This window comes from Podarcis vaucheri (assembly GCF_965113315.1).
Source record: "Podarcis vaucheri genome assembly, chromosome: 8".
Taxonomy (NCBI): Eukaryota; Metazoa; Chordata; class Lepidosauria; order Squamata; family Lacertidae; genus Podarcis; species Podarcis vaucheri.
In genome coordinates, this window is record NC_138766.1 from 83565559 (window position 1) to 83809351 (window position 243793).

At 44.6% G+C, this 243793-nt stretch overlaps 2 protein-coding genes across 6 annotated transcripts; one reads left to right on the top strand and one right to left on the bottom strand.

The window, feature by feature from the left end:
* Positions 1 to 118659: 118659 nt before the first annotated feature.
* On the top strand, positions 118660 to 198397 carry EFR3A (EFR3 homolog A). Of its 3 annotated transcripts, none has more exons than XM_082235580.1 (25): positions 118660 to 118777; positions 136515 to 136604; positions 141395 to 141471; positions 144179 to 144306; positions 146340 to 146490; positions 151232 to 151353; positions 160261 to 160410; positions 163543 to 163680; positions 165322 to 165400; positions 168099 to 168234; positions 174939 to 175103; positions 176346 to 176460; positions 180728 to 180779; positions 181359 to 181531; positions 182916 to 182991; positions 185289 to 185450; positions 186222 to 186353; positions 186676 to 186743; positions 188462 to 188589; positions 191784 to 191872; positions 192183 to 192231; positions 192403 to 192506; positions 193867 to 193916; positions 195119 to 195213; positions 198381 to 198397. In XM_082235580.1, coding segments are annotated over exons 2-25 (2454 nt in total). In that variant the 5' UTR covers positions 118660 to 118777; positions 136515 to 136591; the 3' UTR covers positions 198383 to 198397. The 3 variants fall into 3 exon arrangements, with proteins under 3 accessions (XP_082091706.1, XP_082091705.1, XP_082091704.1); XM_082235579.1 differs by lacking the exon at positions 198381 to 198397 and adding an exon at positions 195354 to 196330 and having other exon boundaries at positions 195119 to 195252; XM_082235578.1 differs by lacking the exon at positions 198381 to 198397 and adding an exon at positions 195354 to 196330.
* A 5763-nt stretch (positions 198398 to 204160) lies between these two features.
* OC90 (otoconin 90) lies at positions 204161 to 240940 on the bottom strand. 3 transcript variants are annotated; one of them, XM_082235687.1, is made up of 19 exons: positions 240727 to 240940; positions 239286 to 239353; positions 237141 to 237206; positions 235172 to 235231; positions 230918 to 231092; positions 229103 to 229215; positions 226859 to 226987; positions 225689 to 225730; positions 224838 to 224894; positions 221934 to 221984; positions 221747 to 221797; positions 221231 to 221281; positions 219533 to 219583; positions 219267 to 219311; positions 218201 to 218320; positions 216572 to 216664; positions 214971 to 215145; positions 214075 to 214181; positions 204161 to 204593 (listed from the first exon to the last, which is right to left on the bottom strand). In XM_082235687.1, exons 2-19 carry the CDS (start codon positions 239332 to 239334, stop codon positions 204274 to 204276), a joined length of 1755 nt encoding a protein of 584 aa, XP_082091813.1. In that variant the 5' UTR covers positions 239335 to 239353; positions 240727 to 240940; the 3' UTR covers positions 204161 to 204273. The 3 variants fall into 3 exon arrangements, with proteins under 3 accessions (XP_082091813.1, XP_082091814.1, XP_082091815.1); XM_082235688.1 differs by lacking the exon at positions 240727 to 240940 and adding an exon at positions 240557 to 240707; XM_082235689.1 differs by lacking the exon at positions 235172 to 235231.
* Between the last annotated feature and the right edge of the window lie 2853 nt (positions 240941 to 243793).

The window sequence follows — 243793 nt, forward strand, 5'->3', positions numbered from 1 at the left end:
GAAAAGCTGGTGTCAGCTGCGTCCCATTGCTGATGGAGGGGGAGAGTGTGGAGAGACAGGTGGAGGTAATTCGGCAGGAATGTGGAAGGGAGGAGGAGGAGCCAATTTGCAGTAGAAGCCTGAGTGCCGAGAACAAGGAGAAGGAAGTGCGGAGTTCAAGGGAGAAGATGTAGACTGACAGCTGTAGCTCAGACTCAGAGGGAGGGCTGTCAGGAATTCCCCATCCCCAAGTGCATAGGCTTGCAAAGATTAATAAAAGGCACAAACAGGAAAGGAAGATTAAGAGGGGGGGCTTTAAAAGTGGGAGGAGGAAGGGGCGTACAGGTCAAATCTGTGTCCAGGGCAGCTGTTTACCAGCTCCATCTGGTACATAGGCTGAGACCCTATCTGCCTGCGGACTGTCTCACCAGAGTGGTGCATGCTCTGGTTATCTCCTGCTTGGACTACTGCAATGCACTCTACGTGGGGCTACCTTTGAAGGTGACTCAGAAACTACAACTAATCCAGAATGCGGCAGCTAGACTGGTGACTGGGGGTGGCCGCCGAGACCATATAACACCGGTCTTGAAAGACCTACATTGGCTCCCAGTACGTTTCCGAGCACAATTCAAAGTGTTGGGGCTGACCTTTAAAGCCCTAAACGGCCTCGGCCCAGTATACCTGAAGGAGCGTCTCCATCCCCATCGTTCAGCCCAGACACTGAGGTCCAGCGCTGAGGGCCTTCTGGCGGTTCCCTCATTGCGAGAAGCAAAGCTACAGGGAACCAGGCAGAGGGCCTTCTCGGTAGTGGCGCCCGCCCTGTGGAACGCCCTTCCAGCAGATGTCAAAGCGATAAACAACTACCTGACATTTAGAAGACATCTTAAGGCAGCCCTGTTCAGGGAAGTTTTTAACGTGTGATATTTTATTGAAGCTAAATCCGTGTGATATTTTATTGAAGCTAAATCCTTCGAAGACAGAGGTCCTGTGGCTGGGACGGGGCGATATGGGATTGGGGGGGCAACTCCCATCTCTTGCGGGGGCGCAATTAGTGCCAGCACCGTCCGTTAAGAGTTTGGGTGTAATCTTCGACACCTCCCTTTCCATGGAGGCGCAGATTGCAGCTATAACAAAGGCGGCATTTTTCCATCTCCGCCAAGCTAAGCAGTTGGCTCCTTACCTCTCTCGCCCTGACCTAGCCACTGTGATCCACGCGACGGTCACCTCCAGACTGGATTATTGTAACTCGCTCTACGTGGGGCTGCCCTTGAGACTGACCCAGAAACTCCAGCGGGTGCAGAATGCTGCAGCGAGACTCCTTACGAGGTCTTCGCTGCGAGATCACATTCACCCGGTGCTATACCAGCTGCACTGGCTCCCGGTGGAGTACAGGATCAGGTTTAAGGTGCTGGTTTTAACCTTTAAAGCCCTATATGGCCTAGGACCCGCGTACCTACGGGACCGCCTCTCCTGGTATGCCCCACAGAGGAACCTACGGTCTTCAAATAAAAACATCTTGAAGGTCCCAGGCCACAGAGAAGTTAGGCTGGCCTCAACTAGAGCCAGGGCTTTTTCGGCTGTGGCTCCGATCTGGTGGAACACTCTGTCACAAGAGACCAGGGCCCTGCGGGACTTGACATCCTTCCGCAGGGCCTGCAAGACAGAGCTGTTCCACCAGGCCTTTGGCCAGGGCACAGCCTGACTCCCTCCCTCGGCAATCTTCGCAGAGCTCTGGCCCAATTGTTGCTAGTGGCTTGAATTAATTAATTTTTATAATGAATGATTTTAGAATGTTGTTTATGTTGTACCTTTGTACTGTTTTATTGTTGTTAGCCGCCCTGAGCCCGGCTTCGGCTGGGGAGGGCGGGATATAAATAAAATTTATTATTATTATTATTATTATTATTATTATTATTATTATTATTATTATTAATTGTATTTTTGGTTTCTATGGAAGCCGCCCAGAGTGGCTGGGGAGGCCCAGCCAGATGGGTGGGGTATAAATAATAAATTATTATTATTATTATTATTATTATTATTATTATTATTATTATTATTACTTCATACTTGGCACCAGCAAACTTGGAAGCCGATGCTGAGTGACTGAGCTCCGGAGTGATTTGTGTGTTTTGAGCAATAAAACCTGAGTTAATTGCTGCCAGCGTTGTCTTGCTTCTGTGGGAGAGACCCAACCATAACAGCTGGTATCAGTGGGTGTAGTTCACCAGTCTCATTGACTTAATTAAACAAAATAGTTTTGATTGGATGTTAAATAAATGAATGTGGCATTAATTGTTACTGTTTTGTATTTAATTGTGCTGATATCCTCCTTCGTGCATCCTGCTGTTCTCCCCATATGAACAGACTCATACCTTACAATCTGGTCTGGAGGGCGGCAATAGGAGAGTGGGCCTTTTTTGTGGTTCCCCATTTGTGGAATGCTCTCCCCAGGGAGGGTCACCTGGTGCCTTCACTACATTTATTTAGGCACCAGGCAAGACCATCCCTCTTCTCCCAGGCCTTTGTCATATTAAACAATCTACGGCCTTTTAAACAGGAAGGGTATTGTTTTGTTTGTTACCAGTGCCATTCTTCTGGGGGGGGGAGTGTCAGTACTGGGTACCCTTGAGTACCCCAGAAAAACCACTGTTTGTTATTATGCTACTGTTTGTATGGTTGTGTTTTTATGCTGTAAGCCACCCTGTGATCAGCAGCAGCAGCAACAACAACAACAACAATATTCTGAACAATGTTTTAATAGAGTACAGTGGTACCTCTGGTTGCGAATGGGATCCATTCTGGAGGCCCATTCATAACATGAAAAGCCCGCAACCTAAAGCGCCGTATCTGCACAGGTGCGTGACGCGATTTGGTGCTTGTGCACATGCGCGAGTAGCAAAATCTGGAAGTAACCCTTTCTGGTACTTCCAGGTTGCCGTGGGACGCAACCTGAAAAAACACATCATAAAGCAAACGTAACATGAGGTATGACTGTAGGTAAAAAGAGCTAAAGGACTCCTGGACAGTTAAGTCCAGTCAAAGGCAACTATGCAGTTGTGGCACTCATCTCATTTTCAGGCTGAGGGAGTCAGCGTTTGTCCACAGAACGCTTTCCAGGTCATGTGGCCAGCATGACTAAACCACTTCTGGCTCAACGGGACACTGTGATGGAAACCAGAGTGCACAGAAACGTTGTTTACCTTCCCGCCACAGCGGTACCTATTTATCTACTTGCACTGATGTGCTTTCAAATTGCTAGGTTGGCAGGAGCTGGGACAGAGCAATGGGAGCTCATGCCGTCACGGGGATTTGAACTGCCGACCTTCTGATTGGCAAGCCCAAGAGGCTCAGTGGTTTAGACCACAGTGCCAGGGGGCACTGAAGATGAGGATATGGAACCAAGGGAGTGTTGGCCTGAAAATGCTTGAGGACCACTGATTGAGTGATTTAAATTTGTATACTGCCCTATACCTGCAGGTCTACACAGATTGGCAGTGGTTATCTGGAACTTCAGACAGGAGGCATTCCAAGCTCTATCTGGGAATGCTGGGAATTTAACCGGGAACCATCAGCATACAAAGGAGATGTTCTTCCACTGAACTATTTCCCTCCTCCCTTGCCCTTCCTCCAAGCTGTGCCTAGAAGCTCTGGGGAACGCTATTCCCATTATGCTCACCCTATGTAACACTTTCCCTGCCCCTCCCCGAGCTGAAATCTCTTTACTTTTTGCAAGAGTGACCAGGCCACTTTCCTCCCGGATAATGTCTCAACCTTCTCAATGGAACAATGGGTTTATGATTTCTTGCAGCACCAAACATCACAGGAGCCAATTCATCAAGGCTGCCTTCTCCAGCAAAAGCTCCATCACAAGCCAATAAATAACAGCAGGCTGAAAACAGGAAGCTACACTGGACAGGAATGCACAAGACACATGCGATTGTCGGTCTTGGAAGCTGTCGAAGTGGTTGACCAAGCAGAGGACAATCAGCTTTGCCAGTTTTTATGGGCATGCACCTCAAATCTTCAAGCTGTGTGTGCAGCTGCACACACAGCAGCTTTCATTTCCAGCATGGATGTAAATCATGAGCCCTCTTCATGCATATGGGGAGAACATTAGGAGAGACTGGATGGGAAGACCTAAGAGAGTTTGTTTACTGGTCCAGTAAACGCTTCCGCTGCGCCACCAGCAACAGCTCTCTTTGCAGAGCATTAATTAAGTCCAGTGCAGAGATTCTTGTTGCAGTACAAGCTTCAAAGTCTCAGCAGCAAAGAAATAATGACACAGGGAAGCCTGTCTTTCCAAAGACAGGTTTATTGCAGAAAGATAACAGAAACACCTCCGGAGCTTTCGGACATTTTTGCTTCACGCCCCACACCACGCAGAGAAAACAAACACTCTTTATATGCTGAGCAACTTAACAACTTAACGAGCTTGACTACTTAAAGTCACATGACATTGCTAACTTGCCAGCGTCTTAGGTTTCACACCCTAACAAGACCAGCACCACGGACCTGGGCTCCTGGCACAGCATTACTGTTGCATACTGAGATGGGCACTGGCAAAGTCAAGGTGGTCCAGGAACATCAGTAGAGTCACTGGTGCACCTAAACTGCTTTGATCTTCTCACCTCCCTTCCCCCTCATCATCCTGAGCGGCTTCAGCCCTGTATACTTCAAGGAGCATTTCCACCTGCCCTTCATCCAAGGATCACAGGGTGGCTTACAGTATAAAAACACAACCATAAAACAGTGGCATAATAGCTCCAAGGGCCTTCTGGAGGTGCCCGCATTGTGATAAGCAAAGTTACAGGGAACCAGGCAGAGGGCCTTCTTGGTAGTGGCACCGGCTCTGTGGAATGCCCTGCCGGCAGATAGCAAAGAGATAAATAACTATACCACCTTCCATAGACATCTGAAGGCAGCCCTGTAGGAAACCCTCAAAGCAAAAGGTAAAAAGGTAAAGGACTCCTGGACGGAGAGCCAGTGTGGTGTAGTGGTTAAGAGTGGTAAACTCATAATATGGGGAAGTGGGTTCATGTCTCCGCTCCTCCACATGCAGCTGCTGGGTGACCTTGGGCTAGTCACACTTCTCTGAAGTCTCTCAGCCCCATTCACCTCATAGAGTGTTTGTTGTGGGGGAGGAAGGGAAAGGAGAATGTTAGCCGCTTTGAGACTCCTTCGGGTAGTGATAAAGCGGAATATCAAATCCAAACTCTTCTTCTTCTTCTTAAGTCCAGTCAAAGGCAACTATGCGGTTGCAGTGCTCATCTCGCTTTCAGGCCAAGGGAGCTGGCAATTGTTCACAGAACGCTTTCCAGGTCATGTGGCCAGCATGACTAAACCACTTCTGGAGCAAGGGGACACTGTGGCGGAAACCAGAGTGCACAGAAACACTGTTTACCTTCCCGCCACAGTGGTACCTATTTATCTACTTCCACTGGTGTGCTTTCGAACTGCTTGTTGGCAGGAGCTGGGACAGAGCAACGAGAGCTCACACCGTCACGGGGATTCAAACTGCTGACCTTCTGATCGACGAGCCCAAGAGGCTCAGTGGTTTAGACCACAGCACCACCCACATCCCTAAACCCTCAAGCAAGACCCAAGCACTAGAGTCCTTCCTTGCTCCTGTGATTTCCAGCAACTGGTATTCAGAAGCATTGCTGCTTCTAACCACAGAGGCAGAGCATAGCCATTGCTCTCTCCTCCATTAATTCGACTGAGATACAAAACTTGTCCTATGTGACCTGATTGGGGCCTTTGTCTTCCAGTGCCAGGAATTGGCATCATACTGGCGCTGAAAACCACACCCCAGTAAGGGGTTCACTAGTTACCCGGGCCCTGCTGTTGCGGCTGCGTAACCATATCAAAACCAACTGCTCGGCAAGAATGTTAGTTGCCCAAAAATGGAAAGAAGAAGAAGTCCCAGCAAAAGAAGAATGGATACAAAAACTTATGGAATATGCAGAAATGCCAAAACTTACTGGGAAAATAAGAAATCAAGACAACAAACTTTTTTCTAAAAGAATGGAAATGGTTTATTGGATATTTACAAACAAACTGTAAACAGATAAGGACATTGGCAGGATTATCATAATCAACCTGCAGTTTTATAAGAGTATATATTTAAAGTGGATGAATAAATGAGCAAATTAAGTTAATTTGGAATATGCAGAAAATATTAAAAATAAATTTAAGGAACCTAAGAAAGATGGGGGAGGAAGTCAAGTTTTGAAATGTTAAAATGATTGTAAAATTATTGAAATATATAAAATTGAACATCATAAAATAAATTAATTAATAAATATATCAAAACCGACTGCTAAAATAAGTACAATATTTATCTCCTGGGTGTGCTACATTGGAGATACTGGAGCATTAGAATTAGTGTTCATCACTACTAGGATGTGCCAAGAACATTAGCTATTTGGCTTCAGGATTTAGAAAGCATAGCAGGCACAGTGGAATATCACAGCCATTGCAGAGCATTTGGTGAAGACCAGGCCGCATCATCAATCATCAAAAAGTTGACAGTAGAGCTGACCAATGAGACTATGGACTTCCAAAGCCAGGTCCACAGTGTAGACCACAGAGGTATTAGAATAGCCATGTGACAGTTACTAGCAGGGAAACATGAATAGAATGAATGCAGCAATTAACTTAATTAGGCAAACCAGAAAAATAGAATTGGCCTTTCTTGGGATAATTTCACTGGTAAGATAGCAGTCTTTATCTTTATGGCTCCAGGAATTTGTTGGCAGTTCAGGTAAGGAAAGCTATCCAAATGTTTGACATACAGTGTTTTCAGCTCCAAGATTTTGCTCAGAGATCTTAAAAGAGCTACAATGTTTCCTAGCTCTCTCATGTTTATTTATTTACTTATTGAGTTTGTGAGTCACTTTGTCTTTCCCCAAGGCAGCCCAAAGCAACTTACAACCATGCTTGCAGGTGGTCAATGTTGGTTTCTCTCCACTTCTCATCTTTGCAAGCTTCAGTTTGTTTCATTTCCAAATCCATTTGTGATGTTTTCTTAAAAAAATAACCCTGCATGAAATTTTGTATGCATTTTCCTGTGCACTTTCATGCACAATTCTTCCAATATGTGCCTTGAATTATGCGATTTCCCCCCTAACATAAACCTGTTTGAAAGAAATTATCCTTCTGTATATTTTTTCCAGTGATGTACGCATCTTCTTGATCACTTTTGGGTCGCAGAATTGCATTACAAAAGAAGTGCAAATTTAAAAAGATAGCTGGTTTTCTGTTCACCCATAAGAATGTAAGAGGTAGAGCTAAAATGCTATTTCCACATTTGTAAGAAATCAGTCTTTCGGGACTCAGCTACATTACTTTTAAAAAAAAGCAATTTATATGTGTTATAACACTGAGACACCAGATGGTGCTGTGGAGTCCCATATGTCACCAATGTGATTTTCCACTATGAGGTTTACAACATGTTTTCCTAAAATGCTTTTTTTGATGTTGTCTAGATCCAGCCTTGGGAGAAAAGCAATGACAAACCTAGACAGCATCTTAAAAAGTAGAGACATCATCTTGCCAACAAAGGTCCGTATAGTAAAAGCTATGGTTTTCCCAGTAGTGATGTATGGAAGTGAGAGCTAGACCATAAAGAAGGCTGATCGCCGAAGAACTAATGCTTTTGAATTGTGGTGCTGGAGGAGACTCTTGAGAGTCCCATGGACTGCAAGAAGATCAAACCTATCCATTCTGAAGGAAATCAGCCTGGAGTGCTCACTAGAAGGACAGATCCTGAAGCTGAGGCTCCAATACTTTGGCCACCTCATGAGAAGAGAAGACTCCCTGGAAAAGACCCTGATGTTGGGAAAGATGGAGGGGAGAAGGGGATGACAGAGGACGAGATGGTTGGACAGTGTTCTCAAAGCTACCAGCATGAGTTTGACCAAACTGCGGGAGGCAGTGGAAGACAGGAGTGCCTGGCGTGCTCTGGTCCATGGGGTCACGAAGAGTCATACACAACTAAACGTCTAAACAACAACAACAACAACAACAGATCCAGCCTTGGTGTGACAAAACCCACACTTTAGAATTCCCTGCCTATTGATATCAGGCAGGCGTCTTCACTGTACTAAAGCATATTTGTTTAGGAAAGCCTTTCCAGACATATAGAATGTCAACATGTCTTTTCATCTGGTTTTTTTAAAGCTTATCATTGATTTTAATTATGTTTTGAACGTTTTTAAAATGTTAATTATAATGTCATTGTTTTATTCTTCTGATAAAATGCTTTGAGGTTGTTGTTATTTTACAATCAAGTAGTATATACATGTTATGAAATGAAAAGATCACCAGCGTTGAAGCAATGATCCTTCAACATCAACTTCGTTGGACTGGTCATGTTGTGTGGATGCCTGATTGTCATCTTCCAAAGCAACTACTCTATTCTGAACTTAAAAATGGAAAGTGTAATGTTGGCGGTCAACAAAAAAGTTTCAAAGACACTCTCAAGGCAAATCTAAAAAAATGTGGTATAAACGACAACTGGGAAACACTGGCCTGTGAGTGCTCCAACTGCCTTTCTTTGGGATTGGGATGTAGACTGATCTTCTCCAATCCTCTGGCCACTGCTGAGTTTTCCAGACTTGCTGGCATAATGAGTGTAGCACCTTAACAACATCATCTTTTAAAATTTTAAATAGTTCAGCTGGAATATCACCACTTCCAACGTACTGTATATAAAAACATAACAAAACATTAAACATTAAAAAACTTCCCTATACAGGGCTGCCTTCAGATGTCTTCTAAAGGTTGTATAGTTACTCATCTCCTTGGTTAGAAGGTCACATAGCTCCATACCCTCCGACATTTCTCCAATGGATTAAGCCCATTTCCAATGGAAATGTCTTAAGGAAAGGTGGGACATTTCGGTATCAAATCAGAAACTGGGAAGCTTCTCTAAATCTGGGACTGTCCCTGGAAAATAGGGATACTGGGAGGGGTCTGCAACTACACTTTAGGGCTTCCTGTCTATTGAAGTCAAGAAGGCTCCTTCATTGTACTATTTTCCCTGGATGACCCTCGTGGTCTCTTCCAACTCTACATTTCTATGATTCTATTAATAATTTGTGTTTGGAGAGATAAATTTGCTTTGAGGCTAAATAATATTAGCAGCATCTGTTACAAATCCATTTAGCTGAGTGGCAGGGTCAAGTATTGTCACATTTAGGAATGGGTTCCTGCCACTGGATTCATGACAAGAAAGCCTACTGGCACGTCCCAAATGCTCCTTCAGAATTAAGCGTCTCTGAAGGTTGATAAGGCTGCGGTGGGGAATTTATCCTGAGCATCAAATGCCCAACATTTTACCCCCATAAAAATTCATGCAGACAGCTATAACTGTTATAGCGGATGCTCCTTGTCTCTTGAGAAAACCTCTGACATCAATGGCTCAGTGATAACAGTAATTGAATATGATCTGTGCCAGTGGATTCAGGTCCTAATTGGAGATGCTCCTAATTGGAGATCTCCTAACTGGAGATGCCTAATTGGAGATTTGAACTTCATGGGTTTTTGAAACAAACCGACTGGACCTGCAAATCCTAGACTCGTGTTCCTCAGAACTTAGTCGACCAACAACTTTTTTGCCTCCTGAATTTTCTGATACAGTTACTGACTTTAAAAAAAAAAAGACGTTTCAAAGGAAGTTCAAATTGTGTAGTTTTAGGGCCCTGCTGGATTAAGCCCAAGGCTAGCTGATGGTCAGAAGCAATATGGATTTCCTCCTATAATCAAGGGCAGAGGGCACAGTGTCTGTGAAGGAGACGTTCTTCTCCTTCTCTTATAATATTAGAAACTCAGGGATATCTAATAAAGATGAATGTTGAAAGATACAGGACAGACAGAAGAAAGTACATCTTCCCACTATGAAATTCACTCCTCCAATATTTAACAATGGCTACCAACTTGGAGTGCTTTAAAAGAGGATTATAGAAATTCATGGAAGATGAGTCTATCAATAGCTAATGGCCATGAAGAATGTTTTAGCTCCACTGCCAGAGGCTATGTGCCTCTGGGTACCTGTTGCTGGGAGCCATTTGTGGAGAGAGCCCTGTTTCACTCATGTCTTGCCTGACAGCTCTCACAGGCACCTGACTGGCCACTGTGAAAACAGGATGCTGGACCAGTCTTTAGCCTGATCCACCAGGGCTCCTCTTAAATTATTATGTGTGTGAAAAGAGCAAGAGAGTGAAACTGAGAACAACACAGAGGGCTCTCTAGGATCTTAGGGTGCTGACTGTCTCCCTAGAGCAGGGCTGGCTCAAGTCATTTTAGCACCAGAGGCGAATCACAAAATGGCACCCCTTTCCTCACCAGGGAAGCAGGAGCGAGTGAAGATCCACATCAGGAACAAGGAAGGGATAGTTACAGATAGGTAGCCGTGTTGGTCTGCCATAGTCAAAATAAAAAAAATTCCTTCCAGTAGCACCTTAAAGACCAACTAAGTTAGTTCTTGGTATGAGCTTTCGTGTGCATGCACACTTCTTCAAATACACTGAAACAGAAGTTGCCAGATCCTTCTATATAGTGAGAAGGTGGGGAGGGGTATTACTCAGAAGGGTGGTGGGAATGGGAGATTGGCAGATAGCTGAGATGAGCCTGTTGACGACTCTTAATGACTGTAATAGGTCTTACAGAAAAAGGCAAGGGGTGAGAAGGTGAGAAATGGCTTAGTCATGTATAATGGGATAAGAATCCAATGTCTTTGTTCAAACCAGGTCTCTCCATGGTTTTAAGTTTGGTAATGAGTTGCAATTCAGCAGCTTCTCTTTCCAGTCTATTTCTGAAATTCCTTTGTAGTAAAACAGCTACTTTGAGATCTTGTATAGAATGTCCTGGGAGATTGAAGTGTTCTCCTACTGGTTTCTCTGTTTTGTGATTCTTGATGTCAGATTTATGTCCATTTATTCTTTGGCGTAAGGTTTGGCCTGTTTGTCCAATATAGAGAGCTGAAGGACACTGTTGGCATTTGATGGCATACACAATGTTAGACGATGAGCAATTGAATAGTCCCGAGATGGTATGTGTGATGTTGTTGGGGCCAGTAATGGTGTTGTCCGGGTGTATGTGGCAAGGAAGGGATAAAGATCTACCTCAGGATCTGCTAACCATGTGGACCCTGATGCCTCACCTTGTGTATGGGCCAGCCCTGGACTAGAGATCTGAGGTGGGAGCAGTAAACTTTGGCTTTCTCTGGAGTCTTTAAACCATGCCTCTACCAGTGCTCAATCCAGTGAGTAAGTGTGTGTGTGTGTGTGTGTGTGTGAGAGAGAGAGAGAGAGAGAGTTCTCACCAGTACATACTATCATTTCTCTCTTTTTTGCAGCTACTGTATTTTTCACTCTATAAGACACACTTTTTCCCTCCTAAAAAGTAAGGGGAAATGTGTGTGCAACTTATGGAGCGAATGCAGGTCGCGCAGCTATTGCTGAAGCCAGAAGATCCAAACTTCAAGAAAGAAGATTCCACCTAAACATTAGGAAGAACTTCCTGACAGTGAGAGCTGTTCGACAGTGGAATTTGCTGCCAAGGAGTGTGGTGGAGTTTCCTCCTTTGGAGGTCTTTAAGCAGAGGCTTGACAATCATATGTCAGGAGTGCTCTGATGGTGTTTCCCGCTTGGCAGGGGGTTGGACTCGATGGCCCTTGTGGTCTCTTCCAACCCTATGATTCTATGATTCTATGATTCTAAGAGCAAGAGGGATTGCGGCGCACTGATCCCTCTTTCTCTTGTGGCTTCAGAGATAGCCACACAAAGCCTCTTGAGTGCAGCGGGAGTGCTCCTGCCTCTTTACTCAAGAGGCTTTGCATTGCTTTCTTGTTTCTTGTTTTCCTAAAAACTAGGTGTGTCTTATGGTTGGGTGTGTCTTATAGAGCGAAAAACACGGTATTTTATGCTGGCACCCACAGCGTTTTCATCAAGCTATGGGTACTGGCTCTCCACTTTGAGCCCCCACCCAGAAAAGCACTGGTTCAATCGATATCCTTCTAAATAAACAGATGTGCTACAAGATGCCAATTAGCTTTCAATGGACTTCTTCCAAAGGAAACGAAAGCTGGGTATACACTGCACTCCCAGAACTGCTCCCCGTGAGTGTAGCAAAAGGGAGAGTTTCTGCAAAGGCACGAAAGGGCAAGTTTGCCCATGGAAAGTTTTAGCACTCTCCACACTCCACAGCCTGAATTGGCACATTTCTTCACACATGAGAACTTAGGGCGGGGGGACGGGACCTGAAATCCAGGATGGGAAGCTGCTTGGCTCGTTTTTTTGTTTTTTTAAAAATTGCCACAGTTTTATTTGGGCAGCTGCTATAAATGCCTCACCCTTGTACAGAGAGCCTTGAAAATTGCCTTCCTTTGTGTGATTCATAGCTTGTTGATTCAAATAGCTTTTCGGATGGAACCATCCCCATAGTGCCACAGATCATTAGGTAGCCAGCCAGAGGAGCAGAACCTGCCAGCTCGGTTCATTAAAAAAGACTCATAATTCAGAGGACCAATAAAGGAGAAAGGCGAAATAAAACCCTGTCTAGCCATCAAATTAGCTGAAACTTAGTGAGGGGTGGGGGAGGGGAGCTTGGTTGGAGCAGGACTTGTGTTACCATCGTGCTTTGTGTTAAGAAATTCAAGGATTTAGTGTGAAATAAGTGGCTGGCTGGTTTCTCCAAATGCTGAAGGTCTCCTCTCTGCCAGACGATGTCTCAGGAGCAGAGCTGTCAGGGAACAGCACACGGGCTTATCCCTTGTTCAAACCAGAAGGGAACCCCGAAACAGAAACATCTGGACCTGATCAAAGGACATGTTTTGACTTATTACTGGTCAAAGCAAAACAGCAGCCACACATTTTTATTTGTTTGTTCCTTCCGCAAACCACCTTGGGAATACTTTTTGAAAGTGCCAATACATGCAGCAGCATGTGAATAAATAACATGAAAGGTTGCAGTCCTGACCCACAAACTTAACTGGGCAGCAAGCGTCATTTGAACTCCACGGGGCATACTTATGGGTAAATGGGCTCATTGGATCATTCCTCACACTTAATAGTAGGGCTTGAAGGCTCAAGAGGAGCGGTGATAAAAATTGGGTGTGTTGGTGTTTTTTTAAAAAAACTCTCCTTCCTATTTAAATGTGAACATGTGGTCTGCAGGGACTTCTTTAGAAAAAATATCAGTGTAGCACCCCAGAGAAATATATTTATATTCCACCCAACCTACATTTTCCCCCTAAGCTTATTTTGGTTGCTATCTGTTTTTTGTCTTATTACTGGCCAAGGCAGTGTAGGGATAATCATAGGTGCTAGGAGAGGATACATTTATTAGATATTACCATTCGTTCCTCATGTCTGTGAGTTCAGCAGAGCACATCCCTTTGCAACTTAAAAGGGAAAGAACATTCTCCCGACCCAGGATGGAATCTGGGACCTTTTGCATGCAAAATGGATACTCAGCTTTGCCGAGTATAAATACTCTTCTCTGCTGTAGAAATCAACCTTGCATTTTACAGCCAATCAACCTTGCTTTTAACAGCCCCCTTCCCACACCAGTTCAGGAATGCTTGGCTCTGCTTCCCACTTGCCAGGAACAGATGCCTTACCAGTTCACCTTGCCTGGCTGTGGACCTAGGTTCTCCAAATCCAAGATGCTGGCAGCAAGATGGAGACGATATAAAAGCTGGATAAGTGGGCGACCCAGAACCAATTTAGAGCAGCTCAGCCAGGGTGATCCCTGGAAGTGAAGCGACTGAGAGCATGAGATTGGTTTCTGCCTCGCTAATACCACTGTCATTGGAATCCAGGGGCAAACTATCCATTGACAGTGGAAGGTCACTCTTTTGTTTACAGCTGGGGTTAGAGCACAGCTGCATGATGTTCTGCTCACACAACTGCTGCATCCGCTCCTAATGTGACATTTTTACGGGTTTACTAGCTCAATCGACTCATGCAGGCTCTGGGCATTGCAAAAGGGGTGGCAGTTGCTGCTCTCTTTGGAAAGAAAGAAAAGAAGTTGCTTCCCAGTGTGTCAGAACCTCCAGGTGACTGTTCTATTGACACCATGGGTTGACCTCTCTCTTCCTGAAGGCATCACAAATGAGAGTGAGACATGGCAAGTTAGGGGTTATCCACAGTTCCTCTTGTCCCACTGCTTCCACTCGGGGGAAAACGAATCTTTAGTGCTCAATTGCAGCAAATGGTAACTGGGTTTTTTGCATATTGCTGTTTGATCCAGTTTAGAACTAAAGAGTGGGTTTTCCCTGGGCAAGGAGGAGACGAGCAGAAAACCACCCAGAAATGTGCTTTCTAGGCACAGGACGATATTTGTTCTAAAAGTGATTCCTCTCATTCCTTTTCTTCTTACTGTTGTTTTTGTGTTGTTTAGTCATCTATTTGTGTCCAACTCTTCATGACCCCATGGATCAGAGCACGCCAGGCACTCCTGTCTTCCACTGCCTCCCACAGTTTGGTCAAACTCATGCTTGTAGCTTCGAGAACACTGTCCAACCATCTCATCCTCTGTTGTCCCCTTCTCCTTGTGCCCTCCATCTTTCCCAACATCAGGGTCTTTTCCAGGGAGTCTTCTCTTCTCATGCAGTGGCCAAAGTATTGGAGCCTCAGCTTCAGGATCTGTCCTTCCAGCGAGCACTCAGGACTGATTTCCTTAAGAATGGATAGGTTTTCTTCTTCCTAGTTCACAATTAATCCTAAATATGGCTGCCGCTTCCCTCTTCTTTTACAGAAATGGATGAAATTTTCAGGCCCCTCAATAGTGGATTAAGGCTGCCAAATGGTGGACAGACACATCCAGGGGTTTTCATGCAGGGCAGCTTTGAAGTTTACTCATGTGTTCCTTGGTTTTTAAAAGAAAACATCTTGCTTATTTTCTGCTGGATTGGATCCAATCTGCAGGTACGGTCACACCTTCTGAGGAGGAGTAGCTTGCCAAGAGTAGACTATACTATTTTCAGGGTGGGTACAATCAAAATCATAATGGTGTAAGGACGCTGGCGGAGGAAAAAGCACCGTTCCCCAGGAAATATAGGGGTAGGATACATCTCACCCTCAGCAAGGACTCTGTTATCCTAAGAGTTATTGGTGAGAGGGTGGGCTTCTGCCGTCCACCAGGGAATTGAGAGAACGCCACCTTTTCTCTGTAGCAGAGCTGCCCCCACTGACTTGCATGCTGGTGGGGAAAGTATCAAGGTTCCACATGAAAAGCAAATATTTTATTATTATTATTATTCACTTCCCCATCCCTGTCCCCAAATCATTCAAACACCAAGGGACTCACTGTGGTTAAAACCTAGACCTGCTCATCAATATGAAAGATCTCTTCCACCTTCCTATCCTCTTCCCACTCAAGCTCAGAGTGTTTCCCTAGTCAGGTTTCACTTTTCAAAAATGCAGCGACAATCGCTGTAAATATGCATGAAAATGACTTTAAGGAGTCCCTGACTGAAGCTGAGAAGCCTTGTCAATGACACAATCTGACTAGGCCTAGGGCATGTGGAAATCTCATCCCACGTCACCCCTATTTGCCTCATAATTTGGGTACACACCTCTTACACATACTTTGCTTTGTTTGAACAGAAGACCTTGATGGCAACAATAAAAAATGGGGTTCCTTTGGCCATGAGAATAAACACATAACATTTGCCCTTCAACTATCCCTAATCTAAAACTATTCTATATAGAATGGAGACCACGTTGACATACAAATTGACTTGTATATGTATATGTGTTTGTGCGGGGGGCAGGTAAGGGTAGAAAATGGGGTGGTTTGTGCACGGTGGGTGAAGTCATTCCTGATCCCTCTCTGATCTGTACTTGGCTTGAAATTCATCTGGCAGGAATGACCTCTCTGCATTTTAAGTCGCTATTGTGTACTTGGACTATTGCAATGCGCTCTATATGGGGCTACCTTTGAAGGTGACCCAGAAACTACAACTAATCTAGAATGTGGCAGCTAGACTAGTGACTGGGCATAGCCACTGAGACCACATAACACCAGTACTGAAAGACCTACATTGGCTCCCAGAACGTTTCTGAGCACAATTCAAAGTGTTGGTGCTGACCTTTAAAGCCTCAAACGGCCTCAGCCAGTATACCTGAAGGCAGTGGCGTAGCGTGGGTTGTCAGCACCCGGGGCAAGGCAAGTAATTTGCGCCCCCTAACCCATGGATTTTAGCACTCGAGTGCGAGTGCGCCCCCCCAGATGTTGCGCCCGCCCCCCTGACCCCCCCACGCTACACCACTGGGGCTGGGGGCGAGCGAAGGAGCCAAGGACCCCCCCCCCAAGGCTCAGCAGGAATTTATTAAATTTATTATTTGCGGAGCCCCCGCGGGCTGAGGCAGCCGAAGCCCCCTCCCCTCGGGCACCTTCCCGCCCCCTCCTCTCCTTGGGCTGTAGGTGGAGCTCCAGATCCGGGCTTGGCGAGCGCCTCTCCTCCTCCCGGCCGGGTCCGGGGGCTTCCAGCTGTGCTCCGTCCTCACCCCCCCCCGCTGAGACTTGCGCTGAGAGCCTGAGCCAGCGGCGCCCCCTTCTGCCGGGAGACCCTCGCCCGCCCGCCGGCTTCCTCTCGGAGGGTTTAGGCGCGGCGAGGCCCCTCGGAGCTCCTCCCTCCCAGTCGGCAGAAGCAGCCGCCGCCTGTGGCTGGGCTGAGGGGATGACGTCGGCGTCGGGGTGCGGAGGCTGCCCGTGCCCGGCCAGGCGTCGGTGGCGGCGTTGGCGCTGCTGCAGCGGCTGCTCCTCCTGCGAGCAGTGAGTGGAGCGCAGCCACAGCGGCAGCGGAGGGCGCGCGCGCACTAGGGCGCAAGGCTGGCGGTGGTGGCGGGGAGCCCAGCGGAGGAAGGAACTTGTCCCTTCCCTCTGGACTCGCGCCCCCCCAGATGTTGCGCCCGGTGCGGCCGGCACCCCTGGCACCCCCCACGCTACGCCACTGCCTGAAGGAGCATCTCCACCCCCATCATTCTACCCGGACACTGAGGTCCAGCTCTGAGGGCCTTCTGGCGGTTCCCTCACTGTGAGATGTGAAGCTACAGGGAACCAGGAAGAGGGCCTTCTCGGTAGTGGCGCCCTCCGATCAGATGTCAAGGAAATAAACAGCTATCTGACTTTTAGAAGACACCTGAAGGCAGCCCTGTTTAGGGAAGCTTTTAATATTTGATGAATTATTGTATTTTAATATTTTGCTGGAAGCGACCCAGAGTGGCTGAGGAAACCCAGCCAGATGGGCGGGGTATGTATGTATGTATGAATGAATGAATGAATGAATGAATGAATAAATAAATAAATAAATGTAAAGGGACCCCTGACCTTTAGGTCCAGTCATTGGCCGAGGGAGCTAGCGTACAGCTTCCGGGTCATGTGGCCAGCATGACTAAGCAGCTTCTGGCAAACCAGAGCAGCGCACGGAAACGCCGTTTACCTTCCCGCCGGAGCGGTACCTATTTATCTACTTGCACTTTGACGTGCTTTCAACCTGCTTGGTTGGCAGGAGCAGGGACCGAGCAACGGGAGCTCACCCCATTGCAGGGATTCAAACGCCGACCTTCCGATTAACAAGCCCTAGGCTCTGTGGTTTAGACCACAGCGCCAAGTTGAAAAAAGGCTTTAGCGCAAGTCATGCCTGAATCTGATGCCACACCACTGGCATACAATATTGCATTTCCAAGATGCGGTTGGTCAGATGTGATCGATAACAATAAAGGAAATATCACACATCAATTCTTTCTTTTATATACAATTTTTGTCTTACATTTCTCACACAGCTGGGATTGACTTTGCACTTACCACATCGATGGAATCTCCAGCAGAGACCTACAAAATTCATGCACAAACCGAAAAGAACATAGCTCTGGGTTCCCAGTTGTTTTTGAAGGCAGAACTTTGTCCGGCAAAGGGTTGGTTGAAGCTGTTTTTCATTGGTAGCTTGGCGGCAAAGAACATCTTTTGCATGCAGAATGTCCTGGGTTAAATCACTGGCATCTTCAGGTAGGGCTAGGAGAGACCCCTGTCTGAGACCCTGGATAAGCCGTTCTAGTCAGTGTAGCCAATAATGAGCTAGACAGACCAAAGTTCTGACTCAGTAAATGCCAGCTCCCTGTATTCCTTAAGAACACAGGAAGAGCTTGATGGAGCAGGTCAATGGTCTGCCTATCTTGTCCTGCCAGGGACAGCCCTATCCACAATGAATTTGTCTCATAATCCTTAATCAAGACACCAGTCTTGAAAGACCTACATTTCAAGACACCAGTCTTGAAAGACCTACATTGGCTCCTAGTACGTTTCTGAGCACAATTCAAAGTGTTGGTGCTGACCTTTAAAGCCCTAAACGGCCTCGGCCCAGTATATCTGAAGGAGCGTCTCCACCCCCATCGTTCTACCCGGACACTGAGGTCCAGCACCGAGGGCCTTCTGGCAGTTCCCTCACTGCAAGAAGCTAAGTTACAGGGAACCAAGCAGAGGGCCTTCTCGGTAGTGGCATCCTCCCTGTGGAACGCCCTCCCACCAGGTGTCAAAGAGAACAACAATTACCAGATTTTTTAGAAGACATCTGAAGGCAGCCCTGTTTAGGGAAGCTTTTAATGTTTGATGTATTACAGTATTTTAATATTTTTTTGGAAGCCGCCCAGAGTGCCTTGATGGTGACATCCCTGACAGCTACTACACACCAGAGTTACCACAGAGCTCCAGGGCAGGGGCGGAGGAAGGGGTGGGTGGGGGCAGTCCACCCTGAGTGTCATCACTGGGGGGTGTCATTCGGTCTGCCACCCGCCCATGGCTCCCAAGCCTCCCCCAAGCTGTTGGGGGAAGGGGCGGAGCTGTGCTGTCTTGCTGGCGGACTTCCCCCCTTCCCCCTTCGTTTTGACAGCTCGTTTTGGCAGCGCGCCATTGCCCCCCACTCCCGGGCCTCTTTCTGGGGGGAGAGCCTCCCCCAAGGTGTCAAAAGGAAGAGGGAAGGGAGGAAGGCTGCTGGCAAAGCAGCAGGGCTCCCCCCGCCACCCAGGAAGCAGCCAGCCATGGGTGGCTCGGTCCACCCCCCCATGGGCGACTTGCTCTGCTCGCCCCCTGGAACGCTTGCCACAGCACCCCCCAGGAAGGCTTGCCGTGCCAGCGCAGCAAGTTCCACCTCTGCTAATCTGCTAATCCATACTTCTGTTTGCCCCTTGACTTTCACCTGTGAAAACCCAATCTTTAGTGCTGAATCAGAGCAAATGCCAATCAGGTTGACCTTTGCTCCGATTGGGCGCTAAAGAGCAGGTTTTCAAAGGGAGAGCAGTAGGGCAAGGCAGAACCGCTTGGACCCATGCCTAGAAATCATGGGACAAGCGGAAAACCTCTTGGACCTGCGCTGTCTAAGCATGGGGCATGCAGAAGTGTAGATGACCCCCAAATCTTGCACAGGTTCCCAGGCTGTCCAAGGCTCAGTTCCTGGTATCTCCAGGTAGGGCTTGGAATGTCCCCTGCCTGAAACCCTGTAGAGCCCCTGCCAGTCAGTGCAGACAACACTAAGCTGAATGGATAAAAGATCCATTCAGTCCCAGTGTAAGGCAGATTCCCACGTTCCTGTGTTCAGGACTTTCCTCAATAGCTGAAGTGATGGGGATGGCTCGGGTGTGCCTGAACCTGAATATTCAAGCATCCTTGGGTACTTTTCCTTGGTAGAGGGAATGCGTCTGTGTGTTGGGGGAGAAAGATCACAGAAGTCGACCTAACATGTAGGCTGGCCTTATGGCCATTGATTTCAGAGGGGCTCAGCTGTATCTAATTTAACACTTAGTAAAGGTAAAGGGACCCCTGACCATAAGGTCCAGTCGTGACCGACTCTGGGGTTGCGGCGCTCATCTCGCTTTATTGGCCGATGGAGCCGGCGTACAGCTTCCAGGTCATGTGGCCAGCATGACTAAGCCACTTCTGGCGAACCACAGCAGCACACGGAAACGCCGTTTAAGTTACCACCAGAGCGGTACCTATTTATCTACTTGCACTTTGAGGTGCTTTTGAACTGATAGGGTTGGCAGGAGCAGGGACCGAGCAATGGGAGCTCAACCCATCGCGGGGATTCGAACTGCCGACCTTCTGATCGGCAAGTTCTAGGCTCTGTGGTTTAACCCACAGCGCCACCCACGTCCCAATTTAACACTTACCTTAACTCTTAACTAACTTAACTTTTTGGAACCTGGTCATTTGGTGTAGTTATGCAACTTTTCACTCTGAGATAGTGCTTCGGGCTTTGCAGTAGGAAATCTTCTTGACAGGTCCGTACCCTGGGGACGAATTTTCCGATTTGAAAGCATATGTTCCTTGCACTCAGCTTCCAGGCAACTCAAGGTGTCGAGATGGTGTCGCACCATTTGCTGGACTGTGTGATGATGCACAACACAGGGGGTGTATGCACAGCTTGACTTTCACAATCCTGTTTGTGACAAGGTCACTTTCAGCTTACACCTGCTCCTTGCGCCAAAACTCCACAAGCCCCATAGAGGAACAGCCCCATCTTATTCCTGTAGAAGTGAAAATGTTAGCCACACATTTGCTTGGATGTGAACCAATGTCCGAGGCTGACCTTGGAAGTTCTGCATTTATGCTGTTGATGAATAATCTCTGAGTTGGTTATTGACTAAACCATCAGATTATCAGGGAATAATTGGATATACAGCAAATGCTCTGATTGATCAAGAGGGCTCACTCGCAGCATAAATTGATTACTGTCTCATTAGGTTCCTTTTAATTAAAACAAGGCTGCTAATTCCCCATCACAGTGAGCCAAATGTGCAGACAAATGTATAAATTGGTGACAAAAACCTTTGACTGAAAATAAAATTTATTAGCTGTTCATGCTGAAAGGCCAGTTATTATCGATCAGGGATCAAACATAAAGGTTATCTGACCATGCAGTAATAGAAAAAGCATAAGATCATAAGGGTTGCTTTAGAACAGCAATGTCCAACCAGCTGACCGTGATCTGCAGGTCGATTGCCGGTGTGTTCCAAGTTGATCGCAGGAGACTATAAAGAGATTGCAATGTTTCTCCTGAGTGATCACAACTCGCCCCACCCCCTGTGCTATGTCCCTCTTCTGCTTTTATTCCTGGTGTTGGCTGCTGAGTGGGGGAAGGAAGAAGTGTTCAGCAATTTCATACAAGCATTTCTGATAATAGATCAATCCTTCCCAAAAAGAGCTCAAAAACTCTGTTTTTTCCCCCTAGAAAAAGCTCAATAACTCAGGTAAAGGTAAAGGGACCCCTGACCATTAGGTCCAGTCGTGGCGGACTCTGGGGTTGCGGTGCTCATCTTGCTTTATTGGCTGAAGGAGCCAGCGTACAGCTTCTGGGTCACGCTGGAGCAGTACCTATTTATCTACTTGCACTTTGATGTGCTTTCAAACTGCTAGGTTAGCTGGAGCATGGACTGAACAACGGGAGCTCACCCCGTTGCGGGGATTCAAACTGCTGACCTTCTGATCGGCAAATCCTAGGCTCAAGTCCTTTTTCAGTGTCCCTCAGCAACATTTGATGCAGTGTTAGCCACCCTGAGCCCGGTCTTGGCTGGGGAGGGCAGGGTATAAATAAAATTTAATAATAATAATAATAATAATAATAATAATAATAATAATAATAATATGTGACCTGCTAATTTCGTGTCAAAGTACTCTTGCTGCCCATTTGGTAAGCAGAGTTGGACCACCCTGACTTAGAAGAAAATGGCAGTTTTGAAGAACAGGAGAGGTTTGAGGGGAATAAGAAGAGAGAGAGAAAAACTGAGCGAGTGGCCTAGAGCCCCTCCAACCTTGCAGTTGTCCCCTCCTCGCTCCATGTTTAGCTAATAAAAGCTCACTCTTTTTCTCTCATCACAGTTGCTTTTCTTAACACAGGGTCATGTCATGAGTACTGATCTCTGCACCCCTTTCCTGCAGATCAACTGGTCATTCGGGAAACATCTGCAGTCATTAAGAAACATTGACTTCCTTTTTTTGTCAAAGGCCCTGACCACTTTCTTGCCAGGATCAGGCCGGTCAAGGCCACAAGGAAAAAATATAGGCTCTTCTCTATGCCATGCAGCTGCTTGGGAGGTGTAATACATTAAGAAATGCTCAGGGCTATAAATACAGAGACCGTATCATCAGTCTTTCCTTCAAAGGCATCAGGATGGTGGCGGCGGTGATGATTTTGTTGGTCGTGGGTCCTGTGATTAGGACATGTCAAGTGAATGGCAATGTGGCGTGCTGTTTTTAGAATGAGTCACCGACACACTTTTGTTGATTGCAGACAAATGAACTCCGTTGACAGAGGCATGAGACAATCTCATTTTCCAATCGGAGATAAAAAAGAAATGCAAAATCTACTCTTTGAAAGTGGCGGCAGCAGCAGGGGGGGAGCAGATGTTTTGATGGCAAAAAATATGTGCAAGGGCGGTTATGGTATATTATTAGCTTTGCTTGGTAATCTATGGAATCTTTAAATAGAGATACAGAACAGCCAAAAGTTGAGCTCGAGTTGTTAGAAAACTTGTTCTCTCTGATTTGCTTTGGGTTTATGGTGGACCTGTGAACAAGATGGCCTCTGTGGGCTCTTCTTCTTAAGTGGGGCAGCCTTTTCATCACTCTCTGCCCTCCCTCTGGGACCAATCCACACAACGTCTCAGAAGCAGAGCAGAAGGACTGTAGCTCAATAGCAGAGTGTCTGCTTTGCATGCAATGATGCCTCCAGCCAGTAGAGGGCAGGTTTGAGACTAACAGGTGGAAATACCCTTTGTGGTTTCCTGCCAAACTCCCTAGCACAGAGAAATGCCCTTGGCAGAGAAAGAAAAAGTTATATATATATGGGGTTTTTTAACATATCATTTCCAACAATCATATAACATAACTTCTTATCTTATACAATGTTTTAGACTTCCGTCAACACCTCTGATGATTCTTCATTCTTTATCACTTATTCTGCATTTCTTAATTTCCCTATTACACTTAATTATCATTAACTAAAAAAATTCCTCATAGTCTTTCTTGCAATATTTCAAATAATCCTTCTTACAAAACTTCTTGCAGTCCTACTAAGCATAATCTGTTCATTACAATTACTTTTCAAATAGTTGGTATATTTACTCCATTCTTCTAAGAATCTCTGTTCCCACAGGTTTCAACCCTTCCTGTTAATTTGTCTAATTCTCCCATTTTTGTGCCAATAATATTCTTGCTGCCGTCATTGCATATAAAAACAATTTACAATCTGGTCTATTAATATCGTCTCCTAAAATGCCAAGTAAAAATGCTTCTGGTTTCTAAATAAATGTATATTTCAGCATCTTTTTCATCTCAATATATATCATTTCCCAGAAGTTTTTCACTTTTTTACATTCCCACCACATGTAATAGAAAGTTCCTTCCTTTTCTTTACATTTCCAGAAAGAAAAAGTTCTTTACTTTCATATTTAAAAGGATGACTTCAGTGTGGTGTAGTGGTTAAGAGCGGTAGTCACGTAATCTGGGAAACTGGGTTCGTGTCTCCACTCCTCCACATGCAGCTGCTGGGTGACCTTGGGCCAGTCACACTTCTGTGAAGTCTCTCAGCCCCACTCACCTCACAGAGTGTTTGTTGTGGGGGAGGAAGGGAAAGGAGAATGTTAGCCGCTTTGAGACTCCTGAAGGGGAGTGAAAGGCGGGATATCAAATCCAAACTCTTCTTCTAAGCCTGCATGGTCGAAGCTAGTTTATCATGGCTGCTTCATGCAAATGAGAGAGAGGAAGTGGTGGATATTGACGGGAAACCACAAAGTGTATTTGTTCCTTGACTATCTGTTAGTCTCAACCTTGCCCTCTGCTGGCTGGAGGTGTGCAAGGCTGATTAAATCCAACATGTTCAGTCTCTATAGAGAAGGCTGGAGAAAATGCCTGGAGAGCTGCTGCCAATCAGTGTAGACATTATTAAGCTGAATGGACTAAGTCTGACTCCATATAAGGCAGCTTCCTATGTTCCCTAAGATGTGGGCGATACCTCAGAGAGGCTGCAGGCTAAAGACAATGAAGGATGACAATTGCACCTGAACCTGCTAAATATTCACAGCATCCTAGGCATTATCCATCAATCAAGAGAAATACAATGGGCTATGTTCAACTCCTGTTTACACAAAGTAAACCTATTGAAACTAATGCACCTATGTTAGTCATGCTCATTCATTTCAATTGATCTACTCTGAGTAAAAGTTGTTGTTATGCGGCCCAATAAACCTTTTGTTGACTGCAGAAATTTTATGATTCTTCCTTCCATTTCTCAGTTCCATCAGCCATGTCTTCGCATTGACCCCAAACATGAAAGGGTGACAAAGTTTTCCACTTGGCACTGGATGGAGCAGTATTTATTTTCTTCATTTGAGGAGACTGTAGAGGCCTTTCCTGCTGCACAGAAGGGTCTTTAATCAAATCTTGACATCCACGGCTTTCATCTTTAATATTGCGGACAAAAGGTCTTGCCACTGGAAGAAACAAAAGCAAAAGAAGATCCCAGTGGAGTAGCAAACAATGATGGCTTCTTCTTTTTAACCACATATTTCTAGAAAGAAAGAAAAACAGTTGCCTTGAATGATGGTGGGCCCATTGCGAACTCTCCAGTACAGCTGAGGGGGCTCACTGTCAGCATCCATCAGCTGATTGGATCTGACAGCAAGCCCCTCTGGGACTGGCTGCCCCAGGGAGTTCCCCTCTGGGAAATCTCTATTGCTGCTGAGGGATTGAACCACTGTTCCATTCATCAGCTGATCGGCACTGACAGCCCCCTCAGCTCCACTAGTGAGTTCCCAATGGGGAACTCCCTTGAGCAGCCAATCCCATAACAAAATCTCTACTGCACCTGAGGAGGTGAAGGGCTTTGGAAGTGTCATCGATCCGCTGGTCCTCTGTGTTTCCAAAGCACTGTTCCTTTGCCTGCAGTGATGATGATGATGATGATGATATATTTTTATTTATACCCTGCCCTTTCCAGTTCAAAAACGGGGCTCAGGGTGGCTAACAACAAATTTAAAACACTTTAAAACACTTAATTACAAAAGCAGCATAAAATACAGTATAAAAACATGAATAACAATAAAATTCAAAAATCTATTAGATAATCCCCAGGGCTAGCTGGCTGAATTGGTGCTACTTGGGCCAGCGAGGAGGCCAGGGGAGAATTAGCTGTGGGGTCTCAGAGCAAGTGATCTTCATAAAAGGGGAGGGGGAAGGAAGAGAAGGGAAATAAAAGATCAGGCTGAATTCAAATTAAAGGCCAGGCAGAATTGCTCTGCCTTACACGCCCGGCAGAAGGAGGTTAAATCCTGAAGAGCCCTAGTCTCATGGGACAGAGCATTCCACCAGGTCGGAGCCATCACTGAGAAGGCCCTGGCTCTGGTGGAGGATAGTCTGACTTCCTTTGGGCCCGGGACCTCTAAACTATGGTTATTCATGGACCTTAAGGTCCTCTGCGGGGCATACCAGGAGAGGCGGTCCCATCGTGGTTCGGTTTCAAATCACAAGGGCACAGGAAAGCACGTCACCTGCCAATGATGGGCACCCGTCAATGATGTCAGAGTTGGCCCACGGGAGGTGGGAAAGATAAGGATCCAGATCTCCAGCCAGATCTACTTCCCTACTCCTGAGCTAGAGCTTCAATGCATTTCAGGAACCTCTCCATAATCCACTGCCAGCGGCGGAGGAAGCCGCTTGGGTGTCTGGGGCGGCGCGCCCAGGGGCATGGCGAGCTGCCCATAGGGGCGGGGTGAGGGCAGGGCACACCATAGGGCCTCCAGAATCTGCCTGCCTCCTCCCACTCAGTTGCCCTACAGCTGGGAGTGAGACAGTGGGTGGACCCTTTGGGCAGCACAGAGCTTGCGTGTGCCCAAGCCACCATGGCTCTTCCAGGAGAGATGTGTGGCTTGGGCGCGCTGTAGGCCCTGCAGTGAGTGCCGCCCGGCATTTTGTCACCCACCCCTTCAGTGGTGACACCCAGGGTGGCCCACACCTGCCACACACCCCTTCCTCTGTCCCTGTCCACTGCCCTTCATTATTATTTTGCTTCTCGGTTAGACTTCGGGAAATCACCCTGCTCTCCACATACTCGCCAGCAGCTAAATCTCTTGACTGCGGAGCAGGTATAGTTTGTTATGTACTGAAGTTCTTACCCTAAGCCAGCAGGGGGATACTGTAGATAGTTTTCACTCAGGTCCACATATGCAAATAAGGAACTGAAAGTGACATTCAGTGATTGGATAGTTACAGAAAGTTGTTACTGTTGCTTTGTAGTTGAGCTCTATATAAGCAGGTTGGCTGAACCCTTCAGTTCAGTTCTGTTCTGGCCTGTGAATAAACAAGAGCGGACTGAAGAATCGCTGTGCCGTCTGATATGTTCACCCACAACTTAACATAGTTTGTCTCTTGAGCGCATGCTTGCAAACGTTCCTGCATGAGCATGAAGACACCATGTAGAGCACAGCCTCTGACATTTCCCGTGTTGGGCAGCCCTTAGCACTGTGATAAGTGATCACATAAAACAATTACATTTTTCTAGCGCAGAGCCCTTTTGGCTTCTAAGTAGCTGGCCAAATCCAGGCTGCACCTGGTTTAATTCCTTCTTGCTTCTCTTCTGAACTCAAAATGCCAGCCAATTGCCTCTCTCCCAAGCCCTGTATAATTGCTTCTCAGAATGCTAAGCATTGCAGAATGCGTTCTGAGCTCTGACATCTCTGCGGTGTTTATGAGCTGATCCATCGTAAATCTGAACATCCTTATTTTAGGCCTTCTGTTTTGTTTGGCTTTGTTTTGTTCCTTTCAATACATAAATAAAGGAAACTGTTATTATCAGTTTACTAACACACCTGCTTCAGAATCTAGTGCAGGACAGGCTGTTGCAAAATAAAGGAATATAGCATATAGCAGCAGAAGAGCCGTGGGCATTGGGGGAGCAGATCAAGGAATGCTTCTTTGTGTAAGAATAGAGGTGCTTCCAGCAGAACTGAGCCAAAATGACTCCTTGAACCTTTTGCAAGGGGGTGGGTGGCAAGGGTGAGAGGATGTGAAGAGGGGTCAAATGTCTCTCTCCCTTACTAGTAGGGACGCAGGTAGTGCTGTGGGTTAAACCAGAGAGCCTAGGACTTGCCAATCAGAAGGTCGGCAGTTCGAATCCCCGCGACAGGGTGAGCTCCCGTTGTTCAGTCCCTGCTCCTGCCAACCTAGCAGTTCGAAAGCACGTCAAAGTGCAAGTATATAAATAGGTACCGCTCCGGTGGGAAGGTAAACGGCGTTTCCGTGCACTGCTCTGGTTCGCCAGAAGTGGCTTAGTCCTGCTGGCCACATGACCCGGAAGCTGTACGCCGCCTCCCTCGGCCAGTAAAGCGAGATGAGCACCGCAACCCCAGAGTCAGCCACGACTGGACCTAATGGTCAGGGGTCCCTTTACCTTACTAGTAGCAGTCTCCATCCTTCTTGTTGCTGTTGGGTGCCTCTCCAAAATTCCCTCCCTGCCAAGTCAATGTAAGGACAGGAGAGAATAGCTTTCTGCTTTCTGCTTTCATTCTGGATAAAAAGGAACATTTCTGGTAGCAGCAGACAGAAATGTCATGTGTGATACAGAGTTAACTGTTACACTATATCGGGAAGTTATAAATGTTTGACATTTTATTATGTTTTTATATGTGTTGGAAGTTGCCCAGAGTGGCTGGGGCAACCCAGCCAGATGGGAAGGGTATCAATAAGAAAATTATTACTAAATATTATTATTGTCATTTCAACTGTTGGTGGCTCTGTGTGCAACTGAGGCAGTGAGTCATGCTGTTGTTCTAGAGACTGTTATTTTACAATAAAATTGTTCCTCTACTAAATAGCCATTTTGGCCTGACCTCTTCTCTGAAATAGCCTGACATGGTTTGAGAAGTGGGATAAGAACTTACGTGCCATTAGATGCTACCAGGGTCACACAAACATGTGGCCACAGCAAAGGAAAAACAAAGAAGAGCAGGGCATCAAGGCTTCATGATAACTTTTCCCTGACTAGCCCCCAAAAGCCAAGCCAAATGAAAAACTCATCACAAGTCTCCATCTATGTCTTTAATCCCATTTGGGGGAAAGGATGTCGTAAAAAGAGCCTGGCTGCTAGATCAGACCAAAAGACCAAAACAACCTATTCTCAGAGTGGCCAACCATAGGTTTATGGAAAGTGTGTGTGTCTTTAGGTTTGAGAGAAGCATGAAGGTTTTGCATTCCTTTCCTCCAGCTACAAGTCCATCATCTGTAAATTATGCATTTGCTTTAACTGAGATTTTCAGTGTGGAATATTCTGGGGGAATAGCTGCAGTCAGACATTAGACCAAAACATGTTTTCAAACGGCAAATCATGATTTCAACCCCAGCTCCACATGAATGTTGTTCTACTTCCAAAATATCTTTTTGCCTGATTTTTGCAGCTTCCCACAGCACAACCCAGACCTTTCCTGAAGGCCCACTAATCTTCAGAAGAGGTTTTTTGGGGGGTGAGGATTCTCTAGTGAGGAGAGGGTGGGAAAGACCTGCTGTGATAACAGACTTGGGACTTAGCTATACAGCTGAAAATAAAACGTTTTAAGTGTGCTGTAAAGTGCATTTCCCAGTAGTGATGTATGGAAGTGAGAGCTGGACCATAAAGAAGGTTTTGAAGATAGAGGTTGTTAAGGGAGTTGTGGGAGTTGAGAGGGTTAGAATTGAGGTTGGAGAGGTTGGGAGACAGGATAGGAATCAGGATGAGGTATAAAGAGTGAATGGGAGAAAGAGTTGGTTCTGGAAAAAACTTCTGCTCTGAGCGTATTGTGAAGGACAGAGTATGGTGTCATGTAGGAGGAATAGACCAGAATTTTAATAGGAGGCAGAGGTTTAGCCAGTAGAAGGAGGAGCTGGAAAGGAACAGCCTACTTGGGACTCAAATCTAGTCTGGAGAGGAGAGATTCTTCTAAGGAAAAGAAGAAACATCCAGACCCAGTGAAAGGAGGGGGTGTGGAGAGCCCTTTGGTCTATTACTTAAAGTACCTCAGGAGCAGGATTGTTAAAGTGGATGGATAAATGAAAGTATCACCGTATAAAGGAACCAAACCTATAACACAAAAACAACAGAGGACGAATTAAAGTGAAATTGCACTGTATTCCTGAAGTAACCTAAGTTTAATCCATTTGTGTTATAAGCTATCTTGCCTCAAATAAATCTTCATTGTTTATTTAAAGAAAACCTGTCTGAGACTCCAACTTCCTAGTTATCCCCTCACAAAGGTTCCCTGCAGGATACTCTGGGCTAGAATTTTTAGAGGAAAGGAAAAGAAACCTTTGGGTAAAGGGTTGTTCAGTGAGGTAGGGGCAATTTTATCTACCGTAAGTGAGTGGGCCCAATGGTATGAGAGGGAAAAGTGCCCTTGTGCCTGTCACATTAAGTTCCCAGTGTCTACTCGGCCAAAGGTGTAACTTGCTCATTCCAGCTCACTCAGTTGTCTGGGCCAAACTTGGCTGAGCCTCTGCCAGGTTTAGACCCATAGTTCCATGCTGAGTGCAATTTGGATCTGATGTAAATTTATGTTAGCTTAATTTACATTGGCTTGCTTTATGCCAGCTTCCTGTGCATAGGATTGCTCCTTTGGGATGGGGTCCAGCTAAGTTTTAGTCACAGCAGACCCATTGAAATTAATGAACCTAACCTACCTTTCTGCATTAATTTTAAGGAATCAACTCTGAGTAACAATAAGTTGAACTGGCTGTCTCAGTGCACAGATTAATACAGGAAGGCCACTATTGTATGTATTGTATGTGTGCTTGCATGGGCGTAAGCCCCATCTAAAGCAGTGTTACTTACCTTAGAGTAACTATCCAGAGGATTATATTGCATGGTAGTTCTCTTGCTGTGCATAGTTGGTGGGGACATGTGAGAGGTTAGGATGAGAGACAGTGACTTGGTCAAGATTACAGAGTGAGCTTCATGGTTAGGCATCTGTAGGTTATGATTGTTTGCAGTCTTGGTTCTGCAGGGAAGATAAGCTGACTAAATTGGCATTTGTTTGGCGGTTCACCATGATAACCTCAATAGCAGCAAATTGCTCACTTTGCGATGTTTCCTTATTATATCACAGAATTGTTAGAGCAGCACTGCTGAATGGACGTCTTGCATCGCCTCCTATTACTTCTCAGCAGGGATGTGCTTGCCTTTATGAGAGCGACCACATTGTCTGCTGCCTTATGGGCTGCTTCCAACACACCGCAAGGGAGAAGGACGTGCAGAAAACTACAACCCTTTGGCCCTGCCTACTGTTGGGATACTGCCAGGGAGATAAAGTCCATCATGGCCCCAAGCCGTGTGCCGGACGTCCATTGATCTCCTGTAGTCACGCAGTTTCAGCAATTAGCGACACGAGTTCCCTGGAAATACCTTGCCACATTCCAGGGCTCGTGCACACTCTATCAGCAGATAATGCACAGCCCAAAGTTGCACGCAGGAGAGTATTATTTACAGGCTTCATTCAGCGTTGATCAGAACAAAGAAAGACATGACTGTTCTGCGTCAGTGTCTCCGACAGAGAGAGAAATCGAAAGCAATAGGAAACATAAACATCCTGTGAACAGGAAATACGCAGGCTGTGACACAAACATCCTGCTCCCTTTTAAGGTGGAATGGAAATATCCTAACACCTACATGACCTCTTTGGCCATGAAAGCAGAACCAGGGACCACCAGCCACCACTGGGAGGGCTACAGTTCCTCATCCTTAAGAACGTAAGATGATTCTGCTGGACCAAGTCAATGTTCCTTCTAGTCCAGCATCCCATTCTCAGTGGTGAACCAGATTCTTGTGGGAAGCCCAAAGAGGATCCAAAACAACAACAAACCTCTGGTTACGTGAAACATTCAATAAACACACAAGATGTAACCGGCTGTACGTTTGAAAAAATAATATACGCAATCCACACGAAAGGTTGTTGCAGTTCCATAGAATCCTTTCACAGAGTCTAAGACAAGGATTTCTGGAATATTAGCCTTGTTTCGCCGTCCTAGGCTTCATCAGTAGTACAAACTCTAGGTAATGCAAATAAATACAATATTGTAATCTCGCACATTTTTACAGCAAAAATAATACGGAAACCGTCAACAACCATACAGACCATATATGATATCACAGGACAGTGGATCTTATAGCATAGTAGTAGCTGCTGTAAGCAGTAATTTTTACAAATTGGAGTTATATGGGCAAGCACAATATTGATTCGAGTAACAGGGGTTGGCAATCAACAGATACAAAATTTCTTGCTTAAAGTGACCCATATGGCACAGCAGAAGTAAAACCAACTTAATCAATTCTCGTTATATATGATATTTATTAAGTTTTCAAAGGGGGAAAAATTACATGAGTAAAAAGAATAGAAAACAAGACAAAAATAAAAATAAAAAAGTTAAATTCAAAATACAGAAAAAAGATAAAAAATATTTAAAAAGAAAACACATCAATCTTTCCATGTCATATATTCATATCCTTGCTTCCCTGACCTCCTCACACCTCTCTTTTTTGTATTCCAATTTAATTAGTTGATTCAGCAGTTTCTTTCCCTCTATGTTTTTATCTTAATCCTTTAACTTAATACAATATAACTTTGAGTTCTCACCTGTTAATAATCCATTTTTCATACACCTTTAAAACATTGCTGCTTAAACCACTTAACTTCATTCTAACATCATTCTAACATTCATTAATTTTACAATATTTCTGTAAATAGTCTTTAAATTTCTTCCAATCTTCTTCCACCGACTCTTCTCCCTGGTCTCGGATTCTGCCAGTCATTTCCGCCAGTTCCATGTAGTCCATCACCTTCATCTGCCATTCTTCCAGGGTGGGTAGATCTTGCGTCTTCCAATACTTCGCGATGAGTATTCTTGCTGCTGTTGTGGCATACATAAAGAAAGTTCTGTCCTTCTTTAGCACCATTTGGCCGACCATGCCCAGGAGAAAGGCCTTTGGTTTCTTCAGAAAGGTATATTTAAATGCGCCGTTTGCCTTCCCGCCGCAGCAGTACCTATTTATCTGCTTGCACTGGTGTGCTTTCAAACTGCTAGGTTGGCAGGAGCTGGGACAGAGCAACGGGAGCTCACCCTGTCGTGGGGATTCATACCACCGACCTTCCGATTGGCAAGCCCAAGAGGCTCAGTGGTTTACACCGCAGCGCCACCTGTTTTTTATACCTTTACCTTCCTCCCTTGTCAGCCAATTGGAAAGAGAGGGAGAGAACAGATAAGAACTAGAGCTTGTAGGGACAAATGAGCGTGGAAAAAACCCAGGCTTTGGGTTTCATGAGAACATAGTAAGAGTCCGCTGGATCAGGCCAATGGCCCACTTGGTCAAGCATCCTGTTCTCACATTGGTCATCTAGTTGCCTGTAGGAAACCTGAAAGCGGGGCGTAAGTGCAAGGGCACCCTCCCCTCCTGTGACTCAGAGTGACTGGTTTTCTCCTCCCATGGGGCAGGGAACCTGAATCAAGTGGTATAGCGGCCATGGTGGCAGCTGGAACTGGTTGGATCACTAGCTAGACAGAGGCCTGGCAGGCAGCAACAGTGATGTACAGACTACTACCTCCCCGGAGCATTTGTGTGGGGGAAGTTTCTACCACATTGAAATTGCTAGTTTTGACCCAAAGGTCAAAACTTTGGGATTCATTTGGTGCTAACCTAGCATCAATATGGTAACCACACTTCTTCTGAACATCTGATGTATATACTGAAAATACACTGCCACCTAGAGGGGACATTGAAAACGAAACACCATAAAAGGGAAGAAATAAAGCAGGCACAGGCAAACTCCAGCCCTCCAGATGTTTGGGACTACAATTCCCATCATCCCTAACCACTGGTCCTGTTAGCTAGGGGAGATGGGAATTGTAGTCACAAACATCTGGAGGGCCGGAGTTTGCCTGTGCCTGAAATAAAGGGCTCAATCATGCAGTCAATTTCTGTGTACCTAGATGGGACATCTACTACTCCAAAGGCCAGTTGACAATCCATACCAGTTACCTTCTAAACGGTCAAACATAGATGTGTGCAGATCCCTAAAATTGCAGGATTTATGAAATTGCTGAAACTAACTTTCCTTCCTTCATTTTCATTACACTATCTCTTTAATTTGTCAGTTATTTATTTCACTATATTTGTGTTTCACTTCTCCAAGGTGTGTGAGGTGGCATAAATGGTTCTCCTCTCCCTCATTTAATCCTCACAGCAACCCTGTGAGGTAAGTTAGGCTTTGAGGCAGGGACTGACACAATAAGAGTTTGGATTTGGATCACTACTCAAAAGAGTATCAAAGTGGCTAACATTCTCCTTTCCCTTCCTCCCCCACAACAAACACTCTGTGAGGTGAGTGGGGCTGAGAGACTTCAGAGAAGTGTGACTAGCCCAAGGTCACCCAGCAGCTGCATGTGGAGGAGCGGAGACGCGAACCCGGTTTCCCAGATTACGAGTCTACCGCTCTTAACCACTACACCACACTGGCTCAAACAAACAAACAAACAAACAAATAGGGAGTAAAGGTAAGGTAAAGGTAAAGGATCCCTGGATGACTAAATCCTGTCAAAGGTGACTATGAGGTTGCGGTGCTCATCTCACTTTCAGGCCAAGGGAGCCGGTGTTTGTCCACAGACAGCTTTCCGGGTCATGTGGCCAGCAAGACTAAACCACTTCTGGCGCAATGAAACACCATGATGGAAACCAGAGCACACGGAAATGCCGTTTACCTTCCTGCCGCAGCTGTACCTATTTCTCTACTTGCGTGCTTTTGAACTGCTAGATTGCCAGTAGCTGGGACAGAGCTTACTCCATCATGGGGATTCGAACCGCCAACCTTCCAATTGGCAAGCCCAAGAGGCTCAGTGCTTTAGACCACAGGAGTATTGCCTGCCTGCGTAGGATTTCGCATCTCTCTGCTCCTTCCTCCCACAACATAATCCTATTTTGGACTCCTGGCCATCAGAGCAGCACCAACAGCGGTGAGGCAAAGCCATAGTGTGCCTACCAGCACATACCTAGTGTAATGCCAGCATCAGCCCCCTGACTGTGGGTGTATCTCGAGACTAATTCAAGGGCACTGCAGAGCCAGAAACTGTGAAGAGCAAAGCTTGTTAATTCTTTCATCCCCTGCTGTATACAAGAGCTCATCAATGCAATTTGTCAGCAGCTGAGTCACTTTCAACATATCTCTCTCTCTCTCTCTCTCTCTCTCTCTCTCTCTCTCTCTCTCTCCACCTCCAAGCCGTTTGGCTTCCTTTATGAAACTTTGTTCCTTCACCAAAGTGTTGCTAATGAGGAGCTCTCAGAGTTTGGTGGCTTTCCAAAGTTTTTGGCCTGGCCCCAGACTCTCTGCAACACATTTACAGCTCTGGCCTTTATAAACAAAACTAAGAAACCGTGAAAATAAGGTTTCAGAAGGAAACTATGCTTTTAGAAGATGTGTGCTCCCAAGCTTGGGTTTGCTGAAGTAATGAGAAGGTTGGTGGGTGATGGAAGAGGGAGAAGATGGGGAAATTTTGGTTTTCCTCATTTTTTAATTGTTCCATTCTCAAGTTCAGTTCTCCACTTTTCCGCATTGGTTTGTGACTTTAATTTTTAAAGTCATCATGAAAATTCATTTGAACTTCGAAGCGAATTTCTCCTATGCAATTTTGCCCTCATGCCCACATTTTTTCCAGAGCCATTTCTCTATATGTAGTGAATATTTACATGTCATTTTCATTAAAAGACCAATTTCAAGGATCACTTTACCCAGCTGTATTTATTATTGTACACGTTACCTGGTTGGAGAACCACATTTCAAAATTCTCAGCAGGGGAATTTCAAGCAACTGCTGCATGTCAGGCCAAGTATTCTTTCAGGAAGTACATATTTGGTAGGTTTGCCATTAAATGCAAACTTGATCAAGTTTCTCCCTGATCCCTGTGGGTGGGGACACGAAAAGAAGTGGCAAGTGGGAAGAAAGGGTGCTTAACCCTTCCTGTGCCTCTCTCAAAGATTCTCTGCTGCAAACACTGGCTTCTCTAGCCCTGCGATTTGCCTTCTTTTAGCCTGAGACCCCAATTTTGGGGGTGGGGTGGAGGATCAGTAAAAGAAAATGCCTGGCAGGGCAGTTTTCGGCTTTCATTCCATGTCAATTTTGCATGTGCTCAGTCTATGTCCATGCCAAGCCTACTGCCCAGGTGGTAACTTTTTTTAAAAAACTTTTTTTTCTTCTATCTATCTATCATCTATCTATCTATCTATCTATCTATCTATCTATCTATCTATCTATCATCTATCTATTTTGAATGTTGCAAGACATATATGAAATCTTTACATAATGATACATATACATTATATTCGTAAATTCACATTTTCACATTTCATTTTGTACCAACATTTATCCATTTCTTATTTCTCACCCTGTGTCTTCCCTCCACCTGCGCGTGACTTCCTTGTTATTATTTTGTAACTTTATCATTGAGATTGTAATTTTGTATCTTAATAATTAAACATTCAATCTTACATTTCTGCTTAGCTTAATTTAGCTTACCTTAACTTTGTGAAATCAGTCTATACATATCAATAAATTCTTGTTGGAGCATCTTTTGGCCATGTATTCTTCTACACATTTCCATTCCTGTTTGAGATTTTGATTAGATTGCATTCTAATTGTTGCCATCATTTTTGCTAATTCAATCATTTCAATGTTGGTACTTCTTCTGATTTCCATATTTTTTTTTTGCAACTTCAAAGGTGGCAACTTCAAAGCTCATGATCTTCCTTCTTAGGTTCTTTATTTATAAATCTATAAAGGAAAAGGGGCAGCCCTTCTCATAAATGGTCCCTTCAAATAGTTTGAAGTTGGAAATTTGTGCTAAGTTCCTTCCCTGTGGGGACGGTGGAAGGAAGTGTAGCAGGTGTGCTTGATAGGTGGGGAGGGCAGGAACTCACTCATTGCCCCCCACATGATGGGGGTACTTCTACTTCTGTTTCAGTGTATCTGAAGAAGTGTGCATGCACACGAAAGCTCATACCAAGAACTAACTTAGTTGGTCTTTAAGGTGCTACTGGAAGGAATTTCATATTTTTCTGTATATAGGAATGGATAAAATTAACATATTCCTATACGCAACAACAGCAGCGAGAACATTGGTAGCCAATTACTGGAAAGGAAATAACATCCCAACAAAAAGGGAATGGTTAAGTAAACTATGTGAGCATCTGGAGTTAGCAAAATTGACGGATATGATAAGGCATAATTCTAAAACTATGGTACAGAAACAATGGGAATGCTTAAATGAATATTTACACAAACAGGAATCAAACACAAAAGTTTGGTTGTGCGTAGACGTGTGGTGATTGCAGTGGAAGTCTTTTATAATATTTTAACTAGGATTTAAATATTGTAATGTTTGAAGTATGAATTTGGAATAATTGATTATGAAAAGTTTTTTTCCTCTCCATTCTTTTTATTGTTTCTTTCTTTTATCTTTTGTCTTTCTTCTTTTCTAGTCTGCATTCTGGAAAATTGTGTAGATAAAATGTTTTTCTGTATGGTTATGTACTGTTTCAATTTCTTTTTTTCTATTCATTTTTTGTAACATTTAATATAATAATAATAAAATATTTTTTTAAAAAAAGAAATGGAGAGAGTCATTCGCTGCACTGTCAGGCTTCGGGGAATCAGCTTCCTCCCCCTGTGGCCATAGATAAGAACAGGCATAGGCAAACTCGGCCCTCCAGATGTTTTGGGACTACAAATCCCATCACCCCATGACTGGCAGAATCCGAGACCAGGGAGAAGAGTTGGTGAAAGAAGACTGGAAGAAATTTAAAGACTATTTACAGAAATATTGTAAAATTAATGCATGTTAGAAGGATGTTGGAAAGAAACTAAGGGGTTTCCAGCTATAATGCTTTAGGAGATACGAAAAAAAAAAGGTTTACAAATGGGTAAAAGCTTAATGGTAAGGATTTGCTGAACTAACAAATTGAAGTGGAATACAAAGAAGGGAGGTATGAGGAGGTCTGGGGAAATAAGCGTAAGGAAGATATGTTATGGAAAACTATTTGTTTTTTTTTAATTGTCTTTATGTTGTATTTTGTATTTTGTATTTTTCATTTTCATTGTTATATTTTAAAAACTTTAATAAATATATTTTTTAAAAAATACAAATCCCATCACCCCTAGTAACCAGGACCAATGGTCAGGGATGATGGGAGTTGTAGTCCCAAAACATCTGGAGGGCCGAGTTTGCCTATGCCTCATTAAGAAGATCAAATGAAAGGAATGTCTTACCAGTTAGAATCTTTAATAATGACAGTGAGAGAACAAAGAACACATTTCCTAGAAATGGTGGTGCTCCCAATTAAGGCTTACACCCCCTCTGTCCCTATTAATCTACATCACTCCCATGTCTTGTAATCTAAGCTTGCACCCTCTGCACTTTCTGTTTTGAGGCTTTCTGAGCTCTTCTTGACTTTGGGGAGGGTGGTGGAGGAATGTTGCTCAATGACTGTGAATCAGTTAACACTCTTCCAGTGTTTCTTCTGCTAGCTGTTCCCCATCCAGTATTTCCCAGCTTCTGCCTTCTGAACTATGTCCCACTGCAAACCACTGCTCCAAATCTATACTGTCCTCCTGTTCCTGGGAAGATTCAGAATCAGAGGGAGGGGGCGGTTCCCACCATTCCTCCTCAGTGCAGCCCCTCTCACCACTTGGACATCCACCTTGCAAAGCAGACTGACCCGATTCAATGGTCCAGGAGTTGCTTGTGGATCAAGGTGCAGCACCTGTCCAGATGATGTACTTCTCCAGATTCTGCAGTGCAGTCTTGGTGTGGGAAAAGTGCATTCAAAAATGTGAATTCTACTATTTCTTTTTACAAATGCATGTTTTACAGAAAAGGACATTGAAAAACATTGATGTGTTTGGGAGGGTGTATGAATTGAAATATGCATATAACATTGCATACAATTTAACTGTGATTTGTTTTGTGCGTTTTTCTAAAAAAGCACACACAGAGAGACACAAAATGGAATGGATCTATGGTTGGGTGCCAAGAAAATGATAGGTCATGAGAACTTGTGCAGCCATTCTATAAAATCAATACATTATTTAAATGCACATTAACAAATCCATGGGGACTTTGTAACATCCCTAACTGAAATATACAATTAAACAAACAATTGAAAAGCATATCAATTAAAACAGTCTTTAAAAACAGTCAAAGCAATAAAACCACAAGTTCAGCTCAGGGGAATGGTTGCCTAAAGAGCTGCAACTTCAGGATGATAAAGTGTTAATAATATTGGCTGAAATTCATCCCTTGTGAAAAGACATAAATGTCGGTAAGGATTGTTTTGCCCTGTTATAAGTGGTGGCTTAACGGTCTTTTTGTCTCTCTTTCTTTTTTTAACTGGCATTGATTTCCTGTATGGCCATCATTTATAGCCGTATAAAACCAGGCAAGGTGATAGATGCTCATCAGGAGCCAATAAAAGATGAACTGAAATACATAGGCTTCCATTGAACATCTGTACTCTGCTGGCTACTGCTGCATTAGTCCTGAGGCACACTAGTCCTCCTTGCATCTCAAGAATGGCACAAGAACATCAGGTGCAAAAGCCAGGGCAAGTAAAACATCCTTCCTGGATTTGTTTCCTTGCTTCGGGCCATGAGATCTGGAAGGTGAACCTTCTAGTTTAGTTCAGGAACACCAAATCGGATGCCGCGGCTCATACGTAGAGGTAAAAAGGTAAAGGACCCCTGTTAAGTCCAGTCAAAGGCAATTCTGGGGTTGCAGCGCTCATCTAGCTTTCAGGCCAAGGGAGCCGGTGTTTGTCCACAGACAGCTTTCTGGGTCATATGGCCAGCATGACTAAACCGCTTCTGGTGCAAGAGAACACTGTGACAGAAACCAGAGCGCACGGAAACACTGTTTACCTTCCTGCCACAGCAGTACCTACTTATCTACTTGCATTGGTGTGCTTTTGAACTGTTAGGTTGGCAGGAGCTGGGACAGAGCAATGGGAGCTCACCCCATTGCAGGGATTCAAACAGCTGACCTTCCAATCGGCAAGCCCAAGACAATGTGAGATGGATCTAATGGAACCCAGGAGAGAAATGCAGCTCTCAGATAATTTTAGAAGAATGTCAAAAGGGAAGATAATGAGAAAGTGGCTTCTTTTAAGGAATGCACCCCTGACTTTCTTTTTTTGAGGCAGGGAAAGAGGGAAAGGTGACAGGCATTTGTTCTTCAATGATGAGGGAATTTGATCTTACAAAATGTTTCATAGCGTGAGAGCTTCCAGCCTCCCACTGTGGTCCCAAAGCTCTTCAGAGCCTATGGGGTTCTCCTGCCTTCAAAAAACACCTGGTGAGTTCAGATAAGTTTGAAACCCTTCTCATCCTCAAAGCTCCTCTGAGGTCTCTTTTTCAGTAACCCTGCTTCCCCTTTCGCACTTCTATGATCAGCTTTGTAAGTAGCCTCTGCCTTCCTTTCGTTAACCCTTTCCCACATGAGGAACTCTGTGCATTGGATTATCTGTGTGCCACCTTCCCACAACATTGCGCCCAAAGTGTCTCACAATGCATTTTAATAGTTTTAATAGTTCAAGTTCATAGCTTTATTGTTCTAGCTAGAGGGCATGACAAACTTGTATTAGGCAATAGTATTAATAAAATAATACAGGACATACTGTACATCCATAATATAAAAAAGACTAAAAAGGTAAAGGGACCCCTGACCATTAGGTCCAGTCATGGACGACTCTGGGGTTTGCGGTGCTCATCTCACTTTACTGGCCAAGGGAACCGGCGTACAGCTTCTGGGTCATGTGGTCAGCATGAGTAAGCCACTTCTGGTGAACCACGGCAGTGCATGGAAACGCCGTTTACCTTCCCGCTAGAGCGGTACCTATTTATCTACTTGCACTTTGACGTGCTTTTGAACTGCTAGGTTGGCAGGAGCAGGGGCCGAGCAACGGGAGCTCATCCCGTTGCAGGGATTTGAACCGCTGACCTTCTGATTGGCAAGTCCCAGGCTCTGCAGTTTAACCCACAGCGCCACCTGCACCCCTACTTATTCAAGGTCATAGCAAAATTCCTGAAAATAATAATAGTTTAAAACATCCTGACAAGCTGTTTTCTAGAACTGGTTATCACCCAATTCCATACAGCATAGCACTGCAAAATGCCCAATAGGCACAGAAACATTTTTAAATACACTCTAACTGAGCGCAGTTCTCTCTTGCCTTAATTGTTGTTCTGTACGAAGAAGAGCTGCTGATATTCCTGATTGCAGAGAGAATAGCTTTGGGGGTGGGTGGGGGATTATTCTGCAGTTTCTAAAACTTTAATGGAGTTCAAATCAGAGCCCCAGATTTCAACACCTGAAGTATTAAAGTACATGGGATTTACAAATTGAACACCAAATATGCTAGAGAAATATTCAGCCCAATCAGAATGCAAATGTGTCTTCTGCATTGGCTCCAGATGGAGGAGGGGAGCTGAACAGAGCCCTAATGCAGAGGACTGAATTTCACATATGGCCATATATCCTGTTCGACTGCTCTAGGCAACTGTAAAGATAAATGACCCCTGGACGGTTCAGTCCAGTCAAAGGTGACTATGGGGTTGTGGTGCTCATTTTGCTTTCAGGATGAGGGAGCCGGTGTTTGTCCACAGACAGCTTTCCAGGTCATGTGGCCAGCAGGACTAAACAGCTTCTGGCGCAACATAACACTGTGATGGAAACCAGAGCACACTGAAATGCTGTTTACCTTCCCACCACAGCAGTACCTATTTATCTGCTTGCACTGGTGTGCTTTCGAACTGCTAGGTTGGCAGAAGCTGGGACAAAGCAATGGGAGCTCACACCGTCACGGGAATTCAAACTGTCAACCTTCCAATCAGGAAGCCCAAGAGGCTCAGTGGTTTATGCAGCTGTAATGTTAGATTAAATGTGAGGTAAGTTCATCTTATGCAATAATATTCAGACACTTTCATTGAGAAAATCTGTGTTGCCAATGCAAACTCTTATTTAATTGCTCTGACTTTTTATGTACCCCAAAATAGATCAGATTGCATTTCTATTTTTCCTTTTTCCTTTTAAAAAAGGTTATCTCACTTCATTAAAAAAGTAGGATGATATTCCTCAGAGATGACATTTAAAGGTTAAAAGTGCATTTATATGACCTGCCCTAAACATCTCTGTAAGGTAGAGCATCCTTTTAATCCAAATGATCATTTGCTTGGCTGGCATTAATTAACCTAGATTAAGTTACTGCTATGCATGGAATTAAGTCAATTTGCATGTGGGAAGCTATGTGTTTGAGTGCTGGTTCCTTATTACTGAAACACAAAGTAGGAGGCTTCCTGGGGGCTGCTGCAAGCAATTTGGCTTGGTCCTCTGCCAAACATTTCCTCCATGTTCCTATGAAAATGATGTACAGGTGGTACATGACTCCAGTCAAGCTTGCAAAAATATATCATTTGCCCGATAATAAATGTTGGAAATGTAAGGAAACTGAAGGCACATTCTTTCACCTTTGGTGGACGTGCCCAAGAATTAAGGCTTTCTGGGAAATGATCTATAATGAAATGAAAAAGGTATTTAAATATACTTTCCTGAAGAAACCAGAGGCTTTTCTCCTGGACATAGTTGGCCAATCGGTGTTAAAGAAGGATAGAACTAAACATTAGGGTCCTAAACATCCACCTAAACATTAGGAAGAACTTCCTGACAGTAAGAGCTGTTCGACAGTGGAATTTGCTGCCAAGGAGTGTGGTGGAGTCTCCTACTTTGGAGGTCTTTAAGCAGAGGCTTGACAACCATATGTCAGGAGTGCTCTGATGGTGTTTCCTGCTTGGCAGGGGGTTGGACTCGATGGCCCTTGTGGTCTCTTCCAACTCTATGATTCTATGATTCTATGATTCTATGATTCTAACTTTCTTTATGTATGCTACAGCAGCAGCAAGAATTCTTATTGCAAAGCACTGGAAGACACAAGAGTTACCCACCCTGGAAGAATGGCAAATGCAACTAATAGACTACATGGAGATGGCGGAGATGACTGGCAGAATCCGAGACCAGGGAGAAGAGCTTGTGGAAGAAGATTGGAAGAAATTTAAAATTTATTTACAGAAACATTGTAAAATTTTTGAATGCTGATGATGTTGAAATGAACTGAAGGGGTTCTAGCAACAAGGTAAAATGTAAGATGGAATTGATAATAGATAAGCTAAATTGGATATGAATTTGCTGAACCAATTTTTAAAAGGGATACAAAAAAGGGAGGCGTGAGGAAGTCAGGAAAATAAGTTAACTAAAGATGAGAAATCAAAAAAGAAGAGAGGGAGTTTTGTCTTCTTTTATATGTGTTTTTTCTTTTTCTTTTTTGTGCTTAATGATTGTATTTTTGTATTTTGTAATTTTGTATTTTTCTGTTTTTGTATTTTTCTGAATCTTTCTATTGATAAAACTTAATAAAATATTATAAAAAATAAAATAAAAAGCAATATGCATAAAAAACCCCAAACATTTCCTCCATGTTCCCCGGCCACTCCACAACCTTCACTGACTTTCATTCCAAAGAAAGCCTGAAGAAACCTGCAAATGAGGCAGCAAAACAGAAATTCTTCCACCAGAGAAGAAAGCCTTCAAGAAATTGGAGGCAGTGGCGGAGGAACGGAGGTGCGGTCTCCCCTGGGTGTCATCACTGGGGAGGGGGGCTGACAAATTTTTTTTTTCAAAAAAATAAATGGGCTCACGGAACTTTTTAGGAGTGATATAGTGGCTTAAGCACCTGCAGGTTCCACGCTGCCTGGAACAGCAGTGTGGGACTTGGTCTGCCTACTGCCTCACCCTCAGCCACCCTACAGCTGAGGGGGAGGTGGCGGAGAGGCTCCAAGTGTCGGAGGGGCTTGCCCCGCCCCCATGGACAGATGACTCCGCCCCCAGCTGCAGGACACGCCTCCGCACCGGGCAGACAGAAGTACTGTTTTTGGGGGACAGGAGGCGGGCAGGTGTGGAGGATTCCCTGGTCCTGAATGGGGTAACTGTGCCCCTGAAGGACCAGGTGCGCAGCCTGGGAGTCATTTTGGACTCACAGCTGTCCATGGAGGCACAGGTCAAATCTGTGTCCAGGGCAGCTGTTTACCAGCTCCATCTGGTACGTAGGCTGAGACCCTATCTGCCTGCGGACTGTCTCGCCAGAGTGGTGCATGCTCTGGTTATCTCCCGCTTGGACTACTGCAATGCACTCTACGTGGGGCTACCTTTGAAGGTGACTCGGAAACTACAACTAATCCAGAATGCAGCAGCTAGACTGGTGACTGGGGGCGGCCGCCGAGACCACATAACACCGGTCTTGAAAGACCTGCATTGGCTCCCAGTACGTTTCCGAGCACAATTCAAAGTGTTGGTGCTGACCTTTAAAGCCCTAAACGGCTTTAGCCCAGTATACCTGAAGGAGCGTCTCCACCCCCATCATTCTGCCCGGACGCTGAGGTCCAGCGCCGAGGGCCTTCTGGCGGTTCCCTCATTACGAGAAGCAAAGCTACAGGGAACCAGGCAGAGGGCCTTCTCGGTAGTGGCGCCCGCCCTGTGGAACGCCCTTCCAGCAGATGTCAAAGCGATAAACAACTACCTGACATTCAGGAGACATCTTAAGGCAGCCCTGTTCAGGGAAGTTTTTAACGTTTGATATTTTATTGTATTTTTGGTTTCTGTGGAAGCCGCCCAGAGTGGCTGGGGAGACCCAGCCAGATGGGCGGGGTATAAATAATAAATTATTATTATTATTATTATTATTATTATTATTATTATTATTACCTGAGCAGCTAGCTACGCCACTGATTGGAGGACTGTTTTGAGGCAGCACTTGTCTGGCTCCTCTTCTTAGAGTCACAGGAAACTGCCTTATATAGAATCAGACTCTCAGTTCATCTAGTTCAGCGGTTCTCAACCTGTAGGTCCCTAGATGTTGTTGAACTACAACTCTCATCATCCCTGAGCTCTGGCCTTGCTAGCTAGGGGTGATGGGAGTTGTAGTTCAACAACAAAAGCTTCTCCTTTTTTATGTCCATGGAGTTTTCTTGGCAAAACTGGTTTGCCAGTTCCTTCTCCAGGTGGATCACATTTAGTCTAAACTCTCAGCTATGACCTGTCCATCTTGGGTGGCCCTGCACGGCATAGCTCATTGCTTTTTGGACTCCTAACCCACAATAATACTACAACCAGACTTAACACGGACACTGGCACCAGAGCCTGCAATAAACCCAGATGCCAACTTTGCTGCCACATACACCCGGACAACACCATTACTGGCCCCAACAACATCACACATACCATCTCAGGACTATTTAATTGCTCATCGTCTAACATTGTGTATGCCATCAAATGCCAACAGTGTCCTTCAGCTCTCTATATTGGACAAACAGGCCAAACCTTACGCCAAAGAATAAACGGACATAAATCTGACATCAAGAATCACAAAACAGAGAAACCAGTAGGAGAACACTTCAATCTCCCAGGACATTCTATACAAGATCTCAAAGTAGCTGTTTTACTACAAAGGAATTTCAGAAATAGACTGGAAAGAGAAGCTGCTGAATTGCAACTCATTACCAAACTTAAAACCATGGAGAGACCTGGTTTGAACAAAGACATTGGATTCTTATCCCATTATACATGACTAAGCCATTTCTCACCTTCTCACCCCTTGCCTTTTCCTGTAAGACCTATTAGAGTCGTTAAGAGTCGTCAACAGGCTCATCTCAGCTATCTGCCAATCTCCCATTCCCACCACCCTTCTGAGTAATACCCCTCCCCACCTTCTCACTATATAGAAGGATCTGGCAGCTTCTGTTTCAGTGTATCTGAAGAAGTGTGCATGCACACGAAAGCTCATACCAAGAACTAACTTAGTTGGTCTTTAAGGTGCTACTGGAAGGAATTTTTTTATTTTGACTATGGCAGACCAACACGGCTACCTATCTGTAACTGCTTTTTGGAGTTACTCAAACCCGTTTGCCATGACAAGGCAGTGATCCATGAAGGGGTTAGCTGGCAATAACCTCCTTTTAAAGACAGTTGTTTGCATGTTCACAGGCACTATCTTCCTTGACTTGGCAAAAGTGTCCTGGACCACGCAGAAGGCAGTGTTTTAATTTTAATAGAAGCTTCATTGCCTGCGGCTCCATAATGTTCCGAGGCCCCATTACAAGATGGAATAACTTTCTATTTTAAGCCTGAAAAGAACAGTTATCAAAACACTTCCTGATCTTAATTGGTGCTCTGCTTTTAACTTCTCCTGCAGCAGAAAAAGCTTCATTTCTCACCCTCTCCCAAATTGAAGCGTCTTCCCTTTTTTTTCGGAGGGAGAAAATATCTTTTTCATTCATTAAGGCTGGACGTTCACAATCAGGGAAGAGATGTTCTGCCATCATATGCTGACATCTCTTATCTGCACCATCCTAAATAGGGACATTTTAATGATGTGCCATTTTTCTTTGCAATTGGTCCTGGATTACAGCTTTGCCTGCAATGGGGATGGGGAATCTGCCACCCTCTGCCTGCTGCTGCACTCAGAGATTTTTATTTTATTTTCAGCCGGAGCTCAGCTCTGGCATCTCTTAAAGGTAAAGGTAAAGGTAAAGGTAAAGGTACCCCTGCCCGTACGGGCCAGTCGTGTCCGACTCTAGGGTTGTGCGCCCATCTCACTTAAGAGGCCGGGGGCCAGCGCTGTCCGGAGACATTTCCGGGTCACATGGCCAGCGTGACGAAGCTGATCTGGCGAGCCAGCACCAGCGCAGCACACGGAAACGCCGTTTACCTTCCCGCTAGAAAGCGGCACCTATTTATCTACTTGCACTTAGGAGTGCTTTTGAACTGCTAGGTGGGCAGGAGCTGGGACCGAACGGCGGGAGCTCACCCCGCCGCGGGGATTCGAACCGCCAACCATGTGATCGGCAAGCCCTAGGCACTGAGGTTTTACCCACAGCGCCACCCGCGTCCCTCTGGCATCTCTTAGGTGGGCCCCATTGCCACTCTAAGAGAACAAAGGAGAAGCTCATGGTGAGCTATGGAACCTCTTTTTCTAGAAAAAGAGCACTGGTTGCACTCAAACAGCACTCAGCATCAGCAAAGAATGCCTATTATTATTATTATTATTATTATTATTATTATTATTATTATTTTTAGAAGTTATTCGTGGAGACAAATAGACCAAGGACTTCAATATAAGGATAACCCTTTTATTGTTCGCGTTTGCAAAGGCGGACTCTCCGTACCCGTGGATACGAAGAGCCCCGATGAAGCATAGACACAGTGTTTTTATTATCCCTACAGCTGCCGCCCCTCTTTAGGAGGCTTGGCTTACATTCTACCTATCAGAGTTCAACACATCTCTAATACATTATTTCAATCTACACTAGCCGTTTAACTGTTACTAAATATAGGTATACGCATTCCACCCCTGCCGTTATCTTGCAGACATGGCGTTTAGACTCATAAAAGACAAAGACTCTTTCTCCTGAGTTTGAGGCACTCTCCGTACCAGTCTCTTCTTTGTTTCCTAATCTCTCACAATCCCCCCCTCTTTTCGATACTTTGCCTCAAACTCACGTAGGGCAGTTTAAACATGTATGCTCTTTCTCCGGCTTTGTTTGCTGTTTCTCCCTTATACCCATACACATATATACTGGACGTAATGGGCCCCACTGCCAGGGGCTCATAGCACTCAGTTTTGTTGTCTTTAATTCTGCATCTGAAATACTGGGTTTGGTTATGAACGCAAGGGTCTAATGTTTCTACGCACTCCGGAGCAACATTATAATACATTAAGGTTCGGGTAACCCTATTTCCAGTTTTGGTGATTTGAATGCACTGGCTACAATTTTGATCTTTCGCTACGCTTGTAATTATTCCTATGGCCAAAAAAACTAACTCTTACTATAGTCCCTCTCATTCTGATTTCCGTCTCAATTGTTCTAGGGCTTGTACTACCGTAGGGGTCCTATTCAGATTGCAAAGGACCTCTCCTTCTAAAGTAACTATACAATATTGGATAATTACATCCTCTATGAAGATTATATCACATAATTCTGTGCAATGTACACACAACACACAACACTCACAATGAGCACAGCAACAACACTCATAAAAGCACTTGCAAGTACAAAACAGGCACATTAAGGAAATTGTGTCAACATCCGAGCCTGTCTTGGTTCCTGGTTCCCTGATTTATAAGCGTCACCTTCAACGGGTTGACTGGATCAGCGGATATTGTCCAGTCCTGCGGAGCTTTCTTGACTCTGTGATAGTGAGTCCACCCGTGCTCTCTGGTCCTCACTGCCGATTCTGTAATGAGCAGCACCTGAAACGGACCTTCCCAAGCAGGGTGAAGCTTCTCCGCCTTCCACGCTTTTATCAGGACCCGGTCACCAGGCTGGAATGAGTGTTGATGCTCCAACAATGGAGGACGCTGAACTAGTACGCCGCGTCTATGAAGAGACAATAAGGACTGGGAAAGTGACTGCAAATATTTTCTTAGGAACAGATCCTTAAATTCCACCAAAGGTTGACCCAACTGGGCCAAATAAAGTCTCCCCATCATCAGTTCGAAGGGGGATACTCCTAGGTCTTTTCTAGGTGCTATTCGCATTCGTAGCAAAGCCAGGGGGAGATTCTTCGTCCAAGGTAGCCCATTCTCCAGATATAATTTAGTCAAATGCTTCTTAATTTCAGCATTCGCCCTTTCTACCTTTCCACTGCTCTCAGGGTGCCAAGGGGTGTGGAGGTCCCATTTAATTCCCAGGGTTGCCATTACTTCTTGCAACACCCTCTGGGTGAAGTGGGTACCCCTATCTGAATCTATTGCCTCAACTACACCGAATCGGGGGACTATGTGTTCTAGAATGGCCTTGGTGACTACCTGCGCAGTTGCTCTTCTACTTGGGAAGGCCTCCACCCACCCCGTGAGATGATCCTTAAATACCAATAGATATTTTTGCCCTCCCCTTTCAGGCAGTTCTGTGAAATCTACCTGTACCCTCTGAAAGGGCCATACTGCTAACGGTCTCCCTCCTTTCTCGGTCTTTTTGGCTCTAGTCTTGTTTACCTTTTGACATATTAAACACTTCCAAGCTATGGAATGTGCCATAGGCCACATGTCCTTACTCCAATATAAGGATTTTACCATATTGACCATAGCCTCGGTCCCAAAATGCCCGCTTTCATGTACCTTTTCTAAAACTCCCATCATTAGGGTTTTTGGTAATACTACTTGCCCTTCCGGGGTTTTCCATTCATTATCTATCTTCTCCCATCCCTCCTCAGTCACATACTCAGCCTCCTGGGGGGCAAAAACCAGACTTTCTGTATCAGCCCTTGTCAAAATGGGTACCTTCAGGGTGTATTGGTGAACTATCATGAGCTGACCAGGTCGCCGGCAAAGCCCCGCTTTCGAGAATCTCCCCGTCTTCTTTAACCACAGCATATCCTGACCTTCTTTTTCCTTCCTCAACATAACTCGAGCCATCCGTATACCATCTTTCCCCTGTTGCCAACGGCGTTTCCATCAAATCCTCCCTGACTTTTGACATTAGTTCTATAGTCTCTACACAGTCGTGTTCATCTGGCTCCCATTCTTTCCTTTCTCCAATTAGAAACTCAGCCGGGTTCAGATTGCGATCAGTCCCCAAAGTAATGTTGGGACTCGTTCTCAAAATAGTTTCATATTTTACCAGACGCCCATCGGTCATCCAGGTAGAGGCCGCCCCTGTCATTACTGTGGATATCTGATGGGGGCTATCTATGAACTATCAAGGCCCCACCGAACGTCAATTTTCTACTCTCAACCACTAGCATAGCCGCGGCAGCCACCGCCTGAATACACGTGGGCCATGCCTTTACTACAGGTTCCAAAGTCTTACTGAGATAGGCAACAGGCTGATACCGCCCCCCTCTTTTCTGGGCCAATACCCCCACAGCAGTCTGAGAACTGATCGTCACATACAGATGGAATGGTTGTTGTAGGTTAGGCAATGCCAGAACTGGAGCTCCGGCCAATACCTTTTTTATTATTATTATTCCCTCCCATCTTGCCTCATCCTCTTTGTCCCAGGCCACCTTTCCGTCTCCTACAAGTTTTTGATTCAAAAATTGGACCATCTTCGCATATTGGTCAATCCACAGCCTTACCATATCCCAATAATCCCAACATCCTCCTTACGTCTGTCTTATTTCTTGGGGGTTGTAATTCTAAAATCCCTTTCACTCTTTCAGGGTCTAATTTCCTTGTTCCCCCCCTCTAACAGGTGTCCCAGATACTTCACCCTTCTCTGAACGAATTGCAATTTTTCTTTAGACACTTTTACTCCCAGTTCTCCCAACCAGTTGACATGGTAGGTTCTAGCAACCCCTGCTCCAACAATCCATCCACTACTGGTTGCAATCCCACCCGCCCCTTATGTGTCATGGGGTATTGAGGGGTCCAGGACTGGGTGATCCCCGGTTTCACTGTGATTTTAATGGGGACTATATCTAATCTTCCTACCGTCTTGCCGTCTGCCCAAACTGTTGGGTCTATTTGTCCCTCGTCTTCCTCCTTTAAGAGGTACATGGGGATTCCCTGGTCTAAGTCTACTAACTGAAAACCCAGTCCTATCATCAAATCCCTTCCCAATAAATTTATTCCTGATTCTGGTATAAACAGCAGTGATCCCTCCACTACCCGGTCACCTCTCATTATTACAGTTTCTTCCAACTGTACAACTTCTTTTGCCGCACCGCTCACTCCCACCACTTTCAGATTTGAGGTTGTTTTTCCTACCCCGGGGATAGGCATACAAACCGATGATCGTGTAGCTCCAGGGTCTACCAAAAAGATCAGTGATTTTTTTAAGGGGCCCTACGCATAAATTCACCAGTGGCTCATTCCGGGCCCCTACGGTTGAGCCGGAGATTCCCTATTCATATAAACTAAACAATTCTTCAATCCCTGTCTCCTCATTTGTCCTGTTTTGTCCTTGGGGCTGACTTCCCCTCCTCTCTGCATTGGCCTGCTCCTGCACTTGAGCTCTTGGACTTCGACACTCCCGTGCGAAGTGACCCGGTTTGTTGCATCTATAGCAAATGATTCCGGGGGTCTGGGGGTAATTTCCTCGTCCCCTTCCGGGCTCATTTTCCCTCTTAGCTGCTCTGATAATTGAGCAAAATTATACAAGCGTGGTGGGATTTTACTTACCAGCACACAACACATAAAATCTTCTACAAAGATGAAGTATACTACTTCATAAAACTTCATTTTTGTTGTAATTAAACAAATTGTATTTAAGTTTGGCTTGTGCTGCCAAAGCAATCAATAGCATTCATTTTATTTATTTTGCAGCAGGCTGCACATTTATCTGCAGGTGTCAGACTCTGTGTTTACCTTTAGTCAAGACTACAATGTTCTTGACTTGTGTGCCTTTCTGAATAAAATTTAGGGCGGAAAATAACAGGCTTCTGTACAGTTGGAAGCATTTAACGCCTGACAAATATCACAAGGGAGGAAAAATAATAGCACATGCAAATTATATATTGCTTCTTTGACCCATAAAATGCTCTGTTTAAGATAATGAGCCACAACCTTGCCTGCACTATAATTCCAGAGTCTTCTACAGGGTATCGTCAACACACAAAACACACACCACCTCATGGAAGAAATCCCTCACACCTTGAGTCTAAGAGAAGGCGGCTTTTCAGGCTACCAGAACTGTATCCAAACACTTCTCCCACTTAAGATTCCCCCCCCCCAAGATGCTACAATAAATCACAACTTTAGCTTACACTTTTCAAAAGCATCTTCCAACACGCCACTTGTCCCCAGGTGGTCTTAAATACCTAACAAGTAGAAATGGAGCACAGGTTCTTCTTCTTCTTTTTTTTTTCTTTTCCCTCAAGAGCCACAACTGCAAAGGATTATAATTCATTACTATTTGCCAGTCTCGTGCAAGGTGTGTGTGTGTGTGGGGGGGCTAGTCAGGCTGCTCCTCCATCCTTGTGCTTTAGTGAAAATAATAGTGCAACAAGTCATTATTTACTTAAAGGGCTGCAACTTTTCATTTTCTCTAAGGCTAAAAAAAACTTTTAGCTAAGCATTTTCTATGTAACAAAGGTAGCTGAATTAAAACAATGCCTTTCGCTCTCAGGCCAACTGACCTTGGCAATAGCACATTTAGTTTGTTGCAAACTCTCTTCCGGGAACAGAGCCAGGGAACAAGAGAAACATTTCTATGTAAACCTATGAAGGGGGAGAGGGGAAAAGGGGGTTTTGAAACAGGATAAAAACCTGCTTGTAAAATGTTTTCAGCGGCCTGTTTTGTGAATCCATCACACAGGTGCCTCTGCCTCCCCCCCAATCTGCCCCCTTCCGGCTTCCAATTATACGTCCCGTCTGGCCCTATGGGGTACTTTGGCCAAACCACCCTGCAGAAATTAATCATAGTGACCTTTGACAGGCCGACAGTATATTGCCTTAAATACTTCTCATTCCACTGCACAATACCTGTCCCAATAGACTATTGGGATCTATGGGATTATTTCCATTGGATTCCTTCTGCCTCTTACTTTGATTTTTGCCCATTATTCACAATGTCTCCAAATTCACGTTCTCTCACAATTGCACGGAATCGCCTGGCCGCTTCCCTCGCGGGAGAGACGGAACCGCAAGCTAATCCTCCCGTCAGGGCCGAACCCTGATCCACACTCACACGTCCGTTTGGAGCCTCTCTTTCACTCAAGAGACGATTCTCTCGCCCCCTTTCCCTTTTAATACCTCTCCCTCGTCTACTCACCCAATACAGTCCAGCGCCGCTTCTCGCGACTAGTGAACAGGTCAGGAGACGAATCTCTCACCCCCTTCCCGTCCCTTTTTATTTCTCTTTCTCAACTACTCACCCAATGCAGTCCAGCGCCACTTCTCGTGACTAGTGAACAGGCGGGCGTCCCCGCTGGGTTCTCGCGGTCCCCGACCGCCAAAAAGAGCTCAATACTTTCCTCCCATATATTGAGTCCTGTCTCTAGCCCTTGTGCGCCGTCCCGGGCGGGACTCGGTCCGAGTCACTCCGCAATAACGGAGGGGCGCCTACCCGGGGTCCGAATTTCGCTCAGGCAGCGCGTCAAAGGCCCCACGTTGGGCGCCAAGAATTGTTAGAAGTTATTCGTGGAGACAAATAGACCAAGGACTTCAATATAAGGATAACCCTTTTATTGTTCGCGTTTGCAAAGGCGGACTCTCCGTACCCGTGGATACGAAGAGCCCCGATGAAGCATAGACACAGTGTTTTTATTATCCCTACAGCTGCCTCCCCTCTTTAGGAGGCTTGGCTTACATTCTACCTATCAGAGTTCAACACATCTCTAATACATTATTTCAATCTACACTAGCCGTTTAACTGTTACTAAATATAGGTATACGCATTCCACCCCTGCCGTTATCTTGCAGACATGGCGTTTAGACTCATAAAAGACAAAGACTCTTTCTCCTGAGTTTGAGGCACTCTCCGTACCAGTCTCTTCTTTGTTTCCTAATCTCTCACATTATTATTATTATTATTATTATTATTATTATTATTATTATTATTATGCCCCATGGAGGACCTTAAGGTCCATAAATAGCAACACCCTAGAGGTTCCGGGCCCTAAGGAAGTCAGATTAGCCTTAACCAGAGCCAGGGCCTTTTCAACACTGGCTCCGGCCTGGTGGAACGCTCTGTCTCATGAGACCAGGGCCCTGCAGGATCTGATTTCGTTCCGCAGGGCCTGTAAGACAGAGCTGTTCTGCCTGGCCTTTGGCTTGGAATTAACTTGACCCCCTCCCCCTCTTTCCTTTTTCCTTTCTCCTTCTGTGATTGAACCCCTATTTGGGGACTTCCCTGGGGTTTTTTCTGGCCCATGTAGGACCAGTCTGGATAGTTGGCCTTGGTGAAGATTTGACGTTTTCATCCCCAAAATGTTTTTGAGTTTCTACTGAAATGAGGCAGCATTGCAATGTTGTATTTTAATCTTAAGTGGAATTTTAATCAATTGTTTTTATACCTGGTGTTAGCTGCCCTGAGCCCAGTCTTGACTGGGGAGTGCGGGGTATAAATAAATTATTATTATTATTATTATTATTATTATTATTATTATTATTATTATTATTATTAATATACTGCCCTACACCTGGAGGTCTCAGGGCGGTACACAGAACAAAATCAAAATATAAAACCACAAAATAAATAATCAAAATAAAAACAACAACCCAATAACACCCCCTCCCCCCCAAAACCCCCCACATTTTAAAAGGGCATAGGTCATAGGATGTTAATCAAATCAACCAAAGGCCCAGTTAAAAAGGAACATTTTTTCCTGGAGTCTAAAAGTATATAATGAAGGCACCAGGCGAACTTCCCTGGGGGGAGCATTCCACAGACAGGGAGCCACTGCAGAGAAGGCCCTATTCTCGTGTTGCCACTCTCTGGATTTCTTGAGGAGGAGGCACACGAAGGAGGGCCTCAGAAGATGATCTCAGGGTCCGGGCAGGTTCATATGGAGAGAGGCCGTCCTTGAGGTATTGCAGCCCTGAGCCATTTAAGGCTTTGTAGGTCAAAACCAGCACTTTGAATTGGCCCCGGAAACTAACTGGTAGCCAGTGCAGTCTGACCAATGAGCAGGGGTGGTGGGAGTCCCCCCCCCCGCCAAATGGAATGAGAAGCCAGTTACCACATGAACATCTTCCTCCCAGCTTAACTAAATGTGGAAACCCAATTTTTCCTTTTGTAAAATAGCTCAGAGCTATTTGCAACTAGGGCCCCTGCTTAAAAATAAACTGCACTAAAACGCAGACTTCCTTTTTATTGTGCTCTCTGTCTCTCTTCTCACACACACACTGCTTGAAGAAAGGTAAAGGTAAAGGTACCTCTGACCGTTAGGTCCAGTCGTGGCCGACTCTGGGGTTGTGGGGCTCATCTCGCTCTATAGGCCAAGGGAGCTGGTGTTTGTCCGCAGACAGCTTCCGGGTCATGTGGCCAGCATGACTAAGCCACTTCTGGCGAACCAGAGCAGCGCATGGAAACGCCGTTTACCTTCCCGCCACAGTGGTACCTATTTATCTACTTGCACTTTGACGTGCTTTCGAACTGCTAGGTTGGCAGGAGCTGGGACCGAGTAATGGGAGCTCACCCTGTTGCAGGGATTCGAACCGCTGACCTTCTAATTGGCACGCCCTAGGCTCTGTGATTTAGACCACAGCACCACCTGCATCCTTGAAGAAAGGTAAAGCATGTTCCCCCCCAACCTAATTATGACCATGTGTGTGCATGCGTATCTGAGTGAATGTGTTGTTGTGATGAGTGCATGCATGTGTGCTTGCAGTGTGTGGTTGATTGTGGTTTGTTGTGTTTCCGTAGACTCCCAAACGATTGGCAACTTCTGGCCCAGCCCATAATCACTCAAGGCAATTGTACACTGCAAACTACAGTTGAGAATGTTTGCATTGGGGCTATTTCAGGTTTGTAGAGCTATCAAGCGCTTGTCAAGTGCTTTGAGAGGGTACTTGAGGAAGAAACAGCTAGCCATTTCTTTCTTCTCCTCTCCTCTGTGTTCTCCACAGAGAGAAAAAGGACCCTGAAGCTTAAATTCAAACACATTATGTGCAGTGCACAAGATATAATCACAATCAGGTTTAGCTGGTTACCATTATGCTTTAAGGTACCAATGAAATGCTCAAATTTAATTTTGAGGGAGAGCGTCAGCCACCCTCCAAAGAAAACTCCATACAACTTCTTCTTTTTAAAATGAATTCATTTTGTGATTAAGAAACAAAATTTCGCAGAACAACCTTGTGTGAAGAGGTTGGGCATGATGGTGACTGTGATCACGTTACTCATAATGAGGTCTGGGTGAATCAATCTCTTTCCAGTCTCTGTCAGTTTTGCTTGTGTTCACTCATGATGAATTTGTTTCACCCGGTTTCCACATTATTTTGCTTAAAAATAAACTGCACTAAAATTTACATTTAAATCCTTAAAAAAAACACCACACACCACACACGCATTTCCTTCCTTCTCAATACCATTAAACATGTTTTGACACATTTTTGTGTTAGGATATTTCCGTTCCACCTTAAAAGGGAGCAGGATGTTTGTGTCACAGCCTGCGTATTTCCTGTTTTCACAGGATGTTTATGTTTCCTATTGCTTTTGTTTTCTCTCTGTCGGAGACACTGACGCAGGCAGTCATGTCTTTCTTTGTTCTGATCAACGCTGAATAAAACTTGTAAATAATGCTCTCCTGAGTGCGACTTTTGCTGTGCATTATCTGCTGATAGAGTGTGCATGAGCTCTAGAATGTGGCAAGATATTTTCTAGAAACTCATCTCACTAATTGCTGATACTGCGTGCCTACCAGAGATCGATGGATCGTCCGGCAGACGGCTTGGGGCCATGATGGACTTTGTCTCCCTGGCAGTATCCCAACATTTTGTACCTCTTCATGAAGTGGGAAAATAAGCCTGGGAAGTTGCCACCCTGGGGTGTCCAGATCATGTCGGCTTTTGCCTGAATTCAGAAATGGGGTCCGGCCCTACTGTTAGGCAGGGTGAGACAGCTATCTTAGGTGGCACCTGCTGAGGAGCAGGTAGCAATGGGAAGGTGATGGAAGCTAGAGATGGGTGCCCTAAGCTAGCCTGCTACCCTGTTTACAGTACTGAAGGAACCTCCAGCTACCTGCCCAGTCAGATTTTGTACACAGGATGAGGATAGGCAGCAAAGGGCTCTGTTCACAAATAATGAGTTCATTAGCTTTCTCCCTCCCCTCGCTAGAAGTGGGGAACCTTAAGGCTGGGGGCAAAATGTGGCCCTCCAATACCTCCACCTGGCTCTCCAGACTCTCATCAGACCACACCCCCTCACCAGCCCTGCTCTGCATGTTCCTTGTATGATTTTGCCTGGCTAGAACATGACTTTGACCTGAGATAATGCCTCTTGCTTCTCTCTCTCTCTCTCTCTCTCTCTCTCTCTCTCTCTCTCTCTTTGTGTGTGTGTGTGTGTGTGTGTTGTGTGTATGGTGCTGGAGGAGACTCTTGAGAGTCCCATGGACTGCAAGAAGATCAAACCTATCCATTCTTAAGGAAATCAGCCCTGAGTGCTCACTGGAAGGACAGATCCTGAAGCTGAGGCTCCAATACTTTGGCCACCTCATGAGAAGAGAAGACTCGCTGGAAAAGACCCTGATGTTGGGAAAGATGGAGGGCACAAGGAGAAGGGGACGACAGAGGACGAGAGGGTTGTGTCTGTCTCCCATTCTCTGCAGAGACGTTGGCCATTGACTCTTCCTTTGGCACTGGGAATCGAACCGCATCTTCCACTGCACCTGAGGTCAGATGAGGGACACAGAGCAGGCCATGGAGCGCAGAAATGTTTGCTTTCTGCCCCAGCCACCCAGTTTTCTGCTGCCCATGGCAGCCATCTGATTCTGCCTAACGATAGAACAATACTAGATTCTGCCTAACGATAGAACAATACTTCAGAACAATACTAGAAGAGCACCATACGTGTCTAAGCTCATTTTGTTCCACCTTCCTCCCCTTTGCGGTGCTGCTTTGCTTTTTTTAACTGTGTTGCCCACATTGCCAGCCTCATTTATCTCTGGCATTTTCCACATCATTAGCTGTGTACATTTCCTGAGCTTGGAAGCTTTGCTAGCTCTTGTTAGCAACGAGCTTCCAATGCAGCTATGTTAAAATGGAGAATTTGCTAGGTACTCTGAATTCAGGGAGGAGTGAGGGAGCGGGTAGGAGAGACCAGATGGCATCCATGCTAGTTAATAATATACTCCCTGGTTTGCCCTCCAGCTCTTGCAGATATATATAGCTAGGATCCTGGTCAGGGTTTGCCCAATTGTATGTTCTAGATGTGCAGCTGTTGGTCAGAGGAGCTCAGGGGCTGCAAAGCTCCCTTGCTTGCAGAGTGCAAACTCAGCTGGGTTCTTTGGGCTAGCATTGAGTATCCCAGAGTCCTAAAAATCAACCTTTGGTTTGGGTTTGCTTTCGTGTATCTCTCTGAATTCTGATTACTGGACAGGAGCTGAATGGGAAAAACAAATAAAAATAATCTAAAAGCAGAGAGGGAGAGAGTCCTTAATCCAGTCCCTGTAAAATACTTCTGAAAGGAAGTAATTACCGGTGGCGATTTCCACTAAGATGACACAGTGCACCCCAAATGAAGCATGCAATTCAATGCCATCTGGTGGAAGAGGCTCTCCTGGAGGTATGACTAAATCATTTGTGGTGACCGCCCAGGGATTATTTTGGGGTGGGTGGGCCCCTGTTCCTTAGTCTCGTCTTCGTAATTATTGACATCTCTAGACATTGTATCCAATGGAGCGCTAGGATAAAGTCACTTAGTGGTATGCTTCTTCCACCATTGTTTTTGTGCAAGAGAATGAATAGGACCTGGTTGCTGGTAACTTTGCTGCACAGCAGATTTGTGGGAAATCGGGAAGTCCTGTGCAATAAATTCCCTGTTGCATTGGATTCCTCTGTTGCACAACATCAAGCACATCCATTTGGCAGCACAAATAGACAATGGACAGAGGGTGTTGGATACAACCCTATATAACCATAAGCATATTCCTATATACTATTATATTAGTTATTTGTGAAACACTCATACTTTGGCATACATTTTGTGGATATTGGTGCCATAATTCATGAGAGTGGTTCTGCAGGAAGATGGCCAGCGGCCCATTTGGCAAATGGCTTTTGCAGACTTATGCCCGCTTGCATGTGACACCTACCCAATTTTCCCCCATTCCAAACAATGTCTTCTATGTCACCCAAGAACCAATTGCCATCAGCTAGCAACTTTCTAATAGAAGTACACTGCAGAGACTGGACAGGACAAGTTACCATTTCTGCGCAATTTGCCATGCTTTCCAGTGAAAGGATCTCTACCAATGAGCAATGTAATCTGGGCTATAGCTTCTGAGAGACTGCAGATTCTTGGAACAGAAGAATGTGCCTTATACCAGGCCCGACCATTGACCCATCTCAGCTCAGTATGGTTTACACCAGTCAAAATGGTACCCTCCAGATGTTTTGTACTACAATTCTCATAATTCTTGAACATTGGCCATGCTCGCTGGGGCTGATATAAATTGTAATCTACAACATCTGGAAGACACCAAGTTGGGTGACTGGCAGTAGCTCTCTGGGGTTTCAGGCAGGGTTTTCCCCCAACCCTACCAAGAGGTGCCCAAAATTAAAGCTGGGATGCTCACACTCTTTCTGCTATGTTCCTTCTCCAGCGGCACTGAGGTCAAGGAAGCTCAAGTAGCCTCAGGTGAGTTTCCATTCCAGTGCAGAGCTGAGGAGCACTTCCAGGACAACTGGGATGGTCTCCAGTGCTAGTCCTGCTCAGAGCAAACTCATTGAAATTAATGACCATGTCTAATGTAGGCCCATTAATTCCAATGGATCTGCTCTGACTACAGTTTAGTGCTTATATCAGGAAGGATCATGCCATCCAGTTTGCAACTGAGAACCTGCCACCACCTGGAATAGAAAGGTGGGGATTTTGAGGAGCCATTCCGAGATTCCAACTGCTGAAGATGTTGGACTTTTTGGAGTTAGCTGACCTGACTGGAAGGATCCGCGACCAGAAAGAAGGGGAATATCAAGAAGATTGGAAGAAATTTAAGGATTACCTGAATAAATATTGTAATATAAATAATTAGAAATCACCTGAAAGTACCAAATAGGCCTAGAAATAAATTAGGAATTGATTGTAAGTAAATTAGATTGAGAATAGCAAGAAATGAGAATAAGATAGTTAATTGCTGGAATTGACTTTAGCTAAGAATGCTTTTGGAGAGCTGTCACATGCAGGTATAATGAAATTCAGAAGGGAGGGATCTGAGGAAGTCAATTAACAATGTAAAAGAAATTGGGTTTTTAAGATTACATCTTGTTTTTGTTTTTCTTGTTTAATACTGTATTGTGTGTTTTTGTGTGTTTTTCTCCCCCACCTTTTTCTTTTCTCTATGTTATATTTGTTATAATTGTGGAAAATTTAATATTTTGGGGGGGCCAGGGGGAAAGAGGTCCCAACTGCTGGAGTGAGATGGATAAGTGCCCAGAAAAGAGGTCCAGTTTCTGATGTCCTCGGATTGATCTGGCCTCCGGTGCTCTTCCCAGTGGAGAACTGTCATGTCCCATCCAAAGACACAGCTTGCTTCTTTTGAAAGAAAGAAAGAACACTGTACTTCAATTGGATGGTGAGAGCACAGCTCTGTCCCTCTGTGACGTCTGGGTTTTGCCTTCCTTGCCTTGTCATTTCCATCCCTCGTCCTTGCCACTCATGTCTCTTCAGCTTTGCAACATGTCCTATCCATCAGACTTCATTTGTTGTGCTAAATGTCAAATCCCCCTAAGACTCCCTCTCCCGACAGCGGAAACCCACTGGTAATTCCGCAGGCATGCTAACAAGTTGAGGAATGTCCCCTTTCATTTTACTGCAGCAGAATGAGTGACCTATTTTTTATGCCTGTAACTTATTTATTTCAAGGGGGTAGTCAGTGAGTATACAAGTGCTGTTGCCAACAACACAGTTGGTTCCTTGAGTCCAGACAGGAAGCCGGTGATTTCCAAAGGTGACACATTTGTTAAGATCCTGATTCAGATGGTCACTCTCAATTGTTGTCAATGAATGAGGCCATTAGTCATGCATTTGTTTGTGCCCAGAACTGACAAAGGCTCTTTGCGGACACTGAGCTAATTAGGATGGTTAGAGGCAAGTCAACCAGACAAGTTTGATATCAAATAATTAGAAGGTATTTGCCCCTTATGCAAATAATTCTCATAATAAAGAGCTTGAATACGGACTTAGATGGATGATCTGAGGGATTGCAATAATGGTGTCACTGAGCAGGATGAAGAGTGGAGCATGGCTCCAGGATGATTATTTTTCAGAGCAGGAGCATTGATGCCATCTGCCAGAGCACAGACTAATCAAGTCCTTGATCTGGCAAGTGAGTGAGGTGATAACAAGGCTTTCAAGATTTGCAATTGTTTGCGACAGATAATTATTATTATTGTCATTCATTAATTCCCCGCCCATCTGGGCAGCTCCCAACAGAATATTAAAAATGCGATAAAAACATCAAACATTAAAAACTTCCCTAAACAGGGATGCCTTCAGATGTCTTCTAAAAGTCAGATAGTTGTTTATTTCCTTGACATCTGATGGGAGGGCGTTCCACAGGGCGGGCACCACTACTGAGAAGGCCCTCTGCCTGGTTCCCTGTAACCTCACTTCTCACAGTGAGGGAACCACTAGAAGGCCATCGGAGCTGGACCTTAGTGTCCAGGCTGAAAGATGGGGGTAGAGAGGCTCCTTCAAGTATACAGGACTGAGGCCGTTTAGAGGTCAGCACCAACACTTTGAATTGTGCTCGGAAATGTACTGGGAGCCAATGTAGGTCTTTCAGGACCAGTGTTATATGTTCTCGGTGGCCACTCACAGTCACCAGTCTAGCTAGATTAGCAGAGAAAAAGTCAGAGAATGGTCAAACAGAGACCAGCTGCTACTTCTTTCCTTTGATAAGATTCTAATAGAATAAAAGAATTGTAAATTTAGACGGTACCCCTGAGGATCATCTAGTTTGGGCCCATTTCTCCAATCTGTTAAGGTAATCTTGAATCCTGGTTCTGTCTTTTGTAGCATTAGCTACCTTTCCCAGTTTGATGTCCTTTGCAAATTTGATGAGTATTCACTCAATTCCTTCATCCAGGTTGTTTATAAACAACATCAAGCCCAGGACAGAAGCCCGTGGCACCCCACTTGTCACTTTTTCCCAGGGTGATGAAGAACCATTTATGAGTACTCTTTGGGTTCAGCCAGTCAACCAGCTACTTACTTCACCCAGCCCACATTTTACGTGCTTCTCCACAAGAATATCATGGGGAACTTTGTCAACAGCCTTACTGAAATCAAGATACATTATGTCCTAAGCATTCCCCTGATTCACCAAGCTTGTAACTCTATCAAAGGAAGAAAGAAAAAGAAACGAGGTTTGTGTGGAATGACTTGTTTAAGAAACCCATGCTGCATCTTAGTAATCTAAGTGCTCACAGGCCGACCATTTAATTATCTGTTCTAGGACCTTTCCTGGTCCTGTCAGTATACGATATACAATATATATGATATCTTTATTGTCATTGTCCCATGCAGAACAATGAAATTGAAAAACTACATGAAACTACATAAAACTACATAAAAACTACATAAAACATTCAAAAACCCCTAAAAACTCTAAAACCCTATTTTAAAATACACTATTCTATAGAGACACCTTATGCTGCGTTTAGAACCAGAATTGCATTTGCGTAGAAACTGTTTCTCAGGCAGCTAGTCCTGGCCTTTATAACCCTGTACCTTCTTCCAGAAGGCAGAAGCTGAAAGATATCATTTCCGGGGTGCGTACTATCCTGCGCTATCTCTGCCACTTTCTTATGGCACCTGGAAGCATAGATTTGATCTAAGGTGGGAAGAGTGCACCCAATTATTCTCTCTGCAGTCTTCACAACCCTGAATAGCATTGTTTTTTCCCTGGCAGTGCAGCTCCCAAACCACACACACAGACCATAAGTTAATACACTCTCCACAGTGCAATGGTAAAATGCCATCAACAGGTCCTTTGAGAGATTGTTTTTCCGGAGGATTCTCAGAAAATATAACCTCTGCTGTGCTCTCTTCACCAGGTCTTTGCTGTTTTCTCCCCAGGTTAGGTCGTCTCTCAACTCCATTCCCAGAAATCGAAACACCGAGACCTGTAGTTACCCAAGTCTTCTTTTCCTCCCCCCCCTTTTTTTTTAAGATGGGGACAACATTTGCTCACCTCCATTCTGCAGGGACCTCACCTGCTCTCCAAGAATTCTCAAATATCATAAACAGAAGGTCTGAGATTACACCCACAAACTCCTCTAGTACTCATCATTAACTGTGTACATTTCCTGAGTTTTGCTAGCTCTTCTCAGCAACCAGCTTCCAATGCAGCTATGATAAGATGAAGAGTCTGCTTGGTACTCTGAATGTGTGAACCATTTTTCTGCATCCTCCATGTATGAGTATCTGTGCTGGTCCTTTGCACAGGTAGAAGCATGCAGTACCTTTGCTCCTGGTGGGATCTTGGAGGACTGCACTAACTCGAGGGGGAAGTGAGCCGATCAGTGAGTTTCAGAATACAGAGACCGAGCCAGCAATGATATTAAGGTATTTCTGAAAAGTGAGTCATGATGCAACTGAAGCTGGCAACAGCCAGCTTGTGTGTCTAAAATTAATAAGTATCGATGCTGTTTTTATAAGCAGGTGATAGAATTTTACAGCTGTAATTTCAGCCACAATAAATACACCCGCTTTCGTATTGACATTGTTACCCTTTGTAGAAGCCGAGTGAAATAAATCCATACGAATTAAAGCCAGAGCTACAACTCAAGCTGTTTTAGTTCAAGTAATTGAATCTGAGTGAATTGACCCTGGTGATATCAGTGGGGGGGGGGTCGGGGGAGGAACCAGCTTAAATACAAATTCTTTGCCTTGATGCACTTGTGGATCAAGATATAAAGAAAGTGAGAGTTTTAGATTCCCATGGTAAAATAAGCACACAGAAACCAGTTTTTCTCTTGCTCTTCCCTCGCCCACTTGTCCAGAGTCGAGCTTACTTGGAACGAAGCTCATCAGAGACTGTGGTATGTTTAGGGTACATGGTTTTATTTATACATATATGCAATCTGAGCAGGATATGGAAAATCTCGCAGCATTAGCACCTCGAAAGTTCTTGTTTCTCCATTAGTCACAGCTTTGGGTCCAGCACAGAGCAAAAGTGGTTTGCAAGGGTGCCAGCTTGCCTTCATGATTGAGGGGGCCGGTGCCAGGTGCTGTGCAAGTGCTTTGTGCGCATGCTACACAATGTGCTAACATCACTTGCACACTCTGTGCAGCATGCTAACATGTGTGTGAGTGACGTGAGCACATCACATGGCATACACACGGGGTGTGTATGGTCACCATGGAATTTTGAGGGGACCCGGCCCCTTCCTTGAATTTATTTGGGTTCTTGCCCCTGCCCCCCATGGCATACCTGATGGGTTTTGTCTGCAGCTTTCATCCTTCTGCCCTTTCTCACCCGCTTCCCTTGCGATTGTACTCCAACCTAGAAGGGAAAGGCCCACCAGTTTGTTCCATGGCACAGAGCAAATTCTTTGGTTATGCTAATGTTGGTGCTTAACTAGTCAGCCCAAGCCATTACCTGGTTTTCTTTCAGACATTCTACCTCCACAGACCCAGGATCCCAAGAATTGGAAGGGACTCAGGGTAACATACAGTCTGAGACTCCCCCCACCACAACAACTCACAACACTATATCTCAAGAAGTACAAATGATGATGATGATAATAATAATAATAATAATAATAATAATAATAATAATAATAATAATAATAATTTATTATTTATACACCACCCATCTGGCTGCGTTTCCCCAGCCACTCTGGGCGGCTCCCAACCAAGTGCTAAAAACAATACATCATTAAATATTGAAAACTTCTCTAAACAGGGCTGCCTTCAGATGTCTTTTAAAGATAGAATAGCTGCTTATTTCCTTCACATCTGAAGGGAGGGTGTTCCACAGGGCGGGTGCCACTACCGAGAAGGCCCTCTGTCTGGTTCCCTGTAACCTCACTTCTCGCAATGAGGGAACTGCCAGAAGGCCCTCAACGCTGGATCTCAGTGTCTGGGCTGAACAATGGGGGTGGAGACGCTCCTTCAGGTATACAGGACTAGAACTGGGAGCCAATGCAGATCTCTCAGGACCGGTGTTATGTGGTCCCGGCGGCCACTCCCAGTCACTAGTCTAGCTGCCGCATTCTGGATTAATTGCAGTTTCCGGGTCACCTTCAAAGGTAGCCCCACATAGAGCAGATTGCAGTAGCCCAAGCGGGAGATAACAAGAGCATGCACCACTCTGGCGAGACAGTCATGCGGAATATAATGCAAAAATGATGCTGAATATAATGCAAAATGACAGCACAATGCAATATGATACAATTAGATACCCCCAAAAGCAAAAACATAGCAACACATTTTGAGTCAGAGATCCTTTCCTCCTTCATCCTCCCTCTAGCCAAGGCACATTCTAACACAAAAAGCAACACTCCCTCCACTAACACATGCACATTGCACCCAGATTTCTTCTTCCAGCTCCACAAATCATGCCAAACCTTCTACTCATCCAGTATCACTCATCCCTCCCAGTACACACAAACACACTCATCCACCCTGTCACTCACAATCTACCTCTCAGTCACCAGTCTGCTGTCACCAATCACTCCTTCCACGTTACCAGAAATGTACCGCAACAGCACCAGGAGACAATGAAACTGTTCACCGACAGAACTATAGAAATGATCAAAACAAATTGCCACCTGTCATTCACACCAGCGTACTGTTCCTGATGGCAACTGGCTGTCGCTTAGGTTGCTATCTGCCACCCAATATTCTCAACCAAGAAGGAGAGGAACTGCAGACACCGCTCCTCTCAGCAAGGAGGCCCCTCAGACATTCAACCCATGGAAGATATACCACACATATGAAATTTGAAAGAGGACACCCTAATCACTGTGATGACCTGGGACTCGGGCTCGGACTCGGAGCCAGAGAAGTCTCAGTCTGCACCGAATCCTTTGCCTCAGGTGGCAGCTGAACCTAGTCTGGGGCCTGATCCTGAAGAGTCCCAGTCTGCACAGGTTCCCCTGCAACAAACACCAGCTGGGCCGAGTCAGGGGCCTGAGCCTGCCCTGGCTCCAGATGTGGGTATGACCTCGTTGCCTTCAGCTGGGCCATCTCTTACAGCTGCTCCACTACCAGTTGGGTCAGGGGAGGCTGAGGTGGCCTCTGGGTCTAGTAACCCACTGACGTCTCCCGAGCTGCAGAGACTAAGGTCTGAGAGAAGGAGAGACTTGAGTACTCGCAGGAGGAGTGCTCACCTTTGGGTGAGACAGGGAGGTGAGTCACCGGGGGATCAGGACCGGCCGTTACCCCGACAAAAATAAAAGGCTGCCGGACCCCGCCCCAGGTTGTGGGAGCAACATTGCTGTTTGCCAGAACCTGCCTGACCTCCTGTGCCTGACCTTTACCTGGTTTCCTGCCTCGTGTCCTGCCTTGGCCCTGTCGGAATGACTCCTCGCAGAACCCTTCGATTCGGGACTGGACCTGGACTGTGTGGCTTGGGTTACCTCCGGGCCCAGCCCAATCACAATCCCAAGCCCCCTTCAAGAGCTAGTTTTCTAGTTCTCTGGCTTGATGGCAATGGGCTTGTGATCGACGTGGGTGGTGCTGTGGTCTAAACCACTGAGCCTCATGGACTTGCCAATCAGACGGTCAGCAGTTCAAATCCCCACCAACCTAGCAGTTCGAAAGCACACCAGTGCAAGTAGATAATTGGGGACCGCTGTGGCAGGAAGGTAAACAGCATTTCCATGCACTTTGGCACTCATCACAGTGTGCCATTGTGCCAGAAGTGGTTTAATCATGCTGGCCACATGACCCGGAAAGTTGTCTGTGGACAAACGCCGGCTCCCTCAGCCTGAAAGCGAGATGAGTGCCGCAACCCCACAGTCGCCTTTGACTGGACTTAACCGTCCAGGGGTACTTTACCTTTTACCTTTTTGGGGATTGACAGCCTTCCAGCCACTAAGAAAAGCTGAACCAAATGGGGTCCATGAGATTTGAATTTCATTCGTTACAAAGAAAATTCCAAGATGCAATGTCTAGATATCCAGCAGGCACCAGATGGGGAAATCTGGGCAGGAAGAACAAATGGGCACCAGAATGGTTCATCTTGGCTATCCATATCATACCTACCCATCAATTATTTGGGGAATACTTTTGTCTTCATTAGGGGAAGCCCTCTTGGGGGATGTTTCATAGTGGATACAATTTTATTTTCAACAGCATGTCATTCAGGAGCAATGGGTGCTGGTGGAAAATGGTGGCTGCCACGGGGGGTGGGGGGTGGGGAATAGCTTCAAATGGGGACTGTCATATTGTTCCCAGAATGCCCTCTAAACTATGCAATGGCTGTGACATTCTGGGAAAACAAATTGCCCCCCCCATGAGTCGCTGAAAGGATGTCTGTTATATACTGAGTTGAATAGGATTCAGAATGCAGCAGTCTGATTGGTCCCAGAACAATAGGCTCCAGAATGCAGCAATCTGATTGATCCACAGGAGCCACCCAATCCAGCTCCAGGTGGAATTGAATCCGCAACCTGATTGGCCTACAGGAGAATCCCGGAATTAGCCAATCATGTGGGGCCCATTGTGTAAATAATGTATATAAAGCAGACATTCTGGGGGAACGTCCATTCCTCCTCACCACTATGAGCTGAATAAAGAGCATGAAATCCACTCTAAACTCCGAGTATATTTCAATGTCCACGGCCTGTGACTGTCACAAGCTCAGCAGACCACAGAGTATATTTGTTTGTTATTGGAATGTTGGAAATATTGTGTTAACAAGGAAATTAATAAAAATTATTGTCAGAGGCTTAGTGCTGTCCAGCTGGCCATAGATAAGACTCCGGGCTCCCAGCCAGTTCCAAACAATTGATTTATTTATTTGACAAAGTTCAAACGTACATCTCCCGTGTTTCCATTAGCCTCCTTCCCCTTGTGCGCAGTTGCTCCCTCTAATCTTACTTCCTCCTTTTCCGCACCCAGCATGCAAGTCTGTGAAAACTCCTCCCCTTACTTCCTCTGTGTACAGCATGACTTGTCCCAGGCTCATCCTCCTCCCCCTCTACGTCAGACTGACTGTCAGACGACAAGCTGCTGATAATCTCTTTAGGCTCTCTATAACTGCTGGTTTCTGTCCTTTCATCTTTTCCCGTTTGCCTCTCCCTGACAATTATATTGGAGAAAGGATGTCCACGGCCACTGCTGCAAACAGGCTAAGGCCATTGGCCAACGTCCTTTTCCAAATACCACTTTCTTCAGAGGTTAGGTTTGTTTCAACAAAAGAAAATGCCTTTTTTCAGCAATGATGCCCCAACTTGAGAATCATTTTTCCAGGGAATCATGTCTGGCATCAAATTTGCTGCTTTTCAAACACCAGGTTAAACCATTCTTTGTATTTGCTCAGATGTTTTAATACTTTAAATGCAGCTTGGATGTCATTTGAATACAATTTGGCTGGCTTCAAAAAGAGGATTAGGCAAATTCAGGGAGGATGAAGCTATCAAGTGCTGCTAACCAAGATGGCTCACTTCTACCTCCACTACTGGAAGCAGCAAAGCTCTCAATATCACTTGCTGGGAATCCCAAATGAGGAGAGGGATGTTGAACTCTGGGTCTGCTTGCAAGCTTCCCATGGGTATCTGACTGACCACGGTGAGAAGAGGATCCTGGAATCGATGGTCTGATCCAGCAAGGGTTTTTTGTTAATTCGGAACTCCTTGAAATCCCATGTCATCTTTTTTGGAAAACCAGTTCCATACTGTCCCATTTTGGCTGGTGTAAAATGCAACACTCCATGAAATAATGTGTGCCAAATAATTATCTGTTTTCTTAATCAGTGCATGTTTTGCCAGTCCCCCCTTTTTTTTGCTGAAGAAAGGCATATAAATAATAACCTTCTTCTTCTTCTTCTTCAAACAAAAGATAGACTTTATACGAGAAATGAAACAACATAATTAAAAAACGCCTGATTCTTGGGAGAAAAGCGATGACAAACCTAGACAGCATCTTAAAAAGCAGAGACATCACCTTGCCAACAAAGGTCCATATAGTTAAAGCCATGGTTTTCCCAGTAGTGATGTATGGAAGTGAGAGCTGGACCATAAAGAAGGCTGATCGCCAAAGAATTGATGCTTTTGAATTATGGTGCTGGAGGAGACTCATGAGAGTCCCATGGACTGCAAGAAGATCAAACCTAGCCATTCTAAAGGAAATCAGCCCTGAGTGCGCACTGGAAGGACAGATCCTGAAGCTGAGGCTCCAATACTTTGGCCACCTCATGAGAAGAGAAGACTCCCTGGAAAAGACCCTGATGTTGGGAAAGATGGAGGGCACAAGGAGAAGGGGACACAGAGGATGAGATGGTTGGACAGTGTTCTCGAAGCTACCAGCATGAGTTTGACCAAACTGTGGGAGGCAGTGGAAGACAGGAGTGCCTGGTGTGCTCTGGTCCATGGGGTCACGAAGAGTCGGACACGACTAAATGACTAAACAACAACAACAACTTCGTAATGCTACAATCCTCTTACACAGGGCTGGGGGACTTGTCCCCACTCCCAGATGTGGTTGGACTCCAGATCCCATCAGCCCCAGCCAGCATGGCCAGTGGTTAGGGATGATGGGAGTTGTAGTCCAACAGCATCTGCAGATCCACAAGTTCTCCGTTCCTGCTCTACGACATATTTAGCGATTCAGAAGTGAGATTCCTGTAAGCCTCCAACTTCTAACCAGAGTAGGAGGCAGAGAGAAATCAAAGCGCCTTCATTTGAGCCCAGCTATTTATATCCTACCGATCAGAGGCAAGGGGTGGGGGAATAATGCAGTGAAACTTGTAAATCTCATTCAAACATCATAAATTGAACGAGATGGGAGAAGACTGATAAATTGCTGGCAGAGGTAATTCAGTGCTGGGGGTATTAATGAGCTCATCAATCAATCAAGGTTTTGCTTCTTTGGTTTGTGATATCATCTCTATCCTTTCTATTAAATTATGGCTTTGTTAAAAATCTCCCCTTATAAATTACTTTTCTCCCAAATATACTTCCTTATTACAGCTGTACCAGAATTGAAGGACTGCCTGGCCTGCTTCCAATAGAAATCCTCTTTTTTTTAATAGGGTTACAGTTCTGTCCTTCTCAATGCAGGCCAGAATTCTTGCTTCCTGACCCTTGGACCCTTGGCTTCTTGACTCCCGGCTCTCTGACCCTCGGACTCTTGGCTTCCTGACTCCTGGCTTCTGGACTCCCATTCCTGCTCCCACCCTGCCATCTTGCCCCCGATCCCGACGTCCCCAGCAGGGGCTTCGACCACCCATGAACCAGACTGTGACGAGGAGCTTCAATAAGTTCATTTTTTTTAATACTTATTTTTCCCCAGTTTGTCACACACACCCCAGTGGTGACAGCCGGGGCGAACCACCCCACTGCACCCCCCCTTGCTACTCCCCTGGTCCTACCCCTCCCCTAACATCCTATAAACCTCAGCAATGCATTACTGAATAAAGTTTGACCAAGTGGGAACTTGGTGTGAGCCTCTGTACTTGAACCGCCAAGGGGACTTTCCCCCATGCATGCCCCAAGTCCCTTTCTGGAGATGAGAAAGACCATAATGCCATATGGAAAGCATGATTATTTTCTTCTAAAAACTGATGTAATTGACATGGGGGAGGCGGGGGACATGAGCAGGTCCTCTGTGCCCAGGAAATTGTATCTGGCTTGCTCTTCTGTTGCAAAGGAACAATACAATGAATTACTTTCTTTGTGGACGAGGGATGATTAATTAAACTTGTCTGAGAGAGTTTAATTCCTCTTGAGCCTTGCTTCTATTTTTAGCACATGTAATTTTGGAACTGCCACTTATTCGGATTCAGCAAACAGCTTCTGGTGAGGCTTCTTAGCTCCAGAACAAGAAGACGGGTTTGCAGCAGGCGACGTACACAAGAGTCGGCAACCAATTTATTTATTTTATTTCCGAGCAAACTAAATTAATGGGCGTGCATAACTCTCCCACAGGTGGAAAGGTGGACCGGTAGATTTGTACTTCCCAGGCTGCAATCCTAAAACCTCAAATCTCGATTATTGAAATGTGCTTTATGTGGCTCCAAGTGGTACAGAACACTGTGTTAGGCTATCGATGGGGATAGACTATCGCCAGCCCTTAACTCCTGTGCCCCAAAGTCTGCACTGGCTGACCATGTGCTATCGGACCACTGTGACCTTCAGAAACCAGCTAATGAAGCTTTCAATGGCATGCCAATAAGCCAACATATCCTGTCAATTTCTGCTGGCTAGATAAAAAAAAAGAAAGGTAAAGGACCCCTGGACGATGAAGTCCAGTCAAACGTGACTATGGGGTTACGGTGCTCATCTCGCTTCAGGCTGAGGGAGCCAGCGTTTCTCCACAGACAGCTTTCCAGGACATGTGGCCAGCAGGACTAAACCGCTTCTGGCACAATGGGACACTGTGATAGAAACCAGAGTGCATGGAAACACTGTTTATCTTCCCGCCGCAGCAGTACCTATTTATCTACTTGCTCTGGCATGCTTTCAAACTGCTAGGTTGGCAGGAGCTGGGACAGAGCAACAGGAGCTCACTCCGTCTCGGGGATTTGAACCGCCGACTTTTTGATCGACAAACCCAAGAGGCTCAGTGGTTTAGACCACAGCGCCACCTGCGTCCCTTTCTGCTGGCTATGTTTCTGGGAGCCCTGTGTGAAAAGTATAAACACTGATGTTTATGGATTTGACTTTGTAGCACACCTTTCTCCAGAATAAATTGTATACACACCACGTTCACACACACACACACATACACCCCAAAGCCCACTCCTTCTCATCCTCTCTTCACTTTAAATGGACCTGATCACTTTAAGAGATGAGTTATGATATTGTGTTCAGAGCAAAAAGCTAGCCTGTGGCGTCTGTGGTAAATTAAGTCAGTTTCATCCTCCTGATTTTCTAATTCACCCCTTAGGAAAAGCAACCAGGCATTTTAGTTACTGATTTCTAACAGCAGCTGCAGACTGAACCGAAACCTTCAGGGATTTGTCTGTAATGATCTGAAAACCTTTGTTCTGGCACATCTGCTCTATGGGAGGTTTCTCCACATTGGCAAATTTTCATCCCCTGCCCCCAATTTAATCCAGTGCTTCTGCAGTCCATTATTCTGTATTCATCTGCATTGAAGTCTTTCTGACATCTATTAGCACTATTCCACAGCAGAGGTTTAAATCCTGCTGGGAGAGATACCATTGGTCTTCATCATCATTTAGCACCTACTAAATCAGAAGTCCAGGAGCTGTTTGCAACATCTGAGCATTCAAGTCTGAGATCAACAGGAGCAGGGGATGTCTCAGATCCTCTTGTTGCCTTGGATGAAGAGTTATTTATTTTTGCCCACATTGTCACCTTCTTTTTTAACAAAGGTGGGAGGCACTGAAGTTTCCTCCAGGGTTTTCCTGATTGCACTTCCTGTTCCTCGGTCCCATAAGAAATGAATGGTATACAAAAGATGAACAGGTTAAATCTGCAATGATACACTGGGTGAGGGATTTAGGGCACAATATTCAACTTTTAGATTGGGAAAGGTTATAGAAAACTGATTTGAAATTCTCAGCATGTTGTGCACTGAAAGAAAACTATATGAAAATGATATGCAGGTGATTGTTTGACTCCTAGTAAGTCAGCAAAAATGTGTAAGACAAGTACAAATACCTACTGGAAATGTAAAGAAAAAGAAGGTACCTTTTATCATATGTGGTGGCTGTGTAAAGTAATAAAACTTTCTGGGAAATGATGTATAATGAATTGGAAAAAATGTTTAAAATAACACACACACACACACACACACACACACACAGAAGCCTTTTTATTAGAAATTGTAGGTACCAAAATCCCAAAGGAACAGAAAAGACTTTTTTATGCATTTGACAACAGCTGCATGGATGTTACTAGCCCAGAGATGGAAAGAAGACAAAGTCCCTATCGGAGAGGAATGACAAACCAAGTTGATGGACTACGCAGAAATGGCAAAACTGACTGGAAAGCTCAGGAACCAAGAAGACAAAAACTTTAAGAAAGAATGGGGAAAAATTATAATTTATCTAGGAGACCACTGTAAGCAGATGAAAACACTAGCAGGATTTTAATAACACTTGTAAAGTAACAATTACTATGGATAATATGGACAGATACAAAACATGGACTATGAAATAATATGCAGTTGAAAATGTTGACAATAAGAACCACGAAGGGAATGGGGGAAAGTCTCGAGATTCAGAGAAATCTCTAAATGTGGATATTTACTTGGATATTTACTTATAACTCTACGCTTGTAAAATCAAATAAAAATTATTTTCAAAAAAACAAACAAATGAATGAATGGACATTTGTGCTCCATTTCCAGCTATGGATCAACAGGTAGAAACATAGGAAGCTAGCTCAGAATTGTCTGTATTGCTGATGGTGGCTCTCCAAGGTTTCAGACAGGAGTCATTGTGGCGATCACACAGGGTCCCTGTATGTTTCACCGTCCATTGATCCCTGTGCCACCACTTGATTTCTCGCTGCCACCACCCAGGCCCTACCTGGTACAATACTGAGTCCAGTCAGGGTTAAATTGGAACATAAACCTCTGTTTATTTATTGCAGTTTAACAAGTGTGTGGTTTCATAAACAGTATTGGTCAATTACATTCATGGAGTGCCTATCCAGACCTATAACTTCCACTACGTGCTCTCACTCACTAAACCACCTCTCAGATATTTACTAGTCTTCCTAGCCCCTAACTGTTCCTGACTCAGCTTGGCCAGTGTAGTGTAGTGTAGTGGTTAAGAGCGGTGGACTCGTAATCTGGTGAACTGGGTTCGATTCCCCGCTCCTCCACATGCAGCTGCTGGGTGACCTTAGGCTAGTCACACTTCTCTGAAGTCTCTCAGCCCCACTCACCTCACAGAGTGTTTGTTGTGGGGGAGGAAGGGAAAGGAGATTGTGAGCCGCTTTGAGACTCCTTCAGGTAGTGATAAAGTGGGATATCATATCCAAACTCTTATTATTATTATTATTTCACTACACTAACTCAACCTACCCACAGACTCTATCCCAACTCACTCCCGCTCCAACCAACCACTCAACTCCCAACAAACTCCTCAATGAACTCCCCAACAAACTCCCCATTTGCCCCTCGCAGAGCTGGTTTTGTAGTCCCTCTGACTCCACCCCCTGGGTCCTGATTGGGTAACCTGTTTAACTATTTCACCTCCAGCACTCTCATATATGTTAACGTTACAGTCATTCTCAATCCTACCCAGAGATGCTGGGAATTGAACCTGAGATCTTCAGCACACAGAACACATGGTCCACTATGGGTCTTCCCTTAATGAGAACAAAGGAAACTGCATTATACTGGTCATACTGGTCAAATTTGCTCTGTATTGTCTACACTAACTGGCAGAAACACTCTATGATTTCACACAAGATTATCACTAAGCTATGGCTCTTCCCAATGGAAGAAATGTATGGCAGAGCTGGGTCAGGACATTTTGCTGCTTGTGGCATTGGACAAGATGGGGCTCACCCCACTGAATGTACAAAAGCCAACCAGCCTGTTGGTTTTATGCTGATATTATTCTCATACATTGTATTCCACCTTGAAACATTTTTATACAAGTGCATGTGTACGTAAGTAAAAAAATAAAATCTGAAAGACAACAGGTTGGGTAAGTTTGGGATACGGATCCAGTCTCTCCCTGTATATATTCCCTCATCTAAGGCCGTCTGACTCCCAGCCAAGTTGGAGTTATGTAAAGAATGAAGTTCTGACTCAGCAGCTCGTGGTATTTGCCCAAAAGGTATGAGTCAGCAAAATTTCCCTCCTCTTTGTATGTGAATGAGAAGTTCCAAAGTTCTTCCAAGTAGCTTCAGCCTGACATCCTTAATCATTTCTCTCTAAGCGATGAACCATGACTATTTCTCTGACCCAGAGGAAAACTGGGAAGATGATTGGCTTAAAATGCTTCTCAGTCTCCCTGCTGTGGTGTAATCGTTCGACAAATTTCGCTACAGCTCTAGCAACAGTGTAATAAGCTGAAGATAATTTTTTTTTCAAGGTTTGTTCATTCCAAACAAAAGATGAATTTGTGCTGAAATGAATGTTATGCAACTAGAATTGGGTGATGGGGTGAGAAGTCAATGCCCGGCAAGGTGGAAAATCCACAAGACCATTGCTCCTTGAAATAAACTAATGTTCAGCTGTGAAGTGCTGAACATTATTCCATATTATTAGAATTAAAAGTTGAAAGAAGACTCAAAACTTTGACCCCTCCATAGCCACAGTGGATCTACAGTTTCTCTCTTGGGATTATGGAATTCCCTGGGCCCAACATAATTTCTCTGGTCCTTCTCCTCTGTCTGTGCTTTCCCCATCCCTTTCACATCCTGCCCCATTCTGACTCTGCATCAGTTCCACTGAGCACCTGATGCTCCACAGAGTTTTGGGTGCTTCCATAAGCATTGCTAATGGGAAAACCCCGGCAAATTCCAGGAGCTTCTGCACTAAAGATTGGACTCGGGTAAGTGGCATAGTTTGGGACCTAGTGAATGTGATAAAGTTGTTTTTCTTTAAAATTCAAATGTAAAACGTTTAGGTAGAGTGTCAAATTTCGGATAACAGGCATCCCTCCTCTCATTATGAAGAACGCCTACTCAATTTTTCTTATATTATTTACTCTTTTCTTATTGATCTTGGAATTCCTGATTATCATGTGTCCCCGAAGCCAATTAATTGGGAACCAAACAGGTACATTCCGATTGGAGTTGAACAAGCAGTTCTTCTGTTAGGGTGATTGGGTAGTTCCTGACCAACCATATTCTACTCTCTGTCAACTCCCCACATACCTGCCTTCTGACTTACAACCAGTCCAAGGGGTGCCACAGCCTGCCAGCTTTCTCTTCCTTAGTCTCAGTGTTGCCCCTGTAGAACTCAGCAGGGAAGAGAATAAAGACAAAACTAGAATGAGCAAGCTGTTCCTGTTATTGGCTCTTGTTCCACCTACAGTTTGAGATCCTACTAGTCCCTGTGAGCACCAGCCACCTCTGGCACAAGTTCCCCAACCCTGTTCAACATCCATTCGAAGTTGCCTTGTACAGAGGCATGCTATTGGTCTGTCTAAACCAGTGATGTCTACTCTGGCTGGCAATAGGTCTCCATGGTTTTTAGTAGAGGCCACCTAGGTGTTCCAAAATACTAGAGATATCACGGTTTCAACTTGGGGGCTTCTAGATGCAACACATATGCCAGGGGTAGGAAGAAGAAGAAGAAGAAGAAGAAGAAGAAGAAGAAGAAGAAGAAGAAGAGGAGGAGGAGGAGGAGGAGGAGGAGGAGGAGGAGGAGGAGGAGTAGTAGTTTGGATTTGAGGAGTCTCAATGTGGCTAACAATCTCCTTTCCCTTCTTCTCCCACAATAAACACTCTGTGAGGCGAGTGAAGCTGAGAGACTTCAGAGAAGTGTGACTAGCCCAAGGTCACCCAGCAGCTGCATGTGGAGGAGCGGGGAAGCGAACCCGGTTCACCAGATTACGAGTTCACCGCTCTTAACCACCACACCACTCTGGTGCCCTCCCTCCATATGTTGTTGGATTACATCTCCCATCTTCCTTGGCTGGAGCTGATGGGAGTTGTAGACCGAACAAGCTCCCTGTCCCTAGTATGTGCAAAACACTGAGCTAAGATTCTGCCTTAAGGGAGTCCTTATCGGCATCATGCCTGAACATTGTTCATTCTGGCTGATGGGACCTGGAATCTGACAATATCTGGAGGCTGGGGAAAACTGCTTTATAACTTGAGTGAAAGGTTTGCAAGTGTCACATGCTCCTTTTTATATACTTCACAGATATCAGGAACACTAACTGCAAGAACCTCACAACAACCCAATTATCTCAGCCCCTGGAGATGGTTGCAACCTTTCTTCATAAGACAGGGTTCTTGAGAACTTTTCAACTCTGGCAGTCCCTCACATAAGGTTATAATGGCTACAAACCATGATGTGTTTTATGGCTGTGTAGCATTTTTAAAGTTTACAATACATCAGTTAGGTGTAATGAAATAACAGCAAGTCTTCTTGCCTCTTTTTGATGGGAACAAGAAGCGGAATGTGGAGCTATCCTGATGGATAATAATAATAATTAATAATTTATACCCTGTCCATCTGGCTGGGTTTCCCTAGCCATTCTTTGATTATTCTCTTTGCTTCCAAATGGGCCTTAAAAACCATGGTGAAATTCTTCATGATGTTCAGATTGTCCTTCTCTTCCTCATCTCACCTCCCTCCTTTACAGCAGCTTGCAGGGCAGCTAAATTTAGTTCTGAGGAATTATTCCACCATCAAGATGCTTAACAGCTGAGAAAGTCTATTTGTGCAAGAGAGAGAGAGAGATTTCTCTTTGATTAGGAGTGACGGGAAGGAAAAGGAAGAGATAAGTATAGAGGATGTCTCAGCTGAGCTTATTCAATCATTGTTAGTTAATGAATGAACATTGGTAGAAGAAAGGAGCAATCAGAAAGCCACAGGGAGAGGGTGCGGGGAGAGTAACTGGTGGTGTAGCTCAATGAAAGAGATAAACACAGAAGTTGTGAGTAGAAAAAAGGAGATAAAACTCTAGCAAATCAGTTTGATTTAAGCTGTAATCTGATACACCAGCGTTCCCCCCACCTGATGCCCTCCAGATGTTTTGGACTACAACTGTGGCTGATGGGAGTTGTAGGCACAAACCGCTTTATCACATACACAGCCCAACAAGACAACGACAAAAATCCACCAAAAGCATATGAATCAATATGGCTGTATTGTTGTTGTTTAGTCGTTTAGTCGTGTCCGACTCTTTGTGACCCCATGGACCAGAGCACGCCAGGCACTCCTGTCTTCCACTGCCTCCTGCAGTTTGGTCAAACTCATGCTGGTAGCTTTGAGAACACTGTCCAACCATCTCGTCTTCTGCCATCCCCTTCTCCTTATGCCCTCCATTTTTCCCAACATCAGGGTCTTTTCCAGGGAGTCTTCTCTTCTCATGAGGTGGCCAAAGTATTGGAGCCTCAGCTTCATGACCTGTCCTTCCAGTGAGCACTCAGGGCTGATTTCCTTAAGAATGGAGAGGTTTGATCTTCTTGCAGTCCATGGGACTCTCTAGAGTCTTCTCCAGCACCAACAACAGTTAATATATATATAAATTAAAACGTAGCCAGGGATTGAATCTGGGATCTTCTGTATGCAACACAGATGGGGAAAAAATGTCTTGGGTCAGATGCTCCATTTAAAAGTATGACTTCAACCAAGTGTAATATCCATAAACTGTGAAATAGGTTGCTTAGTTTTTATCAGATAATATAGATTAGTGGTTTTCAAACTTTGTTCCACGAAGTGCTGGGGTTTGTCAGGAGTTGATCGGAGGTGTCGGAGTATGACTTCAACCAAGTGTAATATCCATAAACTGGAGTCTTCTCCAGCACCAACAACAGTTAATATATATATAAATTAAAACGTGGACCAGAGCATGCCATAAATTCATAGAAAATCAACCATACATCGGATCTGCACTGTTTCACTTTCATTTTACTCCATGAAGGAAGGACTACAAAATGGGGAAGGTTTGATACAGGGCAGCCATAATCCCTTGAGCATACCATCATATACACAGGAGCCTGCCCAGTTGCTATGCCAACCCTGATGGTCCTAGACAGAAGACCATCAAGATCACAAAGAACTTGCATATGGGAGTGGATTCAGAACAGACTGGAACAAAGGACAATGATCAGCTCTTCCCTCTGGGGGCAGGAAACTGCAAACTCCCCTTTGTCACCTGGAAAGTACTCATGGGGAGGGGGGAAGGAGGAACCAGCCAGGTGACAGGACACTCAGGTTACCACCACAACTCCTCCCTCAACCCCTCCTTTTTGTGATGTAGTTATGATGTAGTCTTAGGGGTGTAGTTTGGGGGATTAGTAACTAATTAAAGTTGGGGGTCTTCTTTTGTTCTAGGCTTCCATTTTGCTTCATCTTGTTGCGGGTGGGAGTCCTGTCGCGACAGTATTCAATAAAGGCCAAGCCTATCGGCTGCTGTTTTGCTGCAAGTTATACTGGTTGGTGTCTTTGTTTTTGTCCAAGGGAGCCCTCGGATTTTTCCGTTAACAGTAGACCGACAGACAGATAGATAGGTGACAGATAGGTGATAGAGAGAGAGAGAGAGAGAGAGAGAGAGAGAGAGAGAGAGAGAGAGATATGATAGATAGATATAGATAGATAGATAGATAGATAGATGATAGATAGATAGATGATAGATAGATAGATAGATAGATAGATAGATAGATAGATAGATAGATGATAGATAGATAGATAGATATAGATATGTATGAAGGAATGTCAGGAAATGTGGACAAATATCACTGACATATAAATGGAGTGCCAAGCTACACTGGGAGGTGAGTCAGCTTCAGAAGACTATATAAACTAAGAGGAATGAGGAACCAAAAATAGCTCCTTGACAGACAAAACAGCTGAAAACCTGAAATGTAGTCACCTTCCAAATGAGAGGGGACCTGTCAAACCTGAGAGTGCTCCTGGAACAAATTATGTCAGCTCTTGAGGCATAGAAACACCAGGAATGAAAAGTTTGCGTATAAATATTATTTTCAGTTTTGACCATATTGCTTGTTTAATGTGTTCATCGAGCTGTACTCATGCTGTTAGAGGGATGTGACAAAGGTGTCTACAGGGCCCTAGTATCAGTCGAGTGCCCAGGAAATCACACAGTGCACGTTGGAGTTTACTCTTTGTTAGCCATAACACGATCGACACAGGAGTGTCAGGCCTAATGAGCATAGCAACCCATCTCCGGCAGGTCTTGCCCCCAATGAATCCGTTGCTGAGACTGAAGGTTCCCCACTTCCCCACAGCTGCCAAAGTTCCCCCCTCTCCAGCATTTTTTCCCAAGCAATCAGAAACTGCATCCCTGAGTCGCCAAATTCTCCTCCACTCTTTTCAAGCCTCTTCTGGTTCTGGGAGACAGGAGAAGAAGGAGAAGAGTTTGTATTTGATATCCCGCTTTATCACTACCCGAAGGAGTCTCAAAGTGGCTAACATTCTCCTTTCCCTTCCTCTTTCACAACAAACACTCTGTGAGGTGAGTGAGGCTGAGAGACTTGAGAGAAGTGTGACTAGCCCAAGGTCACCCAGCAGCTGCATGTGGAGGAGCGGAGACGCGAACCCGGTTCACCAGATTACGAGTCTACCGCTCTTAACCACTACACTACACTGGCTCTCCAGTGGGGAGAGGAGCATGTCACAGCAGGAGGGGGAGACACCTGTACCTCTTCACCAGCCTGACTCATCTCTGCCTCTTGGCCTCCCTCTTCCCACTGGCCTGCTTCGCCTTCTGATTCTGATTCTGGACTGCTCTCTGACACAGGCTCTCCCAGCTCACTAAGCCCTGTGGCCTCCTCAGCTTCTGCCACCTTCTTCCAGTCTTCTCCTTCTTTGTTGTCCTACCACCAGTCCCAGGCCTCTGAGCCTTCTTCCCTTAGGGCAGTGGTGGCCAAGCCCTCTAGATGTTTTGGGACTACAACTCCCATCATCCCTGGCCACTGGTTCTGTTAGCTAGGGATGATGGGAGTTGTAGTCCCAAAACATCTGGAGGGCCGAGTTTGAACACCACTGCTGGTTCTTCCCACCATTCCTTTGCATCCAAGCAGTTCATGATACTCAAGGGCTGCTGACACACAGGTCCATAGGGACGCAAGAAATTGCCTTATACTGTCTCAGAGTGTTGGTTCATCTAGTCCAGTATTGCGTACATGTATTGGCAGCAGCTCTTTGAGATTTCAAGCAAGGGACATTCTCAGTCTTACCTGGAGGTGCCAGGGATTGAATTTTATAATTTCGGTCACAGACCAGTTCCAGCCCACATACAATATCAAGGAAGTCATAAAACACAATAGGGATACATTTGAATTTGCGATTAGGTATAACAGGGACAATGCAGATATTGTTGTTGTTGTTTAGCCATTTAGTTGTGTCCGACTCTTTGTGACCCCCATGGACCAGAGCATGCCAGGCACTCCTGTCTTCCACTGCCTCCCGCAGTTTGGTCAAACTCATGCTGGTAGCTTCGAGAACACTGTCCAACCATCTCGTCCTCTGTTGTCCTCTTCTCCTTGTGCCCTCAATCTTTCCCAACACCAGGGTCTTTCCCAGGGAGTCTTCTCTTCTCATGAGGTGGCCAAAGTATTGGAGCCTCAGCTTCATGACCTGTCCTTCCAGTGAGCACTCAGGGCTGATTCCTTCAGAATAGCTCGGTTGGATCTTCTTGCAGTCCATGGGACTCTCTAGAGTCTTCTCCAGCACCAACAACAGTTAATATATATATAAATTAAAACGTAGCCAGGGATTGAATCTGGGATCTTCTGTATGCAACACAGATGGGGAAAAAATGTCTTGGGTCAGATGCTCCATTTAAAAGTATGACTTCAACCAAGTGTAATATCCATAAACTGTGAAATAGGTTGCTTAGTTTTTATCAGATAATATAGATTAGTGGTTTTCAAACTTTGTTCCACGAAGTGCTGGGGTTTGTCAGGAGTTGATCGGAGGTGTCTTGATGGAAATATGAACCATGTCAGGCAAGCTTCTCTCACATAGAGATTGCCCACCTGTACTGATCTTCCCTGCTTGAACAGATTTTGGGATTGGTCTGTGTGTTCTAGAGAGGGATGTTGGGGGATATTATCGTTGTAGACTTGGATAGGAACTGAATTCAAACAAGCAGCTACCAGACTAACGTGCAGCTCAGAAGACAGCTGTCCATCAAATCTCACTGCTCCAAATGTTGCTGGGCAGTTTTCAGCTAAAAATGGAAACAAGGGGGGGGGGAGAATCAAACTGTTTCTTAAAATGTGTATTTTGAGATAAAATATATTTTAAAATGTGTCTTTCAAGACAAAACAATGTTTAGAAATATGTATTTAAATGTGGAATTGAATACAAATTTTCCACATTTTTTTTTAAAAAGAAGGTTAATGATGGAGAAATGGAATGAAAGGAATGCAAAAAAGTGGTTCCTTTGGTACTCATTCCCTATGATTATCCGAGGACCACACGCCACAGATACATGAGGTGCACTGCCTTGCCAGTGGTACCTTCTCAACCATTTCCCTTAGTTCAGCCTGCTTGCTGTAGATTGAACTGTCTGCTATGCATCATAGACCAAAACACATCTATAAATAGGCATTGGGAGTATTTTGCTGGGGGAAATTGAGATGTGAGAATAACAACAAGGCAGGGCAGAACACAACAAGCCAGAGCCAATATCAAGCAATCCAGCTGAGTCTTTGACTCTGGAAAATATACATCTCACCTGAGAACACCTGCAGAGGAGTATTTTCACCAGTGCTTCCAAGATGGGCAGCGGATAGGGAGCAGAACATCACAGCAGGAACAGTAATACATGTGAGCAGTTATAGATTGGAGCAGTGCTGAGAAAAAACAGAAAAGAGGAAAGACCACTTCTTAGTTGCAGTTATTCGCCAGCTATCAGACACATATTGTCGTATCTCCTCATAGGGTTTTATTCTTAGTTTTCCTTGATCTTCCTCCAGTAGTTGTCTATATGATACCCATTTTTCCCTCATATTAAGTTTATTCACAGCATTTGCCTCCAGGGGTGAAAGCCACCAGGGGGTCCAGTTGTAATTTATATTTGTTCCAGACTTTATATAATGCGTTCCTGAGTAAATGATTTGTAAAATCTGTATGGACTTTTGCCTTCTCGTAAACGAGATAGGTATGCCATCCGCATCTGTTGTTAAAACTTTCAAGATCTAAGATGTTAGTTTTCTCCAGTATAATCCAATCTTTTACCCATAAGAAACTTTCTGCCTCATTGTATAATTTTAAATTTGGCAGTGTTAGCCCTCCCCTCACTATTTTATCTGTCAAAAGTTTATATTTTATCCGAGGTTTCTTGCCTTGCCAAATGAATCTTGTTATATCTTTTCTCCATTCTTCGAAGCACTCCCCTCGGACTCTGGCCAATTTGGTCCACAGATATGGGGGGGGCAGGGGGAGGGGAGGGCCACAAACCTCCAGATTATGGAGCTACAGGTGGATGAAAATGCGCCGAGTAAGAAGGAAGGTACCTTAACATTGCATCTTTTAAAAAACAAAACAAAACCCACCAACAAATTATCAATGTTATCAGTTATCTGTTGTTTTGGAACATCGTCAAATCCAACAGTGCCAGTGGATGTGCCAAGTTAGCATGTAATATTCATTGTATGCCCATCATAAATAGTGAATGATAGGACCCACTGATGAATGGGAACTATTTGTTCTTACAAAGCGACATTCCATCTGTTTGGTTTCTCTGCGGGTGGCATGCATAGGTTATCTTGAAGTCACCGAAAGGTTCAACCACCAGGATTTTCTCCAAATATATTTTGATAGAACCATAGTTGGATCTGTTCCACCAATGTTCTGTTGGAAGGTCCAGGTTAACCCAGAGATGGAAAGAAGAAAGAGTCCCTACCAGAGAGGAATGGCAAACCAAACCGTTAGACTACGCCGAAATGGCAAAACTGACCAGAAAGCTCAGGGACGAAGAAGACAAAAGCTTCAGGAAAGAATGGGGGGAAATTATAATTTATTTAAGAGACCACTGTAAACAGATGAAAACATTAGCAGGATTTTAATCTCACTTGTAATGTAACAAATACTATGGACAATAAGGATAGATACAAAATATAGTTTATGAAATAATATGCAGTTGAAAATGGACGCGGGTGGCGCTGTGGGTTAAACCACAGAGCCTAGGACTCGCCGATCAGAAGGTCGGTGGTTCAAATCCCCGTGACAGAGTGAGTTCCCGTTGCTCGGTCCCTGCTCCTGCCAACCTAGCAGTTCGAAAGCACGTCAAAGTGCAAGTAGATAAATAGGTACCGCTCCGGTGGGAAGGAAACGGCACTTCCGTGCGCTGCTCTGGTTCGCCAGAAGCGGCTTAGTCATGCTGGCCACATGACCCGGAAGCTGTATGCCGGCTCCCTCGTCCAATAAAGCGAGATGAGCGCCACAACCCCAGAGTCATCTGCGACTGGACCTAATGGTCCGGGATCCCTTTACCTTTATGCAGTTCAAGACGTTGACAATAGGACCCATGGAGGGGGTGGGAAGTCTTGAGATTCAGAGAAATCTCTTTACATGGATATGTATCTGGCATTGTAATAAATTTATATTTGTAAAATATAAAAAGGGAAGGTCCAGGTTAATTCTGAAGTCATGTGGATTCTGGAACAGCAACTCTGCACCCTAAAACAGAGTCCTGGATGATAACCAGTTCTTGTCACACATCCCCAGAAACCTCTGACACAATGAAAGATCAGCAGCATCACTGATGTGGTTGTTAGATGTGGTAACAAACCATATCCCCTTTTGTATACACAGAGACATAGTGTCAACATGCCAATGGACACACTGGGTGCCTGGAGGGCGCTGGTACAACAATGCCTAGCAGCAGTCCCAGGACTTGTGGATTCTAGTAAGCCCTCTTTGTCTTCTGTGGTCAGTCCAGCCCCAAAGAGTACCCACAGAGCTGGTGTAAGTTCTAACTGGAGCAGAATTGGATAAAACCAGCGGGCAGGGGCTGAGTCTGGTACTAGGTTTGAAAGAAAAGGTTAAGAGAAGGGGCCTAGAAAATGAGCATTTGCTGGCTGCTGGCTCCTGCATTGAATGGGCTGTGGCTCAGCTAATTTCAGTATCTTAATCACTCAGTGTGTAGAGCATCTGTTTTGCATGCAAACTGTCCCAGCCTCAATCCCCAACATCTCCAGGTGAGGATGGCTGTGTCCATGTCTGAAACCCAGTCACTGTGGACAACACAGAGATAGCCTAACTTTGTATATGGCAGCACCTTATGTTCTTACACTTGAAAATCAACTGATTTTTTACAAAGATATATTTATATCCAAATAGTCCCTGCTCCAAGGGAAAGGGCATCTTCAAAAGATGTCCTCCTGACCTGTCCATCACTCAGGCAATTGAGTAAAACAAACATGTTTTATTGTTGCTATGGCCATCTGCTAATGTGAATAAAGTTTCTATTTATCTATCTATCTACCATTTTCATCACAAAGAAATTAATCCAAGATAGATAGTGGCATTGTCTACTTTGGTGAAGACTGCCACAGAAGACTATCACTGCTTTGATGAAGACTGATAGTTAAATATGATGCACAGACCGGCAAAATTTATGTGTTGTCAAGCCTTTTTCTACTTTCCCTCAAAGTCCTACAGACGTTTACCTGAAGAAAGACCTCCAAATTTGCTTTGAGTGAAATCCAGTAACAACTTATTATTATCTTTCAGTGAAACATCTTATTTAAATGTCGGCCAATTGGTGCAAAAAAAGGATAGAACATTCTTTATGTACGCAACAACAGCAGCAAGAATATTGATCGCAAAGTATTGGAAGACACAAGATCTACCCACCGTGGAAGAATGGCAGATGAAAGTGATTGACTATATGACATTGGCGGAAATGACGAGCAGAATTCGAGACCAGGGAAAGGAGACTGCGGAAGAAGATTGGAAGAAATTCAAGATTTATCTTAAGGACTATTATAAACTTGATGAAGCTTAGAATGTCGAGATTCTATAGAGAGAAAGGGCTGCAGTAATATAAGATTAGAATAAGAAAGGACTATGATGAATTAGAGTTGGAAAAAACATTTATAAGTTGCTATAAAATTTGGACATGAGGATGCAGAAAGGGGAGGTATGGGGAAGTCCGAGGAAAGAAGTTTATGAAATGACATTATGAAATTATACTTGTTTGTTTGTTTGTTTTCTTTTTTGTGTTTGTCTGTTATAAAAACTTTTGTAAAACTAATAAATGTTCTGGGTTTGCCTTGAAGTTCCTTAGATATTTTGCCTGAGGTGGGCAATGTTTAGCTTCGGGCAATTTTTTTTAATGGCAACTCAGTAGACGGTGCTTCAAAACCAAGAGAGACAGATCCCTTTCTAAAGCCTTTACAGCCTTCTCAAAGAAATGCGTGCAGGTTAATGTGAAAGGGAGAAGCAAAAAGAAGCTGGGAAGAAAAGAGAAGAAAGAAACAAGTGAACGTAGAAAGAGATGTATCTGTCTCAAGTGTATCTGTTTGATTATATCCAGTGTGAGAGAAACTCAAACTTAGTTCCACCAAATCAAAGCAATGCAGGAGTGCAAATAACGAGAATGTGGGGATCAGATGGGATTACTATGAGGAATTATAAAATATGCATCAAGCCATTGTGTCCGCTGTGAAAGCATGGCGTTGACTGGGTTCGATTCATTGACAATAATTTCTGATCAAATCCCACAAGCCTTTGCATTTCTGGCCATTTTCTCTACTGCCTATTTCTCCCTGTCTGACAAGGATGTATAAGCATTCTAAATAAACAGGCCAGTTGCTTCATCAAGCAACCTCAGTACATAAAGATACAGTGGTACCTCGGGTTACATACGCTTCAGGTTACAGACTCCGCTAACCCAGAAATAGTACCTCGGGTTAAGAACTTTGCTTCAGGTATGAAGTTTACGGCATGTAATGCCTTGAAAGAAAACATTATGAAAATGGTATACAGGTGGTACATGACCCCAGTTAAGCTCGCTAAGATATACCATTTGTCTGATAATAAATGTTGGAAATGCAAGGAGGCTGAAGGGACATTCTTTCACCTCTGGTGGACTTGTCCAAGATTGAAGGCCTTTTGGGAAATGATCTATAACGAGTTAAAAAAGGTGTTTAAGTACACCTTTCCCAAGAAACCAGAGGCCTTCCTTCTGGGCATTGTCGGCCAGAAGGTGTTAAAAAAGGACAGAACTCTTTTTCTGTATGCTACAACTGCAGCAAGAATTCTTATCGCCAAGCATTGGAAGACCCAAGATTTGCCCACACTGGAGGAGTGGCAGACGCAATTGATGAACTACATGGAACTGGCCGAGATGACTGCAAGAATCCGAGACCTGGGAGAAGAGGCAATGGAGGAGGACTGGAAAAAATTTAAAGACTATTTGCAAAAGTATTATAAATTGTATGAAACATAAGACGTCGTATGATTTGGAACGTTAGCCCCAGCAATGAAATTTAATTATCTATGAAATTGCTAACATTTGTGAAAGAATCAAAGTTTAAATGGGTAAAAATGATATCATGTTATATTTTTAGAGTAAATGGAGAATAAGAGATTTAAACTTAAATTGCAACTGAAAATATAAAGAAACACACGAAATAAGGGTATAATTTGCTGATGACTTTATTATCAAGAATGCATTATGCGGGAGATGTGGGGAAGTCCAATGGAAATTTGAAATAAGCTGTTGAAATGGATGTGATTTTCTGCTCTTTTTTCTTTTTTTCTTCTATTCTGCTTTTTCTTCTGTTCTTTCTGTAATTTGGAAAAATGTAATAAAAATTATTATAAAAAAAAAAAGAACTTTGCTTCAGGGTGAGAACAGAAATTGTGCTCCAGCGGCAGGGTGGCAGCGCAAGGCCCCATTAGCTAAAGTGGTGCTTCAGGTTAAGAACCGTTTCAGGTTAAGAACGGACCTTCGGAATAAATTAAGTACTTAACCCGAGGTACTACTGTAGTAGATAGTTCCTTTGATGTATCCTTCCTTGGTTTTGTTAATCTTAGGACCTGGAAATAGAATCATAGAATCATAGAGTTGGAAGAGACCACAAGGGCCATCAAGTCCAACCCCCTGCCAAGCAGGAAACACCATCAGAGCACTCCTGACATATGGTTGTCAAGCCTCTGCTTAAAGACCTCCAAAGAAGGAGACCACCACACTCCTTGGCAGCAAATTCCACTGTCGAACAGCTCTTACTGTCAGAAAGTTCTTCCTAATGTTTAGGTGGAATCTTCTTTCTTGTAGTTTGGATCCATTGCTCCGTGTCCGCTTCTCTGGAGCAGCAGAAAACAACCTTTCTTTCTGGAATTTGCTGCCAAGGAGTGTGGTGGACTCTCCTTCTTTGGGGGTCTTTAGGCAGAGGCTTGACAACCATATGTCAGGAGTGATCTGATGGTGTTTCCTGCTTGGCAGGGGGTTGAACTCGATGGCCCTTGTGGTCTATTCCAACTCTATGATTCTATGATTCTATGATTGCAAGATTCAGCCACAGAGAAGAATTTTGCAAAGGTGGTGCCAGAAAGAAAGGAGGGCCAGATGACCTTTGAGTTCCCTTCCATCATCTATGATTCTGTGCTGCTATGGTCTTCTGCATCACACCAAATTTCCACAGCAGATGTCTGGGGCAGGAGTTGTTGTTTAGTCATGTCCGACTCTTCGTGACCCCTTGGACCAGAGCATGCCAGGCACTCCTGTCTTCCACTGCCTCCCGCAGTTTGGTCAAACTCATGCTGGTAGCTTCGATAACACTATCCAACCATCTTGTCCTCTGTCATCCCCTTCTCCTTGTGCCCTCTATCTTTCCCAACATCAGGGTCTTTTCCAGGGAGTCTTCTCTTCTCATGAGGTGGCCAAAGTATTGGAGCCTCAGCTTCACTATCTGTCCTTCCAGTGAGCACTCGGCTGATTTCCTTCAGAATGGAGAGGTTTGATCTTCTTGCACTCCATGGGACTCTCAAGAGTCTCCTCCAGCACCACAATTCAAAAGCATCAATTCTTTGGCCTTCTTTATGGTCCAGCTCTCACTTCCATACATCACTACTGGGAAAACCATAGCTTTAACTATACGGACCTTTGTTAGCAAGGCGATGTCTCTGCTTTTTAAGATGCTGCCTAGGTTTGTCATTGCTTGAGGACCACAGATCTGGATACCAAATATGGTCCTCTAAGCTTCTCTGTCAGGCTCTCAGAGACACCCCAAGCCACACCCCTCACCAGACCTGCTTCACTCTCCTTGAATGTCTTTGTCCTGGCTCAAATACATTCTTGAACTCTGATAATGCCTCTCGCTCACCTGGATGGAGGACTGAGAGGTATGTTTTTTGAGTATGTGTAGAAACATAAGAGCAAAATTGACAATAGTTGTTCTACCACTTTTGCTTGTGGCCCTCTCCACCACTGAAATGTGGCCATTCTCCAGAAGAGAATGCTTCTCTCAGGCTGAAAAACGGTTCTGCACTCCTGGTTTAGGGACTCTTTGGCAGACGAATCCGTATGGAGCATGTTCTCTTAAGATAGATTCTTCAAAGGAAGAAACAGCGGATTATGCAGTTTGTGCCCACAACAAGATTTGCATTCAGCAACAACAGGACAGAAGCAATTATGTAGTCTGGAAGGTTTCCTGGTCCTTTAAGAAACCGGGAATTTAAATCAGTCTCATTTGCTACTGATCCCGGAAAGTAGGTTAGAGTCCTCGTGGAAGTAAATTTCCTTGGTTTTGCTACTGAACAATGCGCAGCTGGGCTCTCTGACAAATATGGAAGATTGGGAAAGAGAAGAGCTTCTTTGTGTTGATGAGGAGAAGAGAGATTGTTTGTATCAGATTGGACCTAATATAAATGAGATTTCCTGGCAAAAGCAAGCTCACACATTGCGTTTGTATACATCCTTAAGGGACACATGTAAGAGGCTCATTTATAATTATATTTTGGGGATGGTTCCTGCTCCTATGTAGCTGCATTGTTTTATGTTTTCTGGATATCACGTGATCATATTATAAAGCAGTTGTGTCCCATGTTATAAACCAGGCAGTTCTAGGAGTTGTTTCTTTTTGTTTTCCAATGCATTGCTTATCAATACAAAATTCAGTGTGGCGCGAGCAAATTTTTATTCTGAAAGTGTGGCTCAGAGAAAAAAGTTTGAGAACCACTGCACTAGAGGCAAGCTGTTTAGGGCTGACCATACTGTTATGTAGGATGATATGGCTAGCCCTAGTTGGTTTTTATTTACAGGAGAGAGCTCCCCTCTGTCTTCCAAAATATCCAGTTCGACACACACCCCTTCCTTGGTTACTAACTTACAGTGTTAAACAAAATGCTAAGCAATGTGCACCATGTGTACAATTAGGGAAAGGGGAATAATATTTGCATGATTTTCTCTTAACTTGCATAATAGGCCTCATTAGCATCACATATGATTTGAAGTTCCTTGGCAGAGAATTAAGGCTTTCATTTTAACAAAGCTACCCAAAGCATCAGATGCAGCTTTTAAAAAACCAATGTGGTTGTTTTTACATATACTGGGCAGGAGGCCCAGACTTGTGTGCCATTTCCCATTGAAATTAGATAACCCCTTTTTAAAAAAATGAACAAGAACTTTTTTTTAATATATAAAAAATTGCTGGTCGCTTGACTTCAACAGGAGACAACAGGTAATAGGTTGCCAGAGCATTTTACAAAAGATGACTTCGGGGAACAATCAGGGTGGACAATTTTACTTGCCAAGGCATACAGAGAGTATGTTTAACAGGTAAAAAAAGATTAGGCACAAAATAACTCTCGTCAGTACAGTAATCTGAAGCTGGCATTGGCCACAGAGTTGTTCTGCCAGCACTCTTGTTCCATAAATGGAAGTTTCTGCCATAGCAACTCACACATCAATTGTGTTTGTTCACACCAGGCTTAGGCCCTGAGCTCTAAGTTTCTAGATTTGTGAAATCTCAGGCAACTTCCATCACACAAAGGCCATCTCTCTCTCTCTCTCTCTCTCTCTCTCTCTCTCTCTCTCTGGATGCAGTTCAGCTCCAGATTTGGGGTGATGCAGGCATTTCTCACACACAGGGCACCAAGTCGAGGGGGCACAACATTGAGAAGATCCATAACTAAGATGATCCCTTGGGGAATGCCAAATTTGGGGGTCGCACAGAGCTCCATATTATAAAAGGTTGCCCAAGTGAGGAGAGGAAAGGTTTTCATGCTGTATTTCTTCCTTCAGGGATTAATGTGCCAGGCACTGTGTGCTGGGTGTGGGCAACCCCCGAGACAGGGATTGGCAGGGTCAGCAGCAAATCATTCATTCATTCTGTGTGTGAGGGGGAGGAGGGAGACTGCCCTCCTCCCAATTCAGAAATTGTGTTGGACACTCCAGACTACTTTCCAAAGCAAACCAAGCATACATTTGCCATGTTGGCTGGGGCTGATGGTAGATGGAGTCCAACAACTTCTGGAGTGTACCAGGATGCGGAAGGTTGCTGTATAATTTCTGAATCTATTACAAAAAGAGACAAAACAGTGGCTTATTGCACAAGATGCTTTGCATCAGTTCTAACAGAATGGAATCCAATAGCTTGTTAATTTGAGCAATAATAGCCTAGCACCTTCGAATCCCCGCGGCGGGGTGCGCTCCCGCTGCTCGGTCCCAGCGCCTGCCAACCTAGCAGTTTGAAAGCACCCCCGGGTGCAAGTAGATAAATAGGTACCGCTTACCAGCGGGAAGGTAAACAGCGTTCCGTGTGCTGCGCTGGCTCGCCAGATGCAGCTTTGTCACGCTGGCCACGTGACCCGGAAGTGTCTCCGGACAGCGCTGGCCCCCGGCCTCTTGAGTGAGATGGGCGCACAAACCCCAGAGTCTGTCAAGACTGGCCCGTTTGGGCAGGGGTACCTTTACCTTTACCTTTAGCCTAGCACCTCAAAGTCTGGCAGACTTTTGATGAAGAAAAATGTAACTGACCATCAGTTGTGCAATTGCACATTGAAAGGGGAGAGGTGTGCATTCAGCTTAGGATGCTACTTGTATGTAAACCAATCATTTAGAAAACCTTTTCATGTAAAACAAAACATATCCATCCTGCAAATGAATCACCTGTGCATGAAGAATTGCTTTTCAGTGGAAGCAAACGTATCCACTGAAGTAATATGGAAGTAATATGGAAGGCTTCGCTCATCCAAGGCTAAGGGAGCTGCGCATGTTTAGCCTGGAGAAGAGGAGGTTAAGGGGTGATATGATAGCCATGTTCAAATATATAAAAGGATATGATAGCCATGTTCAAATATATAAAAGGATGTCACATAGAGGAGGGAGAAGCAGACACGGAGCAATGGATCCAAACTACAAGAAAGAAGATTCCACCTAAACATTAGGAAGAACTTCCTGATAGTACGAGCTGTTCGACAGTGGAATTTGCTGCCAAGGAGTGTGGTGGAGTCTCCTTCTTTGGAGGTCTTTAAGCAGAGGCTTGACAACCATATGTCAGGAGTGCTCTGATGGTGTTTCCTGCTTGGCAGGGGGTTGGAATCGATGGCCCTTGTGGTCTCTTCCAACTCTATGATTCCATGATCCCTAATGTCCTTTTTGTTCATAGAATCAAAGAAGTGTAGAGTTGGAAGGGATCCAAAGGTTACCCAACCTCTGGCCGTCCAACCTCTGCTTAAAAGCCTCCAAGGAAGAAGAGCCCACGGCATCTCATGAGAGTCTGTTCCACTGTTTGAACTGCTCTTACTGTCAGAAAGTTCTTCCTGGGACAACATTTGCCTGAATCCAGCCAGCAAGGAACTCACCTGTTCTCCAAGATTATAGACAGAGGCTTTGAGCTCCTTCAGTATCCTTGGGTGCAGCTCATCAGGGCCTGGAGATCTGAATTCATTTATAGTAGCTAGGTGTTCCCTTACTGCCTCTTTTCCTATATTGGGTTGCAGCTCCTTCCTTGCCTCAGTTATTGTCTAAGTCCCGGCTGAGGATTTAGGGACAGGGGGCAAGATGGCAGGGTGGGAGCAGGAACAAGAGTCCAGAAGCCAGGGGTCTGAGGGTCTGGAAGCAGGGAGTCATGAAGTCAGGAGTCCGAGGGTTGAGAAGCAAGGAGTCAAAAAACCAAGATCGGAGGATCAGGAAGCAAGAAGCCAAACACAACGAGGCAGGAAATGTGTTGCTGTGGCAAAGAGCCGAAGGGAAATGCTGACCTTATATCCCTTCCCGGCTCTAGCCACCAGGTGCAGTGAGTTACCAAGCGGCCTCACCCATGTGGCCGTGCCTTGCCTCTCCAGAACAAACTTAGGAAGGCCCCAGTCCTGCGAAGCCCTACTGGTCACAGGGCCCGGCTCCTGCATGCACTCCTGATAGTTATGCTGTTATCACCAGGTTGGGCACTGCTTTGTTTTGGGGTGAAAAAAGAGGCAAAGCAGGTGTTGAGCAGTTCTGCCTTCTGTCTGTCACCCAAAAGCATTTCTCCATCATCTCCACACAGAGGACTTACCATGTACTTGTTCCTCCTCTAGCTTTGAACATAGCCAAAGAAACCTTTCTTATTATTTTTAATGTTTCTTGGAACCTGGAGATCATCCTGAACTTTGGCCTGCCTGACCTTCTCCCTGCAACTGTTGGCTACTCAAATATACCCTTCCTTCATGATTTTTCCTTTCTTCCATTTCTTACGCACTCCCTTCCTACATCTCAGCTCATCTGTGAGCTCCCTGGAGACGGACTCCTGTTTTGCATCTCACATACATCTCAGAAGCAACATTTCCTTCCATTCACTTTGCTGAGGAATCAGAGCAAAGGAATAATGAATCATCCAATGCGTCCTGTTCTGGGTGGTGTGTCTGTGTGTGATAGCAACACTGTCACCATCATTCACATGTGTCAAGGCGCTAAGCAACATTTCTTGCACATCCCACTATTTATAGTCCTTCGTTCACACCCTCCAAGAGCCCAAGGTGGTGGCAGCTACATTTTTTTAAAGCTGCTAATAAATGAACTTCATCTTCTTGTAATTTTTATTTATTAAGGACATAGACAAATGCCTTTATTACCCTACAGAAGGGCTATTTGAAATGCCAGAGATGGTCACCATCCTGTATAAATATAATAGTTTGAGTTGGGCCAGCCTGATTATTGTGAGCGGTCCTAGACAAAAGAAGAATGTTTTTAATGAGGTAAAAGGTAGGGTAAAGGACCCCTGGATGGTTTGTTGTTGTTGTTTAGTTGTTTAGTCATGTCTGACTCTTTATGACCTCATGGACCAGAGCACGCCAGGCACTCCTGTCTTCCACTGCCTCCCGCAGTTTAGTCAGACTCATGTTTGTAGCTTCGAGAACACTGTCCAACCATCTCGTCCTCTGTCGTCCCCTTCTCCTTGTGCCCTCCATCTTTCCCAACATCAGGGTCTTTTCCAGGGAGTCTTCCCTTCTCATGAGGTGGCCAAAGTCTTGGAGCCTCAGCTTCAGGATCTGTCCTTCCAGTGAGCACTCAGGGCTGATTTCCTTAAGAATGGATAGGTTTGATCTTCTTGCAGTCCATGGGACTCTAAAGAGTCTCCTCCAGAACCATAGTTCAAAAGCATCCATTCTTCGGCGATCAGCCTTCTTTATGGTCCAGCTCTCACTTCCATACATCACAACTGGGAAAACCATAGCTTTAACTATACGGACCTTTGACGGCAGGGTGGTGTCTCTGCTTTTTAAGATGCTGTCTTGTTTGTCATCATTTTCTGCCAAGAAGCAGGCATCTTTCAATTTCGTGACTGCTGTCACCATCTGCAATGATCATAGATCACAAGAAAGTAAAATCTCTCACGGCTTCCATTTCTTCCCCTTCTCTTTGCCAGGAGGTGATGTGCCCAGTGGCCATGATCTTAGTTTTTTTTGATGTTGAGCTTCAGACCATATTTTGCGCTTTCCTCTTTCACCCTCACTAAGAGGTTCTTTAATTCCTCTTCACTTTCTGCCATCAAAGTTGTGTCATCTGCATATCGGCGGCTGTTGATATTTCTTCCGGCAATCTTAATTCCGGCTTGGGATTCATCCAGTCCAGCCTTTCGCATGATGAATTCTGCATATAAGTTAAATAAGCAGGGAGACAATATATAGCCTTGTCGTACTCCTTTCCAAATTTTGAACCAATCAGTTGTTCCATATCCAGTTCTAACTAGCTTCTTGTCCCTCATAGAGATGCAAAGGCAACTATGGGGTTGCAGCACTCATTTCTCTTTCAGGCCGAGGGAGCCGGCATTTGTCCACAGACAGCTTTCTGGCTCATGTGGCCAGCATGACTAAACCACTTCTGGTGCAATGGAACACCATGACGGAAACCAGGGCGCATGGAAATGCCTTTTACCTTCCTGTCGCAGCAGTACCTATTTATCTACTTGCACTGGTGTGCTTTCGAACTGCTAGGTTGGCAGGAGCTGGGACAGAGCAATGGGAGCTCAACCTGCCATGGGGATTCGAACTGCCAATCTTCTGATCAGCAAGCCCAAGAGGCTCAGTGGTTTAGAACACAGCACCACCTGCACACACCCCCGCCCGCCTGTTGCTGGTTTCCTGAATGTGCAATTCACCTGCAGAATTGGGGAATCTGACAAAGGGTCTGCAGAATGCATGGGAAAGGGAAAGAGGCCACTCTGGTGTTTGAACTTAGATGATGATGATGATGATTTATTTGTACCCCACCCATCTGGCTGGGTTTCCCCAGCCACTCTGGGCGGCTGCCAACAAAGATTAAAAATACATTAAAATGTCACACATTAAAAATTTCTCTGAACAGGGCTGCCTTCAGATGTCTTCTAAATGTCAGGTAGTTATTTATCTCTTTGACATCTGGTGGGAGTGCATTCCACAGGGCGGGTGCCACTACCAAGAAGGCCCTCTGCCTGGTTCCCTGTAGCTTTGTTTCTCGCAGCAAGGGAACCACTAGAAGGCCCTTGGCACTGGACCTCAGTGTCCGGGCAGAATGATGGGGGTGGAGAAGCTCCTTCAGGTAAACTGAGCTGAGGCCGTTTAGGGCTTTAAAGGTCAACGCCAACACTTTGAATTGTGCTCAGAAACGTACTGGGAGCCAATATAGGTCTTTCAGGACTGGTGTTATGTGGTCTCGGTGGCTGCTCCCCAGTCACCAGTCTAGCTGCCACATTCTGGATTATTTGTAGTTTCCAGATCACCTTCAAAGGTAGACAAGTAGGACCTGTGGCATAATGTAAAACTAACATTCAACATTCCCTTACTACTCAGCATGTTCGTTCTTTATTGGGCTGCTTCTTTGGGGTTGTTGCCCTTTGGAATTTTCTGAGGCCATGGATCCTGAGCTGAAGAACAGGTCTTGATGCAGGCATGACCACACACAACTGAACAATAAGCCTGGCCTGGACCAAACTAGAATCGCATTTGCTGGAGCAGATGAGGGAGGAACCAACAGCAGGAAGTGATGGAGGATTGGGATGAACATGAGAACATAACACAAGCCCTACTGGATCGGGCCAATTGCCCATCTGTTCCAGCATCCAGCCAGGTCCCTATGGGAAGGTCACATGCTGCACCTGAGCACAACAGCACTCTCTCTTCCTGTGGTTTCCATAAGCTGATATTCAGAAGCATTACTGCCTCCAGCTGTGGAGGCAGCGCATGGCCATTATGGAAACATGGGAGGTGCGTGACTTTAGGGCAATGGGGTTTAATGACACAGGCATCATCTCAGGCTGAAGACCTTCCAACCTTTTATCAGCCAAGACTTACCAGGACTTCCAAGGGAAGACTTCAGCACCACAAACAGCTCCTCTGCTAAGTTTTGCATTCTCTAGATGTTTTTCAGGAAAGGTAATTAGTAGTTAAGATGAACAACTGGCAGATGTTTTAATAAAAGTCTAATTACTTTTTATGAATGATTACAGAGTCCAGCATGCAAATGAGTTTTGCTAATCTCTTTTTATTATCACTGCCATGGATTTTTATCTATAACACCTGTGAGTAATTTACAGGGAACTATCTCTAACCCCAAGGTTTCATTTCAGAGGTATCTATGTATTCTTAACAAATCCTTTAGGAGGTACACGTTAAATAAAAACAGTAGCAACAACTCTAAAGTGTGACTAATATTTGTTTGAAATCAAAGTAAGCTAGCAGAATAACTGGGGTGTTAGATTATCAGTATGGGGTAATGTACACCCCAGTTATAAAGGCCAACCAAGATTTTGCTCCCTGGTGGCTCTCCAGAAGAAACTATTGGAGTTCTTAGTTCATATGTAAATGTAATCAGAGACCCTTCTCTGTGAGCTTCATCCAAGGAAGGAGCAGCTTTTTTCAGTGATGGCTCTCCACTTGTGAAATCCTTTCCTTGGGAGAACACATCTAGTGCTATCAACACCAACTTTTAGCAGCAGGCTAAGACATACTGCTTTCTCAACCTTCTGGTTGTTAATTTGGAACATGGTCTGGTATGATTCTGGCATCTTTGAGGTGCTCTTCCTTTTGTGTGGGATAGGAATTGTCCTTTTTATTGTATTGTTGAATGGGGATTTTAGGAATCCTATTTATTGTTTTCTCTTTGTATTTGGTGGCTAACTGGTTCTTTTTACTCTCTTTTGCATTTTACAGATTTGTAGGCTGTTTTGAGACATATTTCTGTAGAAAGTGGTGTGGCGATCACACAGGGTCCCCGGACGTTTCACCGTCTATTGATCCCTGTGCCACCACTTTATTTCTCACTGCCACCACCCAGGCCCTACCTGGTACAATACTGAGTCCAGTCAGGATTAAATTGGAACATAAACTTCTTTTTATTTATTGCAGTTTAACAAACGTGTGGTTTCATTAACAGTATTGGTCAATTACAATCATGGAGTGCCTATCCAGACCTATAACTTCTGCTACCTGCTCTCACTCACTAATCCACCTCTCAGATATTTACTTGCCTTCCTAGCTCCTAACTGTTCCTGACTCAGCTTATTTTGCTACACTAACTCAACCTACCCACAGACTCTATCCCAATTCACTCCCACTCCTACTCCAACCAACCACCCAACTCCCCATGAACTCCTCCATTCGCCCCCCCACCTGGTTTTATAGTCCCTCTGACTCCACCCCCCTGGGTTCTGATTGAGTAACTTGTTTAACTATTTCACCTCCAGCACTCTCATATGTTAACGTCACAAGTGGTGAATAAATATTACCCTTAAATATATAATATGCCTACAGTATGTAGCATCTCTGAGCCCTCCAGCCCCTCCACTCTCAGGCAGCCTCAAGGGTTTAAATTGGGACCACTGGGAATCAGTCACTGTGCTCTTACTTGACTGCCCAAGCAAACCAAGTGATCAGGGCAAGAGAACTTCCAGCCAGCAGGCAGATCCTCTGAGTAGAACATCCCCAGCTAAGGAGCCAAATGAAGAAGAAGAAGAAGAGTTGGGATTTGATATCCCGCCTTTCACTCCCTTTAAGGAGTCTCAAAGCGGCTAACATTCTCCTTTCCCTTCCTCCCCCACAACAAACACTCTGTGAGGTGAGTGGGGCCGAGAGACTTCAAAGAAGTGTGACTGGCCCAAGGTCACCCAGCAGCTGCATGTGGAGGAGCGGAGACACAAACCCGGTTCACCAGATTACGAGACTACCGCTCTTAACCACTACACCACACTGGCTCTCAGAAGAAGCCAATAATCTCCCACTATTTAGGTGTTTAATGTTGACTTTTTCATCTTTATTGTCCAATGTACCTAGAAAGAGAGGATTGCATAGCCCAGGGCTGGCACTGGCACTTGACACCCTTGGTTGAGGAACCAGTTACCACAGGCATTTTGCAAATGTCCCCCAAAACCTGCAGATGGACCTGGCACGGTCTCTACTGCCAGTAAGGGATAATCCTGCAAGACAACCTTCTCAAATAACAATGCAATAATCCTCCCATTCAAAGTGCAGCTTCACACTTCAGCCCATTCCATTATTTCAACCTTCAGAAGTCTTGGTGTCTAGCAGAACGCGACTGCTACACTGGTAAGTGGGGCAGCCCAATGGGAACGTACACCATCAGCCCTAAAAGCACTGCACTGGCTGACAGTAAGTTACCAGGATCAATTCAAGCTGCTAGTATTACTGTATAAAACCCTGAGTGGCTTGGGATTCAAGTACCTAGAAGATCGCCTTCCCCAATAGCAACCAGCATGGTGTAGTGGTTAAGAGCAGTGGACTTGTAATCTGGTGAACCAGGTTCGATTCCCCGCTCCTTCACATGCAGCTGCTGGGTGACCTTGGGCTAGTCACACTTCTCTGAAGTCTCTCAGCCTCACTCACCTCACAGAGTGTTTGTTGTGGGGGAGGAAGGGAAAGGAGATTGTTAGCCGCTTTGAGACTCCTTAAGGGGCATGAAAGGTGGGATATCAAGCCCAAACTCCTCCTCCTCCTCCTTTTCTTCTTCTTCTTCTTCTTCTTCAACCACCTTGGACTCAACAATCAGCAGGTGAGGTCCGGTTGGTGGTGTCACCATTGGGGGGTTGCCCAGTTCGTGTTGGCCCCAACAGGGCCTTTTCTGTGGCAGTTCTTTATTTGAAGAATGCTCACCTTGGTGAGGTGTGTTTGCATCCCCCAGTGTTGCCTTCCAGGAGAAATTTTTAAAAACAATCCCATTTACCTAGGTATGAAAGACCCTGTTCCTCAGAACCCCGAGATTACTGGTCTAGGCAACGTTTTCAAACTGTTGTATCATTGCCATGTTTGCCACCCTGGGCTCCTTTGGGAGCAAGAGTGGGATACAAAAAAACCCAAATAATAAGGCCAGGAAATTTTTGGTTCCATGCTGACTGGCAAAAGCACACCAGCATGGTGCCTGCTTCTCTGTTGAATATGAATCTGCACAGATGCATCCCTGAGTAATGGAAATATTTGTAGATGCAATCATTAAAATTACTTTCAGCAGTGAAAATATAGATTTCTACACAGTGAAGATGAAAATGAGCTTCAGATTATCCTATTCAGTTAATTGTACTCAGATCAAAGCACTGGGGCTTATTCCATTATGAAAACGCATGAAGAAGCAACACTTAAAGAAATCAGCTAATTGCAGAAAGCAAATGTCAGGTACAGCAAGTGCCATGAAACAGGGCATTGATGGATGGAAAGGATGTCTGTTTTCTCTGCAGTATCTGTGTAAAATTAGTAACCTTTCTCCAAGGAGCTGGGGGAGGGGTTCCAACCATAAGGAACATGGACCCTTAGTAGCTGCCTTATTACAAAAGAATTTCAGAAATAGAGTGGAAAGAGAAGTTGCTGAATTGGTGATTGACTCAATGGGTGCTTGACTCAATGGGTATGGGTATTACCAAACTTAAAACCACGGAGAGACCTGGTCTGAACAGAGACATTGGATTCTTACCTCATTATACATGATATAGCTATTTTTAGCCATCTCACCCCTTGCTTTTTCCAGTAAGACCAATTGCAGTTAACAGCAGTTGTCAACAGATTTACCACACCTGTCAGCCAATCACCCATTCCCACCACCTTTCTGAGTAATACCCCTGCGACAGGAAGGTAAAAGGCATTTCTATGTGCCCTGGTTTCTGTCATGGTGTTCCATTGCACCAGAAGTGGCTTAGTCATGCTGGCCACATGACCCGGAAGCTGCACACTGGCTCCCTCAGCCAATAAAGCAAGATGAGCTCCGCAACCCCAGAATTGGTAATGACTGGACCTAATGGTCAGGGGTCCCTTTACCTTTAAGGTGCTACTGGAAGGAATTTTTATTTTATTTTATATAGACCTGTAGGTACATGAAAATGGCTTTGGCTTCCAGCATTCCAACCATGCACCACAGAATTCAGTAGGAGATTGGTCTACCAAAGCGTTTCAAGCTAGATTGCTCCTTCTGGAGGTAACTAGACGTCCACCCATATGGAACCATATAAGTACTGTAAATCCTTTTGTACAGTTGTACCTCGGGTTACATACGCTTCAGGTTACATATTGTCAGGGGCTCAGGAACAGAGGCACAGGGGAGAAAGGAGATGGAGATTGAAGAGGAAGGATCGGAGGGCAGCGTAGGGGAATATGGCAGTGACCCGAGAGATTCCATGAGCTTCTCAAGCGAATCAGATGATTCCCAGAAGGAGGCGCCGATGGTCAGGGCAAGGGGGGTCCCAGGGAGGACACATCAAGAACGGGGGGCCAGCGGGGACTCCCAAAGCAGCAGCTGGAAATCAGGACCAGCTTCCCCACCAGAGCATAGTGGGGGGGAAGAGTCTCAGGTGTCAGGGGCAGCATCTCCTCCAGCAGGAAGAGAAGATGAGTCGGAACTGGCCACGCCTCTGTCGGAGGGGAGGTCAGGTTCAGCTAGCCTCCCTGAAGGGGGGAGCAGTGACAGGAGCAGTGTAACGGTCAGGAGGAAGGTTGGCGGCTGGGCGCGCGCGCCAAGTTCAAATGTACAGGCGCGCGGGACAGCAGAAAGCCCGGATGGGGAACCAGGTCCTAAAGCCCGCCGGAGGCAGGGGGAAGACTCAGGGGACTCAGCGTCAGAAGAGTCTAGAAAGGGGGAGACTCCAGCTGACAGGAGGACCCAGAGGCGGAAAGAGCAAAGGAAGAGGTGGAGCGAGGCCAGAGTCTTAAACTGGTGTATGGGGGGCGGAGACTCAGACGGAGCTTCAGCGGTCTAGAGTTTCAGACGTAGAGCTGCACGCTACTGATGTGAAAGACAAACTGAACTTCAATAAAGACTTTTGTATATAACAATGAAGTGGTGCTGGTCCTTTGTGAGCTGGGACCTAGGGCAGTTCTGACACATATGCTTCAGGTTACAGACTCCGCTAACCCAGAAATAATACCTTGGGTTAAGAACTTTGCTTCAGGATGAGAACAGAAATCGTGCGGCAGCGGCGTAGCAGCAGCAGCAGGAAGCCCCATTAGCTATAGTGGTGCTTCTGGTTAAGAACAGTTTCAGGTTAAGAACGGACCTCCAGAACGAATTAAATATGTAACCAGAGGTACCACTGTATTTCTCTCCTGGTGGCTGTACTGCTGCTGATTTTGTCAGCAGGAGGGCGTCTCGTGGATCAAAAGTCCACAGCGGGAATTCTCTATTCCCACCCTCACCCCCAGAAACAGCACGCTTTAAAGGCACACAAATCTGCTTCTTGGCCTCTGGACCATGTGTAGAGTCAAAATCCATTTCTGCAGGACGACCTTAGCTGGAAGGCAAAACGGGGCCTATCTTCCTATCCATATGCAAAACCTGACCAGAGAGGCAACTGAATCTTGCTTCAACCCTGGCAATGGGACCTTGTCCTCCGCTGCATTGAAAACTATCAGGAACATAGGAACATAGACAGGTGCCTTATGATGAACCAGACCGTTTTGGTCCAAGTAATAATAATAATAATTTATTATTTATACCCCGCCCATCTGGCTGAGTTTCCCCAGCCACTCTGGGCGGCTCCCAATCAGTGTTAAAAACAGTACAGCGTTACATATTAAAAACTTCCCTGAACAGGGGTGCCTTAAGATGTCTTCTGAATGTCTGGTAATTATTTATCTTTTTGACATCTGATGGGAGGGCGTTCCACAGGGTGGGCGCCACTACCGAGAAGGCCCTCTGTCTGGTTCCCTGTAGCCTTACTTCTCGCAATGAGGGAACCGCCAGAAGGCCCTCGGCGCTGGATCTCAGTGTCCGGGCTGAACGATGGGGGTGGAGACACTCCTTCAGGTATACAGGACCGAGGCCGTTTAGGGCTTTAAAGGTCAGCACCAACACTTTGAATCATGCTCGGAAACATACTGGGAGCCAATGCAGATCTCTCAGAACCGTTGTTATGTGGTCCCAGTGGCCACTCCCAGTCACCAGTCTAGCTGCTGCATTCTGGATTAATTGCAGTTTCCGGGTCACCTTCAAAGGTAGCCCCACATAGAGCGCGTTGCAGTAGTCCAAGCGTGAGATAACCAGAGCATGTAGCTCAAATGTCCCTTTGGATGACGATAGCTTGGAACTGCAAGGTGAGAGAGCACTGGTCCATTTAGGTCAATATTATCCACACTGACTGGCAGCATCTCTCTGGGGTTTCAGGCAGGAGTCTCTTTCAGGATGACCTGGAGATACTGGGGATTGAAACTGGAACTTTCTCCATGCAAGATTGATGCTCTACCACTGAGCTAAAGGCCCTCCCCTGAAACCTAGAAGGCACATGGCTTCTTCTCTGTCCTCCAGCACCTTGCTGCTTCTCAATAGCTTGTGGTAGTATTGAATCTGTTTCTTTTTTTGTTTCCAAGTTGTTTCAATGAGCTTCTCTCTCTCTCTCCAGATGGTAATCTTGTGATGACCTTGTGGACCCAAGGATGGGATGCTGAAACAAGAAGCATTGCACTGAGAAAACATTGCCACAGTAAAAGGTTAAAGGCTCCCTCCCCCCCCCCACCATTACGGGAACTGCAATTTGATGTCTCTATTTGGATTTCAGCTCATTTCTTTCTCTCTCTCCTTCCCAGTGTATAAGCTTCTCAGCAAATATTTGATTTGGCTGTAATTTAGAAAGGAGCATGAGCCGTTGGCTCCATTGGGAGAGGGAAAAGAAATATCAGCTGTTGAAGAGAGAAAGAAATCACTGAGAGTGCAAAACCAGAGCAATCCAGTTCTGAAGATCATGTGCCCTTCAGGGCTTGCAGTACCTAGATCCAGAACAGCGCAGGAAGCCGAGCAGCAGTTCAAATCCCCACGATGGAGTGAGCTCCCATTGCTCTGTCCCAGCTCCTGCCAACCTAGCAGTTTGAAAGCACACCAGTGCAAGTAGATAAATAGGTACCGCTGTAGCAGGAAGGTAAACAATGTTTCCGTGCGCTCTGGATTCTGTCACGGTGTTCCGTTGCACCAGAAGCGGTTTAGTCCTGCTGGCCACATGACCCAGAAAGCTGTCTGTGGACAAACGCTGGCTCCCTCAGCTTGAAAGCGAAATGAGCGCCACAACCCCATAGTCACCTTTGACTGGACTTAACCATCCAGGGGTCCTTTATCTTTTTAACCTTTTACCTAGATCCAGAACAGCACAGTAAGCCGAGCAGGAAAATAGGACGCTGAGTTCACAACTGATGGCAGGCAGCTCCATAAACATTCATTTGAACATCTAGGGTGTTCTTAGGGGTGGAAATATTGGCCATTGATGATGATGATGATCCCATTATTTATCCAATTTATATCCCACACTCTTCATTACAAAAGAGCCCAGAACAGCAGGGAGTCAGAGCCTAGCCTAATAGCCATTGATAGCCTTACCTTACAGGAATTTGTCCAATCCTCAGGGGATACAGGGCTAGCAGGGTGTCAAACGCCCACTGTGCCCTCCAACACCTCAAGTGCTATAAATTACTTGGATGAAGAAACTTCATCAGATTTTCAGGTGACTCGAAACTGGAAGGAATAGTTAATGCTGCAGAAGACAGACTCAGGATTCAAGATGACTTCAACAGATTGGAGAACTATGCTCAAACTAACAAAATGAATTTCAATGGGGATAAAATGTCAAGTTCTGCACATAGGCTGGATTAACCAACTGCAGAAATATAAGGTGTTGGACACCTGGCTTGCCAGTAAACATATGAAAAGGTTCTAGGGAAGCTTAGAAGACTGCAAGTGTAACATGAGTCAACAGTGTGATGCAGCAGCAGCAAAAAAGAAAAAGAAGAAAAAGTGAATGCTATTCTGTGCTGCATCAGTAAAAGTCTAGTGTCCAGATCAAGGAAAATAATAGTCCCACTCTATTCTTCCTTGTTCAGACCACACCTGGAGTACTGTGTCCAGTTCTGGGTGCCACAATTTAAGAAGGAGATTGACAAGCTGGAACGTGTTCAGAGGAGGGTGACTAAGATGATCAAGGGACTGGAAACCAAGCCTTATGAGGAACGGTTGAAGGAGCTAGGTATGTTCAGCCTGGAAAATAGGAAACCAAGAGGAGATATGACAGCCATCTTCAACTATCTAAAGGGCTATCACATTGAAGATGGAGCAAGCTTGTTTTCTCCTGCTTCAGAGGCTGGGAACCAAAGCAATGGATTCAATATACAAGAAAGGAGATTCTGACTAAACATCAGGGAGACATCCTAAGTGCTGCTCTTCCCCTCCCAGAATCTGCTGGCTGGGGCAACTACCTCCCTCTGTCTAATGGTAGGGCCAGTTTTGCTTGCATTCATTTCACAATTCACCGAATTCAGCTGAGTTTTTCATTTCCTCCAAAGTCAATGCACAACCCAAGGAACCTTCTCTCCCAACCCCAGCCACCCACTCAAGACTGGTCCTGATAAGAGACAGAGACTGGCAGCAGTTAGCTCTTGGCACTGAAGCCAAGGGGCAGATAATAATACTACTAATAATCCTAACATTGCCCAGATCTCTTGCCCCTGACTTCCTGCTTCCCTTCATTATGCATGGAACACTAGTTCTGTCCTGGATGCATCATAATGACCCTGAAAGAGCATTGCGTGGGAAGGCCTTAACTTTGCAATACCCAGTAAAGTAGTAAACCGTCGGAAGAGAGAACACCATTAGCCTGATAAAATATTTAGCCTCCAATAAAAGCGTTCCATTAGCAGATCCCAGCTTCCTTTGTGAGGCGTGTGTGCGATTTATTTTGTGGGTCTGACAGACAGAAAGAGACAGGGTAGCATGCTGTCTAGAAAGTCCAGGTTTGTGCCAAATTAGGAACAGCTGAGAATCACCAACTTGTTTGTGGACAGAGGAGAGTCTGGGAAGCCAACACAGTCACTCAATGATGCGTTACTCCACAGAGGGAAGCTTTGGCAGAAGCACCATGCAGGGCTCCCAGCCAAAGACCGCTGTGGCTTATAAAACAGAAGAGTTGGAAGGGACCAGAAGGGTCATCTAGTCCAACCCCCTGCAATGCAGGAATCTTTTGTCCAAGGTGGGGCTTGAACCCTCGACCTAGAGATTAAGAATCTCATGCTATAGCGACAGAGCTATCCCAGCTCTGTAGTGCTGCTGGTCTCTGTGGGACTTGCTGTAAAGTGCTGGTCAACTGATCCACACTAACAGCAAGCCCACCCTGGGCAGGGACCGGCTCCACTACAGAGTCCCTAATTGAGAACTCCTTAGTGCCGCTGATCCCTGCAAGGCTTGCTGTCAGCTGCTCAATGCTGACAGCAAGCCTAGCTTACCAAGGAACAACTGGGAGAGCACTCTAGGGCTCCTGATTGTTCCTTTGCACATGCATCTTTATCATAGCTGTCAACTTTTCCGTTTTCTTGCGAGGAATCCTTTTCAGAATAAGGGAATTTTCCTTTAAAAAAGGAAAAAGTTGACAGCTGTGATCTTTATCTGCCTCAGACCCGTCATCACATATAATGAGCCACTACTGTTCAAGTACTTGTGAGCTCTTGGTACGTATAGTTCAAATATTTCCCTTAAAATCCAGTAAAATAATTACTGGCCAAGATCAAATGAAAGTTAGCAGGGAAACCAGTTCCATATTTCTTGGCTGCAGCAAAACATCAGTACCCTTAAGATCCCCAACACAGCTAACAAGAAAGTTTAAAACCATGGCACACACGACAAATGAAATCACTGCAACTACTAATAAAGCACAGTTTTCATTTCTGTTTTTTTAAAAACAACAACACATGCTGCAGAATCAGTAAACACATTGGCAGTGGAGATTTGTTGAAGTCAACCAGCAGCATATCCCCAAAGATGGCAAGGACTGGCAGGATGCTATTGAGAGAGCACTGGGGGAATCTGGGCTAGAATCTGACTCGGGAGAGAGGGACAGTGATTTGCAGGGAACTGTTCTGGCCAGGAGGCAGGAATCAGAGGCAAGGGAAACTTTAGACCTAGAGGAAAAGGAGGAAGAGGCAGGGCAGGGAAATGAAAGGCCAGTGCTTCCCCACCTTCTCCTGTACCACTGTCTAGATCAGAACCAGTAGGGGACTGAAAAGTGGTGGGCAGAGGAAGTTTTCATGCAGGCATAGTCTCCAGCTGCATGCATGTAGCCTGTTGGTGGAAGGTACATACGGTGGAGGGAGAGGAAGGCCCTGTTGCTGCAACTGCTCCATAGGGCACAGACCATAGGGAATAGCTGCCTGGACATTTGATTGGTGTGCCTAGATATTCAGAGCTGTGGAAGCGACTGTAAGCGTTATGTTTGACAATAATGAATTAATTATCTGCCGCATGCATTCCTTTGGCATGGAAGTGCCCTTGACAAAAGCTGTTCAAAAGACAGTCACCACTTCCAGTTGCCCCAAGGCCAATCCCGATGGAAGAAGGTGAGCTCCCTGACAACATTGGCCCCACTTTTGAAAAGGCTTTGCTCCACATGACGTCCGCCATTCGTCAGGAGCTGGGAGCACATGGTTTGGGGCCATTGAGGACACTTCTTTCTGACCTGTTAGCTTAGAGCCAGTGTGGTGTAGTGGTTAAGAGCGGTAGATTTGTAATCTGGTGAACTGGGTTCGCGTCCCCGCTCCTCGACATGCAGCTGCTGGGTGACCTTGGGCTAGTCACGCTTCTTTGAAGTCTCTCAGCCCCACTCACCTCACAGAGTGTTTGTTGTGGGGGAGGAAGGGAAAGGAGAATGTTAGCCACTTTGAGACTCCTTTGGGTAGTGATAAAGCGGGATATCAAATCCAAACTCCTCTTCTTCTCTAGATTCTTCAGCAGAAAGGTGTCCCGCTGACAGCTTCATTCATAAAAGGGTTCCTCCGCAGTGTGAAGATTTAATAAGGCTAAAGTGAAAATTGTCCAACAATGCTAACAGCTTCTAAGAACGTCAAAGAATAGGCATATTGATGAATAAAAGGGAGTAGAGGAGAAAAAGAAGGATCCAATTTGAAATGGAAACCTACAGAGCTCCCTCTGTGTACAAGGCAAGCAATCTCTGAGATTATATAATGGCTGTAAATTTAGCACGAACCCTATTCATGGCTGAGAGTCTATTGACGGGGGCAGCGCCTTTCACAATCCATCAGCTCTTGAGGCCAGAGTGGTGTTGTTTATCTTCCGACTGCAGATGCCAGGCCCCAGGCACGATTGCCGCTGTTAGCATTGTGTTACAAACCACGGCAAAACGGAACTTGGCATTGTGCTACGTTAAAGGTGCAACTTTAACCTTTATTCACTGTCGCTTTGCATGCTCCATTTAGTTTTCCAGGGGCTTCAATCGGCACAAACATGCCATGGCGGTAATGCACACAGCGCTTTCAGTTTGGATTTTGAGCGGGTTTCTCAGCTGTTTTCCGTAGCCCTCTATCCTTGCCTTGGGTTTTGCTACAGGGGATCAGCCTGAATTATCAGGCACTGGGGGGCTTCAACTGCAACCCTAAGGTTCTCCGTTGCTCCCTGTGAGCAATGCTCAGAGGAAGGCACTCAGGTTCAAAGGACGATGCAAACTACAGCAGAAGCAAGAAGCAGCTACTGTTTCACAGCCGGGGCAGAGATCCAAGGGCCAGCGAAGAGGCATTGGGCTCCCTATTCAGGTCTCCTGCTGGTATAAACAAATACCGTCAAAATAAGAACCATGCATCTGCGTGTTGTATGGGGAGGATGAACCCTGTGGTGTGGAACAGATTTTGTCTTCATGGCAGCTGAAGATGCACCTCTTATCCCAGGTCTTTGGGGAACAGGGATGAGTATTGCGCAGTTGCATCTTTCAACCACTGCTGATGTGTTTTCCTTTTCCTTTTCATTTGAGTCTTGTATTTTGATTGTTTCATGCTGTTTTCTTCACCTTCAAGGTTAAGCTTGATTGTGAAGTCCCCCCCCCCCCTGGGACTTTCAGATGAAGGGCAGAGCACAAGTAAGTTATTGCCATGATTTGCCATTGTTCAAAAGACAGTATTTTCCCCACAGTTGCTTACAACTGTGTTGTAAGCTTTACCACTATAAGGGCTTACCACACCTCCTATTCGAAATAAATTCAAAAATTGTCCAGTAGCACCTTAGAGACCAACTAAGTTTGTTCTGGGTGCATTCGTGTGCATGCACGCTTCTTCTTCAGTGTGCATGCACAGAAAAGCTTATACCCAGAACAAACTTAGTTGGTCTCTAAGGTGCTACTGGACTTTTTTTATTTTTTTTAATTTATTTCGACTACGTCAGACCAACATGGCTACCTACCTGAATCTAGAATCACACCTTCTATTGTTCTTCTGTTTCCCCCTCAGGGAAAACTGCTCTTTAGCCCTCAATTGGAGCAAACAGCAATCAGTGTTTTCTGCAGATTGTCATTTGTTCCGATTTAGATCTAAAGAGCAGGTTTTCCCAGGAAAGGAGTGGGGGTGGGAGGACAACTGCTCAAACTCATGCCTAGAAAGTGTGGGTTAAGTGGGAAGCGTCTCGTATCCATGCTTTCTGAGCATGGGACAAATGAATATGTGGGCGAACTCTCTGAATAAAAACAGATGGTTCTGCCTACTACAATACAGACATACATTAAAAGCAATCCTTATGACTTAGAATAATAGAATTGTAGAGTTGGAAGGGACCCCAAGGGCCATCTAGTCCAACCCCCTGCAATGCAGGAATCTCAACTAAAGCATCCTGGACATATGGCCATCCAACCTCTGCTTAAAGACCTCCAAGGAAGGAGAGTCCACAACCTCCAGAGGGAGTCTGTTCCACTGATGAACAGCTCTTACTGTCAGAAAGTTCTTCCTGATGTTTAGCCAGAATCTCCTTTCTTCTAACTTTAGGCCATTGGTTTGAGTCCTACCCTCCAGAGCAGGAGAAAACAAGCTTCTTCCCACTTCCATGTGACAGCCCTTAAGATATTTGAAGATGGCTCTCATATCTTCTCTCAGTCTCCTCTTTTCCAGGCTAAACATACCCAGCTCCTTCAACTGTTCCTCATAAGGCTTAGTTTCCAGACCCTTGGTCGTCTTGGCTGCCCTCCTCTGCACACATTCCAGCTTGTCAACATCCTTCTTAAATTGTGATGCCCAGAACTGGACACATTATTCCAGGTGTGGTTTGACCAAGGCAGAACTTTTCCTTCACTTGATCTGGAAAGTAGACTTCTGTGCATGCAGCCTAGAAAAGCATTAGCTTCTCCCCCTGCTGCAGCACACTGTGGACTCATGCTAAGCTCGTGGTTCACAAAACACTACTAAGGAGAGGACTGATCATTCATCTTAGGGAAGGGAGATTCAAAGCTGTGGAGCCGATGCAAGGAAGGTCTTGCACCCGCCAGCCTGACCACCCTTCTTGAGAGGTCCAGGACATTAATATGTTTGCTTGCTTGTTTATTGTTCAAAGTATACCCTGGCACTAATAGAGGATGAGTGAGAGGTCACATTCATGCCCTACCTTGCAGCACTATGATGCCGCTCTAAACAATTATGGCTTACCCCCCAAAGAAGGCTGGGAACTGTAGTTTGTTAAGCATGCTGCGAGTTGTTAGGAGGCCACTGTTCCCCTCACAGAGCTACAGTTCCCAGAGTTCACTGGGAAGAGGGGTCAGCTGTTAAACCACTCAGAAACGTAGCACTACGAGGGGAATGGAGGGTGTCCTAAGGACTTCCAGCACCTTTAGCAAACTACAGCTCCCAATATTATTTGGGAGTCGCCATGAGTACCATATTTTTCACTCCATAGGAAGCACTTTTTCCCTCTTAAAAACTAAGGGGGGAAGTCTGTGCACCCTATGGAGTGAATGCAGGGGGGGGAGGCAGGCAGAAAAAGCCCCCAAGAGCCACACACAAGCTTCACTTGCGGGCTTTTCCCCAGGAGGGAGAAGGGACTGATGTGGCCAGTCAGTCCCTTCTCCCTCCTCGTAGAAAAGCCCGTAGGAGCCGCATGCTTCTTAAAGGGTGCACGGCTCCTGTGGGCTTTTGCGGGAGGCGGGGGAACTGCCAGCTGGGACAGGCTGCGCAAGGCTAAAGAAGCCACGCTTCTTTAGTCGCGCTGGAGAGGTTTAGCTCCCAGCTGGAGAGATTGCGCAGCTATGGCAGAAGCCAAGACAGCCAGCGGGATGGATCCTGCTCGCTGTCTTGGCTTCTTTGCTCTTTGGGGCTGGGGGGGGGAACCCGGGCTTCTCCCGCAGCCCTGAGAAGCTCTGGGAGAGGCGGACAGGCTGCACACAGCCTGTCCGCTGCTCTTTGGGGTTGGGGGGGGAATAATATTTTGTTTCTTGATTTCCCCCTGTAAAAACTAGGTGCGTCTTGTGGTCCAGTGCATCCTATAGAGTGAAAAATGCGGTATTTAAAGTGGTACCATAGTGGTTTAAATGTATGGTGTGAACATGGCTTACGTGTGTGCAATGAGCACAAAGAGGTGAACATGTTCACAGTGGCGTAGCGTGGGGGGTGCAGGGGGGGCCGGCCGCACCGGGCACAACATCTGGGGGTTAGGGTTAGGGGGTGCAAATCCACGGAGTAGGGGGCGCAAATCCACGGGTTAGGGGCGCAAATCCACAGGTTAGGGGCGCAAATCCATGGGTTAGGGGGCGCAAATCCACGGGTTAGGGGGCGCAAATCCACGGGTTAGGGGGCGCAAATTACTTGCATTGCCCCGGGTGCTGACAACCCACGCTACGCCACTGCATGTTCACAAGGAGCCCCAAAGCACAGGTGGTTCTTTTGGACACCGGTAAAAAAAAAAAAAAAAGTCGCCCAAAAATTGTCCATGGTTTTGGCCTGTACGTAGCTGATCCAATGTCACCATGTCACTGCCAGATTAGACACAGCTGGTTGTGTGCTTTGCGCACAGAGGGGTGGGTACAGATCAGACAATTGCCAGTTGGCACCTCTATTCTGGATTCTTATGGGCATCCAGTCCAATTGTGCACATTGAGGCTTCTTTTCAGCATCTTTTGACTGAGTCTATTTTTAGATTGTGGTGTGATCTCAGATCAGATGTTTCATGCTTAATTCATCACCGGTTATGCATGGAAAGAGCATATTCCGGATCATTTGGAAACTACAACAGAGTGACTTGGGACAAAGAATGACCTGTTTTTTTGCCCTCACAGTTTACTAAGACAAACATAATGCTTTTTTTCTCTCTGCAATGATTTCTGATCTCTGCTTCCTGTTTGACGATCAGTTACCAATCCATAAGAAGAACCATCTTCTTTTCATCTCATGGTGGCTTAAATTTATATTCAGGGGCAAACGAAGCTCTCGCATCCATATCCACGTGCCCGTTTTGCTCTGAAAATTCACTCCCAAGAGAGGTTAGATTGGCTCCTATTCAGACAAGCATTTGAAAACTACGGTGCAGATGATGCTGTCACAGCAAACTGCATCTTAATTGCTGGTTATAAATTTGCTTTAATGTATTTCAGCTATTGTTTTTAACTAAAAAAATAAAAATAAAATAGTCCAGTAGCACCTTAGAGACCAACTAAGTTTGTTCTAGTTATAAGCTGTTGTGTGCATGCACACTTCTTCTTATACCTAGAGCAAACTTAGTTGGTCTCTAAGGTGCTACTGGACTATTTTTTAATTTTTTATTTTGACTGCGCTAGACCAACACAGCTACCTAGTTTGTTTTTATTACTTTACAGTGGTACCTCGGGCTACAGATGTTTCAGGTTACAGATGCATCATGTTACAGATGCTTCAGGTTACAGACTCCGCTAACCCAGAGATAGTACCCCGGGTTAAGAACTTTACTTCAGGATGAGAACAGAAATCGCGCAGCGGCAGCGGGAGGCCCCGTTAGCTAAAATGGTACCTCAGGTTAAGAACAGTTTGGACCTTAAGAACGAATTAAGTTCTTAACCCGAGGTACCACTGTATATCTTTTAATGATGTTCTTAAATGTTGACAGCCCCATTGAATCCCAGCTTGGGAAGAAGTTAGGTATAAAAACACTAAATAAATATAATCAGGCTAGGGAGTCTACTCTATACCCGGCATCAGTAACTGATGGCTCTCCAGATGTTGTTGGAGTAGAATTCCCATCATCACTGGCCATTGGCCATGGTGGCTGGGGGTGATGGGAGTTCAACAAGTCAAACAACACCTGGAGGGCACAACGTTGGCTGTCCCTGAATTATAGCCCCTTGACTGGCAGCAGCTTCCCAGCAGCTCTTAAATCACTAGCTTCCTGACTGTTTTTTTCACTGGAAACATTGGGGACAGCTCCTGGGACCTTCTATGTACAATGCATGAGTTCTGCCACTGAGTTCTGGTCCTTCTCAGATCTCCACAGACTAGCATGACCAAATAATCCATGGGAAATGCAGTGAAGTGCCCTGAAAACGTAGAGACCAGTGCACTCCTAACTGTGCCTATCCAGACGTCCTACTGATTTCAGTGGAGCTCGCTCTCAGGGTAACGGGCTCAGGATTGCAGCCTAAGTTTAGAAGAGGAGAATGGGTTCAAAAACCTTTGAGGAATGGCCATAACTCAGGGCTCAGTCACACTTCCAGTTGTGCTGTGCCTAGAAAGATTTCCCACTTGATCTGCACTTTCTAGGTACAGAAAGCCTGAACTGTTTTCTCCTTGCTCTGCCCCTTTCCAAGGGAAAACCTGTTGGGAAACTGTGTATGTGCAGCTTCTCACACAGAGTCAATTAAGGTTTGGCAGATAGCCAGAAGGCAATCTGAAGGAGTAAGTCTGCCTGGTGATAACAGAGACATGGAGACCGCTCCCTGATTGGTCAAGCTCTCTCAAGGGAGTGATAATTAATGGCCTACTAACTGGAATGTGTTATGGACTCGGGTGGCGCTGTGGGTTAAACCACAGAGCCTAGGACTTGGACATTTGCTGACTATACAAAGCTTCACAGCTTGCTCTCCGCCAGGTAAAGTCTGGCACCGTGATTCATTTAAGGACTTTCAGAGACTTCATTTTGTTAGTTTTGATGTTTTGAATTATCCCATAAAGTTTTTCACATTGTAATTGTTTCTGGCCATCATGTTGCTTTTGATATTGCTGACTGATATTGCTGGATTAGGCCAATGGCCTATCTAGTCCGGCATCCTATTCTTACAGTAGCCAACCAGATGCTTGCAGATGCCTAGAGAAGGTCACAAGTTCGTTCTCAAGGAACATCTCCTCTCTGAAATCCTGGAAAGCTGATGCTAATCAGTGTGGACTAGGTGGAGGGAATCTTTGGGCCTTTATATGTTGTTGGACTCTCAGTGTTAAGTTGTGGGTGAACATATCAGACGACACAGCGGTGCTTCAAACAGCTCTTGTTTATTCCAAAGCCAGAACAGAACTGAGCTGAAGGGCTCAGTCAGCCTTCTTATATAGAGCTCCAGTACAACGTTACTGTAGCAACTTTCTAAAACTATCCAATCACTGAACGTCACTTTCGATCCTTCATTTGCATAACTATCTACAGTATCCCCCTGCTGGCCTAGGGTGAGAACTTCAGTACATAACACTCAGCACCCATCATCCCAGTCTATCGGACATGCTTGCTGGGGCTGATGGGAGCTATAGTTGCAGCTGGAGGCCCAAGACTTTCCCACACCTGGTGTAGACCATTCTGAACTAGATGAACTGAGAGGCTGAGTCAGTATAAGGCCGCTTCCTTTCCAAATACTGTTCTACATCCTGCAAAGCATGTAGTTCATCTACCTAGGCTTTGCTTTTCCCTGTCATCCTTGGGTATATTTCAAAATTTTATTTTTGCTTTTAAAAGTACACCTGAAGAAGATGTTCCTAGTATTTCCCCCTCCCCCTTAAACATGTCAATAATTGTGCCTGATTATTTCCAGTTTGAAATTGTTCACTGGAATCATTCTGTGGGGATTATTTTTATTCTCTTTTTCTTCAGAGCTGAAGATCACACCTTGGAGACCATTTCGAGAGGTACTTTGTATAAACCGGTGCTGTTAAACTGACTTTTAAAAGTCATGTTAATATCAATGTTGCCAACCTATTAGTAGTCGTATGCCCACGTGGCATTTTATCTCTCGCTTTAGGGAATTTCAGAAATTATATAGGATAATGAGTCACCGTCATGACTCAAAATCCAGTCAAGCTCTGCAGGGCTAGGCTTAATTGGGGAAATATCAAGCAGACATTGTTTATTTCCTCATTTTGTAAAAGTCTCACTAATGAGAATTTTAAAAGAGCCCCTTCAAAGTGGCTGTGTGAATCGCACAGATTCTCATACCACCTTATTTTCATCCATACTATGTGCTGCAAAATTATATTTCACTTTAGTTTTTCCTTGGGACCAAAAGAGACTGATGCTGAATTTGTGAATACAGTTACTGTGTCAGTTTATCCATCTCCTCCTTGCACTGTGGTTCTGCCAAAAAACCACACACTCCCTTTCCCAAACTGCCATTTTCCCATTTATTGACTGCATCAGTCCTCTACAGCAGCGTTGGGGAGTATTTTTTTAGTCCAGGGGCCACATTCAGTTCTCAGCAACCTTTTGAGGGCCATATTCCAATGGAGGACAGGGCCAGAGACAAAATTGGGTGGGGTGACAAATGTAAACTTTACCCTTGTACGCACATCTCTCTGTGTCCTCCATTTAGATATGCAATATGTACTATCAGAGGACCGCCTAACAACTCTTGGCACCCTTAACAAACTACAGTTCCCAGATTTCTCTGGGAAGAAGCCATGACTGTTTAAAGTGGTGTCACAGTGCTTTTAATGTCTGGTGTGAATGTGGCCTAGGCTGCCCAGAAAGCAATGCAGAGTGAAAAAGTTTCCCCACCCTCCTCCATTTGTTGATCACCTCGAAGATCCTTTGGACTCTATCATTCTTTCATTCTCCCATGCCTAATTTCAATTGCCTCGTCTGTTTCAAGCCTCTCATATGGAATGTAAGGAGGAAGCCGTTTCCATCCCTGTCCTGCATTCCTTGCAACGCTTCTGTTCCACTGCAGTCCGGCTTCCCCTAGGGTCTACCCTGCTTGCCTTGCTATCTGCTGAAACAAATGTAGCCAGTTATGTAACCAGTTACATAATCAATGTCAATGCATTTCAATGAAGCAAAGCCTTAAAAACAATTCAGGAAACAATGTAACTGCTTACATAAAGCTTGTGGACTAAAAAAATGAAAATGATAGTAAATACCACCTGTGTTTGCTTGCACGATTTGCCTTCTTGACCGTCAATGAGCATGTGAATTGCTGCAGTTTCCACTCTCCTTTCTGATGGAAACCTCCTCAGTTTCTAATGCCTCTAACCCTGAACTCCACTGCTTGCAGGCAGGCCCACCAATGATAATTTCCTTTCTCCTCATATATTTTTTTATGTTGGAGTCTCTTCCCTGCACCTGTGCTGCTGAGACTTCATTCCTCCCCTCCCCCCACCCAATGTCATCTTTGTTATTTTCTACTCACGTTGGAAAGAGCAAGATGAAATTTGCACCTTCCAACATTACCAACTGTGTCAGACCATCTGTTTAGAAAATTAGAAGAGGAATGTTCTGTCTCTCTTAATGGGCTGAAATGGCTCTATTTTGCTTTGGGAGTTTTCTTCGCAGGCTGTGTTTTCCTCTCTGCCCCGCCGATGACTCTCACAATTCCTCCCCCCCCCCGGCGCAGCAATTTAAATGTCGTTACGATCAGCGCATTGCTGAGCAGTGGTGGGTTCGTTTTGTTTATTGCTTTTCAGATCTGTTTGATACTTACTGCCATTTCCTGCTTTTGACAACTTTCCCAATTTAGGCAATATCCCGAGCTTGACAATTTTGGTGTTCAAGCTATCAATAAATTGCTAAGAAATAAAATAAAATGAGTATATTTATATCTGAAGAAGTGTGCATGCACACGAAAGCTCATACCAATAACTAACTTAGCTGGTTTCTAAGGTGCTACTGGAAGGAATATATATATATATATATATATATATATATATATATATATATATATGCAGGTTTTGGTGTCTTCGGGTGTCTTCCCGTGTAAGAGTCGGGGTGTCTGTGCGACGTTTCGACGAGGTCTCACTCGTCATCTTCAGGCTGGTGCTTTCGGCTTCTTGTTACTGGAGCTGGAACAAGAAGCCGAAAGCACCAGCCTGAAGATGACGAGTGAGACCTCGTCGAAACGTCGCACAGACACCCCGACTCTTACACGGGAAGACACCCGAAGACACCAAAACCTGCATTCCTATACCCGTGAAAATCTACGAAAGCATATATATATATATATATATATATATATATATATATATATATATGGTTTTGGTGTCTTCGGGTGTCTTCCCGTGTAAGAGTCGGGGTGTCTGTGCGACGTTTCGACGAGGTCTCACTCGTCATCTTCAGGCTGGTGCTTTCGGCTTCTTGTTACTGGAACAGAGCAGAATCTGGTGTTTGAGTTCCTATAAATACTGTTGAGGGGTGTGGTGTATAGCCTCCAACGTTCTGGGCAGAGAGGAAGTTCCTAGATTAGTGTGCCTTTTCTTCTTTTGTTCCTTAATTACTTGAGGGATATCTTGAGTGATTTCATGAGTGATATTCTGAATACCACTGGGTGGGTCATTAAGTGTAGATTAGTTGCTAAAGCTTTCGTGTCTTGACCTCTTGAGCTTGTGAAGAGTTTTTCTGAGAAGATGGCTGAGCTGCATTTAGTTGTGCTCTGGCTTGGCTTCGTGTATAGGGGCGAGCTGTGGTTTTGTGCCTTGTGCCAGCCAGATCTGTGTAGGGATTGCAGGGGGGTGCAGCATCCGGAGGTGCCATCCAGTAGCCAAACTATAGTGGCACCTCCGGATGCTGCACCCCCCTGCAATCCCTACACAGATCTGGCTGGCACAAGGCACAAAACCACAGCTCGCCCCTATACACGAAGCCAAGCCAGAGCACAACTAAATGCAGCTCAGCCATCTTCTCAGAAAAACTCTTCACAAGCTCAAGAGGTCAAGACACGAAAGCTTTAGCAACTAATCTACACTTAATGACCCACCCAGTGGTATTCAGAATATCACTCATGAAATCACTCAAGATATCCCTCAAGTAATTAAGGAACAAAAGAAGAAAAGGCACACTAATCTAGGAACTTCCTCTCTGCCCAGAACGTTGGAGGCTATACACCACACCCCTCAACAGTATTTATAGGAACTCAAACACCAGATTCTGCTCTGTTCCAGTATCATCAGCAAACTTGATGATTTTGTTGCTGGAGTAGATGGCTTTGACGTGCTTTTGAACTGCTAGGTTGGCAGGAGCAGGGACCGAGCAATGGGAGCTTACTCTGTTGCGGGGATTCGAACCGCCAACCTTCTGATCAGCAAGCCCTAGGCTCTGTGGTTTAACCCACAGCACTACCCGCTGTGTACAGTCTGGGTAGACAGTGCTGAGCTGCATGGATAGATTGGCCCAATAGAAGACAACATCACATGCTCATAGATGGATGGGTGCTACATGTATGTTACATGCGAGAGAAGTGGCTGCATTTTTAAGGTGGCACATGTAAGCTGAGAGCATTATCTTTTCAGCTGAGATGTCTCAGAAAGGTCTGGTCCACTCAATGGACCAGAATGTGGTCTAAACCCCCCTTTAAATCCATATCAATGAAAAGAAAAGTACTCACTCTGAAACTCACCTACAGGTGGTACCTAACACCAAGAAGACTAGCGCTAATGCGCCCAGGAAACTCACCAAATTGCTGGAGAGGGTGCACCTCTACAGGCACATACCTCCACATGTGGTGGGAGTGCCCCAAAATCCAACTATTCTGGACAACAGTCATACGAGAACTATGTAAAATAACTAACCAAGTATTAGAAATCACCCCAGAATTGGCCCTACTAAACAAGACAATAATGCCCATTTATACCACAAAGAACTCATAACCCACCTACTTTCAGAAGCCAGAAACACCATAACCAGACACCGGAGAGACCTGTCAGGAGTAAGCATGGACCAATGGTACCAAATATTATGGGAAACAGCCTTACTAGAAAAAATAACCAATAAACTGAAACTGGCACGGGGACAAACAGAAAAAGACACCTTCACCCCGGTATGGCTCCCCTTTATCATATACACAGCCCAACAAGTCAATGACAAAATCCACCAACAGCATACAAATCAATATGGCTAACCTGATCCAAAACACCCACCCACCCCACTCACACATGAAAACAAAGATCACCACAGCCAATCACAAACAAACAATCACACCCTAGGCCAACCCCAACCTCTCTCACCACCAAAGGAACACAAGTGAATAGCAGAGAACAGGATCTGGCAACTTCTGTTTCAGTGTATCTGAAGAAGTGTGCATGCACACGAAAGCTCATACCAAGAACTAACTTAGTTGGTCTTTAAGGTGCTACTGGAAGGAATTTTTTTTATTCAAAGCCCATGACACCTTTGGTAAAGGCTGTTCTCCAATTGGAGCGCTCGCAGGCCAGTGTTTTCCAGTTGTCAGTGTTTATACAACATTTTTAAAGATTTGACTTGAGAGGGTCTTTAAACCTCTTTTGTTGACCACCAGCATTACGCTTTCCATTTTCAATTTCGGAATAGAGTAGTTGCTTTGGAAGACAATCATCAGGCATCCGCACAACATGACCAGTCCAACAAAGCTGATGTTGAAGAATCATTGCTTCGACACTGGTGAGCTTGCCTTCTTCCAGTACACTGGAATTAGTTTGCCTGTCTTCCCAAGTGATGTGTGAAATTTTTCGGAGACACCATTGATGGAATCTTTCGAGTTGGAGATGGCGTTTATAAGTGATCCATATTTCACAAGCATACAGTAAGGTTGGTAGTACAATAGTTTTGTAAACAAGCATTTATGGTTTCCCTTCAGCAAGACCCTTTACGTAATGATAAAACTGTGGTTAAGAAAATAATAACCTTTCTCTTTTCTCTTTATTTTTTTTTAAGTAATTGCATCGAAACAGTAGAAAAAAAGACAGCATAAAATCACACAAAATAATAATATTTTTCTCTCCCACTTAGGTCTCTCTAACCAAATGTTCTCATCCCTGGGGAAGGCGCTCTCTGTACATGCTCAGAGGCACCTCGAAGTAGTCGACAACATTTATTTATTGAACCGAAATATATACCAAGCTGGCTAAGGCTGCCTAAACATTCAAGGATATAAGTGCTGAGCCCTGGCTTACAAATATGTGCCGCTCTTCGCGCCGCCTTGCCTCTGCTTTCGCTCCTCTGCGAGCGCACAGAGGATGCAGTTGCGGCGACGCTCCGCTGCGCTGCAGCAGCCCCTGGGCATCTTTCTCTGCCGCGCAACAGAGGCGGGAGGAGGAGGAGGAGGAGAGAGAAAGAAGGACAGAAACTACAGCCCCCATCATGCAGAGCGCCTCGGCGAAGCCTTTAATAGGGTAGGGCTGGGAGCAAGATGGCAGCAGCGGCGGCGGCTCAGGCTGCAAAGGGAAAGGGAGCGGCGCAGGTGAGTGCGTGCGCTGCCCGCCGCGGATGTGCGGGCATCGATCTCAGGCGCGGGTACCGCTTTGTAGAGGAGGATGCGCATAGGCTCCCATTTACAGGGCCCGGGAGACAGCAGCAGCAGCGACAGAGTCCGTCCTCCCTGCCTCATTTTTCCTCTCCCCTCCCTTCTTGGCTTGGGCACAGTGGACTGAGGTGCATTGCAATCCCCCCCCCCTCATGTTGCATTCTTAACATTTTATTTGCCGCCTTTCCTCCCAGGAGCTCAAGGCGGCGTACATATCTTCCTCCCCGTTTTTATCCACCCAACAGCTCTGCGAGGTAGGTTAGGCTGAGAGCTGGTGGCTGGACCCCAGGTCACCCAATGAGCGTCATGGTTTTTATCTGGGCGTTTTCCCTTTCACCCCGTTTCCCCTCCATGCTTCCTCCCCCCTCCCGTTTCATCCCAACAACAACCACCTTGCAAGGTAAGCTAGCCTGGAAACAGCTGGCCAAGGTGGTCACCCAAATCAGCTCCGTTTGCCTGAGAGGAACCCTGGTCACAGCCTTATGCTCTAGCCCAGTATTTCCCAAATTTGGGTCTCCAGCTGTTTTTGGACCGCAACTCCCATCACCCCTAGCTAGCAAGACTGGGGTCAGGGGTGATGGGAATTGTAGTCTGGAAAAAAACAATTGGAGACCCAAGTTTGGGAGACAGTGCTCTAGCCACTTCAACACACTACCTAATTCACACAAAGCGTAGAGCTTTCTTTGCTTATTGAACCCTGTGTCGTTGGCTGCGTCGTTATAATTACATCTGGGGTTTTCTGCCCCCCCCTTCTTAACTTTATGCAGGAAAGTATCTTTCAAATTTAGCAGGACCAGGTGAAAAATGAGTTAGGTCTCTTGATTGCCCTTTTAACAGCTGTGTAGACTTTCAGCTTAGCTACACCTTCTGAAATCTAGTCTGCACGGCCATTAAAGGTGTAGGGACATTTTCTCCTTTGCATCTCTCCCCCCCCCCCAATATGCAAAGCATGCCTTCTTCAAATGCCCCCTGGCCAAACCCTCTTGCAGTGTGTTGAGCGTGTGCTCATAGCTGTCAGGAAGATTTGACAACCTCTGTCACACCTCCATTTGCAGTCAGAACCCGTGGCTGGGAAGGTGGGAAATCCTTGCTGATCAGCTTATAGCTGCTAATCTGTTTGTCATCCCCCCACACACCTGCTTTCCTACATTCCCTGCCCCTACAGATAAGGCAACTATATCTGTCAGTTCTGGTGCCGAGGAGGAAGAGATTCTTCTCCGTTATGAAAAGCAGCGCTCATCAAATCCCCAAGTCTGGATTTGGAGTGTGTGAGAATGCAGCAGAAATGCCAAGATAACCCTTGTTTGTGCCCCTGTTTCCTCTCCTCCCAGATTAGGAACCTGAGAAGCAGCCTTTTACAAAGCTGCAACCCATTTAGTCTAGTATTGTCTACACTGACTGGCAGCAGCTCCCAGGGTTTCAGGCAAGGGACATTCCCAGCCCTACCTGGAGATCGAACCTGGAACATTCTGCATGCTAAGCAAGTGCGCTAACACAGAGCCCTTAATTTGTCGGTATGCCCAAAGCAATCTCTTTCCCCCTTCCCCAAGGTGTTGGTATTTGGGGGTAGGAGTCAATCGTATGCCATCAGATTAAGCAATGGGCTGTAGCTCAGTAGGAGAGCACCTCTGTTCTGCATGCAGAAGGTTCCTGATTTAAAATAAAAAAATCCTTCCAGTAGCACTTAGTTGTTGTTTAGTTGTTTAGTCGTGTCCGACTCTTCATGACCCCATGGATCAGAGCACGCCAGGCCCTCCTGTCTTCCATTGCCTCCAGGGACGCGGACTTATAAAAAATATTGGGGGGGGGCCCGGGAAAGCTCATGAATAATAAATAAGCTCATGAATATGCAAATGAAGTGGCGCCGCCTCCTCATGAGCGAATAGGGGAGAGCGTGCTGCGCCTATTAATCAGCTCCGAAGGAAATTGGGTGGAGCTTTTGCTCGGGAGGGAGGGCAGGAGGCATGCAGCCCGCCCCTCCCTGTGCATTTTGGGCTGGGGGAGGGGCGGCGATGGCGCTCTGCTGGAGGGGCTCCCGAGATTATTGGGGGGCGGAGCCCCCCAAACGAATTTTTGAGGGGGCTCGGGTCCCCTCAAGCCCCATGGAGTCGGCGCCTATGATTGCCTCCCACAGTTTGGTCAAACTCATGCTGGTAGCTTCGAGAACACTGTCCAACCATCTCGTCCTCTGTCATCCTCCTCTCCTTGTGCCCTCCATCTTTCCCAACATCAGGGTCTTTTCCAGGGAGTCTTCTCTTCTCATGAGGTGGCCAAAGTATTGGAGCCTCAGCTTCAGGATCTGTCCTTCCAGTGAGCACTCAGGGCAGATTTCCTTAAGAATGGAGAGGCTTGATCTTCTTGCAGTCCATGGGACTCTCAAGAGTCTCCTCCAGCACCATAATTCAAAAGCATCAATTCTTTGGCGATCAGCCTTCTTTATGGTCCAGCTCTCACTTCCATACATCACTACTAGGAAAATCATAGCTTTAACTATAAGGACCTTTGTTGGCAAGGTGATGTCTCTGCTTTATAAGATGCTGTCTAGGTTTGCCATTGCTTTTCTCCCAAGAAGTAGGCGTCTTTTAATTTCGTGACTGCTGTCACCATCTGCAGTGATCATGGAGCCCAAGAAAGTAAAATCTCTCACTGCCTCCATTTCTTCCCCTTCTATTTGCCAGGAGGTGATGGGACCAGTGGCCATGAGTTTGTTATTGGTATGAGCTTTTGTGTGCATGCACACTTCTTCAGATACACTGAAACAGGTTTGCCACACCTATCAGCCAATCACCCACCCTCCCCACCCTCTCACTATATATAAGGGTCTGGTGACTTCTGTTTCAGTGTATCTGAAGAAGTGTGCATGCACATGAAAGCTCATACCAATAACAAACTTAGTTGGTCTCTTAAGGTGTTTTTGGAAGGATGTTTTTTATTTTGTTTTGACTATGGCAGACCAACACAGCTACCTACCTGTTTCTGATTTAGGTAGTGCAATTGTAGTTGATTGGGAGGTTTGGTGCACCAGACTCACTTCCCCCAAAGCTCTGGACTTCTTGCTGTAAATAAAGTGATGGGGAAACTTAACCGGAAATGGTTTAAGGCAGCATCATCTAACCTACTTTCAACCATGCAAACAAATCAGAATGAATGTTCAATGAACAGGTCATCTGGAAGCTCCCTAACCTAGGGAGAAGAAAGGAGGCGTCCATAGGGCACTGATAAGTGCAGTGCATCTGACCCACATTTCCCTCCGGTTCTCTGTTGTGGCCAGCCAGATGGTCCTCTTTAGTTGTTTGCTTCCCAGCAAACTGATAGTCAGATGTACTGCCCCTGAATATGGAAGCTCCATTTGGCTAGCCGCTGTTAATTTGTTTAATCAACCTCCTGAAAAATCATCTAAAGCAGCCTTCCTCAAACTCGGCCCTCCAGATGTTTTGGGACTACAATTCCCATCATCCCTGACCACTGGTCCTGCTAGCTAGGGATCATGGGAGTTGTAGGCCAAAAACATCTGGAGGGCCGAGGTTGAGGAAGCCTGCTCTAAAGTAAGGATGGGGAAGCTGTGGCCTGCCAAATATTGCTGGACTACAACTCCCATCATTCCCGGCCATTGGCTATGCTAGCTGGGACTGATGGGAACTGTACACCACAGCATCTGGCTGCCTCTGATCTGTAGAGTCACAGATCAGGGTCACTGCTCTAAAGCCAATATCAATCATTACATTGTGTGGCTGCACACTCTGTAATTGCCCTTCATGTGATGATGGCTTGGTTTTATTGTCCTGAGTCTGCCGCCAATCAGTTTTATTGGATTTCTGGTTCTAGGAAGCAGGAAGGCAGGAAGTTAATAACCTCTATCTTCGCTCCTCTCTTTCCCTACAACAGGCATAGGCAAACTTGGCCCTCCAGATGTTTTGGGACTATAATTCCCATCATCCCTGACCACTGGTCCTGTTAGCTAGGGATGATGGGAGTTGTAGTCCCAAAACATCTGGAGGGCCAAGTTTGCCTATGTCTGCCCTACAACATTTAAGACTTCTACCTAATCACCCTGGTTATCTTTTTATTTCTGGTATACTCAAAAGTCCTGCTTCTGAATCTTTTGCATTTTTTCCCCATTGGGAAGTTCCCCCCGCAACCCATTCATCATTAGGGCTGTCCTATACTGCTTCTTTTCTAACTCTGTGCTCTTCACTTGAGAAAATGTTCGCTGGCTTTCTTTGATTAGAAAACATAGATAAAACACTTAAACAGATGTTTCCGTTTTGGAGAATTAAGGGGTGGTATTCAGCTAAGTTTTACTCAGAGCAAACCAACTTAAATTAATGAACATGGCAAATTAATTTCAAGGGGTTTACTCTGAGTAAAACTTAAGTTGGCTACCACCCATGGTTGTTTAATGTTTAACTCTAATTACCCAGCAGTTGCAGAGTTTGTTTGACAGTAGAAAATGGCAATAAATAATAATGCAAATGTTGGGTTTATTGACTCATAGACGTGTAGATGACCCCCCGGATCATCTAGTCCTATCTCCTGCAATGCAGAAATCATAACTAAAGTACAAGACTCATTAGAGATGTTTAGATGTTTGTTCTGATATGCTGAAGGAATCAAATTCCCTGCTACTGGTAATGGAATCTGGCTTGTTATAGTAGATTGTTGTTGTTGTTGTTTAGTCATTTAGTCGTGTCCGACTCTTCGTGGCCTCATGGACCAGAGCATGCCAAGGCTCTCCTGTCTTCCACTGCCTCCCGCAGTTTGGTCAAACTGCTGGTAGCTTTGAGAACACTGTCCAGCCATCTCGTCCTCTGTCGTCCTCTTCTCCTTGTGCACTCCATCTTTCCCAGCATCAGGGTCCTTTCCAGGGAGTCTTCTCTTCTCATGAGGTGGCCAAAGTATTGGAGCCTCAGCTTCAGGATCTGTCCTTCCAGTGAGCACTCAGGGCTTATTCCCTTCAGAATGGATAGGTTTGATCTTCTTGTAGTCCATGGAACTTTCAAGAGTCTCCTCCAGCACCATAATTCAAAAGCGTCAATTCTTCGGCAATAGTAGACTGTAGCAGGTGTAAAATGGAATTGTGTCCTGGTTATTTTGTGTGGGTGGGTGGGTGGGTGGGTGGGTGGTTGTAGTTTTTCCAATAGCATATTCCAGGCTGCTGCTATTTTGGAGGGGTGGGATTCAGTCAGGGCTATTCAGGTTGCATAATTATAGTTGATTGGGAGATCTTTGTGCAACAAACCTGTTTCCCTGGAAAATCAGACTTTTTTTGCAGTAAGGAAAGTGACAAGAAAATGCGAGACAAAAAGTGTAAGCTAACATTTGCTTTGCTGCAACTTCACCTAACCTCCCTACAAATGCTCATTAAATAGCCAGCACTGTCTAATCTCATTGCAAACAGATCAGGATGTATACTGAACAAAACAGGTCAGCTGGAACTGCCCTCATTTCAGAGGAGGTGGACTCTGCTTGTGAACTACAGTTTTCTGAAAGACACAACAGCAAAAAAGGGATGCATGGTAACTGTAAGCTATGTGTAAATAAAATCCAGTATACCATTACAAAATATAATAGTGCTTAGCATTTGCATGGATCTACAGGGGATGCAATCTGCTTCTGAGTGCACCAGCTTTTGCTGTGAAAATGGCAAGCCAGGAATAAGGCTGCTGATTGCAAGGCAGCTCATGCTGTGATTAAAGTACAATCCTGAGCATATACCGAGATTTTATTTGTCTCTTTAGCTTCTTATTGGCTGTGGTTCTCTAAGGAAATCAGGCAGAGATCTTTCTCACTCAGGCACCCTGTGATCCCTTTAACTGACATTCCAAGGGGATGAATTTGGGAGCACTTCCAGGAATGGGAAACCAGTGACAGCAAGAAGGCCACAGGTCTCTTGCTTCTGTCAGCCCCAGGCAGCGCAGCCAGTGGTCAGAGGTGATGGGTAGTTGCTGTCTTAAAATGTATAGACTCCTAGAATTGCATAGAGTTGGAAAAGACCATGAAGGTCATTTCGTCCAACCCCCTGCAATGCAGGAATGCAGGGTGGGGCCTGCAACCATGCAATTAAGAGTCTCATGCTCTACTGACTGAAGGAGGACCATAGATTCCTCATCCAACATCTGGCCAAATATGAGTGGTTTCAGAGGAGGGTATAAAAGATAGTTGGTAGAGCACGGGACTCTTAATCTCAGGGTTGTGGGTTTCATAGAATCATAGAGTTGGAAGAGACCACAAGGGCCATCAAGTCCAACCCCCTGCCAAGCAGGAAACACCATCAGAGCACTCCTGACATATGGTTGTCAAGCCTCTGCTTAACAACCTCCAAAGAAGGAGACTCCACCACACTCCTTGGCAGCAAATTCCACTGTCGAACAGCTCTTACTGTCAGGAAGTTCTTCCTAATGTTTAGGTGGAATCTTCTTTCTTGTAGTTTGGATCCATTGCTCCGTGTCCGCTTCTCTGGAGCAGCAGAAAACAACCTTTCTCCCTCCTCTATGTGACATTCTTTTATATATTTGAGCATGGCTATCATATCACCTCTTAACCTCCTCTTCTCCAGGCAGGGTTTGAGCCCCACGTTGGGCAAAAGATCCCTACATTTCAAGTGGCTGACCCAGAAATGACCCTCTTGGTCCCATCCAGCTCTACAATTCTATGAGTCTTAAGTTCTATGCTGGAAGGATGAAGAAATTATATACCCAGTGCAGTCATACCTCAGGTTATAGATGCCTCAGGTTGCTTTTTTTCGGGTTACAGACCGCCGAAACCCGGAAGTACTGGAACGAGTTACTTCCGGGTTTCGGCGGTCGCGCATGCTCAGAAGTGCTGAATTGCAACCCGCCCGTGCGCAGAAGCGCCGCTGTGGGTTGCGAACGCTGTGGGTTGCGAACGTTCATCCTGCACGGATCACGTTCGCAACCCAAGCGTCCACGGTATATCCTTTATACAGTGGTACCTCAAGTTAAGAACTTAATTCGTTCTGGAGGTCCGTTCTTAACCTGAAACTGTTCTTAACCTGAGGTACCACTTTAGCTAATGGGGCCTTCCGCTGCCTCCACACTACTACCACCACTCGATTTCTGTTCTCATCCTGAAGCAAAGTTCTTAACCCGAGGTACTATTTTTGGGTTAGTGGAGTCTGTAACCTGAAGCGTCTGTAACCTGAAGCGTCTGTAACCTGAAGCGTCTGTAACCTGAAGCGTCTGTAACCCGAGGTACTACTGTACACATAATAGATCTCTGTGGTCTGTGAGAAAGTTCCATGGATCCCAGTAGCCCATTCCATAGCAAGGCACCATCTCTACTATACATTTGAAGGACATGTTAGCCATTCTGGTTAACTCTGTGAGCTTTGTGTACATTGGAATATAGGAAGCTTCTTTAGAATTGTAGAGTTGGATGGGGTCCCAAGAGTCATCTAGTCCAACCCCTTGCAATGCATGAATCTCACCTAAAGCATCCATGGCAGGTGACCATCCAACCTCTTCCTAAAAATCTCCAAGGAAGGAGAGTCCACCACCTCCAGAGGGTGACCGCTCTTAGCACCAGAAAGTTCTTCTGAAGTTTAGTCGGAATCTCCTTTCTCAATAATAATAATAATAATAATAATAATAATAATAATAATAATATATTATTATTTATACCCCGCCCATCTGGCTGGGTTTCCCCAGCCACTCTGGGCGGCTTCCAACAGAATATTAAAATACAATAACCTATTAAACATTAAAAGCTTCCCTAAACAGAGCTGCCTTCAGATGTCTTCTGAATGTCAGGTAGTTGTTTTTCTCTTTGACATCTGATGGGAGGGCGTTCCACAGGGTGGGTGCCACTACCGAGAAGGCCCTCTGCCTGGTTCCCTGTAACCTCACTTCTCGCAATGAGGGAACCACCAGAAGGCCCTTGGCACTGGACCTCAGCGACCGGGCAGAATGATGGGGCTGGAGACGCTCCTTCCCCCATTGGTTCAAGTCCTACCCACCAGAGGAAGAGAAAACAAGCCCTTATACTAAGTCAGACCACCGATCCATTTAGCTGCATATTGTCTACACTGGCTGGCAGCTGATCTCCAGAGTTTTGAGTAGGGATTCCTTCCAGCCCTTCTGGAGAAGATGGGGATTGAACCCGAGCTACAGCCTTTCCCCTTATCATTGCCATCAGTGGACTACATAGACACAATAAATTTGGATGAAAGCACATATTGAAGTCTGAGCCTGTGTTCTCCATTAAATGAGGCAACCCTGGAAAGCGATGCTGCTGTCCACAGCATTGGTGCAAAGAAGTTATTGCAATGAAGACAAGCACCGAGGCTCTTGAAATGTTAATGTTGTGCCCGTGTGCCGACGCTCCTCTAACGACTCTTCCCAAACGAGGCAAAATAGTTGAGTGTTGTGGGCGGCTTTGCACTTGACATTTTCAGTGTGGGTATAAATACCCAGAGTGTGAAACAGGCAGGCTCCCTGCCGGTTGTCAAAGGCACGTGCAGAGAATGGTGACCGTTCCCTGCAAAATGCACAGAAGCAATCGTTTGATTCTTGGCTGCCCCTTCTGCGCCAAAGTGTCTATTTATACATGCACCCTCTGTTCACACTGGATGAGGGATGTGTGCGTATACGTGTATATATAAAACACCAGATTTTGTTTTAATCTTTAAAAATAGTGGGTTTGAGACACATGTGGGGAGCTGTATTAGGTTGACACAAATCAAATTAATAGTTGTCAGTTGGGGAAGTGGGCGGGCAATCCTATGGCGAGATCTGTCTGGACGAGCAGTTTAGGATGCAGCCAATCTCTGGCTCGGCCAGCTGATTCCTCTCTCAGCTGGAGTCAAATTCACAACCCTGGCTCAGCCCATTATAGGTAAAGGTAAAGGGATCCCTGACCATTAGGTCCAGTCGTGACCGACTCTGGGGTTGCGGCGGTCATCTCACTTTATTGGCCGAGGGAGCCGGCATACAGCTTCCGGGTCATGTGGCCAGCATGACTAAGCCGCTTCTGGCGAACCAGAGCAGCGCACGGAAGCGCCGTTTACCTTCCCGCCGGAGTGGTACCTATTTATCTACTTGCACTTTGATGTGCTTTCAAACTGCTAGGTTGGCAGGAGCTGGGACCGAGCAATGGGAGCTCACCCCGTCGTGGGGATTCAAACCACCGACCTTCTGATCAGCAAGTCCTAGGCTCTGTGGTTTAACCCACAGTGCCACCTGCGTCCCCAGCCCATTATATGTTGGTGTAAATTGCTCATCCTGGCTCAGCTGCTGAGCCAAAGCTGCTGTAAGTTTGCCAAGGGGGGGGGGTGGAATCCTAAGCCTGTATACCTCGCAGAGGCCCCCAACTCCTAGGGGCCCAGTTCTTTTGCTCATGTTCTGAATGTTAAGGGGGAGGGGGAGGCCGAGTGTTGAACTGAGAGGGGAAGGAGGAAGAAGCTGTCAGGAGTTCAGCCTACACTCGAGTAGGACCCTGGCAGAGACACATGCCTGACTGGCATGTTCCCTCCCTCCTGGTCGATCATTTGGGAGCTTCATAAGCTTTCTTCTGCCTGAACATCACAGCGACCGATGCCTACCGACACCGGCACATTTAGGGTATCTGCAGAGTTTGCGTATCATGTGCGTGACAGACCTCAGCAACTTAGCATTTTGGCTAATGTACTTTATTGACATATAAACGCACACAGAGCACTGCAACATGGCTCCCTCTCTCTCTAGCATCAGACAGCAAAGAGAAAAAGAACAAAGGACAATAGTCCCACTTCACAGAACACAGTAACACAAACATCCTGTCTCTGTCACATCCCACTCTGTGGAGTCAAAACATACACCATCATGTGATAGACAACAATCCCATGACTGCAATCATGGAGCAGGAATTCTAACAGAAGCAGCCCCCGGCTGGCAGTGGCAGCAGGAGGGGGAGGGGAGGCTGATTGTTGAACCAGCGGCAGCTCCTCCTTCTCCTGCCATGTAAGGAAAAGATGGGGAAGCAGTCCCCAACTGGTGGTGACTGCAGCACGAAGGAGTGGAGGCCAAACAGGAGAGAGGAGGAGCCACCGGCCGTTGAAGTCACACTGCCACCGTGTTCAGCTCCGCCCCTTGGCTCCTCCTGACGTCCTGACATCACGATAGCTCATACACGACACCCTGAGGTCATGCGCACATCATCACCTCTCTGATCCTTGACACAAGTTGGCGCCTGTGTCACCTGGTCATGTGGTGACCCAGCATAGAACACAGTTTTAAAGGCACGTTTCCCCTCTGCCAGGCTTAGGCAGAGTGCCAGCACCAGTCCTGCTGCTGAATAGGGCTTGGGTCTGGTGCAACTGTACTCCAGCTTAACCTACACCAGGGGCTAGCAAACTTTTTTCAGCAGGGGGCCGGTCCACTGTCCCTCAGACCTTGTGGGGGGCCAGACTATATTTTGAAAAATAAATAAATGAATGAATTCCTATGCCCCACAAATAACCCAGAGATGCATTTTAAATAAAAGGACACATTCTACTCATGTAAAAACACGCTGATTCCCGGACCATCTGCGGGCCAGATTGAGATGGTGATTGGGTCGCATCCAGCCCACGGGCCTTAGTTTGCCTACCCCTGAATTACACCTTCCTGCTATACGCCAGCTTCTTGTGCATAGGATTGCTCTCCTGATGGAACTACCAGCCTTCTTTTATTTAACTGATAAGACTATCATCGCCATGCCCCTCGTTGGCCAGAGTTATGGCTCTGATTTCTCCAACGGCTGTTTGTGTGTTCTGTGATTCTGCAAAACCAAAGACAGAATTCTTCCTGACAACCTCTGTTTTCATTTAGGGGAGGGGAAAAAAACAACACAAAACCCTCAAGTTTCCGCTATTATAGAATCATAGAATTGTAGAGTCGGAAGGGACCCCAAGGGTCATCCAGTCCAACCGCCTGCAATCCATGAATCTCAGCTGTTATGCAAAGACAAATGCAAACCCTGAAATATGTTGAACACATTTACCAGTAATTTATACAACTCAGGGTTTTTCAACACTTTGTTTGGATTTCCTTGGTGCAGACTTTCATGCATTGCTTAACCCTACTTGACCCTCACTTCAACAGTTTTTGACTCCGTTTTAAAGCTCCAGGTTCTAAAAGACCCGTCGGCCAGTATTTCCATATCTTGTCCTCAGCCGCTGTGTGTCTCAGCCCTGTGAAAATCCGTATTTTTGAGGTAATTAAAATGTTTTGGCAGCTCTTTGATTCCTCCCCTCCTTTTAAACCATGAAACCTCAGTAAAAGAATTTTTTATTTAGTGTGGGATGCAAAAGCTTGTGGGCGACATCTGTTTGACACACTCCTTAGTGGGTCCAATGGTACATTTGGGAAGGGGGGGGAGAGAGAAACTTTGCTTTTTTTTCCCTTCCCAAAAACCATAGGACATCTTTTTATATAACTGGGAAAAGTCGCACGCAGCATATTGACAATCTGTCGGTGCTGCTTAACCATTGATTTTTGTTTGGATGCTTCTCCTTGCTGCTGCTTCTTTATTATAAAATCATGTTGATGGATGACAAGCTGCAGGTGGTAGGAGGATGAAAAAGGGCCGAGATGGGAATAGCCCATTCGAGTTGTCTGCTGGAAGTAGGAAACTGGTGGGATGAAAGCAGAAAGGGGAAGGGTGGTGGTCGAGAAGACCAGACGCAAGTCTTGGCTGTAGCCAAGGGTTCACTAGAGATAGAGGCCCTGAAGTTGACTGGAGATTGTATGAGCAACTAATTCCGTCCTCTTCCAGCATTGCTGGCTTTCAATCCTAGGTCTGCCTCTTTCCTATTGCATGCTATTGCATCCTACATTTTGGGTACCCAATAATAATAATAATAATAATAATAATAATAATAATAATAATATCAATAATAATAATGTTTCCCCAGCCACTCTGGGCAGCTTCCAACAAAGACCAAAAATACACTAAATGTCACACATTAAAAACTTCCCTGAACAGCCTTCAGATGTCTTCTGAATGTTAGGTAGTAGTTTATCTCTTTGACGTCTGATAGGAGGGGTTCCACAGGGAGGGTGCCACTAATAATAATAATGATAATGATAATAATAAAAATAAAAATTTATTATTTATACCCCACCCATCTGGCTGGGTTTTCCCAGCCACTCTGGGTGGCTTCCAACAAAACAATAAAATACAATAACCTATTAAACATTAAATCTCCCCAAAACAGGGCTGCCTTTAGATGTCTTCTAAAAGCTTGGTAGTTATTTTTCTCTTTGACATCTGGTGGGAGGGCGTTCCACAGGGCGGGTGCCACTACCGAGAAGGCCCTCTGCCTGGTTCCCTGTAGCTTTGCTTCTCGCATTGAGGGAACTGCCAGAAGGCCCTTGGCGCTGGACCTCAGCATCCGGCCAGAACGATGAGAGTGGAAATGCTCTTTCAGTGCATGCTTTTATGCACAGTGCTCAATGCATCCACCTATAAAATTTTCATTTTGCATGCAACCTCTGTGCACACCACAAAGCACTTTAATACCACTTTAAACAGCCACGGATACCCACCCCCCAAAAAATAATAATTCTGGGAACTGTGGTTTGTTAAACGTGCTGATAGTTGTTAGGAGACCCCATTTCCTTTCACAGAGTTATAGTTCCCAGAGTTCCCTATGAAGAGGGATTGATGGTTGAGCCACTCTGGGAATTGTAGCAAATCCCACCCTCCAGCAACACACACATAGACATACATCTGAAGAAGTATCTGAAGAAGTATGCATGCACGCGAAAGCTCATACCAATAACAAACTTAGTTGGTCTCTAAGGTGCTACTGGGATGCGGGTGGTGCTGTGGGTTAAACCACAGAGCCTAGGACTTGCCAATCAAAAGGTCGGTGGTTCGAATTCCTGCGACAGGGTGAGCTCCTGTTGCTCGGTCCCTGCTCCTGCCAACCTAGCAGTTCGAAAGCACGCCAAAGTGCAAGAGGATAAATAGGTACCGCTCCGGCGGGAAGGTAAATGGCATTTCCGTGCACTGCTCTGGTTCACCAGAAGCGGCTTAGTCATGCTGGCCACATGACCCGGAAGCTGTACGCCAACTCCCTCGGCCAGTAAAGCGAGATGAGCACTGCAACCCCAGAGTCGTCCACGACTGGACCTAATGGACAGGGGTCCCTTTACCTTTTAAGGTGCTACTGGAAGGAATTATTTTATTTTGTTTCGACTACAGCAGACCAACATGGCTACCTATCTGTAACATACACACAGACTGGAGATTTGCAGACCCACCAAACCTCTGAACCTTTGAAGGAGAAGGTGCTGGGCAGATATTTAAAAGGGAAGCGGGTCTCTGTTGCTGGTAAACAATTATCCCCCCCCCCCCGGCTACTACCAGTTTTACTTGTCCACATCCACTACATTGTGCTACTGGAATATCGCTTTATAAAGAATGTCAAGCAAAGTGCCTGTTTTTCGGGTTTGATTCCACGGTGACATCCAAAAACTAAACTTGTGGTGGCTGTCATGGCAACAGTGTCATAATACTTGCTATTAATATTACACACTGAGAGCATGTTTTGAGGCTTGCCAATTATGTCTATATCTATATATCTGATGGCATCATTGCGTTTGAGCTGCAATATGCCTAAATATTTTTGAGGGGAAATGTTATGGAGAAAATGCAATGGGCCTTCCCCCCTCACTCTACAAAATTTTCACAGCGGTATTTCTCATGACCTATTTGATGCATATCACTGGTTTTCCAGATAATGGTTGTGTGAGTTTCTGCATGTCTTGCTGCACTCTTCATCTCTGGTCAAATCCCCATGTTTATCGTGCAGTGGTTTCAAAGTGTCTTCTGGAGAGTAACAAGTCTGAAATGCTATTAGTGTAAGCCAGGGGCTGAGAGCGCAGTATGTTCCCAACCAGGGTCTCCTATGGCAGCTGGAAAAGGGTCTAACCAAATGTCTTCATCCACTGCTGTTTTCATTGACTCACCCTCTTCTATATATGGTCCCTTTAAGCACACCTACATTTCATTGGATGCCAGGATTGGACTCCTCATACTTGGGTTCCAGCATGGATCTTGGCCTGAACTTAAAGGCACAGTTATGTAGCTAACATAATGCATGGTTGGGCTGCAGGGAAGGGTTAATCTGGTTGTTGTTCTTGTTGTTATTTATTAAATTTGTATACAGTGGTACCTCGGTTTACAAACTTAATCTGTTTGAAGTCCGTTCTTAAACCAAAACCGTTCTTAAACCGAGGTGCACTTTCCCTAATGAGGCCTACCACCGCCGGTGCCCTTCCACCGTTCCGATTCCGTTCTTAGACCGAGGTAAAGTTCTCAAACCGGGACACTATTTCCATTTTTGCGGAGTTCATAAACCAAATCGTTCTTAAACCGGACTGTCCTTAAACCGAGGTACCAATGTACTGCCCTATATCCACAGGTCCCACGGTGGTTGTCAACATAAAATCACAACATTAAAACACAAAATTCATAATAAACACAAGAACAACCCAATATCACACACACACACAAACACACATTTTATAAGGGCCTTGGAAGTCTATCAGGTAGCAGCTTGTGGTCAGTACCTTGGAGAGCTCCCATCACTTGTAGGAATTGCTCCATCACCTGTAGAAGCCCACTGAGCAGTTTTAAAGTAGTGTCTGGAGATGGCCCTAACCCACTCTTGGCCATTATGGGCTGGCAGAAGTCCTGGATTTGTTCTGTAGCTTTCATGTGTATGTTCTGTCTTCTAAACCCAGAGATGAGTGCTTCTTATATGGCCCTATATTGAAATGGTCTGGACCTACATTGGCTCCCAGTACATTTCCAAGCACAATTCCAAGTGTTGGTGCTGAGTTTTAAAGCCCTAAATGGCCTCGGCCCAGTATATCTGAAGGAGCGTCTCCACCCCCATCGTTCAGCCCAGACACAGGTCCAGCACCGAGGGCCTTCTGGCGGTTCCCTCACTGCGAAAAGTGAAGCTACAGGGAACCAGGCAGAGGGGCATCAGATGTCAAGGAGATAAACAACTATCTGACTTTTAGAAGACATCTGAAGGCAGCCCTGTTTAGGGAAGTTTTTAATGTTTGATGTTTTATTGTATTTTTAATATTTTGTTGGAAGCCGCCCCGAGTGGCTGGGGAAAACTAACCAGATAGGCGGGGTATAAATTATTATTATTATTATTATTATTATTATTATTATTATTATTATTACCACTTTAAAAATATGGGGTCTTGGCTTTGAGGATGGTTGTTTGAAAGACTTGGACAGTTCCATTACAGGCCCATTACACAAATTTGCATACAATCTGCATGCAATTACTCTGAGCTACAGGATGGACCTCGTACATGGTATGCGTGGATTGAGACCTCTGAAAATTAACGTAGTGAGTGACTGACCTCTAAACAAAGGGAATCAATGGTTTTTTGTTTAGAAGGAAATGGATAGGTGATCTAAGGATCAATGCAAAAGGATTTCCCCCACCTTGGGCTACCACTGTTAACACCAGCACTGGACAGATGACTGCCTAATTTTTCAGGACGTACCCTCAGTTTTCTCCCTTTGTTATTGGACTTTGGGCGGGGAATAAAAGTTCTCTAAGGCAAACCCCACCATAGCTGCATCTGCAGAACCTCCTATGCCACAGAAGCACACTTTCAAGTTGACAGAGAACTGATCTGTACAAATAGGAAATATCATGTCAATTTCTTTTTTTTAAAAAAAAGATATTTATTAAAGTTTTTTAAAATATAACAATGAAAAATAAAAATAAAAAAGAAACAAAATACAAAATACAACATAAAAACAGTTAAAAAACAAATAATTTTCCATAGCATATCTTCCTTACACTTATTTCCCCAGACCTCCTCATACCTCCCTTCTTTGTATTCCACTTCAATTTGTTAGTTCAGCAAATCCTTACCATTAAGCTTTTACCCATTTGTAAACCTTTTTTTTCGTATCTCCTAAAGCATTACAGCTGGAAACCCCTTAGTTTCTATCCAACATCCTTCTAGCATTCATTAATTTTACAATATTTCTGTAAATAGTCTTTACATTTCTTCCAGTCTTCTTCCACTGACTCTTCTCCCTGGTCTCAGATTCTGCCAGCCATTTCTTCCAGTTCCATGTAGTCGATCACCTTCATCTGCCATTCTTCCAGAGTGGGTAAATCTTGTGTCTTCCAATACTTTGCAATGAGTATTCTTGCTGCTGTTGTAGCATACATAAAAAAAGTTCTGTCCTTCTTTGGCACCAATTGGCCGACAATGCCCAGGAGAAAGGCCTCTATCATGTCAATTTCTAAGGCAATATGATTGCCTGATCAGTGTTGTTTTAGTTCAGTGTGTGTGTGTGTGTGTGTGTGTGTGTGTGTGTGTTTAAACATTCTGAAAAGGTTGCTCTTTTCAACTGTCTGGCGTTCTAATTTAGCTTTAGTTCTAAAAGTCAAACTGATACCTTCTTAACCTGTGCATAATTGGTATTAAGAGCTAAGAATACTTTCTGCTGGCCTCTTTCTTTTGCACCTCTTCCATCCTCACTAACGCTAGCTGCTGATTGTTAATGATAATGGTTGGAGAAGAAAGAGCCTGCTTTTCAACTCTGATTTGGAAGAACTTGCAGTGAGCAAAACATTAATTCCGTGTATAATTAAGCAAACTTGTGACCTGAGTGGCTCTCCTGCTATACTGAGAGCTGTGCCAGATGTAGCAATCAGTGCTGTGGGTTTTCTGGGTTTATTTCCTGGAGGTTTTCTCCATGCATATTGGGGTCGTTTGCATTGTAAACTTTTGTGTTTGCATCAGGAGATTTTCTGTTGCCCTAGAAAAGAGTGGTCTCATTTAGCATGTTCGCTTCCCTTGTGTTTAGTATGCAAAACTAAAACTTTTGAAACTCACAAGCTGTATTTGCAGTTGGCATCTATTCTTTGCTACTAATGGACTTATAAAAACGGGGGAGGGGGAAATCCATGGAAAAATAAAGCTCTGGAAATTTTATCATGGGGAATTTTCTGTCCGACATATCTGGTGACAATAAGAGGGGAAGGGTAGACAAGGAGTTGAACTGACCTGTGCGTCCATATCATGTCTAAATGCAAACTTTTGCTCCTCTACTGGGGAGATGTGTGCATGATTTGAGGAGCAAGAGTGCTATTGTTTCCCTATGACATCTGGCTGGGACCAAAGGATACTGCTATCTATATACAGTGTGAAATTGGTGATCAATTCAAATTGATCCACATGACGAAGCATGTTGATCTTTCATTGTGGCATTCCGGTTCATAATATTAAGTTCTTGAGATGGCAAAAGGAACTACGAATGCTCTCTCTAGTATATATACTGTGGTGAGGCAGAGGTGTGCTTTTCACTGCTAGCACTAGTGTTATGGAATATACTCCCTCCTGAAATAAGAGCGGCCCCATCAGTACTGGCATCTCGACGGCTTTTGAAAATTCGCTTGTTTATATGAGGGATTTACCAGATCTCTTGACTTGAGACTCCTGTTTTAATAGCTGTGCTGTTTTAATGGGATTGCTTTATTGCATATTTTGGTTTCTGGGTGTTTACATTTTGATGCTTGTGGCACTTCCAGTTATGGAAAAAAATTGCTGCAGTTGTGGATTCCAGGGTACAAAATAGACTTTCTTAAACTATCTTTCTCTTGAAACCCTTCTCCTTTCTTTTATTCATTTTTCCCCAGATAAGGCTTTCCATCCAGGTTTCACGCTGGTTTTCAATTAAGCTTCATGTGTAGCATTTGCAGCTGGTCTACACGTCATGGTTCGGAAAGGTGAGTGCATTGGGCAATTTATGCAGCGCACGTCTGGCTTATAGAACTGATATAGATAAGCTTGATGCATATGAATATTTGCATTTTGTCAGGTTGTCAGTGTATGAAAGGCTTTTTAGTTGAGTAAGCACCAGCTTCTTACCAATTAACTTATTATTTGACTGCATGTGAATAATTTTGCATATTATCTTAATCTCAGTACAGGCACCAGTTTTTAGGCCTTTGAAGGAAGCAAAAATGTAACATGGAACCAAGAAAAGCTATGTTGTCTCCTTTTCCTTTTTCATACTGGGAAAGGCCATCATTATTTCCTGTTACACTTTTCCAGTGCATTGGAATACCCTCAAGTTTATAAATGTGCTGTTTATTTGCAGCCCAGACAATGAAAACTCAAGCTTGATTAAATCGCTTAAATCAGGGGTAGTCAACACGGTGCCCTCCCGATGTTTTTTTGGAGTCCAACTTCCATGATCTCAGAACACAGGCTATACAAGCTGAGGGTGAACCAGAATTGTAGCCCAACAGCAACATTTGAAGGTCACTACATGGGCAAGCCCTGAATCGAAACACACAAGCCTGCCATTTTGTATATGCATTCTGCTGTGCAGAGGTGCCTATGTGGAGTTCAAGGGTTACACTGTTCATTACAGCATAATAAACAGCTAACAGCACAATCCTATGCAAGATCCCATTTTGTACAATAGGAAATATTCCCAGATGAGTGCATGCAGTCTTCAAATGTTTATTAACTAAGCCTTCTGACTTGAAAGAAGGGGGGAAGGCACCTCACACAACAGCAAGCAGGGTCAGAAGGTATCCTGTAAAGATGTAAATGTTCTTTGGGCACCATGAATAATCATTATTCAGTATACAAGGCAGCCATAGACAGCCATGTAGAAGAAGTCTATCAATAGTCATGATGCCTGTTACGTCTAACAACATTGCATAGGATGGGGACCTTGTGGCTCTCCAAATGTTGTTGGATGCTGACTCTAATCAGCCTGAGCCAATGTGACCAGAGGCCAGGGATGATTCCTGCATTTCAGGGGGTTGGACTAGATGACCCTCGGTGTCTCTTCCAACTCTATGATCCTGTGATGGCTCTTGTTGTTCAGCAACTTCTGGAGGGCCACATGGGGTCCTTATCCCTAGTGTAGGGTTAGGTGTGATGGCAGGTGTTCAAACCTTTTAAGCAATGGATTCACTGGCAATTATTCAAGATTAGCAGCACTGTGTTTATCTGAGGGACAAAGAAAACTAATTCAGAATAAACTGAAGTCTGAGGTGAAATAATGATGATGATGATGATGATGATGATGATGATAATTTATTATTTATACCCTGACCATCCAGCTGGGTTTCCCCAGACACTCTGGGCGGCTTCCAACAAAATATTAAAATACAGTAATGCATCAAACATTAAAAGCTTCCCTAAAGAGGGCTGCCTTCAGAGGTCTTCTAAAAGTCTGGTAGTTGTTGTTCTCTTTGACATCTGGTGGGAGGATGTTCAACAGGGTGGGCGCCACTACCAAGAAGGCCCTCTGCCTGGTTCCCTGTAACTTGGCTTCTCACAGTGAGGGAACCGCCAGAAGGCCCTCAGCGCTGGACCTCAGTGTCCAGGCAGAACGATGGAGGTGGAGAAGTTCATTCAGGTATCCTGGGCTGAGGCTGTTTAGGGCGTTAAAGGTCAGCACCAACACTTTGAATTGTGCTCGGAAACGTACTGGGAGCCAATGTAGGTCTTTCAGGACCGGTGTTATGTGGACCCGGCGGCCACTCCCAGTCACTAGTCTAACTGTCCCATTCTGGATTAGTTGTAGTTTCCGGGTCACCTTCAAAGGTAGGCCCACATAGAGCGCATTGCAGTAGTCCATCTCATTCCTTCTGCCCTCGTGCCTCAATGTCTTCCAGATATCAACCAGAAGTAGTTCACTAGGTGGAGCAGAGGCATGTTCCCTGAAGGGGGGGGTCGTTGTCGCATACCAGGAGGGAGAGGGGCACTGCAGCGGGGCAGTCAGCTCAGTGCAAGCGCTTCTTTCAAAGTCTTCTTCTACAGTGGTAAGGGACGCAGGTGGCGCTGTGTGTTAAACCACAGAGCCTAGGGCTTGCCAATCAGAAGGTCGGTGGTTCGAATCCTCGTGATGGGGTGAGCTCCCGTTGCTCGGTCCCTGCTCCTGCCAACCTAGCAGTGTGAAAGCACGTCAAAGTGCAGGTAGATAAATAGGTACCACTCTGGCAGGAAGGTAAATGGCGTTTCCGTGCGCTGCTCTGGTTCGCCAGAAGCGGCTTAGTCATGCTGGCCACATGACCCGGCTCCCTTGGCCAATAAAGCGAGATGAGAGCGGCAACCCCAGAGTCATCTGCAACTGGACCTAACGGTCAGGGGTCCCTTTACCTTTACAGTGGTAAATCAAAGTGTTTCTTGCTTTCGCCCCTTTAGGTGGCATATTCCACTGGCGGTTTATTAGGTTTATGGAATACTGTTCAAAGCTGTTAGACAGATAGAAGTGGGTGTAAACATGGGCCTTTGGGAGCATCCCTCCTTTAGCCCCTGGCAAAGTTCAGCACAGAGATGCACTGCTTGCTTCTATGGATGTTGCCTCCATTTGTACAAGTGAGAGAGAACATTTAAAGAAAAGGGAATCAGAATGACTAGAGAGATAATGGATGTATTACACCAAACTTGACATTTGTAGATGTGACCTGCACTCTCATTCCATTAACCTACAGAGGTGAGCTTGAAAGCCTGTTAAATACATTTTCTCGAGCAGAGTTGCTGTTCGGTTGGGTAAAATCCCCAATGATGTTTGACACATTATAAGCAATGCCACTGGAGTATAATTAATAATAATTATATAATGACTGAAATGCTAGACCTGTGTTCCTGTTGTGTCATCTCCTTTTTCTTTCAGGAGAACAGAATTGAAATGTCTGTCAAAATATTCTTAGTCAAAATTTCTTGCTTGCTTGAAGGCAGTAAGATGACAGAGATTTCATTTTTGTGTCCTTTATTTGACCCCGTTCCATGTGTGTGCTGTGACTTTGGAGGGGGGGGCAAGATACTGCTGCAGAATTCTTTAATTATTATTTAAGAAATACTGCTTGAAACCTCTCCTACACTGACCTGTGCCAACTATGGGTGAAAGGGTGAAATGCAACCATTTTGCAAGTTAGGAAATTAGACTTCAGCCTCTCAGATCGCTAACTACGATCTCGTTTAAAAGTGTTGTCTTACCTTCCTTGCTTTAGATTTCTCTCTCCTTTTTTCTTTCAGAAAAAAACAGGAGTCCTCACACTCCAAAGCAAAAGCTTGAATTTTCTTTCTAAATATACAAACTTCCAGTTCAGTGAGTCATTTGGTCATAGGGAAATGAGGTGCTAATTACCACAATGATAGAAATAGATGATTTTTTTAAACAAAAATACACCAAAAAAACACACACTACAGTAGTTAAGAAAGCATTCCATATGCTAAATCTATGCATTTTTACAAGTTAATGAAGCAGAACGAGTTTTTGCATAGAAAGATTCAGACATATGTGGTAGTGATTGCTATGCTTCAGCTCTGGGGCATGACGAGATATTTCTAGTGGACGAACATTGCAATGGCCCTGCAATATTCTACTGCTTGAGCCAGTAAACTTGATATAACCTTGCTCAGAGCTCTGGCACTCTTTAATAGCTCCCTCGTGTATAGCTTATGAAATTTCGTTGTTTCATTAACTGCCAGAGATGATCATTTCGTCTCTTAGTGTGAATTCTTTTCATTATCGGCATAATCTAAGTCTGGCTTCTACTTTAAAATGAAAAGCACAGATTGTAGGTTGGGGGAGGAATCAGCCAGATGTCCAGGATCAGGTGTTCCTCAGACACGTCAGTGGGATGCTTATCAGTGATTGGGGGAGCATTTAAGTGATCCAATCATGTGAGTGGGTGGAGATAAGGAATAAGGATGTTGGTGGTATATACTGAATTCAGTTTTCACTGAAAGACACACCTAACTAATCTGCATTTTCTGAAACAATGTACCAGCTGAAATGCAGCCGTTGTTCATAATATGCACTTCTCTGAATTTTTCAACACAGTTCAAGTAATTTGTACAAAAAAATCATATGTTGCAGTAAAGTGGTGCATTAAAAATGCACACATTAGTGAAAATGACATAGAAGACGTGCATTATGCTAGGGGAAATTGCTTTGCAAAAGTACGTGCAAACATGCATACATGTATAAATGCTACTGAATTTTCATGACTGCTTCCTCTTAAAAGTAAATACATTGCAAACTGATGCAGTCATGGGAAGAATTGAACTTAATAATGGAAAAATGAGAAAAACGTCATCTATTCCTCCTCAGGAGTAAAAGGTAAAGGGACCCCTGACCGTTAGGTCTAGTCGTGGCAACTCTGGGGTTGCGGCGCTCATCTCGCTTTACTGGCCGAGGGAGCCGGCGTACAGCTTCCGGGTCATGTGGCCAGCATGACTAAGCCACTTCTGGCGAACCAGAGCAGCACACGGAAAAGCCATTTACCTTCCCGCTGGAGTGGTACCTATTTATCTACTTGCACTTTGACGTGTTTTCAAACTGCTAGGTTGGCAGGAGTAGCACCAAGAAAAAAGGCAGCAGCCCTAAATAAATTTCATTTATTGTATCACTGAGCAATTTTTCAGATTATTATTTTGGAGGAGGCAGTGTTTCATAACTGTTCAAAATCCTTATTGCTACTTTCTGGTTCTTGGAACTGCATTTCTCCTGATTGCTCACCTGTCTGCCTGGTCCATGTTTTTCCAGGTGTTTGCTGCTGCTGTGCTGCTTTGCGCCCTCGCTACAAACGCCTGGTGGATAACATCTTCCCTGAAGACCCAAAAGTAAGTAAAGGAAACGTCAAGCCATGTGGCTCGATTTGTTCCTGTGCTCAGGACCTGCTTGTCAGTTTCCCACAAGTGTCTGGTTGGCTACCATGAGAACAGCATGATGGACCAGATGGGCCATTGGCCTCATCCTGCAGACTCTTCTTATGCTCTTATGTGACCATGCCTTGCATGTGAAAGGTTCCAAGTGCAGTTCTGAGGAACCTCCGCCTGTTGGCATCCACCACCTCTGGGGATGAAGTCAAACCACTGGAGACTCACAGCACCTGCTGTGGCAGCAGAAACCGGTAACTCGTAACTGCTGCCTCCCACATTATTTTTGCTATGTTAGGAGTACCAAAGTGACTTCCCCAGGGCTGTATGGAGGTCTTGTGTTGATCAGAGGACAAGAGCCCTGTAGGAATAACGAGGATGACAGGAGATTGGATGCAAGTGAGCTGTGCAGGAGCAAGCTGGCAAGCAAGCTCCAAAACAAGCTGCCGGCTAGTTCTGCAGAGGCTCCTTTTATTAGCAGAAGTCAACAATTGGAAACAGTAGTGAAACCACTCTGCACATGGCGTTTTTCCATCTAAGCACATTTCCAGCATTAGCAGATACATGTGTTAGGAGGTGTTTCCCTAAAATGTTCCCCGATACTTGATTACGTCTGCATCCCTGGTCATGCTCCAGCCAAGCGTTATGTCTAGTAACCAAATCTGTGAGATGATAAACGGTCAGGGGGAAAACTCTGTCTTCTAGCCAAGAAGGCAAAAGGTCAGGGAGTGTGGGCGCAAAGCTCCTTGGCGTACTGTTGCATGCCTGGTGCGAGGTTTGCCTCAGCACAAGCGGAGCGTCACCTCCACAACTCCCCTCCTCGGCCTTGTTGACGTGGTGCAAAGGAAAGCAGAGCAATACCTTTGACACCATCTTGGCTGCAGGATTTACCAGAAGGAAGCATACCAGACTCCATCCAACCCTCTCAGGGACTCCACACCAGATCTGTGTAGGGCTTGCTCCTTAGTCTTTTCTTCTCCCAAAGATGTCCCACCAAACAGCAGAGGACCAGAGTTTTCCTTCTCGTAGATGGGCCACCTTTCCCAGGTTGACCAGCCCCATCTGCCTTTCACTTCCCTCTACAGCACACGTAGAAACCACCTCCTTGACCATATGACCCACCCTTGATCTTCTCAGTCCACTGGAGCCTGTCTTTGCATGCAGGGGAAATCCCTAACTCGCTGAGGGTTTGAAACCCATTGGCTACCCTCACCAGGGCACCCTCCAGGATTTCAAACATGTTGCCTCTCCCAGTCCTACCTGGAGATATCGGGAAGTGAACCAGGGACCTTCTGCATGCAAAAGGCAGATGCTCTACCACTGAGCTGTGGGAACCAGTTCCAAATAAGATGCAGCCATTCAAGTGTCCAACACTTCAAGCTACTATCCCTCTGAATTTAAATATTGCCTCCATCTAATGGATCAGCAACATTCCAGTACATTTAGGTTTAGTCCTGTGGGATATTGTAATTCTAATTATTTTTTTCCTTGTCTTGCTAATAACTCATTCATTTTTTTAAATTAAGTGGAGTGTGCTGATAATTTGCATACCTTGCCTTTCCACAATTTAATTTTGCCCTGTGGGAATAATTTCAAGATTATTGTTTTTATTTTTTTAAATAAGTACTTTGACTTGAATTCTTAATTCTCTGTGAAAGAAGTTGAAATGCTCTGCCAAACATAATTTGCAAAAAGAAAAGAAGCACTATCCTTTCTGAAGTATTTCTTTATATCCAAGTAGCTCAAGATGGTGCTCTCTTGTCCTTCCCATCCCCAGCCTTTCCACACAATAACCCTGTGAGGGTAGCATAAGTGGAAAGGTGGTAACTGGTCCAAGATCAGCTAGTGGGGTTGAGATGTGCAATCTGAAACTGGCTCTACTCAGTCCTGACACTCTGGCCATGTTGCCACAACTGGTCCTCTAGTAGATGTTTGGTGGAGGGGTGAGAGCCAGAATTTAGCAGTCTACAATCCTGCTTCTCTCCCCTTCCTATAATGTTCTAGAAAACAGGCATTCAGTGGCCAGTGTCTACACGAGTGCTTCCCAAACTTGGATCTTCGCCGGTTTTTTTTGGACTACAACTCCCATCATCCCTAGCTTGCAGAACCAGTGGTCAGGGATGATGGGAATTGTAATCTAAAAACAGCCAGAGACCCAAGTTTTGGAAACACTGGTCTACATTATTGACTCATTTATTTTATGATATTCATATCCTTACTTTCTTCCATCATGCGACCTAAGATGGCATGTACAGTCATAACTTGGATCCCAAATGCCTTGTGAGTTGAACATTTTGGCGCCATAAACCTGGACGTGAGTGTTCCTGTTTGCAAACCTTCTTTGGAACCCAAATGTCCTGCAGCCAATCGGAAGCCGCGCCTTGGTTTTCGAACATTTTGGAAGTCAAACAGACTTCTGGAACGGATCCCGTTCAACTTCCGAGCTACCACTGTACATAGTTCTCAGATGGTCACCCATCCAAACACTCACCAGACCTGGACCTGCTTAGCTTCAACAAGGTGGTGGCCTCATATGCCTTTGGTCCATTCCCCAGGATGCTATCTTCACCACATCAATATCTGGCCATAGTATCCAAAGTGCAAATCATAACTGATTTCTGTTACCGAGGAAAAAAGAAAAACATTGACTGGTGATTCTTCTTATGATTAGGATGGGCTTGTCAAAGCTGATATGGAGAAGCTGACTTTTTATGCTGTTTCTGCACCTGAGAAGCTCGATCGAATTGGTGCTTACTTAGCAGAACGACTGAGCCGGGATGTTGTCAGACACCGTTACGGGTAAGCTTCTTACTCGCTAATGCTGATGTTATCTTCCCACTAGTGATTCTTTCAATTTCCCCCTATAATCTGGGCTAGAACCATGGATGTTAGATAGTGGAGATGGTGTCTGTGACTCAGGTTGAGCAGCAGTTAAAACCAGTGGGAACTTTTTGCAGGAACTAACCTGATATCAAGGGATGCGGGTGGCGCTGTGGGTTAAACCACAGAGCCTAGGACTTGCCGATCAGAAGGTCGGTGGTTTGAATCCCCATGACGGGGTGAGCTCCCGTTGCTCGGTCCCTGCTCCTGCCAACCTAGCAGTTCGAAAGCACGTCAAAGTGCAAGTAGATAAATAGGTAGTGCTCTGGCAGGAAGGTAAACGGTGTTTCTGTGCACTGCTCTGGTTTGCCAGAAGTGGCTTAGTCATGCTGGCCACATGACCCGGAAGCTGCACACTGGCTCCCTCAGACAATAAAGCAATATGAGCGCCACAACCCCAGAGTCGGTCACGACTGGACCTAATGGTCAGGGGCCCCTTTACCTTTACCTTTAACCTGATATCAGAAGCCTGTCCTCGGAGGAACAGAAGCTTTGTAGGGCTAGAAGTTTTCATTTTCCTTTGTCTTAGGCCAAATTTACACACTGGGTGTCCAGCTGTCGTTTCAGCATGGCAAAATTCACTACGATCCACTTGACACAGCGATCACGCAGCTAAGAATCTGAACTGGGCAGCGTTCAAAGTGTGGTTGCAGTCAGGGAGAAAATGAGATGGTTTCATTTCACATTAGGGCCTGCTTGAAATTAGCCTGTGGTCCATTCACCATCTTTATAACTGTTCAGCAATGTGCTCCCGAGCTTGAATGATTGCATTCACACTTAGATGTAATTGCGAGCCATTATCAGTTGTTACTGTGAAAAGGACAGTGTTTTCTGTAAGTGACCTCAAGAACATATTACTCCTGAAGTGAGGTGAAGTTGAGTTAGGTGCCATCCCACCTCTTTTGCGATAGGTCTGGACCCGTCCCGCTTCTTATGAGCCTGATTCCGTCTTCTAGCCTTGCCCAGGATAAAGCCATTTGTGGAGCTGAGAGTGGCAGAGGGTTCCTCTTTCTTCCAAGGCCAAAGCCCAACAGAGGCTTTGCCAGCCTCTCCACAAACAGCTCTGGTCCAGGTCAAAGGATTTTTCAAAATGTGGGTGCAACCCTACACAGCGTAGTATCCTGCGTACACCCATTGAAACGAATTGGGGTGGTTTTAAGTCCACCTAAAAAGAAGGCTGGCGCTGTGGGTTAAATGACAGAGCCTAGGACTTGCCAATCAGAAGGTTGGCGGTTCGAATCCCCATGATGGGGTGAGCTCCCGTTGCTCGGTTCCAGCTCCTGCCAACCTAGCAGTTCGAAAGCACTGCAAGTGCAAGTAGATAAATAGGTACCGCTCCGGCGGGGAGGTAAACGGTGTTTCCGTGCGCTGCTCTGGTTCGCCAGAAGCAGCTTAGTCATGCTGGCCACATGACCCGGAAGCTGTACGCCGGCTCCCTAGGCCAATAAAGCGAGATGAGCGCTGCAACCCCAAAGTCGGCCATGACTGGACCTAATGGTCAGGGGTCCCCTTTACCCCCTATATACCTTAAAGTTACAAAGTTATTCCAATGAACAGGTTAAATAGAAACTGTTGCAGGAGAGTAAGAGCCAAAGGCAGCATGGCTCCCAGCAGAGCCAACGGATTGGGCCTGGTGGATTGGACTGGAAGGCTGGCTTTGTTGAAAGACCCAGCCTCTCTTGGGGGGGGGGGTAAAAAGGTTTGAAATACTGCTTTATAAGCTATTCCAAACCAGGTTGCCTCTTCCCTCCTCCCCTGGAGGATACAGCAGCACATCTAGAACGAGGGTGCTAGGAATGTAACTAAGCCTAGCGTGAAAGGAGGCCCCATGGAACGTAGCAGGACTTCCTTTCAGATAAATATGCATAGGAACAGACAAATATAGCTTATTTGTTTTCCTGAGTGCATGCGGCGCCTGACACCTGTGGATCTTTGCTTGCCTGTTCTCTCAGATACGTTTTAATTGCCATGGAAGCCCTGGACCAGCTTCTGATGGCCTGCCGCTCGCAGAGCATCAAACCGTTTGTCGAGAGCTTCCTTCATATGGTAGCTAAGCTGCTGGAGTCTGGAGAGCCAAAGCTGCAAGTTCTGGGGACCAATTCAGTGAGTAAACCAAAGTTCAGCTGAGCAGGGACCGCGGGAGCAGCGTAAACACTTTCAGTTCCTCTTCTGATGCCTGTAACGAAAGGGGGAAGCATCCTTACAGTTTGATATCCCCTAGCAGGCAGGCAGAGATGACTAAGGACAATGGAGAACTCCAATGGAGTTCACATTTAAAGGTGGATTTACCTAATTTCAAAACAGTACATGAACCCGCCCGCCTCTGAAATTTGCACTTCTCCGAATTTTGCAGCGCTTAAGTTATGTGTGCAAAAATACATATACACAGGTAAAGTATGTTTCCGAGCACAATTCAAAGTGTTGGTGCTGGCCTTTAAAGCCCTAAACGGCCTCAGTCCAGTATACCTGAAGGAGCGTCTCCACCCCCATCATTCTGCCCGGACACTGAGGTCTAGCGCTGAGGGCCTTCTGTCACTTCCCTCACTGCGAGAAGCAAAGCTACAGGGAACCAGGCAGAGGGCCTTCTCGGTGGTGGTGCCCACCCTGTGGAACGTCCTCCCATCTATCTGAATTTTAGAAGACATCTGAAGGCAGCCCTGTTCAGGGAAGTTTTTAATGTGTGACATTTTGATGTATTTTTAATCTTTGTTGGAAGCTGCCCAGAGTGGCTTGGGGAAACCCAGCCAGATGGGCAGGGTACAAATAATAAATTATTATTATAAAGTGTGCATATAAATGAATATATTGCTGAAGATAACATAAGTATATATTAAGGGAAATTGCTTTGTATATCAGGCAAAATTTCACGCAAGTATGTGTACATTAGGAGACTATAAGACGAGCCCGTGGTTCACCTGTTCCATCATCCTTGTTCTCAGAGTGGCCACCCAGATCCCTGTGGGAAATTTGTGGAAGCAGAGCATTGCCATCATGGCTCCATGAATTTGCCCAATCATCTTTTAAAGCCATCCGAGTTGGTGGCTTTCCCTACGTCTTGTGGGAGGGTGTTCCACAGTTTATTTTTTTTTTTATATATATAAAATTTTTATTGGTTTTACAAGAGTTTTTATAACAAACAAACATAAAAAAAAACAGACAAACAAACAAATATATTTTCAAAATGTCCTTTCATAAACTTCTTTCCTCGGACTTCCCCATACCTCCCCTTTCTGCATCCTCATGTCCAAATTTTATAGCAACTTATAAATGTTTTTTCCCATCCTAATTCATCATAGTCCTTTCTTAATCTAATCTTATATTACTGCAACCCTTTCTCTCTGTAAAATCTCGACATTCTAAACTTCATCAAGTTTATAATAGTTCTTAAGATAAATCTTAAATTTCTTCCAGTCTTCTTCCGCAGTCTCCTTTCCCTGGTCACGAATTCTGCTCGTCATTTCCGCCAATGTCATATAGTCAATCACTTTCATCTGCCATTCTTCCAAGGTGGGTAAATCTTGTGTCTTCCAATACTTTGCGATCAGTATTCTTGCTGCTGTTGTTGCATACATGAAAAAAGTTCTATCCTTTTTTGGCACCAGTTGGCCGACAATGCCCAAGAGAAAGGCCTCTGGTTTCTTAAGGAAGGTATATTTAAATACCTTTTTCATTTCATTATATATCATCTCCCAGAAAACCTTAATCTTCGGGCATGTCCACCAAAGATGATAAAAAGTACCTTCAGTTTCCTTACATTTCCAACATTTGTTATCAGGCAAATGGTAAATTTTTGCTAGCTTAACTGGGGTCATGTACCACCTATAAACCATTTTCATCACATTTTCCTTTAAAGCACTACATGCCGTAAATTTAATACCAGTGTTCCACAACCTTTCCCAGTCAGCAGACATAATATTATGACCAATGTCCTGTGCCCACTTAATCATAACTGATTTAACTGTTTCGTCTTGTGTATTCCATTTCAACAGCAAGTTATACATTCTTGACAAATTCTTAGTATTGGGTTCTAACAATTCTGTCTCAAGTTTTGATTTTTCCACCTGGAAGCCAATTTTCCTGTCTTGTTTAAAAACCTCCATTATTTGATAATAGTGGAGCCAATCTTGTACTTTGGGTTTTAATTTTTCATGGCTCTTTAATTTCAGTTTCTCTCCATCCTGTTCTAAGATCTCACAATACTTTGGCCATCCGACCTCCATATTAACTTTCTTGTGGGCCTTAGCCTCTAAGGGTGACAACCATCTAGGGGTTTTGTTTTCCAACAGATCTTTATATCTCATCCAAACATTAAACAACGCTTTCCTTACAATATGATTTTTAAAGGCACTATGCACTTTGATTTTGTCATACCATAGATATGCATGCCAGCCAAATGCATTATTGAAACCTTCTAAGTCCAAGATATCTGTATTCTCGAGGAGCATCCACTCTTTCAGCCAGCAGAATGCTGCTGCTTCATAATACAATTTTAAGTCCGGCAGGGCAAATCCCCCTCTTTCTTTTGCATCTGTTAAAATTTTATATTTTATTCTGGGCTTTTTGCCCTGCCAGACAAATTTCGCAATGTCTTTCTGCCACCTCTTGAAACAGTCCATCTTGTCAATAATCTGCAAAGTTTGAAATAAAAATAACATTCTAGGCAGTACATTCATCTTAATCACTGCAATTCGGCCTAACATTGACAATCTCAGATTTGACCATATTTCTAAATCTTTTTTAATTTCTGACCAACATTTTTCATAATTGTCCTTATACAGATTCAAGTTTTTAGATGTTAAATTAACCCCTAGATATTTCACCTTCTTAACCACCGTCAGACCTGTCTCTTCTTGAAACTTATTCTTTTCCATATCTGTTAGGTTTTTCCCTAAGACTTTAGTTTTTTGTTTATTCAATTTAAATCCAGCTACCTGTCCAAATTGTTGGATTATTTCCAACACTCTTTTTGTACTAGTGTTTGGCTCCTGCAAGGTCAAAACAAGGTCATCTGCGAACGCTCTTAACTTATAGTGTTTGGTTCCGACCTTTACACCTTTAACCTGCTGGTCGTCTCTAATCATGTTCAGCAGCACCTCCAGGACCGAAATAAAAAGCAATGGGGAAATTGGGCACCCCTGTCGTGTTCCTTTTTCTATCTTAAGTTCCTCAGTTATTACATTGTTTACAATCAACTTAGCTTTTTGTTCGGAATATATTGCACCCATACCATTCTCAAATCCTTGTCCTACCCCCATCCCATGAAGATTCTTTTTCATAAAACTCCACGAAATATTGTCAAAGGCTTTCTCCGCATCCACAAATATCAAAACTGCTTTAGTATTTATGTTCACCTCTAACTTTTCCAAAATGTCTATTATATTCCTAACATTGTCTGAGAGGTGTCTTTTTGGGAGAAAGCCTGCTTGATCTCTGTGAATCTTCTCCATCAGTACTCTTTTAAATCTTTTTGCTAAAATGTCTGCAAAAATTTTATAATCCACATTCAGTAACGAAATTGGGCGGTAGTTCTTCAGTTGAGTCTTTTCAGTCTCTGTCTTTGGTATGAGTGAGATATATGCTTCTTTCCACGATTCGGGTGCCTTTTTTCCCTCTAAGATCTCGTTACAAACTTCCTTTAACGGTTGTATCAGCCATTCCTTTAAAGATTTGTAATATCTGGAAGTCAGTCCGTCTGGCCCTGGAGATTTGCCCAATTGCATGTCCTGAATGGCACCCTCTATCTCTTGTTGGTGTTCCACAGTTTAACTATGAACAAATAATTTCTTTTATCTGTCTTTAATCCTCCAACATTCATCTTTATTGGATGGCTACAAGATCTAGTGTTTTGAGAGAAGGAGAAGAACTTTTTTCTCTAAAAATGCCATACATAATTTTATACATCTCTGTCATGTCACCTCTTGTTCTTGTTTTCTCTAAACTTTAAAAAGTCCTTAGTGCTGCAGCCTTATCTTACAGGGGAGTTGCTCTCTCTCCTTAATAATTTTGGCTGCCTTTTTTCTGAGAAATTAGCACTGAAAGGCTGGTGAATTTCCATGAGAACTGAACTTAAGACTGAAAAAAAAATGAGTACCCGAGAGAAGCCAAATTTGCCAATCCCTATTTCAGGTGAACTTTTGTTGAGCAAGAGGGAAGAAATGCCTGTCCCTCAAATAGGTTGGATATAATACGTGCATTAAACACATTATAGGTCCTCCCTAGCTCTAGCAAATGTTGAAAATGGATGTATTTTGAGTTTCATTCTCCTCAGGTGATATGATGTAGTTCTAAAATCTGTGCAAGCCTTCTCCATAGCAACACAAAAGATTCTACAGGCATAAGGAGGAAAGAGCTATTCTGAGATATCATAAATTATTTTCAATTCCTAACTTTTCAGTGAATCGGGTTTCAAATTGGCCTCGTGCCTTGGCTACAGCAGAAGGTACATTCACTGGAAATAAAGTAAACTTGATATTTCTAAGAATGTGCGCAGAGATAATTTGCTCCCTGAAAGTAGAACCTTGCTTGGATATTTATGGAAAGGCTGAATTTAACGTGGTGACTTTCAAAGCGAAGTTTTCACATCTTAACTTCAAGATTTTAGGGGGCTGGTAAAACAAAGTTCACACAGATCTGGCTGCCCTGTGCCTGTAACAAAGTTAAGAAAAACAAGTTTGGTAGCCGCCTCTGATTAAGTGCACATCCAAGTTGATCTTGGTCTTTCAGTGTAACACCACAAGGGACGTATGCTTTAAGCCAGGAAAGTTGGCAATAGACTGTTATCTCTTTCAAGTATTACCTCTGACCATAAACCAATCTTGTATTCTCTTCCTTCTGATTTCCATAGTTTGTTAAATTTGCAAACATTGAGGAAGATACTCCTTCATACCACAGGCGCTATGACTTCTTTGTTTCCCAGTTCAGTGCCATGTGTCATTCTTACCACGAGGATCCAGAAGTACAAAATGAGTAAGTAACCAGATATGTGTACAGGGCCGGATTTAGGTTTGATGAGGCCCTAAGTTACTGAAGGTAATGGGACCCTTTATATGTCCAGCTGTCCTTTGTCAACAACAAATTGTCACTTTTTGTATGTGTTGAATATATGCTATATGGTAATTTATGGACCTAATAGGTATCTGAAGCCATTTGCCCATGTCCCCATGCAACCAGTCCCTGCAGAATGTAGGCACCCTCTATATAGAAATGAGCAAACCAGTGATATTTTAGGGAGCAGGCTAGCAGGCTTAACATTACTTAAATCATAGGAGCCTACACAACACAAAACACTGTTGCTGTATGTAGGTTTTATTTTATTTGTTTTTTATCTTATATTTTGGAAATGTACATCCAGGTGTTTTTTTCTTTTACATTTTTTTTGGGGGGGCCCCAAGAGAGTGGGCCCCTAAGCTATAGCTTGTTTAGCTTATACATAAATCTGGCACTGTGTGCATATTTGCTTCAAGTCCTCTTCCTTGGTCCAGTTCTGGCATCCTGGCTTGTTCACCTCTGCCCACTCACAGGGAGGTCTAAAATGAGCGTCTGTTTGCAGGATTGTAAACAGCTTTGCAGCCCAAAGCTAATAAAATGGTGTTCAATCAGATCCAACAGATTACTGACTCGGTAAACTAAAAGCAATAAATTCGTTGCTGCGATGGTACAATGAATATTCCATAAGTTGATTGGGCTACATACCAGGAAAAAAACCTTCTCAAAGAAGCTGCCTGAATATTAGGATGCTAAATTCCTGCCTAATTTCAGCTTGTAACTAATTCAAGAAGGCTGGAACTGCAACACAAAAAGGCCAATTTGCTAGTAATACTCAGCCGTCCTCTGGTGTACGCAATGACTCTTGTCAATGCCCCATCTGAGGAGCAGAGTTTCTGGGCAGGGAAATATGGGACAAGGCAGTCCCTTAAATTCTCAGATATTTTTCATGGAAGTTCTAGACTTGCCAGATGTATGTTTCTTAATTGAGATTGTATCCTTGTCAAAACAGCTGGCTGACTGTTGTACTCGCTTCTCCTTAGAGGAGAGGAGTCAGAAGCTAAATTGCCTTGAAAATTTCCATGAACTGCTTTCATTTGAAGCCTCTACTCGAGATCAACTGAGGGCTTGTCAGAGGAGAAGGGGGGAGCCCAGGTTTTTCTGCTCCTTCCCCACAGGAAATGAGTCACCAGCCTGCCCCGCAATGTCCCTTGTTGACAGTCTGATTCACATGACCTCAATTCATCCCTAAATGTTTTTCACGTTGCAGTCAAAGTTGGCATTGCCCTGACAGAGCAGATGCTGTCCAAAATGGCTGCCTGATAGCCTGGTTCCCCCCACTTTTGCCTCTCTAGTTCAATGTATGTCATGATTATTACTTTTTTGTGACACCAGAAAATATATATACCGTATTTTTTGCTCTATAAGACTCACTTTTCCCCTCCTAAAAAGTAAGGGGAAATGTGTGTGCGTCTTATGGAGCGAATGCAGGCTGTGCAGCTATCCCAGAAGCCAGAACAGCAAGAGGGATTGCTGCTTTCACTGCGCAGCGATCCCTCTTGCTGTTCTGGCTTCTGAGATTCAGAATATCCCCCCCCCTTGTTTTCCTCCTCCAAAAACTAGGTGCGCCTTGTGGTCTGGTGCGTCTTATAGAGCGAAAAATACGGTATATTGTGAAGTTGTAGCTGTCTGTCCCTGTTCAAAATGGTTGCCCCATAGTCTGCAATAACACTATCCACTCTTCCGTAGCCACCTCAGCATTCTCACCATTTAATTCTGCAGTGTGCATATTCCAGACTGTCAAGATTATATAGGAGGAGGGGGAAATCTCAAACCTATGTTTTGCTACCATTGCACCCGCCTTAAATGGGTCTTTATCACCAAGCCGAGAAACCTTTTTACAAACCCTCGCAAGTGTCCCTATTTTCCAGGGACAGTCCTGGATTTACAGAAGCTGTCCCGGTTTCTGATTTGATCCCAGAATACCCCACTTTTCCTTGGGACGTCCCTGTTTTCATCGGAGAAATGTTGGAGGGTACAGAGTTATACGACCCCAGAGCCAAGGAGATAAGTAATTATACAACCTTTAGAAGACATGTGAAGGCAGCCCTGTATAGGGAAGCTTTTTAATCATGTTTAGGGAAACTGAGGCCCGGGGGCCGGATCTGGCCCAATTGCCTTCTAAATCTGGCCCGCGGACGGTCCAGGAATCAGCGTGTTTTTACATGAGTAGAATGTGCCCTTTTATTTAAAATGCATCTCTAGGTTATTTGTGGGGCTTGCCTGGTATTTTTACATGAGTAGAATGTGTGCTTTTATTTAAAATGCATCTCTAGGTTATTTGTGGGTCATAGGAATTCGTTCATTTTTTCCCCTTCAAAATATAGTCTGGCCCCCCACAAGGTCTGAGGGACAGTGGACCGGCCCCCTGCTGAAAAAGTTTGCTAGCCCCTGTTTTAAATGTTTATTATTTTGTTATGTTTTTATATAATGGAGGTTGCCCAGAGTGGCTGCGGCAACCCAATCAGATGGGCAGGGTATTATTATTATTATTATTATTATTATTATTATTATTATTATTATGGAATAGGATATACCTATTTTCATTGGAGAAATGTTAGAGGATGTGTTTTTATCACAAATAGTTTGTTTCCTGAAGGAAGCAATCTATGTAAGCATATTGCATTCGCCTCAGTCCTGTTTCCGATCTCACGTTCGAGATGGCTGGAGCTGCAGCACAGATTATTCCAGAAAGTTCTGACAGATTTTCAGGTGCTCCCCACCCTCCTGTCAGCTGCAGGGGCCTAGGCGTCCTCACTCAATTCGTTTCTGATTCAAATTGTCTCCAGTGTCAGCCTTCCATCTGAAACACTGTTTCTATTCATAAACATTCATCTTATGGCAATCTCTTTTCCTAAAATAAACTGCTGTGGGTCATGTGTCGGCGTTTTTAATCTCCGGAGCTAGAATTCTGAATGTAGCTTTGGAAAGCAGACGTTGTTAAGGGTACATGCAGTTATAAAATACCTCAAACAGCAGTGTACTGACTTACCGCTGAGGAAATTCACAAATGAATAAAGTAAGATGGATTATGTATGTTTCACCCTGCAGTTTGCTCATGTCCTTTTAGTGACTTGCGCGCAAATAATTATTGCATCTCGATTTTAAGATAATGTATCATGTGAAACCTCAAACAACAAGAGTCTTATGGCACCTTTAGAGAGCAATGCTTGCAGCCAACTAAGTCCTACACAGAGTAGAACCATCAATATTAAAGGAATTCTTCCTGTTTGTTAATTTTAGTCTATCTAGCCTGAGGCTACGGTGTTAACAAATGAATGGGACTCTAGTCTTTAAAATGCCACAATATTCTTTGATGCTTTTGCTGCAGTGGGAAATGTGCTCAGCTAGAAGGACTATTTTGGATTTATTTGAATGCATGATTTACCATCCTATTTATTTTATATCTTAAACATATATCTGTGAAATGGATCTTGCACAAATGAACTAAGGCACAAATGTTAGAAGAGAAAACCGAAATATTGTTTGTGTTCCTGTACAATGAAGTTGTTACTCTGGTCTTTAGCTCCCTCTAGTGAAAATATGGGTGGTTTTTTGGTGGTTTTTTTTGCACAAAAGAAAGGTAAGAATGATCTTTCTGAGGCCTTGTTTACGGTACTTAAGTGAATTGCACGTGAATTGCACTGAGGCAGGCCTAAATGCCAATGTTTGTTTCTTATTAAATTTATATCTCACCACCCTTACCTCAAATTCTGTCACGCTGAAAAATGGCTTGGAGCAACATGACCCAAACAATTGCTTTCCCTTCATATGAATACCCAAACCTTACGATTCTCTTCAGAGGCCATACTTCAAATGTCCCTGATTAGAGAACCTTTTCAGTGGTAGCTCCCTCACTGTTGGGCTAATCTCATCCAGCAGTTTTTTCCTCACCTTCCTAGGGGACCTTTTTAAGCTTTCTAAATAAATTGTGCTCTTTTTGCTGATCAGAAGGTCGGTGGTTCGAATCCCCACGACGGAGTGAGCTCCCATTGCTCGGTCCCTGCTCCTGCCAACCTAGCAGTTCGAAAGCACGTCAAAGTGCAAGTAGATAAATAGGTACCACTCCGGTGGGGAGGTTAATGGTGTTTCTGTGCTCTGCTCTGGTTCGCCAGAAGCGGCTTAGTCATGCTGGCCACATGACCCGGAAGTTGTACGCCGGCTCCCTCAGCCAATAAAGCGAGATGAGTATCACAACCCCAGAGTCGGCCACGACTAGACCTAATGGTCGGGGGTCCCTTTACCTTTTAGTGCTACTTCTGATACCCAAGCCTTCCTTGGAGATATGAGCAGATATCTAGCACCCTGTTCCTTCATCCCAGGCATCCCCAACTTGCGGCCTTCCAGATGTTTTGGCCTACAACTCCCATGATCCCTAGCTAACAGGACAGTGGTCAGGGATGATGGGAATTGTAGTTCGGAGGGCCAAAGGTTGGGGATGCCTGCTTTACCCTTTTGTGGTTCTTTTTCTGAATTCTAGTTTAACAACTAGAATTCAGAAATTATAGTTTCTGAATTTTAGTGACTTGCGCTGCTCTAGTTCGCCAGAAGCGGCTTAGTCATGCTGGCCACATGACCTGGAAGCTGTACGCCGGCTCTCTTGGCCAGTAAAGCAAGATGAGCGCCGCAACCCCAGAGTTGGCCACGACTGGACCTAATGGTCAGGGGTCCCTTTACCTTTACCTTTAACCTCATCTCTTAATCTTAACCATCGCGACACTGCCCCTAATAACCGCCAGCACTCATGGAAACCACAACGCAGAGAATCAAAACCCTCCACCAGTCAGAACATGCCAGCAGAGACTCAAATAATTAATACCAGTAGAATGATTAAATTACATTAAAACGGTGTTAAAATGGCATTTTAAAGCCTGGGAGAATAAAGACCTCACACGAATGTGGGCATCTTTTTGAGGCAAGCGTTCCACAGCTGGATGCTGGAGGTCATTTTCCTTGTTGCAAATTTTATCATGAGGAGGCACATAGAGCAGGGCCTCTGTAAGTGATTGTAGGGCTCAGGTATGTATTTATGGGAAGAGACAATCCTTTAGCTGTTGAGGCCCCAATCTGTACAGGACTTTTTAGTTCAAAACCAATACAGTGGTACTTTGGTTTACGAACTTAATCCATACCAGAAGTCTGTTCTTAAACCAAAGCGTGCTTTCCCATAGCAGCGGGGGACCCAATTTATAAATGGAGCACACTCGACAGGAAGCGGAACAGTGTTCTGCTTCCAAGGCAAAGTTCACAAACCAAAACACCTACTTCCGGGTTTGCAGCATTCTTAATCCATGTTGTTCATTAACCAAGCTGTTCTTAAACCAAGGTACCACTGTAATTTGGATTGGGCCCAGAAATGTATCAGGAGCCAACGAAGGCTCCAAAGAGGCAGTGGAATATGTCCGTACCACATAATGTTCATATCACATAAGCCAAATGCTACCAAAAAAAGGAGAGGTGAGGTCTCTATAGCTATCCTGGCAGATCTTCCAGAGAGAGCCTAACACACTTCTCATCCTATATAAGGCTTCATTGGGCTCCTCATTGCTGAGGAAACATCTCAGCAGGGCCAACTGGAGTTGTCCATGGTCCTGAATGCTTTCTGCCTGACACGGACTTTGATTTCTTTTTGTTTCCTCAGCAAACCTTATACTCCCATAGAACTTCCCCCAATGGCTATGACAACATTGTCTCATACTGAATGTAAAAAAACTGTGGGGGGAAAAGACTCTTATGAATTGAAAGGGGAGACGTTGTATGTACTTTTCCTTGTTTATTTGTTTGTTCTGCTTCCAAGGCAAAGTTCACAAACCAATATGTTTTGTATTACGGGGGGGGGGGGAATCTTTTAATAAAACTAATTTAAAAAAGAAATAAAGACCAGGACCTGGTATAAGGTCACTTCCTGTGTTCCTACTATACTAGTGTGAGGAAACTTGCAGAAGTTTATATTCAGGTTGCAGATAAAGTAAAAACGAATCCTAATGTAATGAATCCAGTAGACTGAAAAGCCACTAATAAAACACTTTTAAAACGTGTTGGGAGTGTGTTCGTGGACTTGAATGAAGCTGTGGAAGAGCAAATCCTTATAATTATTTGCAGTCGGCCATAAAATTGTCAATGTGTAGCTTTCGTTGCTAACTCAGAATGATAGCTCTCGTTTGGATCACGCAGCATGTATGAAATAAGGCTTGAACAAAGTCATTATAAATCCTCTTTTTCTTCCCTGAGCGGGATTGCAACGGACAAGAAAGTTGCTCTTGGAGAATTTCAAGTAGGCAGCTGAGCCCAACAAGCACCGTATGTTCGCTTGCCTTTTAAATTACAATTTAAACTGACATTAAAGGTCTTCACCGGCTGATAATTCCACCCCACCCCACATGCGAGGTCCAATTACACCGAACTTTCTCACCTGTGGTAGAGTTATCTCCCTTTGCGGAATCTCTTGACTCCGAATTACCAAAGAACGGGCTTGTCACTTGCAAACAAGTTATCATATTTCTTCAGGGGAAATATGATTTTTTTGCACACATGACCTTTCCAGATCAGGTGGTATTTTGCGAAGTTTGTTCTCAGCATTGGGCATGGGACTGATGCCCCTGCAGAGGTTGTTGGGACTCCCATCACCTGTGACCATTGGGCCATGCTGCCTGGGGTGGATAGGAGTTGGAGTCCATCAGCACCCAGAGGGTTCTCCATCCCTGTCCCTAATAGCACCTTACTTTAGTAAGCACCTTACTTTAGTTTTGAGGGACGTGGGTGGAGCTGTGGGTTAAACCACAGAGCCTAGGGCTTGCCGATCAGAAGATCGGCAGTTCGAATCCCCACGACAGGGTGAGCTCCCGTTGCTCGGTCCCTGCTTCTGCCAACCTAGCAGTTCGAAAGCACGTCAAAGTGCAAGAAGATAAATAGGTACCGCCCCAGCGGGAAGGTAAACGGTGTTTCCGTGCGGTGCTCTGGTTCGCCAGAAGCGGCTTAGTCATGCTGGCCACATGACCCGGAAGTTGTACGCCAGCTCCCTCAGCCAATAAAGCGAGATGAGCATCACAACCCCATAGTCGGCCACGACTAGACCTAATGGTCGGGGGTCCCTTTACCTTTCAGTGCTACTTCTGATACCCAAGACTTCCTTGGAGATATGAGCAGATATCTAGCACCCTGTTCCTTCATCCCAAGCATCCCCAACTTGCGGCCCTCCAGATGTTTTGGCCTACAACTCCCATGATCCCTAGCTAACAGGACCAGTGGTCAGGGATGATGGGAATTGTAGTTCAGAGGGCCGAAGGTTGGGGATGCCTGCTTTATCCTTTTGTGGTTCCTTTTCTGAATTCTAGTTTAACAAATGGAATTCCTAAAATCAATTCTGTGCAATTTGCCTTGGCCTTCTTGCTCCTCCAGGTCATTTTTGCCTTCCCTGTGAATTCCTAATGTGCATCTAAACCAAGGCAAGAAAGCAATCTGGATGTGCATTGTTTAACTCAGCGGTTCTCAACCTGTGGGTCCCCAGGTGTTGTTGGACTACAACTCCCATCATCCCTGAGCTCTAGCCTTGCTAGCTGGGGGTGATGGGAGTTGTAGTTCAACAACAACTGGGGACCCACAGGTTGAGAAAGGCTGGTTTAACTGGTGTATACCTGCAGCCCTAGTCATTGCTGAAGTTACACACTATAATAGGTTTCATAGAGCTGTTTGAATGATCCCATCAGTGGTACTGCTTTATCAAGTGAAGCCTTGTTTGTTTGTTCGTATATTTTATTTTTGGCCTCATATCCTGCCCATCATCTCAGTATTGTCCCCACTCCAGGGCAGGTAGCAGGGGATAGAATGCAAATATTTTAAAAACCAATTCCAATAACAATGTAATTAGCTAGTTCACAGTATAACTGTCAAGGAATGCAGTCTTAAACAGCCTGTATTAAAAGACATGTCTTCAGCTGGTTTCTAAAACAGCATCATCTTGGCACCAGCTAACAATAAATGCACACAATGTGTTACTGTACTCTCTTGGCCACATTGTGCTGCAAGCTGTATGCATTTGTGCAGAGGATTACATCGAATCACAGAATTATCAAATTGGAAGGAACCCCAAGGGTCATCTAGTCCAGGCATAGCCAACCTTCAGCCCTCCACATGTTTTGGACTACAATTCCCATCATCCCTGACCACTGGTCCTCTTAGCTAGGGATGATGGGAGTTGTAGTCCCAAAACATCTGGAGGGCTGAGTTTGAGGAAGCCTGGTGTATACATATTATCAGGAGGTCCATTCTGCAAATTTTAGGAACCAGGCCTTCAGTTGTGGTGGCACCTACTCTTTTGACTTCCCAGCACCTAAGTGCAAGACAGGAATTCTCTGCTGACTTTTTGTGCTTACTGAGGACCTTCCTCTTCCAAGAAACCTTCTAAGTTATCTTTCTGTATTGGAATTTTAGAAAAGGTGTTTCTATTGTTTTATTACTTGTTTGCTGCCCTGGGCTCCTTTAGAAGGTAGGGAAGGAAGCGTCATAAATAGGCATGCCATACGTCAGGAAATTTCCTGACATGTCCTGGTTTTTGGGTGTCGGGGTGAATTTTGATGTACTGGCAAAATGTCAGGGAGTGCAAACAGCTCAAAAAGCTTAAAATCACTACTTTTGGGTTTCTCCAAATTAGCTCTACAATTTTGGGGTCTTCCTCAAAAAAAAAAAAAAGGGCTGAATAATTTTTGGGGTGCCAGGAATTTTTACTTTTTGGAAGTATGGCAACCCTAGTAATAAATTCAATGCAAAAGTGATTGAATGAGCGGATCATATTGTTGTTAGCTTCAGCCTTGCTTTGCTGTCTTCCTCTAGGATCCGAATTGCCGGAATCAGGGGCATCCAGGGTGTGGTTCGCAAGACTGTTAATGACGAGCTGCAGGCGACCATATGGGAGCCTCAGAACATGGACAAGATAGTGCCCTCCCTGCTGTTCAATATGCACAAGATTGAAGATGTTGACAGGTGTGTAAGTGCATGCTCATTAAATCCTATTTTATTTATTTGAAAAATAAAAATGTATATACCACCAAATATCATGGTGGCAGGCCCGGATTTAGGTTTGATGAGGCCCTAAGCTACTGAAGGTAATGGGGCCCTTTATATATCCAGCCGTCAACAACAAATGGTCGCTGTTTTTTGTGTTGAATATATGATATATGGTAATTTATGGACTAAATAGATATCTAAAGCCATTTGCGCATGTTGCCATGCAACCAGCCCATGCAGAATGTAGGCACCCTATATATAGAAATGAGCAAACCAGTGATATTTTAGGGAACAGGCTAGCAGGCGGGGCCCATTACTTACATCATAGGAGCCTACACAACACAAAACACCATTGCTGTATGTAGGTTTTATTTTATTTTTATCTTATATTTTGGAAATGCACATCCAGGTTTTTTTTCCTTTAATTTTTTTGGGGGCCCCCAAGAGAGTGGGGCCCTAAGCTATAGCTTGTTTAGCTTATACATAAATCTGGCACTGGTCAGAGATGATGGGAACTGTAGTCGAAAAACATCTGGAGAATCAAGTTTGGGAAACCCTTATCTAAGATATAACAGGTGGCAAACTGTGAAATGACATCTTTAGTGATGGTTCCAGGCATGCAAATGGGACCCACATTTTTATCTTTACTGTGCCCTGTAAAACTGTTTTTCTTCTGCTTATTATTCTCCTGTACTCTTAAGATATTAATTGCTTTTAGCTCTGCAAGCGCTGTCAATATTTTTCTGGGCTTGCATTTTTATTCTGGCGAGTGTGTCTAATGTAAGCTGCCCTAGAAGCATGAACGAACTGCTGCTCATACACTTCTAAAATAAAATGATTAAAGTTAAATGGTTCTCAGTCTCAGCTTTTCAGTTCCAAAGACAATCGTGGGTCTCGCTAGAGTTGGAGCCAGATGATTTTTTTTATTTTTTTATAAATATTTATTAAGGTTTTACAAATTATAACAAACATAACAATACACACACACACACAAACAAAAGTAACATAGAAAAGAACAAGTATAATTTCAATACCTTATTTTCTTAAAACTTATTTCACCGACCTCCTCATACCTCCCCTTTCTGCGTTCCCATTTCAAAAATTTAGTTCAGCAAATCCTCACCCTTGGTTTTATCTAATTATCATCCTTACTTTCCTTTCACTTAATCTTTACAGCTGTACTCCATTTAGTTTTAAAAACCACATTATTCTAAGATTCATACATTTTACAGTGTTTCTTAAGATAGTTCTTAAATTTATTCCAATCTTCTTCCGCCGTCTCTTTTCCCTGGTCTCGGATTCTGCCAGTCATTTCTGCTAGTCCCATATAGTCTATCACCTTCATCTGCCATTCTTCCAAGGTGGGTAGATCCTGTGTCTTCCAATACTTTGCGATGAGTATTCTTGCCGCTGTTGTAGCATACTGGAGCCAGACGATTTTTTGAACACCGCTACCCAACGTGTGGTTGTCATAGTTCAGTACTGAAAAACAAGGGAGGAAATGTATTTAGTACAGAAGATTTAGTGGTGGGGATGAGTTGTGGCTGAGTATTGGTTAATGTTGAATTGGATGTTTGGTTGCTTTTACCCACAGGGTCGCGAAAGATAAATTCAGCCTGTTTAAAAGCCCCTTTCAGGTGATGGTTAATTGTGCCTGTGTTGACCTGGGTCAGTGCATTCCGACAAATGCAATTACAACCCTTCCTGCAATTGGGGACCCCATTATAGCACATGCATGCATCCTCTAAAAACTGAGAGAAGCTACACTTTCCTCACAAGTATTCCTATGCAAATGTGTAGAGATTTAATTAGCTGATTGATTACAATTCAGGCAGTGGATCAACTAAGGCTTTCAAAATTGGTAATAAAAACAGAAATACGTGAGTTAAATTTTAACTCAACCGCTTTGAAATCTTTGTTTGGACGTTGCAAATACTCCACCCGAAAAGGCTAATTTCACACGATCGACCCTCTGGATGCACGCATAATAAAGAGCTTGAAAACAGTGTTTATGGATTGTTGAACTGTTGGCCTCATACAGTGCAAGCAATAAGTTTCTCGTCTTATTTTCCTTTTGGATATTATGACTCTTTGCATATGGAGGCATTGCAGAGAGAAGCATCTTGAAGAGTGGGAGGAATAAGCAGATGGTGGAGGCAGATGGCCGTGTGTAGGAGAAAATAGTATCTGCAGCCCCACAGCGGAGGGATGGAAACACTTTTTCCACTTAAGGAAGAAGAAAACTTTAGGGTTGTTGTTTTTGTTCTTTCTTTTGGCAGCGATGTGATGCTGTGTGTCTTCTTAAAAAACAGCCACTCACAACAGTGGATGCCCTGGTTTGATGAATTGCATTAATCATAATTAAGCATTGTGGCTATCGCACAGGGTCCCCAGACGTTTCACCGTCTATTGATCCCTGTGCCACCACTTTATTTCTCACTGCCACCACCCAGGCCCTACCTGGTACAATACTGAGTCCAGTCAGGGTTAAATTGGAACATAAACTTCTGTTTATTTACTGCAGTTTAACAAGCGTGTGGTTTCATAGACGGTATCAGTCAATTACATTCATGGGGTGCCTATCCAGACCTATAACATCTGCTACCTGATCTCACCCACTAAACCACCTCTCAGATATTTACTTGTCTTCCTAGCTCCTAACTGTTCCTGACTCAGCTTATTTCGCTACACTAACTCAACCTCCCCACAGACTCTATCCCAATTCACTCCCACTCCATCCAACCTCCCAACGAACTCCCCCTTTGCCCCTCCCAGAGCTGGTTTTATAGTCCCTCTGACTCCACCCCCCGGGTTCTGATTGGGTAACCTGTTTAACTATTTCACCTCCAGCACTCTCATATGTTAACGTCACAAGCATATCATGGAATCACAGAATTGTAAAGTTGGCAGGGACTCCTTCTTCTAGGCCATACCGGTCCAGCCTGCACAACAGTGTTGGAAGCTGTGTGTGACATGTACCTCTCGAGTTGTTTGTGTTTGTGTGTCCTTTCTTGGTTGATGACTTGGAAAGATGACTTTGTTGGGCACAACCATGCATGCATACGCGTGAATTTAAAATAACTTAGAGGGCATATGGTTTTGTTTCAGTCGGATCTGCCCCTCTTCGTCAGCCTCGGGAGGGGAAAAAGAGGAAAACCCCTCTGCGCTGTCTGAGAATTGTTTCAGGGAACTTCTCGGCCGAGCAACGTACGGCAACATGAACCATGCTGTCAGGCCGGTTTTCGCGTGAGTAGGAGATCTGTTTGTGTGTGTAAAAAGAAAGAAAAAGAAAAGCCATCTGCAGTGTCACATTTGGGACTGCACAAAAAGAAGCTGATGTGCAGAAACCTATGGGTCACAGCTGTTCTCTTAGGGGACACTGCGGGTGGACTATTCCCCCCACCCCCAAAAAATAAAATAAAGAAGTTCAGTTGTCCTCTTGAATCAGAGCCAGAAGCTTACACCCAGTCATGTGAGTAGCTGCCCCAGTTTGGGATGCGGGAGAAATTTCAAGTACTGTATTTTTCACTCTATAGGACGCACTTTTTCCCCTCCAAAAATTAAGGGGAAATGTGTGTGCGTCCTATGGAGCAAATGCAGGCTCCTTGGCTTCAGCGATAGCAACGCAAAGCCTCTGAAGCGCAGAGGGAGCGCTCTCTCCACGCTCCGGAGGCATCACGTTGCTTTCGCTGAAGCCTAGAGAGCGAGAGGGGTTGGTGCGCACCGACCCATCTTGCTCTCCAGGCTTCAGGGATAGCCACCTGAAGCCTTCAGAGCACAGCACAAGTTCCCGCTGCACTCTGCAGGCTTCGGGTTCCTTTTGCTGAAGCCAGGAGACCAAGACTCCCCTGGCTTCAGCAAAAGGAACCCGAAGCCTGCAGAGCGCAGCGGAAACTCGCGCTGTGCTCCGAAGGCTTCAGGGATCTTTGAGGCTGGTAGAGGGGGAAAGCAGCGCTCCCCCCCCCGCCCCAAAGAGCAGGTTGAAAGGAACCCAAAGCCCCCGGAGTGCAGCGGGAACTCCTGCTGCACTCCGGAGGCTTCGGGTTGCCTTCACTGAAGGCGACTGAGCTCACCTTGAACACACTGAACGCACCTTGGTTTTTGATGGGGAAAACAAGGGAAAAAAATTCTCCCCCTCTCTGTGCAGCGCCCTTCAGCGAAGCGGGAGGAGAAATGGAAGGGGCTCCGTTTCTCCTGCCACTTCGCTGAAGGGGCGCTGAGCAGAGAGAGGGAGATTTTTTTTTTCTTGTTCTCCCCCTCTAAAACAAGGTGCGTCCTATGGTCGGGTGTGTCTTATAGAGCGAAAAATACGGTACTTTGTATTTCAATGTTTGTCTATTCAAATTGCGCTTCTTGAAAATAATATGTGAACTCAACCACATTAGCCTTTCTAAACGTGCTCTCCTGCAAATTCTGCAATGCCGTTCTCCAACCAAATTGTGCGACTATAAAAATACATAATGACAGAGAACGACTTGCCAAAAAGTGCAACATATTAACGTAATGATTTCGAAAATGGGTACGTTAGGCAGAATTGCAAACAAAACCTGCGTATTAGGAGAAATATGCACGGCGATGCTTTCGATTTTTTTATGAGGCCTTAAAAAAATAAAGCAAACTGATGCAAAAATGTAGAGAAGTGAATTGAAGATTAGAAAAGCGAGAAATTGTCTGAAATTGGCATATGCATTGATCCACAGTCGCAGCACAGTGGTTTGTAGGACTCGGTCATAAGATGTGCTCACTGCTGTCATATAATTGCTCACATTTAGGAATAACTTGATAATGTTTAGGTCCCATTTGCTCTGAGCACAATGCAAAACAATGTTTGGATTAGGGGTAGTTTGGTTTAATTTAATTTATTATATTATACTTTATTCTTCTTAGACATTTAGACCACCACAGACTGTGGGACCCCAACGAATTTGCTGTCGCCATTTTCAAAATCATCATGTACTCAATACAGGTAAGGTTTATTTCTCTAACTCTGTCATTTGAAGCAAAACCCAAGGAGGCAGATGTTCTTTGATGATAATCGCTCATTGTTTAAATAACAGAAGGCCCCAAAACGCTGCCAAATCCCTTCTCCTTCTGAGAAAATGTCAGACACTTACACATTAACTTGGTGCTCCAGAGATAGTTGTTACGTCGTCGTCCCCCCCCCGATCTGAAACATTTGGCTCCCAAGAAAGGCAGCTGTGTTCATCTTCCTAAGCAGCAAATTGTCTTTTAAACAGATACTTGACATCTGTGTTGAAATCTCTTTTAGACACTTGACTTTCTTCTCCAACCCGAATCCCCAGTTGTTTAAGTAAAATCTTTGCATAGTTGTACAATGCGTGAGCAACGGGAATAATAGAATAATAGAACTGTTGAGTTGGAAAGGACCCCCCAAAGTCGTCTATAATAATAATTTATTATTTGTACCCTGCCCATGGGGCTGGGTTTCCCCAGCCACTCTGGGTGGCTTCCAACAAAGATTAAAAATACATTAAAATGTCACACATTAAAAACTTCCCTGAAAAGGGCTGCCTTCAGATGTCTTCTAAAAGACTGGTAGTTCTTCTCTTTGACATCGGGTGGGAGGGCGTTCCACAGGGTGGGTGCCACTACCGAGGAGGCCCTCTGCCTGGTTCCCTGTAGTTTTGCTTCTTGCAGTGAGGGAACCGCCAGAAGGCCCTCAGCACTGGACCTCAGCATCCGGGCAGAACGATGAGGGTAGAGACGCTCCTTCAGGTATGCTGGGCCGAGGCTGTTTAGTCCAGCCCCCTGCAATGCAGGAATCTCAACATACAACCAGTCCTTGAGAACTCTCTGTGTCACAGTGAGTCAGTGCACCTGGCTATTAACCAGAAGGTTGGAGCTTTGAGCCCACCCAGGGCTGGCTGTGGGCCAGATTGCTGCATTAGATTGCACCCAGGGTCCTTTCCAGCTCTACAGTCCCATGATTCTAAGTGTATGGAGCCTGTGGTAGCTTCAAAATGTAAACGGATTATCTGCTAACTGGGATGGAATGCTGCAAGCGCATAGACTTGTTCCTGAAGGATTCGTACTCAAAGGCCTACCTATGGGTTGGCGAAACTGGCTGCTGCAGGCCCCAGGGACACACACACACACACACACACACACACCTATGGTGGTGCACCACTGCTGTCACAATGAGATCTAATGTGGCTGAAGCTTCTGCTCCTTCATGCACCACAATGTGTGTGAAAGTCTTTTTCTGCCCCCCCCCCCCGGGAGGTGAGATGATGATACAGTTATTTGACAAGGGCACAAGGGACCCTATGCATGATGGATACCGTTCAGTTTCGTGGCACAAATAAATGGGTTTGGTTTCAATATTTAAAGCCCTAAATGTCCAGCTCCGAGGGCCTTCTGGCAGTTCCCTCACTGCAAGAAGTGAGGTTGCAGGGAACCAGGCAGAGGGCCTTCTCGCTGGTGGCACCTGCCCTGTGGAATGTCCTCCCATCTATCTGAATTTTAGAAGACATCTGAAGGCAGCCCTGTTTAGGGAAGTTTTTAATGTTTGATGTTTTATCGTGTTTTTAATATTCTGTTGGGAGGCGCCCAGTGTGGCTGGGGAAACCCAGCCAGATGGGCGGGGTATATTATTATTATTGTTGTTATTATTATTAGGCCAGAGTCCATAATTCTTTATTGACTGCATCTCTCCACATGATCCCATTCCCTTTGGTGGGTTAACATCACATTTGGAGGAATATCAGGGACTGCCTTATGCTGAGCGAGACCGTTGGACCATTAGATCAATATTGTCTACACTGGCTCTACAGGGTTTTTCCTCAGCCCTACCTGAAGATGCCAAGAACTGAACCTGAGACCTTCGGCATGCAAAGCAAATTCTCCACCGCTGAGCTATGGACCTCCCCCAAGATCTTGCTCTGGGTATCAACTCCTCTTGAACCCAGTTTTGCTGAAGCCCATCATATAATTATGTTGCACCAATGGCAGACTTTGGTAATCTGGGTAAACTGGTTCCTTGTGTGAGGATAAAATTTGGTGCCCTCAAGTGGATCTCCTCAATTATGGATCTTCTGAATTTTGCACCTCTTCAGATCAACATCTTTTCTGGGGCACAGCCTGCACCACCCTAAATCTGGCGCTGGTTGCACATTTTCATCTGCTTGCTGAACCCTTTATATTTACCATATTTTTTGCTCTAATAGACTCACATTTTCCCTCCTAAAAAGTAAGGGGAAATGTGTGTGCATCTTATGGAGCGAATGCAGGCTGCGCAGCTATCCCAGAAGCCAGAACAGCAAGAGGGATTGCTGCTTTCATTGCGCAGCGATCCCTCTTGCTGTTCTGGCTTCTGAGATTCAGAATATTTTTTTTCTTGTTTTCCTCCTCCAAAAACTAGGTGTGTCTTATGGTCTAGTGCGTCTTATAGAGCGAAAAATACACTAGTTAATATGTGGGGGCCTAAACTATCTGTCTATCATCTATCTATCTATCTATCTATCTATCTATCTAGGAGTGGGGCAAGGGAGTAGAGATCTTTGTGCACAGCAGGTAAAACATTGTCAACACTAGTTAAGTGTTTCCTTGGGCAGTTTGCATGAGAAAGAGCAGTTGGAATTAAAGATCACAGGAAGCAGCTTTTAATTTACAATTGAAACCGACAAGTATTTTTTGATTTCTAGGCGCAGTACTCTCATCACGTGATACAGGAAATTCTGGCACACCTAGATTCTCGCAGGAGAGATTTCCCCCGAGTCCGAGCTGGTATCATCCAGGCCCTTTTGCAAGCAGTGGCCATTGCTGCGAAAGGTTCCATAGGTAAGTGCCATGCTATGAGCATATCTGGGATTGGACACTAATTCTTCATCATGTTGAGAGGAGCAAGTCTGCACCTGCTCAAGGGCACCGTTCATATCCATGTGGAAACAGGATGTGTGTTGTGATTGTGATGCAATAGAGCAGGGATGTCCAACAGGCCTATCACGATCTACTTGTAGATCTCCGGTAGGTTTTGGTAGATCGCGGTTGATTGTTGGTTAATAATAATAATAATAATAATAATAATAATAATAATAATAATAAATTTATTATTTATACCCCACCCATCTGGCTGGGTTTCCCCAGCCATTCTGGGCTGCTTCCAACAAAATATTAAAATACAGGGCTGCCTTCAGATGTCTTCTGAATGTCTGGTAGTTGTTTTTCTCTTTGACATCTGGTGGGAGGGCATTCCACAAGGCGGGTGCCACTACCGAGAAGGCCCTCTGCCTGGTTCCCTGTAACTTAGCTTCTCTCAATGAGGGAACCACCAGAAGGCCCTCGGCACTGGATCTCATTTTCCGGGCAAAAGGATGAAGGTGGAGACACTCCTTCAGGTATTCCCCTTTCCTCAGTGGTGGTAAAACAGAATTGGGCCCCGCCTCCTCGGCCCGCCCTTCATTGTTGCAGGATCTCCAGAACGGAACACGGAGCTTTTGCAGTGAGGCTGATTGTTTCCTTAGTGATCTTTTGGTAAGTGACTCTCCACCTTTCTCCCAGTGTGGTGCAGTGGTTAAGAGCAGTGGACTCGTAATCTGGTGAACCGGGTTCGCTTCCCCGCTCCTCCACATGCAGCTGCTGGGTGACCTTGGGCCAGTCACACTTCTCTGAAGTCTCTCAGCCTCACTCACCTCACAGAGTGTTTGTTGTAGGGGAGGAAGGGAAAGGAGAGTGTTAGCCGCTTTGAGACTCCTTCGGGTAGTGATAAAGTGGGATAACAAGTCCAAACTCCTCCTCCTCCTCCTCCTCCTCCTCCTCCTCCTAAAAAAGCTCAGCAACTTTTCCCTGAACGCCTCCTCTCTCAGGAGTTGGCCGTCCCTGAAATAGAGATACTCTGTCCCCTACACTGGAGAAATCAGCTACCCGATTTTGGTCTGTGTCTACTGACTTTTATGTACGTAGGTTTTATTTGTATGTTCCATCACCAAATGGACATGCAAGGACATTGGAGGTGGGCTAGGATACCAGACTAATGAAAAGAACAATTACATATTTCTTCCCTGCCATGTGATGAGCTGGATCGGGAAAGAAATATTGTCTTCCTTCCTCACTGAAATGTCTGGTTTTATATGTGTGTTAGATTTCTGTCCTACTCCCAAAGAAGTCCAGGGCTCCTTGAAACAGATGCAAATGGTTGCAAATGATTTAATAATCTAATAAGTAAAAGCAGCCCCATGATTTTCAGTCGACTTGAATTACTTTATTATAATGGTTTTGATACTATTCATATTTTTTCTCTGCCCATCCACTGTTAATGGCAAAACCCCCTTAAATTATTGATTTACATTATGAAGTGTTTGTTTTATTATTTTTTTATATTTAAAAGGATGCCATCATTTTTTTAGTCCCAAAGAGAACATTTTTATATCTGCAGTTGCAGATCAAACAACAGGTTGTGAAAGCATCGTCAGATGTGTGGAGGGGGAAAAAATAAAAGAACAAACCAGTGACTCATTTCAAAGTTACGCTAATTATGGTGCAATCGAGCCAATTGCCTCATCTGTGTATTTTCATTTGGGAACATGCACAAATTGCTCCCAGTTGGAAGCCTTGACCGGCTAACAATGAACAGTAGTCTGGCACGATGTGTGTGTACTAGCTCATCAGCGCGAACAATAGTATAAATTGCAAATCCCAAAAATGATTGTGAGCGTGTGGTGGCAGTTTTCAGAAAGGCGTAAATAGCTGCGGCTGGAGTGGAGGAGTATGTCTGGAACACCCCCTAATTTAAAGTTGCAGCAGAATGATGATTTGGTCAACATTTCCAGAGCTCTTAAGGCTGATTTGGTTTAACTCCAGGACTTCTGGAGGTGGCAGTGGGAGGGTCAGGTGATAAACATGTCTGGTTATAAGGCCAGGAGAGAGTTGGCGGCGAAAAGCCAATTCTTGGGGTGGGAGTGGCGTGCTGAACTTTGGTTTCGACTTAATTTGATTTATTGCATTTCAATGCCTCTTTCCATTTCAACAAATCCCAACAACAACAAATTTACAAACAGTAAATAACAGCAACATTATTGAGCAATGCAAGTACAGCACAAATCATGTAATGTAATTAACAGATCATCCGTAGAAACAATTGCAATCTAGGACCCTCGTAGCTACGGGACTGCCTCTCCTGGTATGTCCCACGGAGGACCTTACGGTCTTCAAATAAAAACATCTTGGAGGTCCTGGGCCACAGGGAGGTTAGGCTGGCCTCAACTAGAGCCAGGGCTTTTTCGGCCATGGTCTCAATCTGGCGGAACGCTCTGTCACAAGAGACTAGGGCCTGCGGGACTTGACATCTTTCCGCAGGGCCTGCAAGACGGAGCTGTTCCACCAGGCCTTTGGCCAGGGCACAGTCTGACTCCCTCCTTTGGTAATCCTCACAGAACTCTAGCCCAATGGTTGCCATTAATTTGATTTGAATTGATTTTAGAATGAATTGATTTTAGAATGTATCTCAATTAATTGATTGTGATTTTATGTATACGGTGTTATTTTTACTGTTGTTAGCCGTTCTGAGCCCGGCTTTGGCTGGGGAGGGCAGGATATAAATAAGTTGTTGTTGTTGTTGTTGTTGTTGTTGTTGTTGTTGTTGTTGTTGTTGTTGTTGTTGTTGTCTATAAAACTCCACTGAGGAACCAATAACTAAAAAATAAGCGTCACAATTGCAGTATAAGTCATGTTATATGGTAAGCAAGTCAAGAAGAGGATTAGGCAAATTCTTGGAGGGGAGGGCTATCGATGGCCACTAGCCATGATGGCCATCTTCCACCACCACAGTTGGAGGCACCAATGCTCTTCCAAATACTTGTTGCTGGAAACAACAGGTAGGGAGAGGGCTGATGTGCTTGAATCCTACTTGCTGCTTTCCCGTAGGCATCAGGCTCGCCACTGTAAGAACACGACACTGGACTAGATGGGCCATGATCCAGCAGCTTCGTCTTAGGTTCTTAATAAGGCATTAAGTGTTGGTGTTGACCTCTAAATGGCCTCAGCCCACTATACCTGTAGGAGCGTCTCTACCTCCATCGTTCAGCCCGGACAATGAGGTCTAGCGCCGAGGGCCTTCTGGCGGTTCCCTCACTGCGAGAAGCAAAGCTACAGGGAACCAGGCAGAGGACCTTCTTGGTAGTGGCACCCGCCCTGTGGAACGCCCTCCCATCAGATGTCAAAGAGATAAAGAACTACCTGACATTTAGAAGACATCTGAAGGCAGCCCTGTTCAGGGAAGTTTTTAATGTGTGACATTTTGATGTATTTTTAATCTTTGTTGGAAGCCGCCCAGAGTGGCTGGGGAAACCCAGCCACATGGGCAGGGTACAAATACAGTGGTACCTCAGGTTAAGTACTTAATTCGTTCTGGAGGTCCGTACTTAACCTGAAACTGTTCTTAACCTGAAGCACCACTTTAGCTAATGGGGCCTCCTGCTGCCGCCGCGCCGCCAGAGCACGATTTTTGTTCTCATCCTGAAGCAAAGTTCTTAACCTGAATCACTATTTCTGGGTTAGCGAAGTCTGTAACCTGAAGCGTATGTAACCTGAGGTACCACTGTAATAAATTATTATTAATTATTATTATTATTATTATTATTAATCTATAAAGCAATATTAGCAAAATAGCAATTAAAAAAAGAAGCTAAACGCTGTTCTCACACACTCTTTCCCCCCACCAATGACTCAGAATCTTTTAGTCTGTTCAGTTCATTAACATAAACACACACACACACACACACACACATTGATTATACAGGTGTTGTAGAAATTTAAAAGGGGTTCCTAGAATGGAGCTCTCCCTTCCAGAAACCCAAAATGAGAGGATGTAGGCTCCAAATGAAAAGTTAGGCCTTTTTTGGAATACAAATGCACATAAGGACAGCGTCAAAAGTAAGGAGGAGGCACATACACACAAAAAAACCCAAATCTCACTACAGCCAACCAAAGACAACCAACCACATCCTAGGCCACCCCCAACCTCTCTCACCACCAAGGAAATACAACAAGCGAACAGTAAGAGAACCCACACAAGTGACACTGGCACAAAACCCCACACATACACTAAGTAGAGGAATAGAAGCCTTGACACCCCACCCCACTCGCCGTTTCCCCCCTCTCCCTCTCTCCTTCCTAACCTAACGCTGTATGTAGCACTGATGTCTCACAACAAATGAAACTGACCTGTAGAAAACGCAACTTGGAAAAAAAGAGACAATGCACGTATTTTTTGTAAACTAAGAAATTTTAAATAAAAATATGTTTTAAAAAGTAAGGAGGAGGCTGCAAACAACCACATCCAAAACAATGTTTCTGAAACACTTCCAGATTGCACACGCGATTTCTGTTCGCTAATCTAAGGGTCACAGCAATCTTAACAATTGCAACCCAATGCCATCAGCCTCAACCAATCGAAACCATTTGGCTCATCATAATATCCTGTGATTACATATAATCATTTTTCAATGTCTTTCTTTATTAAGGCTCAGACTAATTTTCCTATTCATTAAATATCTCCCAATATCCTCTTTCATCTGTCCACAAAACAATTCAAGATTAATCACAGTTGCCATGCCTAGCTGATTCTCTGTTCGCGCATACAATGGCCACCATAAATTCTAACAGGTTATTCTTTCCAGTGTTCTGGAATGGGCATTTGCTACCCACACAACCTAAAAGCAGCTAGTTCTATACTGTAAAAGGCAGGCACAGCCCTCTTCAGTTTTCCTAGAGCTTAGGCTCAAAAGAAAACTGAATCATCAGAATGGTACAGTTTTATGAAATTATCATTTTCTTCATCACAGGAGGACCCTTCTCTAATAGAAATACAGTGGTACCTTGGGTTACATACGCTTCAGGTTACATACGCTTCAGGTTACAGACTCCACTAACCTAGATATATTACCTCGGGTTAAGAACTTTGCTTCAGGATGAGAACAGAAATCGTGCTCCGGCGGCATGGCGGCAGTGGGAGGCCCCATTAGCTAAAGTGGTACCTCAGGTTAAGAACAGTTTCAGGTTAAGAACGGACCTCTGGAACGAATTAAGTACTTAACCCGAGGTACCACTGTGCCTATAACAGAGCCATATTTTAACTTACAAGTTATTAAGTTAAACCTGTGACCCATCCAGGGCCAGATTTAGGTTTGATGAGGCCCTAAGCTACTGAAGGTAATGAGGCCCTTTATATGTCCAGCTGTCCTTTGTCAACAACAAATGGTTGCTGTTTTTTGTGTTGAATATATGCTTTATGGTAATTTATGGGCTTAATAGGTATCTAAAGTCATTTGCCACTGTTGCTGTATGTAGGTTTTATTTTATTTGTTTTTTATCTTATATTTTGGAACTGTACATCCAGTGGGTTTTTCCCCCTTTATATTTTTTAGGGGGTCCCAAGAGAGTGGGGCCCTAACCTATAGCTTGTTTAGCTTATATGTAAATCCGGCACTAGACCCATCCCTCCGAAAAGAGGCATTCAAGGCAGCGACCACCCACAGTACAATTACAACAAAACGCAACCATCTCAATGTCCTTGGGTTTTTCAGCTACTTCCCTCTGGGCCTCTGCTGCTATAGCCAATGTTGCGTCATATTGGGTGGTGCGCATGACAGCTTGGACTTGATGGTCTGGGTCTGCACTGAGCGACTTGCTGCCGGTGGAACAAGCAAGGAGACGCCAGGACTCTTGAGTCAACTCCAAGTTGCAGATGCCCAAACCTGAGCCCCGGTTACCACCGTTATTGACAAGAAGATGGCAACTTTGGCTTTGTTAAGGCCTTAGCCCTTGTTGCAGACCCCCATGCTCTTTGTCCAGGCAATACAGGTTGACACACAGGAGTCACAATAACAACAAGGCCTTCTGCCTGTCCCGGGACTTTATTGAGATCCCCTCTTGAGGCAGCCATAGATTCCCATATCTCGGCCTGGTCCCAGTGTGCTTGGTGGGTTCCAGCTAAGGGGTCACTCACTTCTGAGTCCTTTGACTCCCCAGTAGTTGCTTGCTGCAGGCTGTGGGGTTTGGGGAGGGACAGTTTTAGCGGTCCTCTGGGTGGCAGTTTTAGGACCTTCAAAGGTCACAGCCAATGAGCTCATTCCCCAGTTATACCTTTGGCAGTGGAAAGCAAATAAAAAGTGGAGGATGGCTTCTCCATTAATGGTCCGTGACTCTCAGCGCATTTAGCTGAAGACGACATCTGTGGAGAATTTTTTCACTTTTTTGTGTTTAAGAAAGCTGAAGTAAGATGCCTCCATTCTTGACACTGTCCACTTGGAACAGAGAGCCCCACATTTAAGAACATGAGAAGAGCTGGATTGCTGGATCAGGCCAAAGGCGCATCTAGTCTAGCATTTGTTGCTCACAGTGGCCAACCAGATGAGTGCAACATCACACTCGCTGCCACTGATTCAAAGCCACTGGTATTCAAAGACGTACTTCTCCAAAATTTGGGTCCCAGTGTCCCACTCTTTCGTTCCCAAAGGTTGAAGCCGTTGGTTTTCGTCTCTCCACAGGCCCAACTGTCTTAGAAGTGTTTAACACCTTACTGAAGCACCTGCGTTTCAGCGTCGATTTCGAATTAAGTGACAGGCGTAGCTCAGTGAGCAGTGCCAGCTTCAATGCAAGTGCCAAGGAAAATGACGAGAGAATTGTCCAGAATGCTATCATTCAAACAATTGGTAAGTAATTTTTAATAGTTTTAAGGTTTTATTTGTGGGGTGGAGGCAAAAGCAGTCCTCTGAACCACCCTGAGATATGCGAGTACAGGGCGGTATACAGATGCAAAATAAATAAAAGCAGCCATTATAATGATAAAAAAAATCATCATTATCATTATTAAGGTGGGACATGGGGTGAAGGGCATGCAATATTATTATTACAGTGGTGCCCCGCAAGACGAATGCCTTGCAAGACGGAAAACTCGCTAGACGAAAGAGTTTTCCGTTTTGGAGGTGCTTCGCAAAACGAATCTCCTATGGGCTTGCTTCGCAAGACGAAAATGTCTTGCGAGTTCCTGCTGGGTTTCTTTCCTCTCCCCCCCCCCCCTTATTCTAAGCCGCTAAGCCGCTTATCAGCTGATCCGATCAGCAGATAAGCCGCTAAAAGCCGCTAATAGCACTAATCCGCTAATCCATCAATGGGCTTGCTTCGCAAGACGAAAAAAACCGCTAGACGAAGAGACTCACAGAACGGATTCTTTTCGTCTTGCGAGGCACCACTGTATTAGTAGTAGTATTACTATTATTTTGTGTCTCCAATGCTAGTCCTACTTGGAGACACATTTGACTAACTTAGGTCCATTAATTTCCATGAGTCTACTCTTGAGTAAAAAATAACTGGATGTTTTTATTTATTACATTTGCTAGCAACTTTATGGAAAAAGTCTCAAAGCAACTTAAGCTGAACTACAACGTACTAAAAACTAGGAAAACCAGAAAACGCAAAAAATGCTCATCCAGCGACATAACAATGGCAAATAATAAAATAAAATAAGGACTTTTCAAAATTTCACAGTCCTGATGTAGGAGTAATCCACATACAGTAACCCCTTCGGATGCTGTTTGACTACAACTCCCATCAGCTCCAGTCAGTAAGGCTGATGGTTGGGAATGATGGGAGTTGTAGCCCATTCGGAGAGCACCACATTGGCCACATCTGTCCTAATGCATGTTAACTGGAATATTTTGGGTTTCTTTTTCTTCTTAAAATCTAAAAAATCGTAACAGGAGAGGAAAATTTTTATATGCAAACCAAGGTAAATAGCAAAAAAAGAAAACTAAAATCATATGCATGATAAAATCTAGCCTGGGGAGACAAAACGATTACCAATTGCTGGTTTTTCATTTGGGGCAGAAGAAAATCCATTGCTGTCTGTTAATATTTCTTTCTGGAATTAAAAAAAAAAATCTTTTTGCACTTAGGTTTCTTTGGAAGCAACCTGCCAGACTACCATCGGTCCGAGATTATGTTGTTCATTATGGGGAAAGTTCCTGTTCTGGGAGCAACTTCGCACACACTGGACACAAGCCAGTTTGGGTTTGTTCAGATTGCTACATATTTGGGGCTTCCAGTGGGAAATTTGTTTATCCTAAAAGAGGCAGAAATAAAGGATGGCATGCTTTGCATACAGGCTTGGATCATGAATACTATGGAAGCATATAGAGAAGGGCCTTTTCCTATTTGTCCTTCCCCTTTGCAGCTTCTTGCTTCCCCCGGCCAAAGAAATTCTCTGGAGAATCAGGAACACACGAACACACACACACACACACACACACACACACACAACCAGGTTGGCATAGGTCAAGGAGGAATCACTCAAAATGGTGTGGAGAGACTTTGCGTGAACACAACTCAACTCTTAAAATAGCCCTATTCTTTTTGATCTGATTTCCATAGAGAAAGTGTGTAGCCCTAGGCGGTTTCCAATTTTGTCTGTGAAGCGAATAACAACTGGAGAGAAATAGAATTGCATTATATATGCTGAAATATGGGTGGCGCTGTGGGTTAAACCACAGAGCCTAGGACTTGCCAATCAGAAGGTCGTCGGTTCGAATCCCCGCAATGGGGTGAGCTCCCGTTGTTCGGTCCCAGCTCCAGCCAACCTAGCAGTTTGAAAGCACACCAGTGCAAGTAGATAAATAGGTACCGCTCTGGCGGGAAGGTAATCTGGTTTGCCAGAAGCAGCTTAGTCATGTTGGCCACATGACCTGGAAGCTGTATGCCGGCTCCCTCGGCCAGTAAAGCGATATGAGCGCCGCAACTCCAGAGTCGTCCACAACTGGACCTAATGGTCAGGGGTCCCTTTACCTTTACCTTATACTTCACCAAAGCAAAAGTATGTAATAACATAAGCCATGCTGAATCAGAAAAAGGGCCCCACATCCTGTTCTCACAGTGGCCAACCAAATCCCTGTGGGAAGCCTGCAAACAGAAGCAGAGCACAAGAGCTCTGCAGTTCCCAGGAACTGGTTCCCACCTGCAGTTCCCAGGAACTGGTATTGAGAGGCATACTGCCTCCATCTGTATAGGTAGAACTTAACCAACCTGGCTAGTGTAGCCTTATCTTCCACAAATTTGTCTAATCCTCTTTTGAAGCCATCCAAGTTGGTGGTCATCACTAACTCCTGTGAGATTGAATTCCACAGTTCAACTGTGCGTCATGTGAAGAAGTACTTCCTTTTATCGGTCCTGAATCTTCCAACATTCAACTTCATTGGATGTTTCTGAGTTCTGGTATAATGAGAGAAGGAACAAAACATTTCTCTATCTAGTTTCTCCTCTTGCACGCTCTTACAGGTTGTAAACCTTATCTAGTCACCTACAGCTGGTGAGAATCTCTTTCTTGGTTCTTTTATTTTCTCCCTTCTATGCCACAACTAGCTGACATAGATAGGTACATATGGGGTTGCAGGCTACTAAGACTATTCAAGACCTAATAGCTTCTGTAGATTTCTTTACAAGATTCTAATAAAACAGTCATTATTTCCAACATCCCCCTTTTGCGGTTTGCCACTCTCATTGGTGTTTGCAATCAGCTGTTTAAAATAAGTTTGCAAGTGTGTTTTGAGAGATGTTTTTATTATTGAACAAGAATACTTTGTTTTGTTTTACAGCATGATTAGGGGGAAATCGTTTTTTCTTGTTTTGCACTTGAATTTATTGGCTCTCTGGGCCTTTTCCAGTCCTGTGTTGCTATGTTGAGCCTTCCGATCACCTAACAAATTAATTTCCCTCTCCAATAATTCATGAGGGACCCGTCCAGCCATATAGAATGTGGTTAACTGGAAACACCTTCGGCTTTCTATAAAACTAAAAGTTCTGACCAGTGTGGCAGAATGCTGCCTATTTTGGCCTCGATTGATTCTGTAGGCTTCTGAGAAATGCTTTCTAGAGGAGAATGGTGCTGATAAATAGGCTTCTGGTGGAAATGAATAATTCAGAATCATTCGGCTTCATTCTCTGCTCATCCATTTTCAGACGGGGAGTCACGAAGCAGCAAACTTAAGGCACTCGGGATGATTCTTGTTGTGATGGGGATTTTATTCCTCCGTAAATTCAAATCATCAATACATAGTTATATTTTATTCATTGCTTTTCTAAGGAAACCACCAGACTCCCATGGCTTTTTATTTTTCAGTTTTAATTAGGCATATCAGCCTCTAGAACTCTTTATTGGTCTGGCTATTTTCTGTGCTGCATACATTGTTGTTGTTTAGTTGTTCAGTCGTGTCCGACTCATTGTGACCCCATGGACCAGAGCACGCCAGGCACTTCTGTCTTCCACTGCCTCCCACAGTTTGGTCAAACTCTCATGCTGGTAGCTTCGAGAACACTGTCCAACCATCTCGTCCTCTGTCGTCCCCTTCTCCTTGTGCCTGCCATCATTCCCAACATCAGGGTCTAATCCAGGGAGTCTTCTCTTCTGATGAGGTGGCCAAAGTATTGGAGCCTCAGCTTCAGGATCTGTCCTTCCAGTGAGCACTCAGGAATGACTTCCGTAAGAATGGATAGGTTTGATCTTCTTGCAGTCCATGGGACTCTCAAGAGTCTCCTCCAGCACCATAATTCAAAGCATCAATTCATCGGCGACCAGCCTTCTTTATGGTCCAGCTTTCACTTCCATACATCACTACTGGCAAAACCATAGCTTTTACTATGCGGACCTTTGTTGGCAAGGTGATGTTTCTACTTTTTAAGATGCTGTCTAGGTTTGTCATTGTTTTTCTCCCAAGAAGCAGGCATCTTTTAATTTAGTGGCTGCTGTCACCATCTGCAGTGATCATGGAGCCCAAGAAAGTAAAATCTCTCACTGCCTCCTTTTCTTCCCCTTCTATTTGCCAGGAGGTGATGGGACCAGTGGCCATGATCTTCGCTGCATACATATAAAGGAGCAGATCTCTCTTAGCCCTCTTGGTATTTTTTTTCTTTGAATGAGGCTAGCAAATGATGCATAATATACTAGTGTGCAACTGAGGATTGTCCAGATAGCAGTCGCTCTCCCCAACCCTCTACCACATAGTTTCATGCTGCAGAGAGAAGTGATAAGTGGTCCGAAGCAAATTGTGCTCCACTGTTCACTACTTCTGATTCTGCAGTGCCATTCTGGTTTTGCTAATCCATCTCAGGTCTGAGAGTTACTCATCAGAATCATTAGTGTTGTCCTCTTGCTTCAGGGTGTCACCCACTTTGAACTAACGTGATGCCCCCTCCCCACCCCCCAAAATAATACCGTTCTTTTGGAGGGGGCCTAAACAGAGCATCGACAGTTTCAAAGGACATGGGGATATTTTGAGCATTCAAAGGGTCAAAGTCCCTCTCTTGTCTTCTACTTCAACCTTTAAGGAAGGAGGTCAGCAGCAGAAGGTCTCTTCAAAGCCAGAAAAGTCTGACAGGTGTCTCTTCCTTCCTGGTGACCAATATCAATGGGCCCTGCCAACATAGTTGGTACTGGTCTTGTTGGTACTAAATACTACAGTGGTACCTCGGGTTACATATGCTTCAGGTTACATACGCTTCAGGTTACAGACTCTGCTAACCCAGAAATAGTACCTCGGGTTAAGAACTTTGATTCAGGATGAGAACAGAAATCGTGCTGCGGTGGCACGGCAGCAGCAGGAGGCCTCATTAGCTAACAAGTGGTGCTTCAGGTTAAGAACAGTTTCAGGTTAAGAATAGACCTCCGGAACGAATTAAGTTAATAACCAGAGGTACCACTGCACAGACATTCACCACTGCCATGGTCAAGGCATGCTTAGAGTCCAGCAAGAGTCCAAGACTCTTCTCTCACTGCAACCTTTCCACAGCTATTCCTGGCTATTGCTTTAGAATTGCTAGATACCGCCACTTTCTGGCGAGGCAAATGTGGAAACACAGAACACTCCCTTTCCATCTCTTTACACCGAGGCTGTTCCACTGCCAGCTACTCAGCTCGCAAATCACTGGTTGGTGCGTTGGCTGGGAAACGTACCCAGGTCAACTGCTTGGGAGGCAGTTATGCTCACCACTTCGGCCTTCAGAGTTCTCGTTTGAATATGAATGACCTAGGCATCACTTCTTCTAGTCAGTGTGGATTTTAACTAAAATCCAACAATTTACAGCATTTTGTTGCTTGGGCCACATGGATTCTTCCAGCTTTTGCTTCTGTTCCGAGGCTCACTATTCCAGCTTGCCATTTTATCTTAACATTTTATCATATTCTGCATCCCACAGCCACCAACTATGGAAGTTGTTATTGTTTACCTATTTAAGAGAGAGAGAAGTGTTGATTCAAATTAACTTTGGTTTTCCCCTCCATTTCCTTTAGGGATTTGGGAACCAGGCGAATTCAAATTATGTTGCTGAGATCGTTACTGATGGTAAGTAATGAAGGAAATTCACATGATGGCTTTTATATCCTTATTTTAAAAGATGCATTTTACAGCATGGCTAAGCAAGCAGAATAGCCACTTCTTTAAACTTGAAGCAAAAGTAAAATAGAGTGGTGTTTTCCATAGGACTAGTCCGCATTTGCAAATACTTTTGCGAATTACTTGTCTGGTTATCTGTGAGACTGAGAAATGCTGAGAGTTGAGTAGGCAGGGAGGTTGTTGTAAATTGGGTCTTTCTTTTTTGGTTTCCACTGATGTTCTACTAGAGATTACATCAATGTTTAATGCTTGTAAACCATTCTGCCAACCATTGTTTTACGCTCTTACACTCTCTAAAGGAGTCATTGCAGGGGCAGCCAGCATGGCCACTTTGACAGGAAGCTCACTTTAGGTGACTTTGGGTCAGTCACTATTGCTCAGCCTAATCTACCTCACAATTTGAGGCTCTTGCCTGCACAATTTGTTCAGTTAAATGGGCACAGCTTTAGTACCCAGCTTTTGGCTGTGTGATTTGGCTGAATCATTTCTTTGGTGACTTCTCCTTACCTTCTCTTTGATGCTCACCAGGTCACAACAGGATACAGTGCCAAGACCATTTCTGCTGCCCTGCCCGCTCCTTTTCTGGATCCTTTGCTCTCTCCTTCACTCATGGATGACTCTGAACTCAGACAGCTGGTCCTGGAAATACTGCACAACGTTATTGATCGGCATGACAACCGAGTGAAGCTCAGAGGGATAAGGTTAATGCTTGAGTCTGACAGGGTCTCTGTTGAGTCCCTATGCAACAGTAGATCATGCCAGTGTACCATGGGAATCTCGGATGTAGCTGCTAAAATTGGTGGCATGCACAAAGAGATTAATCCATCTCTGCCAAAACTCCCACTAACTATGTTCCTTCTGCAGTTTGTGCACTCTTATAAAGCAGTGGGGAAGAAGTTTGTTTGGTTTGCGTTTTGATGCAAACCTATTTAATTTGCAGTTCTCACGTCAGGAAGCAAAACACATTTGTCATTCAAAATCTCCAAACAATAGTGGTGCAACTCCCTAATCAAGATGTGTGCACATGCTAGTGTAAATTACGTACAAAACTACTATATTATATTGGGCAAAATTCTTGGGTAACTGTACCTGAATTTTTGTGTGGAATATTTAAAGGGAGGGGAATCACATATGGACGCAGAAATGGGGCGAAGTGACTTAAGATTGGGGAAAGATTGTGGTAGCCCAGGGTGTTTGTACTTTTGTTCAGAGCTCTGGTTTGCACTGAAGTCAGGCAATTAATAATGCACTACCAGCCTCAAACCTAGAATTGTTTGGGTACTTTAAGAAACCAAGGAAATCAGTGCAGTTTTGAAGGGTTCAGTCCACCATCTTGATTGAAAATGGTGTCTGGTTGTATCCAGACATCAATGAAAACCTGCAAAATTTGGTCTCGATATCTTATGAGGCGTCCAGCTTTGTAAGTGAACAAGTTTTAAAAAGATACAGCAAATAAGAGAAAACTACAAAATAAAAAAAAAATCCTTCCAGTAGCACCTTAAAGACCAACTAAGTTAGCTACTGGAAGGAATTTTTTTATTTTGACTATGGCAGACCAACACGGCTACCTATCTGTAAGAGAAAACTACAGTAACAAATTATGTTTTCCAACTGTGATCAATAGATACCATTCACTGTACACATTTTTCTTCTGTTTTACATGTTCCATTTTGTCAGTGAAGAGAGGAAAAGTGCAGGAATGTAACAGCTAAATGTTTTTGATGCAGCAATTGATGATTTTGTTTTCCAGGTGCCCTGCCCTGAATGTTAAATAGCTCTTCCAAATTGCTCCTGGTTTAATTAAGCTTGTAATTATATTTTTGTTTTATACAAAACATAAGATGGACTATTCCTGTACTGAGTCATAATTACTTATGATTCCCCCCTTTTTTGAATAGGAAATCTATTGTTATTGCAAAATGTGGGTGTAATTAAAATGGAGATGACTTCAAAAATGCCTGGATAAATTAAATACTTTTCACAGCATGATTCCGAGTCTCCCCATCGCTGAGAAGTAATTTGCTTGCAAATTATAATTATTAATGCTGTTTTGAGAAAGTAACATACTGTTTTGTGTCTGCGCAGAATAATACCTGATGTTTCGGATCTAAAGATAAAACGGGACAAAATTTCAAGGCAAGATGCGAATTTCATCAAAAAGGTAATAATATCATTAAAGATCAAACCAATTGTTAGAAGAAAGAGAAATTGCACACTGTTAGGTAAGGGATATAGGGACTCACTGTTCTGTGGGTGGAACCTGTGATTTGAATGTAGAAGGGCCCAGAATTTATTTTTGGCATCTCCTCTAAATGCAAAGTCTAGTAACAGAGCTGTGTTTCTTCCAGGCAGAGTTGACAATTATGGGCTAGATCAGGGGTCAGCAAACATTTTCAGCAGGGGGCTGGTCCACTGTCCCTCAGACCTTGTGGGGGGCTGGACTATATTGGGGGGGGGCGGCAATGAATGAATTCCTATGCCCCAGAAATAACCCAGAGATGCATTTTAAATAAAACCACACATTCTACTCATGTAAAAATACGCTGATTCCCAGACCGTCTGTGGGCCGGATTTAGAAGGTGACTGGGCCGGATCCGGCCCCCGGGCCTTAGTTTGCCTACCCATGGGCTAGATGAAGATGAGCCCTGCTGGGTCAGACCAAAGGCTCAGCTGGTTAGCTGACTGGGGGCGGCTGCCGAGACCACATAACACCGGTCTTGAAAGACCTACATTGGCTCCCAGTACATTTCCGAGCACAATTCAAAGTGCTGGTGTTGACCTTTAAAGCCCTAAACGGCCTCGGCCCAGTATACCTGAAGGAGCGTCTCCACCCCCATCGTTCTGCCCGGACGCTGAGGTCCAGCGCCGAGGGCCTTCTGGCGGTTCCCTCATTGCGAGAAGCAAAGCTACAGGGAACCAGGCAGAGGGCCTTCTCGGTAGTGGCGCCCGCCCTGTGGAACGCCCTCCCATCAGATGTCAAAGCGATAAATAACTACCTGACATTTAGAAGACATCTTAAGGCAGCCCTGTTCAGGGAAGTTTTTAATCTGTGATATTTTACTGTATTTTTGGTTTCTATGGAAGCCGCCCAGAGTGGCTGGGGAAACCCAGCCAGATGGGCGGGGTACAAATAATAAATTATTATTATTATTATTAGCATCCTGTTCTCTTGGTAGTCTACCATGAGAAGCTGCCTTGAGTCCCAGTCTGGGGAAAAGGCAGGATAGAAATAAATATACCATTATTATTATTATTATTATTATTATTATTATTATTATTATTATTATCATCATCACCTACAACTCCACTGGCTGGGACTGATGGGAGTCGTGTTCCAAAATATCTGGAGGGCCACTTGATAGAAGAGGCTGCTCTGGCTTTGGTAGAAGCCAATACCGGTATTGTGAATGTGCACCAAGTATTACCTAGTGGCTCCTCAGTGGCTCCAAAAAACCTGACATAAACATACGAACATAAGGAGAGCCTGCAGGATCAGCTCAATGGCCCCATCTAGTCCAGCGTGCTGTTCTTACAGTGGGCAGCCAGATGCCTGTGGGAAAACCAACAAGCAGAACACAATCCCAAGAGCCCTCTCCCCTCTCATGGTTTCCAGCAATTGGTATTTGGAAGCATTGCTGGCTAGAACTTTCAAGGCAGAGGATAGCCGTCATGGCTAGCAGCCTGTGCTGGTCCCGGGGGGTTTACCGTGCAGCGTGGTCTAAGTCTGGTCCTAGGTCGAGGGTAAGGAGGCTGTCCGTCAGGGGCGAAGCGAGGTCCGAAGCGAGGAGTCAGGCATGGTCAGGAACTCAGGAGAGCAGGTCAGGATGTCGGCAGGAACAGGATACCAACGATGTTGCTCCTGCAACCTGGGCTGACTGGCCTTTATCTCCTCTGAGGCCAGGGGCGGTCCCAGCCCACAGGTGACTCGCCTCTCCTGGCCTTAAGGCGAGCACTCCTCCTGTGAGAAAACTTAGTTCCCTCCGCCTCTCTGCCCTGAGCCTCTGCAGCTCAGGAGAGGCTGGAGGGCTACAGGACCCAGAGGCAACCTCAGCTTCCCCAACAGGGCTGAGAGTGGAGCACCTGCAGGCAATGGGTCCTCTATCACCTCTGGAGTCAGAGCGGATTCAGCTGGTGTCTGCTCCTGAGGATCCGGCACAGGTGAGGGCCCTTCAGGTTCAAGCCCCAGCGCAGCCGGCCCTGGAGGTGGGGACTCCTGTGCAGACTGGGATTCCTCAGGTTCAGCCTCTGAATCTGATTCCCAGGCCATTACACAGCCATTGATGGCCACCTCCTCCATGAATTTGCCAATTCTCTTTCAAAGCCACCCAACTTGGTGGCCATCAAAGCCTCCTGTGATGGAGCAAGTTCCATAGCTTGACTATGTGTAAAGAAGTCATTTCTTTTATCCCAAATCTTCCAACAAAAACCTTACTCAACACTCCCCTCTGCTCTCTCTAGCATGGGCAGCAGCTGTATAGGCATGTCTACTTAGGATGTAAGGAAGAGGACAATGTCCAGAAGAACTTTGAGCTTCTCTACACAACGCTGGCTCTCATGACAATTGAACTAGCCAACGAAGAAGTGGTCATTGACCTCATCAGAGTGGCTATCGCCTTGCAGGTAGGGCTTCCGAAGTGCATCTGGACGGCTTTGTTGATATCATGTCAAAAGATTGGAATCCGTATTTCTGATCAAGAACGGTGCGCTTATTTTGTACGCTTTGAATCTACCTGCTGCATCATTTTCCACCTTGAGAATCTCACCTTCTTTTTGTACATGCTGTGGTTTCAAAATAAAGCTTAGTTAATGTGTAGAGCAGCCTCAGAAATGAGAAGGGGGCAGTACAGTGTTCCCAGTGTTCATGGGATGGATGGGCAGTGGGCTTTTCTGATACCTGTCCATCCCAGTTGTTGCATTCTAGGATCCTACTTGCTTATTGTTCTAGGATCCAAGCTTAGTACATAACATTTTCATTGCTTCTTTTCTTTCTAAGGTTGGATTCTATTGCTATTCTATTCTATTGTTTTTCACCGACTACCCCACCCCTACCCCCCGACTACCTGAACAAAGCTCCTGAATGAATGACGGTCCATGGACCGCAGTTTGGGAACCCTTGCTCCAACACACTGTCAGATCATAACTACCCATGTCCTGAAAAACTGTTTTAAGATGTGTTGTGCACTGCACAAGCTATTAAGACTAGTTTGTCCTGCAAAATAAATAAATAAATAAAACTTGAACTGACTTCTCCACTCAAAAGACTTAACAGTGACCTGGGACAGGGGGGAAAACTGTTTTACCTTCCTGGCTCTTAGTTTTTCACCCATATGAAAAAAATATGACCAATTCCAGTCTTGAATGAGGTTCCCTCTTCCCTTCCTTTCATTGTAGGACATTGCAATCCTTAACGAAGACAACTTGCCCATGTTCCATCGCTGTAGTGTGATGGCAGTGGTAGCCGCATACCTCAACTTCCTAAGCCAGATGATCGCTGTTCCTGCTTTTTGCCAACATGTTACTAAGGTGCTGTATCACTTCTGATTTTCGCCGGTGTGCCTTCCATTGATACAGTAGCAAAACTGCCCTCCTGGCTTAGCTAAATCAAGAGCCCAAAGCAAATTTGGGTTGGGGGTTACTTGTGGCAATATGTATGGACTGCAGAGACAGGCCGCTGTGAGTGACAGCAGGCATGGGCTGGGGCTTAAAGGAAGCAGGCTCACCCCTCAAACATGTCTACACTTGCAATGCATATTTATTTATTTATTTGCAAACATATACATTTTAACATAGAATGTAAAGTGAGAAAATTGTCAAACGCTGTCTTGTTTTTCCGCTCGTGTTGCAGGTCATTGAAACCAGACATGTAGAAGCACCCTATTTTTTACCTGAAACAATTTTCAGAGAGAAGTGCAAGTATGTGAAATTTTAAACAACTCGTAAAACATGAGAACCAGTAATGTTTTTGACTTAAGGACTGTGAAAGACCATCTCTGTTGCTGGCATGTCTAGTTAAAGGGCAGTGAGGACAGATCTTCTGCCCAAGACCCTGGAGAGCCTCTGAAACTCAGAGTAGACAGTACTGGGCTGGGTGGACAAAACAGAATCATAGAACTGTAGAGTTGGAAAGGACTGTGAGGGTCATCTAGTCCAACCTCCTGCAGTGCATGAATCTTTTGCCCAATGTGGGACTTGAACTCATGACCCGGAGATTAAGTGCCTCATGCTCTACCAACTGAGCCATCCTCAAAACCTATTTGGTGTTTCGCAACTCTCTGACTAGTTGCAGGACCTTAGCCAGACCTAGCAGACTAAACGCAGAATCCATGGAAGCAACTGGCGACTTGGCTGCAGGCAGGATGGACGAAGCAGAAGCCAGGTGTTTATTATATAAAGTGGACTATTTACAGGAACAGAACAGAACACAGATCTTTAGCTAACTCTCTCATACCCAACTCACAACTCTCAACCTCCAACTCCTACACTCAACCTCGTACTAATACACATTCCAGTTAGTAGGCCATTAATCATTATTCTCGTGAGAGAGCTTGACCAATCATGGAGCTGTTTCCATGCCTCTGTATCACCAGGCAGACTTACTCCTTCACATTGCCTTTTGGCTGTCTACCAAGCCCTAATTGACTCTGTGTGAGTAGCTGCACGTATTCGGATTCCCAACACTGTGTTCCCCAGTTTTTAATGCAAGAGTGGGGGAGCTTTCTCAATCCCTTCTGAGCAATCTCTTGGAGCCAGATTCCAGTGTCAGGCAGAACCAGAGGCAAAAGTGTGCAGAGCAATCAATGCAAATCTTACCTTTGTGCAATAGTTTAGTTTTGACGCACACATGCACCCTGCTCTGCTCTGTATCCTCCATTCAGACAAGCAAGAGACATTATCAGAATTCAAAGACACATTCTAGCCAGGTACAAACACTCCAGGTGTGAAGCAAGGCCCAGTGGTTTAGACCACAGCGCCACCTGCTCCCATTCATGAGTAAAGGCAGCCCAGCCATATATGAGCCATATCTACAAGCGCCTTGCATGTCCATCTTTCTCTCTGCCATTCCAATACAGATTATTTGAAATTACATATATACATATAGATAAGACCAAATAGACAAGGGGTTTGCCTCCAATAGTTTACCTCCTACTTTTTCTTTTGTAAATGTGAATGGAGAAGGGGTGTGGCTTGGTAGAAAGGCCTGGAAGGCACATCCCTGGTCTTGTTGGTACTAAATACTACAGTGGTACCTCAGGTTACAGATACTTCAGGTTACAGATGCTTCAGGTTACAGACTCCGCTAACCCAAAAATAGTACCTCAGGTTAAGAATTTTGCTTCAGAATGACAACAGAAATCGCCCACCGGCGGCGCAGTGGTGGCGGGAGGCCCCATTAGCTAAAGTGGTACCTCAGGTTAAGAATAGTTTCAGGTTAAGAACAGATCTCCGGAAAGAATTAAGTTCTTAACCTGAGGTACCACTGCATTTAAGAATCAGATCTAGGGTGCAATATGCTCCATTGGGTAATTCGCTCTAACCTACGTTCCGAACCATGCCTCTCTCTTTTTTTTTCTCATTCTTTGCTTCTTTTATCTAATGGTTTTAAATCCACAATTGCAAATTGTGTTTTGAAGCCTGCCCAAGTCCCTGGAGAAGGACGAAACAAGCTTGTTCTTCTTGACCAACCAAATGGCAGAATCGCTGGGTGGCAGTGGCTACTGCGTGGAGAGACTGTCTGTGCCATATGTACCACTTGTGACCGGTAAGCCCCTGGTGGCTCACTCATCTTCATCACCTGTAGTCATTGACCACTGTTTATCATAGCTGCTTTTTTAAGGGAGGGGGTTGCATATAGCATCCTTTGGTGCTTTCCAGCAGTCCAGCACAACATTGGAAGTGCAACCAGGCTCCCCATCCTTGTTGTAGGAGAATCCCAAATACTCATAATATTATCTGAGTGAAATGCATATGCATACATTTTTAGAAGCATATCCTATTGGCTTTCTTGATTGCAGCTATTTATATCCATCGTGGAGGCCCTTTAGAGATGAATAAATGCTGTGATACATTTCACTGCTAGCGAACAACAAAGTCTTCTTGGATCTACTTTTAGGCATGCTCAATAGTCTTATTGATTCTGTGTCTCTATAATAATAATATAATAATAATTTATTATTTATACCCTGCCCATCTGGCTGGGTTTCCCCAGCCACTCTGGGCAGCTTCCAACAGAATATTAAAGTACAATAACCTATTAAACATTAAAAGCTTCCCTAAACAGGACTGCCTTCAGATGTCTTCTAAAAGTCTGGTGGTTGTTTTCTCTTTGACATCTGGTGGGAAGGCATTCCACAGGACAGGTGCCACTACTGAGAAGGCTCTGTGCCTGGTTCCCTGTAACTTGGCTTCTTGCAGTGAAGGAACCATCAGAAGGACCTCGGCGCTGGACCTCAGTGTCCAGGCAGAACGATGGGGGTGGAGACTCTCCATCAGGTATACTGAGCCGAGGCCATTTAGGGCTTTAAAGGTCAGCACCAACACTTTGATTTGTGCTTGGAAACATTCAGGACCAGTGTTATATGGTCTCGGCAGCCGCTCCCAGTCACCAGTCTAGCTACCGCATTCTGGATTAGTTGTAGTTTCCGAGTCACCTTCAAAGGTAGCCCCACATAAAGCGCATTGCAGTAGTCCAAGCGAGAGATAACTATATGCAGAGTGAGACATGCACACATACGTGTTTAGCTCTTGTGGGTGGGGAACAGGCTCCTTCTCCATCACTAACATATTAAATGCAGTTCAAAGCATTGCAAAGGAACTGAGACCCAGAGCCTTTCTTGGGTTGCCTAGTTCTTTAGATTCTGGCCCAAACGTTGGTGACTTTTCTGCTGCCCCTTTCTTTTTTCTAATTTTCCATATGGTATGTCATCCTAAAGCTTCTATTTCCATTCTTATGCGTCTTCGGAAATGTAGCTCTATTCCCATCTGGCAAAAAGCCTCATAAATGCAGGCGCAAGTCGAAAGGTAAATTGGAGCTGCCACTGCTTGTTCTAGTTATAGCTTCATGGTGTTAGGACCCAAAGAAAGCCAAATAAGCTCCTTATGCTCATAGATAGAAAATCCCAGTGTTGTGCGATTTTCCTTTATTTCCCCTGCTCCTAGTAGCTGTGACCCACACAACTGTAGACATTAGGGCTGCCATACAGGGTGTCCTGGTTTTTACTTTTTGAAATATGGCACAACCAGGGCCGGATTTAGGTTTGATGAGGCCCTAAGCTACTGAAGGTAATGGGGCCCTTTATATAGAATCATAGAGTTGGAAGAGACCACAAGGGCCATCGAGTCCAGCCCCCTGCCACGCAGGAAACATATGTCCAGCTGTCCTTTGTCAACAACAAATTGTCACTGTTTTTTGTATTGCATATATGTGGTATGGTAATTTATGAACCTAATAGGCATCTCAAGCCATTTGCCCATGTTGCCATGCAACCAGTCCATGCAGAATGTAGGCACCCTATATATAGAAATGAGCAAACCAGTGATATTTTAGGGAGCTGGCTAGCAGGCGGGGCCCATGACTTACATCACAGGAGCCTACACAACCCAAAACACTGTTGCTGTATGTAGGTTTTATTTTATTTGTTTTTTATCTTATATTTTGGAAATGTACATCTAGGGTTTTTTCCCTTTAATTTTTTTGGGGGCCCCAAGAGAGTGGGGCTCTAAGCTATAGCTTTAGCTTATACGTAAATCCGGCACTGTTGGCAACCCTAGTAGATGTAGCATATTCGTACGCATCTCATAGGTATTTTTCCCAATGGTTTTTTTTAAATCTATCTTCGCATTTATATCCCACCTTTCCTCCAATGGCTGTCCTCTCCTCCACGTGATTCTCACAGCACCCCCGCGAAGTAGACCAGACTGAGAGGTAATAATTGGCCAAAGTCACCTCATAATTTTCATGGCCAAGTGGGGATTTGAACCCCCGTCTACCAGATTGCAGCCTAGCACTCTAACCGCTACCCCACGCTGACTCTTTGCAGAGTTCAATGGCTGGTATTCTATTACAAAGCCCTTGATGGCTCGAGGCTAAGTAATCGGAGGCACCAGCTATGAAGCTGTCTGCTTTCTGACACCTTTATGCCTTCCTGTAATAATAAATAATAATAATAATTTATTATTTATACCTCGCCCATCTGGCTGGGCTTCCCCAGCCACTCTGGGCGGCTTCCAACAAAATATTAAAACACAGTAATGCATCAAACATTAAAAGCTTCTCTAAACAGGGCTGCCTTCAGAAGTCTGGTAGTTGTTGTTCAATTTGACTTCTGATGGGAGGGCATTCCACAGGGCGGGTGCCACTACCAAGAAGTCCCTCTGCCTGGTTCCCTGTAACTTGGCTTCTTGCAGCAAGGGAACCGCCAGAAGGCCCTTGGCACTGGACCTTAGTGTCCAGGTAGAATGATGGGGGTGGAGCTGCTCCTTCAGGTATACTGGACCAAGGCCGTTTAGGGCTTTAAAGGTCAGCACCAGCACTTTGAATTGTGCTCAGAAATGTACTGTAGGTGTCCTATCTTCTGAAATTAAGTAGAAGGCCACTGGAGAGAGAACCTTTTCATTGATGGTGACCCAGACACAGGGCATTTCTCCCAGGGACACTTAGCTGGTGCCGACTGTTAGTTTGGGGTTAGTTTTGCCTCCACCCATGCAAGCCAGAGGACTTATTGGAGTTTCAGGATGAATTCCAGCCAGGCAAAAGCACTCAAAGAGAGTGTGAAGCAGGCAGGTGAGGGGTGTGGCCTGGAGACAAGAGGTGTGGCTGGACAGAGTCCTAAGGGCCAGACATAGGGTCCTGGAAGAGGCCACTGAAATTTGAATTGACTCGCTTCAGTTTGGGGCAAAGAAAAGAGGAAAACACAATGATGTATTGACAAGACAGGCATTTCTCTTTTTGTTCAGATGAAGACAGGTTGTCCAGGAGGAAGAGTATTGTGGACACCTTGTCAATTCAGGTAGACATTCTGCCTAGCTGCAGCCTGGATGAAAAGGTATGTAACAGTTCCATTAAAGAAAAGATCGTGCATCTTCCCCCCCCCCGCCCCCTATAAACATTCTTCGGTGCTTTCAGTCTATCTATATACCACAAGTTGTGGTAGTCAGGATTGTGATTTTCATTTGCAGATCTACTGTTCTGCATGCAATTTTTAAAGTAAAAATGTCACCAGGAAAAGAAAACACACACACATGAGTCGAAGGGCTGTTTTTCGGGTGGAAAAAATATTTGAGACACTTAAGATGAATTCTAGCTGACCCTTTACTGTGGTTGACACAGTACCCTAAATACTATTGTTTCTTTAGGCAAATAGCACTGAAGAAATCACCTTTGAGACCCTGAAGCAGGCAATAGGTAAGAAAGCTTTGCATTTCTGTATTCACTAGTAACAATAATATGCTCCCATAATATGCTCCTTCAAGGGTGAATTATTTCATTTCACTCTTTGTGAAGATGAATAATATTCCTGATCTTTCCCTCTGCTTTGCTTTCTGGTTACTCTGTTGATACTGATCTCTCCCAAAGACAACAATGGGCTTGAGGAACAAGAGAAAGAAAGGCGGCGCCTTGTGATTGAAAGATTCCAGAAGGCTCCTTTTGAAGAAATTGCTGCACAGTGTGAAACCAAGGTAAGTACTCGGGCCATGATCCACCTACTCGATCCTGCTAAGGGCTTAAACAGATGCACCAGGTATGCTGGACCTCATTAGCGACGAATGTCAGAGAGAAAGTGCTAAGGCTCTCCTGTCTCCGGACTAGGAATAGCCAACATGACACCCTCCAGATGCTAGGGACTGCAACTCCCATAATCCTCAACCATTCACCATGCTGATGGGAGTTGGAGTCCCAAACACCCCTATATACTTAGATGCCTCCTCCTTCGCCATGCATACAGGTACCCTTTGGCAAGCATCTTACAAAGGAATCTTCTAGGGCAGGCTTCCTTAACCTCTGCCCTCCAGATGTTTTGAGACTACAATTCCCATCATCCCTGACCACTGGTCCTGCTAGCTAGGGATCAACGCAGTTTACCTTCCCGCCGAAGCGGTACCTATTTATCTACTTGCACTTTGACGTGCTTTTGAACTGCTAGGTGGGCAGGAGCAGGGACCGAGCAACGGGAGCTCACCCCGTCATGGGGATTCGAACCGCCGACCCGCGGATCAACAAGCCCTAGGCTCTTTGGTTTAGGCCACAGTGCCACCCACGTCCCCTTGAGACTCCTTAGGGTAGTGATAAAGCAGGACATCAAATCCAAACTCTTCTTCTTCCTGTGGGTTTCTCTGTGATGCTAAACGGTTTGTGTGGAACCCCTCCCCTTTGAGAGACCCTAAAATTTGTCTTGTTAAAAAAAAAATGCCTATCCCCATTTCGGCAAGTTGACCATTCCTGCTTTTAAGCGTCAGCAGCTTTGACCTGCGGCCCTTGAAGGGTTGACAATGGTTCAACGTGGCCATTGACCCCCAAAATGGTTAGCCACCCCTGCCCTAAGAGTTTGCCTTTACAATTTGTGGGTTACTGACACACATTTTGGTGTGGGCAAGTTTCCTTGAAATGGTTATTCACCTAACTTTTTGCAAGGATATAATCCTGGATGTGTAACCCTCCCCCAGCACATCAGTTATGTGAATCACTGGCAGTCACTGGGAAAGGGACTGCACATCTGGGTGTGTCCCCAGTGTCAGGCATGCTGCTGCCCCCACCTCAAGACAGTCATGTGTTCCCACAGGCTTTCTGGTCATGGAAGCCAAATTCATAAGGAGCTGCTCATGCACAAGCTTCCATGCGACTGGACAATCCCAGCTGTGTGGGTACCCACAACCACCATGTCCAATCCCAGTAACTTCATGGTGCCCTAGATGCCCACAATGCCAGTGGATTCTGATACAAGATCAGTGCTGCCATTGCTGGCTCTGTTTTTTCCAGACCAATTTGTCAGAAGGTTGTGGCACCCCTCTCCCTAAAATATTCAATCTTTTCTCCCTGCAGGCAAACTTGCTCCACGACAGGCTGACACAGATATTGGAACGGACCATTCGGTAAGAGTTCATGGAAGTGGTTTTGCGTTTGTGAAAAATAGGCAAGGCTACCAGGTTGTTCCTGGTTTCCAAAAAATAACTTGTGTTTCTGCTTTATTTTGGGTGGGGGCGGGGGGAGATGTTGGCTGCACCCCCATCCATACTTCCTAGGGTCCCATTAATATCTGTAGCACTTCCTTCTAAGGCAGGGGTCGGCAACATTTTTTGAGGCTGGTCCGGTCCACTCCCCGGCAGACCTCTTGGTGGGCCAGAGTGTGTGTGCCCACACGTGTGTGCAAGCTATTTCTGGCGTGGTTCTGGGTTGGAAGAACGCCAGAAATAGTGTGTGCGCATGGGCGCTTCTCTGTCCCGGAAGTGCGCCGGAAATGGCTTATACACACGCGTACAGGCACTACTCCAGGTGAGGAGCGCCCATGCGTGTGCACACACGCTATTTCCAGCACACTTCCGACCCGGAAGTTGGTCCCCACGGGAAGAAAAAAATTGGCACCGCAGGAGGGGGAAGCATGGAATCCCCACGCCGATCCACGGAACGGCCGTGGGCCTGTTCCAGGTAGCTGAACCTTACACTCCAATCTGGGAGAAAAGGTGGGATATGAATAAATAAAATAGTTGCATAAGTGGGGCGATTGGACAATTAAAAGAACCCCAGACAACTGAAGCTTCCAAAGTATAATGTTATGGAAAGAACCAAAATATGTTGAAGGGGGTTTATGAGTAAGTCAGACACGTGCTGTAAAGTTGAGTAGTCGTGTATACTTGAGCAGAGAGCCATTGAATATTGTGGTTGCGTGAACAGCAAAATGAAGGAGATAAGGATGAAGGCAATTGCTGTACCAGAAAGCTGTAACTATGACGCATGACTTAGCTGGACAGAATACCTGTTGTTTAGGAATGCTTAAACCATAAATATTGTTGTATCTTTCAATCTCCTCGGCACTTTCTTCCCTTCCCAGGTGGGGTTAAAGTGGTGTCCATTTCAATGCTGAATAAATGCCTGTTAATTGATCTGATAGGGTTGTCCAGGCAAACCCACAGGGGGCATTGGGTATCACCCCAATATTTCTCCCAACAGTACCCCAGGCAGGAGACAACCTGAAATGAGGGCCTCATCGCAAACACTGAAAAGCAAGACAAATAAAATTGTGAGCATGCAGTAAAGCCTAAAAACAATGCCTCTGTTTGTTCTCCATCTTCCCCAGGCCTCCTCCAAGCCCTTCTGGAACGGTGGCGATTAACACTGGACACAACCATTACCAGTCCATCCCAGTCTACGAGATGAAGTTTCCTGATCTTTGTGTGTATTGAGTGTCCTCTGAATTCATCAAAAAGACAGGTTTTTGGCTTCTCAGAAAATTATTTCATTGATTTTAATGGGGTGTCTGCCCTGAGCAGATTACATTATATTTTGAATATGGTTTTGTTTTGTTTTTCTAGGTGAATTCTCCAACACTTCTGCTGTGTCCCAGTAGTAGTGCATTAGTGATAGATCTATACCGGACTTTCCACATGATTAGTTACTTTATTAGTAGTTCTGTGATGTTTCCTCCAGTGTTAACTGCACTGTTGCTAGCTGGAGGGGCACTCGTGCGCTATTGTGCAACATGAACAGGACAAGAGAAAGGAAGAGAACATTTGTGGCATGAAATGTTGCAGGATTTCAGCAGGGAAGCCGTGGGACATGCACCGATTAGAAACAAAGCAGTATTTCCACCCAAAACAGGCACAAACAGTATTGAAAGCAAGATTGCTTATGAGCACAAATCTTCACAATGAAAAAGACTTCTAGAGGGGTCCTTATTCATTCCACTGAATTCAAGACATTTTAAAAAAATATATTATTACTATTTGGAAGGCAAACCTTTCTTTTGTCCCGCCCCCTCCGATTTGTTTATTATATCTTAGCATTTTGTAATTTTAGACTACAGTTTGCAAGTGTAGTTTTGGATGGGCTCTTTTTTTTAACCATGAGTTTTTGTAACCTGTTTTGACGTATGTGTTTTTGGCAACACTGGTATATTTACAGCACTGGGTAGCTATTTATTTGCACAGAATTTACAGCTCCCAGGGAGGAACTATGAGAGTTATAAACAGGCTTGAAATATGTTTAAATTTCTGTGAGTTGTTGGGGTGAAGAAGATAATCCATGCATGGAGAGGAAGTTTTGCACACACAGTGGTCTGGTTTGCATGCTAAGCCCAAACCATTGCTTTGCACAAACGTGTTACATCCCAGAGACAATATTACAGCTGCATCACATCTCCCAAGTCATTTTACTTCTGCACTGCATGGAGCTAAGCTATGGTTTGGCTTAACACATGGTCAGAACCCAGGCTACAGACAAGTCACAAGCTGGAATGAAGGTTTGTCCTATGCCTTGCAACCTGCAGTTTGCCTGGAGAAAGCTAAGCCTCGGTTCAGTGAAATGTGTAGTCAAACCATGCCAAACCCGGCCCTCCGGGTGTTTTGGGACTACAACTCCCATCATCCCTAGCTAACAGGTGGTCAGGGATGATGGGAGTTGTAGTCCCAAAACATCTGGAGGGCCAAGTTTGCCTATGCCTGCCTTAGCTCTTCCTGGCGCAGCAGCCAAACAGCCAGTCAGTGTGAAGTGATTGCAATATCCTTTCTGGAAGCCTGGCCACTAGAATCCCAGCCCAGGAACTGGAGCTGCATACGAGTAGCATTTATTGCTGCCAGTTATCTGTTGGTGGAGTCTGAGATTCACCCCACCCCGAGCGATTGGCAGCAACTTGACTTGCACATTTCTTCTTAGATTGGACTTTCAGCCTGGGAAAACTCACGCATGGTTCCCTCTGTCACATGTGTGCTTCATCCTGTTGGATCAGCACCCTGATGCAGGCCATAAAAGTGTGTATTCCGTTCAGTGGCAGTCCTCCATATGGGACGCGGGTTGCACCATGGTCTAAACCACTGAGCCTCTTGGGCTTGCTGATCAGAAGGTCGGCAGTTCGAATCCCCGTGACAGGGTGAGTTCCCATTGCTCTGCCCCAGCTCCTGCCAACCTAGCAGTTCAAAAGCACACCAGTCCAAGTAGATAAATAGGTACCACTGTGGCGGGAAGATAAATGGCGTTTCTGTGCGCTCTGGTTTCCGTCAAGGGGCTCCATTGCGCCAGAAGCGGTATAGTCATGCTGGCCACATGAACCAGAAAGCTCCATATAATGTTTTGGAGCCTTAAACACCTGTTATTATAGAGTATTGGAATGTGCTGTGCATCCTGCCAAAGGCTATCATGTGGAGACCCTTGCATGCATGAGGCTCCCAATGCTGACTGTCCCATATGAGGCACTCCCTTCCACTCACTGCTGGCAGTTGGAGGATTTGCCCCATGTTTGTGGGGCTGCATCACCAGCCCACGGTCAGGGTGTCTTGCTTGAAAGGCAAGAAGCTTTCTGTTGGGGTCTCTGGAATTGCACTATAGGGAATATAATTTCTTACAGATTGTGGTTTTGAAATGCAGAGTATTTTGTTAATGAGAACTTAGGAGCAATTAAAGGGAAAGAAAGTTATATTTTTGATATGGCAAGGGATATGGTAAAGGCATTTTAAAGAGGATAAGTATTTCATAATGTGCCGAACTCTGAAATGGGTGTGAAGTATTTCTGTGTGTGTGTGTGTGTGTGTAGTGTGTGTAGTTGATAAGTTTAGAATGTTGTTGTCCAGTAATAGCATACAGCGGTACCTCCAGTTGCGGACACGATCCATTCCAGGGTGCCGTTCGCACCCCAAAAAGTCTGCAACTAGAGCAGCGCCTCTGCGCATGCACGAAGCGCACAGAACGCTTCTGCACGCACACGCGTGTTCGCAAGTCGAAAAGACGCAACATGAACCGAACGCAACATGAGGTATGACTGTACTCCATAGCCCTCTTAATTTGTATGTGCTTTACTGGATTTAATGGATAAGTTAAATTTTGTCGGCCCATGTGTTTGGTGTCAACACATTGCCTGTGCAAGGTTAGCGTGTAATATTCTGTTAAAGCTGAACTGCAAAATGTTGTGTAAAGAATGTGATAATAATCAGCAGGGCTGTTGCCCTTCCCTGTTGTTCTGTAGATAACATGGAGTGTTGTGCCAAAGATTTCTCCTGCTTCCCCCACCTCCCCAACCATTCTCCATCAATTTATGAGAAAAGAAACAGTGTTCAGAAAACAGAAGGGATATAAATTTCTGCGAAATTCTCGTGGACCAGGAACACTTGTTGCACTTACCTGACTTGTGAGGTGGCCAAGGAGTGTGTATGAATGTTCTGCCTTTCATTCTACACAGCATCGCACTGTGCAGTCTTCTTGGGTGCCTGTGTTTCAGAAAAAAGCTCCATGACACCTCAGCCAGACCCTTCTGTAACCACAAGGGAGCCGTCTACTGTCTGCACCTAGCAGCTGGTCAATGCCATTGTTTTTTAAGTGAAGCCTTCCCTTTTATACTTTTATGCTCACAGGACCTCCCAGACTGCACTAGAATTGTAAAATCAACCAGCATGGAAAGACTCTTTTTTTAAAAAAAGACAGGAAAGAGGAAGAACTTCCCTTAAGAACGAAATTGGCACGCGCAGCAGTCTCAAGGGTTTGGTGGTCACATGTACCCAACCACATACCCTGGCTTTTTCCACTCTTCAGATAAAGTCCAGGGGAAGATGCCATGGGCCGTTTTCAAATCAAGAAACTAGGGAGGCTACAGAGTGCTGCAGAAATGTTTAATGGAGATAAAAACATACAGGCGTGGCCTCCTCACCGCAAGAAAGTTGAGCCCACCAGATTCTGAAAAAGGTTCTAAAATACCCTGGGAATAAGGGAAGTCTCTTTTTTCAGGGTAAGAAATCTTCTGAGGAATTGTAGTGTGAATGCCACACACCACTTTTCATGCAAATTTTGGGATCCTGGCCTGTATACGTCAAGACTAACAGGTCTGCAACTCTAATCAACTTTGCATTCGTCTCAGTTGTTTTTTTAAAAAAATTCTTTAGAAATGGCAGGAGATCCATGTGTTGGAATAAAATGAAGACACAGCATTAGGCCCTGCATGAAATCCTTATATATGTTCGTTTTTCAGGTTAGCTGCTGATTTAACCACTAGGACTAATCTTCCCCAAACTCTCAAAAAATGGGAAGTTTTCATAATGAAGGCTTCTGTTTGGCTAAAGAATGGGGTATCAATGCTTTAAATAATAATTGTTTTAAGAAATTATGGACCCTGTAATCCAGGGGTGACTAACCTTTGGCCCTCCAGATGTTGTTAGCCTACAGTTCCCATTGTCTCTGACAGTTGGCCTGGCAGGTAGAGGTTGACTGGAGTCTAGCAACATCTGGAGAACCCACAGGTTCCACCCCTGCTGCGAGCATGTTAAGCCGGTTGTAATGGGCTACAAACTTTGGTTTTATATGCATTGCCTCGGCAGGATTTTGACCCTTCCGGGTACTGGCGCCCACCCTGTGGAACACCCTCCCATCAGATGTCAAGGAAATAAACAATTTGCCTTTTAGAAGATATTCGAAAGCAGCTCTATATAGGGAAAGTTTTAATATTTTATGTTTTATTGTGTTTTTAATCTTTTTTGGAGGGACCCGCCCAGAGTGGCTGGGGCAACCCAGTCAGGGGGGGGCATATAAATAATAAAATTATTATTATTAAATTATTCTATTCCTACAGCAGCCCCCATTTTTTACGCCAAGAGAGAGCTATTCCGGGTGGTTAGGAGATTACCTGGTGCCAAATCTAATGCAACATGAGGACCCGCAATCAGGAAACTCCCCAATTTGTTGATTCACAAACTGTCTTAAGGTTCTCATACAGCTCCTTTGATCTGTGATCCCTTGTATGAGGAAAATACTTTGCGTGTGCAAGATAAAGTTGTTGTGCACATACATGTTGCAGGACCTCCAACATTTCTCCAATGAAAATAGGGGTGCCCCATTCCGTCATTGTAATTGTACTATTTATACTCGCCACATCTTACTGGGTTGCCCCAGCCACTCTGGGCGGCTTTCGACATATATAAATACAGTGGTACCTCAGGTTACATACGCTTCAGGTTACAGACTCCGCTAACCCAGAAATAGTACCTCAGGTTAAGAAGTTTGCTTCAGGTTGAGAACAGAAATCGTACTCAGGTGGCGCGGCAGCAGCAGGAGGCCCCATTAGCTAAAGTGGTGCTTCAGGTTAAGAACAGTTTCAGGTTAAGAACGGACCACCGGAACAAATTAAGTACAGTGGTGCCTCGCAAGACGAAATTAATTCGTTCCGCGAGTTTTGTCGTCTTGTGATTTTTTTCGTCTTGCGAAGCACGGTGTCGGGAAAGTTTTGGAAAAGCTTCAAAAATCACCAAAGTCTTTAAAAACCTCAAAAAAGGCTACCACACCGCGTTCTATGAGTTGCTCCTCGAAGTCAAGTCGCAACTGTATTAACGGTGTTAAGAAAAAGGAAACAAACTTGCAAGACGTTTCCGTCTTGCAAAGCAAGCCCATAGGGGAAATCGTCTTGCGAAACAGCTCAAGAAACCAAAAACCCTTTCGTCTAGCGAGTTTTTTGTCTTGCGAGGCATTCGTCTTGTGAGGTACCACTGTACTTAACCTGAGGTACCACTGTACATAATAAAACATTGAACATTAAAAATACTTCCCTGTACAGGATTGCCTTCAGGCGGCTTGGGGGTCGGATAGCTCCATACCCTTCAACATTTCTCCAATTAAAATAGGGATGTCCTAAGGAAAAGTGAAAAGTAAGGGACTCTGGTGGCACTGTGGGTTAAACCACAGAGCCTAGGACTTGCCGGTCAGAAGGTCGGCTGTTCGAATCCCCACAATGGGGTGAGCTCCTGTTGCTCGGTCCCTGCTCCTGCCAACCTAGCAGTTCGAAAGCATGTCAGAGTACATGTAGATAAATAGGTACCGCTCCAGCAGGAAGGTAAACGGCATTTCCGTGCGCTGCTCTGGTTCGCCAGAAGCGGCTTAGTCATTCTGGCCACATGACCCAGAAGCTGTATGCCTGCTCCCTCAGCCAATAAAGCGAGATGTGCGCAGCAACCCCAGAGTCGGCCACGACTGGACCTAATGCTCAGGGGTCCCTTTACCCTTTACCTTTAAGGAAAAGTGGGATGTTCTGGGATCAAACCAGAAACCAGGACAGCTTCTCTGAATCAGGGACGTCCCTCTGAAAATTGGGGCACTTGGAGGGTCTGATGTTGTTGAGTGAAAGAAAAGACACCGCAGATGTGGCTTCAATTATTCTGTGGCTGTTCTCTATACAGTGGTACCTCGGGTTACAGACGCTTCAGGTTACAGACTCCGCTAACACAGAAATAGTACCTCGGGTTAAGAACTTTGCTTCAGGATGAGAACAGAAATCATGAAGTGGTGGTGCAGCGGCAGCAGGAGGCCCCCATTAGCTAAAGTGGTGCTTCAGGTTAAGAACAGTTTCAGGTTAAGAACGGACCTCTGGAACGAATTAAGTACTTAACCAGAGGTACCGCTGTATGTGCAACCCACCAGAGCCATTTCCCCATGTTGTGCCCCTTTGAAGCTTTTGGGATTGGTACAAGAGACCCCTTGCACATCTTCCACGTTCTTCATTGGGGCTGGAGCAGGAGAATGCCCAAGTTGCTTGTGCCCATAGCTCCCCCCCCCACAAAACTTAAAATCAAAGTGAAGCAGCAATCTCCCCCTCAGAACCACACCCTGAGCCCTACAGATGTGATTTCCCTTTTGCTTCAGTGGTGCGTGTGAACGAAGCACCTCCAAAGTGTCTAAAAAACTTCCCTTTGCTTGCACACCTCCAGTATTGCATTGCAATTTTCTATTATTTTTTTTAATGGTTTTTGTGCACCAGGACCTAGCATTCATAGTTGTGTTACTACTGTCTTATTCTTCTTTGTATCCATCTGAAGAATGTCACTTTATCCAACAAACACAAACCCCTGTGTGGGAAATGTCACCTGGTACAGATCTCTACAGACCAGTTGGGATTCATGTGTGGACGCTAAAGCCCCTTTCCTGGGATCCACATAGTCCAGCTCTTTGTTTTCATTTCTTTCTCTAGCTTCCTAACTCTCTGGAGGAAAACACTGCTAAAACTAAAAAATGCAGATTCACACACTATTCCTTTCACCGCTCATGTTTCCCTAACTTTTACCTAATGAAAAGCTTTTGTGAAATGTAGAACACACTTTCTGTAATCTTCTATATTTAAGCAAATAAAGGTAAATGTGAAAATAAGCCGCATTGTTTGCACGTGTCTTCCTGAAATTATTATTCCTATATTATGGTTGCCTTAGGCTTTTAATGGCCTCGTGATGTGCTGAGCCACGGATGCAGAAATCTCTGGTCCGTGGGCCAAATTTGGCCTGCCAGTCTGTTTTAATTAAACTACACCCTGCTGCCCCACACCCTGTCATATGTGACTATTTTGGATTATTTTACAGGGTTGTTCCTCATTAAAAATAATAACAGGACTCCCACTTGTCTTTCTCATGATTAAAATAACTCCCCTTCCAAATCTAATATTTGCCTCAGGGAGGAAAAATTACAGGTAACCATATCTGTAGGTTTTTGCTGTGGGGCAAAGAGCTTAGGGAGGGAGAGGGTGGGCACGGGGTCCTGATTTAAATTGCTTTTTCCTTCACAACTGTTTATAATGTTAAAATCCACAGGAAATCCAGAGAACATAACTACATATCTTCTGCACTGTATACTGGTGTACCTTGATGCAGGATATCATTTTGGTTTCCTGTCTCATCAGAAGTAAATCTCATTGAATCAGTGAGACTTACTCCTAAGTAATTGGGGTCAATCTTCTTTGTATTGTGAATTTTAAATATCAAAGAAATGCATCACCCATTATTTTTATCTCATGGGCAGAAGTGATCTCTCCTGTGGGTTTTATCTAGGCTCCTCTGCTAAAGTCGCAGCCTCTTTGTCAAAGTCGAAAGAACCATCTGGATTTGACGGCCCAATTTTGGCCACTCTATATTTGAATTTTAAAACTAAAATTAAATTTAAAATCCCAGTTCTCCTTCCCCCCCCCATCCCACTCCAGTTTTCTTGATTTTTAACTAAACCATCCCTTCTTGGTGCCTGAGTGAGGTAAAACAAGATAGAATGACAACTTTATACTGAATTGTGAAATCAAAATAGTGAGTTATGTCAAATGAACTGTGTGGTTTGGGAGCTGCACGGTCAGGGGAAAAACAATGCTGTCCAGGGTTGTAAAGACTGCGGAGAGAATAACTGGGTGCACTCTTCCCACCTTAGATCAAATCTATGCTTCCAGGTGTCATAAGAAAGCTGCAGAGATAGTGCAGGATAGTGCGCACCCCGGAAATGATCTCTTTCAGCTTCAGTGAGAGCCAGTGTGGTGTAGTGGTTAAGAGCGGTAGTCACGTAATCTGGGAAACCGGGTTCGCGTCTCCGCTCCTCCACATGCAGCTGCTGGGTGACCTTGGGCCAGTCACACTTCTGTGAAGTCTCTCAGCCCCACTCACCTCACAGAGTGTTTGTTGTGGGGGAGGAAGGGAAAGGAGAATGTTAGCCGCTTTGAGACTCCTGAAGGGGAGTGAAAGGCGGGATATCAAATCCAAACTCTTCTTCTTCTTCTTCTTCTTCTTCTGCCTTCTGGAAGAAGGTACTGGGTTATAAAGACGAGGACTAGCCGCCTGAGAAACAGTTTCTATCCAGATGCGATTTTGGTTTTAAACACAGTGTAAGGTAGTCTCTGTGGGAGTATATTGTATTTAATTATGGGGTATCAGAGTTTTTAGGGGGCTAAACAGGCTGGGATAGCTGGGATTAGCAGGCTTGTTGGTTTTTGAATGTCTGGTGTAGATTTTTAAAATTTCATTGTTCTTTATGGGACAATGACAATAAAGATTATCGTATTGTTATTGTATCGTAACATTGCTTACCTGAGAGTAAGCCCCACTGAAACCAATGGGACTTACTTCTGAATATACATGGTTAGATTTTAAGCCATAGCTGGCCACTTTATTAAATTTGTCTTTAAGGTGTCACAAGCTTTTTGGGGGGTCATCGTTGCTGCAAAAGACTATCAGGGCTACCCATCTAAAAAAATTTTAGCTTTGAAAGGGATCATGCAGGGAAGGCTACTGATTTGTAAATATAGTGTGACTCAGCAGCATACATTATGACAAAATTATGACAACAAACAATATAATGGAGCCGTAGCAAACAGCAGGAGGGATAGCAATGTATCCAGCAGGAGCTGAGCAGGAGAGGAACGAAACCAGCTCGCTTTAATGTTGCATAAAGAGCAGAACAGACAGTACTAATTTCATACATTCCCTACTCCTGATAGCTTCCTAACTGGTGCAAGAGAAACGCCGGTTATCTTCTTTGCAGCCGTACAGCTCTGGAGATTCCCCGGGCCAGGCGTGCTGACCTCTTCCCTCTTCCCAAAAGGCTCTTTGCTGGATCGGTCTCCTCGCTGCTCCTCTCTTCCTCGCTGGAAGCCCTGGAGCTGACCCCAGCACCGCTCAGGGGTCCTTCATGCCCTCCCCTACGGCAGAACAATTTAACCTCCGGCTCCGGACAGGCTTGTCTGTTTGGAGACCCCATGCTTTCGTTGAAAGAGGCGGCCGCCATACACTCAGCCGCCGCCTTGTCGCAGGAACACTGAAGCTTTTCGCACATCGTCCATCCGATACCTGAGAAAAAGATGCTTCGTGTTAGTTTGTCAAAATCGGACTAGATAATAATCAGGGCCAGCCCTACCATGAGGCAAAGTGGGGCAGCTGCCTCAAATGAATCGGGAGGCAGCAGAGGCAGCTCCTCTTGCTGTCCCTTTTGAGCCCCCCACCCTAGCTTTCTTGTTATAATAATAATAATAATATAATTTTATTTATACCTCGCCCTCCCCGGCCAGAGCTGGGCTCAGGGCGGCTAACACCAGTAAAATTACAGTAAAATCATAACAGGAAAAAACACCACCAATTTAAAATACAGGTTAAAATGCAATTTAAAATGCAGCCTCATTTTAAAAGTAGCCCATAGATCAAAACCATAAGGGGAGGGAAAGATAAGGGTCAGACTGAGTCCAAACCACAGGTCAGGTGGAACAGCTCTGTCTTGCAGGCCCTGCGGAAAGACGTCAAGTCCCGCAGGGCCCTAGTCTGTTGTGACAGAGCGTTCAACCAAGTTGGGGCCAGTACTGAAAAGGCCCTGGCCCTAGTTGAGACCAGTCTAACCATCTTGCGACCTGGGATCTCCAAAATGTTGTCATTAGTGGACCTTAAGGTCCTCCATGGGGCATACCAGCAGAGGTGGCCCCATTGCTGACATGCCTCTACCCTTCCTAGCCTGTCCTGGGCCTGTAGGTCAGCTGAAGTGGGTTTTCCCCTTCCCACCAGCAATGGTTGTACATTGAGTGGGAATTTGTGGGGGTTTCAAAGCAGTTACCCTCCAGCTGTGGAATTCCCTTTCCCTGGAGGAATGAATGGTTGTATCCATAACAGGCGCCTGTTGCCCAGTCACAATAACTCTGTTTACCCTGGTTTGTGGTGAATTGGTAAAAGCCAAACTCTAGATCAGGGCTTTCCAAACTAGGAAAACTGAATTACTGTGTCTCACAATGATGTATGTCTAAAAAGTGTGTCACCTGTAGTGAGGTTTTTGTTTTCAGGGGTACACAGTACCAGCAAATTTTTAAAGAATAAAATAGAAAAGTGGCATTTACAGTAACAACTTCATATTGAACATATTTTTCCGGGGAGTGCTGCTTGTCAAAAAGTTTAGACAGCTCTGCTCTAGATCAAACAATGTTACATTGAAAATGTTGTATTGCTACATTGATTTTATGCCATTTTATTTGCTCATTCGTTTATGCCAACAGAGCCTAGGACTTGTCGATCAGAAGGTTGGGGGTTCGAATCCCCACGACGGGGTGAGCTCCCGTTGCTCAGTCCCTGCTCCTGCCAACCTAGCAGTTCAAAAGCACGTCAAAGTACAAGTAGATAAATAGGTACCGCTCCGGCGGGAAGGTAAACGGCATTTCCGTGCGCTACTCTGGTTCACCAGAAGCGGCTTAGTCATGCTGGCCACATGACCCGGAAGCTGTATGCCGGCTCCCTCGGCCAGTAAAGCGAGATGAGCGCCGCAACCCCAGAGTCGGCCACGACTGGACCTAATGGTCAGGGTTCCCTTTACCTTTACTTAAGTGGTTTTACTGACTGCATTAGAAACCTCTTTGTTGCAAAAAAAAAAGTATATAAATGTTGGAAATACATCCCCCCCCCCTTAGCTAGAGGTGTGATGGGGAATATGCAAGCCTCCAGGTGTTGTTGGACTGTAATTCACATCATCCCTGACCATTGGCCATGTTGTCTGGGACTGATGGGAGCTGGAGTGCCCATAACATTTGGAGTTCGACCTTGTTGCTGTTAAGAGGACAGAACTATATGTGCAAGATAGTATGCCCCGGATCCCAGGAAGAGCTTCTCTCATCACTGGCATTGAAACAACATTCAGCTAGGCTGGCTGAGTTTGGTACATGGAGCGGGGACAATGTTGTCCTCTGCCTCGGGCAGCTAAATGTCATGAGCCAGTTCTGACACTAACATTAGGATTGCTTGAAGACTTTTGAAAGATCTAGCTGGGTTTCCCCAGCCACTCTGGGTAGCTCCCAACAGAATTTTTAAAATACAATAAAACATCAAACATTAAAAACTCCCCTAAACAGGGTTGCCTTCAGATGTCTTCTAAAAGTCAGATAGTTGTTGACTTCCGGTCGGCGCCAGCGCTAATGGCGGTCCTCTTTCCGAGCTCCGGAGGAGGACTGCTCTGCGAGTTTGGGTCTGTCCCGCTACGGCAAGCGGGGGACCCCTAAAATCACAGGCGCGGAAGCCTGTGAACAAGGAGATTCGGTGGGCACCTGAAGCGCCCCCCTTACCGCAGAAAGAGCCTTTTTAAAGGCTCCGGAATGACATCGGGGGAGCGCGGTGCTGAGAATTGCTACCCAGCCCGCAGGGTGAAGCCGCATCGCCATTAGCGGAGAGCGCCGATTCCTTCCTGTAAATTTTGGACTGAAAAAACCCGTGAGTAAGACTGAACGTCTATCTGAAACTAAAGTTACCTGAAATTTGGCTGAAAACGGGGGAGGTGAAAATTAAGGAAGTCTGCCTTCCCCCGACTGCATGATAGCTAAAGCAACGAAAATTTTAAAGCTGTATCCGCAAGAGACATTGTTTTTGATCGTCTAAATCTGACATTTGGACTTAGACCTCCCCTCTAGCTAGCAGGGCAGAGGGGAGGAAAAAGGGACATTAAGAGCTGCATGATTTATTTAAAAGAAAAAGAAAAAGTCTTCTGCTGCCTCAATAACCTGAAGCGGACTGCTAAATAAGACAATAGGGCACTGAACTGACTTTAAACTTTTGTGAAAGTTACATGGTAGAAGTATTGCTTGATACAAAGTTCTTGGACCTTGTTGCTACAGTGTATTAGAGCAGACTGAGACAGTATCTATTGGAAAAGTGTTGCAATACATATTTACAAGCCTCCTGATATACTTGCTTGAAACTTTCTTTGTCTTCGTACTTGGACATTTTGATTTGCTCCCCCTAGAGGGTAAAGTAACGGTTGTTACAGCCCAGGACAGTGGAATTTTCCACCAGGAGACTGTTCCCGTGGGAAACGACCTTGGGACATGAGTGGTCCAGAGGAGATAACTACAAGAGCCAAGGCTAAACAACAACAACATCAGCAACAGCAACAGCAACAAAAGAAGCGAGGCTCGATTACAGGCGTAACTCCTACAGGAACAGCAGGAATAACAGGACAAGAAAAAGTGACAGCCGCTTCCATGGATGCAGTGACACAAGCTTTACTTAAGATAAACCAATCCCTGGAGAATCTAACAAAGCAGAGTTCAGAAAATACACAGAAATTAACAGAATTAACAGCAAGACTGGACTTGAACACAGAATCTATAAATAAGCTGGTTCAGGAAAATTCTGCAACACGTAAAATTGCAGAAGAAGCTAGAACTATTGCTGGAGAGACTCAAGAGAATTTAGAACCGATTGCTAAAAAGGTGCACGAACATGATGCAACTCTGGCTCTGTGGGAATTAGAGAGAAAAGAGAGAAATTTGAAATTGAGACTAATTCCAGAGAACGAAGGAGACAATCTCGTGGAGTTTCTAACACAAGAGTTTGCTGATTGCTGGGAAGATTTGGAGGAGGACGAATTTAAAATTACAACAGCATTCAGATTGGGTAAAAGACAGAACAGAAAGACTCCGAGGGATTGTTTGATTACCCTCAGATCCAAGGAAGAAAGAGACAAAATATTAAAACTACACTTCGAAAAGGCTTTGCAAATTGAAAACTCATCTATACAGATTTTTAAAGATATCCCTAAACATATTTTGGATTTGAGAGCCTTCTATAAGGATTTGGTTTATCTGCTAAAGAAGAACGCTATCCTCTTTAGGTGGGAATTCCCACAGGGACTGTCTTTTGACTACAAGGGAAAGAAGGTGAAAATAAAGACGATACAAGATAAAGAGAGATTCTTGGAAAGAAACCGAGAGGACTTACAGAAGGGAACTGTGGACCCAATTGCAGAACAGAGGAGAGCAATAGACATTCTGAACCTATCGTTTGGACATAACCCACCACCATCAGAGGAAGAGCAACAACTTGGAGCTGTTGGAGGAGTATCAGGAAAATAACAAGATGGCCCTGCAATTCCTTAGTTGGAATTGTAATGGGCTCAACATGCCTTTGAGGAGACGACAAGTTTTTCATATTTTGAACAGAGAACAACTGGATTTGATATGTTTACAAGAAACTCATATAACTAGAGCTCACAGGAGATTACTCATAAACAAAAGATTAGGACAAGAATTCATCTCATCGGACAAAGTCAAAAAAAGAGGAGTTGTGATTTATGTAAAAGAAAAGTGGGCCCCAAAAATGATGTTTAAAGATGAACAAGGAAGATATCTGGCAGTTGAGATACAAGTACAAGGAGAAAAACTTCTGATAGTTGGAATTTATGCACCAAACGAAGGCAAGGCAGAATTCTTTAAGAAACTTCATGAAACTCTGATGGACTATTTGGACTACAATATGATAATTATGGGAGACATGAATGGTGTGGTCTCCACAAACATGGACAAGGCACAAAGATTGACAGTCACCAAGGAAGGGAGACTCCCGAAGACCTTCTTTGAAATGATGGAAAATATGGACCTAATAGACATATGGAGAACAAGGAACCCTCTTGAGAGAGAGGGAACTTTTTTCTCCCAAGCAATGATGACCTGGACCAGAATTGATCAAATTTGGATTACTAGTGGGATGGCTCCAAAGATTAAGAAGGTAGAAATCTGCCCAAAAACTTGCTCCGACCATAACGCCGTGAAGATGGAAATGAAACTTACAACAACTGGTCAATTTAGATGGAGGATGAATGACACCCTGTTTCGAGATAAGGAGATCCACATGAAGGCCCAAAAAACTATAAAGGACTATTTTGAAATAAATCTAAAGGCCGATGTGGAAAAAAGAGTGATCTGGGACGCAAGTAAAGCTGTGATGCGAGGTTTTTTGATTCAACAAAATTCAATAAAGAAGAGAAAACAATGAGAAAAAGGAAAAGATCTTGGAAAAGATAAAGGAAGGAGAGAAAAAATTAAGAGCAAAGCCAAAGTCCCAGGAGATTTTGAGAGAGATTAAGTTATATCAAACACAGTATATGGAATTGATGAATCAAGAGATTGAATGGAAGATAAAGCAAATGAAACAAAAGACATTTGAATCGGCAGACAAATGTGGTAAACTTCTGGCATGGCAATTGAAGAAAAGGCAGAAACTAAATACAGTTACAAGCCTAGAAGTGGATGGAAAGAATATATCTAAACCTAATGAGATTAGAAATTGTTTTTTGAGTTATTTTAAAAAACTTTATTCCCAAGGATTACAAAATGAAGAAGATATAGATAAATTCCTTAATAAATATGGATTACAAAAAATCTCTCATCAAAGCAAGGCGGATCTAAACCAGAGAATAACAGAACAAGAGATAGAGAGTGCCATTCAAAACATGCAATTGGGCAAGTCTCCAGGGCCAGACGGACTGACTTCCAGATATTACAAATCTTTGAAGGAGTGGTTGGTTCAACCGTTAAAGGAAGTCTGTAATGAGATCCTAGAGGGAAAAAAGGCACCTGAATCGTGGAAAGAAGCGTATATTTCACTCATACCAAAGACCGAGACTGAAAAGACTCAACTGAAGAACTACCGCCCAATATCATTACTTAATGTGGATTACAAAATTTTTGCAGACATTTTGGCAAAAAGATTTAAAAGAGTGTTGATGGAGAAGATTCATAAGGACCAAGCAGGCTTTCTCCCAAAAAGGCACCTATCAGACAATGTAAGGAATATAATAGACATTTTGGAAAAGTTAGAGGTGAATATAAATACTAAAGCAGTACTGATTTTTGTGGATGCGGAGAAAGCCTTTGACAATATTTCTTGGAGCTTTCTGAAAAAGAATCTTCACGGGATGGGGGTAGGCCAAGGATTTGAGAACGGTGTGGGTGCGATATACTCTGAACAAAAAGCTAAGTTGATTGTAAATAACGTGATAACTGAGGAACTTAAGATAGAAAAAGGAACACGACAGGGGTGCCCAATTTCCCCATTGCTCTTTATATCGGTTCTGGAGGTGTTGTTGAACATGATTAGAAATGACCAGCAGGTTAAAGGTGTACAGGTCGGAGCCAAACATTATAAGTTAAGGGCATTTGCAGATGATCTAGTATTGACTTTACAAGAGCCAAACACTAGTACGAAAAGGGTGTTAGAGATAATTCAACAATTCGGCCAGGTAGCTGGATTTAAATTGAATAAACAAAAAACTAAAGTTTTAGGAAAAAACTTAACAGACATGGAGAAGGAGAAATTTCAAGAAGAGACAGGTCTGACGGTGGTTAAGAAGGTGAAATACCTAGGGGTTTATTTGACATCTAAAAATTTGAACTTGTATAAGGACAACTATGAAAAATGCTGGTCAGAAATTAAAAAAGATCTAGAAATATGGTCAAATTTGAAGTTGTCAATGTTAGGCCGAATTGCAGTTATTAAGATGAATGTATTGCCTAGAATGCTATTTTTGTTTCAGACTTTGCAGATTCTTGACAAGATGGACTGTTTCAAGAGGTGGCAGAAAGATATTTCGAAATTTGTCTGGCAGGGCAAAAAACCCAGAATAAAATTTAAAGTACTCACAGATGCAAAAGAAAGAGGGGGATTTGCCCTGCCGGACTTAAAACTTTACTATGAAGCAGCAGTGTTTTGCTGGCTGAAAGAGTGGATGCTCCTCGAGAACACAGATATCTTGGATTTGGAAGGTTTCAATAATATGTTTGGTTGGCATGCATATTTATGGTATGATAAAATCAAAGTATGCTTTTGAATTATGGTGCTGGAGGAGACTCTTGAGAGTCCCATGGACTGCAAGAAGATCAAACCTCTCCATTCTGAAGGAAATCAGCCCTGAGCGCTCACTGGAAGGACAGATCCTGAAGCTGAGGCTCCAATACTTTGGCCACCTCATGAGAAGAGAAGACTCCCTGGAAAAGACCCTGATGTTGGGAAAGATGGAGGGCACAAGGAGAAGGGGACGACAGAGGATGAGGTGGTTGGATAGTGTTCTCGAAGCTACCAGCATGAGTTTGACCAAACTGCGGGAGGCAGTGGAAGACAGAAGTGCCTGGCGTGCTCTGGTCCATGGGGTCACGAAGAGTCGGACACGACTAAACGACTAAACAACAACAAAATCAAAGTGCATAGGGCCTTTAAAAATCACATTGTTAGAAAAGCGTTGTTTAATGTTTGGATAAGATATAAAGATTTGTTGGAAAACAAAACCCCTAGATGGTTGTCACCCTTGGAGGCTAAGGCATTGAAGAAACTCAATATGGAGGTCGGATGGCCAAAGTATTGGGAGATTTTGGAACAAGATGGAGACAAATTAAAATTACAGAGCCATGAGAAAATGAAACCCAAAGTACGAGATTGGCTCCATTATTACCAAATAATGGAGGTTTATAAACAAGACAGGAAAATTGGATTCCAGGTGGAAAAATCAAAATTAGAGACTGAACTGTTAGAACCCAATACTAAGAACTTGTCAAGAATGTATAATTTGCTGTTGAAATGGAACACACAAGATGAAACAGTTAAATCAGCTATGATTAAGTGGGCGCAGGACATTGGCCATAACATTATGTTTGCTGACTGGGAATGGTTGTGGAACACCGGCATTAAATTTACGGCATGTAATGCCTTAAAGGAAAATATTATGAAAATGATCTATAGGTGGTACATGACCCCAGTCAAGCTTGCAAAAATTTATCACTTGCCTGATAACAAATGTTGGAAATGTAAAGAAACTGAAGGTAGTTTTTACCATCTTTGGTGGACATGCCCGAAGATTAAGGCTTTCTGGGAAATGATATATAATGAAATGAAAAAGTTACTTAAATGTACTTTTCTTAAGAAACCAGAGGCCTTTCTCTTGGGCATTGTCGGCCAAGTGGTGCCAAAGAAAGATAGAACTTTCTTTATGTACGCAACAACAGCAGCAAGAATACTTATCGCAAAGTATTGGAAGACACAAGATCTACTCACCTTGGAAGAATGGCAGATGAAAGTGATAGACTATATGACATTGGCAGAGATGACTGGCAGAATCCGTGATCAGGGAAAAGAGACAGCGGAAGAAGAATGGAAGAAATTCAAAATTTACCTTAAGGACTACTATAAACTTTATGAATGTTAGAATGTCAAGGTTTTGAGAAAGAAAGGGTTACAGTGACATAAGATTAGATTAAAGAAAAGATTAGGAGAACAGAGGCTGGACAGAATTATTTAAGAAGTTGCTAAAAAAAATTTGGACATTGGGATGCAGAAAGGGGAGGTATGGGGGAGTCTGAGAAAAGAGGTTTATGAAAAAATATTATGAAACTATACGTGTTTGTATGTCTTTTTATATGTTTTGTTTGTCTTAAAAAACTTTGTAAAACCAATAAAAATTTTTATAAAAAAATAAAAATAAAAGTCAGATAGTTGTTTATTTCCTTGACATCTGATGGTAGGGCGTTCCACAGGGCAGGCGCCACTACCGAGAAGGCCCTCTGCCTGGTTCCCTGTAACCTCACTTCTCGCAGGGAGAGAACTGCCAGATGGCCCTTGGAGCTGGACCTCAGTGTCCAAGTTGAATAAAGGGGGTGGAGATGCTCCTTCAGGTATACTGGGCCAAGGCTATTTAGGGCTTTAAAGGTCAGCACCAACACTTTGAATTGTGCTTGGAAGCATTGGAGTCAATGTAGGTCTTTTCAGGACCGGTGTTATATGGTCTTGGCAGCCACTCCCAGTCACCGGTCTAGCTGCCACATTCTGGATTAGTTGTAGTTTTAGTTGTTGAGTCACCTTCAAAGGTAGCCCCACGTAGAGTGCATTGCAGTAGTCCAAGCGGGAGATAACCAGAGCATGCACCACTCTGGTGAGACAGTCTGCGGACAGGTAGAAACTCTGGCCCTATGCAGATGATGTTCCCATTTGAGCATTCTTGCCGATCAGAAGGTCAGCGGTTCAAATCCCCACGATGGAGTGAGCTCCCGTTGCTCAGTCCCTGCTCCTGCCAACCTAGCAGTTTGAAAGCACATCAAAGTGCAAGTGGATAAATACGTACCACTCTGGCGGGAAGGTAAGCAGTGTTTCCATGTGCTGCTCTAGTTCGCTAGAAGCAGCTTAGTCATGCTGGCCACATGACCCGGAAGCTGTACGCTGGCTCCCTCGCCCAATAAAGCGAGTTGAGCGCCGCAACCCCAGAGTCAGCCACAACTGGACCTATTGGTCAGGGGTCCCTTTACCTTTACCTTACACACAGTGGGTAAAAAACACTATCATAAAAACATAAGATTAGCCAGTGGCGCATGTGGTCCAGCATTCTGTTCTCACAAGTTGCCAACCCCACAGCCATGGGAAGCCTGTAAACAGGACCTGAACACAACATCACTCTCTCCTCCTGAGTTCTCCAGCAACTGGTACTGATGTTTATGTTGCTTTTTATTGTAACAGTGAAGAAGGGAGTCACCTTTCATCCCAAACTTACACTTTGGCGTGCGATCAAAGCACACAACCTCAGATCGCGAATTTCTTTCTGGACGGCATCCAAGTTTCTTGACTTGCTCCAGGCAGCAGTGATGAGAGAAACAGCACCTGTAGTTACACAAAAAGTGCCAAAGTGTTAAGTCTTCTGCAGAACTGCATTTTTTGTATTGCTTTGAATGTCTGGATCCCATAAAAATTTGTCAGAGTTTTTCTAGGTCACTTTCATCAAATGTCTTGGAATTATCCAAACTCTGGTTGTTGGTCATGACAAGTGGCATGCTTGTGAAACCATCAGAAACAGTGGTTTATTACTCAAAGCACTACATTTCCCAGTCCCCTTAACAAACTATAATTCCCAGGATTCTTTCTCCAAAGTTGTGTGCTTTGAATGTTTGAGACTCTGGACTCAGCTATACAGCTGCAAATATAATGCTTTAAGTGTGTTTTAAGTGCATTATACAAATGCAACACTAGATTGAATGGGTGAACTTATGGCAAATTCAATACATTTTTAAAGCTTTTTTTAAAAGCATTTTCACAGCGTTTTTTAAATATGTGTCTAGATTCCACTTCTGTCTTTCTGAAATTCTTTCTATTTACTGCATTTCATTGGATTTCATTCATTTTATCAATGTCCAGTGCAATGGGGGGGGGGGTTAAAAAAATACGAACTGTCTGAACAAATATCTTGAAAAGTGCCAACGCAAAATGGCTGCCATGGGTTGACTATTTTTTTTATTATATTGCAAGCCATCCTAGGCAACGTTTGGGGCACAAACGGTGAAATACCCATTTTTTAACATTAAATGTATTTTACTGAAGTAATGTGTTCTGGTGCTGCTGGGGTTATTGCTTGCTTGATGCTATTTTGTGTCAAAAGTGTTTGTCAGGAGCAACCTGTCCAGTTCATCCGTTGGGTGGCCTCTGCCTTCCTGCCCACAGTAACATCCGTATAACTCAAAGTCCTCCGGGCATCGGTCGGTTAAGCAATACAGCATCTCCCCCAACTGTGGGAGCACTCGCTTGACTCTTCCATTGTCTCTCAGTTGCAGGAACGTAAACCGGTCACAAACTATAGAAAGAATTAGAAATCCAAGTCATATAATTTGAGTCTATCTTTGGACACCTTCTTGTTGTTATGGTCCTCCCTAGAGTTCTTTATGCCAGGGTAGGCAGAAAATAGGTTGGGATCTCCTTGTGATTTGTAGGAAACTGACCCCCTATGACAAAATGACAAACCTAGCAAAGCAATGACAAACCTAGCAAAGGATGACAAACCTAGACAGCATCTTAAAAAGCAGAGACATCACCTTGCCAACAAAGATCCGTATAGTTAAAGCTATGGTTTTCCCAGCAGTGATGTAGCAGTGAGCTAGACCATAAAGAAGGCTGATCGCCAAAGAATTGATGCTTTTGAATTATGGTGCAGGAGGAGACTCTTGAGAGTCCCATGGACTGCAAGAAGATCAAACCTATCCATTCTGAAGGAAATCAGCCCTGAGTGCTCACTGGAAGGACAGATCCTGAAGCTGAGGCTCCAATAGTTTGGCCACCTCATGAGAAGAGAAGACTCCCTGGAAAAGCCCCTGATGTTGGGAAAGATTGAGGGCACAAGGAGAAGGGGACAACAGAGGACGAGATGGTTGGACAGTGTTCTCGAAGCTACCAGCCTGAGTTTGACCAGCCCTCCTCGGCACGGTCCCTGACCCCCCCCCCCGTCTGATCATAGAATCATAGAACTGTAGAAATGGAAGGGACCACAAGGGTCATCTAGTCCAACCCCCTGCAATGCAGGAATTTTTTGCCCCACATGGGGCTCGAACCCATGATCCAGAGATTAGGAGTCCCATGCTGTACCGATTGAGCTATGTTGCAGCTTCATAACTTCAACAACTAACTAGATTCCCACCCCTCCCCACCTGCTTTAAATTAGGATGCTGAAAAAGGATGTTAGGAGGAAAACCAGGAGTGGATTTCTAGTGCAAAAGGATTTCATAGAATCATAGAGTTGGAAGAGACCACAAGGGCCATCGAGTCCAACCCCCTGCCAAGCAGGAAACACGATCAGAGCACTCCTGACATATGGTTGTCAAGCCTCTGCTTAAGGACCTCCAAAGAAGGAGACTCCACCAAACTCCTTGGCAGCAAATTCCACTGTCGAACAGCTCTCACTGTCAGGAAGTTCTTCCTAATGTTTAGGTGGAATCTTCTTTCTTGTAGTTTGAATCCATTGCTCCGTGTCCGCTTCTCTGGAGCAGCAGAAAACAACCTTTCTCCCTCCTCTATGTGACATCCTTTTATATATTTGAACATGGCTATCATATCACCCCTTAACCTCCTCTTCTCCAGGCTAAACATGCCCAGCTCCCTTAGCCGTTCCTTGTGAGGTCAGTTCTGATACTAGTCGCAAATTCCTGAGCTGAGCAGACACACCCTGATCTTTAATTTTTAGTGGGTGGCTGAGATCCAGTGAAGGAGCAAAATCATCCCCTTCTCACCTTCTCCAAAGGTTTCATCAGGATCTGGCGTCTCTTCTGGAGATATTGTAGAAAAAGTTCTACCTTCTTCTTCAGCTATCTTGAAATGATTCCCTGTAGATCAGATAAAATGAGGGTTTTTGTTTTGTTTTTAGAACCTCAAGCTTTAAATAAACCTAACTGGTTTTAAAAAAAAACCCACAAAATGACACAAAGAATCTCCAGGCACTCTTAAAACGAACGATTTATTGTGATATAAACTTGCATGGGTTAGATGTCCATCAAATCAATTGCATCAAGTGGTCAGTTAAAATGGTAAGGATAGATAAATGATAGAAATAGATAGATAGATATAGATGATATAGATAGATATAGATAGATGATAGATGATAGATGATAGATGATAGATGATAGATGATAGATGATAGATGATAGATGATAGATGATAGATAGATAGATAGATGATAGATAGATAGATGATAGATAGATAGATAGATAGATAGATAGATAGACAGATAGATAGATAGATGATAGATAGATAGATGATAGATAGATAGATAGATAGATAGATAGATAGATAGATAGATAGATAGATAGATATACACCCTGAGTATTGTTGGGAGAGGCATAAGCTAAACAAGCTATAGCTTAGGGCCCCACTCTCTTGGGGGCCCCCAAAAAAATTAAAGGGAAAAAACCTGGATGTACCTTTCCAAAATATAAGATAACAAAACAAATAAAATAAAACTTACATACAGAACAGTGTTTTGTGTTGTGTAGGCTCCTAGGATGTAAGTAATCGGCCCTGCCTGCTAGCCTGCTCCCTAAAATATCACTGGTTTGCTATTATTATTTCATGTTATAGCAAGTTTCTAGAGACTAGATTATGAGTCTTTGTAAACTGTGTTTCTGAATGAACTTTTGTTATTGCCAAATGCCAATGTGTTTGCATTAGTAAGTTTGTTACGAATAAAAAATCAATTTAAGTTAGAGCTTAACAATTATTTCACTATTCATATACTTTTTAATTGTATTTCACTATTAATATACTTCTTCTTAATTGTATTTCAGTTCAACAATTACTTTGATAAAATACATAATTTGTAATGTTCAAATTGCTTTAGATACCTATTAGGTCCATAAATTACCATATAGCATATATTCAAAACAAAAAACAGTGACAATTTGTTGTTGACAAATGACAGCAGGACATATAAAGGGACCCATTATCTTCAGTAGCTTAGGGTACTAAATCTGGCCCTGATGAGACCAGACAGTCATGCAATACCAGGTAAGAACAGCATTGCACAATCAGGAATAGGAATGATGCACTCCCTACTATAGACCATTGGTGATGAATTGGCATAGCAAATAGTATAAATAATCACCTAAACAGAAACAATCACATGTCTATGGACCTCTACAGACACTTTACATTTTTTTTCATCAGATGGATACCTGAGTCTCAAGACTCAGAGATTCAGCTGCAAATAAAATGTTTTAAGTGTGTTGTAAAGTGCAATATTACAAATGTGATGCTAGATGAAGAAAGTGAGCTATGGCAAATTCAATGCATTTATCAAAATGCGTTTTTTGAAAAAGCCTTTTCACAGCGTTTTTTAATATGTATGTAGATTCCACCTGACTTACCATTGTCTGTTGATCTCCCAAGAGAATCAGAAGTTGAAACCGACTCAGGCTCTGTTGAGCTAATAACAGCAGGTGGAGCAGCACTGGTTTCTTCTGCGTTGAAGGCTTTCACTGACAACCCTGAAAGCACACTCATGATTAAATCACTCGCCTACTAAACAATAAATTTGATTTATGTCATTGGTCTTTATTGGCATAGGTTTAAACCATGGGTAGGCAAACTAAGGCCCGGGGGCCAGATCCGGCCCAATCGGCTTCTAAATCCAGCCCGTGGATAGTCTGGGATTCAGCGCGTTTTTACATGAGTAGAGTGTGTCCTTTTATTTAAAATGCATCTCTGGGTTACATAAATAACCCAAACACATATAATATATATATATACACAGTGGTGCCTCGCAAGACGAAAAGAATCCGTTCTGTGATTCTCTTCGTCTAGCGGCTTTTTCGTCTTGCGAAGCCAGCCCATTGAAGGATTAGCAGATTAGTGCTATTAGCAGCTTTTAGCGGCTTTTAGCGACTTATCTGCTGATCGGATCAGCTGATAAGCGGTTTAGCGGCTTAGAAAAGGGGGGGAGGGGAAAAACAGCAGGAACTCGCAAGACATTGTCGTCTTGCGAAGCAAGCCCATAGGAAATTCGTTTTGCGAAGCGCCTACAAAACGGAAAACTCTTTCGTCTAGCGAGTTTTCCGTCTTGCGAGGCATTCGTATTGCGGGGCACCACTGTGTGTGTGTGTGTGTGTGTGTGTATAAAAAACTAGGAAGCCACCATTGAGTAAATCAGGCAGTTTTAGATTTAGCTTTAAAATTTTTAGCTAAATTCCCACAAAACAATCTTGGTCATTCCACGGGTGGGGAGGCACCACTAAAAAGTCTGTGGCCTGAAAAGTGTCAGGGTTTAGAGGCCTCATTCCTGGTTTACTTAAGATATTGAAGACAGGGGTGCCTCCTGGCCCCTGTGTAGTGTTTTTTCCTGTCCTCTTGATCCATCTTGTCAACATCTGGAATAAGGAAAGAAGAAGGTTCCCGATCACATGGGATATAAACCACAGGGTGACGCTGACTTACCTCTTGGCATGGAGTTTCCAAAAGGTCCAGCAAGGCCTTCCTGCGCTTTAGTCATGAATAAAGCAGAAGTATATGTTAGCAAACCAGACAATGTGTTGTGCTCTTTGCACAGTATTTGTTGAGGTTTCCCTATCTCAACTCCCCACCCTAAAGCAAAGGCCAAGAAGAATGAGGATTGATTAAAAGGTTTAGAACTTTTTGCACTGAACGCCAGTGATTTTTATGAGGGCATTTTCAACAGAGTGCAAGGACTGGAAACCACATACCTCCATCTCTGAGGGTTTCGAGGCCTCCACCGCTTTCCATGTCTGGATTAACTGTTTTGAAAGAAAAGCATCCAGTGTAGAAATAATACTTTGGTCAGAAAAGCCATTCATTCTCCTGTCCATATAAATGCAAGCAAATAACTACTGTACTTACAAAAGATTCACTACAAAGAGGTTTGTCCTCTATCCTTTATCCTGTATCTGGCCTCCTTATTTACTTCTTATAAACTGTTTCCTTTATGAATAATTATTAAGATTTTCCTAATTATAACTTAAATATCCACAAGGATAAAGGAAGTCTTTTATTTGGTTGTTTGTATTGTTGTATGTTATGTTCACATGTTCAAGTTTAAAGTGTATTGGGGGGTGGAGGGTTTGTATTACGTTGTAAATAGAAATTCCAATAAAAAATTAAAATTAAAATACAAAGAGGATTTGTGTGGCAAGTCCCCTCACCTCTGAAGGAAATTTCAGAGTGGGCCTTAGTGTGTTATTGACTGCTATCATGGACCCAAGTATTTGATGGAGCATTCACTGTGTCATGGACTTTGGTCTACCATGATCTATCAAGAACCTCTATCACTGACTTATTCTCATCAGCTCCACCACTTTTCCACTCTCCACATATGACCCATGAGTTACAAAATATAGGGAGATGTTGTTAGATTAAGGTTGCATAGTTGTTCCTTGGTTCCTTTTCTTCTGATAAATGGGGGACATTGGTGGCGCTGTGGTCTAAACCACAGAGCCTAGGGCTTGCCGATCGAAAGGTTGGCGGTTCAAATCCCCACGACGGGGTGAGCTCCCGTTGCTCGGTCCCTGCTCCTACCAACCTAGCAGTTCGAAAGCACGTCAAAGTGCAAGTAGATTAATAGGTACCGCTCCGGCGGGAAGGTAAACGGCGTTTCCGTGCACTGCTCTGGTTCACCAGAAGCAGCTTAGTCATTCTGGCCACATGACCTGGAAGCTGTCTGCGGACAAACGCCAGCTTCCTTGGCCAGTAAAGCAAGATGTCATCCGTGACTGGATTTAACGGTCAGGGGTCCCTTTACCCTTACCTATGTGATAGACTTTGCAAAACATTTAGCAGCATCACTGTGGTGTAATGCAGAAGGAGAAAACTTGTGGCCCTCCAAATGTTGCTAGACCGCAACTACCAAGATCCCTGACCATCAGGCATGCTGACTGGGGCTGATGGGAGTTGGAGTCCCAGCAACATGTAGTGGTCTGCTGGTTACCCCATCCCTGATGTTAGTGTTTCGAGCAGGAGTAGCCAATGTGGTACCTTCCTAATGTTGCTGGAATACAACTCCATTATGTCCAACTATTGATTATAATGGATGGACTGGTGGGAGTTGGAGTTGAGGACATCACATGGGCTACCCCTGGGTCAGAGTGTTGGACTGGGCTTGAAGAGACCTAAGTTCAAATCCATCACTCAGCCATATGGCATTCACTGGGTAAATGTAACAAACTGGAATTTCTGTAAAAAGGAGGAGGAGGAGGAGGAGGAGGAGGAAGAGGAAGAGGAAGAGGAGGAGGAGGAGAAGAAGAAGAAGAAGAAGAAGAAGAAGAAGAAGAAGAAGAAGAAGATTATGAATCAATGATGACTTTGTTTATGTGCTGTGCTGTCAGAAGAGGCTGGGGTTGAAGAGTGAGAAGACAGTGATGTTAACCTGTGAGATGTACAGTACTTACCACCTTCTTCTGGGTTTCTCAGCAAGAGGCCACTGGACTCAGGAGAAATGTCTGTCAAAGGAAAAACAAGAAAGTTCAAATTCTTTAGTTTATTCAGACCATTATAAATCAAAGATTTGGCAACTTCTATGGTGTATCTCTGGCTGAGCTGATGAAGGAGTTAATCCAGTGCAGTCAGAGATCCACTGGATCCTAACCTGCTCACCCTGGAAGAACTTGCTATAGGATTATTCCCAAAGTTAGTTATATCATAGAATTGTAGAGTTGGGATCCAAAGGACCATTGATGGCAGATGGCCACCCAACCTCTGCTTAAAAACTTCAAATGAAGGGGAGTGAAACATAATAGTTTTAATGATCAATTGATTTTATCTTTGTTTTTATGATGATGACTTTAAGAATATTTGATTTAATTTGCTTATGGATTCAGCCATGTTTTATCTGTAAGTTCATCTATATACCGCAGTTTATAAGTCTTCTAAACAAGTCTTCTAAAAGCCCTAAAGCCATCACACACCTCCTTCTCTGTGGGCTTCAAGGCCTCCATCACTCGTCGCATCTGAAGCAACTGTTTAAAAGAAAATAAACCAGAATGGGAGCGATTCTTGGTCAGGAAAAGCAAGCATGCTTTGGAAAAGCAACAGAAGAAATTAATCATATCAAGGAGACAAACGATAGCATCATGCCTGCGAATAACGACTTACGGTCTGCTCCAGAACTCAGTACAACCATCCCATCTGTGGTCTGTGGGATAACTGAAAGATACACAATATCAATATATGCCTATGAGAATCTGCAAGCTTCATTATCACATCCCATAATCAGAATAACATCTGCTGTGCTATATTTTGCTTTCTGTCTGTGCAGAGGGCAGTAAGGAGAAGAGACTGATCTTCTGCAAGAGGGGATAAACCACATATAGCCATATCTGAAAAACTAGGCCCAAATCCTCCCCCAAGGCAAGTCATGATATAATAAGATTTGAGGGGGGGGGTCTTGTGAGCCATTCAGTTCAACCCCCTTCAAGATACAGGACATCCAGAGATCTAGAGCATCAGTTGGCTGCCCAACCCCTGCTTGAAGACCTCCATCAAATACCAGCCCACCTAACGCACTAACTAGTTCCATTGTCAATCTGCCCTTAAAGGGACCCCTGACCATTAGGTCCAGTCGTGGCCGACTCTGGGGTTGCGGTGCTCATCTCGCTTTACTGGCCGAGAGAGCTGGCGTACAGCTTCCGGGTCATGTGGCCAGCATAACTAAGCCGCTTCTGGTGAACCAGAGCAGCGCACGGAAATGCTGTTTACCTTACCGCTGGAGCGATACCTTTTTATCTACTTGCACTTTGACGTGCTTTTAAACTGCTAGGTTGGCAGGAGCTGGGACTGAGCAACGGGAGCTCACCCCGTCACGGGGATTCAAACTGCTGACCTTCTGATCAGCAAGTCCTAGGCTCTGTGGTTTAACCCACAGCGCCACCCGCATCCCTAATCTGCCCTTAGTAATAATAATAATATTAGTATTTATATCCCGTCATCTGGCTGGGTTCCCCCAGCACTTGATGTCAAGACGTTTCTGCTAATGTTCAGCAGCAATTTACCCTCTTGTAACTTAATCCCATTTGATCTGTTCCTGCTCTCTGGGGCAGCAGAGAATATGCCTTTGTTGTCTTCTACCTGGCAGATCTTCAGGTATTTGAAAAGTACTATCATGCCCCCTACGCCTTGCTCATCTTTTCTACAGGAAAAATAGACCTATTTCCTCGAAGCTTTGTTCAACAGGACTTGTTGAACACCCCACTGGCTATTATTATTGCTGTCTTGTGATCCGGTTCCAGTTTGTCTCTTCGGTTTCCCCGAAGAGGCTAACCTGAGCAGCAGAGGCCGGTCCATTAGAACAGATGAAACACTATGCGGAATTGGCGAAATTGACACACAAACTACCAGTACGTGATAAGGACAACTGTGACTTTAAAGAAGATGGTAACCTTTCACAAAGTACTTAAAGAAACAACAAAATGAACTGGACTCCTTGGCAGGTTTTGAGTAAACATACACAAACTTTTTACTGGTAATATATAGATATTATCCTGAGGCTCCAGTACTTTGGCCACCTCATGAGAAGAGAAGACTCCCTGGAAAAGACCCTGATGTTGGGAAAGATGGAGGGCACAAGGAGAAGGGGACGACAGAGGACGAGATGGTTGGACAGTGTTCTCGAAGCTACCAGCATGAGTTTGACCAAACTGTGGGAGGCAGTGGAAGACAGGAGTGCCTGGCGTGTTCTGGTCCATGGGGTCATGAAGAGTCGGACACGACTAAACGACTAAACAACAACAACATAGATATTATCTATCTATAAATTAAGGATCTTTACAATTTTATAATATGCAGAGAATAACATGTGCTGAAAAACCAGAGAGAGGAGCTGAGGGAAGTCTGGGAGTGGGGTGGAAGGGTGGGTTTTTATTTTTGGGGGGAGGGGGAGGGATAAAATGGGGGGGAATGAGGGTGATGTATTTCTGATAAATTGTTATGTTGAAATTCCTAATAAATATATATATATATTAAAAAAACATATGAAGTACTGCCCCATAGACCTCTGCTGGCCCTTAGCTGGCCCCCACCTGCTTGCCTTCTTACAGCTTGCCAGCTTCCTTCCCACTAGTGTTCTCTCTCGTAGGACTCAGCAAGGAGGAGGATGGAGACAATCTGAGCCGGATTTAAGTTTGATGGGGCCCTAAGCTACTGAAGGTAACGGGGCCTTTATATGTCCAGCTGTTCTTTGTCAACAACAAATTGTCACTGCTTTTTTATATTGTATATTTGCTAAATGGCATGGGTAGTTTGAAAGCACTTCAAAGTGCAAGTAGATAAATAGGTACCACTCCGGCAGGAAGGTAAATGGCATTTCCATGCACTGCTCTGGTTCGCCAGAAGCGGCTTAGTCATGCTGGCCACATGACACGGAAGCTGTACGCCAGCTCCCTCTGCCAATAAAGCGAGATGAGCGCCGCAACCCCAGAGTCGGCCACGACTGGACCTAATGGTCAGGGTTCCCTTTACCTTTACCTTAGGCATACTAAAGCCCGGGGGCCGGATCTGGCCCAATCGCCTTCTAAATCCGGCCCACGGACGGTCCAGGAATCAGCGTGTTCTTACATGAGTAGAATGTGTCCTTTTATTTAAAATGCATCTCTGGGTTATTTGTAGGGCATAGGAATTTGTTCATTCCCCCTCCTTTTCAAAATATAGTCCACCCCCCACTAGGTCTGAGGGACAGTGGACCGGCCCCCCACTGCAAAAGTTTGCTGACCCCTGCTATATGTTAATTTATGGACTTATTTGTATCTAAAGCCATTTGCGCATAATTGTGGAACTGAAATACAATTCAGAAGCATATTACAGTAGTACCTCGGGTTCCAGATGCTTCAGGTTACAGATGCTTCAGGTTACAGACTCCGCTAACGCAGAAATAGTACCTCAGGTTAAGAACTTTGCTTCAGGATGAGAACATAAATTGTGCTTTGGTGGCGTGGTGGAAGCAGGAGGCCCCATTAGGTTCGGTTTTAATCCCAGCTAAACTAAGTATAACACTGACAAACCTACCCTCTGCAACAGATGTATCTGTCAGCTGAGTATCTTCAGCCCTCTGGTTCTGAAACTCTATGGAAAGAAAGAAAAAATAGCTTCTTACTGGAAGGGATGAACATATTTGCATAGTCTCCATCTGGGCCTATTCACCTGGGGGAGTCAGGTTTTTTTTTTTTTAATATATATTTTATTCAGGATTTTCTTGTTTTACAGAAGTGTAGTGCCTCGTATTTTTTTTTTCATGTAACATTTTTACAAATCCGTTTCATTTGTTGAGGCATTAGGGGGAGAAGAAAAGACAAAAGAAAAAAGAAAGGGGGGTGGAGAGAGGGAAGATGGATGGGGTGGGGTCGGGTGGCGGTGTTTCTATTATGTTTAATGTATGTAGAGTTTGGTGTCAGCGCTGCTTGTGTTGTTCACTTGTGTTCCTTTGGTGGTGAGAGAGGTTGGGGTTGGCCTAGGGTGTGATTGTTTGCTTGTGATTGGCTGTGGTGATCTTTGTTTTCGTGTGTGAGTGGGGTGGGTGGGTGTTTTGGATCAGGTTAGCCATATTGATTTGTATGCTGTTGGTGGATTATTGTCGTTGTCTTGTTGGGCTATGTATGTGATAAAGGGGAGCCATACCGGGGTGAAGGCGTCTTCTTCTGTTTGTCCCCGTGTCAGTTTCAGTTTATTAGTTAATTTTTCTAGTAGGGCTGTTTCCCATACTATTTGGTACCATTGGTCCATGCTTACTCCTGACAGGTCTCTCCAGTGTCTGGTTATGGTGTTTCTGGCTGCTGAGAGCAGGTCTGTTACCTGTCGCTTGTAGACTCCTGCCTCACTTTGGGCTCTGGGATAAACAGTATAGGATACACATAGCATACCTTCAGCATGAAGCGTCGTCTGACTTCTCTCGCTGACTGTTTCTGTAAAGAAGAGGGAGCAGGTGTTCCATGATTCATTTTCGTAAAAAATAGAAATAAAAAAATGTCCAGGCATATGAAAAATGGACAGTGCGCCTGCTAAAGAGGAAAGGAGGGATGAAAAGGAAGGGGTGAACAGCTCTTCTCAATGCATGAAGTACGTACAGAAATTTGTTCTGCTTTTTAGACTTGATTGACAATCCAGTCCAGAGCCCCACATATATCCTGACACACTTACAAAGTACATGTGCTAGAGATGGAGTTTGCTGTTCTGCATCTATTTGTCTTTTGATTGTATTATCGTAGCTCAAACCCAGTCTGTTGCAGTTTGCATTTCATTGAACTTATAGGAGCTCTGCCCAATTTGGTGGCTTGCAGAAACAACTTTATTGTTTTCTATCCACCTGTTGGGACACGGGTGGCGCTGTGGGTTAAGCCACAGAGCCTAGGACTTGCCGATCAGAAGGTCGGCGGTTCGAATCCCTGCAACAGGGCGAGCTCCCGTTGCTTTGTCCCTGCTCCTGCCAACCTAGCAGTTCTAAAGCACGTCAAAGTGCAAGTAGATAAATAGGTACCACTCCGGCGGGAAGGTAAACGGCGTTTCCGTGCGCTGCTCTGGTTCGCCAGAAGCAGCTTAGTCATGCTGGCCACATGAGCTGTGCCCAGCTCCCTCGGCCAAGAAAGCGAGATGAGCGCCGCAACCCCAGAGTCGGCCACGACTGGAGCTAATGGTCAGGGGTCCCTTTACCTTTATCCTCCTGACAGTATTGCAAGCATTCAGTATTGCAAGTATTGCAAGCATATTGTGGACAGTAACACAGAAGATTGGGCATGAGAGGCAAACCGGTCTTCTTTGGCATGCTTGTCCATCTCTAGCAAGATCTTCTCACTGAGGAACCTTTGATAAGCCTAATTCCCTGGAAAGCAGTCTTAAAACCATTGGCTTGTACTTTTCACTCACTGAAACCCAGACCCAGACACAAAAGTTTTTGGCTGACGTGTGACATAATAGCCAGTAGCAACAAATTAACTTTGCAAGAATACAGTTCATTAAAATTCAAATCAGGGAACAGGGACGTCTACAGACCGCCGAGGAAACAAGATCTCAGAGTTTCTCTTTTATGTTCTCACCTGTAACCAGAGAGGGACAGAGTGAAACATCCATGCTGTTCAAGGAAGAGTTAATGTGGGAATGCAGAAAGCATTCAATAGCTGCCTTGTCACAATTGCAGAGAAGGCGTTCACAGGCATCGTCAGACTCTGGAGACGAAAGAAAACCGAAATTGAGGGGGGTTGGAGAGATCAACATACAAAGTACTATTGAGGTATCTGTTTCCACAATCTGCCTTCTCTCTATAAGGTTTTGACCTGGAGAAGTGCATTTCGTTTTGTAGCTGAGAGTGTATATTGTGCCTCCCACACTATTCAACCAGCATGGAACGAGTTCAAGACTGAGAACAGTTCACAGTGAGAGATGGTTCTATTACACTGGAAAACTCATGCTGATATGAAATTCTTTTCTTCCCAATTACTGATTTGGACAGGATTCTCTTAAGGAAACAATACATGCAAAAATCAGCTGCACCTCTGAAAATATTATAATCTGCCAGTAGATAAAACCAAAATGCCACCTGGAAATGGAATAAGCAATTTTTTTAAAAAAAAAAAAAGAAGAAGAATCTGAATCTAAACTAAAACATGTAGTATAGTGAAAACCCCAATAGGAATACACATTCATAGGAATACAATCATTCACATAGGACCACAGGGATTTGATGTGATCACACAGGATGGGCATGCAAAAAGATTATCACAAATGTAGTCATGTGCTGAAAGCTCACAAGGACTGGGGGGGGGTGTTTCACCCAAATCCCCCAATGTTGTGCAATTTGACCACAGCAGTTTACCACATTCAGTGCATGTTAGAAGGAAGCCTCCATGAACAATGATGCAAAGCATAGGACTCTTCCATGCATAAGAGAATGACGGGCCAATGATTGTGTGGAGACCTAAGTACATCATTGTGCAAATTAATTGAAACAAAGCATGTTTTCTATGCCACATCAATCAGTCTGTCAAGCACCCATAAAAGAAGATGTTTTAGGGATGCTTCAGTTATTATGATGTCGAAAGCCTGCAGCCAATAGAAGGAAAAATGCACTCGCCACAATATATTGAGGTTCTACGAAAGAGAATTATTCCAGAGCTGGAAAAGAGGTATCCTGGCGGTACTGGGATATTGCAGCAGGACCTAGCCCCCAGTCACTCATCGAAAGTGGTGAAGAAATTCACGACTGAGCAGCAAATACAGATACTTGATTGGCCAGGGAATTCCCCGGACGTAAATCCCATTCAGAATTTGTGGGCTGTATGCAAAAGTCACCTCCGTGCCAGCTGTTAGGATCATCCTACTCGTGTGTCGGACCCTGGCAGAGACACATGCCCAACTGGCATGTTCTCTCCCTCCTGGTCGATCGTTCAAGAGCTACAAAAGCTTTCTCCAGCCCGAACATCACAGCAACTGATACCAAAAAGCATCAGCACACTTACGATCCTGCAGAGTATTTGCAGTTTGTGTAACAGAACTCAGTAGCACAGCATTTTTGTCTAATCTACTTTATTTACATATACAGGGGTACCTCTGGTTGTGAACGGGATCTGTTCCGGAACCCCGTTCGCAACCTGAAAGAAACGCAACCTGCATCTGCGCGTCTGCGCACGAGTGGGTCACAATTCACTGCTTCTGTGCATGTGCGTGACATCATTTTGCATTTCTGTGCATGCACGAGTGGCGAAACCCGGAAGTAACCCTTTCCAGTACTTCCGGGTTGCCGCGAGATTCAACCTGAAAAAATGTATCGTGAAGCAAACATAGCAAGAGGTATGACAGTAATACACTCGGAGCATTCTGACTTAACTCCTTCCTCTTTCTCGTCATACAGCAAAGAGAGAAAGAAACAAAGGGCAATAGTCCTACATTCTGGAACACAGTACAGTGGTGCCTCTGGATGCGAATGGGATCCATTCTGGAGCTAATAATGTGGCTAATAATAATAATTAGAAATAATATTCCAGGACAAATACTTTGGCAGTCTCACTCACCATTGAACCAGTGGGTTTGGACTAGATGTGATTTTGGCTTTAGGGGCAATCCCCAAAATATAGCCGCTGTGTAAGTTGCAGGCTTACTGTAGTGCTGAACAGTTCTTAGAATTTGCCTGGCACTACTCATAACATTTAGCCCACCAGACAAAAAGCAAGCCAGAATAGGTGTGTCTTAGAGGCCTATTCATCTGAAGGCAAAGGAACCTTGGGAGAGGAGTGGGAACGGGTACGAAGCATTCATAGCATTTATTACAAAGCCCTCAATCTTACCGCAGGTGATGTTTTTGGTGAGGCAGCTGACATCCGTCGAAATCTTTGCAGGGTCCCACACACATTCTTCTTCTGTTGCTTCTTCGTAACACTTGCGATGCTCAAAACAGCAGCTTGTTTGGCATGCAGGTGTTGTGTTGGGGGTGTAACAATCAAATAATTAATATAAGGCTATTCAGAATGTGATTCTTGGCTTAGCCACTTAATCTGTTTAGTTTGCATTTTAATACCTAATTTTCACTTCCCGAAAAAAGACGTGAACTGTAACGCTTCAGCATTCACACTTATCTGGATTCCGTGGTGCGACTCTCTAGTCACCCCTCCCCCCAAAAGTGCACTAAAACACTAATTTTATTTATTTATTTTGAACATTCTTATTACATTCATGTCCCACCTTTCCTCAAACGATCTCAAGGTGGCACATACGGTTCTCCTCTCCCCCATTTTGTCCTAATAAAACAACTCTGTGTGGTAGGCCAGCCCAAGGGACTGTGACTAGCCCAAGGTAACTCAGTGGGTTTCATGGGTGGGAGGAATTTGAACCTTGGTCTTGAGGGACCTAGTCCTACCAGGTGCCCAATCCACTTCATGGGCTGCTAGGGTAAAGTGTGCCTATAGATCTATAGTCCAGAAAGCATTTCAGCCCAAATTCGTGTTAGGATTTTTATCTATCCGAGCTGCTCCAGTGAGTGGTACTGTGATTGTATACATCATGTGAGTGTCTGAGAGAGCGTGAGAAAGGAAGTCTGTATTATCTCTTTCTTCTGAGTACTGAGTTTCACTCCTGTGTGTGTCACAGTTCTGTACCGGTGTTCAGAGAGCACAGAATTACTGACGGAGTCTCTGTATATAGACTGTAAATAAAGTAGTTTAGAACTACAATTGAGTCTTTCTTCTGCTATGATATGCCAGAAGACTGGTGTGGTCTTTTTAGGAGAGATGGGTTGCCTATCACCGGTCTCTCTGGAATGAAGGAGATTTATAGCCAGAGAGGACCACCAGAGAGACGCTCCGAAGACTTGGGAAGTTGGCAGCCTTCCCGGGCGTTTTTCCAACAATTTGGACTTCTGTTGGTTATCAAAGGTTATCCACCCTAGATTTAAGGTGACATGTGAACCAGGTTATAATGCATGGCAGCCTCTTGTTTTTACAGTCCCAGGCAGTCAACAAAGTGAGAATTAATGTTCCTGGACGCGGGTGGCACTGTGGGTTAAACCACAGAGCCTAGAGCTTGCCGATCAGAAGGTCAGTGGTTCGAATCCCCGCGATGGGGTGAGCTCCCTTTGTTCGGTCCCTGCTCCTGCCAACCTAGCAGTTCAAAAGCACGTCAAAGTGCAAGTAGATAAATAGGTACTGCTCCGGTGGGAAGGTAAATGGCGTTTCCGTGCGCTGCTCTGGTTCGCCAGAAGCGGCTTAGTCATGCTGGCCACATGACCTGGAAGCTGTACGCCGGCTCCCTCGGCCAATAAAGTGAGATGAGTGCCGCAACCCCAGAGTTGTCCGCGACTGGACCTAATGGTCAGGGGTCCCTTTACCTTTATCGTACTAGACAGTCTCCCTCAAGAGGTGGTGGACTCTCATTCCTTGGAGATTTTTAAGCAGAGGTTGGGTGGCCATCTGTAAAGGATGCTTTAGCTGAGATTCCTGCATTGCAGGGGGTTGGACTAGATGACCCTAGGGGTCCCTTCAAACTCTATGATTCTATGACTCTGTAGTCTTACAGGCCGTTGTTACAGCAAGCAACCAGACACGGACAGGCGTCCCTCACAAAACCTCTGCAAAATGGGAACGTAATCATGAATATTCCAGACTCACCCATCAAACTCATCTGCGGGGAGACCCTCCATTTCAAATCGGCAGGTGCAGCCGTAGTCTTCGAAATCTCGAGGGCAAATGCCGGTCACACACCTCATTTTGCTCACAAAGTTGAGCAGCGCAGGGAAGCTGGTAAAGATGGACTGGAGCCAGGTGAACTGAGAACCCAAACAGTCTGCAGGGACAACCATAATGTGAATTCAGAGTCTGAAGGTTGTTTGTAGTGAGTCAACCGGGCTCATCTCATAAATTGTTATTTTGGAGGCTTTCCAGAGAATCCTCAGAAACACACCTCAAGGAGACCACCCTTTGGAGAAAGGGTTGTAGCTCAGTGGTAGAGCATCTGCTGGGAGACAGCACTGCCTGAAACCCTGGAGAGCTACCACCAATTGGTATAGACAGCACAAAGCTAGACGAACCAGTGGTATGATTCTGTATAGTGCAGATTCCTATGTTCTCCTGACCCCCATGCCAGTTCCCCAAGTAACCATTGTAAAGTAGGGAGAGTGATGTGAGAGCTCTTATGGCCTGCATGGTCCCAAGCATATTGAGGGGCACATTTCCTGCTGGGATGCATGGGGGTTTGCAGTTTCCCGGTGCCTCCTAACTGAGTAACTTCAATCATGCCGATTCAGTGAATTGGACAGGGAGGCAGAGGAAACTCTAAATCCCATGCCTCCCAACAGAAAATGATACTCCTCAACCCAAATGATCAGACTTATACAGACTCATTTATTCCCAGCAGGTCCTCTCCAGCATGAATTCTCTCCAAGTTTGTTTGGGAATGTGGGAGACTGGCAAGTGAGTGGCATTGCTTCAGTAGCCAAAGCTCTTTCACCCATACAGAAGAGGGAGATATCAGGATGCTTGGGGGGGGGAGTAGGAAAAAAAACCTTTAGAAAAAAATCTCTTAAGGGTGAGGGATAAAAACAGCCCAGTGAGGATGGAAAGGGGTCAGTGGGCATGGAATGCTGACTGTTGTGTGGCCAAGTAGGAAATAATAATAATAATAATTTATTATTTTTACCCTGCCCATCTGGCTGAGTTTCCCCAGCTACTCTGGGAGGCTCCCAATCAAGTGTTAAAAACAATACAGCATTAAATACTAAAAACTTCCCTAAACAGGGCTGCCTTCAGATGTCTTTTAAAGATAAGATAGCTGCTTATTTCCTTCACATCTGATGGGGGGGGGCATCCCACAGGGTGGGCGCCACTACCGAGAAGGCCTTCTGTCTGGTTTTCTGTAATCTCACTTCTCACAATGAGGGACCCGCCAAAAGGCCCTCAGCGCTGGATCTCAGTGTCCAGGCTGAACGATGGGGGTGGAGATGCTCCTTCAGGTATACAGGACCAAGGGGTGAGGGAATGGAAGACTGGAATTCTGAAACGCAGCCTGTCACGCTGCAGCAGTTCTCTTCCTGATACACAGCACCACTTTTTTGTTCTGGATTATGCACATAGGCCCCCTTCATGGATCACTGCCTTGCCGTGGCAAAGAGGCTTGAATAACTCAGAGAAGCTATGAGCTATGCCGTGCAGGGCTACCCAAGATGGACAAGTCATAGTGGAGAGTTTTGACCAAACGTGATCCACCTGGAGCAGTAATCCAAGTTTATGCACCAACCACTGGTGCTGAAGAAACTGAAATTGACCAGTTCTATGAAGACTTACAACACCTTATAGAAATGACACCAAAGAAGGATGTTCTTCTCATTATAGGGGATTGGAACGCTAAAGTAGGGAGTCAAGAGATAAAAGGAACAACTGGCAAGTTCGGCCTTGGAGATCAAAACGAAGCAGGGCAAAGGCTAATAGAGTTCTGCCAAGAGAGCAAGCTGGTCATCACAAACACTCTTTTCCAACAACACAAGAGACGACTCTACACATGGACATCACCAGATGGGCAGCATCGAAATCAGATTGATTATATTCTCTGCAGCCAAAGATGGAGAAGCTCTATACAGTCAGCAAAAACAAGACCTGGAGCTGACTGTGACTCAGATCATCAGCTTCTTACAGCAAAATTCAAGCTTAAACTGAAGACAGTAGGAAAAACCACTGGGCCGGCAAGATACAATCTAAGTCAAATCCCTTATGAATACACAGTGGAAGTGAGGAACAGGTTTAAGGATTTAGATTTGGTGGACAGAGTGCCTGAAGAACTATGGATGGAGGCTCGTAACATTATACAAGAGGCAGCAACTAAAACCATCCCAATGAAAAGGAAATGCAAGAAAGCAAAGTGGCTGTCCAACGAGGCCTTACAAATAGCGGGGGAGAGAAGGCAAGCAAAATGCGAGGGAGATAGTGAAAGATACAGGAAATTGAATGCAGATTTCCAAAGAATAGCAAGGAGAGACAAGAAGGCCTTCTTAAATGAGCAATGCAAAGAAATAGAGGAAAACAATAGAATGGGAAGAACCAGAGATCTGTTCAAGAAAATTGGAGATATGAAAGGAACATTTCGTACAAAGATTACCATAATAAAATACAAAAGTGGAAAGGACCTAACAGAAGCAGAAGACATCAAGAAGAGGTGGCAAGAATACACAGAGGAACTATACCAGAAAGAAATGGATGTCTCGTATACCCCAAGTAGTGTGGTTGCTGACCTTGAGCCAGACATCCTGGAGAGTGAAGTCAAATGGGCCTTAGGAAGCATTGCTAATAACAAGGCCAGTGGAAGTGATGATATTCCAGCTGAACTATTTAAAATTTTAAAAGATGATGCTGTCAAGGTGCTACACTCAATATGCCAGCAAATTTGGAAAACTCAGCAGTGGCCAGAGGATTGGAGAAGATCAGTCTACATCCCAATCCCAAAGAAGGGAAGTGCCAAAGAATGCTCCAACTACCGCACAATTGCACTCATTTCACACGCTAGCAAGATTATGCTTAAAATTCTACAAGGCAGGCTTAAGCAGTATGTGGACCGAGAACTCCCAGAAGTGCAAGCTGGATTTCGAAGGGGCAGAGGAACCAGAGACCAAATTGCAAACATGCGCTGGATTATGGAGAAAGCTAGAGAGTTCCAGAAAGACACTACTTCTGCTTCATTGACTATGCAAAAGCCTTTGACTGCGTTGACCACAGAAAACTATGGCAAGTTCTTAAAGAAATGGGAGTGCTTGATCACCTCATCTGTCTCCTGAGAAATCTCTATGTGGGACAAGAAGCTACAGTTAGAACTGGATATGGAACAACTGATTGGTTCAAAATTGGGAAAGGAGTACGGCAAGGCTGTATATTGTCCCCCTGCTTATTTAACTTATATGCAGAATTCATCTTGCGAAAGGCTGTGCTGGATGAATCCCAAGCCAGAATTAAGATCGCCGGAAGAAATATCAACAACCTCAGATATGCAGATGACACAACTTTGATGGCAGAAAGTGAGGAGGAATTAAAGAACCTTTTAATGAGGGTGAAAAAGGAGAGTGCAAAATATGGTCTGAAGCTCAACATCAAAAAAACTAAGATCATGGCCACTGGTCCTATCACCTCCTGGCAAATAGAAGGGGAAGAAATGGAGGCAGTGAGAGATTTTACTTTATTGGGCTCCATGATCACTGCAGATGGTGACAGCAGTCACAAAATTAAAAGACGCCTGTTCCTTGGGAGAAAGGCGATGGCAAACCTAGAGAGGATCATTAAAAGCAGAGACATCACCTTACCAACAAAGGTCCATGTAGTTAAAGCCATGGTTTTCCCAGTAGTGATGTATGGAAGTGAGAGCTGGACCATAAAGAAGGCTGATCGCCAAAGAATTGATGCTTTTGAATTATGGTGCTGGAGGAGACTCTTGAGAGTCCCATGGACTGCAAGAAGATCAAACCTATCCATTCTTAAGGAAATCAGCCCTGAGTGCTCACTGGAAGGACAGATCGTGAAACTGAGGCTCCAATGCTTTGGCCACCCCATGAGAAGAGAAGATTCCCTGGAAAAGACCCTGATGCTGGGAAAGATGGAGGACACAAGGAGAAGGGGACGACAGAGGACGAGATGGTTGGACAGTGTTCTGACCAAACTGCGGGAGGTAGTGGAAGATAGGAGTGCCTGGTGTGCTCTGGTCCATGGAGTCACGAAGAGTCGGACACAACTAAACGACTAAACAACAACATGCACATAGGCACATTCAGATATGTCCACAAATCAAAGTCATGCACACAAACAAACGTGCAGATATTTAAGTGTCAGGAAGTGTTCTCCCTTTAAAACGAGCCTGATTTTTTTTAAAAAAGAACGATGTTCACTTACCAAAGAACAACGCAACACCTTCCACGTTTGCAAAGACCCCATTGAAGAATGTAATGTTATCTGAATGTAAATAGTTTTAAAATGTTAAAGGTTATACATGCCCACCTCTCATCTATTTCATTTCATCTACAAGCTAAATTGTGGGATAATCACAAAAAATGAACCGTTTTCCAACATTCTGTCCCACTCTCCCAGTATTCTGTCACACTTTAGAGTGACCAACAAACCCAACCCAAGGCAGCGAGGCTGTACAGTTAGAAAACTGGTCTTGGCTCTGGGTGGGACAGCCACAGGAAGGAAATTCAGAAAATATTTAAAATGACAAAGCCAGCTAACGTATGATGGATTTCTGGGAAACCTCTGCCACCCAACCCCTGCTCAGGCTATGATTATTGTTCATTATTCCTCGCTACAGGTAATATTCTCATCTGTAGTGTGGATATGCAACACAGCTGCAGCTCCAGTCGATGGGTTTAGCAGCCACCATTTGGGAATGATGCATTTTTGCAGCTGATCTGAAAAGCATTAGAGCCCATAGCATTGTTCACTGGACCCTCCTAGCTGATCTAGAATCAATTGGCACAGGCAGAAGAATCACAACATATGTCTTTTTCTAGACTGTCCACTCCACCAATGTGGGGATCTTGTCATGAAACATAAGCTCCCTGCATGTAGAAACCAAGAGTGTCAGGGAGAAGGCTACCCTGGATAACATAGGCATTTGATGCCCTCTACTGCAATATGAAACAGTGCACTTCAGCAAGAGCTAAGTCTGCATAAAAAGGTAAAGGTAAAGGGACCCCTGACAGTTAAGTCAGGTCGCAGACGATTCTGGGGTTGTGGCTCTCATCTCACTTTACTGGCTGAGGGAGCCGACGTTTGTCCACAGACAGTTTTTCTGGGTCATGTGGCCAGCATGACCAAGCCACTTCTGGAGAAACCAGCCGTTTACCCTCCCACCGCAGCAGTACCTATTTATCTACTCATGCCGGTATGCTTTCAAACTGCTAGACTGGCAGGAGCTGGGACAAAGCAACGGGAGCTCACCCCGTCACGGGGATTCGAACCGACCACCTTCCGATCGGCAAGCCCAAGGCTCAGTGGTTTACACCACAGCACCACCTGCATAGGTTCCACTAAATCCCCATCCCTTGGAAACTGCTGAAGGCAATTCTCACTGGGACAAACTGGTTGTCTGAATCCATTCTTAAACTCCACCTCTTGTAAGCAAACAATTCAGCCCTTTCAGGTAAAGGGCAATAGTTTAGCGACAGTGCATACTTTGCATGTAGATGGTCCAAGAAGTTCAGTCTTATGCCTGCGTTATCCCTAGTCCTACATCTACGGTATCTCCAGTTAAGAAGATCCCAGAGGGCAACAGAGCTGGAAACACAGATGGCCCATGCCACTCAGGTGGCAGAAATGCAAGAGGCAGCACTCGACCCACCTGACCCCTTGCATCCATCACTGAGAGGGAGGCGTTCCAGTGTGCAACATTGCAGCTCATCTTCCCTGCCCCTGGAGGAGAAGCCAAGCAAGCAGCAAGACTTTGAGGAGCTCTCTGGCTCCTTTAAGTTCAGCAAGAGCTAGGGAACAGCAGGAGCAGAAGAAGTGGAGGACAGCAGTGGGGCAGGAGGTGCCAATTTCCATTTAGCCCCAGGTGGTGAAATGCCTGCAGTGGAACTTGGTCCATTAAGAGAAAATGGGGCACTGCCCCAGCAACCTCAGTGAGCCCTCACCTGGTCCATGCCTACCTGCCTTCTTGCACACAGCCTGTCATTGATGCCACCTGCTGTTGGTCTCCCTGGCATCTGCCCTACCCAATGGACACCAGCCATCACAGCCTGCCTGAGACCTGGAGTAGCTATCGCCAGTTTAGGCAGCAATACTTGGCCAAGATGGACATGCAATGCCCCCATATTCAGTGGTTCTGTTGCTCCTGGACAGATACAGAACAAGAGCTTCTTACTTAGGTCTCTTTCTGCTGCATGTGGAAGATCCATTGGAATTGCTGGTGTCTCTGATCCTTGACCTCCTGTCTCACCAGTTCCGTTCAGAAGGAGCACAAATTAAAACAGAAAGATTAATCAATAGAGTGCCTGAAGCCAATTTTTGTCGACTCATTTGTTGGTCTCCATTGCAATATCCAAAGTGCATCTCTTACTTGCTCTCCTCTTCTCTATATCTCTTGGTTGACTTCCTGCATTTACCGGTACCTTTGCTATTTCTATATTAAACATTCACTGAAATGAAATTCAAGATGAACTTAAAATGTGTAAGTGTGTTGTGTACCAGGACCAGGTTGCATATTAGGAACTGAAGGCACATGTATCCGACAGATAATAATAACCCCAGCCATCTGTTGCAGAGACTTCAAAGTCAGTTCTTTCTGAAATCGGTGGGAATTATCTGCACATCAGTGACACTAAGATCAAATTTCCAGGTTCAATTTTCGCCTTACTCCAACCAGCTTCACTGAAATGGGGGGGGGGGATAAGTCTGTAAAACATCACCTTACCCAGAAATTTGGATGGGTGTGAAAAAGTACAGGGAAGAAGGATCTTCTCAGAGGAATAATTATTTATAACGTAATCAACATTTACAAAAATATTTGATTCACTTTAATTTAAGGGGGGGACTACACTTGTGGTTTTTGTAGGATTTTAGTACATTTTGTGTAGACTTTTAACTTGGTTTAGCAGCTCCATATAGCTGTGAGAAATTTCCCATTCACTTTGATGGTGGGACACTCTCTGAAGTGAACCCTCTACTGAAGTGAATAGAGACTTCTTCTCTTACACAACTTCTGTATATCAGAAAATACACAGGCCATTGTAATACGTAGGGCTATTCCCAAAAGTTAGAAGGAACTGATACATCTCTCAGCAGCCGATGCATTGATCTGATAATTTAAAAAAAAACTAATTATGTTTAATACACAATTATTTTATTTTACTGTTTGGCTGATAGCTTGATCTTTGTGTTCTACTCAGATAGAGGTGGGTTTTACTGACTTCATCTAGGCCTACTTATGGATACGTCTGCAGAGGATTGCAACCTTGTCATGTGTTCATCACCTGTTGGCATCCACCTGTCTCAAGAGACAATGGAGTGAGCCTCCAGGGGCAATAATAATAATAATAATAATAATAATAATTTATTGTACCCCACTCTTCTGGCTGGGTTTCCCCAGCCACTCTGGGCGGCTTCCAACAAAGATTAAAAATACATTAGAATGTCACATATTAAAAACTTCCCTGAACTTCCCTTCTAAATGTTAGGTAGTTGTTTATCTCTTTGACATCTGGTGGGAGGGCATTCCACAGGGTGGGCACCACTACCAAGAAGGCCCTCTGCCTGGTTCCCTGTAGCTTTGCTTCTCGCAGTGAGGGAACCTCCAGAAGGACCTCGGAGCTGGACCTCAGTGTCCAGGCAGATGATGGGGGTGGAGACGCTCCTTCAGGTCTACTGGGCCGAGGCCGTTTAAGGTCAGGGGTGAAGTCTAACAGCTGTGTTAGCAGTACTGAAGTGACCTCCCTGGGATGCAAGCCTGGGCAGTGTGCCTGGAGGTCCTGGGCTGCCCAGACAACAAGACCCCCCCCCTCTCGGCCTCATTGATGTGGTCCAAAGGAAAGCAGAGCAAGACGTTTGGCACCAGCTTGGCTGGAGGAGTTGCCAGAAGCAGGCATACAAGGTGCCTTCCAACCATATTAGGGACTCTGCTCTGGATTTGTGTAGGGTTTCCTCCTTAGCCCTTTCTTCTCCCAGAGATGTCCCACAAGTTAGTGGAGATTTAGGATCAGAGTTGTATGTACCTATATGTGTTTTATCATCATCATCATCAGTTCTTACTATAGAGCAGCCTTCTCTAACCTTGGGTCCCCAGATGTTGTAATGGTATTCCGAATGTTCCAGCTCCCATAATCCCCATTAAACATGGCCAATGTCCATGGATAAAGGAACATGCAACCTGACCGAATCTGTGGATACAAGGCTGGGAAGTTCTGCTGTAAGAGCCTATAGGGTAAACAGTTCTCGAGGCATGCTTGACGCAAAACGTCCATACAGAATGATGACTAGAGCTTGAGAAACAGGAACATTATTTTCCACTTACCACCACTATGCAATACCATCAACATATTCACCAGGAGAATAACCATCATTGTTTTTCAGGAATCTTGCCTGGTGAATTAAGTAAAATGTTAGACCGGGCGTGCGTATTTCCTTTGAAGGTAATACAATATAGCTGCCCCATTGAAAAGCCATCAGATTATTTATGTCTCCTCAGTTCATTCCACTATTCAACGACAAAAGAGAATATTAGTCCCTGAAAGTATTTCAGCATAGGAACCTAAGAACTGGCAACAGTGATGCAACAGTCAGCTTGTCTGTGGAAGTAACTGCTCACAAAAGGAGAGAATAAAAGCACTTAGAGCTTTTCTGTTCATGAAAAGGGGGAAAAAGACTATAAAGATTTTTTTTAAAAAAAATCAAATAGTGTGAAAAAGACAGTGGGTGGGACACACAGGGGCAGAATTTCAAATTTCAGCAGACCTCTTGAGATCAACCAATCTCTTATCTACAATTGCTACCTCAAGAATCTCCAAGGTAGAGTTGCTATAGACGGAATACAGCAGTAGGAAGCAATGTCTGGGAAAATCCGGACATAAGGCAACCCATTTCAGAAGAATTTCCTAAAAGAAATATGTAGCTCAAAAGCTCAACAACTTTGTCAGAAAGGATTTTCACTTTCTGAAATATGGCAACCCTACTCCAAGGGCCCATCCAATTCAAAAAACCCCAAACAGTTTTGTGACTACATCAACCAGCTTCTTCCACATCAATCCTTGCTTGGATCCCTGACCCTACTGCTGAGTTTTCATCACACATAGGATCATGCTGCACACATGATTAGAATCTAAATCACACCTTCTGCGTCAAAGGTAAAGTGCAACGCAAATCAGGGATGGAGGAGAAATTCGATTCAGATCACATTGAGAGGCAAACCAACCTAACTGGTATCTTACGAATTAATACACAAACTGAAATACAACCATCCCTTTGAAATTCTCACTTCTCCAAATGCAGTTTTCCAGCCAAATAAACGCAAAAGCAGTACATATACATATATAGTGAAAATACCACGCCAAATGCATGATATGTGGGGAAATTGCCTTACAAAAATGTGGAAATTAGGAGAGTTTTGTACTAAAATGCTGGTGATTTCCATGAAGACTTTTAAAATAATAATAATAATAATAGCAAAGTAAAATGTGGAAAAGTGGAGAACTAGCAACTGGAAAAAATGAGAAACTGAAATCGACAGATCTGACCATCACTAAAATGCAATCCTGCACATGATTCTTTGGAAGAAGTTATCTCAACTGGGTTCAACTGGACTAATTCAAGTCCACATGCTGAGGACGGCTGCCTTGTCCCCTTATGGCCACTGGAGTTTCCATCCTTCCAAGTCAACTGCTTTAAGATCAGGGTGCCAGTTCAGATCCGCTCATCATCACGTAAGATCCCCTTCCAACCAAAAGCGCACGACTTACCTTGAGGGATATTGCTCTAAAGGAGATGGGAAGGAGGAAATGGCTTTTAAAGAAGGTTAGGGCTTAGTGATTTATACTTGCTTGGCTATCCCCCCTCACCCATGTGACCACTTTCTTCGTCAACCCCACTTTAAGCTTTCTCAATCGGCCCTTTCATGAGGTTTGTGCAGGTCACAATGCTCGCCGCGGCGAGGTTTAACATTATAGATCATTTATATACTTGGGGCTATATTAAATAGGCCTTCTCTCCAGGGGACTGCGAGTTGCTGGAATAATACAGGCCCTGTTGTAATTAAACAACAATTGCCCCTCTGTTATCCCTCTCCTGCCAAGTCACGTGACGGTGGCGGTAAGAACTTAATAAGAGACAATGTTCCATGTTGAGAGATAGGTGAAAATCTAGACTGATTTGGAGCCCCTGGTTTCTCCAAGTGTTGAAAAGGACAGAGTGTGTTGGGGGGGAAAAACAAAATTAAAGGGTCTTAGGGAGTGTGGGTCAGGGAGAGGCAGATGATAGATGATAGATACCTGTAGACAGATAGAAGATAGAGATAGATAGATGATAGATAGATAGATAGATAGATAGATAGATAGATAGATAGATGATAGATAGATAGATAGATAGATAGATAGATAGATAGATAGATAGATGATAGATAGATAGATGATAGATAGATAGATAATAGATAGATTAGATGATAAATAGATAGATGATAGATAGATGATAGATAGATAGATAGATAGATAGATGATAGATGATAGATGATAGATAGATGATAGATAGATAGATAGATAGATAGATGATAGATAGATAGATAGATAGATAGACACACATACACACGTATGAAACAATTGCCCCATTTTTTTTAGAACAGGAAATCAAAGTGGATTGCAGGTTTTTTAAAAGAAAAAATAAATGATAATCAAAAGAGTATAAATGGAATACTACAAAGAAAAGTCAAAAAGCTTTCTTGAAGAGCCAGGTCTTCGTCAAATGCCAGGAGGCAAGGGAAGGTGGTGGGGAGAGCAGGTGAAAGTGTGCCAAAGAGCCGCAACCAAAAAGGCCCAGCAATTCATCTCCACCGACCCGCAACACACTTCCTTTTTAAAAACTCATCTTTCCAACAAAGGCAGGGAGCACAGAGCTTCTGGGGTTCTGCAGCAGGCGCCACAACTATGAAGTCCAAGTGAAGTCCAAGTGAAGGCAGGAGGGGTTCGCGTCACACAGGGTCCCACCTAAATCTGAGACGCCACTGTCTGCCACTGTTTCCACTCCCATTCCAACCCCGCGCTGTGAGATTTGCTGTACCAGCCAAAGAGAGACCTTAGTTGCAAGCAGGGTCTTTTTGGTTGTGGCACCAACATTATGGAGCTCCCTGCCCTGGGAGGCTCAGTTTGCTGCTTTCCTGTTGTGCTTCTGCCATTTAAATAATAATAATAATAATAATAATAATAATAATAATAATAATAATAATAATAATAATATACTAATTTATTACTTATACCCTGCCCATCTGGCCGGGCCTCCCCAGCCACTCTGGGCGTCTTCCAACAAAATATTAAAATACAGTAAAGCATCAAACATTAAAAGCTTCCCTAAACAGGGCTGCCTTCAGGTGTCTTCTAAAAGTCTGGTAGTTGTTTTTCTCTTTGACATCTGGCGGGAGGGCGTTCCACAGGGCAGGTGCCACTACTGAGAAGGCTCTGTGCCTGGTTCCCTGTAATCTCACTTCTTTCAGAGATGGAACCGTCAGAAGGCCCTCGGCACTGGACCTCAGTGTCCGGGCAGAACGATGGGGGTGGAGACGCTCCTCCAGGTATACTGGACCGAGGCCATTTAGGGCTTTAAAGGTCAGCACCAACACTTTGAATTGTGCTTGGAAACGTACTGGGAGCCAGTGTAGGTCTTTCAAGACCGGTGTTATATGGTCTCGGCAGCCGCTCCCAGTCACCAGTCTAGCTGCCGCGTTCTGGATTAGTTGTAGTTTCCGGGTCACCTTCAAAGGTAGCCCCACGTAGAGCGCATTGCAGTAGTCCAAGAGAGAGATAACTAGAGCATGTACCACTCTGGCATGCTCTAGAAGGACTTCTAAAGTATATTTAAATCAGGAATCAGGAAGACCAAGACTTCAATAAGGGATGGGGAAATTTTTATCATTTATGGGATTGGAATAACACTTGTAATAAAACAACGAACTATGGACGTAATGGAGATATAAAAATGTGGATAAATATAAAAGACGCAGACAGAAAGGATTAACAATAAGACCCACAAAAGGGAGGAGGGAAGACCAAGAGATTCTTGGGAATCTTGATTTTATATATTATGTTACTATGTGAATGTAAATATTAATTTGGAAAATTAAATAAATAAATTTATTTTTAAAAAACAAAGTATATTTAAGTCCCACGGCTTCCCCCAAAGAACCTTGGGATCTGTAGTTCATCCCCTTGTGAAGCTACATTTTTTAGCACCCATTACAAACTACAATTCCCAGCATTCTCCAGGGAAACCTGTGGGCTTTAGAAGTACTTTAAAAGTTTAGTGTCGTTGTGCTGTTTATCTCCCTATGCAAGAACGCCAGCATGCTACAGTGATTAGAGGGCTTGCCTGGAGCTGGGTAGACCCGGGTTCAAATGGCTACTTTGCCATAGCACCTTTCATGTGTGATTCGCACGTAGAAGGCCTATTTGGGGGCACACCCCTGGCCCCACCCCTGTATTAGGCACATTCCCTGCCATTGCTCTAAGGTAATGTGGCCAAGCGGTCTAAGGCACTGGATTTAGGCTCCAGTCTCTCCAGAGTCGTGGGTTTGAATCCATTGGGATACGGTGGGATATCAGCTTCGCCCTAGGCATGGCGGAAAGCAGCAACAACCGAGGGAAAGAAACACATAACATCTTACAAGGACAGGAAGAAACATCACAGACAGAATAATTGCCACACACAGGAAGAACAAGGATATCGTTTGAGTGCCTCAAACTTTATAAATCATTTAATGTGTCAACACAAATAAAAGTTATTAATACTGCAGTTGTTGTATAAGGGATTATTATTATGACCCGA

Excerpts from the sequence above, each read along its gene's own strand:
- OC90 (XM_082235687.1), bottom strand. The coding sequence starts at position 239,334 with ATGATGGTTATTCTCCTGGTGAATATGTTGATGGTATTGCATAGTGGT. Across the intron at positions 231,093-235,171 it reads AGGTGTTGCGTTGTTCTTTG|ACTGTTTGGGTTCTCAGTTC; the intron begins GTAAGTGAACAT and ends TTGTCCCTGCAG. Across the intron at positions 224,895-225,688 it reads GACGACGCTTCATGCTGAAG|AGTTTCAGAACCAGAGGGCT; the intron begins GTATGCTATGTG and ends TTCTTTCCATAG.
- EFR3A (XM_082235578.1), top strand. Across the intron at positions 141,472-144,178 it reads TCTTCCCTGAAGACCCAAAA|GATGGGCTTGTCAAAGCTGA; the intron begins GTAAGTAAAGGA and ends TCTTATGATTAG. Across the intron at positions 193,917-195,118 it reads ATATTGGAACGGACCATTCG|GCCTCCTCCAAGCCCTTCTG; the intron begins GTAAGAGTTCAT and ends CATCTTCCCCAG.